Here is a 288,358-nt window from a genome sequence, read left to right as displayed (position 1 = left end):
GCACGCGGGAGACGATGATTTATCCCGGAGTTCACACTCTTGCGAGTGCTAATCTCCGGTGGAGAGGTGCGGTTGCTTAGTGCTCCCGAACGCCACAAGAGGCTCACCTTGAGGTGTGGTTGCTCGATGCACACCAACGCCACAAAGGCCTCACCCCAAGATGCGGTACTCACACCACACACCGAACGCCACGAAGGCGCCTCACCTAAATCTCCGGTGACCCTCGCCACAAAGGCCTAGGTCACGGTTCCACTAAGGGATTTCCTTCGAGGCGGAAACCGGGCCTTACACAAAGATTGGGGCACACATCCACAACTTAATTGGAGGCTCCCAACAAATCGCCACAAAGGCCTAGAATCCGTCTAGGGTTCCAAGAACCCAAGAGTAACAACTTCCTTGCTTTCACCTCCACGAATCACCGTGGAGAACTCAAACCGATGCACCAAATGCAATGGCAAGAACACCACAAAGATGCTCAAGTCCTTCTCTCTCAAATTCCAACAAAGCTACAAAAGCTATTGGGGGAATAAGAGAGGAAGAACAAAGGAATTCACAAAGAACACCAAGATCAAGATCTAGAGAGTTCCACTCACAAAGAGATGGATTTGATTGGTAGAAATGTAGATCTAGATCTCCTCTCTTTTCCCTCAACTGGGGGCAAGAATCATGGAGGGATTGAGAGATGGAGCAAGCTTCTCTAGTTCAACAATGGAGGGGAGAGAGAGTGAGAGAAGCACAGCCCAAGGAGGAAGAAGGGGGGTATTTATACCCCCCAAGAAAATCGAGCCGTTTGGGCAAAAACAGGGCCGGATATTCCGGCCCAAGTTGGGGCCGGATTATCCGGGGCCGGATAATCCGGCCTCGTGGACAAAACCTGGACAAAATCCGGCCAAAAATCCGGCCCCTATCCAGAGCTGCTTTTCTTCCGGTCCTTAGACGATTTCGGGGGGGCCGGATATTTCCGAAATATCCGGCCCGGATAATCCGGCCCGGATATTTTGGAAATATCCGGCCTAAGAAAACTGCAGAAACACCAAAACTAAAACGGGCATAACTTTTGCATCCGGACTCCGATTTCGATGATCTTGGGCTCGTTGAAATCACAACAACGAGCTCTACAACAATATGCATAGAAACATCATAGTCCAGCAAAGGAGGATAGAAACAAATGAAGAAAGGTTTGACCTATCTCAAAAAGACATACCGGTAAAACCTCCAATCTTGAAAATGCAACAAGTTGCCCATGGAAAAACCATTCTCAATGAACTAGAGCTTGTCATGAGAATAAGCACAAGCTCTAAAACATCACATGGATAAGATCCAAATAAAACCAAGAAAGATGATGAACCAAACTCGAAAACGCAACAAGTGATCTATGCGAAATCCGTTTTCGATGAACTAGAGCTTGTCATGAGAATAAGCACAAGCTCTAAAACATCACATGGATAAGGTCCAAATAACAACCAAGAAAGATGATGCAAGGATGCAAAGGTTTGAGCTCTCTCCGAACGATACGATCGAGTTACTCACTCGAGAGCCCTCTTGATAGTACGGCAACTAAACTATAAACCGGTCTCCAACTACACTATGAGACCGGTGAGAAACAAACCCTATCAAGAGCAAACCTTATACTTGCGCATTCCACTTGAGCTCGATGACGACGATCTTGACCTCAACAAGATGGAACGCCTTTCTTGCTTGTGCTTGCTTGACGAAGTCTTGTGGATTGCTCCCCCATAATCCACCATGGGAGAGCTTCTTCTTCGGCGCATCTTCACATAACCATGACCACCATGTGGATTTCTCCCCCATAATCCACCATGGGAGAGCTTCTTCTTCGGCGCATCTTCACATATCCATGATCACCATATGGATGGCAAGACTCAAGCAAAGGATCTCTTCGAGATGGCTCATCTTGAACTTGCACTTCATTTCTTCATTCTTCATCATGTTGATGTCTTGAAGTAGCTTGAGGGCTCACTTCATCTTCATCTTCAAGACATACTTGACACTTGATATCCTTCATCAATTTCTTCTTATTGCAACCTTGAAGCCAACATATGGTTCAAGAATTGCCTATGGACAACTCCTACAAATATAACTCAATGCAAACATTAGTCCATAGGGATTGTCATTAATTACCAAAACCACACATGGGGGCTCCATGCACTTTCAACAAGTGTCGTCATACACCTCACAATGTAGCTACTAACCTAAACTACAATCACATAGAACATGACCAACATGGTCACGATGAGCATCATCACGAAGGCCATGGTCTTCATCCGGTTCCTCCTCATGTCCCTCACCTCTCCCGCTAGATAACGGGCGTATCTTCCTTCCGCCTCCACCCTAGTGGGGTATCCCTTGTAGCTGTTGCCGCTGAAGCGGTGCACCTGTCTCCGACAGTCCTCCCAGTCGTCGTAGACTCCAGGAACCCTCCCCTTGTACACGACATATGTCGTGGACATCTCCATGCACATGCACAAGACAAGTAAAACGTTAGTACCAATGCAATGAACAAGTGCCAACTCAAATAAGAGACAAGTAGTATGAACTAAATAGCATGTGCCTCATACTTTGTTGGTCAACATAAATATTAACATACATGGATGAGGTCAGCGAGGCTGGGTAGGATGCACAATAGATTGATATTTGTGGCCATCACACCAAGCCTCACTGGCCCCACCCCGGAGTGTACAAGTGACCAAACATTTTAATCATCGGCCAATGCAATTAAGAAGTGCGAACTCAAATAAAAGACAAGTAGTACGAATTAAATACCGTGCCTCATACTTTGTCGGTCGAAACAAATATTAACATCCAGGGATGGAGTCAGTGAGGCTAGGTAGGATGCACAATAGATTGATACTTGTGGCCATCGCACCAAGGCTCACTGGCTCCACCCCCGAGTGTACGAGTGATCGAACATTCTAATCATCGGCGAACTCCAAATACGAGGCAAGTAGGGGTCGAGTAAATGCAAATAATTATTAAGGTATCTACGCCATAATCTTGAAATATATAGCAAAGTAAATGAAACTATAGACACATGTTCACATGCACATCCATACAACTAAATAAAAGCGACAAGTCGATTCTATGGGAATATATAGCAATTATTACAATACGGAAGTTCAGGGACATATCGTTCATGCTTTAGCAATAGTGTTCCCGTCATAGGATCGGGTTGTACGCCTAGGGGGGAATGGACGGCAGCCCTCAAGCGAGTTGAACGGCCTCTCATCACGCGACATCTCCAAGCGGAGTTCTATCTCGTCATTAGGTGGTAGACCGTAGCCATAGAAGAACTCGCCAGACCTATTGTTGACATCCTGCAGGATTATCGTGCAAATGAACTGCTGGATGCGACCCAAGTTCTTTCTCAGCTCTCTATCAGGGGCATCCGCCATGTTTGCAAACCTGTTTCTGAGAGTATCTGGCAGCAACATGTCATCCGCGTACTTTATGTACTCATGCATCTGAAGGATGGCGTACCACGCGTCCATCCCATTGTCTTTCGTCGACTGCCTGAGGCAGGGGAAGTTGGTTGTGTGGGTTAAGACCAAGCCTCCTCGGGATTTCCTCTCTACTTTGAGGGGGCCTCCCTTGTTGGCGAAGCCGGTGAGAGCATCATTGAGAAGGGACTTGATGTGGGTGTAGTCTTTCTTGTGGTCCCTACCCGAGTCGAGATAGACTGCATGCGAGTGTTGCGGGTGCACGACGATGAGGGTGCAGAACTTGTCTCTGCGGAAAACACATGGATTAACCTTTGGAAATGCAAATGGAGATATAGGATAGAATGGTGATGGGGGACTAGCGAGTGATTACTTACTCGGGGAAGTAAGGGATGCGCCCTTTTTAATGTTCTCCAGCATGTAATCCTCGACCTGCTAGGTGGCAATCGCCTGATCCCCAGCGTTGCAGATGATGCTCCCCCGCATATAGAAGGGGTCCATTATCGCGATGGTCGGCATCCCCTCCTTAAGAATCTGGGAAGACAAGCTAAGAGCAACTAGGCAAACCACACTAAAGTGGAGCATTTGCATGCGATAGATGCTGAAGATGTCATTGAACCGGATAAAGCACAATTCCGCGGGGTGTACTTCTCGATGAAGTTCATGCCAGTTGGCACCTTCGCCACGAAGAGAGGGTAACTAGGATCTTTTGATTTGAGAAGCTGCTTCTCCACATGCCTAACAGTCTCATGCAAGCTCCTCATATCCGTGGTGAGTTTGTTGACGACATGCTCCGGCAGCATCGGTTCACCCAAGTGATGCAGAGGTCGCCAATTGTTTGGCAACTTGTCAAGGAGTGGGACCTTGTCCTTGGATTTGGCCGCCGCCTTGTCTTTGGCGTCCTTCTTATTTGGCCTCTTCCTCTTCTTGGGTTGTACTACTGGACCATCCATCGTTGTATTGGCCGTAGCATGGAGTGTGTTTGGGTTCAGCATCTTTTTGACGGCGGCGGTGGCGACCTCCTCAGTGTTTTCCTCCTCAGCCGTTTCTTGAGAATCGAATAGCTTCTTGGAGAACACATATTTCGAGGCCGGCGCATCCTCATGGACAACTTGTGAAGACATAGGAATATCCCATTGGAAGTTCTCACGTTCGTATTCCTCGGCCTCTGGCGCCACTGGCTGTTGTGGTGGGGCTGAAATGATCGTATGTCGCACCTAGAGGGGGGTGAATAGGTGCTAACCAATTTTTAGTTCTTTTTCAATTTAGGTTTGACACAAAGGTAAATTCTCTAGATATGCAACTAAGTGAATTTACCTATATGACAAGTCTAACAACTAAGCACGATATAGCTACGCAATATATAGGAGATAGAATAGGATAGAGGTAACCGAGAGTGGAGCATACGATGACACGGAGATGATTCCCGTAGTTCCCTTCCTTTGCAAGAAGGTACGTCTACGTTTGGAGGAGTGTGGTTGCTACGAAAGCCAAACCAACGGCCACGAAGGCTTCACTCAGATCTCCTATGGGCAACGCCACGAAGGCCTAGCCCACTTCCACTAAGGGATTTCCTTGAGGCGGAAACCGGGCCTTTACAAGGTTCTTGGGGCACACATCCACAACCGAATTGGAGGCTCCCAAATCTGTAACAATACAACAATCAACAACAACACATCAACAACAATCAACTAGGGAACCAAAGAGGAACACTAGCAAGAGGGCCCTCAAACAAATGAGGGGGAAATGTAAATCACTTCGGTGAGGATGTAGATCGGTGTCTTCTCCTTCGAATCTCCAAAGATCAAGAGCTTTGGTTGGGGGAGGAAGGAGATCTGGCAAATCTTGTGTTCTTGAGGTGGCTCTAATGGTGGTGAAGCTGGCAGATTTTTGTACAATGATTGAGCAAGGAGCAAGGTAGAAGAAGGGGGGTACAAATACCCCCCCTCCAAATTCCAGTCGTTGGAGCTTTCGGGGGGGCGGATAATCCGGCCTAAGTTAGGGCCGGATAATCTGCCCCCCCCCCCCCCCCGGAATATCCGGCCTCAGGGAAAATCCGGCCAAATATCCGGCCAAATGTCCGGCCCATGTCCAGAGCTGCTTTGCCTCAGGTCCTTAGCCGATTTTGGGGGGGGGGGGGATATTTTGGAAATATCCGGCCCTGGTGCAAATCCGGGCAAATGTCCGGGCAATTATCCGGCCCATGTCCAGGGTGTACTGAGCCACAAATCCTCAAGTCCTTAGCCGAAAAATGGGGGCCGGATATTTTGGAAATATCCGGCTCGGATTATCCGGCCTGGTGATCCTGTTACAGCTTCTTTTTCACACGACTTACCACATCCATCACACATATACATGTATCTATATAATCCCTGTACCACTTAAACAAACATTAGTGTATCACATACATTGACATCAAACACACAAAACATATTATGAGAGATGTTCTTTCAATCTCCCCCTTTTTGGCGTTTGATGACAATATACGGATTTGCAAGAGAATCACTATAGAGATCAAGCATGTTGGCAAAACATAGAGGCACTCCCCCTACATATGTGCATACAAGTAATTTGCATTTGAATACAAATACACAACACATAGGTGCGAGGTGCCTCAACACAAGAGGTATCCAACATGAGCTCTAACAAGAGACATAGACATATATGAAGTTGAGATAAGGTGATAGAAATCATACCCATATGGAGATATATAATACGGAGATATAGCATCACACACAATATAATAACCTTGATCTCAACGTATAGAAATCCGAAAACCTTAACAATGTCTCACACCACATATAACACATAGTTTTAAACGAAACAAACCAAACCAAATAGTTCAAATAAGAGGAACACAAGCAATAAAGGAATGATAAACACATATGCTTGTGCCCAAACCATGAAAATCCCCGAGAGAAGTCCTAATAGAACACTTCTCCCCCTTTGGCATCGAGACGCCAAAAGGGGAAAAGCGCGATGCTACTCGCCCCATGGAGATCACTCGGAGCCCTCTTCGTCCTCGGACTGGTACACCTCTTCCTCTTCTTCATCTTCAGTGTCAGGGGCATCCGGAGAGCAGCGAGTGTAGTTGGCCCTTTGAATGTAGTCCTCAAGATCACTCCACGGAACCTGTGAAGAATGCCACCCACTGTAGCCTGGGTGAACTGGGGGCTGAGGAGGAGGTCCTTGCTCACCACTGAGCTTATGAAGAATGACCGCATGAGTATGCTGAATCTCAGAACGCTCTCGGCTGGCCGCATAGTTCTCCTTATGAATCTCGATATTCATGCATAGAATGTGACGCTGAAACCAACTCAGCTTCCTCACTTGCTTCTTCATGGCAGGAAGATCAGCATGGCGAGCAGGAGAAAAACCACTAGAGCGAGCATCTCCCATAAAGGAGTCAGGAGCAGGTGTAGCATGAGGAACCGGCTTAAGCTTGTAAGCCTTCTTGATAGTCTGCTGCACCAAAGGGAACCGACTCAAGTCTTCATCCATGGCCACAGAGTTGTTGATGAGGAGCTGGATATATGGTGCATATGGCATGGTGGTCCGGGAGACCATGGCATCATGAATCTCATTAAAGATGAAGTCCATGACATCAAGAGAGAAGTCATGTTCCTCATTACCATCACGAGCACACCTAAGGCTGAGGTGCATGAGATCCACAAGAGCTCCCCGGAGTGCATCATTGTTTCCACCACTTGGAGAAATGGTGGCCCGAAAGAAACGGAGCAACTGACCGTAGATGGGAAGCACCCCTTTGTAATACCAACTGCACCAGAAGAGTTATAGAGATCAAAGAGCACATTTTTATCCGTCTTCTGAGGACCATGGAGGCGACGGCCTCCTTCTTCAGGAAGTCCAAGAATAGAGGCAAACCGACGCAAGGTTGCCTCACAGCGAGTGGAGCCATACATCCATTCCATAGTGCGCTCAGCATCTTTCCTGATGGCCAGAGTAGCAAAGAATTGCTTAATCAACTCTGGACTATAGTCACACTGAATCTTCATCAGATCCTGCAAGTCCATCCTACCAGTCACCCAGATGGCATCCTCAAAATGATTATTGACTGCCAGAAGATCCACATTGATTGCTTGCATGGGTCGCACTTTCTTCATGGGCTCATAAATATCCTTGTAAATGTACTCCTGCTCCAAGCACCAGAAGCGCCCGCCCTCTATCTCCTCATCCCTTGGAAGGTCTTCATACCAGTTCTTCATACGGATTGCTGCATAAGAGACTATGTCCATTGTCTTGTAGTTATCCCTAGGAGCCTTGTTCTTCTGCCTAGAAGCTGTGGACTTGGGAGGAGCATTCGGTGCGAATTCATCACTTGAACGATCACGCCTTGGGCGTCTCCGAGCACCCTGAGAAACACTACCTGTGAACAGCAAAGGCGGATAGCAAAGAGAAGATAATGCTCATAAGTCATGTATGATACAGTAATGTACTCTAGAAACATACTATAAGTCGGTACAAGTCTAGACAAGATAGATTGAAACAACACTGCAGCGGCAATGAAGCTCCAGGCCGGATAATCCGGTGTCCCCGGGGGGCGGATAATCCGGCCTGACCGTTTAATCCGGTCTTCGCGGGGGCCGGATAATCTGACCCTGCGAATCTTGCAGAACTTGCAATCAAAAGCTTGTCTACAACCAGATCGGCCTTATAGCATGCAAGAGGAGTATACTACACACGATTTAGAACAACTAGACACCATCTCCACCAAGAAAATAGCACATACAAATCACAACACCTAGGGTTAGGGATTGTGAGTCATACCCGCATCCATTGGGGAAGCCACTTGGAGAAGATGGTAGCTAGGGAGGAGAGGCACCCGATCCACCCAAAAACTCCGAGAGGGAGCGGACGGGGCAGCTCTGGCGAGGAGGAGGAGCTCCGGCGGCTATGGAGGAGAGAGGGCGCGTGGGGGGAAACTGGTTGCTGTGAAAACTGTCCACCCCGCGGCCTCTCTAAGTCCCCTCGCAACCAGGCCGGATAATCCGGCCCAATGTAAGGGCGGATAATCCGGTTGGGCCGGATTATCCGAGGTGCCACTAGGCCGGATTATCTGGTTTTCTGGAAATTTCCAGAACACCGGAAATCCTACCTATCTTTAGTTGGTTATTTGCATAAACCCATATGTGATGCAATAATGTATCACGTCACATATAAGATGCATATTTACCAATAAGATGGGGCAACCTAGATCATCCGACCGAAAATCCTCAAACACCAAGTTTTTACCAAAACAAGACATATGAGCAAGATGGAAATGGCTTATAGATGAGTGAAGGCTTAGGTTTAGAAGGCACAAACCGTTAATGGTACATGATCACTCAAGTTTGCAAGATATGAGAAAATAAGGCCAAACTAGAGTGATTTCCCATAAGAACAAGGAGTTGTCAAATAAAACGGCGATAAGATCCAAATAACTCCAACTCTTCACAAAGAAGAGTGTGGTGGCCTAGGCCACCATATATGAGTGTTATGGCATGGCACCGCGAAGATATATCTTGGGTCCAAGCCACTACTCATCATTGAAGCTCACATATCAACATATGATATAAAGAGAATGATTTCTTAATGTTGGCATTATGGGGGGAGGGATAGCTCAATAATTTAAACCGCACTCCCCCTATTTCCATGCCCACATCTAAACCAAATAAAGTTTTGAGACAAAGGTGTGTTTGCAAGATGGTCAAGCTATACTCCTTGAATCAATGATATTTAGCTCATTCCTCAAATAAGAGAATCTTGCTTCATCAAGAGGCTTCGTGAATATATCGGCAAGTTGATCTTTGGTAGGAACATAGATAAGCTCAATATCACCACGGGCAACATGATCCCTAATGAAATGATTCCAGATCTCAATATGCTTCATTCTTGAATGTTGCACCGGATTATAGGCAATCTTGATGGCACTTTCATTGTCACATAATAGAGGCACTTTGTCACAAATGACACCGTATTCCTTTAAAGTTTGCCTCATCCATAACTATTGAGTGCATCCACTTGCGGCGGCAACATATTCGACTTCGGCAGTGGAGAGAGATATACAATTTTGCTTCTTAGAAGACCAACACACCAAGGACCTACCAAGGAATTGGCAAGCCCCGGAAGTTGATTTCCTATCATCCTTGTCTCCCGCCCAATCCGCATCGGTGTATCCATTGAGAATAAAACTTGAGCCTTTGGGGTACCAAATACCATATCTTGGGGTATCAACCAAATACCGAAAGATTCTTTTGAGAGCCATCATGTGGCTCTCCTTAGGAGAAGCTTGATACCTTGCACACACACCAACACTCAACACTATGTCCGGTCTAGATGCACAAAGGTAAAGCAAGGATCCAATCATGGAGCGATATACCTTTTGATCCACCTCTTTACCATTGGGATCAAGTGCAAGATGACATTTAGTAACCATAGGAGTGGCTACACCCTTCAACTCGGTCATCTTGAACCTCTTGAGCATGTCTTGGAGATATTTTTCTTGGTTGATGAAGGTTCCTTCCCTCAATTGCTTGATCTCAAAACCAAGGAAGAACTTCATCTCTCCCATCATAGACATCTCAAACCTATCGGTCATAAGCTTTGAGAATTCATCATTGAAAGCTTTGTTAGTAGATCCAAAGATAATATCATCAACATATAATTGGCAAACGAAAAGCTCCCCATTGACCCTCTTAGTAAAAAGAGTGGGATCGATTAGCCCAACATCAAACCCACGGTCTACCAATAATTCTTTAAGGTGCTCGTACCAAGCTCTAGGAGCTTGTTTGAGACCATAAACTGCTTTGTCAAGATTATAGACATGGTTAGGAAAGTTGAGATCCTCAAACCCCAGGGGTTGCTTAACATAAACCTCTTCATGCAAAGTACCATTAAGAAATGCACTTTTCACATCCATTTGTTGTAACTTAAAGTTATGATGCGATGCATAAGCAAGAAGGATACGGATGGACTCAAGACGAGCAACGGGAGCATAAGTCTCTCCAAAGTCAATTCCTTCAACTTGCGAGAAACCTTGAGCCACCAATCTTGCCTTGTTCCTCACAACATTTCCAAACTCATCTTGCTTGTTCTTGAAAATCCATTTAGTGCCTATAACATTGAGGCACCCCTTTGGCTTCTCTACTAAGGTCCATACTTTGTTGCGCTTGAAGTTGTTGAGTTCCTCATGCATAGCTTCCAACCAATCCGAATCTTCAAGGGCTTCAAATACTTTCTTGGGTTCCACTAAGGAGATATAAGCATGATGATTGCTAAAGTTAGCCAATTGCCTTCTTGTGGAAACACTTGCTCTTACATCACCAAGGACCTTGTCATGTGTGTGTTCACGAATTTCAAGGTTCCTTTCCCTTCTTGCTAGACGACAGGCCTCGATCTCCTCCTTGGTTCTTCTTGGCCTTGGAGGTATCACTTGATCAACTTGATCATTTGGGTCCCCGTCTTGACCTTCAACTTGAGCAACTTTAATATCTTGAGAGTGCTCAACATCATGTGCTTGATCTTGGACATTATGAGGTGAGTGACATAAATTGAATGGATCCTCATTGGAGCCATCATGAATGCTTGGTTGATGTTGTCCTTGATCTTGCACACAAGAGGGAGGGTCTTGTTCTTGTTCTTGGGTTGGTGCATCATTTGCTTCACTAGATGGGGTTTGTTGATGTTGAGAAGATGAGGGCTCCACCGTGGTAGAGCATAGTCCTTCCCGAGACGCCACACCGTGTCCCTCAATGGGGCGGAAAAATCCCACACCCATTCTTACTATGGCATCTTGAGGTATTTCGTCACCTGCACAAACATCAACTTGTCCTACTTGGGAGCCATCATTTTCTTCAAACCTCACACTACAAGATTCGATGATAATCCCGGAGGATACATCAAAGACTCTATAAGTGTGAGATTCGGCACCGTAACCAACAAATATACCCTCCAAAGCTTTAGGAGCAAATTTAGATAAACGAACTCCTTTGATTTTGTAGAAACACTTACACCCGAACACCTTGAAGTATGAGATATTAGGCTTGTTCCCGGTGAGTATTTCATATGGAGTCTTGTTCAAGCCCTTGCGGAGATAGAGCCGGTTAGAGGAGTGGCAAGCGGTGGAGATGGCTTCGACCCAAAAGTTATAGCGGGATTTATACTCCGCCATCATAGATCTTTCCATATCCATAAGAGTCCGGTTCTTCCTCTCTGCAACACCATTTTGTTGAGGGGTGTAAGCAGCGGAATATTGATGTCGAATCCCCTCATCACTAAGAAAAACATTGAGTGTATAGTTCTTGAACTCGGAGCCGTTGTCACTTCTTATTCCCATAATGAGGAGGTTGTGTTGGCGTTGCACCTCGGTAGCAAAGTCAATGAATATTTGTTGAGTCTCATCTTTCGTCTTGAGAAAGTAGACCCAAGTGTATCTTGAGTAGTCATCAACAATTACCAAGCAATGTTTCTTCACACCAAGACTTGCATGAGTGACGGGACCAAAGAGATCCACATGAAGGAGCTCCAAGATCCTCTTGGAAGAGATGATAGTCTTGCTTGGATGCGGAGAGTCATGCATTTTGCCTTCAACACAAGCCCTACAAACACGATCTTTGGCAAAAGACACATTTTCCATTAGTCCCACAATATGGTTCCCCTTGTGGAGACTTTGCAAACTTCTCATGTTGACATGGGCTAAGCGGCGATGCCACAACCAACCCACATCCGCCTTTCCGAATAGGCACATCGCACTTGTCGTGGTGGTCCCCAAAAAGTCCACCACATACAAGTTGTGTTCGTGATACCCAACGAAAGCGACTTTTAGAGTCTTGCTCCACAAGACACTACAAAGGAAAACATTTTTTTTGACAAATCACTTTCGTCATTTTAAGGCCAGTTTTCGTCAAGCATTACTTCGCGGTGACGAAATTTGATCGTCAAGGGGTTCGTCAAGGAAGCTCCGTCATAAAATATCGGGGGTGACGGTATGCATTTTTTCGTCAACGTCAAATGTTTGATGGTGACGACCTGCAAATTCGTCAACATCGAAGGTTTATTGTTGACAGAAAGGTTTGTCACGAAAAATTGCAAGTTTCGTCAATATCTAAATCTTGGGAAGTTTCTGATTGGTCCAAAAAAAGCATACGTGGCCTTACATGTGGGTCCCATTTGGCTTCTGACAACATGGTCCGACGGCGCTGACATGGTGGGACCCACAAAATATTATGACAAGCTGGACCCTCAATATTCTGACCGGTGGGATCCACAAAATTCAGACAAGTGGGACCAGGTAGTTGCCGACATATGGGTCCCAATAATGCTGACTGGTGGGACCCACAAATTCTGACAAGTGGGACCAGAAATTGGTGCCACGCGGTTTCATTTAATAGTGACGTTGTGACATTTTCCGTCACCTTTTGAATTTGACAAAATTTGAGAGTATTTGAATTATTTGCGAAATTTGGGAAACAAAAAATGGCGAAATATGAAAAAATAGACAATAAATATCATGCATAAATGGTGGCACAAGAAGTATATATGTCTCTCACAGACCAAAAGATTCATAAGAAAAATTACAATTGGAACACAAAGAAATTAAAAGACCTATGATTAATAATGTTGTAGGACGGTGGTGCAATAGATCAGTTGCCCTGGGATTCAGACATGGATGGTGGCTGGGATGTCCTCAAGAGCAAATTAAGCACGGCATCCGTTTCTCTCTGCCTCTTTTCAAAAGCCAGAGTCTTTTCTTCTTGGGCTTTCTTCAGAGCTTCAAGTTCTTCCTGCTGTTTCTTCCTGATCTCTTCAAATTTGTGATCTTGTTCTTGCAGTCTTGCCTGCATCTCACTGTGGTACCTTTCAGCTGCCTGTATGGAGTTCTGCTCTTGTTACGGTCTTTGTTGTAGCTCTCGGATGCGTGTAGGCTGAGACAGAAGACTTCCCCTGGAGCTTGTTGCGACACCCAATCTTGGTAGGAATGTCTTTGTTGCGAGGTGGTGGATGGGCTTTTCTCGCTCAGAACTAGCTGAACAATTTGCAAATCAGTCAACTCAGGTTCATCTTCATTGCGTGGCGCCGTTTTTTTTGCCACCATTTTATCCTGCATAAAGATTACAATCATTGCATGGACAACATACAAAACTGGATTATATTATATTGTGCTAATATGAAATATTTCTTACATTTGCACTTTTTGCTTCAGCACTCATAATGTTATCCTTGTTAGTGTGTGTGATTCTAAAAAATTCAATTGGAGAGGTTTCTTCTTCCTGCTGCTTAGCCTTCTGCTTGAAAAAATGTAGAATGCACATTACCATTGTACACTGTGTATGACAGAAGTATGAACTGTATGGGGAAATTCAGAACACTTACTATAAGTTCCCAGTGAGCAACATAGCTTCGAGATCCAGTGGTATGGAACTGTTTCACAGCTTATCTGTTCTTTCCATTTTTTGCACACACTACCTATGTTCAGTACATGCATTTTATTTATCCAGATCAGAGAAATGTAAGAATTCAGTAGCTGTTATTGAAAGGAATAACGTTTATGTACCTGGTACTTCTCATCAAACCATCTCTTCACCAGTTCTTTCCAGCTATTCTCTTCTACATGATCTGGCTTCTTCAGATATGCTTGCTCCAGTGTGAGATTTTTAATTTTCGGCCAATACTCCTTTTTAAGCCTATATCGGAACTGCCGAATACTAACTTGCAGCATATCAGTGCACACATCTTGAGCCACCTCTTCATTTTTGTCCATACTGAACTTTCCCTGCAAAATAGTGATGCATTAATCAGTAGATTCTTAGATAGTTGATCATGTAGCATACTAATTAGGTTAAACCAAGATTGTACAGGACTCACCGCTACTGTACTTATAGCATGAGGAATGACATGCTTGAGAGTTTCATATTTCTTGTACTGTGTCCAGTGTGTTGCAAGCGGCATTTTGGCACGGATGTGAATACCAACCTCACTGTTCAGCTTTGCTGACTGGATATAATCCTTGGGTCTCCTGACACCAGCAGAGAATTCAATTGGCATCTTATTGCCACCATGTCTTCTTGTGTACTCATGTAGTCCATGGCCCATGATAGGTCTGCGTCCACCTCTCTTTCTCTTACTACCGCCAGATGTTGTCATTGTCTCTGAAATAAGAGATATGAAATGATTCTCTTTTGTATGAAAATATGCGGTACATTGTTTAGTTTTTACAAACTTTCATACCTTGCGGCTGAAAGTTTACAATTTGATTGTCCTCAGGAGATGAGTTGCTGCCTCCAGATGTCATGATCTGGTTAGGTGAGGGTGCTCCTTCAGTGTTCTGACCAGCAGTGGCCGTCGGCTCATCAGATGACCCAGCTTCAGGTTCAGTTGTTGCCATTGATCTTGTTGCAATGTTGGATGGTGCAACTTCAGGTCTGGATCGCTTCTTCTGTGCAACTGTTGCAGAAGAAGCAACTATCTGCAAGCAAAGTAGAGGCTACATTAGTAGGAAACATTTAGCATGTACGTATTTACTATCATAGTTCAGACATTGTTCCACAGACCTGAGCTGAAGTTTTGCCGACAGTGCGCTGATCCTCTTCTGAATGAAGATCATCTTCAGCAGTAGCTATCTCTTCTGGATTCGGTTCGTACGAAGGGTCCTCTTCGACCTCCTTCTCTTTGCAGTCTGTGTCCTTTAGATTGTTACTAGTTCCTATTTGTATCCCACCATACACTAATGAACGTGCAAAACTAGAGAATTCCTGCTGATTTTTGTGGCCAGCTCCAAATCATCGCCAAAACTTTTTCCATGCGTTGTACATTTTCTTGCATTTGTTTCTCCTTGACAAGCTCATATGCCGGCTTGACGGGGTTTTCTGTCTGCGCTGAAATAATCGGAAGAGCAGAGCGTGAACAAAACATAAGAGGGGGCCAATTCCATAGAAAACACCAAATAATTGTCTTTGCAAAATATTGTACAGTAGCAAATGATTGAAAACATAAGAGTCTACGTAAGATGTGGACGAACAAAATATAAGAGGGGGCATATGCCAGGCTAAGGGACATCATGTGCTTTTAGATATCTACTCGTAACAAATAATTTTCAGTGGGATGCAGCCAAGTCCCTCTACTTTTGTTTGAAGTCGTAATTAGGATGCACCATTTCTACCTGATTAATCCCTTGTCTCAGTTACTAACGCACATGCGCACCAAAAGCATCATTGAGGTTACAATATTAGAATCAGAAAAGAATTTAAAAGGAAGTATGTTTTGTGATCACCAAGATATGGGTCAATTGTTTTGTAGTTTGGTTGATAGCCTTTGGACCTGATCAACCTCCTAGATGTAGAGTTAATTGACACATTGATTTGGGAAACACGTGCAAACTAACTAGATCCATGGAAAACAGCAAACAATTGTTCTAGATCAAACTCTGGTTCCCTCTGAAACTGAGGAATAAAAGTCTGAAGCAATGTCGTTGTTCACTGTAGCTCGTCAAGCTGTTTTCGGCAACGGCTGGAATTAGTTCAGTTAAGTGTTTCGGCAAACAATTGTCTACGCAAAAGATTGTACAGCAGCGGGATGGCAAAGATTGCATAGCATGGCATGATTGTCTCTGCAATAAAAACGATAAACCCTAGACGTATGATGTCGGGATTGGATCTATCAAATATGCAAGATCTAGATATAGGTCTAACGGGCGAGGTAGACATGTAAAACAGATCTCTCGATCTAACCATCCGAAAAACACAACAACAAGCCGATCACCGACAGATTTACCTCGGGGTTTCTTCGAGCTGGGCGTCTTCTTCGGCGTGTGTGCGCGATTTTCCTTCCCCACGACGTTTCGACGACTGTCGGCCATGGCGACCACCGGCCGGGGAGATAGATGCGAGATGGAAGAACGTCCGGCGAAGACACCGGATCGGGGTGAGCACGAGAGGATGAGGTCGGGGGGTGGGGAGTTAAGATGCTCGTAAATCATGCGGGAGAGGCACGACGTATATAAGGGAGCGCGAAATATTTGATAGGTGGGGTGCGCGGGAGGAGTGGAGGGAACAAAAAAATTGGGCGTTTTGGCAGCCGGCGTACTACAATTTGGAGGGAACAAGTTTTTGCCGTGAAAGAAAAAATATTACTCTGAAAATGGAACTGTACATGTATATTTTAATTAAAAAATGACAGAAAACGAGTAAAACTCATAATAAATGCTAAATTCAATGTAAAATCATCAGTAACTAGTGGGACTGAGTAAATGTTGTGACATTCATGTGGAAAATCCAAATTTAAATTTTTCATGAGGTTTGGTGTAGTTTGATGTGAATTTACACAAGTGAGGGCATTTTCAGCATAACGGTCGAATCGTCGACCCCGGAAGTTGTAAAACCTTTTGCATGTGAGGTATATGTGAGAACACATCCCACATATACATGTTATTGTTCACACATGTGAGATTTTGTCTGAAAACACTTGTGGAACCTCATGTTGGTTGGGTCGATCCATGTGTGGACCCACATCGATCATGTCGGTGAAGGGCTCTTTTTCAAGCAAGCTGCACTTCAAAGACTCAGATTGAGCTGCAAATTTTTGTGAGTGGTCATGAAGGGTAGGTATGTGTGCCTGAGGAGTTTCAGATTTTTCTGACAATTTTAGGTGTTTGTTGATTTTTTTATTAAAAAATGACAGAAAACGAGTAAAACTCATAATAAATGCTAAATTCAATGTAAAATCATCAGTAACTAGTGGGACTGAGTAAATGTTGTGACATTCATGTGGAAAATTCAAATTTAAATTTTCCATGAGGTTTGGTGTAGTTTGATGTGAATTTACACAAGTGATGCCTACTTTGGTATAATTGTGCACTTCGTCCACAAATGAGCATTTGTTTTTTATGTATGTTGAAAAAATGACTAACATGCCATAATTGTTCTGACCTAACCTATAGTCCGAACGAAGGCATGTAGTCAACATTTTGTTGTACATTTGAAGTTGTAAATCATATGGTTTTAAATAATTTTGAAGTGCAACTTTATGATTCAATGTATTTTTCAGTGTTCTGATGTTTTGCCATTGTGAACTTATTGACAGAGATTACATAATAGCAGTGGGCTCCATTTTTGCATGAGATACTTTGTGTTTGACTTTTGAACTTACAGGATAGCAACCACCATCTACCCCACAGCCTCATTAAATAGGTTGTAGGCAGTTACTACTACTTATTGTATTTATAATGCCCCTGGTTGGTTTTGCCTTCTGCCCTCCCTTGTTCATGCGGTGAAGCAAGTCTCCTTCATCTTCTTTCTCTCTCTTTTGTGCTGAAAAACTCTTTTCTCTCATAAAGAAAATTTGAATCACAATTTTTGGTGATTTTTACGTCTGGTATGTTTTGATTTTGAAGAACTCTACTGCTCTGAACATTTAGTTTACTAGCACTTTGAAGTACTAGGATGTACACAACATAAAATTGAAACCTCCCAAGACAATTGTTAACATATCATGGCAAAATATTTACAGTTTCAAAAGAACGGACTACTAGCCAAAAGCACCTCACGCAGGAGGGAGACCAAACCAAAAGATCAGGGGGTCATGCAGCAGAAGAGATGATCAATCCACCATCAGCAGGACTCTGTCGACCACGATCTTGCGGTAGAGCTCGTACGAGACCCAAGCATCAATGGCTGCATACTCGATGTTCATATTTGGAAGTGGGAAGTCCCCCCACAGTCTGTGCCGATGGTGGTGGAACTTCTTCTTCATATCACCGAACCATGAATCAATGAGTCTTGCTGCCATGGTAGCCATGCCAGCCCTGGCATGACCAGTGTACTTGAAGTACTCGTCCTGGAGATCGACGTAGTACTCACAAGGAATCTCCATGTGCCATGTCCTCCACAGAACTCTCTTGTCACCACGGATGTCAACACTCGCAAACGTAGCGCCTTCTCGAAAGAAATCGCAGATAGCCGGAGACTCCCACTAGTTAGCACTGCAGTAAACAAAGTAATGTACTAGTCACAGATCAGTTACAAATATGCAAGAACCTACAGAGGAGATGAAGATGAAACAAATTAATAAATCGGGAACAATGTGTAGCAGATTTAGATCGGGAATGTACTGCTTTTCGGGAACAATGTCTAGCAGATTTAGATCGGGAATGTACTGATTTTCGGGAACAATGTCTAACGAAAGTCAAAGAGAGACAGAACGGCGGCAAGTAAAAAACCCCAATCGAAAGATTAAAAAAGGGGATTAGTTCTTACACTGCGTAGTGGAACACCAGCACATGTCGACGCATGCAGAGTTGAACCACGGCGATCTTCTTCTCGTCCTCGGCTCGATGGTTGGTGCACTCGAAGTCGAGGCCGACGAACTTGTGCTCGTCCTCCTTGAGCCACTCCGTGTACATGTCGAGGACGCGGCGCACTTCCAAGGGGTCGTTGGTGTAGACCACCTCCAGGTCCTCGTCGTCGTGGATGTGGACTGCGCGCGTGCTAGTCCAGTAGTACATTTGCTGCTCATCCATGTCCATGGCGACGCGGCGGCGGGAGACGAAGATAATGAGGGAGCGGAGACGACGAGAAGTGTGGAAACCAGGATGCGGTACGAATATTGAGACGGTAGGGGAGGGGGAAGGGGATAAATATCATCCCCATTAATTACTCCATGCGAATATTGAGACGGTAGACGAAGAGAATACTGACGCGGGTCTAGTCCAACTGACGTGCAGTCCAACTGACGCGCATTCGATCGTGTTGTCACGTCAAAACCCAGCACCGCCCATTTGCACTCCTCTTGACCTACCGAAATTTACTCCACGATATAACTGGCCATCATATCACGACCTCCTTCAGCCGCAGCCAGATCTCGCCACTAATCTCGCCGCCACAGCTCGCCACTAATCTCGCCGGCGAGACTTGTAAGACTCTCGCTCCGCGTCGAGACCAAGGATGGCGCCTACTAGTGGAGTACGTAAATAACATGTACGTCTCGCGGTCGATCGTTGTTTCCGATTTGTAATCTTTCTTCATATTTTTTGCAGTGTCCAGTTTGCTTTGACAAGAAGGGGATGTGCGGCGGAGGGGGAGTCGCGTTAGGTTTTTTCGTGCAAACACTACAAGAGGGTTTTGAGGAGAAGACGGTACATGCACTTATAAGTTTAAAATTCATTCAGATGTTTTATTAATTCACCGCCACATCAAAGTTTAACACGTGATCCTAGTAGTTATTGCTAGTTTAGTACTATTATTCAGATGTGTGTAATAATTGTTGGTCACCATATGTATTAACCGCTTATTTATGGTTGAGTATTAGGATAGTTGTGATAACTTTTACGTTCATATGAGTTTTACGATAGTTGTAGCTGTTAGAGATAGAGGTATCGGTAGTTCAGTCCTATACCGATAGAAGTTCAGATATGTGCTGATAGAAGTTCAGATATGTGCTGATAGAAGTCCAAGATCTGAGACTCGGTGATTATCCGAGTAGACGCATAATTCTACCTGATCATTAGATTTTACAGTAGCTACATGCAATTCGTGATTCTTCAAGGTCCTAATATGACACGATGTGTAACATTCACATGTTTCTATCTTATTTAATTTTCAGAATGATTAACTTACTTTTGTATTAACTCTACTGAATTTAGGTCATCCCTTGCTACTATAGACCGTATTTCCTTAAGAAGTATGGTGTCCAGACCTCCCACAGGACAACTTTTGAAGCTGCACTCAAAACCAAAGATGGCCATGCATTTGTTGTTAATGTTACCAACAGAGCTGGCAGAACCTATATCAACGGAAGATTTTGGAACGAATTTGCTAGAGTGTACAATTTTAAGGTTGGCATGGAGTTAATTTTCAGAGTTAACTCATCTGGTCAGGATACTCTTGTAATAACTGGAACTGAACCACTAATCCATCCAGGTAATTTTCCACCTTTGGACAGAATGATTGATCATATTAATTATTCCATCTTATGTCAGTTATTTTAATTATGCAGCTTACTACCAGTTGTCCCGTACGAAGCGTGACATTGTTGACTCGCTCAGTAGTACTGATGGAACAATGATAAATTGGAGGATGATGCATACCGTCATTCTTCAGGTGGACAACTTGGACTACCTTGTTGAGTACCACAATGCTGGAGATTATGATCAAGGAGCACTAGTTGTCCCAATGCTGCATACTCTGAATTGGACAAACAGCGAAAATTACAACAAACACATGGTAAGCAGTAGATCATATCATTTCATTAACTTTGCGAGCTACATTACGTACAAGTGTTAACTAAACTATGTCTCTACTGTTGGAACAGAAAATCCCTAGCCGTTTGGTTCCTAAAGATATGGAACAATATGGTGCAATCAGTATTGTGTGCCATCCCAGTACTTTGGTGCGTGCGTCCTACGCAATTTCTTCTGACGATGGTCGTCTCTGCGTCAGTGGGTGGAAGGAGTTCATGGACAAGGAAAAGCACATTCAGATGGGTGACAAGATGCTATTCTTGCTTTACCTGGGAAATGCAGGGGTTTACTTCTTTGCTACCCATGTGTCAGTGATTCATGGTGCCCGTGTGTCCAACTATGCAGCCCCTTTAGGTTTAAATTAAGTTGTAAGACTCTTTATGCGATTGTCGATTTTGCTTCTGTTAAAACAATATTTAGTCATATCGTGCTGCTGGTTGTAATCGTGTCAAGTGTCGATTAATTAAAACCATTGTCAAAGTTATGTTACCGACATGTTGGCTTTTCTTATATCTGTCCATATTTTAGCTTATATTAATTTGCTCTTAAACCCTTCTGGATAATTGAATGACAAGTTCGAGATCGTAAACATCTAAATAAGAACATTTCAAATGTTTGGAACAAAACATATAGTTGTATGCATAACATGTTTCTATCAATCTACATCACTATCTTCGTCTGAAGTTTTTCCCTCGTCATCATGTATGTTCTCTTCCAATATGAGACTATCTTCCTCATTCTCTAGTTCATCTTCGCTCATATCCATGTCAACATTGGGACTATCTTCCTCATTCTCTAGTTCAAGAATTGTACGAGCATCATGAATATGTACAACTTCATCAGCACGATGATCATCCTCCTTTGCCTCCACCTCCACCTCTGCTTCATCCTCGTCTAGGTCGACAACATCATGAAATGTATGGTCTACTGAACCTTCATCCTCCTGGTATGCGTCTTCATTCCGTACAAATGCATCATCGTTACCATCTTCTAATTCTGGAACGTCGTACACGTGTCTATGGCTGAACTTCTGCACCACTTTCCACGGATCACCAAACTTTGTATCCTCTAAATAGAAGCATGTTTCAGCTTGACTGGCCAATATGAATTGTGAATTCTTGAACCATAGGACAGAAGTGTTAACGCTTTTAAAATAACCATCATCTTTTATCTTGGAACCCACATGCAAGGTCGAACCAGTCGCAACGAAACAAGTACACGGACCTGTCACCGTGCTTGTTAGTCTCGTACTGTAGTTCAAGAACTTCTTGCAGAACACCATAGAACTCGGTCTCATATGCATCACCAAAAGATCCCTTAGTCGCTACGCCCGAATTTTGAGTCTTCAGGTCTTTATCCCGAGTAAGCGTGCGAAACCTCGCACCCTTTACTTTGCAACCAGCGTATACTACTACACGCCGGTCTGGCCCAACAGCCAGAGACTTCAAATCTTCTGATGCATTGTCCAACTGTCTCACATGGTTTGCAAACCAACCTGCAAACTCTCTCTGAACCGTCTCCTCGATGTCACGCACACCCCTACCTCCCAATTCTTGTCGGAATTCATTGAAACATAGAAAAAACACATATGAAATACAGGACAATTATGTCTGCAACATTGAGAAGTAGTTATTAAAGTGAAGCTAACTACTTACTTGATAAAACGTTCTACATCGTCACAGTTGTTCAGCACATACCAAACCATTTTTTCAAATTCCTTGTCAAAATGTTTCAAAATGGATTTCCCAAGACCTTTAGCTCCAACTGAAAATACTTCCATCTCGTCACGATCAGGTTTTCTCCGTATGCCTTGGTTCCTATCATCTTTGTTAAATCTTGTTTCTGTGCCATCCTTGAAAAATCTAGAGCAAAAAATCAAACACTCATCAACAATGTATCCCTCTGCGATAGAACCTTCTGGCCTTGCTTTGTTACGGACCGTAGACTTTAGATAACCTAATCTTCTCTCAACTGGATACATCCAACCATAATGAACAGGACCCCTCAAAAGAGCCTCCTCAGGAAGATGAATAGCTAAGTGCACCAGAACATCAAAAAAGCTGGGGGAATAGCTTCTCAAGTTTGCATAGGATCACAACAATTTCAACCTTCAATCGATTCAGCACATCAACTTTCGGGGTTTTGGCACACAGCTCCTAAAAATGTTCCTAGCTCTGCAATAGCCACATACATTTCCTTAGATGCAATTCCCTTGAGCCCAGCCGGCAACACTCGCTGCAGAAGTATGTGGCAATCATGCGTCTTCATACCGGTAACCTTACAACCATCAATATTCACACATCTTCCCCAGTTTGCACAATAACCATCTGGGAACCTAGTGTTTGCCAAATACCTACACAAATGTCTCTTCTGTTCCTTCGAAAGCGTCCACGGTGCAGGGGGCTTCGCATAAGTTACTGCTGCATCATCATCATCCTTAACAATTTTTTTCAACCAATACTTCTCCCGGATTTTGAATTTCTTCAAATCAATTCTAGCACTAACAGTGTCCTTATTGCTGCCCTCAAGTTCAAGTAGTGTACCAACAATATTGTCACATATGTTCTTCTCAATATGCATCACATCTAAGTTGTGAGCTAACTTAAGTTCTGGTCAGTACGGTAGATGATGTAAGCTGACTTTCAGGTGCCATGTTGGTTCACCGGGCATGCTTGCACGCTTCCGCTTTCTACTAATTATTGGATTTTTCCCATGTACAAAATCCTTAACCCTTTCTACCTTCTCAGCTACCTCTTTGGGTGTGTACTTCCTTGGTGGATCTCCAGTCTCAGTTTTACCATTGAAAAGTCTGCTTCTCCTGTATGGGTGACTTTTATCAAGAAATCGCCGATGCCCAATGTATCCAATTTTGTTTTTCAAAGATTCATAGCAATGATTCTCATCGCAATGCACACACGCATGAAATCCTCTTGTGCTTCGGCCTGACATAGTGGCATATCCAGGATAATCATGAATAGACCAAAGAAACGCAGCATGCAATGGGAAATATTCCTCTGTGCATGCATCGAATGTCTGCACACCACTCCATAGCTGCATCATATCTTTTAACAGTGGCTGCATAAATACATGAAAATCTTTCCCTGGGGAATACTTTCCGGGGATTAGCAATGCCATCATGTAATTCGATTGATCCATGCACATCCATGGTGGGAAGTTGTAAGGAATGACAAAAACAGGCCACATCTTTGTAAGGATTACTCATACTTCCAAAGGGACTGAAGCCGTCTGTGGCAAAACCTAGTCTTATGTTACGAGGATCTTTAGCAAACCAATGAAACTTGGCATCAAAGTGCTTCCATGCCTCACCATCAGCAGGGTGCATCAGTACATTGGGCTCATCAACCCTCTTCTCTTTGTGCCATCTAGTATGTGTCGACATTTCCTTTTTAACAAATAGTCTCTGCAACCTTTTAATTATAGGAAAGTACCTTAACACCTTGTGAGGGATTTTCTTTTTGCGATGAGGGTCTCTATATCTTGATAATCCACAAACATGGCAGTGCGTATCGTCCTTGTGATCTCCCCAAAATAAAGAACAATCAAACTTGCATACATGAATTGTCTCATAACCAAGTCCAACATCAGAAAGAACACTCTTAGCATCAGCATATGATTTGGGAAAGTCCACACGTGGCAAAGCTTTACGTAAAAGGTGAAGTAAGAGATCAAATCCTCTATTTGTTATCCGGCTGTATGATTTGACATGAAGGAGCTTAATAATGAACGACAACCTAGTGAAAGTGGTGCATCCCTCATGAAGTTCTTTTTTGGCTGACTCAATTAGATTAGCATAAATATTTGGCAGGTTAGGACCTTTATTTCTAGACTTCTGCAGTTCATCGATCATACTAGACGAATCATCAACATAACAATCACCACTGTCTTCGTCTTCATCATTGTCACTATCATACGCACCATCATCGTTTCTATCCCGCCCTTCGTCATCACTAAAACCTTCCCCATGTCTAGTCCATCTTGTATACGTCATGGACATACCTGAACAATTGCAGTGATCCTCGACTGTTTTTATATCCTGACGTATCAGATTTAGGCAGTCCTTGCAAGGGCACAAGATTGGTTCATCTGTATTGTCCAAGTGTTCTCGCGCAAACTTGATGAAATCCCTAACACCTGCCATGTACTTTGTTGTGAACTTCTGGGTGCCATCAATTATCCAACTTCGATCCATTGCCTACAATTCAGTTAAGAATATGCCAACGTTCTTCAGAACAGATCTTGACAACTGATTAAAAAATCTAGACCTAGCGAACAATCAGGAGAACTCACCGATGATGCGTCTCGCCGCCTCCACAATGGAGCCTTCACGGATTTCTTCTCACCTCGACGAGAACCCTAGTCGATTCGACTGTTAGCAAGATCACCTAGATAGGCCGTGTCTGCTAGCGGCGCGACTTAAACGAGGCACCCGCGGCCGACTTAAATATTAACAAGGAAATTATTATGTCGTAACATCTACATCACACCATTGAAATAAATATGTAGAATAGACTAGTTACGGATCCAGATCAAAACTCCATGTCTACCTTAGCGGTAACACTCCGCGTCGGTCACGTCAAAGCCCTGGTTCGATTCTTCCAAAACACAATTTTTTACTTAATTAAATATGTTCCTGACAAGTGGGTCACGCATGATATATAAAACTAATAACATTTAATAAAGTAACTTAGTATTATTTACCTGCTATGTGGGTCCGTTGTACACGCAAATCACGGTTTACATACACCACGATCTTTTTGATTTCGTCACCTATTAACAGACACGATGGAAGCCCTTCCGGTTGGGTAATGGGTGACGATTTTTTGTTGACAAAAATCATACCGTCAAGCATTACCTTAAATGCATGACGGAAGATGAATTCGTCACCTATAAGGACACATCCATGACGGTATGCATTTTTGTCACCAGGGTTTTCGTCAACAAATATCCCATTTCTTGTAGTGAGAGGACCACAATATCATTATCAATAAAGACGGCGAAACCCATCTTGCCAAGGGCGGAAACGGAAAGTAAATTGTAACCAAGGGTTTTGACAAGCATGACATCCACAAGAGTAATGTTGTGCGCAACCACAATGTAACGGCCCAGGGTAATACCCCTAATAGATTTTGTATGTTCTTCCCCTTTTATGCATCACCATGCATCATGCATCATATCATCCACATGATTTTAACAAAATAAAATTATTTTAAATAAAAACTATTTGTTTTCTCTCTCATATGGTTTCTATATTAAATCCTCCTCTATGTCTTTTCATTTAACAAAACCCTAGCACAATACCTTTAAAATAAAATAAATAATTTCAGATGTTTCCCAAATTCAAAACAAATTTTGTCTTGATTTGATTTTGTTTCAAATAGTTTTTTTTAAAACAGTTTTAAAAGAAAAGGGACCCTCCCCTTCTAACCTGGGCCCTCTCCCTCTCCATCTAGCCCAACCTAGCACCCCCCGGCGGCACATTCCTTTCCCTCTTTATTCATGTCAGCCCACAACTCCCTGGCAGCCTAGCCACTTCCGGCCTGTACCCCTTCGAGGAGAAAATCTCGATCCTCCTGTCGTCTTCTTCCCCCTCACGCATGGTGCGTGCTCCACTTTTTCCCCTGTCGACGTCACGCTCGCCCCACGCCTCACCCGCTCCTCCTCTCCTCTTTTAATCCTCGGCGCTGCACCCAGAAACCCTAGCCTCCCTTCCTCCTCCCTTGCGCCGCCATCCTCTCCAACCTCCCTGTCTATTTCTTCACGAACAAGGAGAGCCCAAAGCGTGCGCCTCTCAGACCACCATGGAGCCGCCGCTACAGACAACCCCGCGCCCAACCGAGAGTACCAGAAGATGCGCCTCCTCCTCCTCATCATCCCCAACCAAGGAATCGAACCGAAACCTCTCCAATCGCCCGCAAAATCGCCGATTTCGTCCCCATGCTGACGGCGTCTTCTTCAAAATCCGGCGTCATTCGACCTCCCCTTGCCCGTCCGAGCTCACCAACGTGTTCCTGGTGAGAAGGAGAATCTCCCAGACCTCTTCTTGAATTTTTTCCTAGCCTGTACTCCGTGCTGCCGGCGTTCACCGTCGCTTTTGCTAGCAGATGATCATCGTCGGGTTTCCTCCGACGGTTCCCCAACGCCAAGACCTCCACCAACGAACTCCCCTTGGTCTTCCACTTCGAACGCGCAGACTCCCGCATCCAGGCGCACGTTCCGCTGCCAGATCGAGGATCGATCTGCAACATGGTTGCCACCGTCAAGTCCGGCCTGCACTACTTCATCTCGTCGCGTTTCTGCTACTGTTCACCAATCCTCTACCAGCCCACTGGTTCGTTCCTTTGATGTGTATCAGGAGATCCTGAGATCAATTCCCAGCTTTGGCAATTTTAAGCCCAATCTTTTCTTTTGTTTCTCAGATCTAGTGCTGGGCCTTGGCCCGTATCTCTCCCGGTGTATCCATCGCCCAGCGCGCAGCAGGCCGCTATCCTCCGCTGCCTCTACGCAGGTCCGGCCCAACTTGTCGCCTGCACATTTGATTCTCTTTTATTTTGCAGGAAATATTTGAATCTTGCTAAAATCATATTTTCTAAACCGTAACTCGAAATAAAATGAGTTATATATGAAAATTGATCAGAAAAATGTGATGAACATGATTATGCCATCCATGCTTGCTGTTTCCTTATGCATCATATAAATTCATGATAGTTTGCATTAACACCTAATATGTAACATATGGAATATGTGGGACATTATATATATGTTGTCCCGGTTCCATTTAACTTTGCTATAGCTCACCCCTGCCATGTCTTGCCATGCTAATCAACACTTAAATTTGTCGGTAGAAAATGCAACTTCAACCTAATTATTTGTCCGGGTTCCGATCCCGCTTAATATGGATAAGTTGCATTGCACCATCGCTGCCATGTCATGCATATCATCTGGATCATGCTGGATCTTCTTTATCCGTAGTAGTAAGACTTGCATACGTTGTGTGTTCCAGCATTTGCTTCTTCTCGGATAGGATCGCGAAGTGGTGCGGTGAGATACGACGAGTTCTCCGGATGTCCCTCGACAGCTTTAACAGGCAAGCATTTCCCTTATACTCCTGTCCCTGCAGGAGTCGCTCACCTATTTTATTTTGCCTTCTCCCTCATGCTATCCTTAAGTTGCGTTCTTGTCACGTGTCCCTTCCACTTGTTACCTCAAGCAGCCTATATTGCCTCCACCAACCACCTACAGCTATTGTTTGGTTATCGGGTCTGCCTTGCGAGTCGTAGTGCATGCTAGTGTTGTTTATATCTCGTTACCGTTACTGCTATCTTATCAGGTTATCTGTTGGGGAACATGACACATGGTTTATGGATATATCTGTTGAGGGTATCATGGTTACTTGTTGATAGTTGTTAGCGGAGACATCGGTGGGTCAGTTGCTCGTTTTATGACGGCTCACTTGTGTTTTCCATGAAATCTAGGATCCCGAGTTCTTGTTATCTGTTCCGAGACTGAGCGCTCTAACCACACGTGGGTATGCTTATGGGTCTCCCCTTGACCACTGCCGGAATCTACAGCTTTGTCCAGTGGCCACAACTAGTTTGTAATGTTTTACCATTTGTTGTTTGCGTGCATGCCAGCTTGTTACTTATTTACTTTGGGAAGCCCCTGGGTGCCTTGTATCCCTTGTTTCTGGTATGCACGTATAGGTGTGGCACGTGCGTTTATCGCATGCTGAAGCGGGTCATTCGCCCCAGTGTGTGTTTTGACCCTCTAAAGCCGTCCTCGCAATAGCTAAGTCCGCTTTGGAGATACGGCCGAACTTCGATACGGGTTCAACTTAGTTAGGTGGCTTCCTGGACATTGTTGTCGTGAAGGAGATTGCGAGCCGTGATAACCACCTGTCGTAAGTGGATTGAGCGGTGCGTGTGGGTACATTTGGGCAACCCCTGCAGGGTGTACATCTTATCGATAAGCTGTGTCCGCGGTTATGGACGACTTGGAGTTGTATGACTCGACCATAGACAACTTACACCTTGTGTTTCAATCATAATAACTTGTGTAGTTAGTTAGCACAACTCTAATAATAAATGGTTAAAACTTGACAACCATGTGAGTGCCTTTGTAAGTACTTCTTGGCGAAGGGGGAACGCATCGGCTGTGTTATGTTTGCAGAGTATAGAACTGTTAGTTTATGCGCTCTCGCCCCTTCTCTGGTAGACGAATGTTGTAGAGTGTCTCTATAGGTTTTTAGTGCTTGCGCGTTGCCGCTTAACCCCACCATATTGCCTATGACGTTCCTCTTGCGTCCTCTAAGTCCCCTGCGTGCCTCAAGTACAAAGGACGACTGGTTGACGAATGCTTATACGTCTTGAAGTCTTGTTAAGTACGAACCGTACTTATTGCTGCTTCTACGGGATATAACCGGGCAGGTATGAAGATATGTTCGATGAAGACGACGCTAGCAAGGTTACCCTTCCGGCTTGGCCTTGGCAGGGTTATGGACGCCATTGATTATCTTCAGGACTCTTAGTCCAATTTGTATCTTGTCCGTACTCGGACATATTTGATCTTCTGTATGATTTGGATCTTGAGTTGTATATTTGTATCTTGACTCGTTGGAGTCGTTGTTGTAATATATGTTTCTTGTGGGCTCTATTGTAATCTTGTTGTACTGTTACCGCTCGTGATTGATTCCACCCGCATCGCGTGCATGCTTCGGCGTGTACGAGGCGCTTGGTGGTGCGTCTCCTAGAATCGATATCGTGCGGATTTCGGCGGATTCGCTGGGATCCTCATGATACCGGTTTTGGGGCGTCACACACAACCTTTCCAAAACCCAATACCTCGGATATAGAATTATCGCCAAAGGAGACGGTGATATTATTTATATTGGGCCTCAACTCCTTGACGAGGTTCTTGCCGCCGGTCATATGACTTGTACATCCACTATCAAGTACCCATTTTGAACCTCCGGCGGCATAGTCCTATATGAGATCAATTCTTGGATTTAGGTACCCATTTCTCAATGGGTCCTCTTTTGTTAGCAACAAGGGTCTTTGGGACCCAAATAGACCAAGCAACATAACCATCATATGGACCAACATACTTTGCATAAACATCACCATAATAATCTGTAAATAAAACATAGTGAGGATTATCAATTCTCGCATCATCATTATTAATGACATTGGCCTTAGGGGCTTCATAATTAGTGATAGCCTTCTTTTGTGCGGGCTTGGCTTTTGGCTTGTTTGCCTTTTTAGCCTTGGTATTAAAACCAAGTCCCTCCTTCCCATTGTTTGACCTTTTCTTACTCAAAAGATCATCCAAGGAAAGTTTACTTTGGTGAGAGGAGGCCTTAGCAAGTTCATCCTTCAACCTAGCATTTTCCTCAATAATATTTGCATGATCACATGAAGGAGTAGAGGTACTAGGTATGTCATATGAAGCAAGCCTAATTTGAAGTTGCTCATAAGACTTGGAGAGGAGAGAGTATTCACTCTTCAAGGCTTTGTGAGCCTTGTCTAGTTCATCTAGATCCTTCACAAGTTTCTCATGATCAACACCAAATTTGGTCTTTTCCTTTATAAGCACTTTAGTCTTAGCTCTAGCAAGATCTCTAGCTTTAGTGAGCTTGTTAATTTTATCTTGAGGTTCTTCAAGATTTTCTAGCCTCTCTTCAAGAGACGCTATGGTTTCTTGACATTCCTCAAGAGCATTTTTAAGAGCATGTATTTCAATAGAGTCTTCTCTCTCTATTTGGCATTTTTTCTCAAGAGTATCATTTAGTTGAGCTATACGAACCATGAGATTTGAAACATGCTTTTTAGTGTTACCTTGTAAGTTAAGAATGAAATCATCAAACTCTAGCATTTCTTGTTTCACTTTTAGACTAGCAAGATCAACCCCTAGATCATTTGAAATGTTAGGCGTAGAGGGGTTAGGAGATGATACCTCGGAAGATTTAGCCATGAGGCAACTTTCTTCCTCCACATGAATGACCTCATTGGGAGATTCACTTGGTGATGAAGAGTTAGTGGAGAGGGAGGCAAGGGCAACCAATCCATTTGAGGTTGCATCTTCTTCATCATCAACATCATCATCTCCGGAGGTATACTCTTCTTGAGTTGATAGCACAATTGATGTGTCCAATGTGGACCTTGCCATGAAGCAATGTGCATTCTTGATTTGAGGATTCTCATTGGGTGAGTCAAAGAGAGAAGAGGAGGGAATGTTGGTAGTGACAATGGCGGCCACTTCCTTTGAGCTTTCTTCTTCATCATCACTAGAACTTTCAACTTCATCGGAAGAATATTCTTCTTTAGTCACTAGCACAATCCTTGAGGGCCTTTTGCCCTTCTTGCTCTTGTTGTAGAATTTCTTGTTGGGGGCCTTTGAATACTTTCCCTTTGAGTCTTTGCTCTTGTCCTTGGGGATGAGCCTTCCACCATGAGTCTCCCTATTCTCATAGGGGCATTCGGCAATGAAATGGCGCTTGTCATCACAATTGTAGCAAGATCTTGTTCTTGGGACCGAGCTTGTGAAACCCCTTGAGTTGTTTCTCTTGATGTTGTATTCCTTGGCCTTGGATGGGTTAACCCAAAAGGTGTTTGCATGGAATGCCATGTGGTCATGGTAGTGCTGTTCCAAGTCTTCCGGATAGGACATACTCCAAGATGCCCTATAAGATTCTTGAGGAATCACTTCTTCCACGGAGTTGACCGCCAAGGCAAGGTTGGACCCTTTTGACATCCCAAGAGCTCGATTGCGAGAATCATGAGAGTTTTTCTCAAGCACCATGAGAGCTTGCATCTCGTGCACGGCTTGTTGAGAAGTGAGAGAGGAAAAGCATTCTCTCCCAACAAGTGTCTTGACATCAATGGGTTCAAACGGTATCATGCAATCGATGTACTTATCCTTGATCCAAGAGTCATTGATGTGGGTGGCACCAACATTCCGGAAGGCATCGGCAACGGTGAGAAGTCTTCCATACATGGCTTCATGATCTTCATCTGGTAGCCTCAAGAAACCTTCGGCTTTATTCCGAAGAGCATTATACTTGTTCCTTCTCATGCTCTCACTTCCAATGCAACTAGCGGCCAAACCATCCCAATCTTCCTTGGCGGTGGTGAAATTCCGAACACGATCCAAATCCTTTGTCCCCACACTAGTTTGGATCATGTGTAAGGCAGTGTTGTTGAGTTGACTATCAATCGCTTCTCTTCTAGTCAACTTGTCGGGGTTGTAGGGCTTGAATCCTTCCACGATGATTCTCCAAAGTTCATTGGAGGCACTGGGAACATGAGAGCTAAACTCAAATTGCCAATTATCGAAATCATTAACGGAAAACTTAGGTGAGTCGCCCCGAATGTTTATATAAGGATGGGGAATCGGTATATCGAGAGATAGAAAAGGTGGAGCCACTCGATTGTAGCTCTCACCTCCATTAGTTCCCCTAGGAGATGCAATGGGAGATTTGATAGTGTTTAAGTTATCACCATCCACGGGTTTGGTAGAGGAGGGTAATACCGAAGCATCTCCCTCTTCTAACCCATCCGTGACATTTACCTCTTTGGTGGGAGCCATGGGAGGGGCCGGAGTCAAAATCTCGGAAATCATTTTTCTCATGCTTTCCATTTGAGCTTCCATGGAGGACCTCAACGAATTGAAATCATCCATGGAGACCATCTTAGCGGCCCCTTCCATAGGTTCTTCGTCCGGCATACTCTTAGGCGGTTAAGCCCGAAATAAGAGCCGAGGCTCTGATACCAATTGAAGGGATCGTATGCCGCACCTAGAGGGGGGGTCAATAGGTGCTAACCAATTTTTAGTTCTTTTTCAATTTAGGTTTGACACAAAGGTAAATTCTCTAGATATGCAACTAAGTGAATTTACCTATATGACAAGTCTAACAACTAAGCACGATATAGCTACGCAATATATAGGAGATAGAATAGGATAGAGGTAACCAAGAGTGGAGCACGCGATGCCACGGAGATGATTCCAGTAGTTCCCTTCCTTTGCAAGAAGGTACGTCTACGTTTGGAGGAGTGTGGTTGCTACGAAAGCCAAACCAACAACCACGAACGCTTCACTCAGATCTCCTATGGGCAACGCCACGAAGGCCTAGCCCACTTCCACTAAGGGATTTCCTCGAGGCGGAAACGGGGCCTTTACAAGGTTCTTGGGGCACACATCCACAACCAAATTGGAGGCTCCCAAATCTGTAACAATACAACAATCAACAACAATCAACAACAACACATCAACAACAATCAACTAGGGAACTGATACGTCTCCAACGTATCTATAATTTCTGATGTTCCATGCTTATTTTATGACAATACTTACATGTTTTGCTCGCACTTTATAATGTTTTTATGCGTTTTCCGGAACTAACCTATTAACAAGATGCAACAGTGCCAGTTCCTGTTTTCTGTTGTTTTTTGGTTCCAGAAAGGCTGTTCGAGCAATATTCTCGGAATTGGACGAAATCAACGCCAAACATCTTATTTTTCCCGGAAGACCCCAGAACTCCGAAGGAGAGTCGGAGGCGAGCCAGGGGGGCCCACACGTCAGGGGGGCGCGGCCAAGGGGTGTTGCGCGCCCCCCTACTGTGTGGGCCCCCCAGAAACCCTTTTGCGCCGCCTCTTCACCTATAAGACCCCTCGCGACCTAAATTTTCGATACCAATTGACGAAACTCAAAAAAGACTCTAGGGGCGCCGCCGCCATCGCGAAACTCCAATTCGGGGGACAGAAGTCTCTGTTCCGGCACCCTGCCGGGACGGGGAAGTGCCCCCGGAAGCCATCTCCATCGACGCCACCGCCTCCATCATGCTCCGTGAGTAGTTCCCCCATGGACTACAGGTTCTAGCAGTAGCTAGTTGGTACTCTCTGTCCAATGTACTTCAATAAAATGATCTCATGAGCTGTCTTACATGATTGAGATCCATCTGATGTAATCGGTGTTGTGTTTGTTGGGATCCGATGGATGATACATTATGATTAGTCTATCTATAAAGTTTGTGAAGTTATTGTTGCTGCAATCTTGTTATACTTAATGCTTGTCACTAGGGCCCGAGTGGCATGATCTTAGATTTAAGCTCTATAATTACTGCTTAGATTGTATCTACAAGTTGTATGCACATGTCTATGTCTGGAACCAAAGGCCCCAAAGTGACAGAAATTGGGACAACTGGAGGGGAAGGCGTAGGTATGAGGATCACATGTTTTCACCAAGTGTTAATGCTTTGCTCCGGTGCTCTATTAAAAGGAGTACCTTAATAGCCAGTAGATTCCCTTGAGGCCCACTGCCACCTGGTAGGACAAAAGATGTTGTGCAAGTTTCTCATTGCGAGCACGTACGACTATATATGGAAAACATGCCTACATGATTAATAATCTTGATGTTCTATCTTAATGCTATTTCAATCCTATCAATTGCCCAACTGTAATTTGTTCACCCAACACTTGTCACTTGTTATTGGAGAGTTACCACTAGTGTAGATCGCTGGGAACCCCGGTCCATCTCTCATCATCATATACTCGTTCTATATGTCATTGGAAGTAGTATCAACTATTTTCTGGTGCCATTACTCCTGTGCTACTGCTGCTGTGTTACTGTTAGTATTGCTCTTATATTACTGCTGCTTTCACATCACCCCTGTTACTAGTGCTTTTCCAGGTGCAGCTGAATTGACAACTCAGTTGTTAAGGCTTATAACTATTCTTTACCTCCCCTTGTGTCGAATCAATAAATTTGGGTTTTACTTCCCTCGAAGACTGTTGCGATCCCCTATACTTGTGGGTCATCAAGACTATTTTCTGGCGACATTGCCGGGGAGGCATAGCTCTACTCATAAGTTCACCTGGGGAGTACACTCTACCTCTCTCTCTGTTTTATTTTATTTTGTTTTGCTTAGTTTACTTTTTTCTAGTTTATTTGTGCTTAGTTTATTTCTGTCTAGTATTATTTTGCTTAGTTTACTTTTGTCTAGTTTGTTTTTGTCTTGTTTTATTTTTCTCATATACCCAAAAATCCATAAAAATTTGAAAAACCTAAAAATTAAAAACTGCTGTTATGGGAGAACCCACAACCTATTTGGAGCTTATAGAATATTATAATAATTATAGAGAATCAAGAACGGGTAAAGTAATGAGTGCTATGATAGAAAAATTGAATACAATTGCTAAAATCTTGCTTAAACGCCATGATATAAATTGTTGCTCTAAAGAGGATACTAAACATCTGAAATTCCAATGTGGCTTTAGTGAGGAAGCTTTAATTAAGGATTACAATTGGAATAACTATATTCATCTTGGGTTCGAAGAGGTAGAACAATTTGTTTTATTTATGGGAGCCTCTGAGATCGAATCCTTCATGGTTAAGAATTATGAAACTTGTGTTGTTTGTAAGGACCTTAAAGATTATGTCTCTTCTATCCTTAATTTTTGCATAGAAAGTTACAGCGATAATCCTTATATCGTTGATTATAAAGAGAGACTCATTAATGCACAAGAATGCACTCACAATTTGCAGGAACCTGTGGAAGAAGAAATTGATGAACCTGAAAGCTCATTGGATGAAAAAGAGGAGGAAATTGATGAACCTGAAAGCTCATTGGATGAAAAAGAAGAGGAGAGTGATGAACAAAGGGAGGAAGAATGGATTAGCTACCCATGCCAACCTTCTAATGAGAGTAACTCTTTATCTCTTACACTATTTGATTGTCCTCCATGCTTGCCAAAGGAGGTTGAATGTTATGTTCCTGTGGATTCTCTTGAAATATTACCTATGAGTAAAACTTGTGAGAATAATTATGCTACTGTTATCTATGATAATCCATGCTACTTTGATAAATCTTATGATAATGCTTTGTTTGTGCCTGATGTCGAAATGCATGATACTAAAGAATTTTGCGTAGCAAATGTTTATGATAAAGCTCTAGATGATGGTCCTAAGTTACTTGATAATATTAATTGTACTACTAATTAAAATGGGATTGGAGAGGATTTAACTTTATCTATGTGTCCCATATCTCTTGAGATTGATCAATAATCTTGTTATATTATTGATAAAAGTGGGTTCGAAAGTTTTAATCCCACTATTTTTGAGCTTGATAAGAATTATGTGTTTATGGATCATGAAAAGCATACTGTATGTGATGGTTATATTGTTGAGTTTATTCATGAAGCTACTGAAAATTATTATGAGAGAGGAAAATATGGTTGTAGAAATTTGCATGGTACTAAAACACCTCTCTATATGCTTAAAATTTTGAAGTTACTCTTGTTTTATCTTCTTATGCTTGTCACTTTGTTCTTCATGAATTTATTTGTGTACAAGATGTCAAGATTCCTATGCATAGGAAGTGGGTTAGACTTAAATGTGTTTTGAATTTGCTTTTTGATGCTCTCTTTTGCTTCAACTCTTATTTCTTGTGAGTGCATCATTAAAATTACTGAGCCCATCTTAATGGCTATAAAGAAAGAACTTCTTGGGAGATAACACATGTCTTTATTTTGCTACTGTTTTGTAGTGTTTTGGAAGTTGTTACTACTATAGCAACCTCTCCTTATCTTTATTTTATTGCATTGTTGTGCCAAGTGAAGTCTCTAATAGGAAGTTGATACTAGATTTGGATTTCTGCGCAGAAACAGATTTCTATCTGTCACGAATTTGGGCAGGGTTCTCTGTAGGTAACTCAGAAAAATCTGCAAATTTTTGTGCGTGTTCCTCAGATATGTACGCAACTTTCATTAGTTTTGAGTTTTCTGATTTGAGCAACGGAAGTACCTCTTAAAAATTCGTCTTTACTGGCTGTTCTGTTTTGGCAGATTCTGTCTCTGTTTTTTGCATTGTCTCTTGTGGACTTTAAGCGAGGTTTTCTAGACGTAGAGAGCTGTAGCTAAGGTTTTATTGAGTTCTTGCAATATGTCACTACAGGGTTAAGGTAGATTAAAGTTTTTTGAGTACTAACCCCTCTAATGAAGTTTATGAGAAGTTTGGTGTGAAGGAAGTTTTCAAGGGTCAAGAGAAGAGGATGATATATGATCAAGAAGAGTGAAAAGTCTAAGCTTGGGGATGCCCCCGTGGTTCATCCCTGCATATTTCAAGAAGACTCTAGCGTCTAAGCTTGGGGATGCCTTGGCATCCCCTTCTTCAACAACAATTTATCAGGTTTCTTCTATTGAAACTATATTTTTATTCAGTCACATCTTATGTGCTTTACTTGGAGCGTCTGTGTGGTTTTATTTTTGTTTTTGTTTGAATAAGATCGGATCCTAGCAATCCTTGTTTGGGAGAGAGACACGCTCCGCTTTTTGATATGAACACTTGTTCTTCGTTTTACTTTTAATGTTCAATGACAAAAGTTGGTAGCTACAACACTTATTATTGTTTGGTTGGAAACAGAAAATGCCTCATATTGTCTTGGATAATTTGATACTTGGCAATTGTTTTGAGCTCTCAAGTATATCATGATTAAGTTCTTGCATCATGTAGTTTAAACCTATTAGTGGAGAACTACCGTAGAGCGTGTTGAAATTGGTTTGCATGATTGGTCTCTCTTAAGGTCTAGATATTTTCTGGTAAAAGTGTTTGAGCAACAAGGAAGACAGTGTAGAGTATTATAATGCTTGCAATATGTTCTTATGTAAGTTTTGCTGTACTGGTTCATACTTGTGTTTGCTTCAAATAACCTTGCTAGCCAAAGCCTTGTACTGAGAGGGAATGCTTCTCGTGCCTCCAAATCCTTGAGCCAAAAACTATGCCGTTTGTGTCCACCATACCTACCTACTATGTGCTATTTTCTGCCATTCCAAGTAAATACTTTGTGTGCTACCTTTAAACAATTCAAAATGCTTCTCAATTTGTGTCAATGTTTTATAGCTCATGAGGAAGTATGTGGTGTTTTATCTTTCAATCTTGTTGGGCAGCTTTCACCAATGGATTAGTGGTTTCATCCGCTTATCCAATAATTTTGCAAAAAGAGCTAGCAACGGGGTTCCCAGCCCCAATTAATCAACTTTCATTAATAATTCTCTTCACATGTTTTGCTCTGATTCGTCAGTAAGCAACTTAATTTTGCAAATAGACACTCCTCCATGGTATGTGAAATGTTGGAAGGCACCCGAGGATTCGGTTAGCCATGGCTTGAGAAAGCAAAGGTTGGGAGGAGTGTCATCTCTAAATAAAACTAAAATAAAAAGGCACTCCTTCATGGTATGAGATTGTTGGCAGGCACCCGAGGATTCGGTTAGCCATGGTTTGTGAAAGCAAGGTTGGAAGGAGTGTCACCCAAAAATAAAAATGAACTAAAACTAAAGTACATGTGAGAGATAAACATGGGAGCCGCTCTTCGAAAGTCTGTTTTGCAATGGGGTTAGAGTGCCCATTACCATTCGTTGACAACAACAAACACCTCTCAAAACTTTACTTTTTATGCTCTCTATATGATTTCAAAACATAAAAAGCTCTAGCACATGATTTAATCCCTGCTTCCCTCTGCGAAGGGCCTTTCTTTTACTTTATGTTGAGTCAGTTTACCTACTTCCTTCCATCTTAGAAGCAAACACTTGTGTCTGAAGGAGATATGCCCTAGAGGCAATAATAAAGTAGTTATTATTTATATCTTTATGTTTATGATAAATGTTTATATATCATGCTATAATTGTATTAACCGAAACATTAGTACATGTGTGATATGTAGACAACAAAGAAGTCCCTAGTATGCCTCTTAAACTAGCTTGTTGATTAATGGATGATTAGTTTCATAATCATGAACATTGGATGTTATTAATAACAAGGTTATATCATTATATGAATGATGTAATGGACACACCCAATTAAGCATAGCATAAGATCTCGTCATTAAGTTTTTTGCTATAAGCTTTCGATACATAGTTACCTAGTCCTTATAACCATGAGATCATGTAAATCACTTATACTGGAAAGGTACTTTGATTACATCAAACGCCACTGCGTAAATGGGTGGTTATAAAGGTGGGATTAAGTATCCGGAAAGTATGAGTTGAGGCATATGGATCAACAGTGGGATTTGTCCATCCCGATGACGGATAGATATACTCTGGGCCCTCTCGGTGGAATGTCGTCTAATGTCTTGCAAGCATATGAATAAGTTCATAAGATACCACATACCACGGTACGAGTAAAGAGTACTTGTCAGGAGACGAGGTTGAACAAGGTATAGAGTGATACCGAAGATCAAACCTCGGACAAGTAAAATATCGCGTGACAAAGGGAATTGGTATCGTATGTGAATGGTTCATTCGATCACTAAAGTCATCGTTGAATATGTGGGAGCCATTATGGATCTCCAGATCCCGCTATTGGTTATTGGTCGGAGTGAGTACTCAACCATGTCCACATAGTTCACGAACCGTAGGGTGACACACTTAAAGTTGGATGTTGAAATGGTAGTACTTGAATATGGAATGGAGTTCGAATATTTGTTCGGAGTCCCGGATGAGATCCCGGACATCACGAGGAGTTCCGGAATGGTCCGAAGAATAAGATTCATATATAGGAAGTCATATTCCAAGTTTGGAAATGATCCGGTGCATTTATGGCAGGTTCTAGAAGGTTCTAGAAAAGTCCGGAAGAAATCACCATGGAAAGTAGAGTCCCGGAGGGACTCCACCTTGCATGACCAGCCAACCCTAAAGGGGAAGAGTCCAAGGTGGACTCCCCTAGGGTGGCCGGCCAACCCACCTCAAGGAAAGGTGGGAATCCCACCTTGGGTGGGACTCCCTCCTTGAGTAGGTTTCCCACATATGGGAGGTTTTAGTGTTGGGGTCTTATTCGAAGACTTGGACTAGAACTCTTGGGGCTTCCACCTATATAATGAGGGGCATAGAGAGGGGGCTGACCACTTCAAGCCTCAGCCTTGGCCGCACCCCTTAGAGGGCCGGCGCCCAACCCCCCTCTCTCCCCAAACCCTAGCGGTCTCTCTCCTCCATCACATCCCGCACGCTTAAGCGAAGCTCCGCCGGATTTCTCCACCACCACCGACACCACGCCGTCGTGCTGTCGGATTCAAGAGGAGCTACTACTTCCGCTGCCCGCTGGAACGGGGAGGTGGACGTCGTCTTCATCAACAACCGAACGTATGACCGAGTACGGAGGTGCTACCCGTTCGTGGCGCCGGAAGCGATCGTGATCAAGATCTTCTACGCGCTTTTGCAAGCGGCAAGTGAACGTCTACCGCAGCAACAAGAGCCTACTCTTGTAGGCTTTGGAATCTCTTCAAGGGTGAGACTCGATAAACCCCTCGTTGCTACCGTCTTCTAGATTGCATCTTGGCTTGGATTGCGTGTTCGCGGTAGGAAATTTTTTGTTTTCTATGCAACGTTATCCTACAGTGGTATCAGAGCCGTGTCTATGCATAGATGGTTGCACGAGTAGAACACAATGGTTTGTGGGCGTTGATGCTAATGTTATCTTTAGTTTGAGTACTTTGCATCTTTGTGGCATAGTGGGATGAAGCGGCTCGGGCTAACTTTACATGACCGCGTTCATGAGATTTGCTCCACGCTCGACATGCAACTTGTATTGCATAAGTGGCTTTGCGGGTGTCTGTCTCTCCTACTATAGTGAAGATTCAATTTACTCTTCTATTGACAACACTAGTATCACCGTTGTGGTTCATGTTCGTAGGTAGATTGGATCTCACTCGAAAACCCTAAACCACGTAAAATATGCAAACCAAATTAGAGAACGTCTAACTTGTTTTTGCAGGGTTTGGTGATGTGATATGGCCATGATGTGATGATGAATATGTATGAGATGATCATTATTGTATTGTGGCAACCGACAGGAGCCTTATGGTTGTCTTTAAATTTCATGTTGAGTAGTATTTCAAAGTAGTTGTAATAGTTGCTACATGAGGTGAACAACCATGAAGACGGCGCCATGGACCTTGACGCTACGCCGACGATGATGGAGATCATGCCCGTTGATGATGGAGATCATGTCCGTGCTTTGGAGATGAAGATCGAAGGCACAAAGACTAAAGGGCCATATCATATCACATATGAATTGCATGTGATGTTAATCCTTTATGCATCTTATTTTGCTTAGAACACGACGGTAGCATTATAAGATGATCCCTCACATTAATATCAAGATAATAAAGTGTTCTCCCCTCGTATGCATCGTTGCACAGTTCGTCGTTTCGAAGCATCTCGTGATGATCGGATGTGATAGACTCAACATTCACATACAACGGGTGTAAGCCATGTTGCACACGCGGAATACTAGGGTTTGCTTGACGAGCCTAGCATGTACAGACATGGCCTCGGGACAACGGAAACCGAAAGGTTAAACACGAGTCATATGGATGATATGATCAACATGTTGATGTTCACCATTGAAGCTACATCATCTCATGTGATGATCGGTTTTGGTGTAGTAAATTTGGATCGTGTACCACTTAACAACTATGAGGGATGTTGTATTAAGTGGGAGTTCATTAGTAATTAGATTAAAACATGAACTAATTATCTTAAACATAGTCTGAGTAGTATTTTGAATTAATTTTGTAGTATTGGCATCCGTTTTTCTACTATGCGCTAGTCTTGTTATTGAGATAGAAATACTGTTAAAATCTGACAAGAAACTTTACGGATTGGTACCGTATTGTTAAAGAATCAAGAATTGATTAAGTCCTATTGCAAACTTTTAGTAAACCTCACATTGTTGATTCAAAGAGCTATGGTTTCAATTAGTACCCAAAGTTATCTTGTCTCCGTGAAACTTGAAGTTCAAATCTGTTTGAAAAGTAAGGAGCTGAAAATTTAGTTTTCAGAAATAATCAAGGTATGAGATATATGTGATATCTAAGACCTTACTGCAAGATGATAGAATATAAATTTGGTGAGACTACATAAACTCATAAGTTTTATGGGAATGTATGAAGGTTGAAGACGCCAGGCGTCACAATCCTCCAACTATTGGGGCACTAATAATATTCGCATATCCATGAAGTTATCATCCTTAGTATGCACCGTTGCTAAGACTCGTGGTTACGAAGCATCACGTGATGATCGGGTGTGATAGATTCTACGTGTGCATACAACGGGTGCAAGCCAGATTTGTACATGCGAATACTAAGGTTAAACTTTATGAGCCTAGCATGTACAGACATGGTCTCAAAAAGTTGTCATGAATTGATGGATAAAATTGTGAGTGAAATTGTTCATCATAGTTACTAATAAGTGAAATCTAGAACACTTATCATATGATGATCAAGTTCAAAGTAAGAACCTCAAGGTTATTGGTATTTGACCAACAAACCTAGAAGTTATTGATGTTAAAGTGTTTTTCTGAATAATGAGGAAAGCTAAAAGAGAAACTGCAAAAGATATTCTGGCAGAAAGAAAAGAAAAGACTAGAAAGTCTAGCTCAGGTGTATATCAATGATATACATGTTATGGATGTATTCCTCGTTTGGTAACACGATGAAATTCTTGGGTATTTGTACCATATTGGTTGGTATGAAGTGTCATACAAAACAACGCAATACAAGAATACAATGGCCTAAGTGACTGACAAGGAATATGATAGGAATGCACGTCTGGAACAAAAAATAAAGTGTTATTATGTTCATCGTTGGCATTCTATCTAGCCCTTAGAATTTATAATAAAGAACTTAATAATTGTTATTTTGCTCTTGTCAAATAAAAACAATGAGTTGTTCAAATTATGACATTACTCCATGAACGATGGATAAGTTATTATAAATTTTAATGGTGAAACACACATACATAACACTGATGCTAAAAATGCCATAAGGCAAATGATTTGAATTCCACTTATTTGTGGAACCACCATTTAGGTCATGTTAGAAAGGAACGCATGAAGGAACTCTATGCAAATGGATTTTTGGAGTCATTTGAATTTTGAATCATTTGGCGCTTGCAAATCTTTTCTAAAGAGAATGATTAAAATACCGTTCATAGGCCAAAAGTTGAACGGGCAACTAACTTAGTGGAAAAATACATGATGATGTATGTGGTTCACTGGGCATAGTTGTGTGCGGGAGATTCTTCTACTTCATGAAAACTTTCAACAATGAATTGAGTATATATATGTGGATATATTCAATAAGGAAGAAGTATGAAACATTTGAATGGATTCAAATAAATTTCAGCATGAAGTGGAAATCATCATAATAGAAAAGTCAAATATCTATGATTGGATCATGGTGGAAATATTTGAATTACGAGTTTTAGCGAACATCTAAGAGAGTTATGAAATTGTTCTACAACTCACATTTCTTGGAGTATCATAATGATGATATAGTATCCAAGATATGTATCCAAACCTTGTTGGGTTAATGATGAGATAAAAATATTATGACGCCATTATATTTTTGTGGATTATGCTTTAGTGACTACCGCTTTTACACTAAATAGAGCATCATCATGATCCGTTGAAATGACACCATACGAGTTATGGCATAGGTAAGAAACCTGATAGTCTTTTCTTAAATTTTGGTATGCATAGCATAAGTAAATAAGTTTACAACCAAAATTGGATGAATGTCTTTGTTGGTTATCCCAGAGATTTGATTGGGAATTCTTCCCACGAGACAAAGACAAAAGTGTTTGTCAATGTTTCTTATTTCCGAGAAATTGTTTCTAGTGAAGTATTTGTGTGGGAGGACAATATAATTTGATAAGGTTTATGAACCTGAGCATAATGATCAGAGTAGCGCAGCATCGGAATTGGTTTCGGAAGCGGCCACAACGATCATGGCTCCCATGACTACAAAGTGTTTTAGCCATGGAGATCGAAGTACATTGTAATAACCCAGAACATAGGAACAACGAAGGGTAGATTTAGAAATGGGATGTGCATTTCATCGCAAAACGGGGGAAATTTTCGCGCCTTATTGCAACTAAACCTAAGAGGGATCGAGGTTCTCTCTCATTTTGCACTTAGGGTTAGGCATTGTGAGTTAGGGAAATTTCGACATGATCTCTTTTGTATCTTGCTTGATTTGGGGAATTGATTTCATTTGACAAGTGTCAATACATTAAACAATAAACATTGAACAATATAAATGGAATTCATAATTCAAACAACATATGAATTCAAACAAATTTGAATTTCAAAGTGAATCACAAATACAATGATTATTCCAGAATATAAATATTACATAAATCAAAAGCTCATAAACCAAAAACCTTGGGCTTTATTGATAATCAACACAGAATACATTGTCTTTACAAAATTATTGATACAACAATTGATGAATTATAAACAGAAATGAAAAAGGAAAATTACAATATTGTCCTAAACTAAAACCTAGACTAATGACTTGGAGAATATCTTCTGGTCATATTCACCTTCAAAAACCTGCAAAACAAAGCAAAGACACTAGCCAGAGGATTAGAAACTAGCAATGTGCAGTTTGGTCAGTTAACCAAGTGTCATTGACACTTGTGTCATTCAAAGGTTTGGACAAGATCAAGATAAGAGCACCAGCAGACCAAACCTGAGCACCTCAGGGGCTCAAGTTTCACCACAGCACCTGTTGGTGCAATGCACCAACAGCACAACACCATAGATGAGTCATTAGATATGCCAGGGTAAGGTGTCCAAGCCAGAGGAGAACCACAGCAGTAATAAATAGGCAGAAACCCTAGAAACCATGCTTTGTCGACCAGAGCAACACACAGCAAGCCATATCCAAGAACAACATCAAGTGTTCTTCACTGTTCTTGCTCAAGAACAGAACAAAAACACAAAACACTCAGCCACCAGAAATCATGGTGACCTAGAAGATCAACCAGGACTGGAGGTGAAGGGCTGTGCACAAACCACAAGACTGCAACAACAAAACATTTCATTCTAGGAGCTGGAACAAGGTATACCTAGTTCCTGGAAGAGATCCAATGGATCTAATCCATCATATGCATAAGCATGGGATGAGCAGATGCTCATATGGGTGAATCATCACTTGGTTTTCACCAAGGATTACTGCCAGTCAAAAGCTACTAAGATAGAAACCATCCAGATACAGATCCTGTGCACAGAAGCTAGAAATCTTGCACAGATGCACACACTAGCAAGATCACATGCACAGATAGCACCAGTAGATAGCATAGATTAGCAGCTAAGACTATACAGAAGATCCTAAGCAAGCAACCATCAGTAAAACCCTAGATTTCTTCACAGGCAAGCATATTGGCATTCATACTTAATATGATTCCCAAATATGCAAGCAAAGTGAGTAGCCAACAAGATCAAATCAATCATGTGAGCAACCAATCAGTAGCAAGGCTACTGAGGTCACATCACACTTAGCACCAAATAAGAGCAAGCCAAATAGATCACATCACTATCCAGAAATGGATTCAGATTTTAATTGCTTGTAAAAGAATCATGAACAGCAAACTCATATACAAGCAAGACATTTAAATCATCACTGCATAAGCAGTTCATCATAATTAAATAATCCAAGCATGAATTTATTACAGATCCATGCTAGACATGACAAGAAACATCTTTGTTAAGCAAGACAACTTAATTCATAGCCACTAGAGCAACTCTAGATAGCTAGAAATAAGCAACAGCACAAGTAAGCAACCACACAGTGATGCTTGAGCATCAGCATCACTAGACAATTGATTCATATAGCCACAGAATTAGCCAGTAAGCAATCACTGACAAGCTATTGATCAAATTGATCAATCACAGCCAGCCAAGCTACACAGAGGGATTAGCCAACAAGTAAGAAATGATCCAATGGATCATTGGCTTGCAGAATTAATACTGAATCATATCACAGGCACCTCTGGCACACACACAAGTGTCACAGATGCAACACAAGTACACCTAGACAAGCAAGTATGATAAACCAGTAAGCATAGCAAGCCCATAAGCATGAACAGCAGGGTATATCAAACCATAAGCAAGCACAGTAGAGCCTGGCAAGTGTAGAGCAAGCTAGGAGTAGCAGAGAAGCAAGCATAGCATGAACAGCAAGCAAATCGACGTGTGCCAGTACCAATAACTGGTAATCTGACCATAAGCTTACAGTAAACCGAAGCACAGCAAGATTGCGCAGCAGTAGCATGACTCTAGATGATCACAAGATCACCAGAGAGTAACATAGCATGAGGAGGAAGAAGCACAGTAACAAGGGGAGGCGCACAGAGGAGTAGGAGGAGGAACAGAGAACCTTACCCGCGCCTGGAGGCAGAAACTATGGCATGGCGAGGCAGTGCCCTCGCGGCCATAGCAGCTGCAAAGCCAGGGAAGTCGCCGGCATTACACCGACGAACACCACCACAGCAGCACAGCACGGAGACGACGGCACAGGCGCTGCGAGCAGCACCCGCGCCAGGTCGGTCTCGGAGGCGCACACGACGACGACGAAGGCGAGAGCTCGTCGGAGACCACCAGATCGCCCATGGCGATTCTCCACGAGATCCAGATCGAGGCGATTCGCCAGGAGAGGACGAGAGGAGAGAAACGGCTCGGACAGATCGATAGATCTGCTCGAGGCGGTTCTAGATCGGTAAGTGGCTACGGCGGAGGAGGCCGGTGATGGCCGGAGCAGGGCGGCGGCCATGGCGGCGACGCCATCGCCACGGAATCGCCAGAGAGGCTAGGGTTAGACGAGTGAGAAGAGGGCCGAGTGAGAGTGAGAGTGGTGGGCCGCTTCGGCGCCACCAAACCCAAAAGGGGGCCAGCCTATTTGGGCCGTCCCTGGGTTAGTTTAATTGGGCTGGGCCCAATAGGGGTCCAGGGGGTATTTTGGTCATTTTACATTTAATAAAAGACCAAAACTTTACCAAATTTTTATAAATCATAAACAACTCTAAAAATCCAATAAAAATTGGATTTATAAATGAAAAATAAATCTTAACCAGAATAAAATATGAAATGAAATTATGAAATAAATTCAAAATTATGAATTTTTAGAATTTAAATAATAACTTGGAATTTTCAATTATTATTTCCTTGTATTTAAAATTCAAGGAAAAATCTCAAATAAGTTCAAAAACTTATTTTCAAACATTTCAACATGAGATTCTATTATTCCAAGTCATTTCATTTGAACAAGGGAATTTTTCCCAGAAAACTAATATATTCCTTTTTATTCCAAAAACTATAGAGGTAACTCTATAATTTCAAATTATTTTGGAATGACTAAGGTAATTATCAAGTAAAATCATTTTACTTTGAAAATTGTTGTACTTTGTGTGAATTACCATGATTAACACTTTTAAATCAATTGTAAATTACCGTCAAAGACATAAATCTTAAATACAACCCTAACTTGTAATAACTCAATGGGGTAAAGGGATTCAACATAAAATAATACATCCATGATTGCATTATTTGGATTTTTATAACATTGTCCTTACCGGACAATGATGCTTCTTACAGAACTCGAGGTCCAGGTTCCATCAACTGCATTGAACTGCACTATCTCGCAGTCCACAGGCAAGTTCACCCTTGCTCATGTCAACTTGATTATTTTCTATTACTTTAATGCAAAACTATATACTTATCATTCCTGCATCGCAAATGAAATGTTATTTTCCAATTATGAATATGACTATGTGGCTGGCAATGGAACCATGGTATGTGTTGATATGGTGGAGGTTCCATTGCAATGGGTTATATCACCCTAGGATTAAATTACCAATGCCGTCCAGTGATTCTAGCGCCGTACAAACCGCGTTGACCATGAGATCTATAATGGCTCTGGAAAAGCCAGCTGTATCTTTTCCCTTCTGCACGCCAACGGATTGGTAGAGCCGGCGGGGTGTTGGAGGCACTGCCGTAGGTTGGGATAGCCTTTTAAATCCCCATCCATTAGTGATGATGGCTCTACGATCTATGAAGGATTGTCCAAAGTACACCATGAGTAAAGCCGTATTATCGGGGGAAAGTCTACTGGAGGTGTACGGGTGGACAAAAGGGTGGGTTTGCAGTCGCGGAGAAGGCGGTGTGGGCTTGGATCTTTATACCTGGCCTCACACCAAAGGAAGTGTGAACGGGGGCAAGTAACTGCGGATGGCAAAAAGGGTGAGATCTCTTGTGGGAAAAGTAACGCACCTCTGCAGAGTGTATCAAATTGTGGTCACTCCTTGTTCGGAAGGGAATCTGCGAACGCAGAAAGGAACTCCACGAAGTTCTAGTCAACTTTGTGAAGACTGACGGGCATAGTTTTCATAATAAAAGCAACCTTTTGAAGAAACGTTTTCAAAACATGCATTGACCTGCGATTTCCTGATCAATGGTCGTAGCTAGTGCATCAAACACCTTTTATTCTTTTAGAACTTGCTGAGTACCTCTGTACTCACTTTCTTTCGACACCCTTGCTAGACTGTGATCCTGAAGTGGAGGCTATCAACGATGGAGCACCAGAAGGAAGCTATGAGCTGGTCTACGAGGAACCTGATCTTACCGGTGGAGTGGAAGGCGTGGACTATGGGATAGTCTACGGACCAGATGACACGGAGGTGGAGGAGTAGTGACATACCCTAGTACCATAGAGCCGAGCAACGTAGAACTTACCTAAATAAGTTGTTGAGCTCTTTTCATCTTTAGTATGAGTTGTAATTGTACTTTAGTAGTATCTTAGGGTGTTCTCATAGGACCTGTGAGAATACCAACTTGTTAAGAAAATGTTTGTAATAAAGTATGGAGTGTTATGACCTGCAATGTTTCTGTTGTACCACTCTGAGGGATATGGCAATTTGTGAGGAAGCCCCTTCACAAAGATCATATCAACGACTTGTATACTACAACATGCAGTGGTATGCTGGGTCACCGCAGCTGGTATCAGAGCAAATGTTGCGACCTTAGGTTGGAAAAACCTAGTATAGGGAAGAAACCTGTAGGAGTCTAGTAGAAATAGTAAAGGATTCTCTAGAAGTATGGTGATTATTCACTTGAGAATAGCAAAACCATATATTTTAGTGCGATAATTCTTTATTATAGCTATTATGATGCATTATCACTACTAATATTCTGCTTTTGTATACAGCCATAATGGCGAACACTTTTCCTAAGAGGACTTTGAGGAAAGTTGAGGGTTGGCTCGGTGATTATGATGGACCAATAACAGCTCTCCTGTGTGGGATGCTGAAGGAACTTCATTGCGATCCACGGATACCTGTTATCAAGTATACTTACTATGATGGGGAAATCCTAGCCAAGTGCGTAGTATCGGTCCAACTACCTAACAACTGGCGATGAGTCGTATAATGCCATACGGAGAAGCCAAAACTATCACCACAGCCTACCATATGGGCCTATTCAAGGCAATCCTTGAGATAAGGCAGCATAAGTCAGTAGAACTCCTATGTTCAGAGTTTTCTCATATACCTCATGCCGAGGAAGATGAGGATCCCACTCTTAATCATTTGGTATTAGCCCACAGAAGTCCTGAAGCTGCAGCACAGCACATGGATAGTTGTAAGTCTTTATTGACCACGATGTACCTTTTACACATGAAGATGAGAGGTGAGATTGACCACATGCTAGCTGAGTTCACGGACCCTGATAAAGTCCAAACTCGGATGCATGATTTGAGGGCACAACCACAACATACTACACCCTTCTTTAACCCAGACAGTGATGTAGATTTGAGTGACCAGTGGTTCAAGAGAAATCTACCTACAAGAGATCCACTTACACCTAACTTTGTTCCGCACTACCCACACGTGTCAGCATCATATGATACTGGATATGGGGGAGACCACTCATGGAACATAAATTGCTCGGAGTCACCGATTGAAAACTCGACGGGTTGGCGTTTCGGGGAACCTTTCGGTGATGAGGAGGAGCCAATTCCATGTGATACAGGAGATGAGAGTGATGCGGTTAACCCGAATGTTAACCAACACTATGGGCAGGAAGAGAAAGGTACTGATTCCATTTCTTTAGATTTGGAGATGGGAATATCTAAACCATCACAGTACGAAGTAGGTGAGAGTTCTGGAACCAAGAAAAAGAAGAAGAAGAAGATGAGGGGTCAAGTGAATAGGAATCCTCCATGGATGACTGGAGAAGAGGCACTGTATTCCACTGGGGATATGTATGAGTCTTTATCTAGTTACTTTGGAATGACAGATCTCTGTCTCGGCACTTCGTCCGATTCAGATTACATACCTACGGGAAGAACTTTCATTCCGGACGGTCTTCGGAGGACAGACCGTTGTACCGGATGGACCCCAGGGATGTACGCGGAGGCGAATGAAGACGATGAGGAGTAGAGCTCCAAGGAAGAATAAAGTAATCTAGGTGGTATTGTAATAGAACGTATTTTAAATTTCCGTTGGCTTGGGCTTTGAGCCAAATAAGTGGTTTATATGTACCACATGTAATATAAGTTTGTGAGTGTGTTATGTATTATACAGTGTATATACATAATAAATGTTTGTTTTGGATTTGCTTCTTGATTTCATTGTGTGACTAGTTCTGGACATTGAGTTGAGCTCAGAAAACATTTGCATGGTGTAATTATGAGTAATCGCTCTTTGTTACAGGACTAGGGGGAAATGGCGTTAGTAGAAATCAAGAGGCTCGCAGAGAGCGGGAAGCCGAGAGAGAAAGAGGAAGCGAGATGCAGCTAGAGCAGAAAACGCACCACCACCACCACACCCAATGTTGCACCCAGACTTCCAACAATATATGAGGTCAATGGAGGAAGATAGGAGGCGTTACCAGGAAAGCCAGAGCAAGAATATGCAGGATTTCTTTACCCATGTCATTAATGATAGGGGTAATGAAGGCAAGGGAGTAACACTATCGGACTTCCAAAATGCAAGACCATTACCATTTACATCAGCTCCAGAACCAATGGACGCTGAAGATTGGCTCATGGATACGGAACGGAAGTTGAAGACTGTTGGATGCAACGATGAGGAGAAGATTAGATACACCACGTATCTGTTGTCAGGACCAGCAGCATCATGGTGGGAGAACCTTGTAGCAGTACACCCTCCAGATAAGGTATTCACCTGGGAGGAGTTCAAGAAGAAGTTTCGGGATGCTCATGTTCCGGACAGCGTGGTGGAGTTGAAGAAGAGGGAATTTGAAGAACTGAGACAGAATACTGCACCAATTATGCAGTATGTTCGTGATTTCAATAGGTTATCCAGGTATGCACCTGAGGATGTAGATACCGAGGAGAAGCGGAAGAAGCGGTTCATGAAAGGCATGAATCCATACATGAAGATGCAACTGAGGTTGGCACGGACTGCCGAATTTCAGGAACTGATTGACTCGGCAATCACTTTCGAGGATGACTACAGGCAAGTCCAGGAGGACAGGAGGAAGAGAGCTCGTATAGAGCCAAGGAAGTACCCAATCAGTAAACCATTACCTGATCGGAGTTTCAAACCTCGATACAGACCTACTACTGGTAATCAATACAACCGGGGAGGTCAGAGTCAGAACCCAATTAACCAGATCATCTGCAATAGTTGTGGCCAAAGGGGTCATTTGCAGAAGGACTGTCAGAAACCCAGAATCATCTCTATGGTTGTGGGAAGGAAGGACACATCAAGCCGGAGTGTCCGAACAAGGCATCTTGGAGCGGACAGAGCTCTGGAGGACGAGGTGAAAACAACAACAACAACAACAACCGCAACAACAATAACAACAACACCAACCGCAACTACAATAACTACAACAACAAGAAGGGAAAGCCTTATGGAAAGCTGAATTGCACATCTTTGGAACAAGCGGAAGAGTCGGATCAAACAGTCTTAGGTACGCTAAGCATTCTTACTCATCCTGGCAAAGTATTATTTGATACTGGAGCAACCACATCATTTCTTGCATTGGAGTTTGTGGAAAAATTCGGGCTTAGATGTTCTAAGTTAGAAACCCCTATAACTGTCCTATCCGCGGGGGGAACGATCTTAGTAACCCACGTGAAAGAAGCACAAGTCCTAACCATATGTGACTGTGTGTATTTCGCGGACCTATTCATCATACCCATGAAGGACATATCAGTCATCTTAGGGATGGATTGGTTGACAGAAAATGGAGCGGTGATTAACTGTGGAGACAAAACAGTGTCACTTCGTAACTCCATCGGAGGTAGAATAGTGTTCCAAGGCGATAGGTACAGTGAGTTGGAGATTGGATTGGAACTCAACAGCCTGAAGGAAGTGAGAATTGAAGATATTCCTGTAGTAAATGAGTTTAAGGATGTATTTCCTAAGGAACTACCGGGGATGCCACCCGATAGAGAGATAGAATTCACAATCGATCTAATTCCAGGCACAGCACCAATAGCACAACCACCATATAAGATGGGGCCAAAGGAGTTAGTGGAACTAAAAGCTCAGATAGATGAACTGGAACAGAAGGGATTTATTCAAGAAAGTGTGTCACCATGGGGTACACCAGTTATTTTTGTGGATAAAAGAGATGGAGGAAAGAGAATGTGTGGAGATTACAGAAATTTGAACAATGTAACTATCAAGAACAAGTATCCTTTACCTAGAATTCAAGATCTTTTTGATCAAGTTCAAGGAGCAGGAGTCTTCTCAAAGATAGATTTAAGGTCAGGATACCATCAAATCAAGATCAAGAAGGAAGATGTACCAAAAACAGCATTCGTATCAAGGTATGGACACCATGAATACTTGGTTGTACCATTTGGACTAACAAATGCACCAGCAATTTTCATGAATTTGATGAACAAGATATTCATGAAGTACTTGGACAAGTTTGTGATAGTGTTCATAGATGATATTCTAATCTATTCCAAAGATAAAGAAGAACATGCCAAACATTTGAAGATAGTTCTGCAAACTTTGAGGGAACATCAGCTATATGCGAAGTTCAGCAAGTGCAAGTTTTGGTTAGATAGTGTTGAATTTCTTGGACATGTGATAACCAAAGAAGGCATAGCGGTGAATCCAAATAAGGTTCAGTCCGTATTGGAATGGAAATCACCTAAAAATGCTAAGGAGATACGAGGATTTCTTGGTATGGCAGGCTACTATAGAAGATTCATAGAGGGATTTTCGAAGATTGCAGGACCAATGACCAAGTTACTCAAGAAAAATACTCCATTTGTGTGGACTGATGAGTGTGAAGCCAGCTTCCAAACACTCAAGGATAAGTTAACCACAACACCGGTGTTAGCAGTTCCTGAACCTGGAAAGGATTATACGGTGTATTGTGATGCTTCCAAGAATGGACTTGGATGTGTTCTTATGCAAGATCGGAAGGTAATAGCCTATGGATCAAGACAGTTGAAACCACATGAACACAACTACCCAGTACATGATCTCGAATTAGCGGCAGTTGTGTATGCTTTGAAGAGTTGGAGACAATTTCTATATGGATCCAAGTGTGAGTTATACACTGATCACAAAAGTTTGAAGTATTTCTTCACCCAGAAAGAATTAAACATGAGACAGAAGAGATGGTTAGAGTTGATTAAGGATTACGATCTTAAGATCAACTATACACCAGGCAAAGCTAATGTAGTAGCAGATGCTCTAAGTAGGAAGAGTACGGAGAATCAACCTACGGAATGGGAAATTCCGAAGGAACTTCAGAAGGAGTTAGAAGATGCTCAGATTCTGTTTATTCAGGGTGATGTCAAAGGAAGTATAGCAACCATGAGGATAATGGATGAGATGTACTCAGACTTGAAATATGAGATTATCCGAAAGCAAGCGGATGATTTGTTCATCCAAGAGGAGATAAAAAGGATTGGCGAAGGAAGACCATCGGAATTCCATCTAGGGGATTTTGATTCATTATATTTCCAGAAAAGGATCTGTGTACCAGATGATCCAGAAGTGAAGTCAATCATATTAAAAGAAGCACATGAAACCCCTTATTCCATACACCCGGGAAGTACGAAGATGTATATGGATTTGAAGGAGATGTTCTGGTGGAACAACATGAAGAGAGAAATAGCACAATATGTCTCGGAATGTCATACATGTCAACGAGTGAAGGCAGAGCATCAGAGTCCTGCGGGATTACTCAAACCACTAGAGATACCGGAATGGAAATGGGATGAAATAGGAATGGATTTTGTTCTTGGTTTACCAATGACTAATAAGAAGAAGGATATGATATGGGTAATAGTGGATAGACTCACCAAGAGTGCTCATTTCATAGCCGTAAACACAAAAGATAATGCAGAAAAGCTTGTGGATATATATGTGAAGGAAATTGTGAGTAAGCATGGAGTACCAAAGAAGATAGTCTCAGATAGAGGTTCGATTTTCACATCAGCATTCTGGAAACAACTACAAGAATCTTTGGGATCCAAGTTGGATTTCAGTACAGCATATCATCCACAAACCGGAGGACAAACCGAAAGAACCAATCAGATACTTGAGGACATGCTTAGAGCTTGTGCTCTGAACTTTGGAGGCTCATGGGAGGATCATTTACCTTTAGCAGAGTTCTCATATAACAATAGTTATCAGAGTAGCATTCAGATGGCACCGTACGAAGCAATCGCATGCGGAAGGAAGTGTAGATCACCAATTTGTTGGTTTGAAACCGGAGAAAACAAGGAGTTTACACCAGACTACATCAAGGAGAGACAAGACGTCATCGAGGTGATCCGGGATAGACTCAAGATAGCTCAGAGTCGTCAGAAGAGTTACGCCGACTTAAAGAGAAGAGATTGGGAACCAAAAGTGGGAGACATGGTTTATCTGAAGGTTAGCCCAATGAAAGGACTTAAGAGGTTCGGAGTAAAAGGAAAGTTAAGCCCTCGATATATCAGACCATTTAAGATAATCAGTCAGAATCGAGGAACAGCTTTTGAGTTGGAATTACCGGCACAACTAAGTCAAATTCATAATGTATTTCATGTATCACAACTCAGAAAGTGTTTGAAGGCACCGGATGATCCTATCACATATGAAGAAATAGAATTGCAATCTGACCTAACTTATGTGGAAAAGCCTGAAAAGATCTTAGAAGTTCAATGGAAAAAGTTAAGAAACAGGGCAATCAAATATTGTAAAGTGCAATGGCAACATCATCCTGAGCGAGAAGCCACTTGGGAGACGGAAGAAGAACTCAGGAAGTCTTACCCCGAGATGTTCAGGTACCAATCTTAACTTCGGGACGAAGTTTCTATTAAGGGGGAGAGGCTGTAATAACCCAGAACATAGGAACAACGAAGGGTAGATTTAGAAATGGGATGTGCATTTCATCGCAAAACGGGGGAAATTTTCGCGCCTTATTGCAACTAAACCTAAGAGGGATCGAGGTTCTCTCTCATTTTGCACTTAGGGTTAGGCATTGTGAGTTAGGGAAATTTTGACATGATCTCTTTTGTATCTTGCTTGATTTGGGGAATTGATTTCATTTGACAAGTGTCAATACATTAAACAATAAACATTGAACAATATAAATGGAATTCATAATTCAAACAACATATGAATTCAAACAAATTTGAATTTCAAAGTGAATCACAAATACAATGATTATTCCAGAATATAAATATTACATAAATCAAAAGCTCATAAACCAAAAACCTTGGGCTTTATTGATAATCAACACAGAATACATTGTCTTTACAAAATTATTGATACAAGAATTGATGAATTATAAACAGAAATGAAAAAGGAAAATTACAATATTGTCCTAAACTAAAACCTAGACTAATGACTTGGAGAATATCTTCTGGTCATATTCACCTTCAAAAACCTGCAAAACAAAGCAAAGACACTAGCCAGAGGATTAGAAACTAGCAATGTGCAGTTTGGTCAGTTAACCAAGTGTCATTGACACTTGTGTCTGTCCAAAGGTTTGGACAGTATCAAGATAAGAGCACCAGAGACCAAACCTGAGCACCTCGGGGCTCAAGTTTCACCACAAGACCTGTTGGTGCAATGCACCAACAGACAACACCATAGATGAGTCATTAGATATGCCAGGGTAAGGTGTCCAAACCGAGAGGAGAACCACAGCGATAATAAATAGGCGTAAACCCTAGAAACCATGCTTTGTCGACTGCAGCAACACACAGCAAGCCATATCCAAGAACAACATCAAGTGTTCTTCACTGTTCTTGCTCAAGAACAGAACAAAAACACAAAACACTCAGCCACCAGAAATCATGGTGACCTAGAAGATCAACCAGGACTGGAGGTGAAGGGCTGTGCACAAACCACAAGACTGCAACAACAAAACATTTCATTCTAGGAGCTGGAACAAGGTATAACTAGTTCCTGGAAGAGATCCAATGGATCTAATCCATCATATGCATAAGCATGGGATGAGCAGATGCTCATATGGGTGAATCATCACTTGGTTTTCACCAAGGATTACTGCCAGTCAAAAGCTACTAAGATAGAAACCATCCAGATACGTATCCCAGTGCACGTAAGCTAGAAATCTTGCACGAGATGCACACACTAGCAAGATCACATGCACAGATAGCACCAGTAGATAGCATAGATTAGCAGCTAAGACTATACAGAAGATCCTAAGCAAGCAACCATCAGTAAAACCCTAGATTTCTTCACAGGCAAGCATATTGGCATTCATACTTAATATGATTCCCAAATATGCAAGCAAAGTGAGTAGCCAACAAGATCAAATCAATCATGTGAGCAACCAATCAGTAGCAAGGCTACTGAGGTCACATCACACTTAGCACCAAATAAGAGCAAGCCAAATAGATCACATCACTATCCAGAAATGGATTCAGATTTTAATTGCTTGTAAAAGAATCATGAACAGCAAACTCATATACAAGCAAGACATTTAAATCATCAACGCATAAGCGAGTTCATCATAATTAAATAATCCAAGCATGAATTTATTACAGATCCATGCTAGACATGACAGCGACATCTTGTTAAGCAAGACAACTTAATTCATAGCCACTAGAGCAACTCTAGATAGCTAGAAATAAGCAACAGCACAAGTAAGCAACCTACGGTGATGCTTGAGCATCAGCATCACTAGACAATTGATTCATATAGCCACAGAATTAGCCAGTAAGCAATCACTGACAAGCTATTGATCAAATTGATCAATCACAGCCAGCCAAGCTACACAGAGGGATTAGCCAACAAGCAAGAAATGATCCAATGGATCATTGGCTTGCAGAATTAATACTGAATCATATCACAGGCACCTCTGGCACACACACAAGTGTCACAGATGCAACACAAGTACACCTAGACAAGCAAGTATGATAAACCAGTAAGCATAGCAAGCCCATAAGCATGAACAGCAGGGTATATCAAACCATAAGCAAGCACAGTAGAGCCTGGCAAGTGTAGAGCAAGCTAGGAGTAGCAGAGAAGCAAGCATAGCATGAACAGCAAGCAAATCGACGTGTGCCAGTACCAATAACTGGTAATCTGACCATAAGCTTACAGTAAACCGAAGCACAGCAAGATTGCGCAGCAGTAGCATGACTCTAGATGATCACAAGATCACCAGAGAGTAACATAGCATGAGGAGGAAGAAGCACAGTAACAAGGGGAGGCGCACAGAGGAGTAGGAGGAGGAACAGAGAACCTTACCCGCGCCTGGAGGCAGAAACTATGGCATGGCGAGGCAGTGCCCGCGCGGCCATAGCAGCTGCAAAGCCAGGGAAGTCGCCGGCGTTACGCCGACGAACACCACCACAGCAGCACAGCACGGAGACGACGGCACAGGCGCTGCGAGCAGCACCCGCGCCAGGTCGGTCTCGGAGGCGCACACGACGACGACGAAGGCGAGAGCTCGTCGGAGACCACCAGATCGCCCATGGCGATTCTCCACGAGATCCAGATCGAGGCGATTCGCCAGGAGAGGACGAGAGGAGAGAAACGGCTCGGACAGATCGATAGATCTGCTCGAGGCGGTTCTAGATCGGTAAGTGGCTACGGCGGAGGAGGCCGGTGATGGCCGGAGCAGGGCGGCGGCCATGGCGGCGACGCCATCGCCACGGAATCGCCAGAGAGGCTAGGGTTAGACGAGTGAGAAGAGGGCCGAGTGAGAGTGAGAGTGGTGGGCCGCTTGGCGCCACCAAACCCAAACGGGGGCCAGCGTTTTTGGGCCGTCCCTGGGTTATTTTAATTGGGCTGGGCCCATTAGGGGTCCTGGGGGTATTTTGGTCATTTTACATTTAATAAAAGACCAAAACTTTACCAAATTTTTATAAATCATAAACAACTCTAAAAATCCAATAAAAATTGGATTTATAAATGAAAAATAAATCTTAACCAGAATAAAATATGAAATGAAATTATGAAATAAATTCAAAATTATGAATTTTTAGAATTTAAATAATAACTTGGAATTTTCAATTATTATTTCCTTGTATTTAAAATTCAAGGAAAAATCTCAAATAAGTTCAAAAACTTATTTTCAAACATTTCAACATGAGATTCTATTATTCCAAGTCATTTCATTTGAACAAGGGAATTTTTCCCAGAAAACTAATATATTCCTTTTTATTCCAAAAACTATAGAGGTAACTCTATAATTTCAAATTATTTTGGAATGACTAAGGTAATTATCAAGTAAAATCATTTTACTTTGAAAATTGTTGTACTTTGTGTGAATTACCATGATTAACACTTTTAAATCAATTGTAAATTACCGTCAAAGACATAAATCTTAAATACAACCCTAACTTGTAATAACTCAATGGGGTAAAGGGATTCAACATAAAATAATACATCCATGATTGCATTATTTGGATTTTTATAACATTGTCCTTACCGAACAATGATGCTTCTTACAGAACCCGAGGTCCAGGTTCCATCAACTGCATTGAACTGCACTATCTCGCAGTCCACAGGCAAGTTCACCCTTGCTCATGTCAACTTGATTATTTTCTATTACTTTAATGCAAAACTATATACTTATCATTCCTGCATCGCAAATGAAATGTTATTTTCCAATTATGAATATGACTATGTGGCTGGCAATGGAACCATGGTATGTGTTGATATGGTGGAGGTTCCATTGCAATGGGTTATATCACCCTAGGATTAATTACCAATGCCGTCCAGTGATTCTAGCGCCGTACAAACCGCGTTGACCATGAGATCTATAATGGCTCGAAAAGCCAGCTGTATCTTTTCCTTACGCACGCCAACGGATTGGTAGAGCCGGCGGGGTGTTGGAGGCACTGCCGTAGGTTGGGATAGCCTTTTAAATCCCCATCCATTAGTGATGATGGCTCTACGATCTATGAAGGATTGTCCAAAGTACACCATGAGTAAAGCCGTATTATCGGGGGAAAGTCTACTGGAGGTGTACGGGTGGACAAAAGGGTGGGTTTGCAGTCGCGGAGAAGGCGGTGTGGGCTTGGATCTTTATACCTGGCCTCACACCAAAGGAAGTGTGAACGGGGGCAAGTCCCTGCGGATGGCAAAAAGGGTGAGATCTCTTGTGGGAAAAGTAACGCACCTCTGCAGAGTGTATCAAATTGTGGCTGTCACTCCTTGTTCGGGAAGGGAAGCTATGACGAACGCGGCAGGAAAGGAACTCCACGAAGTTCTAGTCAACCTGTGAAGACTGACGGGCATAGTTTTCATAATAAAAGCAACCTTTTGAAGAAACGTTTTCAAAACATGCATTGACCTGCGATTTCCTGATCAATGGTCGTAGCTAGTGCATCAAACACCTTTTATTCTTTTAGAACTTGCTGAGTACCTCTGTACTCACTTTCTTTCGACACCCTTGCTAGACTGTGATCCTGAAGTGGAGGCTATCAACGATGGAGCACCAGAAGGAAGCTACGAGCTGGTCTACGAGGAACCTGATCTTACCGGTGGAGTGGAAGGCGTGGACTATGGGATAGTCTACGGACCAGATGACACGGAGGTGGAGGAGTAGTGACATACCCTAGTACCATAGAGCCGAGCAACGTAGAACTTACCTAAATAAGTTGTTGAGCTCTTTTCATCTTTAGTATGAGTTGTAATTGTACTTTAGTAGTATCTTAGGGTCTTCTCATAGGACCTGTGAGAATACCAACTTGTTAAGAAAATGTTTGTAATAAAGTATGGAGTGTTATGACCTGCAATGTTTCTGTTGTACCACTCTGAGGGATATGGCAATTTGTGAGGAAGCCCCTTCACAAAGATCATATCAACGACTTGTATACTACAACATGCAGTGGTATGCTGGGTCACCGCATACATATTGAACCTTGTAGGTATGGTTTACTTTGTGATCAAATAAATGATTTGTGGACAAAGGATTGATTTTGAACAATGATAAACCAACTACAAACAAAGAAGTTATGATGGGCCCTGACTCCGTTAAAATGGCCATGCGCCATGAAATCCATAATAGATGAATACTTTTTGAAAGTAAATGGATCTATAGACTTGGATGAAATATCTTTGAAGAAGCTCGACTTGTCGAAATTTTTTTTACGACAAAGTTCAAAGAGTTGACTACGATAAGATTAGATCTTCCGTAGCAATGCTTATAGTCTATGTGGATTATTCTAGTAATCACTACATATTTCTTTTATGAGATATGCTAGTAGGATGGCAAAATACATTACTTATCAGAAGTATGTATTAAAGGTGTATACAAGATATAACCAAGAGTTTTTGCTGATCCATGGAATACTAGATAGGTATACAAACTTCAATTGGATGAAGTGAGTATCGCGGAATTGGAATCTTCACCAGATGAAATAGTCAAAGAGTTTTTGATTTCATCAAGAGACGATGAAGAGGCTTGCGTTTGCAAGAAATTAAGTGGGAGCGCTGAGACATATTTATAATACTTATGTAGATGACATATAGTTGGTTATAAATGATGTAATTATATACTTGATTAAAAGGTTTCATTGAGAAATTAACTTCAATGAAAGGATATAGACAGAAACAAATTTTGTGTCAAGATCTATGAAGATAGATTAAAACACATAATATGTTTAAGTCAAAAGTACATTGAATAGATATTGAAATAGTTCAATATAGAAATATTAAGAAAATATTCTTGTCATGTTAAGTTTTAACAAGACTTGAGTGTATCTGACACTCAATGAGTAAAAACACATGAGTGATTATAGATCACGAATAATATGTACACAATCAGATATCATGTGCTATAAAGTGTTATGAGCATTTACCAGAATGATTCATATGATGATCATTGGACAACAGTAAGAATATCCTTGAGTACTTTAGAAGAACTAAGGATATATATATATATTTTTGTATGAAGAAATGACAAACAAATCGATGTAAGGTGTTACACCAATATTGGTTTTGTCACATATAAAATATAATTTGAATCTCAAATTAGACTAAGTGTTGTTTAAAAGGTAGCACAATGAGCTAGAAGTTGTCTATGCTAGATTTAGAAGAGTTCTAAATATTGTGATGGATTCTACAAAAGAAGGCAGAGTATGTCATTGTTTTGACAATGACAAAGGATGTTAAGTCAAGAGGTTCTTTGAGAACTTGGTGTAGTTAAAATGAGTCAGAACTTTTAAGCTATATTGTGTATGACAATATTAGTGACATATTTCAGACCGCGGAATTAAGGTTCCACCAGAAGACCAAACATATTTAATGCCGACTCATTTGGAAATGAGTGATGCGTTGAGACGCAAATGAATTACAAAATACATACGTTTCTGAGCGTGTCAAGATCCGTTGACTAAAAACCTCTCCCGTGAGCAATACATGATAAAGCACCATAAGGCCAAGGTGTTATATCTTTACAAATGTAAACTAGATTATTGACTCTAGTGCAAGTGGGAGACTGAAGGAGATATGCCCTAGAGGCAATAATAAAGTAGTTATTATTTATATCTTTATGTTTATGATAAATATTTATATATCATGCTATAATTGTATTAACCGAAACATTAGTACATGTGTGATATGTAGACAACAAAGAAGTCCCTAGTATGCCTCTTAAACTAGCTTGTTGATTAAAGGATGATTAGTTTCATAATCATGAACACTGGATGTTATTAATAACAAGGTTATATCATTATATGAATGATGTAATGGACACACCCAATTAAGCATAGCATAAGATCTCGTCATTAAGTTTTTTGCTATAAGCTTTCGATACATAGTTACCTAGTCCTTATAACCATGAGATCATGTAAATCACTTATACTGGAAAGGTACTTTGATTACATCAAACGCCAATGCGTAAATGGGTGGTTATAAAGGTGGGATTAAGTATCCGGAAAGTATGAGTTGAGGCATATGGATCAACAGTGGGATTTGTCCATCCCGATGACGGATAGATATACTCTGGGCCCTCTCGGTGGAATGTCATCTAATGTCTTGCAAGCATATGAATAAGTTCATAAGAGACCACATACCACGGTACGAGTAAAGAGTACTTGTCAGGAGACGAGGTTGAACAAGGTATAGAGTGATACCGAAGATCAAACCTCGGACAAGTAAAATATCGCGTGACAAAGGGAATTGGTATCGTATGTGAATGGTTCATTCGATCACTAAAGTCATCGTTGAATATGTGGGAGCCATTATGGATCTCCATATCCCGCTATTGGTTATTGGTCGGAGTGAGTACTCAACCATGTCCACATAGTTCACGAACCGTAGGGTGACACACTTAAAGTTGGATGTTGAAATGGTAGTACTTGAATATGGAATGGAGTTCGAATATTTGTTCAGAGTCCCGGATGAGATCCCGGACATCACGAGGAGTTCCGGAATGGTCCGGAGAATAAGATTCATATATAGGAAGTCATATTCCAAGTTTGGAAATGATCCGGTGCATTTATGGCAGGTTCTAGAAGGTTCTAGAAAAGTCCGGAAGAAATCACCATGGAAAGTAGAGTCCTGGAGGGACTCCACCTTGCATGACCAACCAACCCTAAAGGGGAAGAGTCCAAGGTGGACTCCCCTAGGGTGGCCGGCCAACCCACCTCAAGGAAAGGTGGGAATCCCACCTTGGGTGGGACTCCCTCCTTGAGTAGGTTTCCCACATATGGGAGGTTTTAGTGTTGGGGTCTTATTCGAAGACTTGGACTAGAACTCTTGGGGCTTCCACCTATATAATGAGGGGCATAGAGAGGGGGCTGACCACTTCAAGCCTCAGCCTTGGCCGCACCCCTTAGAGGGCCGGCGCCCAACCCCCCTCTCTCCCCAAACCCTAGCGGTCTCTCTCCTCCATCACATCCCGCACGCTTAAGCGAAGCTCCGCCGGATTTCTCCACCACCACCGACACTACGCCGTCGTGCTATCGGATTCAAGAGGAGCTACTACTTCCACTGCCCGCTGGAACGGGGAGGTGGACGTCGTCTTCATCAACAACCGAACGTGTGACCGAGTACGGAGGTGCTGCCCGTTCGTGGCGCCGGAAGCGATCGTGATCAAGATCTTCTACGCGCTTTTGCAAGCGGCAAGTGAATGTCTACCGCAGCAACAAGAGCCTACTCTTGTAGGCTTTGGAATCTCTTCAAGGGTGAGACTCGATAAACCCCTCGTTGCTACCGTCTTCTAGATTGCATCTTGGCTTGGATTGCGTGTTCGCGGTAGGAAAATTTTTGTTTTCTATGCAACGTTATCCTACAGTGTCAACTGTGCGTTGATTCTTACATACTTTCATATTTGCATTCATCATATTACTTTATGTTGACAATATCCCTGAGATATACGTGTTACAAGTTGAAAGCAACCGCTGAAACTTAATCTTCCTTTGTGTTGCTTCAATGCCTTTACTTTGAATTTATTGCTTTATGAGTTAACTCTTATGCAAGACTTTTGATGCTTGTCTTGAAAGTATTATTCATGAAAAGTTTTGCTATATGTTATCTATTTGTTAGCAACTATAGATCATTGCCTTGAGTCGCTTCATTCATCTCATATGCTTTATAATAGTATGATCAAGGTTATGTAAGTAGCATTTCACTACAGAAATTATTCTTTTTATCGTTTACCTACTCGAGGACGAGTAGGAACTAAGCTTGGGGATGCTGATACGTCTCCAACGTATCTATAATTTCTGATGTTCCATGCTTATTTTATGACAATACTTACATGTTTTGCTCGCACTTTATAATGTTTTTATGCGTTTTCCGGAACTAACCTATTAACAAGATGCCACAGTGCCAGTTCCTGTTTTCTGTTGTTTTTTGGTTCCAGAAAGGCTGTTTGGGCAATATTCTCGGAATTGGACGAAATCAACGCCAAACATCTTATTTTTCCCGGAAGACCCCAGAACACCGAAGGAGCGTCGGAGGCGAGCCAGGGGGGGCCCACACGCCAGGGCGGCGCGGCCAAGGGGTGGGGCGCGCCCCCTACTGTGTGCGCCCCCCAGAAACCCTTTTGCGCCGGCTCTTCGCCTATAAGACCCCTCGCGACCTAAATCTTTGATACCAATTGACGAAACTCCAAAAAGACTCCAGGGGCGCCGCCGCCATCGCGAAACTCCAATTCGGGGGACAGAAGTCTCTGTTCCGGCACCCTGCCGGGACGGGGAAGTGCCCCCAGAAGCCATCTCCATCGACGCCACCGCCTCCATCATGCTCCGTGAGTAGTTCCCCCATGGACTACGGGTTCTAGCAGTAGCTAGTTGGTACTCTCTATCCCATGTACTTCAATACAATGATCTCATGAGCTGTCTTACATGATTGAGATCCATCTGATGTAATCGGTGTTGTGTTTGTTGGGATCCGATGGATGATACATTATGATTAGTCTATCTATAAAGTTTGTGAAGTTATTGTTGCTGCAATCTTTTTATACTTAATGCTTGTCACTAGGGCCCGAGTGGCATGATCTTAGATTTAAGCTCTATAATTACTGCTTAGATTGTATCTACAAGTTGTATGCACATGTCTATGTCCGGAACCAAAGGCCCCAAAGTGACAGAAATTGGGACAACTGGAGGGGAAGGCGTAGGTATGAGGATCACATGTTTTCACCAAGTGTTAATGCTTTGCTCCGGTGCTCTATTAAAAGGAGTACCTTAATAGCCAGTAGATTCCCTTGAGGCCCGGCTGCCACCGGCTGGTAGGACAAAAGATGTTGTGCAAGTTTCTCATTGCGAGCACGTACGACTATATATGGAAAACATGCCTACATGATTAATAATCTTGATGTTCTATCTTAATGCTATTTCAATCCTATCAATTGCCCAACTGTAATTTGTTCACCCAACACTTGTCACTTGTTATTGGAGAGTTAGCACTAGTGTAGATCGCTGGGAACCCCGGTCCATCTCTCATCATCATATACTCGTTCTATATGTCATTGGAAGTAGTATCAACTATTTTCTGGTGCCATTACTCCTGTGCTACTGCTGCTGTGCTGCTGAGTAGTTATGAATTACACAAAATATGAGTAATACATTGTAAATAAAGTTTTACATCATCCATCGAGAAGAGTGTCTCACTTTCTTCTTGCTTTTCTTGCTCGTCGTTGAATAATTTAGCCCCGTGTTGTGACTTCTTCTTTTGAAGGGTCGACTTGACCTTGGTAGCGTGGTCCTGCTTCTTCTTGTGGTATATGTTGTGTCTTCATCCTCGGATTCTTCCATCATTGGGTCTCCGACTTGTCCTTCGAAGTCTTCCTCGTTGGCGACTCCATCCATTCCGACGATGGTCCTCTTGCCTCTCCTCACGATAACACGGCTAGGCCTGGATGGGTCGGTTATGAAGAAGCATTGGTGCACGTGTTCTGCCAGTACCCATGGCTCATTCTGCGCGGTTGCGTTCATGGACTTCGATTTGTTGGCTTCGGGTAGAAACATGGTGGTGAAATACCGGTCTTCTTTTGTGACGCTCTTAGCCCATCTAATACGGAACATCGGCACTTTCTCCCCAGCATAGCTATGCTCCCAGATTTCCTCGATCCTTCCATAGTATCTAGTCTTTACGTCACCCGTCCAGGAATCCATCCTTACCCCTGAGTTCTGGTAAACACTGTTCTTGTCTTTTTCTTCCGTGTAGAATGTGTACCCGTTGATATCATACGCTTGGTAAGTCATGATGTTGGGAGCGGGGCCATGTGACAAGGCCAATACAAGTTTATCCTTGTCATAATCCATTGGTGGGGGATTAGCATCAATGTGGTCTTTGAACCAGCACGCGAAAGAGGAGTTGTGCTCTCTGAATATTTCTACTTCCATCATCATCGGCTTGCCACTGTTCTCTATCATGGTTTTGTGCTCTTTCAACCAAGGATCGATCAAGTCAATGTGTTGTAGTGCTACTAAGTTGACCCTGTCAAAGTCGGAAGTCCGACCAGACATGTGCACGTGCAGTTCCTTCCTTCCATTTTTGTGGCCAACTCCCTCGAACCTGCGGAGGTGCTTGTTTTGAGGCAAACCAACAGGGTCCTCGATGTCTAGATAATTCGTGCAGAAAGAGATGCACTCTTCGGTGAGCCATCCCTGGACGATGCTTCCATCCGGATGTGACCGGTTACGAACTTATCCTTTAATGACCCCATTCATTCTTTCAAACGGCATCATGTTGTGTAGGAATGATGGCCCTAGACTGATGATATCATCCATGATATGGACCAACAGATGGACCATCACGTCAAAGAATGCAGGCGGGAAGTACATCTCAAGCTAACATAGGATCACCACGATCTCTTCCTGGAGCCTTGCGAGTTTCTTCACGCTTATCGACTTTCGAGTTATGACGTCGAAGAAGTTACAGAGCCCAGTCAGCGTTGCACGGACATGGTCATCCATTATACCTCGGATTGCAACCGGAAGAATCTGCGTCATCATCACGTGACAGTCATGAGACTTCATGCCGCTGAAGTTTCATTTATTGGGGTCCATGTATCTGCTTATTAGCCCGGAGTAACCGAAGGGCATTCTGACTCCTAGAAGGAAATTGCAAAATTGATCGACCTCAGCCGGACTAAAAGTGAAGCAAGAGGGGGGGCAGTAATAGTCTGGCTGCTTAATCCTTTTGCGCTTCTGACCGTCGTCCGTATCCTCCTCCGAATGTCCATCTTCGATCGACGGGATCTGAAGCTCTTCCCTGATGCCCAAAACTTTCAGGTCGTGTCTTGCTTTCGGCCCATCTTTGGTCCGGTCCGGCATGTTGAGAAGAGTGCCAAGCAAGCTCTTGCACACGTTCTTTGTAATATGCATGACATCAAGGCAGTGAGGTGTATCGAGAATTTTCCAGTACGGCAAGTCCCAAAACACGGACCTCCTTTTCCATACACCAATGAGCGGCGTCGTTTCCTTTTTCTTCTTCTCTCCATGCTTTTGACGAATCTTTCCCGGCGCAGGGCACTCCTTTCAACATTTCAGTAATGTATCGATCTCTTCGCCGCTCTTCTTACGTGGAGGTCCTCGGGGTTCATTTGTATCATCGAAAAAATCTCCATGCTTTCTTCACGAGTCAATCTTGTGTAGCCACCTTTGTGTTGGAGATATGCCCAAGAGGCAATAATAAAATGGTTATTATAATATATCTTTGTGTTTATGATAATGTTTACATACCATGCTATAATTGTATTAACCGAAACATTGATACATGTGTGTTATGTGAACAACAAAGAGTCCCTAGTAAGCCTCTTGTATAACTAGCTTGTTGATTAATAGATGATCATGGTTTCGTGATCATGAACATTGGATGTTATTAATAACAAGGTTATGTCATTATATGAATGATGTAATGGACACACCCAATTAAGCGTAGCATAAGATCACGTCATTAAGTTATTTGCTATAAGCTTTCAATACATAGTTACCTAGTCCTTTCGACCATGAGATCATGTAAATCACTTATACCAGAAAGGTACTTTGATTACATCAAACGCCACTGCGTAAATGGGTGGTTATAAAGATGGGATTAAGTATCCGGAAAGTATGAGTTGAGGCATATGGATCAACAGTGGGATTTGTCCATCCCGATGACGGATAGATATACTCTGGGCCCTCTCGGTGGAATGTCGTCTAATAGCTTGCAAGCATATGAATGGTTCATAAGAGATCACATACCACGGTACGAGTAAAGAGTACTTGTCATGAGACGAGGTTGAACGAGGTATAGAGATACCGATGATCAAACCTCGGACAAGTAAAATATCGCGTGACAAAGGGAATCGGTGTCGTATGTAAATGGTTCAGTCGATCACTAAAGTTATCGTTGAATATGTGGGAGCCAATATGGATCTCCAGATCCCGCTGTTGGTTGTTGGTCGGAGAGAAGTCTCAACCATGTCTACATAGTTCGCGAACCGTAGGGTGACACACTTATGGTTTGATGTCGTTTAAGTAGATATGGATATTTTGAAGTTTTGTTCGGAGTCTCGGATGGGATCCAAGACATCACGAGGAGGTCCGGAATGGTCCGGAGAATAAGATTCATATATAGGAAGTCATTTTCTAGGTTTGAAAATGATCCGGTATTTTTTTCTGGAAGGTTCTAGAAGAGTCCGGAAGAAATCAGCATGGAGGGTGGAGGGACTCCACCCACCTTGGCCGGCCAGCCTAAGGGAGGAGGAGACCCAAGTGGACTCCTCCCCATGGTGGCCGGCCACCCCACCAAGGAAAGGGGGGAGTCCCACTCCCCCTAGGTTTGGTCATATGGAAGGTTTATGTTGCGGTCTTATTCGGAGACTTTTGACCTAATCCTTGGGGCTTCCACCTATATAAAGAGAGGAGGGGAGGGGCTGGCTAGCCACTCTTAGCTCCACCTTGACCGGCGCCCAAGCCCCCTCTCCCCAAACCCTAGCTACTTCTCCTCCACCACCTCTCCCGCACATGCTTAGCGAAGCTCCGCCGGAGATCTCCATCAACACCGCCACCACGCCGTCGTGCTGTCGGATTCCAAGGAGGATCTACTACTTCCGCTGCCCGCTGGAACGGGGAGAAGGACGTCGTCATCAACACCGACGTGTGACCGAGTACGGAGGTGCTGCCCGATTGTGGCACCGTCAAGATCTTCTACGCGCTTTTGAAAGCGGCAAGTGATCGTCTACCGCAGCAACGAGAGCCTCCTCTTGTAGGCTTTGGAAATCTTCAAGGGTTAGTCTCGTTCATCCCCTCGTTGCTCCCGTCTTCTAGATTGCATCTTGGCTTGGATTGCGTTCTCGCGGTAGGAATTTTTTTGTTTTCTATGCTACGAATCCCATCAGTGGTATCAGAGCCGTGTCTATGCATAGATGGTTGCACGAGTAGAACATAATTGTTTTGTGGGCGTTGATGCTTTGTTGTCTTTAGTTCGAGTACTTTGCATCTTTGTGGCATGGTGGGATGAAGCGGCTCGGGCTAACTTTACATGACCGCGTTCATGAGACTTGCTCCACGTTCGACATGGAACTTGTATTGCATAAGTGTCTTTGCGGGTGTCTGTCTCTCTCACCATAGTGAAGATTCAATTTACTCTTTCTATTGAGAACACTAGTATCACCGTTGTGGTTCATGTTCGTATGTAGATTGGATCTTACTCGAAAACCCTAAACCACGTAAAATATGCAAACCAAATTAGAGACGTCTAACTTGTTTTTGCAGGGTTTGGTGATGTGATATGGCCATGATGTGATGATGAATATGTATGAGATGATCATTATTGTATTGTGGCAACCGGCAGGAGCCTTATGGTTGTCTTTAAATTTCATGTTGAGTAGTATTTCAAAGTAGTTGTAATAGTTGCTACATGAGGTGAACAATCATGAAGACGACGCCATGGACCTTAACGCTACGCCGACGATGATGGAGATCATGCCCGTTGATGATGGAGATCATGTCTGTCCTTTGGAGATGAAGATCGAAGGCGCAAAGACTAAAGGGCCATATCATATCACATATGAATTGCATGTGATGTTAATCCTTTATGCATCTTATTTTGCTTAGAACGCGACGGTAGCATTATAAGATGATCCCTCACATTAATATCAAGATAACAAAGTGTTCTCCCCTCGTATGCACCGTTGATATAGTTCGTCGTTTCGAAGCATCTCGTGATGATCGGATGTGATAGACTCAACGTTCACATACAACGGGTGTAAGCCATGTTGCACACGCGGAATACTTGGGTTTTCTTGACGAGCCTAGCATGTACAGACATGGCCTCGGGACAACGGAAACCGAAAGGTTGAACACGAGTCATATGGATGATATGATCAACATGTTGATGTTCACCATTGAAACTACATCATCTCACGTGATGATCGGTTTTGGTGTAGTGGATGTGGATCGTGTACCACTTAACAACTATGAGGGATGTTGTATTAAGTGGGAGTTCATTACTAATTAGATTAAAACATGAACTAATTATCATGAACTTAGTCTGAGTAGTATTTTGAATTAATTTTGTAGTATTGGCATCCGTTTTCTACCATGCGCTAGTCTTGTAATTGAGATAGAAATACTGTTAAGTCTGACAAGAAACTTTACGGATTGGTACCGTATTGTTAAAGAATCAAGAATTGATTAATTCCTATTGCAAACTTTTAGTAAACCTCACATTGTTGATTCAAAGAGCTATGGTTTCAATTAGTACCTAAAGTTATCTTGTCTCCGTGAAACTTGAATTCAAATCTGTTTGAAAAGTAAGGAGCTGAAAATTTAGTTTTCAGAAATAATCAAGGTATGAGATATATGTGATATCTAAGACCTTATTGCAAGATGATACAATATAATTTGGTGAGACTACATAAACTCATAAGTTTTATGGGAATGTATGAAGGTTGAAGACGCCAGACGTCACAATCCTCCAACTATTGAGGCACTAACGATATTCGCATATCCATGAAGTTATCGTCTTTAGTATGCACCATTGCTAAGACTCGTCGTTTCGAAGCATCACGTGATGATCAGGTGTGATAGATTCTATGTGTGCATACAACGGGTGCAAGCCAGATTTGCACATGCGAATACCAAGGTTAAAACTTTACGAGCCTAGCATGTACAGACATGGTTTCGGAAAGTCGTCATGATATGATGGATAAAATTATGAGTGAAATTGTTCATCATATTACAAAGTTACTAATAGTGAAATCTGAAACACTTGTCATATGATGATCAACTTCAAAGTAAGAACCTCAAGGTTATTGGTATTTGACCAACAAACCTAGAAGTTAATGATGTTAAAGTGTTTTTCTGAATAATGAGGAAAGCTAAAAGAGAAACTGCGAAAGAAATTTTGGCAGAAAGAAAAGAAAAGACTAGAAAGTCTAGCTCAGCTGTATATAAATAATATACATGTTATGGTTGTATTCCTAGTTAGGTCACACAATGAAATTCTTGGGTATTAGTACCACATTAGTTGGTATGAAGTGTCATACAAAAACAATGCAATACAAGAATACAATGGCCTAAGTGACTGACAAGGAATATGATAGGAATGCACGTCTGGAACAAAAATAAAGTGTTATTATGTTCATCACTGGCATTCTATCTAGCCCTTAGAATTTATAATAAAGAACTTAATAAATTGTTATTTTGCTCTGGTCAAATGAAAACAATGAGTTGTTCAAATTATGACATTACTCCATGTACGATGGATAAGTTATTATAAATCTTAATGGTGAAACACACACACATAATACTGACGCTAAAATTCCATAAGGCAAATGATTTGAATTCCACTTATTTGTGGAACCGCCATTTAGGTCATGTTGGAAAGGAACGCATGAAGAAACTCCATGCAAATGGATTATTGGAGTCATTTGATTTTTGAATCATTTGGGGCTTGCAAACTCTTCTTAAAGAGAATGACTAAAATACCGTTCATAGGCCAAGAGTTGAATGGGCAACTAACTTAGTGGAAAAATACATGATGATGTATGTGGTTCACTGGGCATAGTTGTGTGCGGAAGATTCTTCTACTTCATGAAAACTTTCAACAATGAATTGAGTATATATATGTGGATATATTCGATAAGGAAGAAGTTTGAAACATTTGAATGGATTCAAATAAATTTCAGCATGAAGTGGAAATCATCGTAATAGAAAAATCAAATATCTATGATTGGATCATTGGGAAAATATTTGAATTACGAGTTTTAGCGAACATCTAAGAGAGTTATGAAATTATTCTATAAATCACATTTCTTGGAGTATCATAGTGATGATATAGTATCTGAGAGATGTATCCAAACCTTGTTGGGTGATGACCCACAAGTATAGGGGATCGCAACAGTCTTCGCGGGAAGTAAAACCCAATTTATTGATTCGACACAAGGGGAGACAAAGAACACTTGGAAGCCTTAACAGCGGAGTTGTCAATTCAGCTGCACCTGGAAACAGACTTGCTCGCAAGAGTTTATCAGTAGTAAGAGTTTTATAGCAGTAGCAGTAGTGAAATAACAGCAGCAGAGTAACAAAGACAGCAATAGTGATTTTAGTAAACAGCAGGATTAAAATACTGTAGGCACGGGGACGGATGACGGGCGTTGCATGGATGAGAGAAACTCATGTAACAATCATAGCAGGGCATTTGCAGATAATAATAAAACGGTGTCCAAGTACAAAGCAATCAATAGGCATGTGTTCCAATTATAGTCGTACGTGCTCGCAATGAGAAACTTGCACAACATCTTTTGTCCTACCAGCCGGTGGCAGCCGGGCCTCAAGGGAAACTACTGGATATTAAGGTACTCCTTTTAATAGAGTACCGGAGCAAAGCATTAACACTCCGTGAACACATGTGATCCTCACATCACTACCATCCCCTCCGGTTGTCCCGATTCTTGTCACTTCGGGGCCATTGGTTCCGGACAGCGACATGTGTATACAACTTATAGGTAAGACCATAAACAATGAATATCTTGATGAAACAATAACATGTTCAGATCTGAGATCATGGCACTCGGGCCCTAGTGACAAGCATTAAGCATAACAAGTTGCAACAATATCATCAAAGTACCAATTACGGACACTAGGCACTATGCCCTAACAATCTTATGCTATTACATGACCAATCTCATCCAATCCCTACCATCCCCTTCGGCCTACAGCGGGGGAATTACTCACACATGGATGGGGGAAACATGGCTGGCTGATGTAGAGGCGTTGGCGGTGATGGCGGCGATGATCTCCTCCAATTCCCCGTCCCGGTGGAGTGCCAGAACGGAGACTTCTGGCTCCCGCGACGGAGTTTCGCGATGTGGCAGCGTTCTGGAGGGTTTCTGGCGACTTCGACTTCTCCCCGTGCGTTTTTAGGTCGAGGCCGATAAATAGTCCGAAGGAGGGCGTCGGAGGCCGGCGAGGGGCCACACCATAGGCCGCGCGGGCCCCCGAGGCCGCGCCGCCTTATGGTGTGGGGCCCTCGGGCCTCCACCTTACTTGACCTTCTGGCTCCGTCAGTATTCTGGGAAAATAGGGCCTTCTGCATAAATTCCGAGGATTTTCCCGAAAGTTGGATTTCTGCACAAAAACGAGACACCAGAACAGTTCTGCTGAAAACAGCGTTAGTCCGTGTTAGTTGCATCCAAAATACACAAATTAGAGGCAAAACAATAGCAAAAGTGTTCGGGAAAGTAGATACGTTTTGGACGTATCAACTCCCCCAAGCTTAGCTTATTGCTTGTCCTCAAGCAATTCAGTTAACAACTGAGCAATAAAAGAACTTTCATGAACACATTTGCTCATATGATGTATATATTCTCATGCTATGGCTAATACTTAAGCAGTTCATAATGAGATACATGCAAATAAGATCATCTAACAGCTATGTCAATCATGAAGAGGTACCAACAATTAATAGTAGGCATCATGAATCATGTATATAAGCAGGATTGCAATGTTCATAAGAGAGTATGATAAAGTGGTATCTCGCTTGCCTGTATTTGATTGGCAAAACATAAATGCCCGGGCACCTCTGGAGTTCATAGAAAGACTAGAAGTAGTGATTGTCAAAGATAAAAGCATCAAAGTTATACCACAATCAATCATATTTTGAGACAAGCATATTATACTAAGAATGACAGTTGTGCTCTCAAGATAGTGCTCAAAGAAATAATGGAGACACAACATAGAAGTAAAAGATTGACCCTTCGCAGAGGGAAGCAGGGATTAACATGCGCTAGAGATTTTCATTTTTGAAATCAAGAGTAAAATCATTTTGAGAGGTGTTTGTCGTTGTCAACGAATGGTAATGGGTACACTAACTACCTCGCCAATCGGACTTTCAAGAGCGGCTCCCATGAATTATTTGCATGTTTATGTGGCACTCCTTCCAACCTTTCTTACACAAACCATGGCTAACCGAATCCTCGGGTGCCTGCCAACAATCTCATACCATGAAGGAGTGCCTTTTTTATTTTAGTTTTATTATGATGATGACACTCCCCCCAACCTTTGCTTACACAAGCCATGGCTAACCGAATCCTTCGGGTGCCATCCAACAATCACATACCGTGGAGGAGTGTCTATTTAAGTTAATTAATTCGGGACTGGGAATCCCATTGCCAGCTCTTTTTGCAAAATTATTGGATAAGCGGATGTGCCACTAGTCCATATGAGAGTCCGTCAAAAGTAAATGACAAGGTTGAAAGCTAAACACCACATACTTCCTCATGAGCTATGAAACATAAACACAAATTGAGAAGCATTTTGAAGGTTTTAAAGGTAGCGCATGAGAATTTACTTGGAATGGTTTGAAATGCCATGCATAGGTATTTATGGCGGACACTTTTGGAACAACTTGGTTTTCAGGTGTTTGGAAGCACGAGCAGCGTTCCCGCTCAGTACAAGTGAAGGCTAGCAAAAGACTAGGGAGCGACAAATCAAGAGAGCAGTAACTGTCATAATCATGCTTGCGGCAAAATAAATTAACGGAGGCATAAAAGTGATACAAGAACTCTGAAGCAATATAGATCATCGAGGCTTAATTGACTTTTTGTTCAGTCATATGCATGCGTGAGCATGTGCCAAGTCGATATAAATGAATTATTCAGAGGAGGATACCACAATGCCATACTTACTTATGAATAAAACAATGCAAGCAAACATCCATGACATGCTACTCATATTAATAAATTGGAGCTAAACATGAGAGATCATAAACTACTAGACTTTCTCAAATAACATATACCTCACATGAACCAACTAAGCATGCTCACATGGATGAGTATATGTACAAAAATGAAACCAAATAGAGTTCATACCAGCCTCTCACCACAATCCAATTGTCGTAGATCGTCATTATTGCCTTTCACTCGTGTACCTTGGACAATATGAAATGAAAACCACGCTCCAGCCACCGAAGACCATTGAACTCATAAAGAACTTTACAAAATCAAAGAAGAACAGCAAATATTTTTGGTGTTTTCGAATTTGAGAACAAGAACAAAAGGAAACAAACAAACAAAGCAAAATCTTTTTGGGTTTTCTTATAGCAAACTGGCAATAGCAAATAAAGCGAAACAAATGCAACAAACCAAGATAAACAAATGGTGAAGAGAAACAACAGAAATATTTTTGGTCTTTTTGTGTTTTAGGAAAGAAACAAAGCAAGAACAAGAAAATGAAAACTAAAAAAACACAGAAAAGCGAGATGGCAGAAATCTGCCAAAACCTGACAGCAGTACAGAAATCGATTTTTACAAAAATCTTACGTTGCTCAGCTCGAAAAGTGTTAAACTAATGAAAGTTAGATAACAACCTGGGGAACCTGCACAAAAATTGGCAGCTCAAAATAACGTTCTGGCTGTGCGCACGAATTTTTCTAGTAACAGCCCAGAATCTGTTTTTAGGCAGCACTTCCCCAAATATCATCTCCCTCTCATTAGAAAACCACTCAAAGAGACTAAACAAGTATGTACAAGTATCCAGCAACCATAATATGCAAAGAATGAGTGATGCCGGTATACCTCCCCCCAAGCTTAGGCTTTTGGCCTAAGTGGAGTTCAATCCCATCGACCCCATGAGGTGCTATCTCCGTAGCACGACGAAGATGGATCATCTTCCGGGTATGTGCTAGAAGAAGCACCCGGATACGTGACGGTGTAGTCGTAGGAGGGCTCGGTGTCCTCGGAGTCATGCTGCTGGTGGAAATCTTGTATCTTCATATGTTCATCCACCTCCTCTTTAGTGCGCGACCATGGTTGCCTGTCAATACAGAACAAACCTGGCTGGGGAAGAGGGATTTCTTTCTCATCCCCGTCAGCAAACAACATTCTATAGACCATATTATCTAAAGTGGAATCAGTGGTAACAAAATGATGGCTTTTCATAGCAGCGATACCAAGCCTCCTAGGGGTTAATGGCACATCATTAGGATCAATAGGAAGTCTTAAATGTGTTAAAACACGCAATGCAATAGTTCCTCCAAAAATAGGCCCCCTGTTAGTCAGGCGGCGAGCAATAAGAGAACCAAGATGATAAGATGTCCGTCCAGTAAGTGCAATATTCAAGAAAGCAAGATGGTAACTAGAAATATTGCTAGTGTTCTCCCTACCAAGAATGCTAGTAGCAATGTAATATGCAAAATATTTAATGGCGGGGAGTTGAATGTTCCTTATCTTGCCACGCTGAATGGTGCAACAATCATCATTCGTGATCCCTCGATATAGCTCCAACAAGTCCCGGGGGTTGTCATCAATCCTCCTTGCTGTACCTACAGGGGCAATATCCAACGCACGACAAAATTCTTTCAATTCCATAGTAACAGGATTACCATAGATCTTGAATGCAACTGTCGGCTCATATTGCGTGTTTTGGAACTTGAAGCTCTCGACGAAGATTTTGGTGAGCATGTAGTATTGCTCCCTTTCATCTCGCACGTAGGTGGCTAAGCCCGCCTTGTTGACAAGGGTGAAGAAATCATCCAGTATCCCTGCATTTGTCAGAAAATCATAACATGGAAAGGATGAAGCATTAGGAGCCCCATTGTCCTCTTCGGGCGCGAAGCTAGGCGCGATGATATCCTCATTTTACGATCGCCTAAGTTGGGTGGCGGTCCTAGAAGGTCTCCCGGTGCTGGTTGTTCCTTTCTTGAACAACTCTCCAAAGTTGAACTTCTTCATCTCTTTTCTGAAATTTTCAACAAACAATATAAAATTTGATTTGGTGACATATTATCAAGGGGAACTACTATAGGAACTTGCTAGAGTACTAAACATGCATTAGAACAAGCATGCAAGCTCACTAAACATGTTACCTACTGCAGCAAAATATTCAACATATACTCAACCAAACAAAATTCTACTTGGATAGGCGGAGGAGTCACATACCGGAGAGCAAATGTGCCAAATCTCAGACAGAAATCTGGGCTGAGCAAAGAGATCGAAAAATCCTGAGCTCTTGAGCAAAAACGCGAGTGAGAGAAACCTGATGCGAGTTTTTTCGGGAGAGAGAAGATGCTGGGAGAAAGAGATGAAGTAGTGGGGCAAGGAGGGGCCCACACCACAGGGTGGCGCGCCCCCCTCCTTGGCCGCGCCGGCCTGTGGTGTGGCACCCTGGGGTGCCCCACAGGTCATCCTCTGGTGCTCCCAGGTGCCTCGTCGAAAAATAGGACCAACGGTATAATTTTTGTGAATTTTCGAAAACTTTGAAAAATGCACATTTCTGGGTATTAAGTTTATTATTACTGGCCAGGAAAATTTTTGAAATCTCCAATTAACTAAGGAACTTTGCAAAATAAAAGTGCTACAGCAACTAGAGCAAGTGGAGGAAGAAAGAGATGTTGTTTACCTCCTCTATGCATATAAAAAGTATTTGTTAACAAGGTTGATCAAGTCTTGCTACCAAATGAATTTTACATAGCATAAGAAGAAATAAACCTCAAATCAATCATGTTACCTTGAATTGTATTGATATGGATCCAATCACGAGAGTTTGATATTCTTCTTTAGGCTCATATATAACACAACAAAATCAGTTAATATCAAGCAGTTATTAGTAACTTGAACAGGAACATCCTCACATATACCAACAGGAATAGCAGTAGATTTATCAGCCATTTGCAAAGATATATCAGTAGGTATCAACTTATCTAAGTTAAGTCTCTTATAAAGAGAAAAAAGCATAACACTAACACCCGCTCCCAAATCACATAGAGCAGTTTTAACATAATTATTCTTAATAGAACAAGGAATAGTAGGTATACCTGGGTCGCCCAACTTCTTTGGAACTTTGCCATTGAAAGAGTAATTAGCAAGCATAGTGGAAATTTCCTCATTGGGGATTTTCCTTTTGTTAGTAACAATATCTTTCATATACTTTGAATAAGGAGGCAATTTAATAGCATCAGTCAAAGGGATTTGCAAGAATAAAGGTTTCATCCAATCACAAAATTTATTATAGTGTTCTTCTTCCTTTGATTTTAGTTTCTTAGCAGGAAAAGGCATTTGCTTTTGAACCCAAGGTTCTCTTTCATTACCATGTTTCTCAGCAATAAAATCTTCTTTAGTATACTTTTTATTTTTAGCATGCTTTTCAGGTTCATCTTCTACCTCTTCTTTATCAGAAGCATCATTCTTATCATTATCTTTATCATGTTCATTACCACTTTTAGTTTCAGCATCAGAAATAGAAATGCTATTAGGATCATTAACAGGTTCAGAGGATTCTACAACATTCTTATGTTTCTTTTTCTTTTTCTTAGATGGAGCACTAGTTTTAGTTCGTTGAGAATCTTGTTCAACTCTTTTGGGATGTCCCTCAGGATATAAAGGATCCTGAGTAGAAACACCACCTCTAGTTGTTACTTCATAAGCATGTTTTTCTTTAGAATTATTTCCCAACAAGTCATTTTGCACTTTAGTGAGTTGATCAATTTGAGTTTGAACCATATGAAAATGTTTAACAAGCATCTTAACATCATTGGAGGTTCTCTCCACAATACCATGCAATTCACTAATAGCTCGAGAATTTTCCATTAAATGATTCTCTACTCTCATATTAAAATTTTCTTGCTTAACAATATAATTATCAAACTCATCTAAGCATTGTGCAGGAGGTTTTGAATACGGAATATCTTCCCTAGTAAAGCGTTGAAGGGAGTTTACCTCAATCATGGATGAAGGGGGAATTATCTCACATATATCTTCTATGGGAGGAAGATTCTTCACATCTTCAGATTTAATACCTTTCTCCTTGAGAGACTTCTTGGCTTCCCTCATATCTTCATCATTTAATTTAATCATACCCCTCTTCTTCAGTATCGGTGTCGGGGTTGGTTCAGGTGTAGACCAATCATCATGATTCCGACCTATTTTAGCCAATAATTCTTCAAATTGCCCTGAGTTCTTTTCTGAAAACACAACCAGCACAACTATCCAGGTATGCCCTAGACTCAATGGTTAGTCCACTATAAAATATATCAAGTAAATCATGCTTTTCCAAATCATGGTCAGTGCCGAGCTCTAATAAGAGAGCAAAATCTCGCCCAAGCCTCGTGCAATTTCTCTCCATCTCCCTGGTCAAAATTATAGATTCTCTGCAAAGCAATATGTTGAGCACTAGCAGGAAAGTATTTACGGAAGAAAACATCAAGCAATTCTTTTGGACTTTTAATAGAATTAGGTGGCAAACTATTATACCAAGTTTTAGCGTCATCCTTTAATGAGAATGGAAAGATTTTAGCAACAAAGTAAGTACGCTTCTTAACATCATCAGAAAACAAGCTACTCAGAGTTGATAGCTCAATCATGTGTTCAACAGCACTTTCTTTTTCAGTACCACAAAAGGGTGTTTTCTCAACAATAGCTATATGAGATAAATCAAGAGAAAAATCATAATCTTTATCTTTAATGTTTATAGGAGATGTGGCAAACTTAGGATCAGGAGACAGTTTATATCTAACAGCATGTTCTGCAAGCAACTTTTTAATTTTTCTTGCATCAGTAGTAGCATTGCATTTTTCAATAAAATCATCATTAAGCTCCACATAATCTTCATCAGGATCATCACTAGAATAATCAAGTTCAGGTGAATTAACAGGTGTAGTAGCATTAGGAGTTTCAGTATTTTCAATTTGTCTAGACCTAGCAATCGTAGCATCTAGAAAGGATCCCAATGAACCACTATCATCAAGCACAGCAGAAATATTATCAATATTATGAGAGTTTTCAGATTCAGCAGAAGTACCCGCATGTGAAGCATGTGGCGGTGAAACAAGTTTATCAATCACAGATGGTGAATCAAGAGCAGCAGAGGTACTCAGAGTTGTACCTTTTCTTGTAGTGGATGGTAATATGGCGACCTTAGTATCGCGAGGTTTACCCATGATGGAGAATTTGCAGCGAACAATATCAATCCAAGTGAACTTCCAAATAAAGCTATGCTCCCCGGCAACGGCGCCAGAAAATAGTCTTGATGACCCACAAGTATAGGGGATCGCAACAGTCTTCGCGGGAAGTAAAACCCAATTTATTGATTCGACACAAGGGGAGACAAAGAACACTTGGAAGCCTTAACAGCGGAGTTGTCAATTCAGCTGCACCTGGAAACAGACTTGCTCGCAAGAGTTTATCAGTAGTAACAGTTTTATAGCAGTAGCTTGATGAGTGAAATAACAAACAGCAGAGTAACAAAGACAGCAATAGTGATTTTAGTAAACAGCAGGATTAAAATACTGTAGGCACGGGGACGGATGACGGGCGTTGCATGGATGAGAGAAACTCATGTAACAATCATAGCAGGGCATTTGCAGATAATAATAAAACGGTGTCCAAGTACAAAGCAATCAATAGGCATGTGTTCCAATTATAGTCGTACGTGCTCGCAATGAGAAACTTGCACAACATCTTTTGTCCTACCAGCCGGTGGCAGCCGGGCCTCAAGGGAAACTACTGGATATTAAGGTACTCCTTTTAATAGAGTACCGGAGCAAAGCATTAACACTCCGTGAACACATGTGATCCTCACATCACTACCATCCCCTCCGGTTGTCCCGATTCTTGTCACTTCGGGGCCATTGGTTCCGGACAGCGACATGTGTATACAACTTATAGGTAAGACCATAAACAATGAATATCTTGATGAAACAATAACATGTTCAGATCTGAGATCATGGCACTCGGGCCCTAGTGACAAGCATTAAGCATAACAAGTTGCAACAATATCATCAAAGTACCAATTACGGACACTAGGCACTATGCCCTAACAATCTTACGCTATTACATGACCAATCTCATCCAATCCCTACCATCCCCTTCGGCCTACAGCGGGGGAATTACTCACACATGGATGGGGGAAACATGGCTGGCTGATGTAGAGGCGTTGGCGGTGATGGCGGCGATGATCTCCTCCAATTCCCCGTCCCGGCGGAGTGCCAGAACGGAGACTTCTGGCTCCAGCGACGGAGTTTCGCGATGTGGCGGCGTTCTGGAGGGTTTCTGGCGACTTCGACTTCTCCCCGTGCGTTTTTAGGTCGAGGCCGATAAATAGTCCGAAGGAGGGCGTCGGAGGCCGACCGAGGGGGCCACACCATAGGGCCACGCGGGCCCCCCCTAGGCCGCGCCGCCTTATGGTGTGGGGCCCTCGGGCCTCCACCTTACTTGACCTTCTGGCTCCGTCAGTATTCTGGGAAAATAGGGCCTTCTGCATAAATTCCGAGGATTTTCCCGAAAGTTGGATTTCTGCACAAAAACGAGACACCAGAACAGTTCTGCTGAAAACAGCGTTAGTCCGTGTTAGTTGCATCCAAAATACACAAATTAGAGGCAAAACAATAGCAAAAGTGTTCGGGAAAGTAGATACGTTTTGGACGTATCATTGGGTTAATGATGAGATAAAAATAAAATGATGCCATTATATTTTTGTGGATTATGCTTTAGTGACTACCGCTTTTACACTTAATAAGAGCATCATCATAATCCGTTGAAATGACACCATACGAGTTATGGCATGGGTATAAACCCTAATAGTCCTTTCTTTAAATTTTGGTCTAAGAGTTTACAACCAAAATCGGATGAATGTCTTTGTTGGTTATCTCAAAGAAATAATTGGGAATTCTTTTCACTATGAAGTAAAAGACAAAAGTGTTTGTTAATGTTACTTGCTTATTTCCAAGAAATTGTTTCTAGCAAAGTATTTGAGTGGGGGGACAATAAAATTTGATAAGGTTTATGAACCTGAGCATAATGATTAGAGTAGCGCAGCATCGGAATTGGTTTCGGAAGCGGCCACGACGATCATGGCTCCCATGACTACAAAGTGTTTTAGCCATGGAGATCAAAGTACATATTGAACCTTGTAGGTATGGTTTACTTTGTGATCAAATAAATGATTTGTGGACAAAGGATTGATTTTGAACAATGATAAACCAACTACAAACAAAGAAGTTATGATGGGCCCTGACTCCGTTAAAATGGCTATACGCCATGAAATCCAAGATAGATGAATACTTTTTGAAAGTAAATGGATCTATAAAATTGATGGACTTGGATGAAATATCCTTAAAGAAGCTTGACTTGTCGAAAAGTTGTTTACGACAAAGTTCAAAGAGTTGACTACGACAAGATTAGATCTTCCGTAGCAATGCTTATAGTCTATGTGGATTATTCTAGTAATCACTACATATTTCTTTTATGAGATATGTTAGTAGGATGGCAAAATACATTACTTATCAGAAGTATATATTAAAGGTGTATACAAGATACAACCAAGAGTTTTGCTGGTCCGTGGAATACTAGATAGGTATACAAACTTCAATTGGATGAAGTGAGTATCTCGGAGTTGGAATCTTCACCGGATGAAATAGTCAAAGAGTTTTTGATTTCATCAGAGACGATGAAGAGGCTTGCATTTGCAGGAAATTAAGTGGGAGCGCTGAGACATATTTATAATACTTATGTAGATGACATATAGTTGGTTATAAATGATGTAATTATATACTTGATTAAAAGGTTTCATTGAGAAATTAACTTCAATGAAAGAATATGGACTGAAACAAATTTTGTGTCGAGATCTATGAAGATAGATTGAAACACATAATAAGTTTAAGTCAAAGTACATAGAATGGATATTGAAATAGTTCAATATAGAAATATTAAGAAAATATTCTTGTCATGTGAAGGTTTAACAAGACTTGAGTGTATCTGACACTCAGTGAGTAAAAACACATGAGTGATTATAGATCACAAATAATATGTACAAAATCAGATGTCCTATGCTCTGAAAGGTTAGGAGCATATACCAGAATGATTCATGTGATAATCATTGGACAAACAATAAGAATATCCCTGTATGCTTTAGAAGAACCAAGGATACATATATAGTTTTATATGGGGTAATGTCAAACAAATCGTTGTAAGGTGTTGCACCGATATTTTTTTAGTCACATATAAAACTGAAATTCAAATCTCAATTAGGCTAAGTATTGTTTAAAAGGTAACACAATGCTAGATTTATAAGAGTTCTAAATATTTTGACGGATTCTACAAACATAGGCAAAGCACGACATTGTTTTGACCATGACTGAGGATGTTGAGTCGAGAAGTTCTTTGAGAACTTGGTGTAGTTCCGATTGTGTCAGAACTTTGAAGCTATATTGTATGTGACAATATTAGTGACATATTTCAGACCGTGGAATTAAGGTTCCACCAGAAGACCAAACATATTTAATGCCGACTCATTTGGAAAATGAGTGATGCGTTGAGACGCAAATGAATTGCAAAATACATACGTTTCTGAGTGTATCAGCTCCGTTGACTAAAACCTCTCTCGTGAGCAATACATGATAAAGCACCGGAAGGCCAAGGTGTTATATCTTTACAAATGTAAACTAGATTATTGACTCTAGTGCAAGTGGGAGACTGTTGGAGATATGCCCAAGAGGCAATAATAAAATGGTTATTATAATATATCTTTGAGTTTATGATAATGTTTACATACCATGCTATAATTGTATTAACCGAAACATTGATACATGTGTGTTATGTGAACAACAAGGAGTCCCTAGTAAGCCTCTTGTATAACTAGCTTGTTGATTAATAGATGATCATCGTTTCATGATCATGAACATTGGATGTTATTAATAACAAGGTTATGTCATTATATGAATGATGTAATGGACACACCCAATTAAGCGTAGCATAAGATCACGTCATTAAGTTATTTGCTATAAGCTTTCGATACATAGTTACCTAGTCCTTTCGACCATGAGATCATGTAAATCACTTATACCGGAAAGGTACTTTGATTACATCAAACGCCACTGCCTAAATGGGTGGTTATAAAGATGGGATTAAGTATCCGGAAAGTATGAGCTGAGGCATATGGATAAACAGTGGGATTTGTCCATCCCGATGACGGATAGATATACTCTGGGCCCTCTCGGTGGAATGTCGTCTAATAGCTTGCAAGCATATGAATGGTTCATAAGAGACCACATACCACGGTACGAGTAAAGAGTACTTGTCATGAGACGAGGTTGAACGAGGTATAGAGATATCGATGATCAAACCTCGGACAAGTAAAATATCGCGTGACAAAGGAAATCGGTATCGTATGTAAATGGTTCGGTCGATCACTAAAGTCATCGTTGAATACGTGGGAGCCATTATGGATCTCCAGATCCCGCTATTGGTTATTGGTCGGAGAGAAGTCTCAACCATGTCTACATAGTTCGCGAACCGTAGGGTGACACACTTAAGGTTTGATGTCGTTTAAGTAGATATGGAAATATGGAATAGAGTTCGAAGTTTTGTTCGGAGTCTCGGATGGGATCCAGGACATCACGAGGACTTCTGGAATGGTCCGGAGAATAAGATTCATATATAGGAAGTCATATTCCAAGTTTGGAAATGATCTGGTGCATTTATGGCAGGTTCTAGAAGGTTCTAGAAAAGTCCGGAAGAAAGGCACTATGGAAGGTGGAGTCCCGGAGGGACTCCACAAGCTTGGCCGGCCAAACCCTAAGGGAGGAGTCCTAGGTGGGCTCCACCTGAGGTGGCCGGCCACCCTCCCTCAAGGAAAGGTGGGAATCCCACCTAGAGTGGGACTCCCATCTTGAGTAGGTTTCCCACCAAAGGTAGGTTTTGGTGTTGGGGTCTTATTCGAAGACTTGGGATACAACTTTTGGGGCTTCCACCTATATAATGAGGGGCATAGGGGAGGGGCCGGCCACACCTTGCCACCCTTGGCCGCATCCCTAGTTGGCCGGCACCCAAGCCCCCTCTCCCCAAACCCTAGCTACCTCTCCTCCACATACAACTCCCACATACGCTTAGGCGAAGCCCTGCCGGAGTTCTCCACCACCACCGCCACCACGCCGTCGTGCTGCCGGGATTCCGAGGAGGATCTACTACTTCCGCTGCCCGCTGGAACGGGGAGGAGGACGTCGTCTTCATCAACACTGTACGTGTGACCGACTACGGAGGTTCTGCCCGATTGTGGCACCATCAAGATCTTCTACGCGCTTTTGAAAGCGACAAGTGATCGTCTACCGCAACAACGAGAGCCTCCTCTTGTAGGCTTTGGAGATCTTCAAGGGTTAGTCTCGTTCATCCCCTCGTTGCTCCCATCTTCTAGATTGCATCTTGGCTTGGATTGCGTTCTCGCGGTAGGAATTTTTTTGTTTTCTATGCTACGAATCCCTACACTTAACATGTGAAGTTTTAACAAGACTTGAGTGTATCTTACACTCAATGAGTAAAAACACATCAGTGATTATAGATCACGAATAATATGTACACATTCAGATGTCCTGTGCTCTTAAAAATGTTATGAGCATGTACCAGAATGATTCATGTGATGATCATTGAAAAACAGTAAAGAATATTCTTGAGTACTTAAGAAGAACCAAGGATATATATATATATATATAGTTTTATATGGAGAAATGACAAACAAATCGCTGTAAGGTGTTGCACCGATATTTGTTTTGTCACATATGAAAATAAAATTTCAATCTCAAATTAGACTAAGTGTTGTTTAAAAAAGTAGCACAATGAGCTAGAAGTTGTCTATGCTAGATATAGAAGAGTTCTAAATATTGTGACGGATTCTACAAAAGAGGGCAGAGTATGTCATTGTTTTGACAATGACAGAGGATGTTAAGTCAAGAGGTTCTTTGAGAACTTGGTGTAGTTTCGACAGAGTCAGAACTTTGAAGCTATATTGTGTGTGACAATATTAGTGACATATTTCAGACCGCGGAATTAAGGTTCCACCAGAAGACCAAACATATTTAATGCCGACTCATTTGGAAATGAGTGATGCGTTGAGACGCAAATGAATTACAAAATACATACGTTTCTGAGCGTGTCAGATCCGTTGACTAAAACCTCTCCCGTGAGCAAAACATGATAAAACACCAGAAGGCCAAGGTGTTATATCTTTACAAATGTAAACTAGATTATTGACTCTAGTGCAAGTGGGAGACTGTTGGAGATATGCCCAAGAGGAAATAATAAAATGATTATTATAATATATCTTTGTGTTTATGATAATGTTTACATACCATGCTATAATTGTATTAACCGAAACATTGATACATGTGTGTTATGTGAACAACAAAGAGTCCCTAGTAAGCCACTTGTATAACTAGCTTGTTGATTAATAGATGATCATGGTTTTGTGATCATGAACATTGGATGTTATTAATAACAAAGTTATGTCATCATATGAATGATGTAATAGAAACACCCAATTAAGCGTAGCATAAGATCACGTCATTAAGTTATTTGCTATAAGCTTTCGATACATAGTTACCTAGTCCTTTCGACCATGAGATCATGTAAATCACTTATACCAGAAAGGTACTTTGATTACATCAAATGCCACTGCGTAAATGGGTGGTTATAAAGATGGGATTAAGTATCCGGAAAGTATGAGTTGAGGCATATGGATCAACAGTGGGATTTGTCCATCCCGATGACGGATAGATATACTCTGGGCCCTCTCAGTGGAATGTCGTCTAATAGCTTGCAAGCATATGAATGGTTCATAAGAGATCACATACCACGGTACGAGTAAAGAGTACTTGTCATGAGACGAGGTTGAACGAGGTATAGAGATACCGATGATCAAACCTCAGACAAGTAAAATATTGTGTGACAAAGGGAATCGGTATCGTATGTAAATGGTTCAGTCGATCACTAAAGTCATCGTTGAATATGTGGGAGCCAATATGGATCTCCAGATCCCGCTGTTGGTTATTGGTCGGAGAGAAGTCTCAACAATGTCTACATAGTTCGCGAACCGTAGGGTGACACACTTAAGGTTTGTTGTCGTTTAAGTATATATGGATATATGGAATGGAGTTCGAAGTTTTGTTCGGAGTCTCGGATGGGATCCAAGACATCACGAGGAGGTCCGGAATGGTCCGAAGAATAAGATTCATATATAGGAAGTCATTTTCTAGGTTTGAAAATGATCCGGTATTTTTTCTGGAAGGTTCTAGAAGAGTCCGGAAGAAATCAGCATGGAAGGTGGAGTCCCAGAGGGACTCCACCCACCTTGGCCGGCCAGCCTAAGGGAGGAGGAGTCCCAAGTGGACTCCTCCCCATGGTGGCGGGCCACCCCACCAAGGAAAGGGGGGAGTCCCACTCCCCCTAGGTTTGGTCATATGGAAGGTTTATGTTGGGGTCTTATTCGGAGACTTTTGACCTAATCCTTGGGGCTTCCACCTATATAAAGAGAGGAGGGGAGGGGCTGGCCGGCCACTGTTGGCTCCACCTTGGCCGCACCCCTTTGAGGGCCGGCGCCCAAGCCCCCTCTCCCCAAACCCTAGCTACCTCTCCTCCACCACCTCTCCCGCATATGCTTAGTGAAGCTCCGCCGGAGATCTCCATCAACACCGCCACGACGCCGTCGTGCTGTCGGGATTCCAAGGAGGATCTACTACTTCCGCTGCCCGCTGGATCGGGGAGAAGGACGTCGTCATCAACACCGAACGTGTGACCGAGTACGGAGGTGCTGCCCGATTGTGGCACCGTCAAGATCTTCTACGCGCTTTTGAAAGCGGCAAGTGATCGTCTACCGCGGCAACGAGAGCCTCCTCTTGTAGGCTTTGGAAATCTTCAGGGGTTAGTCTCGTTCATCCCCTCGTTGCTCCCGTCTTCTAGATTGCATCTTGGCTTGGATTGCGTTCTCGCGGTAGAAATTTTTTGTTTTCTATGCTACGAATCCCATCACTTTGATGCCCCATGTAAACTGTTTTCGAAGAGCCGGGATCCTTACCAAGCTGCAAAAACATCGTCTCTTCCATGCACCTAACACATGCCTTGTGTCCATGGCACACCTGGCACGAAATGTAACCGTATCCGAGGTAGTCCTGCACCGTCGTGATCAACGCGGCTCTCAAAGGGAAATATTCTTCCGCGACAACGTCCCATGTATGTACCCCTTCCTCCGCCCACAACGTTTCAAGCTCCTCCTTTAATAGTTCGAGATACATGTTGATATCGTTTCCTGGCTGTGTCGGCCCTTGAATTAGCATACGCATCTGTATGTACTTCCTCTTCATGCACAGCCAGGGCGGGAGGTTGTAGATCCATACAAACACGGGCCATGTGCTATGTGTGCTGCTCTGGTTTCCGAACGGATTGAATCCGTCCGTGCTCGTACCCAACCTGATGTTTCTGGGATCTGCCCCAAAACTTCCGAATTCATTGTCTAATGCTTTCCACTGGCTTGCATCCGAAGGGTGCGTCAGCACTGGGTGCTCAATCCGCTCTTCATCATTCAACACTGCCTCCTTTCTTTCAGCGTGCCAGCGCATGAGCTTTGCTTCCTTGCGGTCCGCGTAGAACCGTTGAAGCCGGGGGGTGAGCGGGAAGTACCACACAACTTTCCGAGGAGCTTTCTTCTTCCCTTTCTTGTACCGTTCAGCGTCACACACAGGACATTTGGTCTTGTCCACGTGCTCCTTGCGATACATGATACAGTCGTTGATGCAGGCATGATACTTTTCATGGGGTAAGTCGAGAGGGCACGTGATTCTCTTGGCCTCGGCTAGACTACCAGGACACATGTTCCCGGCAGGAAGGAGATCTTTCACATATTCCAGAATGTCGTCGACGCTTGTGTCCGTCCATCCGTGTTTCGCCTTCATCTGCAGCACATCGAGAGCTACTCTTAAGCGGGACTCCCCCAACCCGCGACCTGAGTCATACAACGGAGTATTCGAGTCTATCTCGAGTTGCTCAAGCTTTGATTTTCCGCTTGGCGCCTTTCGTCTTTTCAAGAAGCAGATCTTGAAGATGAGGGTCCCGCACGACTGAATCTAGTGGCACCTCTTCATCGTAGTCAAGGTTATTGTTGTCATCAAGGTTATTGTCGTCGTTAAGGTTATCGTCATGTGCGACAAACTCTTCATCGTCATCAATATCATGATGCCTTCCTTCTTGCCGGCCATTACCACCTACTGCCGTCGCCCCATTTACCTCTGCGCCATCATCACTCATCCATTGAGTGTGTCCATGCATGAAACCATTAGTGAGCAGGTGCCCCTGCAATTTGCCTGAATAGGGGTCAAACCATTTCACTCGTTTGCATCTTCGACACGGACACAATACCTCCGTGCGGTTATTTTCATACATGTCGATGATCGCGTGTTTCAGATATCTCATCACGATGCTTTCACTCATCTCAATAACCATTATCGCCTGCGCGGTAAGATTATATAATTGATTAGAACCATGCATCCGTCGGTAGTTTTCACGGAAAATTTCGGCATGACCTTCCTACATGGTAGGACATAGGAGCGTCAGAAATGTGTCGAAACGGAAACTTAACGAATCAACATTTCGGCGCAACGTTGGCAACTCATTTTCAACACCAACACACACAAGCACAAACACAACATATATATACATAATACCCGTGCGTTTCTATGGATAGACCAAAAAAATTTGATATTATTTTATAAAAATAATTATTTTATTAGATGCAAATGATCAGTGGAAACACGTATCTCTTGTACTTCCAAATTTGAACGTGACAGATTGAAATGGCTTCATGCAGCTCTATTAGTTCATGTATCACTAAAATATTTGTAATTGCTACTGAATTTCCTATTGTCACTACCTTAATGCGTGTTGGGGTATTTCGGTCCTTCCAAGCACGCGTCGCTCTGTTGAACGAAAATCACCACCCGAATTTTCTGGTCAAGTGGCCGCCACGTACAATCGGACTTTGTTTTTCCGAGAATTAGATTTTCCGTTCGTTAAGACATCGGATCGGTCTTAATGAAACATGATATTCTTACAAGTCCTTCTATACATGAAATAAACTGAAAAATAGTATTCGGTCCAAAATAATTTACACAACCATTGCCTTTTTTGTTCTTTTCTTTTTGTACACAAAATATTTTTTTTATCGGAAGGCCATCATGTCGATGGTACATCTTTTGGCCGTATTTTCTTCTCCTTTTTCTTCTTTGGCTCCTTCCTTCTTTTTACGCAAAAATATTTCCTTTTTTCTGATTGATTTTTTTTTACCAAACTCATACGAAGCGACTTAGCTCAAACGTGACTCCAAACGTTGTTTTTCTGCCAGGGATCGGAAAGATACCTGCACGCAGCAAATATTTAATATGTATATCGCCTATAACGGATTAGCAGGCCAAGTAAGAGTTGTACTCGGGTCGTTTACTTTGGTATCCTCCTGGATCGGCCCAGCAGATCAAAGACGTCCGTGTGCATTGTTTTCGTTCGACGCAACGGACTGGTTTTTGTCACGCCGCGGTGCTGTAGGACGCACGACGTAGGTCGCATTGTGTACTAATAGTAAAGATAGATACAGATTAGGTAAGGGGCTAGAGAATAGATCCATATTTAGAGATATTGGGCCTAGAATTTCCAGGAGATGTTGGGTTTAGAGAAAAAACTTTGGCCTGTTTGTGACACCAGGCAGTCACCTATTGCAATTTAATAGTAAAGATATATACCAGCACTATTCTGCAACCGGTTGCAGAATAATATTCTGAGCACCGACTTGAACTTCTCTGGACACAAGGTTGAACTTCCTGGATAAGAGGGTTGACCTTTCTGTCCGAACTTACCTGAACTTCCCATTTTCTTCAGAGCTACTGATTATACTACGATTTTCTCAACCATTTGGCGGAAATGTGCAAATGATAAACCGTTGGATAGATAATGAAAAACCACAACTTTTTTATGTTCACAACTTTCGCAGATTATGCACGGTTTAAATTTAATTTTGAAAATACGAAAACGTTTCTATATGGTCAGAAAACGAACTTTTAGTTCAATTTTCGATTTCCTTATCCAAAATGTTCAAATGATATACCGTTGGATAGATAATGAAGTTGCGCAACTGTTTCATGTTTTACGTTTTTTCAAAATCCTCACAGTTTTTGAATAATTTTGAAAATACCGAAATTCGGACGTACTTAAAAACGAGCGGACAGTAATTTGGATGATTTGTTTCAACCGTTTGTCGGAATAATGCAAATGATATGGCGTTGGAAAGTTATGGACTAGGCGCAACTTTCTTATTCCAATTATTTTCTCAAATTCCTCACAGTTTAAGATATTAACTTGAATTACTGTTCGCCCGTTTTATGTGATGGGTACCGAATGATTTTCTCCGCGATTTCCATGGGGTATATTTAAACAATGCAAATGATATATGGTTGGAAAGGTGTCAAAATGACGCATATTTTTCATATCTACCATTTTTTCCAAATCAAAACGGTATCAAAGTAATTTTAGAAGTTTTAAAATCATGTTTCCGATATATTTTGTGGGATAACGATTTGTATTTGATGGATTAGATCCATTTCTTTGTTGTAAAATGTTGTAGGTAATGAAATTAGACATATACTATATTATATAATGCTTTTTGTGAGAATGATTGAAGTGGTTGGTGATCAAACGATGAGATTTGGACAATAGATTTCCGCCCCATAAAAACAGAGGAGTGAACTTCCCTCAACATGAACTTGTACTTCTTGGGAAATGTGGTTGTACTTCTTGGGGCGGTTTCACGAAACTGTTCAGAAAAACTGATAAAATTTTATCTGTGAACACTTTCTACCTCCCGTAGTTACCGCTTGTACTTCCTGCAGACACCGCTTGTACTTCTCGGGATCATTGATTGTACTTCCCGCGGATGAGGAGATTTTTTGTTTTTTTGTACATTTAGATTTTGCCGGTTTTTTTGTACTTGCTATATTAAGTGAGTGTACTTCTTTTGTTGAACGGTTGTACTTCTGAGATTTAAGCCTTTATACTTCCTCGCGGATGACGAGTTTTTTTTTTACATTTGGATTTTTTCGGTTTTCTTGTACTTCCCATAAAAAGTGGTTGTATTGCTCGTGTCGAATGGTTGTACTTCTCGATGTCAAGTATTTGAACTTCCTCGCGGATGATGGGATATTTTGTTTTTTGTGCATTTAGATCTTGTCGGTTTTTTGTACTTCCTATGTTAAGTAGTTGCACTACTCGTGTTGGATGGTAGTAATTCTCAGCGTTAATTATTTGAACTCTCCCCCGGATGATAGTATTTTTTTTGCTACATTTCATTTTCGCAATAGATTTCCGCCCCACAAGAACAGAGCGTTGAACTTCCCTCGACATGAGGTTGTACTTCCCAGGCAATACAGTTGTACTTCTTGGTACAATTTCACGAAACTGTTCGTAAAAACCGATAAAAATTTATTTCAACACTTTTTACTTCCCGTAGTTAGTGCTTGTACTTCCTATAGTCAACGCTGTACTTCTCGGAATCATTTCTTGTACTTCCCTAGGATGAATGGACTTTTTTGTTTTTGGTACATTTGGATTTTGCCGATTTTCTTGTACTTCCTATATTAAGTTGGTGTACTGCTTGTGTCGAATGGTTGTACTTCTCAGCTTTAAGTATGCGAACTTCCTCGCGGATGATGAGATTATTTTGTTTTATGTACATTTGGATTTTTATCGTTTTTCTTGTACTTCATACAATAAGTGGTTGTACTGCTCGTGTCGAATTGTTTTACTTCTCACTGTCCAGTATTTGAACTTCCTCGCGTATGACGGGATTATTATTTTTTCTACGTTAGGATTTTGTCGGTTTGCTTGTACTTCCTATAATAAGTGGTTGTAGTGCCCGTGTTGAATGGTTTTACTTCTCATCGTTAAGTATTTCAACTTCCTCACGGATGACGGTGTTATTTTGTTTTTTCTACATATGGCTTTTGTCGGTTTTGTTCTACTTCCTATAGTAAGTTGATCTTGTTGACAAGGGTAACGTGGAAGAGGGGTAGCGGGGCACGGGCTAGGGCCGGCAGGGCGCGGGTCGATGCCCCGCTGTTCAGGGGTGGCCACATAAGGGTAGAGGCCATCGGTTCGCGGGTCAGGGGTTGGTAGAGAGGCACGCAGGAACCCGACAATGGAGGGGCACTAGTGGATCTTGTCGGCAGCAAGGTTCGGCGGAGGCACACCGACAACAACTTGGAGTGCGGCACTGATGTCAGTTTCTTGTACTTTCTATATTATGTGGGTGTGCTGCTCGTGTCAACTGGTTGTACTTTTGATCTTCAAGTATTTGAACTTCCTCATTGGTGATTCGATTATTTTGTTTTTTCAATGTTTTTATTTTGTCAGTTTTCTTGTAATTCCTATAGTAAGTGCATGTACTGCTCCTGTCGAATGGTTGTTCTACTCAGCGTTAAGTATTTGAAGTTCCTCATGGATGACGAGATTATTTTATTTTATCAGTTTTTTCAATGATTTTATTTTGTCAGTTTTCTTGTAATACATTTGCACTGCTCATATCAAATAACACAGCGGTCGCAACTGAAATCTGTGAAAACAGTAAAGGAGGAACATCTTAGCAAGAACTGCTAATGCAATTGTACTGCCTAAGCCGATGTAATTGTAGTGCTAATACTAGGACGTTTGTACTTCTCGGCAGAGTCGCATCTCTTTTTCTTTCTCATATATATATAGACGCGCTATTTGACTCCCCGGGGGCAGAATATTATTCTGCACCCCGGTCGGCCTACGCACGAGCGGCTCCATCCACCCCGCGCGGAGCGCTCCACCACTTTCTGCGCGCACGAGCCCGTTTTACGTTTGATGTAATTTTACATTCCACCCAGCCTATTTTTGTGGCTCGCATCGCAGCACCGTACATCTCCCATAATATTTTTGGCACGGACCGTTTATTCTAATCAGGGTCGTGGATTTGGGAGCTAGCCCACTACCCAGCCGCACCTTCTTTTCCTCTTGGGTTTCCTAATGGAGTGCGTCAACGATGAGCGGTTGGGAAATCGGAATTGCACAACGGCGATATATAGGATGCGCGGACGGCGGCGAGCGATGGCTGCGCTGACCCTGTCCTAGATAGCGTCGTTGTCGCCCGCAGGTGAAATCCACAGCCTCGTGGTCGGTTGTCCGAAGCAGCGGCAATGGCGGTTTGGTGTGATTGGCTTCAACAGAACCGATTCCCATTGGAGCGGAAGGGGGCGAGCCGCTGTTGGATGGCGGTAACTAGTGACTTTGGCGGCCTCACCCTGGGATCAGGTGCGTACTATCGATCCCCTTACAAGATACATGAAGCTTTGCTTGTTTTCAATCGGCGTCCACGAATTTAGTTATGGCATCCGCAAGATGTGATACGTGTGCCTTTTCCTATGTCTGCCCAAGACTGAATTTTTTCAGGGAGGTAAGATTACATGCCAGGGAAAAATCAGAAAGAACTTATGTCTCCAGATTAGACCTACGGCTGCCTCAAATCCTGCTATCATTCTTTATGCGTCTTCCCATAAACAAAGCTACTTATCCTGTTTTGTGTGTCTATGAATCATTGATTCCTCAGGTTCAGCTTAATTTTTTTTCTGTTCTGGACCCAATCAAATGTTCACTATTAGACTAAGCAATACAAGATTCAGATGATAAGCATATGCATTATTAGATCTATGTAGGTTTCATGTCATCTCGGGGCAATGTTGCCATGGCGGCGTGGCGGCGTCAGCAGCCTGGTCTGTCCACGCGGTGGGTGGTAGCTGAGGGTAGCCTCAGCATTGGCAGAACGGGTGGTGGCTGCGGGATGCATCATGGTGAGCAACAGCCCCCTGAGCCGTGTTGTGGGTAGATTCACGGCCAGCGCAGAACGCCCATGGGCTTCAACGTAAGGTACGGTAGCTGGCCATTCCGTTCTTTGTATTTTTTTGTATTGAAATCACTTATCAGGATGCCAATTACATGAGTTCATAACATGCAAAGATGATAGAGCTACAGAGACTAAGACTAAGAACTGGGAAAAGTTATGGGCGATCCAGGCTCCCAACAAGATGAAAATTGTACTCTGGCGGATGATACACGATTACCTAGTGGGAGAACAATTACAACACAGACACATCTCGACTGAGGATAACTGTGTGTTCTGTGGTCGTGAATCAGCCCACGACATGGAGCACACGGAATGGAGTTGAGAAATAAATGTCCATTCGAGGACATTGCATCAGTATTAACAATTTACCATGCTGAACAAAGCTCCTCTATTGAAACCGAACACGGTAGCTGTGGTACTGTCCCATTTATACAAGAGACTATATGAAAATTAATCATATTCCCAGAAATCTGATTTTGTAATACTTCATACCCCTTTTATGCCAGGCTTGAATGCTTTCTGAAAGTTCTGCCTTAGTACTAGCCATTCCGAGTTATGTAGAATAGTATTACACTACATCCTTGTCAGTCACAAGCTTGTCTTGGACAGGCTCCACCTGAACCCGAACAAGCTGCAACACCTATTTAACTATAGTTGAAGAGTCATGTAGCTGTTTTCCTTGTAAATGGTTTCTGATTACCTGAAGCAATTGCTTCACTCTTAGTTCATGTTCACTGCATATTTTTCACTAGCATAACATGCCCTATATAGGATGCTCCTGTTTGATAAATAACACTAGATGACTCAGCTACATATATTTAAACAAAAATGGGAATATAATAATACCATTCTCATGATTTTATGATATTTTCATGTCGTAGGTGTATCTTATTTTATCTGGTTCAGTAACTCTTATTCTCTTGCTTTTGTGCATGTGGTCTGATGTTCGTGCTATGAAGACCACCACCAACATTAGCAGGCCAATGGTTTTGAGTCACTCAAAGAAATTGTCCAGGTCGAGGAAATCACAGAACAAGGTTGTTCCTTGCGCTAACCCAACGACCGAAGAGCAGCAGGAGAGATAAACATTGAGTTCCAAACTTCTTTATCCTTTCAAGTTCCACCAAACAAAGAAGTATGTCATATTCTTCTTGAAATCTTGTTAGCGCCTTTGCTCTACATGAAATTGGCCTATGTGACAGAAGTTTTGTGGAGTAGGTATTACTTATGTCTTGTATTTATTTTTTATTCCGACTGTTTGTTATTTTATACCCATTATAAACTCTGGCAGATTTCATCTTATATCCAAAACTTCCCTTGTCGTGAGCATGTGCTCAGGTGTTGAGCCTTTGGCTCTGTCTGTCATGTACAACATGTTGACCTTGATTGTTGGAAAGTCAGCTTTATTGTATCATTAACCCGGTAGTTTCATTTAATCCACTTAATGCCATATGATGTTATCCTTCTAGTCTTGTGAATTTTCATCAATAAGTTTGTGTATTGCAGGTAAAGATGAACCAGCTTAGCTCTCGGGCGTCATCTTACATGATTTGAATGAAACCAGGCCTTTTTACCTGATTCTTTGGAGAAGTTTGGACCCATGAAAATCCATATCTAAAAAACTAGATTTGAAGCTCCCCTTGTGCACCACTCTCCCTAAAACAAACTGCACTTCTGTATATAGCTGAATATCTTTATTGTGGTGTCATGTCCATGTAATGTACTTGCTTACGAATGTTTCCTTCAATTAGTGTCATCTACCAGATCATATCCGGAATTGTTGTACTGCAAGAATGCTTTTTAATACACATTTTTTATGTCCCATTGTATACCATATTTTATATGGTGTGATGTTGTTTTCTGTGACAACGTAATATCTTTGGAAGAAATAACCGATGTAATTGCAAGTCCCACTTCCCAGAATTCTTATGCATGACAATTTTATCTTTCTGCAGCTAGCAGATTATATAATTTTTTATTTGTAGAGCTGAAGGGTCCTAACTAGATCTAGGTAACTTAGTGGTTTAGTATATCCACATGGATGTGTATGGTCGACAGATATACTAATTAGGTGAGCCTGCGAATTCCAAATAGTGCACAATAATTTTTTTCATAAGAACTTTTCTTACATCGCTTGCATGGTTAGTAACCTGATTTGATTAATTGTTTGGAAAAGGCATACTCAAATTTGCGCAAGCATATGTTGTTGTATTGTTCACCCAATGATTCAGTACTAACTGAATTGGTTGTCTAAAACATGAGAATCCCGTAGCAAACACCATAATTTCCACTAAGTACAACAAAATTCCAGCTTTCGAAAAGAGGGCTTTTAAAGCCACTAATTAAAGTTTGAGATCCCGGTCGCTGATTACTCCCAGAGCTTATGTACCTGGGAAAGACCACACCTAACCAAAACAATTATGTCAGTGTCTTGCACGCTAGCTCATGCCGTAGCTTATGTTCTGACCGTCACTATAATTTTCTCTGCCGCATTGTGATAGTCCGCTAGTCCGCAGGGGTGCCTGAGGCCTTTGATGGGGACGGGAGCTCCAGTATCGGTCATTGTACTGCATCTTCCAATCCTCTGCTGCATAGCCTGGCAATTGGATAATGTCATCACAGGGTCAGATCGCTTACCCAACCAATAAGCAAAAGGCCGACTCAAACTCGAAATAACAATCTGCAAATAATTTGTGGCAATTGGCGAAGCAGGTTGCTCGACGATGAGCTTGGATGTGCCGCTATGGACAAAACTGAACCCGCCATTAAAATTGTTGAAACCAACAGAGAACACACCGAGGGGGCTGTCCATCACATATAGATGTACTCCTTTATTTCTAGTTATCTACGTATACCCACTTCCAAATAAAGGAGCAAAATTAACATGAAGGAAGCATATGTGCTCTTAGTATACCATTTTATGTTGCACCAAAGCCATCCACCTCCCGCTGTCCGTCCAACTAGACATAAATATCGAGCAAAGTTTAGAAGTAGTGTCTCTCTTGTAGATATTTTGGCCTACTGCCAAAATGGCGAAATGGAAATGACCAAATAGCATAATGGGTGTGTGATAAATGGAAAAGATGTAGATAATAATGCAGATGAATCATCAGTGTATTTAACAAAATATTGCGAGAGCTGATACTGATGCACACGAGAAGATGTATATTTTCTATAAAATTATCGATACCAGACCATCGGTCAATCAAGAAAATTCAGATTCTAGCGTATGCTAACAATTTCACTCACATAATGGTAAATCTAAAAAGTATATGCACTACTTGCCAAAAATGAGTGTAGAATAACAAATGAAGCATAACATCTACCCATCAAGTATTTAACGAAGAGAAAATTCAGACAAAGAAGCATTGCCCACCTAAAGAGTATTCTGAATATAGCCTGTATAGGATATAGATGCACCGCAGAGTCATCAGTGAAATTGGGTGCACATCAGCATGTGTGCTAGTGATCTTGCTGCAACAATAAGGAGAATCAATTAGCACAAGTTACTAGGGATGTTGCTTGATTAGAAACAACATAAAATAAGTTCGTTTTCTGAAGGAGTTTACACACAATACAACCAATTTCCACCCCATTCATAAGGTTGGCAGATTCACGTGAATTTAAACCTAGATTATTGAACACTGCAACAATTATTATTTCTCTACATACAAATATTTTTTTTGTCTTATTAACATTCTTTTTTCTAGCTTCTTAGCATTCTTTCCCTTGGAATTGAAAGAATCACGACAATGTTTCGAGAAAGGAAGTAGTCCGTCAGATTGAATCGGCACAACAAAAATATCCTACTATTGTGAACAACAAAAAAGTAGTTCCTTGAGGGGTCCTGTGTTCAATAATAACCTGGTAAACAATTATCTTCCTCAACCAAGGTCACATAATATTCAAGGAGAAGCACCCAAAAATAGAGAGCAATAAATATATTCATATACGCGTACTATGTAATTAATGTGGCAAATTTGCAACCAATCATGGGTCAAGCAGTATCGCCAGATATGTATAATCTACTCATAAGCATGCCACTTGCAAAGTTCCAAATCAACACTACCATCACATTACAGCAGGACAACAAACAGAACAATTAGTGCTGCCGTTAATCTACTCCTAGGTATGTATTTGTTATTTCCAACAAGCAGGACAGTAAGGCCCTAGAAACTGTATAGCTGCAACTGTCATTAAACAACCTCTACCTAAAGATCAATCTTGAAACAATCCTACAGAATCGATGATATTGCAATATTTTAAAAAAAGAACTGCTAATTTTGCAGCACAATTACAGAATCGCTGATATTGCCATAAGATTCAGGTATCAGACGGGCCACTGAATAGCAGATAAGATACAATTAAAACTGATGTCCATGAAACGTTTCTTACAGTGGATTTATCGATGATATGCAATACCAATTTAAAATCTGCTTGGGAATTGTTTCTTCGCAGGTTCCTTGAAGCTAAGAAAGAATCCACCAAGTTGGAGATCGCTCTGGTGGCCTGGTACGCCACCCGCCCGTTCCTGCAAGCATACATGAGCCACCTCACCAAAAAATTACCCCGGAAGATGACGGGAAAGGGAGGACTGCCTACCTTCACAGCAACGCGGAAGAGAGGTCTGGAAGAAAGGGCGTCGAGGGACGAGGATGGAGACGATGCGCGATGACGACGGGCTCATCATGGGAATACCGCGCTCGCGAGCGGGGGAATCATAGGCTGGACGGAGGAAAGCAAGTACTTGTGGTGGGCGGCGTAGTCGCTCGTGGACGCGTCGTCGTCCACCGGGAAGAGCTCCACGCGCAGCTCCCCTCGGCGCCTGATACGTCTCCAACGTATCGATAATTTCTTATGTTCCATGCTTGTTTTATGATGATACACACATGTTTCATACATACTTTATGTCATATTTATGAATTTTCCGGCACTAACCTATTAACAAGATGCCGAAGAGCCAGTTGCTGTTTTCTGCTGTTTTTGGTTTCAGAAATCCTAGTAAGGAAATATTCTCGGAATTGGACGAAATCAACGCCCGAGATCTTATTTTTCCACGAAGCTTCCAGAAGTCCGGAGGAGATACGAAGTGGGGCCCTCGTGGCGCCCCCTGACCTACCCTTCCGCCTATAAGAAGCCTTCGTCGATAATAGTTCCAGTACCGAGAGCCACGATACGGAAAACCTTCCAGAGACGCCGCCGCCGCCAATCCCATCTCGGGGGATTCAGGAGATCGCCTCCGGCACCCTGCCGGAGAGGGGAATCATCTCCCGGAGGACTCTTCACCGCCATGGTCGCCTCCGGAGTGATGTGTGAGTAGTTCACCCCTGGACTATGAGTCCATAGCAGTAGCTAGATGGTCGTCTTCTCCTAATTGTGCTATCATTGTTAGATCTTGTGAGCTGCCTAATATGATCAAGATCATCTATTTGTAATGCTACATGTTACGTTTGTTGGGATCCGATGAATAGTGAATGCTATGTTATGTTTATTATCAATCTATCATCTATGTGTTGTTTATGATCTTGCATGCTCTCCGTTGCTAGTAGAGGCTCTAGCCAAGTTTTTACTTGTAACTCCAAGAGGGAGTATTTATGCTCGATAGTGGGTTCATGTCTCCATTAAATCTGGGACAGTGACAGAAAGTTCTAAGGTTGTGGATGTGCTATTGCCACTAGGGATAAAATATCAATGCTATGTCTAAGGATGTATTTGTTGATTACATTACGCACCATACTTAATGCAATTGTCTGTTGTTTGCAACTTAATACTGGAGGGGGTTCGGATGATAACCTGAAGGTGGATTTTTTAGACGTAGATGCATGCTGGATAGCGGTCTATGTACTTTGTCGTAATGCCCAATTGAATCTCACACCACTCATCGTAACATGTATGTGCATGTTCATGCCCTGTTTATTTGTCAATTGCCCAACTGTAATTTGTTCACCCAACATGCTATTTATCTTATGGGAGAGACACCTCTAGTGAACTGTGGACCCCGGTCCATTCTTTTACATCGAATACAATCTACTGCAATACTCGTTCTACTGTTTTCTGCAAACATCATCATCCACACTATACATCTAATCCTTTGTTACAGCAAGCTGGTGAGATTGACAACCTCACTGTCACGTTGGGGCAAAGTAATTTGGTTGTGTTGTGCAGGTTCCACGTTGGCGCCGGAATCCCTGGTGTTGCGCCGCACTACACTCCGTCGCCATCAACCTTCAATGTGCTTCTTGGCTCCTACTGGTTCGATAAACCTTGGTTTCTTACTGAGGGAAACTTACTGCTGTACGCATCACACCTTCCTCTTGGGGTTCCCAACGGTCGCGTGCTGAACGGAGAGACACACGTCAGCTGCGCGCAGCAAGTAAATTTCTGGCGCCGTTGCCGGGGAGATCAAGACACGCTGCAAGGGGAGTCTCCACTTCCAATCTCTTTACTTTGTTTTTGTCTTGCTTTACTTTTATTTACTACTTTGTGTGCTGCACTAAAACAAAACAAAAAAAATAGTTGCTAGCTTTACTTTATTTGCTATCTTGTTTGCCATATTAAAAACACAAAAAAATTAGTTACTTGCATTTACTTTATCTAGTTTGCTTTATTTACTATTGCTAAAATGGGTACTCCTGAAAATACTAAGTTGTGTGACTTCACAAACACAAATAATAATGATTTCTTATGCACACCTATTGCTCCACCTGCTACTACAGCAGAATTCTTTGAAATTAAACCTGCTTTACTGAATCTTGTTATGAGAGAGCAATTTTCTGGTGTTAGTTCTGATGATGCAGCTGCACATCTTAATAATTTTGTTGAACTATGTGAGATGCAAAAGTATAAGGATGTAGATGGTGACATTATAAAATTAAAATTGTTTCCTTTCTCATTAAGAGGAAGAGCTAAAGATTGGTTGCTATCTCTGCCTAAGAATAGTATTGATTCATGGACTAAATGTAAGGATGCTTTTATTGGTAGATATTATCCTCCTGCTAAAATTATATCTTTGAGAAGTAGCATAATGAATTTTAAGCAATTGGATACTGATCATGTTGCCCAAGCTTGGGAAAGAATGAAATCTTTGGTTAAAAATTGCCCAACCCATGGACTGACTACTTGGATGATCATCCAAACCTTTTATGCAGGACTGAATTTTTCTTCACGGAACCTATTGGATTCAACTGCTGGAGGTACTTTTATGTCCATCACTCTAGGCGCCGCAACAAAGCTTCTTGATAATATGATGGTTAATTACTCTGAATGGCACACGGAAAGAGCTCCACAAGGTAAGAAGGTAAATTCTGTTGAAGAAACCTCCTCCTTGAGTGATAAGATTGATGCTATTATGTCTATGCTTGTGAATGGTAGGACTAATGTTGATCCTAATAATGTTCCGTTAGCTTCATTGGTTGCTCAAGAAGAACATGTTGATGCGAACTTCATTAAAAATAATAATTTCAACAACAATGCTTATCGGAACAATTCTAGTAACAACTATAGGCCATATCCTTATAATAATGGTAACGGTTATGGTAATTCTTATGGGAATTCTTACAACAATAATAGGAATACACCCCCTGGACTTGAAGCCATGCTTAAAGAATTTATTAGTACACAAACTGCTTTTAACAAATCTGTTGAAGAAAAGCTTGGGAAAATTGATATACTTGCTTCTAAAGTCGATAGTCTTGCTGCTGATGTTGATCTTTTGAAATCAAAAGTTATGCCTAATGAAAATAATGATATTAAGTCATTTGCTACAGCAAACGTCATCCAAGTTAGAATTAATGAGAATATAAGATTGATGGCTGATACGTCCAAAACGTATCTACTTTCCCGAACACTTTTGCTATTGTTTTGCCTCTAAATTTGTGTATTTTGGATACAACTAACACGGACTAACGCTGTTTTCAGCAGAACTGTTCTGGTGTCTCGTTTTTGTGCAGAAATCCAACTTTCGGGAAAATCCTCGGAATTTATGCAGAAGGCCCTATTTTCCCAGAATACTGACGGAGCCAGAAGGACAAGTAAGGTGGAGGCCCGAGGGCCCCACACCATAAGGCGGCGCGGCCTAGGGGGGGCTGCGCGGCCCTATGGTGTGGCCCCCTCGGCCGGCCTCCGACGCCCTCCTTCGGACTATATAATGCCTTCGACCTAAAAACGCAAGGGGAGAAGTTGAAGTCGCCAGAAAGCCTCCAGAACGCCGCCACAACGCGAAACTCCGTCGCGGGAGCCAGAAGACTCCGTTCTGGCACTCCGCCGGGACGGGGAATTGGAGGAGATCATCGCCATCATCACCGCCAACGCCTCTCCATCAACCAGCCATGCTTCCCCCATCCATGTGTGAGTAATTCCCCCGCTGTAGGCCGAAGGGGATGGTAGGGATTGGATGAGATTGGTCATGTAATAGCATAAGATTGTTAGGGCATAGTGCCTAGTGTCCGTAATTGGTACTTTGATGATATTGTTGCAACTTGTTATGCTTAATGCTTGTCACTAGGGCCCGAGTGCCATGATCTCAGATCTGAACATGTTATTGTTTCATCATGATATTCATTGTTTATTGATCTTACCTGCAAGTTGTATACACATGTCGCTGTCCGGAACCGATGGCCCCGAAGTGACAGAAATCGGGACAACCGGAGGGGATGGTAGTGATGTGAGGATCACATGTGTTCACGGAGTGTTAATGCTTTGCTCCGGTACTCTATTAAAAGGAGTACCTTAATATCCAGCAGTTTCCCTTGAGGCCCGGCTGCCACCGGCTGGTAGGACAAAAGATGTTGTGCAAGTTTCTCATTGCGAGCACGAACAACTATAATTGGAACACATGCCTATTGATTGCTTTGTACTTGGACACCGTATTATTATTATCTGCAAATGCCCTGCTATGATTGTTACATGAGTTTCTCTCATCCATGCAACGCCCGTCATCCGTCCCCGTGCCTACAGTATTTTAATCCTGCTGTTTACTAAAATCACTACTGCTATCTTTGTTACTCTACTGCTGCTATTTCACTACTGCTACTGTTATAAAACTGTTACTACTGATAAACTCTTGCGAGCAAGTCTGTTTCCAGGTGCAGCTCAATTGACAACTCTGCTGCTAAGGCTTCCAAGTGTTCTTTGTCTCCCCTTGTGTCGAATCAATAAATTGGGTTATACTACCCGCAAAGACTAATGCGATCCCCTATACTTGTGGGTCATCAATGGCCGAATTGCGTGCTAGGTGGGAAAAAGAAGAAAATGCTAAAGAAGATAATATAGCTAAAGTTTGGACTATTACCACCACTAGTAATGCTAATGCTCCACATGTTGCTGCACCTCCTACTATCAATGGTAAAACAATTGGTGTTGGAATGTTTCTACTTCTAATGCAAAGCCTACAAAACTGCCGGAACCTGCTAAAACTGCTAAAACTGCTTGTGATAAAACTGCTGAAATTTTTTCCAACATTGGGGACAATGATCCCATTGCTTTAGATTATAATGGTTTGGATTTTGATGATTGTCACATCTCTGAAGTTATAAAGTTCTTACAAAAACTTGCTAAAAGTCCTAATGCTAGTGCTATAAATTTGGCCTTTACAAAACATATTACAAATGCTCTCATAAAAGCTAGAGAAGAGAAATTAGAACGCGAAGCTTCTATTCCTAGGAAGTTAGAGGATGGTTGGGAGCCCATCATTAAGATGAAGGTCAATGACTTTGATTGTAATGCTTTATATGATCTTGGTGCAAGTATTTCCGTTATGCCTAGGAAAATCTATAATATGCTTGACTTGCCACCATTAAAAAATTGTTATTTGGATGTTAATCTTGCTGATAACTCTACAAAGAAACCTTTGGGGAGAGTTGATAATGTTCGTATTACGGTTAAAAATAACCTTGTCCCCGTTGATTTTGTTGTCTTGGATATTGAATGCAATGCATCTTGTCCCATTATATTGGGAAGACCTTTTCTTCAAACTGTTGGTGCTATTATTGACATGAAGGAAGGTAATATTAAATATCAATTTCCTCTCAAGAAAGGTATGGAACACTTCCCTAGAAAGAGAATGAAGTTACCTTTTGATTCTATCATTAGAACAAATTATGATGTTGATGCTTCATCTCTTGATAATACTTGATACACACTTTCTGCGCCTAGCTGAAAGGCGTTAAAGAAAAGCGCTTATGGGAGACAACCCATGATTTTACTACAACACTTTTGTTTTATATTTGAGTCTTGGAAGTTGTTACTACTGTAGCAACCTCTCCTTATCTTAATTTTGTTGCATTTTTGTGCCAAGTAAAGTCTTTGATAGTAATGTTCATACTAGATTTGGATTGCTGCGCAGAAACAGATTTCTTGCTGTCACGAATTTGAGCAGTAGGCTCTGTAGGTAACTCAGAAAATTTTGCCATTTTTTGTGAGTGATCCTCAGATATGTACGCAACTTTCATCCAATTTTATCATTTTCATTTGAGTAAGTCTGGTGCACCTAGAAAATTCGTCTTTACGTACTGTTATGTTTTGACAGATTCTGCATTTTATTTCACATTGCCTGTTTTGCTATGCTTGATGGATTTCTTTATTCCATTAACTTTCATTAGCTTTGTGCAATGTCCAGAAGTGTTAAGAATGATTATGTCACCTCTGAACATGTGAATTTTGATTATGCACTAACCCTCTAATGAGTTGTTTTGAGTTTGGTGTGGAGGAAGTTTTCAAGGATCAAGAGAGGAGGATGATACAATATGATCAAGGAGAGTGAAAAGCTCTAAGCTTGGGGATGCCCCGGTGGTTCATCCCTGCATATTTCAAGAAGACTCAAGCATCTAAGCTTGGGGATGCCCAAGGCATCCCCTTCTTCATCGACAACATTATCAGGTTCCTCTAGTGAAACTATATTTTTATTCCATCACATCTTATGCGATTTACTTGGAGCGTCTGTATGTTTTTATTTTTGTTTTGTTTGAATAAAGTTGGATCCTAGCATTCATTGTGTGGGAGAGAGACACGCTCCGCTGTTGCATATGGAAAAATATGTCCTTAGGCTTTACTCATAATGTTCATGGCGAAGGTTGAAACTGCTTCGTTAAATTGTTATATGGTTGGAAACGGGAAATGCTATATGTGGTAATTGGTATAATATCTTGAATAATGTGATACTTGGCAATTGTTGTGCTCATGTTTAAGCTCTTGCATCATATACTTTGCACCTATTAATGAAGAAATACATAGAGCTTGCTAAAATTTGGTTTGCATGATTGGTCTCTCTAAGGTCTAGATATTTTGTAGTAAGGGTCGAACAACAAGGAAGACGGTGTAGAGTCTTATAATGCTTACAATATGTCTTTTATGTGAGTTTTGCTGTACCGGTTCATACTTGTGTTTGTTTCAAATAACCTTGCTAGCCTAAGCCTTGTATTGAGAGGGAATACTTCTCATGCATCCAAAATCCTTGAGCCAAACACTATGCCACTTGTGTCCACCATACCTACCTACTACATGGTATTCTCCGCCATTCCAAAGTAAATTGCTTGAGTGCTACCTTTAAATTTCCATTCTTCGCCTTTGCAATATATAGCTCATGGGACAAATAGCCTAAAAACTATTGTGGTATTGAATATGTACTTATGCATCTTATCTCTTATAAGTTGCTCGTTGAGCGATAACCATGTTCCTGGGGACGCCATCAACTACCCTTTGTTGAATATCATGTGAGTTGCTATGCATGTTCGTCTTGTCTGAAGTAAGGGCGATTTACTATGAGTTGAATGGTTTGAGTATGCATATTGTAAGAGAAGAGCATTGGGCCGCTAACTAAAGCCATGATCCATGGTGGAAGTTTCAGTTTTGGACAACTATCCTCAATCTCTTATGAGAATATTATTTGTTGTTGAATGCTTATGCATTAAAGAGGAGTCCATTATCTGTTGTCTATGTTGTCCCGGTATGGATGTCTAAGTTGAGAATAATCAAAAGCGAGAAATCCAATGCGAGCTTTCTCCTTAGACCTTTGTACAAAGTGACATAGAGGTACCCCTTTGTGATACTTGGTTAAAACATATGTATTGCGATGATAATCCAGGTAATCCGAGCTAATTAGGACAAGGTGCGGGCACTATTGGTAATCTATGCATGAGGCTTGCAACTTGTAGGATATAATTTACATAATGCATATGCTTTATTACTACCGTTGACAAAATTGTTTCTTGTTTTCAATATAAAAGCTCTAGCACAAATATAGTAATCAATGCTTTCCTCTGCGAAGGGCCTTTCTTCTACTTTTATGTTGAGTCAGTTTACCCATTTCTCTCCATCTCAAGAAGCAAACACTTGTGTGAACTGTGCATTGATTCTTACATACTTGCATATTGCACTTATTATATTACTTTATGTTGACATTATCCATGAGATATACATGCTACAAGTTGAAAGAAACCGCTGAAACTTAATCTTCCTTTGTGTTGCTTCAATACCTTTACTTTGAATTTATTGCTTTATGAGTTAACTCTTATGCAAGACTTATTGATGCTTGTCTTGAAAGTACTATTCATGAAAAGTCTTTGCTATATGATTCAATTGTTTACTCATTATATTTACCATTGCTTCGAATCGCTGCATTCATTACATGTGCTTACAATAGTATGATCAAGATTATGATAGCATGTCACTTCAGAAATTATCTTTGTTATCGTTTACCTACTCGGGACGAGTAGGAACTAAGCTTGGGGATGCTGATACGTCTCCAACGTATCGATAATTTCTTATGTTCCATGCTTGTTTTATGATGATACACACATGTTTTATACATACTTTATGTCATATTTATGCATTTTCCGGCACTAACCTATTAACAAGATGCCGAAGGGCCAGTTGCTGTTTTCTGTTATTTTTGGTTTCAGAAATCCTAGTAAGGAAATATTCTCGGAATTGGACGAAATCAACGCCCAGGATCTTATTTTTCCACGAAGCTTCCAGAAGTCCGGAGGAGATACGAAGTGGGGCGACGAGGCGCCCACACAACAGGGCGGCGCGGCCAAGGCTTGGGCCGTGCGGCCGTGGCGTGTGGGGCCCTCGTGGCGCCCCCTGACCTACCCTTCCGCCTATAAGAAGCCTTCGTCGATAATAGTTCCAGTACCGAGAGCCATGATACGGAAAACCTTCCAGAGACGCCGCCGCCAATCCCATCTCGGGGGATTCAGGAGATCGCCTCCGGCACCCTGCCGGAGAGGGGAATCATCTCCCGGAGGACTCTTCACCGCCATGGTCGCCTCCGGAGTGATGTGTGAGTAGTTCACCCCTGGACTATGGGTCCATAGCAGTAGCTAGATGGTCGTCTTCTCCTAATTGTGCTATCATTGTTAGATCTTGTGAGCTGCCTAACATGATCAAGATCATCTATTTGTAATGCTACATGTTGCGTTTGTTGGGATCCGATGAATAGTGAATGCTATGTTATGTTGATTATCAATCTATCATCTATATGTTGTTTATGATCTTGCATGCTCTCCGTTGCTAGTACAGGCTCTGGCCAAGTTTTTACTTGTAACTCCAAGAGGGAGTATTTATGCTCGATAGTGGGTTCATGCCTCCATTAAATCTGGGACAGTGACAGAAAGTTCTAAGGTTGTGGATGTGCTGTTGCCACTAGGGATAAAACATCAATCACTACAAGAAAAGTTCTGATAGGCAACGTCCCAAAATCGTCCGCTAAGGGGTGTTTTTCGTCGCGTATGGGCCTAACCCGACGATATGGGTTCTGTTGTCGAAACTGCGTCAGGCAAAGTCCTACCACGTTTTTTCCGGTCCGTCGCGCTTGGGTGCCCTTCCGCCACGGAAAATCGGACCGTTGCTGAAGTGTTTCCGGGAGCCCGTTGACTGCTGACGTCATGCAACCGACACGTGCGTACGCCGTTAATCGCGATTAACGGCGTTAACCGCTGAAACACCGTGGTAGATGGTAGGCCCACACGAGGCCTGCCAAGTCTTAAGTGGGCCGGCCCATTAAGTTTGCGGGCCGGGCCAGCTGACTTAGTTTGACTGGTCAACTATATAGCTGGGCTGGTCCATTAGTTACGTGGGCCGGGCCTAACCTCTAAGGTTGACTGGTCAAAACATTGATGGGCCGGCCCACTAAGCATGTGGGCCAGGCCGAATGCACACGTTTGACCGGTCAACAGGGAAAAGGGCCGGCCCACAAAACATGTGGGACCCACATTCATGTTATCGGGCCGGCCCATTTACCAAGCGGGGTCCACCTTAAAGCAAGTGGGCCGGCCCAAGAAGTTTTTGGGCCGGCCCAATTAGCACGTGGGTCCCACTTTCCTGCTAATCGGGCCGGCCCATTTAGTGCGTGGGGTCCACATTAGATCAAGTGGGCCGGCCCACCAAGCCAGTGGGCCGGGCCAAAAGCACAGGTGGGTCCCACTTTCCTGTTAATGGGCCAGCCCATTTAGTATGTGGGGTCCACCATATAGCAAGTGGGCCGGCCCAACAAGATAGTGGGCCGGGCCAAAAACACAGGTGGGTCCCACTTTCCAGCTTAAAAGGCCGCCCATTTAGTATGTGGGGTCCACCATATAGCAAGTGGGTCGCCCAACACGCTAGTGGGCCGGGCCAAAAACACAGGTGGGTCCCACTTTCCAGTTAAAGGGCCGGCCCATTTAGTATGTGGGGTCCACCATATAGCAAGTGGGCCGGCCCAACACGCTGGTGGGCCGGGCCAAAAACGCAGGTGGGTCCCACTTTCCTCTTAAAGGGCCGTCCCATTTAGTATGTGGGGTCTGTCATGTAGCAAGTGGGCCGGCCCAACAAGACAGTGGGCCGTGCCAAAAGCACAGGTGGGTCCCACTTTCCTGTTAACGGGCCGGCCCAGTAAGTAAGTGAGCCGGCCCAAAATGAAAGTGGGCCCCACACTACTGTTAATGGGCCGGCCCAATCTGTTATAGGGCCCTGGTTGTTTGACTAGTCAACTTGCATTAAATTACATGAGCCTAAAATCTGATATCAATGATACACACAATTACATACACAAATAAAATAACTAGGAAAATTACAAGGCAATTAATGTGCCCAAATAAAAAAATTACATAGAATCATTGAGGACTTCTATTAGCATCATCAGTAACATGTTGACATTTGGCAATCGCCTTGATTGAATCTTGTGTACTCTTGGTCAACATATCGCTCTGAGACCTTAAAGCAAATAATACCTTGTCTTTTATAAAGTACAACCTTGAGATGTTCACTGTTTGATAAAAAGAATGGTCTAGGTTGACGGCTATGAGAGGATGCATCGGAACAAAGATCAGAACTTTTTGTGGGCCTCTCTTCTAATGAAGATTGCTTCATCGTAATCGCATTCGATAATAATGCAAAAAGAGTTAAACGATGAACTATGCAAACATGTATTAAGCATTGTCGATATGAGATAGTCACAAGTACTAAGCGCAGACTTACATTATATCGTTGCATAGGCTCACGCCGGAACCTTTTTTGCGCTCTAACTTCTACTAAGGACTTCTTCATTACAACTGCATTCTAGTAATATTGCAAACATAGTTACAACAGTGAACTATTCAAACATTTATTATGCAATGTAGATATAAGATAATAACAAGTTGCATAAATAAGACAATCTATGGAACTTGTACTAAGCAGACTTACATCATAATGTTGCACAGGGTCGCTTTGGCGACTATCTTCTAATGATGACTGCTTCACTAAAACTGCATTCTGGTAATATTGCAAAAATAGTTACAACAATTAACTATTCAAACATGTATTATGCAATGTAGAGATCAGATAACAGCATGTAGCAGAACATACTGGCTCGCTGCAGGTCCTTCTCTTGCGTGCACTAGTCGTGGTCGACATGCCTGTCATTTTAGGTTCAGCCATCAAGTGAAATGCTAATCCTCCTGCTCCATTGTCCTTAATCTGTGTTTAGATATCTCATTTAAGACCAAGTCAGCTGGTTTCAAATAACAAAAAACTTGAGCTGCCAAATGAATAAGCCAATATTTACCAGATATCAGATTAAAACCAACTAGATGTTGCTTTGCATGAGATACGAATTTCGGACATTCAGATTTAGAGTAGGGTAATGCCAAGGTTTTCCACATAAAGTAAACTGGCATTAAGAATGACCAAATGTCAGGTTCAAATCACCTTCGCAGTTGCTCCAAGACAAGCATATCAAATAGGCAGAAACATAGTAAAGCATGGATGGCATTGCTATGGCAGGGTTCCAAGTGTTTATCTCTTGCATAAGGAACAATGCATATAGGTTATAGATAATAACGGAAGTAAACTGCCAAAGTTACCAACCAAGAAATCAGATTCCAACCTTCCCTAGCATCCCCGCTGTTAATGTTGGATATTCTAATAAGTGGTTCGCATGATCAATCCCTAGGAAAAATAACATTGACAAGTTAGTCTACGATAATACAAAGACCAGACATGCACGCAGCAATAACTATACAAGCTGTGCGACAGGAGCATTCATGGAAAAAAATAGCTATAAGCTAAAGACGAGGTATAAGAGCAAGCAGATTGGAAATGCACATAGCATGATTATAAAACCAGTAAAAGAATAGCAGACACGAGAAAACAGCTAGCGGCTAGCGGTGAGCTAATGACGTGGTATAAGAACAACCAGATTGGAAATGCCCATAGCATGACTATAAAAGGAATAGCATGCAGTACAAAAACAGTTGGTAGCAAATGAATGGGTCCCCTATAAATATGTGGATGCACACAGGTGTCAGTAGAATGAACAGGATGGTAGCGACCGGATAATGCTTTGGTACTGTATAATATTTAAACGAACTTCATGCGAAGTAACACATCAAGAAATTTAATGGCATATGAGATCTGCAAATAACTACACAAAACATGGCTAAAGAAACACCGCGATCTAACGGGCCAGCGTACTAACCAAGCTGCGGCGGGGTGGACGGGGGCGGCAACTTGCATTCCAGCAGCGGCGAACGCGGGAGACGATGAGTCGACCCTGTTTCAGTAGAAGCGGGCGTTAGTGAAGCAGATCTGGTTGGCTGGCAAGGGATTCGGTGAAGTTGATACAGCCGCTGCGCCGAGGTAGTCGGTGGAATAGATCGGCTTCTGTGGAGGGGGGGGGGCGCGGTGAAGTAGACACGGTTCCGTTGGAGAGGATCCGGTGCGTCGACAGGAAAGGCGTTGATTGCTACGCTGTGGATGAGGTCGGCGGTGAAGTAGATCCATCGGTGGCGAGGTCGGCGATGAAGCAGATCCGTCGGTGGCGAGGTCGGCGGTGAAGCAGATCCATCGGTGGCGAGGTTGGCGGTGAAGCAGATCCGTCGGTGGCGAGGTCGGCGGTGAAGCAGATCCGTCGGTGGCGAGGTCGGCGGTGAAGCAGATCCGTCGGTGGCGAGGGCGGCGGGGGAGCGAATCAGGTGGGTGGACAGCCAACACGATCAAGGCTACGCTGTGGAGGAGTATGCCGGCGGCGAAGCAGATCTAGTACTGTTGAGAGTCAGAGCTTTGGCGTGTGAGAGTATTTTTGAGCTAATGGGGCGAATGGTTGGTGGGTGGGTGTGGGCCTGTGGGGAGGGTTCGGGATCTAGGCAAGATATTTCATTGTTACCGAATGAGCCCTCCATGGTCGGTGGGTTGTAGCTTCCGGACCAGGGTTAAAAGGGTAAAACTGGTCACGGGATTTTCGAATGGATGCGGCGGGATGATTTGGCGCGCGGTCGAAATTTTCAGTTTCAAGCTACGAGCAGAACGACAAAAATAATGTTCTTCCCCAGGGAGCTCTCATTTCTTCCTCTTCTCTTTCTCTCTCGAGTCTCTCCCACTCCCCTGGCTCCTCTCCCCTTCTCTCCGGCAGCCTCGCCGGCCGGAGACGAAGCCGACTTCTCTCTGTATATCGTACACCCTCCGAACTAAATTAATTGATTCAACTTTCCTTAGACGTGTATGTATCTCGAGTAAAAACATGTGTGGATACATCCATATTTAGATAAGCAAAGTTGAGTCAGTTAATTTGGATCCGAGGGAGTTCATGTTGTTGTAAGCTTAGATCCAGTGTTTCCCATGAGCAGAATGGCGCAATGGAGTCGGGGATCTCGTCATCGGCTTCAGATCTGGCCTACGGTGAATCTGGCGGATCTTGCCGGCCAAACCCCGATCTGGTGCCATCAAGGTGATGGCGCTAACGGTGAGGCTTGCTTTGGTCAGTGATTCAGATCTGGTCAATGGGGAAGTCAAGCTGCTAACGTTCACAAGCTCGGGGCATACGACGGCGTCATCCGTCTTGCCCGTGAACATCTTGGCCTTTCAGCGGCCCTTCTCAGAGCCAATGTGCCGTTGTTGGAGGCCCTTCTTCTCCTTCGTCCTGGCGACTACCGGCGACACCGTCCCAAGTGGTGCGTCCCCGGCGACGGAGTTGCTGGAAAGGATGCGGAGCAGAGATCTGATGTGCGGTCCAGAAGGACTCGATTGATTTTCTTCTATATGTTTTGGGGTCCTTTTTGTAAAGTTGCAGGTCCTATTAGTTATTGTCTAGTTCTCTTGGACCTCTATGTAATTTTTTGGACTAGTTTCCATTTGCACCGATAAACTTGAATTTTGACAAGTTCACGGGAAAAAAATTCCTTTGCACATATGGCCTATCATGTATGAACATTCTTGAGTTTTAAACTATATGTAATGGCCAGCACTTGCGCAAGGGGCTTGTCTAGTGCGCACTAGTTTCCATTAGCACCGATAAATTTGAATCTTGACAAGTTCTTGGAAGAAAAAATTGATTCACATATAGCCTATCATGTATGAACATTATTTGGATTCAAACTATACATAGATGGCCAACACGTGTAAGAGGGGGTCCTCTAATGTGCACTAGTTTCCATTAGCACTGATAAATTTGAATCTTTACAAGTTCTCGAAAAAAAATTGCTTCACACATATGCCCTATCATGTATGAACATTATTGGGATTCATATTATATATAGATGGCCAACACTTGTGCAAGGGGTCCTCTAATTCTTGGGGATTTCAATCTATCTATCTCTCTCGATCTATCGTTGGTGGCCAGAACAACACACATATGCCTGCACTTTATGCGCAAAGGCGCGGGTGCCTCTAATAATTCATGTGTGTGCGTATATTTGAACATATTCTTGGGATTTCAATCTCTATCTCTCGATCTATTTATCGTTGGTGGCCAAGAAACACACTTATATATATACGCATGCACTTTATGCGCAAAGGCGCGGGTGCCTCTAATAATGTGTGTGTGCACTCGATCGATGATCCCTAAACCTTAAATCCTAAAACCCTAATCCCTAATTATACCCTAAACATACACCCTAAACACCCTAAACACTAAACCCTAGACCCTAAACCCTAAACACTACTCCATATACCCTAAACCCTAAACACTAGACCCTAAACCCTAAACCCCAACCCTTGACCCTGAACCCTAAACCCTAAACCATAAACCCTAAATATATTTCAATCTCTCTCTAGATCTATATATCTTTGGTGGCCAAGAAACTTACTTATATATATACGCATGCACTTTATGCGCAAAGGCGTGGGTGCCTCTAATAATTAATGTGTGTGTGCACTCGATCGATGATCCCTAAACCTTAAACCCTTAAACCCTAACCCCTAATTATACCCTAACCGTACACCCTAAACACCCTAAACACTAAACCCTAAACCCTAGACCTTAAACCCTAAACCCTAAACACTAAACCCTAAACCCTAACCCTAGACCCTAATCCCTAAACACGTACTAAACCCTAAACCCTAGACCCTAAACCCTAATTAACCCTAACCCTAAAACCCTAGCTAGCTAACCCTAAAACCTAAACCCTAATTAAACCCTACATATATATATATAGGCCAACGACACTTAATTGCGCATCAAGCAGGCGACCAAATAATTAGCGGTGCTAAATTAATTAACTTGAATCTTGACAAGTTCTCTCGAATGAAAACACATTTGATTAAGTTGCCTCATAATATATATACAATTAGTGTGCATGCGCGCATGGCATACCATGGACATATCATTCGTGCATATATATATCTCAATATATATCTGAACATATTCTTGGGGATATATATATATATATTTCAATCTCTCTCTCTATCTATATATATCGTTGGTGGCCAAGAAACACACTTATTATATATATACGCATGCACTTTTTGCGCAAAGGCGCGGGTGCCTCTAATAATGTGTCTGTGCACTAGCTCGATCGATGATCCCTAAACCTTAAACCCTAAAATCCTAATCCATGATCCCTAATTATACCTTAAACGTACACCCTAAACACCCTAAACACTAAACCCTAGAACCTAAACCCTAAACCCTAAACTCCATATACCCTAAACCCTAAACACTAGACCCTAAACCCTAAACCCCAACCCTTGACCCTGAACCCTAAACCCTAAACCATAAACCCTAAATATATTTCAATCTCTCTCTAGATCTATATATCTTTGGTGGCCAAGAAACTTACTTATATATATATACGCATGCACGTGGGTGCCTCTAATAATTAATGTGTGTGTGCACTCGATCGATGATCCCTAAACCTTAAACCCTAAAACCCTAATCCCTAATTACACCCTAACCGTACACCCTAAACACCCTAAACACTAAACCCTAAATCCTAGACCTTAAACCCTAAACCCTAAACACTAAACCCTAAACCCTAACCCTAGACCCTAAACCCTAAACACGTACTAAACCCTAAACCCTAAACCCTAGACCCTAAACCCTAATTAACCCTAACCCTAACCCTAAAACCCTAGCTAGCTAACCCTAAAACCTAAACCCTAATTAAACACTACATATATATAGGCCACCGACACTTAATTGCGCATCAAGCAGGCGACCAAATAATTAGCGCTGATAAATTAATTAACTTGAATCTTGACAAGTTCTCTCGAATGAAAATACATTTGATTAAGTTGCCTCATAATATATATACAATTAGTGTGCATGCGCGCATGGCATACCATGGACATATCATTCATGCATATATATATCTCAATATATATCTGAACATATTCTTGGGGATATATATATATTTCAACCTCTCTCTCGATCTATATATATCGTTGGTGGCCAAGAAACACACTTATTATATATATGCGCATGCACTCTATGCGCAAAGGCGCGGGTGCCTCTAATAATGTGTCTGTGCACTAGCTCGATCGATGATCCCTAAACCTTAAACCCTAAAATCCTAATCCATGATCCCTAATTGTACCTTAAACGTACACCCTAAACACCCTAAACACTAAACCCTAAACCCTAAACCCTAGACCCTAAACCCTAAACCCCAAACCCCAAACCCCAAACCCTAAACCCTAAACCCTAAACCCTAATTAATTAACCTTAACCCTAACCCTACCCCTAAAACCCTAGCTAGCTAATCCTAAATCCTAAACCCTAATTAAACCCTACATATATATAGGCCAACGACAGTAAATTGCGCATCAAGTAGGCGACCAACTAATTAGCGCTGCTAAATTAATTAACTTGAATCTTGACAAGTTCTCTCGAATGAAAACACATTTGATTAAGTTGCCTCATAATATATATACAATTAGTGTGCATGAGCGCATGGCATACCTTGCACATATCATTCGTGCATATATTTCAATATATATCTGAACATATTCTTGGGGATAAATATATATATTTCAATCTTTCTCTCTCGATCTATATATATATATATATTGTCGGTGGCCAAAAAACACACTTATATATACGCATGCACTTTATGCGCAAAGGCGCGGGTGCCTCTAATAATGTGTGTGTGCACTCGATCGATGATCCCTAAACCTTAAACCCTAAAACCCTAATCCCTAATCCCTAATTATACCCTAAACGTACACCCTAAATTAACACCCTAAACACTAAACCCTAAACCCCTAGACCCTAAACCCTAAACACTACACCCTAAACCCTAAACCCTAAACCCTAACCCTAAACCCCAACCCCAAACCCTGCTAAACCCTAAACCCTAGGCCCTAAACCCTAATTAATTAACCTTAACCCTAACCCTAAAACCCTAGCTAGCTAACCCTAAACCCTAATTAAACCCTACATATATATATAGGCCAACGACACTTAATTAATTGCGCCTCAAGCAGGCGACCAACTAATTAGCTAGCGCACTGATAAATTAATTAACTTGAATCTTGACAAGTTCTCTCGAATGAAAACACATTTGATTAAGTTGCCTCATAATATATATACAATTAGTGTGCATGCGCGCATGGCATACGTACCTTGCACATATCATTTGTGCATATATTTCAATATATATCTGAACATATTTCTTTGGGATAAATATATATATTTCAATCTTTCTCTCTCGATCTATATATATATCGTTGGTGGCCAAAAAACACACTTATATATATGCATGCACTTTATGCGCAAAGGAGCGGGTGCCTCTAATAATGTGTGTGTGCACTCGATCGATGATCCCTAAACCTTAAACCCTAAAACCCTAATCCCTAATCCCTAATTATACCCTAAACGTACACCCTAAATTAACACCCTAAACACTAAACACTAAACCTTAAACCCTAAACCCTAAACCCTACACCCTAAACCCTAAACCCTAACCCTAGACCCTAAACCCTAAACACTAAACCCCAAACCCCAAACCCTAAACCCTAAACCCTAAACCCTAGACCCTAAACCCTAATTAATTAACCTTAACCCTAACCCTAACCCTAAAACCCTAGCTAGCTAATCCTAAACCCTAAACCCTAATTAAACCCTACATATATATATATAGGCCAACGACACTTAATTGCGCATCAAGCAAGCGACCAACTAATTAGCGCTGATAAATTAATTAACTTGAATCTTGATAAGTTCTCTCAAATGAAAACACATTTGATTAAGTTGCCTCATAATATATATATAATTAGTGTGCATGAGCGCATGGCATACCTTGCACATATCATTCGTGCATATATTTCAATATATATCTAAACATATTCTTGGGGATAAATATATATAGTTCAATCTCTTTCTCTCTCGATCTATATATATATCGTTGGTGGCCAAAAAACACACTTATATATACGCATGCACTTTATGCGCAAAGGCGCGGGTGCCTCTCTAATAATGTGTGTGTGCACTTATATATATATACCCTAACCCTAAATCTTAAACCCTAAAACCCTAATCCCTAATCCCTAATTATACCCTAAGCATAAACCCCCTAAACACCCTAAACACTAAACCCTAAACCCTAAAGCCCTAAACCCTAAACCCTAAACACTAAACCCTAAACCCTACATATATAGGCCAACGACACTTAATTGCGCATCAAGCAGGCGACCAACTAATTAGCGCTGATAAATTAATTAACTTGATTCGTGCATATATTTCAATATATTTTTGAACATATTCTTGGGGATATATATATATATTTAAATCTCTCTGTTATCTCGATCTATATATCGTTGGTGGCCAAGAAACACACTTACATATATACGCATGCACTTTATGCGCAAAGGCGCGAGTGCCTCTAATAATGTGTGTGTGCACTCGATCGTTGATCCCTAAACCTTAAACCCTAAAACCCTAATCCCTAATTATACCCTAAACGTACACCCTAAACACCCTAAACACTAGACCCTAAACCCTAGACCATAAACCCTAAATGTACACCCTAAACACCCTAAACACTAAACCCTAAACCCTAGACCCTAAACCCTAGACCGTAAACCCTAACCCTAAAACTCTAGCTAGCTAACCCTAAACCCTAAACCCTAATTAAACCCTACATGTATATATATATATATAGGCCAACGACACTAAATTGCTCATCAAGTAGGCAACCAATTAACTAATTAGCGCTGATAAATTAATTAACTTGATTTTTTACAAGTTCTCGATCTCCAATGAAAACACATTTGATTAAGTTGTCTCATAATATATATAATTAGTGTGCATGTGCGCATGGCATACCTTGCATATCATTCGTGCATATATTTCAATACATGTTTGAAGATATTCTTGGGGATATATATATTTCAATCTCTCTCTCTCGATCTATATATCGTTGGTGGCCAAGAAACACACTTATATATATACACATGTACTTTAATTTATTTGCCTCACAATATATATAATAAATATGCATGCATGGCCTAACCATGTATGCTTATATATGTGTTTAATTTGGAGATTTCAATCGCTCTCTCGCCGCTCTCTCGTTGGTGGCCAAGAACACACACATGCACTTTGTGCGCAAAGGCATGTGCCTCTAATAATGTGTGTGCAGTCGATCGGTCTAGTTTTGATTAATCATAGCACACAAATATAGAAGTTGTATTTGAATCCACACAACCCTAATCTAAAACACATAGCCCTAACATGGCCTAATTAACTGACCCCTTCTCTCTAGCTAATTAGTGGAAATTGCACAAAATCAAAAGGGGTCCCTCACTAATTATACATATATATCTAGATTGTGATAAACTTTTGCCCCATATTTGGTGGATGGGTGCATATTGGCATGTAAAACAATTAATGTTTGCAAATGGCGTTGTCAAAATTTATGTACAAATGATTTCTTTCCATCCAAAGTGCATAAAATGGGAGTTTTAATGAAGAAGGTACAAATAAAACAGCTCAACATGCCTCCACAGTCCACACCCCGATTTTCACAGGAAGTAGAGCATATTTAAAGGATAATTCCAGAGTTTTACTATTTTTCAAGCAACTTTGCTAATTTCCACCCACTCACATGACTTTATGTCGATTTAATGAAAATAGGGCGAATTTAAACTACATGGGCGGGATAGTTTGAATTGTGCGCGCGGCAAAGGGAACCGCCTATTCCTCAACCTTGTGCACAACAAATTACACACGCAACTCCATTAAACACCACCTACCGGGCCGCCCGGCCGCATGACCCCCCACCCACCGCTACACAACTTATCCCCGTCCGTGCGAAGAGCTTCCCCTCCCCGTCCCGTCCGTGCGAAGAAGAAGCTTCCCCTCCCCGTCGTTCTTCTCGAGACGCACCGGCGGTCAAGTTGATCCACGGTAGGGTTGTTATCTCTAGCTCAATCATGCATCGGGCAAGACGGCCTAACGATTTATATTTTCTTGATGCTGCTAAAAAAAATCGTCAGTATGGTCGAACTAATTGGCACTTTATAGTTTTCCGCTCGATTTGTCCTCGATCAATTTGTTCATTTGCGTGGGCATATAGAGTCAGTTTTGCACTCGATCCGTTAATTTGCTGAAATGCCATGGCAGAGATTTGTACACGATCTGTTTGCTAAAATGTCGATGGGCATTTTTTGTTTTGTACTCGACATGATTGCTGAAATGCATAATCATGTACTAGTATAGTTTTGTACTCGATGGATATACATTTCCTACTTCGCCTTAAATTAATCACCAACCATTGTATCTCATAATTAAACAGATGGACAGAACTTGGATACTGCATGGACACTTATGTTCCCCTTCATATATAAATGGTGTTCAACCCTTTATGGGGTTTATTAGAGCTCATGAAGGTCACGACCTGGACGTGTATTGCCCGCGCTGCACATGTATGAATGGTGAGAAGAGGCCTCACCATGTAGTGGAAGATCATTTACACATTTTTGGGATGGACCGCACATATGTTAGGTGGGTTTATCATGGTGAACCACATAATGATCCTTCAGCGGGAGAAGCAAATCTTGCTCACACACTAGTAGGAAAAGCCTCATCAGTGGCGCACGAAAATTTGATTCTGTGGCGCATGGGGGGTGCGCCACAGAAACGTCGCCACAAAAATAAGCTTTCTGTGGCGCATCTGGCCGTGCGCCACAGAATTAAGGTTTTTGTGGCGCACTTGGGCCGGTGCGCCACAGAAATAAGTAGTTCTGTGGCGCATGTGATATAGCTGCGCCACAGAAATAGGTGCGCCACAGAATTATTTTTTGGTGCGCCACAGAACTATCTACAGGTATACTCGATTTTGTGCTCCCTGGTGTATTATACAGGTTTTATACTGGTTTTATACACATTATACAGGTTATATACTAATATAATACAGACAGATATAATATGGACATATATAATCATCACATCATCATCACATTACTTAGAGCCCGATCGAGTTATACATATAGCTCCATACAACTCATAATCCATGCAAATTAAGAAAGTTCTCATCATCTCTAGATACAAACGAAGTGACACCGGCCGCCGCCTACACTAGGATGAAATAGAGTACCGCCGCGACGATGGTGAGCAAGAGCGAGAGCACAAGGAAGGTCTTCATCTTGCTCTTGTTCGCTTGGTGCGCCCTCCACTTGGCAACCACCTCGTGTCTAGTCGGGTACCCTTTGTAGCAGTTGCCGCTGAACTTGTGCACCTGTTTCTTGCACTCCTCCCACTCCTCGTACACTCCTGGAACCCGCCCCTCGAACACGACGTAGTACGTCATCTCTATTGACACAAGGCATATTAGTATATAACGCAATGGAAAGAGTTAGAGGGTTCACATGCATACATATTCACAAGAATTAAAGCAAGGAAATAATAATAAACCTAAAAGAAATATAGCATCGGTATCACATAAGTAATATGGTTCAACGATAACGACTACAATAGAAATTGAAGTCCAACAACGACGACCACCGTTTCGAGCAAATTAAGCAAGTTTAGTTTACAACACGGTACAAATTGTCTATCGATTCAAAGTAATGCTAGGCACACCGGCCTCGGTCAACGAGACGTCTTCTTGAGCAGCTCCGGGAACGGCTTGTACAAGTCCTTCGTCGTCCACGTCCTTCCATCACCCTGCCTATGTAGGCGTTCTTCGATATCCCTCTTAGGCAACGCTCTGGCTGCGTGTAAGAGCCCCGATCCGTTGGATACATCTTGTAAGATAATTTCCGAGAGCTTTACTTGGATGCGATGGAAGTCTTCTCTAAGATCATCATCACTGATTTCCCCCGACATTTTAATGGGGTCTCGCTTACTAGGTGGCAGAGACATCATCTCTGCATCCTCGACAAACCCTTTAAGGTGATGGAGGACATAGAAGGCCTCCTTAATGCTGCCAGCTGGCTGCTTGATACAAGGGAAGTTGATCACGTGCTTGAACCCGATCTTTTTAGTGTCCGGCCTGATATATTGCCCATTCTTGTCGAAGGTGCCTCCACTTTTGGAGTAGCCAAGGATAGCCTCATCGAGAACACCCCTTATTCTCGTGTAGTCTTTCTTCGTCGTCGTACTCGACGAGTCGAAATACTGGGCTAGTGACCACTTTGGATCTAGGATGATGAGTGTGCAGTATTTGTCCCTGCTCAACACATGCAATTGAAATGGAATGTTGGAAATGATCGGCAATGGAAGAAATATATAAGAAAGCATAAGTTACGACGGCCGTGAGCGGATGTGTACTTACTCGGGAAAGACAGGCAGAAGAATGGTGTTGCTCTCTTTGTGCATGAGCATGAAGTTCTGGAGGTACCGCACCGCCTTGGTCCGTGTCCTTGAGCCGTCCTGGAGCTGGCTATCGCACATGTAGTACGGATCCGCTACCGCGATGTGGCGGGGTCTCTCTCTGTTGATCTTCATCTGAAGATTGATCGCGTATAGGCGGACCAAGTTATAGTCGAGCCGTTTCGAGTGAAATAGATTGAAGACGTCCTCGAACGCTATGAAGAAGATATCCGCGGGGTCTTCATTGACGAAGTTCTGGTCGGACGGCACCTTGACCGAGAACACCGGGTAATTTGGATCCTTTTCTTTAAGAAGGACGCTCTCTTGATAATGAATAGAGTGCTGCAAAGGGAGCATTTGTCCACTTGCGAGGTGTTCCATGTCCGGAGGCAGTATAGGTTTACCAGCTTCATGACACCGGGGCAAGCCATCCGGGGTAGGTGGTACCATGTCGTCGGCCCGGATCCTCTTAGGAGCAGGCTGGCTCGAAGATGCGCCCTTCTTGGCTCCTCTCTTCCTTCCCTTCTTCACCTGACCTACTGGGGGTGCTTGTGGTGCTGATGGTGGTGCTTCGGGTGCTGGTGGTGCTTCTGAGGTTGCTGGGGTTGATTTGGGTGGCTCCCCGATGATCGTCTTACGCAGCGTGTTAGGGCTGAAAACGGTAGCAGGCTTGACTTGAGCTGGATTGCCAGCCTCCGGAGGAGTGTCTTGAGAAAGACCCGTGAAGACCAGGCGCTTCGTGACTGTAGGGGGACGAGTAAGTTGATCGCCGTGTGTGCGGAAGGCTTGTTCATCCATAGGAGGCATGTACATATCTTGGCTGCAGGCGCCAGTGTTGATGTAGGCATCGATGTCATCATCATCATCTACATCGTTGCCATCAAGTGGCGCCATGTCCTGGACCTTAGGTGGTGGCGGTTGCGATGCCGCTGCTTGGCGTACCGTGTGTCTAGTAGACGGTCATTGCGGTAGCGCTCCCAACAACTGTTTGTGGCGTCTGGTGGTGACGGCGATCGTCGGTTCCTTCCGGGTGGCGGCGGCGACCGCCGGTTCCTTCAGGGTAGTGGGGGCGGCGACCGCCGTTTCCTTAAGGGTGTCGTCGGCGCTGGCGATCTTGGGCCGGATGATAGGGGAGGTGGCGCCGGTGCTTTTCTTACCACTCGGAAGACCCCCCCCCAGACGAATCTGGTTCTTCGGCCATGTCATAAGCCATGAGGTGCAATCCCCAAGGGGCAAAACGTCGCCTTCGTCTGTGCCCGGAGGTTGAAAGGGGGGATGGCGTAGCGGTACTCCGGCACTACCATTACCAACTTGACCTTCGCCACGTCTTTCGCCAATGTAGTGCCGTGCATAACGCGGGAAGCCATGACATAGCCGCTAGCAACTTCCACCAACTTGCCGCCGGGCTCCACCGTTTGCAGAAGTATGCATTGTTCATCCTGAGTCAGGGGCGCCATGTTGGGCATCGTGAGATGGCAGTCACGAAAGGCATATATAGTTAAAGAAGATGACGCGAAGGAGTAACTAATGAGTTTACCTCCTTGATGGCGTCGATCTCGCCATCGTCGATACAAGGGCGGCGGTTGGGGGCGTCGATGCGACCAGTTGGAGCTGCGGCGGCGGTTGGAGCTGCGGCGGCGTCTGGTGGAGCCCCGACGCCGGCGTCGGGTCGAGCGGCACCGTCGGCGACACGTGGAAGCTTGAGTTGCTACCGCTAATGCTGGGCACATGTATCGGCCCCATTTGACCTCCCGCATTCCAAGCAGCTAACCCCTCCATCAACCCAGGGGGGATGATCTGCCGGATCTTCTCGTCCAATAACTTGTTCATCATCTCCGTGTTCTCCAGAGGCTTTTCGGCCACCAGCTTCTCTAGTGACTCCACCTTCTTCTTCAGCTCCTGAACCTCGGATTTATCCTTTGCCGATGACCTCCTCTCCAGCTTTCTCGTCTTGGCATCCGATCCGTAGTACTCGGATAGCTCCATACTTGTGCCAAAGCCGGACACACGGCCACCCGACGTCGGTGGCTTGTCTAGCTCCCTCTCCTTGTATTTGTTCATCGCCCTATTGAAAGGCGTGTCCCACGGTTCCGTCGACCCCTGGGACGACGGGCCAGCCTTCGTCAACTCTTCATCCTTCAGACAAAGGAACTTAAGGTTAGCCCATTTGGCTTCATTGCCTAATAAGATGAGCGAAATAATATAGAACTATCCTTACCAGGTACTTCTCGAAATCCTTCACGTCTTCGTGATCCGTAATAAATTCCCCCGTCTCCCAGTCTAAGTAGTAGCGGGACCGGACAAAGTTCCTAGCCTGTTCATCCTGGATTTTGTGCCAGGGGTTTTCTTTCCCCAGACGTACCATCTCGGCATCCTCCTTGTCCCAAGTGGGCTGTTTTCCTCGGTAACCGCCGCTTCCGCAATGGTGGGTCCCTAAGTTCAAATCCCGCATTTTCTTCCCCCAGGCGGTCCATTTTTTAACATCGTCACTCTCTAAGTAAGACTTGAATGCATTAAAGTCTTCTAAGGAGAGCGACGGTTCTTTGCTACTTATCCTCTCCCAGCTTTCACCGGCGTCGATCTTTTTCTTCAGCCGGTTCTTCCAGCTGCTCAAGGCGGTGCTCATCTTCGTGAGAGCTAAAGAGTTCACCTTGTTTTTGAACGGCTCCGGGAACGTGTATCGTTGGTGAAGCTTCTGGAGGAGGGATTGGACGATAGCCTCGTTCTCCTTGCTTCTGAGGTCATGAGTTAGGATCGGCACGGTTTCATGGACGATGCACCCTAGTTGCATGCCGTACCCTTTGGCAACCCACGAAGGCTCCATCGGTAGGCCACTTGCGGAGACTACCGTGACAACATCGGTGACGTCGGCGAGCACTTGCAGCCTCCGATCCCTCCTTGGCCTCCTCGCCGTCCTCTTCTTCTTACCCTCCTGAGGGTTGCCACCGCTATCACCTTCCGTGCGGTTGGCCGCGTTCTCTTCACCGGTCGTCTCTTCACCGGTCTGGGCGGTGTCGTCCCAGGTATCGTCATCGTCGCCGGTGTCGGCGGCGGCCCCCCGGCCCTCTCCCTCGGAGGCAGTGTCCCGGCCCTCTTCCTCATCGTCGGGCGACTCGGCGGCGGCCTTCCGGGGCTGCTCGTAGCCCTCCCAGAAGTCCTTGTTGGCCTCTCTCGCTTCTTTGTTCTGGCTCCTGGGCTTAGAAGTGTTGCCCGACATGTTTATTTTTGCACTTCATTAAAAAGAGGCAACAAGTTAGTACAAAAGTCAACCAAAAAATTCGGCATGACCTTTGCTATTTTTTCTACGTAGGAGTGCCCATTTCTCTGTAGGAGAACGTTGCATAGAAAACAAAAATTTTCCTACGGCGAACACGCAATCCAAGCCAAGATGCAATCTAGAAGACGGTAGCAACGAGGGGGTATCGAGTCTCACCCTTGAAGAGATTCCAAAGCCTACAAGATGAGGCTCTTGTTGCTGCGGTAGACGATCACTTGCCGCTTGCAAAAGCGCGTAGAAGATCTTGATCACGATCGGTTCCGGCGCCACGAACGGGCAGCACCTCCGTACTCGGTCACACGTTCGGTTGTTGATGAAGACGACGTCCACCTCCCCGTTCCAGCGGGCAGCGGAAGTAGTAGCTCCTCTTGAATCCGACAGCACGACGGCGTGGTGTCGGTGGCGGTGTAGAAGTCCGGCGGAGCTTCGCTAAGCAATGCGGGCAATATGGAGTGGAGGAGCTTGGCTAGGGTTTGGGAGGGGGTGGCCGGCCACTCTATGGGGGGCGGCCAGCTTATGGTCTTGGGGTGGCCGGCCCCCTCCCTTGGCCCCTCATTATATAGGTGGATCCCAAGTGTTGGTGTCCAAGTCTTCGAATAAGACCCGAAACCAAAACCTTCCATAGGAGGGGGAAACCTAGCCCAACTAGGACTTCCACCCAAAGGTGGGATTCCCACCTCCCATGTGGGGGGTGGCCGGCCCCCTATGGTGGAGTCCACTTGGGACTCCACCCCATCTAGGGCTGGCCGGCCATGGAGGTGGAGTCCCTTGTGGACTCCACCTTCCTTGGTGGTTTCTTCCGGACTTTTCTAGAACCTTCTAGAACCTTCCATAGAACCTTCCGCGACATTTTATTTCACATAAAATGACATCCTATATATGAATCTTATTCTCCGGACCATTCCGGAACTCCTCGTGATGTCCGGGATCTCATCCGGGACTCCGAACAAATATTCGAACTCCATTCCATAATTCAAGTGCTACCATTTCAACATCCAACTTTAAGTGTGTCACCCTACGGTTCGAGAACTATGCGGACATGGTTGAGTACTCACTCCGACCAATAACCAATAGCGGGATCTGGAGATCCATAATGGCTCCCACATATTCAACGATGACTTTAGTGATCGAATGAACCATACACATATATTACCAATTCCCTTTGTCTCGCGATATTTTACTTGTCCGAGGTTTGATCTTCGGTATCACTCTATACCTTGTTCAACCTCGTCTCTGACAAGTACTCTTTACTCGTACCGTGGTATGTGGTCTCTTATGAACTCATTCATATGCTTGCAAGACATTAGACGACATTCCACCGAGAGGGCCTAGAGTATATCTATCCGTCATCGGGATGGACAAATCCCACTGTTGATCCATATGCCTCAACTCATACTTTCCGGATACTTAATCCCACCTTTATAGCCACCCATTTACGCGGTGGTGTTTGGTGTAATCAAAGTACCTTTCCGGTATAAGTGATTTACATGATCTCATGGTCATAAGGACTAGGTAACTATGTATCGAAAGCTTATAGCAAATAACTTAATGACGAGATCTTATGCTACGCTTAATTGGGTGTGTCCATTATATCATTCACACAATGACATAACCTTGTTATTAATAACATCCAATGTTCATGATTATGAAATTAATCATCCATTAATCAACAAGCTAGTTTAAGAGGCATACTAGGGACTTCTTGTTTGTCTACATATCACACATGTACTAATGTTTCGGTTAATACAATTCTAGCATGATATATAAACATTTATCATAAACATAAAGATATAAATAATAACCACTTTATTATTGCCTCTAGGGCATATCTCCTTCGCCTCCCACTTGCACTAGAGTCAATAATCTAGATTACATTGTAATATACCTAACACCCATGGCATTCTGGTGTTGGTCATGCTTTGCCCTAGGGAGAGCTTTAGTCAACGGATCTGCTACATTCAGATCAGTGTGTACTTTGCAAATCTTTACTTCTCCATCTTCGATGTACTCGCGAATCGAGTGGTAACGCAGCTTGATATGCTTCAGCCTCTTGTGTGACCTTGGCTCTTGTGCATTGGCGATGGCACCCATGTTATCACAGTAAATGATTAATGGGTCCAATGCACTAGGAACCACACCGAGCTCTACAATGAACCTCTTCATCCATACCGCTTCGATGAAGCCTCCAAGCCGCTATGTACTACGATTCTGTTGAAGACTTCGCCACCGTGCACTGCTTCGAGCTTGCCCAGCTTATTGCAGCACCATTCAATATAAACACGTACCCAGATTGTGACTTAGAGTCATCAGGATCAGTGTTCCAACTTGCATCGGTGTAACCGTTTACAACGAGCTCTTGGTCACCTCCATAACAAAGAAACATATCCTTAGTTCTTTTCAAGTACTTCAGGATATTCTTGACCGCTGTCCAGTGTTCCATTCCTGGATCACTTTGATATCTGCTAGTCAAACTAACAGCATGTGCTATATCCGGTCTAGTACATAGCATGGCATACATGATAGATCCTACTGCCGAGGCATAGGGGATGTTACAAATCCTTTCTCTTTCTTCTGCCGTAGCCGGTCCTTGAGTTTTACTCAATACCTTGCCTCAGTAACATAGGTAAGAACCCTTTCTTACTTTCGTCCATTCTAAACTTCTTTAGAATCTTGTCCAGATATGTACTGTGATAGCCCTATTAGACGTCTTGATCTATCTCTATAAATCTTGATGCCTAATATATACGATGCTTCACCAAGGTCTTTCATTGAAAAACTATTATTCAAATAACCCTTAACACCGCTTAATAGTTCTATATCATTCCCGATCAATAATATGTCATCTACATATAATATCAGAATGCTACAGAGCTCCCACTCACTTTCTTGTAAATACAGGCCTCTCCATGACACTTTGTATAAACCCGAAGTCTTTGATCACCTTATCAAAGCGTCGGTTCCAACTTCTTGATGCTTGCTTCAGTCCATAGATTGAACGCTGAAGTTTGCATACTTTGTCGCATTTTTAGGATCGACAAAACCTTTGGGTTGTACCATATACAACTCTTCCTCAATATCTCCATTAAGGAACGCCGTTTTGACATCCATCTGCCAAATCTCATAATCGAAAAATGCAGCTATTGCTAACAAAATCCTCACAGATTTTAGCTTCGCTACAGGTGAGAAAGTCTCATCGTAGTCAACTCCTTGAATTTGTCGGAAACCCTTTGCGACAAGTCGAGCTTTATAGACAGTAATATTACCATCAACATCTGTTTTTCTCTTGAAGATCCATTTATTCTCGACAGCCTTTCGGCTATCAGGTAAGTCTACCAAAGTCCATACTTTGTTATCATACATGGATCCCATTTCGGATTTCATGGCTTCTTGCCATTTGTTGGAATCTGGGCTCATCATCGCTTCTTCATACGTCGCAGGTCCTCATCATTGTTATCTACAATCATGACATTTAGACAAGGATCATACCAATCAGGAGTGGCACGTTCCCTTGTCGATCTGCGAGGTTCGTAGTTTCCTCGTTCGAAGTTTCATGATCATTATCATTAGCTTCCTCTGTTGCCGGTGTAGGCGGTACAGTACAACTTCCGATCTTGCGCTACTGCGATCAACGAGTATAGATTCATCAATCTCATCGAGTTCTACTTTTCTTCCAGTCACTTCTTTAGTGAGAAATTCTTTCTCAAGAAAGGTTCCGTTCTTAGCAACAAAGATTTTGCCTTCGGATTTGTGATAGAAAGTGTACCCTATAGTTTCCTTAGGGTATCCTATGAAGACGCATTTCTCCGCTTTGGGTTCTAGCTTGTCCGGTTGTAACTTCTTTACATAGGCTTCGCAACCCCAAACTTTCGGGAACGACAGCTTAGGTTTCTTATTAAACCATAATTCATACGGTGTCGTTTCTACGGATTTTGATGGTGCTCTATTTAAAGTGAATGCGGCTGTCTCTAATGCATAACTCCAAAATGATAACGGCAAATCAAGAAGAGACATCATACTACGAACCATATCTAAGAGAGTTCGATTACGACGTTCGGACACACCGTTTCGTTGAGGTGTTCCCGGCGGTGTCAATTGTGAAAGTATTCCGCATTTCTTTAAATGCATGCCAAACTCATAACTCAGATATTCACCTCCACGATCAGATCGTAGAAATTTGATCTTCTTGTTACGTTGATTTTCTACTTCACTTTGAAATTCCTTAAACTTCTCGAAAGTTTCGGATTTATGTTTCATGAAATAGATATACCCATATCTACTTAGATCATCTGTGAAGGTTAGAACATAACGATAACCACCGCGCGATGCTACGCTCATTGGTCCACATACATCTGTATGTATGATTTCCAATAAGTCAGTAGCTCGCTCCATCATACCAGAAAATGGAGTCTTTGTCATTTTACCCATTAGACATGCTTCGCATCTATCAAGTGACTCAAAGTCAAGTGATTCAAGAAATCCCTCAGGATGGAGTTTCTTCATGCGTTTCACTCCAATATGACCAAGACGACAGTGCCACATATAAGTAGAATTATCATTAAGTTTAATTCGCTTGGCATCAATGTTATGTATATGCGTATCACTACTATCGAGATCTAATAGAAATAAGCCATTCTTTTGTGGTGCTCGACCATAAAAGATATTATTCATAAAAATAGAACAACCATTATTCTCGAGACTTGAATGAATAACCGTCTTGCATTAAACAAGATCCAGATATAATGTTCATGCTCAACGCAGGTACATAATAGCAATTATTTAGGCTTAAAACTAATCCCGAAGGTAGATGTAGAGGAAGTGTGCCGACTGCGATCACATTGACCTTGGATCCGTTTCCAACGCGCATCGTCACTTCATCTTTCAGCAGTTGTCGTTTATTCTTTAGTTCCTGTTTCGAGTTACAAATATGAGCAACCGAACCGATCAAATACCCGTGTACTAGAACGAGAACCGTTGAAATGAACATCTATAACATGTATATCAAATATACCTTCTTTCTTCTTCTTGACAAGGCCGCTCTTCAGATCAGCCAGATACTTGGAGCAATTACGCTTCCAGTGTCCCTTCTCCTTGGCAAAGAATAGCACTCAAGATCGTGCTTAGGGCCGTTCTTAGGTTTCATAGGAGGCGTGGCAGCTTTCTTGCCACCCTTCTTGAATTTTCCCTTAGACTTGCCCTGTTTCTTGAAACCGGTGGTCTTGTTGACCATCAACACTTGGTGCTCTTTCTTGATCTCAATCTCAGCAGCTTTTAGCATGCCAAAAGTTCAGGTAACTCCTTGTTCATGTTCTGCATATTGTAGTTCATCACAAAGTTCTTGTAACTTGGTGGCGGTGATTGAAGGACACGATTAATCCCGGTCTGTTAGGAATCACTATTCCCAAGTCATCGAGTTTCTTCGCATGCCCGGTCATGGCGAGCATGTGCTCACTAACGGAGCTGCCTTCTTCCATCATACACCAAGAAATGTTTCGATGCTTCATAGCATTCCATCGCCGCATGAGTCTCGAATATAGCTTTCAGCTCATTCATCAACTCATGAGGATCATGGTGCTCAAAACGTTTTTGAAGATCGGATTCCGCATCGCACAGATGGCACACCGAACTTGAGAGTACCGAGTTTTCCGAGTCGCGTAAACGGCTTTTACTTCATCGGATTCATCTTCTGCAGGAGGGTCACCTAGCGGTGCATCAAGCACAAATTGCAGATTTCCGCCAGAGAGGAAGATCCTCACATGACGGAACCAGTCGGTGAAGTTGCTACCGTTGCTCTTAAGTTTCTCTTTCTCTAGGAACTGATTAAAATTGATTGGGGACGCCATCTCTACAACATATATTTGCAATAGTTTAGACTAAGTTTATGACAAATTGAGTTCAAATTTTAATTCAACATAATTAAAAACCTAAGTGAACTCCCACTCAAAACAATATCCCTCGCATTGTCTTAGTGATCACACGAACCAAATCCACCGCACCTAAACCCGATCATCACGAGAAAAGGTGTGATTTCAATGGCGAACACTCAAAGTGTTCATCATATCAACCATATGATTCATGCTCTACCTTTCGGTATCACGTGTTCCGAGACCATGTCCAGACATGCTAGGCTCGTCAAGGCCACCTTAGTATCCGCATGTGCAAAACTGTCTTGCACCCGTTATATGTACTTATTGAATCTATCACACCCGATCATCACGAGGTGCTTCGAAACGACAAGACTTGGCAACGGTGCTACTAAGGATGAACACTTTATTATCTTGAGATTTTAGTGAGGGATCATCTTATAATGCTACCGTCGCGATCTAAGCAAAATAAGATGCATAAAAAGGATTAACATCACATGCAGTTCATATGTGATATGATATGGCCCTTTTGTTCTTGCGCCTTTGATCTTCATCTCCAAAGCACGGATATGATCTCCATCATCTTCGGGCATGATCTCCATCATCGTCGGCGTAGCGTCAAGGTCAATGGCGCCGTCTTCATGATTGTCCTCCATGTAGCAACTATTACAACTACTTTGAAATACAACTCAACATGAAATTTAAAGACAACCATAAGGCTCCTGCCGGTTGCCACAATACAATAATGATCATCTCATACATATTCATCAGCACATTATGGCCATATCACATCACCAAACCCTGCAAAAACAAGTTAGACGTCTCTAATTTGGTTTGCATATTTTACGTGGTTTAGGGTTTTCGAGAGAGATCTAATCTACCTACGAACATGAACCACAACGTTGATACTAATGTTTTCAATAGAAGAGTAAATTGAATCTTTACTATAGTAGGAGAGACAGACACCCGCAAAGCCTCTTATGCAATACAAGTTGCATGTCGAACGAGGAACAAGTCTCATGAACGCGGTCATGTAAAGTTAGTCCGAGCCGCTTCATCCCACTATGCCATAAAGATGCAAAGTACTCAAACTAAAGATAACAAGAGCATCAACGCCCACAAACCATTGTGTTCTACTCGTGCAACCATCTATGCATAGACACGGCTCTGATACCACTGTAGGAGAACGTTGCATAGAAAACAAAAATTTTCCTACGGCGAACACGCAATCCAAGCCAAGATGCAATCTAGAAGACGGTAGCAACGAGGGGGTATCGAGTCTCACCCTTGAAGAGATTCCAAAGCCTACAAGATGAGGCTCTTGTTGCTGCGGTAGACGATCACTTGCCGCTTGCAAAAGCGCGTAGAAGATCTTGATCACGATCGGTTCCGGCGCCACGAACAGGCAGCACCTCCGTACTCGGTCACACGTTCGGTTGTTGATGAAGACGACGTCCACCTCCCCGTTCCAGCGGGCAGCGGAAGTAGTAGCTCCTCTTGAATCCGACAGCACGACGGCGTGGTGTCGGTGGCGGTGTAGAAGTCCGGCGGAGCTTCGCTAAGCAATGCGGGCAATATGGAGTGGAGGAGCTTGGCTAGGGTTTGGGAGGGGTGGCCGGCCACTCTATGGGGGGCGGCCAGCTTATGGTCTTGGGGTGGCCGGCCCCCTCCCTTGGCCCCTCATTATATAGGTGGATCCCAAGTGTTGGTGTCCAAGTCTTCGAATAAGACCCGAAACCAAAACCTTCCATAGGAGGGGAAACCTAGCCCAACTAGGACTCCCACCCAAAGGTGGGATTCCCACCTCCCATGTGGGGGGTGGCCGGCCCCCTATGGTGGAGTCCACTTGGGACTCCACCCCATCTAGGGCTGGCCGGCCATGGAGGTGGAGTCCCTTGTGGACTCCACCTTCCTTGGTGGTTTCTTCCGGACTTTTCTAGAACCTTCTAGAACCTTCCATAGAACCTTCCGCGACATTTTATTTCACATAAAATGACATCCTATATATGAATCTTATTCTCCGGACCATTCCGGAACTCCTCGTGATGTCCTGGATCCCATCCGAGACTCCGAACAAATATTCGAACTCCATTCCATAATTCAAGTGCTACCATTTCAACATCCAACTTTAAGTGTGTCACCCTACGGTTCGAGAACTATGCGGACATGGTTGAGTACTCACTCCGACCAATAACCAATAGCGGGATCTGGAGATCCATAATGGCTCCCACATATTCAACGATGACTTTAGTGATCGAATGAACCATACACATATATTACCAATTCCCTTTGTCTCGCGATATTTTACTTGTCCGAGGTTTGATCTTCGGTATCACTCTATACCTTGTTCAACCTCGTCTCCTGACAAGTACTCTTTACTCGTACCGTGGTATGTGGTCTCTTATGAACTCATTCATATGCTTGCAAGACATTAGACGACATTCCACCGAGAGGGCCCAGAGTATATCTATCCGTCATCGGGATGGACAAATCCCACTGTTGATCCATATGCCTCAACTCATACTTTCCGGATACTTAATCCCACCTTTATAGCCACCCATTTACGCAGTGGTGTTTGGTGTAATCAAAGTACCTTTCCGGTATAAGTGATTTACATGATCTCATGGTCATAAGGACTAGGTAACTATGTATCGAAAGCTTATAGCAAATAACTTAATGACGAGATCTTATGCTACGCTTAATTGGGTGTGTCCATTATATCATTCACACAATGACATAACCTTGTTATTAATAACATCCAATGTTCATGATTATGAAATTAATCATCCATTAATCAACAAGCTAGTTTAAGAGGCATACTAGGGACTTCTTGTTTGTCTACATATCACACATGTACTAATGTTTCGGTTAATACAATTCTAGCATGATATATAAACATTTATCATAAACATAAAGATATAAATAATAACCACTTTATTATTGCCTCTAGGGCATATCTCCTTCATTCTCAACCGAAACGGAAGTTAATCAACGCTTCGGGAGAAATGGGCAACTCAATGAAATCCCTGCAAAACCTGGAGCCCACATTCATCACCATATTCACAGATTCTAACCATGTTCATCATCATACAAAATTGTATCCAAATACTACTACATCAAAACCTGGAGCTACAACTACATCAAAACCTGGAGCATCAAAAACCTGAAGCATCAAAACCTAGAGCATCTACAACAAAACCTGGAGCATCAAAAACCTGAAGCATCAAACCCTGGAGCTACAACTACATCAAAATCTGAAGCATCAAAACCTGAAGCATACAACTACATCAAAACCTGGAGCATCAAAACCTGGAGCATTACACTTATACTTACAGTAGCACTAACCACTTATACTTACAGTAGCACTAACCAAAGTGACTTACAGTAGCATTTCATGTACTAGTAGCATTATTATCTTGAAACCCCAAGCAGTAATTCAAAATCAACAAATCCTAGGCAGTAGCATTTCATTTTATTAACCCAAGCATTTTCATTTTCTAAACCTAAATTTTCTACTGCCAACAAATCCTAGCATCAATTCAAAATCAACTAGGCAGTAGCATTTCATTTTATTAAAAAACCTACTGCATTGTATTGAAAAACCTACTGCATTGTTCATTTTATTGAACCATTAGCTCTACTGCAAGCAATGAATTTAAAAAAACAGCAAGCAATGAATTAAAAAAATAGCAAGAACTTTATTAGCTCTAGTGCAAGCAATGAATTAAAAAAAACAGCAACCAATGAATTACAAAAATAGCAAGAACTTTATTAGCTCTAGTGCAAGCAATGAATTAAAAAAAAACAGCAACCAATGAATTAAAAAAATAGCAAGCAATAAATTAAATAGCATTTGACTGCATCATTTGCATTTACATTTAAACCAGTAGCATCATTTGCATGAACAAGAGAACCTAAATCAATTTCTAGCTTGTACATTTCATCATTTCATCATAGCATCATAGCATCATTTCATCATTTCCATTTAAACCAAAGAGCATCATTAGCTTTCACCAAGAATTGCTAACAAATCCTAGCAGTAGCATTGGAGTCATTATTCTATTTCATGAATGCTTGTTCAATGGAGATGTAGTGTCTGGCCTACATGATACACTACTAAGTATTATTGGCCTACATGATGTAGTGTCTGTCGACGCACATCCTTGCAAACTCTACACTTTAGCCAGAGAATTGGCAATGAAAGTCCAACAAAACCAATAACATATACATACTACACTACAGCATGCCACCAAAGTAGATATAGGTCATTTGTTTCTACATCTAGCTATGGAGCCCCTGAATTTCATCACATAGAAAGAATATAATGCCATAACCAAGAAATTAGCTACTGTTAGGATCATGGCAATTCTTTGATGGCTTGGATGGCTTGGATCATGGCAATGCAAACAACAAGAACATGAGAGGGGGACAAGGGAGTGGGGAGGGGGAGAGGGAGTGGGGAGGGGGAGAGGGACTCGATCTCACCGAACGGCGGTGGCAGGGCGCGGTGGTGATGGCGGGGTGCGGTGGTCCTCCTCCTCGATCTGCGGGGCGGCTCGGGCTTGAGCGTCCTGCTCGGCGGTGGCGTGGCGGTCCTCCTCCTCCTCCTCTGCGGCGGCGGCTCGGGCTCGCGCGTCCTCCTCCTCGATCTGCGGTGGCGGCTCGGGCTTGGGCGTCCTGCTCGGCGGTGGCGTGGCCGTCCTCCTCCTCCTCCTCCTCGGCGGCAGCAGCGCTAGGTGGCGGCGCTTGGCGGTGGTGGTGGTTGCAGTGGCGCTAGGGTTGTCGGGGAAGAAACTGCTGTTGTGAGTGGGGAAGAAAGGGTCGATCGAGTTATTTCACCAAGTGTCTAAATTACTGTGGCGCACCCTCCATGTGCGCCACGTAATTAAGCATTCTGTGGCGCATCGGCTCGACATGCGCCACGGGAATCCCTTAATTCTGTGGCGCACCTAAAGAGGCGTGCGCCACAGAATTTAGACACTTAGCAAAACAAAATGGTTTACTGCTGTGTACTGACAGTTACTTAGCACTAGCCCAGTGGTTAAGGTCAATGTTAGCCCATTAGTAGCCAGGTTCGAACCCTGGCTGCCACACAATTTTTCTTCCTTTTTTCATATTTTAGTTACATTTCAATAAATAACACAACATTATTTAGTAATTAGTAGAGTATTATAAATTAATTGTCTCATACAAACATGTACGTTCTTGTTTCTCTCACACATACATGGATGTACTTGTCTAACACACACTCACACACATGTGATAGACCAAAAAAAGATCTTCTTCGTCCCGGCTTCGAGCTCTAGCTAGCGTCTCTTCGCAATCTTCTTGCCCTTTCGGTTGTTGGCGGTTGAATACTTTATGCCGGCCACCTTGAGATTTCTTCGCGTGAACGGACAACCTTTAGAGGGTAGGGAGGTCTTCCTTCTTACTTTACTAGTAGTAGGCATGTCGAAGTGCCTGTCGAATTCCTCCTCAATCTTCGGGTCACCGTTCTTGTCCAAGTCTTCCTCGTTGGCGTCTCCTTGCATTCCTATGATGCTCCTCTTGCCCCTCCTCACGACAACACGGCTAGGCCTCGATGGATCGGTGATGAAGAAGCATTGGTCAACTTGGCTACCGAGTACCCATGGCTCATTTTTCGCGGATGCGTTCTTCGATTTTGCATCGGGTATAACCATGGTTGTGAAATATCGGCCTTCTTTTTCGACCTTCTTGGCCCATCTGACACGAAACATTGGCACCGTCTCTCCACAGTAATTGAGCTCCCATATCTCCTCGATCCTTCCAAAAAATCTTTCCTTGACATTAGTCTCGTCATCGGCGTATGACAGCATAGTTACTCCTGAGTTTTGATTTTCACTATTTCTGTCCTTTTCCTCGGTGTAGAATCTGTAACCGTTGATGTTGTACCCCTGATAGGTCCTTACGTTATGCCCGGGTCCCTGTGATAAGGTGTATATGAGTTTTTCATCTTCGGTAGAAGGCCTTTTTCTCTGTGCTTCAAGCAGTTGAGTTTGCTTGAACCAACGCGTGAAGCTGGAGTTGTGCTTTTTGGTTACGTCTCCCATCTTCCTCGGCCGGCCCATATCGATGTAATTCTGCTCGACCATGCTTTTGTGCTCTTTCACGAAAGGTTCGATCAGTTTTAAGTGTTGTAGCGCGACCCGGTGAGCCCTGTCAAAGTCGTCGCGTCTATTGTCAATGCCGACATGGACTGAGCGGTAGCCCTCGCGGTGACCGACTCCAGCGAGCCTCCCGAGGTGTGTCCTGGGGGGTAGACCAACATGATCCTCGTCGTCCTCGGTGCTTAGATAATTCTGGCAGAAGGAGATGCACTCGTAGGTTAGAAACCCCTTGGCCATGCTTGCGTCTGGACGGGCCCTATTGCGAACGTATCCTTTCATGACACCGTTCTGCCTTTCGAAAGGCATCATGTTGTGGAGGAACATTGGGCCGAGCTGCTTGATGTCTTCAACGACATGGAGAAGGAGATGGACGCATATATCACAGAATGCAAAGGGAAGTAAATCTCGAGCTCACATAGTATCACCACGATCTCATCCTGTAGCATCTTGAGCTGCCTCACGCCGATCGACTTCCTGGTGATAACGTCAAAAAATTGCATAGGCCAAACAGCGTATCACGGACGTGCTCGTCCATTATGCCTCGGATCGCAACGGGAAGTATCTGCGTCATTAGCACGTGGCAATCGTGAGACTTCATCCCGGTGAACCTCTTCTTCGCTACGTCCAGATATCTGCTTATATTCCCTGAGTAACCGTGAGGAACTTTCACTCCTAGGAGGCACCTGAAAAACTGCTCGAGCTCCTCCGGACTCGTTGTGAAGCAGGCAGCGGGAAGCTGCACCGCGTTCTTCTTAGCCCTTTTACGGAGACGTTGAGTCCCTTCCGTCTGATCATCATCATCATCATCATCGTCGATGTCGGGGCTTGAAGATCTTTCCGATGCCAAATTGTTTAAGATCGTATCTTGCTTTCGGTCCATCCTTGGACTTTTCTGAGTTGCAAAGAGTGCCAAGCAGACTCTCGGTAACGTTCTTCGTAATGTGCATGACATCGAGGCTGTGGGGCGTGTGGAGGACCTTCCAGTACTCCAAGTCGTGGAAAACAGACCTCGCTTTCCATACACCGAGCAGCGGCTCTGGCTTCGGTCGCTTCTTTCCCGGCGCTGGGCACTCCTTCCAATTTTTCAGAAGATCATCGATTTCTGCGCCGCTCCTCGGGCGTGGGGGTCCATCGGGCTCATCTTTACCATTGAACAGATCACCGCGTTTTCTCCACGGGTGATCCAAGCGAAGCCACCTTCGAGCACCTGGGTAGACGGTTTTCGAGGACCCGGGATCCCTTGGTAGTTGTAGATGCGGGGTATCGTCCATGCACTTCACACAGCCGTTGAATCCGTGGCCCACCTGGGCAGATACATATGCGTAACCAGGATAGTCCGTGACCGTCGTGATCAACGTGGCTCTCATATCGAAATAAGTTCTAGTGTAGGCGTCCCACGTACGGGGTGGCGTCTTCCACAACGTGTCTAACTCCTCTTTCAGCAGCCCGAGATACAAATGCATGTCGACACCTGGTTGTTTTTGCCCCTGAATGAGAATACTCAGGTGTATGTACCTTTGCTTGGTGCATAGCCACGGGGGTAGGTTGTAAGGCCATACAAACACAGGCCAGGTGCTATGCGTGCTACTCTGGTTGCCGAACGGATTGAGTCCATCGGTGCTCATACCCAGCCTGATGTTCCTTGCGTCGCCCCCGAACCTAGGGAAGGCGATGTCCAATGCTTGCCACTGTCCAGCGTCTGAAGGGTGTGTCAGCATATAGCCCATCTCCGGATCTTCTTCGGGCTTCTGCCTTTCCGCGTGCCATTGCATGAGCTTTGCTTCCTTAGGGTCCACGAAATACCGCTGCAGACGGGGAGTGATAGGAAAGTACCATACCACCTTTCGAGGTACCTTCTTGTTCCCAACCTTGTACCATCCGTGGCCACACACCGGACATGTGGTTCTGTCCTTGTACTCGCACCTATAAATCACACAATCATTAATGCAGGCGTGGTATTTTTCGTGCGGTAGGTCAAGGGGACACACGACTTTCTTGGCCTCCTCGGTACTACTTGGCAATGTGTTCCCCTCCGGGAGACGATCGTGCCAGAATTTTAAGTTCTTGCTGAAGCTGGAATCGGTCCACTTGTTCTGCGTCTTCATCTGCAGGTAATCAAGCGTTACATGCAAGCGCGTATCCTGCGGACGACACCCAGGAAAGATCGGAGTCATCCCGTCTTTCTCCATTTGCGACAGCTTGGCTCTCTCTCTAGCTGCAACTCTATCGTTGCTCGTCTCCTGGAGGAGAAGATCTTGAACATGAGAGTCCCGCAAGGCCGAAATTAGCGGGGTCGCGCCGAATCTTCTTCTTCATCATGATGATGTTCTCCACGCATCTTCTTCTTCATGATGATCTTCTCTGCCGACTTCTTCTTCATGATGATAGTCCCCGTCGGCATGATGATAGTCTTCTTCATGATGATAGTCATCTCGCTCGACATGGTCTTCATGCGCACCATTTGATGGGGCCGGCCGCGCCTGGTTGTCTTGCATGAAACCGCGCCTCAGCAGGTGCTCCTCCAGTTGTCCGGAATCAGGGTTGATCCAGCGCTCGAGTTTGCATGATCGACACGGACATCTTATCTGGCGCCTATTGTTCCGAATCATGTCCTCCTTCGCGTCTATCTTGTATCTAGAGATTCGAGCGGAACTCATCGAGAGGACCATGCTTGCCTGCAAATGGTATACATAGAACAGGAAATTAGAACCGCACCAAATGCACACACATGCATGGGCCGTACCTCTCCTCAAGGTATTACATGGAGCGGAAAAATTCGGCATGAACTCTCCTCAAAGTAGGACATATGGGTAGTGCAAAACTTGCCGAAACGGAAATGAATCAACATTTCGGCAAACATCCATGCACCACACCGGCACACACAAGCGCTTCACCTGCAACAAGCATCCATACACACGACGGCCACACAAGATCTACAAGCATATGCATGTCTCCTCCAAGCATATGTATGTCTCCTCCAACTACTCACCTTCTAGATTCGATACCGAGACGAGACCGCGATCGATGAGTTCGAGAGGAGGAGAGAGTATGGAGAGCCTTCTCCTCAACTCCAGTTAAGTATCAACCAAAGTAAGTGCAATAAATACCCAAGCAAGTGAAAAGTAGAGTCAAAATGGTATGAGAGAGAAGGGGGGGACGAGCTAGATGGAGGAAGAAGAATGGCTTGTGTAGTGTGGTAGGTGGGAGGTTGGCTCACTTTTGTATATCTGGTTCGCTAATTCTGTGGCGCACCTCAACAAATGCGCCACAGAATACCTTATTTCTGTGGCGCACGAGCCAAGCTGCGCCACAGAATAGCTTATTTTTGTGGCGCACTGCGGCCGTGCGCCACAGAATATCTTATTTTTGTGGCGCACTGTGGTACGTGCGCCATAGAAATAGTAAAACCAATGATTGGGGGTGTCAGCTGGTGGGGCCCACCAAGTTTTTGTGGCGCACGGTTCTTTGGTGCGCCACAAAATTAAGCTATTTTTGTGGCGCACCTTGCCCGGTGCGCCACAAAAAAAGTTTCTGTGGCGCATTTTTCGTGGTGCGCCACAGAACTAAGCTCCGCCTATAAGGGTTTTCCTACTAGTGACACTGTATGTGTGCTGGCATATGTAGTTAATTATTTATATTTATGCTACCGCTTTTTCGATCAATAGTTTGCATTGCTGTGCAAGTTCTGTACTCAAATTTAACTTGTTGCAAATGGATGGACGGGAACGAGAGAAAAAGCGCTTGCTTCAGGAACCTGGTTTCAGCTCTGGGACATGTGCTGTGCCAGATGAGAAGGTAAATATGTAAAACGGCATTTGTTCAGGTTGCATCCCTTAGATGTTTGTCTAATCTGTTGATGTACTAATTGCAGAAGCATAGAGTTGAAGAGGTCTCTCAGTTTGATGGGAGATTTGAAGATGAATCTCAGTTTGATGCACCTGTGGATGGTACTGATGACGGGCCTTTCATAGACGAAGGTCCTGCACCTGAGATTATCCAGCCTACAGAAGGAGGCCGTGGACCGAGTACACAGCTTTGCGTTGAAGTGGATGCACGCCCAAAGATCATCAGTGGCGTCCGGGTAGTCTCAAGACCACCCAGCCCTGATGCACCTGTGGATGGTACTGATGACGAGCCTTTCATAGACGAAGGTCCTGCACCTGAGATTATCCAGCCTACAGAAGGAGGCCGTGGACCGAGTACACATCTTTGCGTTGAAGCGGATGCACGCCCGGAGATCATCAGGGGCGTCCCGGTAGTCTCAGGACCACCTAGCCCTAATGCAAAATGTTGAGCTACTTTATGATTCGTACTCTTATGTTCTGGTGTTGTAGTATGTACTATCTTTGTTATGATTTGTACGCCTTTGGCGCTAGAACTATAATTAAGCATTCAGTGGATGATCGCGTTGCAAAATTTGACACCCACACAATCAGTTCATCGTATGAGTAGTAGCACAATTACTTCTACAGCATCCTGCCAGCGCATTAATTGGTAGCATGAAACACTTTCAGGCACTCCCCTCTGATTCATATTAATTGACTCAATTTTGTCTAGATATGGATGTATCTAGATGCATTTGTTAACTAGACTAACAAACTTGAGTCAGTTAATATGAATCGGTGTAAACCGCCCAAGTCCTCCAGCAGCTAGTTTATTGACTCTGGACTCCAAGCCTCTCGCGGCAAGCCATCGTCGAAGCTTTGACCAGATCTTGACCCGCTTTTTTTTTTGCGAATAGCAAAGCTTTGACCAGTTCCTCTCGGGATACAGCACGCCGGCGAGCTTGCACGGTTGCCATGAGCACTTTCCGGCGGAACTTCCTCTGCAGCGCCCTCAAGCCGCCGCTGCGAGACAGCACGCAGTGCCTCGAGGTGGACGGAACGGACGAACTCGGGATCTCAGGGCGGGGGGTCTGCCTCGTCCGGGAACGATCTCCAGCGGGTTAACGAGGACATGCATGGCGGCCAGGGGATTTGGTTTTTTTTTGTTGTTGTTTGAGCTTGGGATTTGGGGTTTTTTCGGATAGGGGAGGAGGAACCAAGGAAGAGGAAGGAACAGCCCGCGTGCTTGGCGCGTGGCAGTGTGCTTGAATTTCGATTTTTTGTGAAATGTTTCATTTCCCCGCTACAGTTCGGGGGTTTTCTTGGCGCGCCAATGCGTCCCGCCGTGCAGGTTCAAGTGAATTTTGGGTGCCACACTATGGGCCCCAGTTTCAGTGAGACATGTAATGACTAGTCACAGCAGTAAGTTCACTGTGTAATAAAATATGTTACCCCTCCCCTTTATGTAGCCCCCTTTGTCTCTCCCGATCGAGTGCCGACAGCCGACGGGTGCAAGCCGCTAGCTCGATCCCCTCCTTTCGCCTCCACCGTCCAGGCATCCAGCTTGGAGGGGCAAGCTGCATCTAGACCAAGCGGATTAGGTAGTACTAGTAATGCTCTTTCCTTTCTCGAGATCGGTTCTTTTTTCCTCACCTCGATATCTTGCGCATCTACTATTTCCTATTCTGGGCGAAGGGGTGTCTTTCTGGTCACCCTCGCGCTGTGAGTGATTGATGGGGGTGGGGGGCGGGGGCTACCTTTGCTTGGATTGGGGTGTTCTTCCTTTATTTGGCGACATTTGCAACCTTTGTAGTTTCTGCAGATCCTCAATGTATCTTTTGTCAGCTTGCACTACAAGAAAAGTTGCCATGGCCGACGAAGTTGAAGTCGCGCCGTGGTTGCTGGTGTACCATGGCCGACGATTTTGGGTCCCTCCGTGGTGCATGTCAAAACTTTTTTTTTCTCGTTTTTTAGGCCACCTAGCCCGACGAAAGCGGCCAAAACGTCGCGTATGGTGGCCCGGGACGTGGTGCATCTCGAAATCTCGGGTTCGCCGGCCGAGTCAATGCAAATCCGCACCGCTGAGGGATGTAGGGCCCAGATGGCAGCCTCTCTGGCATTGTTTTTTTTCTCGATCGCGCCATCTCGTTCAATGTTCTCCGATCGAGCCGTTTACGATGCAGGATCATGGGTCCCGCATGTCATCCTCTATGAACCAAAATTCTTTCTATTCTTGGATTTTTTTTGACCCCACGATTTACGGCTACTTCCTTTTTCTTTTGATCCCTTGCCGCCTTGGAAACGTTGAGACCGCTGCTGCTAAATGGGACCCGCATGTCATCCTCTATGTGCAATCAACTTTCTTTTCTTGGAGTTTTTTTTGGCACCTCATATTTGGTCACTTGCCTTTTTTTCGATCCTGCCGCCTCTCAAACGGTGATACCGCTGCTGCTAAATGGGACCCGCATGTCATCCTCTATGTACTATAAAACTTTCTTTTCTTGGATTTTTTTTGGCACCTCATATTTGGTCACTTGCCTTTTTCTTTCGATCCCCTGCCGCCTCTCAAACGGTGATACCGCTGCTGCTAACTGGGACCCGCATGTCATCCTCTATGTACTATAAAACTTTCTTTTCTTGAATTATTTTTGGCACCTCATATTTGGTCACTTACCTTTTTCTTTCGATCCCCTGCCGCCTCTCAAACGGTGATACCGCTGCTGCTAACTGGGACCCGCATGTCATCCTCTATGTACTATAAAACTTTCTTTTCTTGAATTATTTTTGGCACCTCATATTTGGTCACTTACCTTTTTCTTTCGATCCCCTGCCGCCTCTCAAACGGTGATACCACTGCTGCTAAATGGGACCCGCATGTCATCCTCTATGTACTATAAAACTTTCTTTTCTTGAATTATTTTTGGCTCCTCATATTTTTTCACTTGCCTTTTCTTTCGATCTCTGCCGCCTCTCAAACGGTGATACCGCTGCTGCTAAATGGGACCCGCATGTCATCCTCTATGTACTATAAAACTTTATTTTCTTGAATTATTTTTGGCTCCTCATATTTTTTCACTTGCCTTTTTCTTTCGATCTCATGCCACGTTTGAAACATTGAGGAACCTGCAGGCTCATGGGACCCGCATGTCATCCTCTATGTACTATAAAAGTTCATTTTCTTGTTTTTTTGTCAGCCTCTGATTTTTGGGAAGTTCACTTTTTCTTTTGATCCCCTGCCGCCTCTCAAACGGTGATACCGCTGCTGCTAAATGGGACCCGCATGTCATCCTCTATGTACTATAAAACTTTCTTTTCTTGGATTATTTTTGGCACCTCATATTCGTTCACTTGCCTTTTTATTTCGATCCCCTGCCGCCTCTCAAACAGTGAGACCGCTGCAGCTAAATGGGACCCGCATGTCATCCTCTATGAGCAATCAACTTTCTTTTCTTGGAGTTTTTTTTGGCACCTCATATTTGGGCACTTGCCTTTTTCTTTCGATGTCATGCCACGTTTGAAACGTTGAGGAACCTGCAGGCTCATGGGACCCGCATGTCATCCTCTATGTACTATAAAAGTTCATTTTCTTGGTTTTTTCACCCTCTCGATTTTTGGCAATTTCTTTTTTCTTTTGAACCCCTGCCGCCTCTCAAACGGTGATACCGCTGCTGCTAAATGGGACCCACATGTCATCCTCTATGTACAATAAAGTTTCTTTTCTTGGATTATCTTTTGCTCCTGATATTTTGTCACTTGCCTTTTTCTTTCGATCTCATCCGCCTTTGAAACGTTGAGTAAGCTGCTGGCTCATGGGTCCCGCATGTCATCCTCTACGAACAATAAAAGTTTCCTTTCTTGGAGTTATTTTTGACCCCTAATTTCTGGCTAGTTGCCTTGTTCTTTGGATCTCCTGCCCCATTCAAACGATGAGGACGCTGTTGGCAGGTCGGTCCCAAAAGTCATCATCTATGAACAATAAAATTTTCATTTGATTGATTTTTTGAACCCCTAATTAATTTCTGGATATTTCCTTTTTTTCTTTGATCCCCTGCCGCCTTTGAATCGTTGAGTATGCTGCTGGCTCATGGGTCCCGCATGTCATCCTCTCAGAACGGTAAATGTTTCTTTTCTTGGATATTGTTTACCAAATGATTTTTGGCTTATTTTTTCTTTCGATATCCTGCCGCCTTTAAAACGTTGAGGACGCTGCTGGCTCACGGGTCCCACATGTCAGCCTCTATGAACAATAAACGCTGAGGATGTTGCTGCCTCATGGGTCCCGCATGTCATCCTCTCAGAACGAAAATGTTTCTTTTCTTGGATTTTTTACCAACAGATTTTTGGTTTATTTTTTCTTTCCATCCCCTGCCGCCTTTAAAGCACGCTTTGGCTCATGGGTCCCCGATGTCAGCCTCCCCGTACAAGAAACATGTGATATCTTGATTATTTTGCAGACAATAAATAGTGTATTGCGCTCTGAGCTATTTCAACGGATAAATTAAATATTTATTTTTACATAAACAAATTTATATGCTGAATCTCCTTGTTTTTGTTTTTGCGAAGCATAGGACTTTCTGCTTTTTTTAGAAACATCCGAACTATCCTGTTTTGGAGTGGGCTGAAATTGTACGAGTCAAAAGGCCCAGCAGGATAGTTCGAATGCCCAGATGTCCACATGCAGCCCAATTGAAATCGTTCTTTTTTTGGAATTTTTTCACCCCCTGATTTCTGGCTACTTCATTTTTCTTTTGGTCCTGTGCCGCCTTGGAAACGTTGAGACCGCTGCCGCAAAATGGGACCCGCATGTCATCCTCTATGTACGGTAAAATTTCTTTTCTTAGATTATTTTTGGCTCTGATATTTGGTCACTTGCCTTTTTCTTTCGATCCCGTGCAGCCTCTCAAACGGTGATACCGCTCTTGCTAAATGGGACCCGCATGTCATACTCTATGTACAATCAAGTTTCTTTTCTTGAATTATTTTTGGCTCGATATTTGGTCACTTGCCTTTTTCTTTCGATCTCATGCCACGTTTGAAACGTTGAAAAACCTGTTGGCTCATGGGACCCGCATGTCATCCTCTATGTACAATAAAACTTTCTTTTCTTCGATTTTTTGGCACCTCATATTTGGTCACTTGCCTTTTTCTTTCGATCCTCGCCGCCTCTCAAACGGTGATACCGCTGCTTGCTAAATGGGACCCGCATGTCATACTCTATGTACAATCAAGTTTCTTTTTTGAATTATTTTTGGATCCTGATATTTGGTCACTTGCCTTTTTCTTTCGATCTCATGCCACGTTTGAAATGTTGAAAAACCTGCTGGCTCATGGGACCCGCATGTCATCCTCTATGTACTATAAAAGTTCATTTTCTTGGTTTTTTTTTCACCCTCTGATTTTAGGCTATTTCCTTTTTCTTTTGATCCCCAGCCGCCTTTGAAACGTTTAGGACTCTCCTGGCTCATGGATAAAACTTTCCTTTCTTGGAGTTTTTTACCCCTAATTTCTGGCTACTTTCTTTTTCTTTTGATCTCAAGCCGCATTTGAAACGTTGAGACCGTCGTTGCTAAATGGGACCCGCATGTCATCCTCTATGTACAATAAAGTTTTCTTTTCTTGGATTATCTTTGTCTCCTGATATTTTGTCACTTGCCTTTTTCTTTCGATCTCATGCCGCCTTTGAAACGTTGAGTAAGCTGCTGGCTCATGGGTCCCGCATGTCATCCTCTACGAACAATAAAAGTTTCCTTTCTTGGAGTTATTTTTGAACCCTAATTTCTGGCTACTTCCTTTTTCTTTTGATCCCGTGCCGCCTTGGAAACGTTGAGACCGTCTTGCTAAATGGGTCCCGCATGTCATCCTCTATGAACAATAAACACTTCCTTTCTTGGAGTTATTTTGTACCCCTAATTTCTGGCTATTTGCCTTTTTCTTTTGATCCCCAGCCGCCTTTGAAACGTTGAAGACTTTGCTGGCTCATGGGTCCCACATGTCAGCCTCTATGAACAATAAACACTTCCTTTCTTGGAGTTATTTTGTACCCCTAATTTCTGGCTATTTGCCTTTTTCTTTCGATCCTAGTCGCCTTCTAAACGTAGAGGACGCTGCTGGCTCGTGGTTCCCAGATGTCAGCCTCCATGGACAATAAACCTCTCCTTTGTTGGATTTATTTTTCACCCTCTGATTTTGGCTATTTCCTTTTTCTTTTGATCCACTGCCGCCTTGGAAACATTGAGTAAGCTGCTGACACATGGGGCCCGCATGTCATCCTATATGTACAATCAACTTGCAAGATCTTCGAGCGAAAGAGCTTGTATTAGTGGGACCCATATGTCAACCTCTATGTACAATAAAAGTTTCCTTTCTTGGATTATTTTTAGCTCCTGATATTCGGTCACTTTCCTTTTTCTTTCGATCTCAAGCCGCCTCTGAAACGTTGAGTAAGGTGCTGGCTCATGGGACCCACATGTCATCCTCTATGTACAATAAAGTTCCTTTTCTTGGATTTTTTTTACCCCTGATTTTTGGTCACTTGCCTTGACGCCGCCGGGCTCATGGGTCCCACATGTCAGCATCTATGAACAATAAACCTTTCCTTTGTTGGATTTATTGTTTACCCCTAATTTATGGCTATTTGCCTTTTTCTTTTGATCCCCACCGGCCTTTGAAAACGTTGAGGAACCTGCTGGCTCATGGGACCCGCATGTCATCCTCTATGTACTATAAAATTTCTTTTCTTGGTTTTTTTTTCACCTCTGATTTTTGGCTATTTCCTTTTTATTTTGATCCCCTGCCGCCTTGGAAACGTTGAGTAAGCTGCTGACTCATGGGACCCGCATGTCATCCTCTATGTACAATCAACTTTCTTTTTTTGGAGTTTTTTTACCCCCTAATTTCTGGCTACTTTCTTTTTCTTTTGATCTCAAACCGCATTTGAAACGCTAAAACCGCTGCTGCAAAATGGGACCCGCATGTCATCCTCTATGTACAATAAGTTTCATTTCTTGGATTATTTTTGGCTCCTGATATTTGGTCACTTGCCTTTTTCTTCCGATCTCATGCCGCCTTTGAAACGTTGAGTAAGCTGCTGGCTCATGGGTCCCGCATGTCATCCTCTACGAACAATAAAAGTTACATTTCTTGGAGTTATTTTTGACCCCTAATTTCTGGCTACTTCCTTTTTTCTTTTGATCCACTGCCGCCTTTGAAACGGTGAGGATTCTGCAGACTAATACAAGCTTTTTCTCTCCAAGATTTTGCAAGTTGATAGATTAAATCATGGAATTATTTGGATATGTTTTAAATTTCAAATCCACTTTATGAATTATTAAAAATACCGTTATCCATGTGGGTATGGAGCGAACAAGGATTTTCATATTGGGCATGAGCAGTTTCAAAAATTGGAACCCAATAATTCAAAATAAATAAAAACAACTTTTATGTAGAATCTTCGCGTTTTTTTTCTTTTGCCATTCATAGGATCTGTGTTTCATTAGAAAAGGGCCGAAATTGCATGAGCAGAAAGGCCCATTTGTAGTTATTGGGCTTCGACAGCCGGAGCAAGTAGGCCGAGAGCAATTACCATGTAGATGGCCGTTGGCAACCCAAAGTGAAATATTGGGCCCAACAGGGGAAGGCTGAACAATACTATTTACTAATTGGAAGGTGGTACATGGCGTAATCCTGCCAAAAAAAAGATGGACACGGGTTGCTGAAATTTGCTCATCTGCGCCTAATATCGCCGCCGCGGCTCCGCTTCCGCCGCCGCCGCCATGCCTCGTCTCGCGTCGAGCTCGCGGTACTGCCGCGTCTCGGGCACGGGGTACCGCGGCGTCCGCGCGCGCCCCAAAGGTACGTATTACGCGGAGATACGTGACGGCGGCGAGCGCATCGGCCTCGGCACCTACGAGACCGCGCACGAGGCCGCGCGCGTGTACGACGCCGTGGCGGCGGCTCGGGCGCCCGCGATCGTCGATGAATTTCCATGACGTGTGGACGCGCCAGCAGCCGAGGATCTCGCGCCGCCGCCGTACATCGTTAGACAGGAGGAACAGCACCGCCGCCGCGAGACGGAGCGCCGTTTGCGCATCGCCGAGCGGGACGAGCGCGCGGCGCGCGAGTGGGCGGCCCGCTTCCCCGAGGACGTTGCCGCCGAGAACGAGCACTTCCGCAGACGGAGGGCGGAGAAGGCGACGAGGCGGGCAGCGAAGAAGGAGGACCGCGCACGACGGAGGGCGGAGAAGGCGACGAGGCGGGCAGCGAAGAAGGAGGACCGCGCACGACGGAGGGCGGAGAAGGCGACGAAGCGGGCCTTCATCGAAGCGCAGCTCGCCGGGCCGACCACCATTGGCGAGGACGACCCCCGTTGGATTGACCTCTTCTCGTCGGATCCGGTGTCGGGCACGACACCGGACTCGTCAGATGTCGAGTTTTAGTTTAGTTTTATCGCACTACTTTGTAAAAATATGAACTACGGAGTATCTATCAAGCTAATTTTATCCTATTTTATGTCTATTTCTAGTCTTTGTTTGATCTTCTGTTTTACTGCACTCTATTTTTCATTATATTCTGTTTTTGGCACTGCATTTATAGCGCCTCTGAAAATACGCTGTTTCAGCCCTGCATTTGGCCGCCACAGTTTGCAGCTTCCGGTGAAGCTATTGCCGGCTCCATGCGCAGCATCAGCCATTCAGCCCACAGCGCCAAAATATAGAGCCACTGCTGGAGTTGCTGTAATATGTTTGTCAGCAGGAGCTTACCTAATTAGTTAAAAAAAGATGTTCAGCGTGGGATTCGAAAAAAAGATCTTCATGTTTTTTTCCTAGCTATCCTAGTTCGGACTTTTTATTGTGTTGGCTAGTGCATGAAGCTTGACACCTGTATTATGTGATCCTGATATGAGGATAAGAACACCTTCAGCTTGCATTGCTAATGGTGTCTACTGCAGCAGTGGCGTACATTCAATGGAGACTGATGCAAGAGAGTTGGTACTGGTGAGCCTGCACTTGACATCATCGTGCCACCTGAAGTAGGTGGTGTATTGGGATTAGACTGATAAGCATAACACCTTGCAAAGAACAAGATGATGCTAGTGTTGGTTAACGTGATTTTACGCCAAAAGTCATGTATGCTCAACAGGTGCCGTACCTAGTTTGGATATTGTGTTGTTACCCTTTTGTGGTTTGGTGTTTGTCCAACAGAGAAAGCTACTCTTTTCCCGTGTAAGTGTTATTATGTGAACAAAAGTTGTGTGTACATATATATCGGTCAGAGAACCAAGATTGCATATTCTTGCCTGGTTATAACACATAAGTCATAATAACAATTAAAGAGAAAAGGAACATTTGCCTTTGCAATGTGATTGTGCCAAGTAGATTAGACAACCAACCACAAACATTACAGGTCAACAGCCAAACACATGCGAAAGTCCTAAGGTAAGCTCCATAATACATGTTGAAACCAAAATCCTAGAAACCATAAGAAAGGTAGCTCCACATCACAGTTCCACGACAGCAGCATACTGATCATAAAACATATATCAAGTCAGGACAGCTGCACCACTGGGTAAGCATCAATGGGGTCTGGCTCAAGAGCGAAGACTGTGTGAATGCTGCAAAATGTGGCTCTTGCCTCACCCCACCCATACATCTTATCATGGAACCTTACCAAATCAGCATGAATCATCTTGACATAAATATAGCTCCTCTCTCCATGCTGATGGGATTGAACAATGCGCCGCTTGCGGTGCTTCAGCTTGTCAAACAAGATGCAGAGATGACGAAGCATGCTGGCTGGTCTTTTGTAGTGACAATGGCTTGGAGTAGCTGGTCCTGTGAACCACCCAACTGGATCTTTAGAGCTTGAAGGACAGTCCGTGCTATATAAGCTACCGTTGCTGACTTCAGCTCAGGTTCGTGTGAATGACAGTGACATCTTGTCCTAGAGATGCAGATCCTTCTTGATCAGATTCAGCGGAATCATCACCACTACTTACAAAAGGCCAGTTCTACAGAAGGCACATCGTGTACATGCTCCAGTTCATAGGAGTCGGGTGGGACAGCACCGTTTGCTGAAATCTCTACAATACCAGCTCCAGGTAGACCACTAGTCTCTACAGAGGGTAAACCACCAATATCCACTTCAGAGGATTCTCGTGGCACGACACCTTTCGCTAGAGGCTCTACCCTACCAGCTCCAGGTCCACCACCAAGTCGATCAGGCATAGTCATGACGGGTTCTACCAATACAAAACCTCCTTCGGTGCAGGATCATCAGTAGCAACTCCAAAGATCAGCACCGCTAAATCGGTCTTGACAATAGGTAAACCGTTTTGCTCCAGCTCGTAGAATTCCCGTGGCGCGACACCGTTCACTAGAGGCTCTACACTAGCAGCTCCAGCTGCACCACCAGCTTCTGACAGCAGGGGGTAAACCCAATCCACAACCTTCTTCATGTGGCACGATGATGCCAGTATAGGCTCATCAGCACCAGGTCCACCGCATCAGTCTCCATAGACAGTAAACAAGGTGGCGTCAGAGGTTTAAAAGACTGGCATGCCATTTCACCTTTGTCATCAGACAATATAGAGTTTTCTTCAACTCTATGTTTCTGCAATAATAAGCACATGAACAGAAATTAGACCAGAGCATCTAGCCATCTAACAGGGGCAGCGGCAAAACAAGCATCGGTCCATATGTTTACTTGTCATCTGGGATATCAGAACACACAGATTTAGAAGTCATTTCACATAGCATCCGCTTTTTCGTTCCTTCCCCTACGTCCATCTGGAATAAGTAATACTATTGATCACATAAAACTAATTAATCAAATATATGCATATGTTGAGAAGTTTGCACGGCAAATTGTGGATTCTGCTTTTATCACCTACGAATCGTCGTTCTATATATTTACCTTGTTATCTGGGATATCAGAAGTCACAGAATGAGAAGTCATCTCACTAAGTATCGGTTTTTTCGCTCTTTCCCCTCCATCCATCTGCAATAAGAAGTACTATTGATCACATAAAGCCAATTCATTGAATATATGCATATGTTGAGAAGTCTGCACAACAAATTGTGGATTCTACTTCCAATCACCAAGTAATCTCGTGAGAAATGCATGATCAAGATATGTTTCTCCCTCTTGATCGACATCAGCATCTCCATTAAGACTAATCATCGTGCGATGGTGCTAGCGCATACACTTCCAATCACCAGACAAGCAAAAAATTGTTGTTTCTAGTAATGCTTAATCAGTAGTGGCCATGGAACGACCACAGATCGACCAAGCAAAAAAATAAATCATCAGCCTACTGACCACCAGGCAAAACAAACTAGGCCCATGCATGGCCTCACAAATCATCATCAAACGTCGATCAAACTAGCAAGTTTGAACATGGATTACTAATTTATTTTCTGATAAAGTGAGTATATTAATATCGAAAGATATTGATTACACTGAGCCTCTGCAACAACGCAATACCTTACTGGTAGTACGGATGCACATGGATTCCTAATACTCCCTCTGTTCAGTTTTAATTAGTCGACGCGAGGGAGAGAAGAAAATGAACTGTCGATGCTTTCAACTAGAGTCAATTAAATACGAACGGAAGAAGTACGTAGTAGTATTGACAAATATCCGGATCTAGTCTAAAAACAAATTGGCATGTAAATCCTAGTAGTCTACTAAACTAGGATCAATACCCTAGATTAGGGTTGCAAGCGGCGTCCGCGAATCGTCCCGCAAAGCAGAAAATTAGAGCAAATAGTGGTTGAGATTAGAGCAGATTTAAAGCACTCGCACTGAAACTAGCTAGCCCGCTACCCACCCCGCTTGACACCCTGCCCTAGATGTGAATCTACACCAAATATTCAAACAAGGATCAGCAACCGCCAATAAATTTTTATCCGCACATCATCATCTCTAGCATACACAAGGGTATGGTGATTTCACATACAGCCATTGTTGCCGCGGGACGAGGATGAGTGATGCGCCGCGGAGAAGGTGCCTCACGCCTCTGTCGCCGCCGCCGACGAAGAGGAAGTCGAAGCCGCGCGATTGTGGTCCGTCGCCGATATGGAGGTGGAGCTACTAGGGAAGAGATGGAGGTGGAGGTGGAGAGGGAGTGATGGTTTGTACTAGTGGCGGCCGGTGAGGTAGTTATAAATACAGCCTCTCTCTCTTTTTTGGCAAGGAATGCAGCTTCTCTTGGAAGGCAACGAGGCAACGCACTCCAGATTTCGTATATTACTATAATAATATGGGCGGAGAAATTTGGACGCATCTGTGTTGTCTTGTCAAATGAATCACCAGGATTTGCTTTTAGTACTCCAGATTTGGGCGACCCAAGGAAGTAGAGATAGTAATGTACGCCATCTAGCTGCACGCTATCAAATCAAATAAATGGTCATGCCATTTACTTTTAAGATGGTGCAGCAGTTATTCTGACCAAAGAAACATGCATGTCTGCTGATTATTTCTGATGGGTATACATTTACCGTCCGCTAGCAAAGATTGTTTGGCACATTGTTCTTATGGCTTTCAACATCACACCCCTTAATAATATTATTAATCAATGTTTGGGCAATCAATTGAGTGTGTTAATAAAAAATTAAAACCCACAAATCCAACTGTACTATTTTTAGGGCCATATGAAGGACAAGGAATGATTTTAAATGCCATATGGAGTACCTCCAACCATGTGAAATATGGTTCTGTCATGCAGGTGATACCCATGGCTTCGCATTGGATCTGTATATTGTCCTACATACAGTCAACTATGAAGTACCACGATTTGGTTTTTGGGTGCAACCGGCTAGAGAATGATGCACGGGTTTGTACAGCCAGTACAATTCACATTAAGATTTTCTGATAGGATGTTGATGTGTATATGTAAGAATCATACACTAGAATGTCTTCTATGTTTAGATGGTTGATCGACGTTTATATTTTCTGTGAACCATGAGGTTAAGACCTTTGTACTGTAATAACGATTGCTAAATAACAAGATATATGTATGCCTCTAGGGACACCGAAACAGCCAAACAACCATGCATGTGCATAGACCGTATTTGATCAAATTAAAAGAAGCACCTCGGTTCATGCAAATAGCATCAGCTAATCACCTAAGTCCATTAGCTATAAATAGTTAAATAGGAGTCAAGACCAACCGAGCTAGCTAGTAGTATGATCCTACTATTACATAAAGATCCCTAACTCGATTGTCTTTGTTCCACCGGTCGTTGGTGTAGCTTGGGATGAACCAAAACCCCGTATGCCGGTTGGCCCCTGGACCGCTGCTTGAGAAAGAGATGCTTTGGTGGTCTTCGCCATTTAGACCGAAGCGGAAAATTTCTTGATGTGATGTGTCAAACCGAGAGCCAATGGTCCGAGGCGTGGTGTAGATGCGCTTTCTTCTTGTCAAATATCCTGGGGGAAATGTTGCACCACCCACTGGCATGAAAATCGGATAGTTCAACCCAAGGAACATAGAATAGTCTCCAAGAGTAGTAACGCTTTCCCACGGGTTGGCTGGACGTAACCGACTAGTGTCATTCGAGAATACCATGCCGGTATACCCGAATAGCTGTGAACAATGCGACCGCAATGGACAGAAGGGATACTATCATAATAAGTTGGAGCACCGTCGCCGTCAAAATCCATTGCGCCACGTGCATAGACCAGGAGAAGTCTAGAACGATCTTGAGATCTTGCCAGCCACCACGTACGACTATTAAAGTCAAAATCATCATCGATATCAAATCCAGCCGTCCACGGAATGAATGGAGCAGGGAGCACTATAGGACCTTGAAAAAGGAAAGAACACGTCACATGAAAATATATTTCATGATTTATCTACTAGTGATATTGATTTGATATTGGGATGCCAATACTAGTACTTTAAAAAATAATGGTCGAACATAAGATGGTTTGAAATATATTTCGAACATCTTGGTAAAATTTCATATGGATTAAAAACATGTTCCCCAAAATATTGGTCCAAATTTTAGATGGTTTGAATATAGTACTCCTTATTCTCTAGAACCGGGGGAATATAAACAAATGAAAGTCTTTATCAATATTGCATGGCAGCTTTATTGATTCTATTTCTACTCTACCTTAAATTTTCTAGGGAGTAATAATAAAGAAACTTAATTACTAGGGGGCCTTTTTCCTAAGGAACAACATGCACATTAGACCATACTAAAATTCCTATAGATGTTAAATTCTAAATATGTCCATACCACAAGAGGGTTATGGTGCGCGCCTATGGAATTCCTTTAAGCCAAAAGATGCCAAGACAGTTCAACAAATAAGAGGTGATATAAGTTACGTATATAAAAAAGATAGGGAGGAAATGTTACCAAATTGATTAGGATCCCATGCATAAACATTTCCAAGCTCAGTAACGGTGAACACAAGTCCGTTATGTATAATTGCATCGCAGTATATGGCGCCGCATCAAACTGGTTTTCAAGAAATATCCATGTACGAGGATATTCGCCATGGAGGTAGGCAATTGCAAAGTCGAAGATTGCGACAAGGGAGAAATCTTTATACCCCCTAGCAGCTGTAGGAACTTGGCAAATAGCTATTTCTGCAGTTGAATAGCAGAACGCTGATACTCGAATATAAGTGGATTGCGTGTGGTTTCCAACTTCTTCCTCAAAGATGGAAGCTTAATCTTGCGATGAGTGTAGACATTGAGGAGGTTCCACTTGCCTTCGGGGCCAACCATGGCGATCCAATCTCCATTGGCGCCTGCCCGCTCCTCATCCTTACCGTGTGGCATTAGGCCATCATAGGAGAACCTGTCCAGCGGCAGTAGTTTGCACTTGTTGTGCACCGGCAAATCCTCCTTGAACACCCATGGTTTATCCGTCGGGTCACAACAGAGAACACACGGAAGGCCAAACGGCTGAGAAGCAGGCAGAGTGGCACTGTATTTGGCTGACTGAAGAATACTTTTGGAAGAACCGACTAGGGACGCGGCGGTGATGGCGTCGCACTGGCTGATGAGCACTTCAAGGGGGCCTTCCGTAAACACCTTGTGAAACAGCCCAGATCCACAGACCCTGCTCGATTTCGCCATCGCAATGAGGCAGGTGGTACAATGGGGTTGGTATTTTCTTGGGAGATCTATTGATTCGAACTTTGGGAGAGAGATGGCGATCAATGGCGGCAGGTGGGGGTTTGAGTTGGAGAACAGAGGCTCTCAAACTGGGCACTGCTGGATAGGATGCGAAAGCGCCATGGCGGAGATGCAGGCGCGTGCTATGGAAGCTGGGCGGAGTGGGGATAGACGACGGAGGTGAACCGAGACGCTACTCCCGCCTCTGCAGCTTTCGAGGAGAGTGTGAATGTGTTCAAAAAAAGAGGAGAGTGTGACTGTGACCCGACACCCGAGTAGGAGCAGACGGACTATAGGAGTAGCCCCATCATTAAAGAACATTAATCGTGCTTCCTACAATAAATAAGTGAAACATCCCAGGCTTGTGTTGTCTAATCAAATCGATGGCCATGTCAGTATTATGGTGAACAAATAAAACAAATACACACCAACCTTGTTCTTTTTGCAACGTACACCAACCTAGCAAGGCATCAACCTTCTCGCCATCAACTACGACTCCGTGGCTACTCCATGCTAGTATCGGCCACTAATTCAAATTTCAACTGAAGGCGTGCTATTTTATGGTCCTGAAAATTGCCAAAAAAAAATACAACCCAAAAATGCAATAGATCCATGTTAAGGGGGTACACCCTACGCAATATACATTAAGAAACTTCGAAACTTCAGCGACCTTGTAAGAATGCGCATGACAGTGCAGTTTTGCCAAATTAGGAAGAGACGAAATATGAATTCAACCAAAGAAATCTAGACGAATCCTTAGACAATAGCATAGTTAACACGTTCAGAAAAAAATGATGACTCCAAAAGAACAACATTAGAAAGAAATACTCCATTTTAGTTTGAATTTGGTAAATACATACATATACTAGTAGTACTGCCAAAATACTATAATACTCCGAGCTGCATTCTAGCACTCCAACTAGCTAGCTAATAGTTCTGGAGTAGTAGTACTACTATACAAGTCCAAAATACATCCGAACGAACCCTACTTCGAACTAAACTACTCCCTCCGATCTTCGAGTAACTACATTGGTAAGATGACTAAATGAAGATTATTGTATAACCTTCTTGTTGATGCAAACGCAGATAGGCAACACACGCTGCCCTCCATTCTGCTTCACAGAACGGGCGGCACCGCCAGGAAAGAAGTGAGCTGCTGCAACATGATCGAGCTAGGCGTCGGGGAGCTCGTCGGCTCGATTACCGCCATCAAGGTGTCCGTCGAGAGGTCACTAGTCCCAGCCGTCGCCGGCGCCGGCGGACCAATCACCAGCAGCTGCGCCTTGTACATCGGAAACAAGCACGCGACCGACCTGATGCACACACAGGACACAATGGTGGTCGGGCCGAGCGCGCCAACGGTGATGGCGAACACGCTACCGTCTTCTTCCCCACTGCCGATGAACAGGTGTCCCCGCGGTTGTACCGGAACACGAACTATGCACCAGGCGGGTATGCCATACTGGAACGTAAACACTGGGATGGAGTGGGATGCTTGGAGGTGTACCAGAGCTCAGCGGCGGGCCGGTGAAGCTGCAGCCGGTATTGATGGCCTCTGTGCAGCCGCACGGACCATGCGGGCACGCGATATAGTGCTTGTAGGACTCCGTGGAGGCGACCAAGCTCTGGCAGCCGACGCACTTGACCATTGCCCCAGATCGATTCGACGGCGGCAATCTTGCCCCAGATCGATTCGACGGCAGCAACCTCGCCGGCTGCTCGCACTTCTTGCACGGGTTCGGCGCAAGCTCGCCGACGCAGCGCCGACAGCCCATATGACCACCCTTGCACTGCACGGAACAACGTACGTGGCATCAGTTGTCATTGATATTTCTCACAGGTGAACCTAAGAATGAAATCGGAAGGGAGCGACCTTGGATATGGGGGGTTTGAAGGGCAGCAGGCAGAGGGGGCACAACAAGAGGGCCTCCTCCATCTTCAGAGAAGAGTGATCGGGAAAACGAGAACGGGATGGGTTCTTTTTTTATACATGCCTTGGAGTGGAGTATGGATACTACTACTTATAGGAAGAACTTCCTTGCTAAGAAACGGCGTCGGCCGTACGCAACCATAGATGCACCAAATGCTCAGCTTTGTCAAAATAAAAGGACAGAGCTGCAGTGACTTGAAGTCTCCAAATCTCATTGTGACTTGGTGCCACCATCTACCAACCATTTGAGATCCAACGTTCCAAACTATCTCTTATTTCGAACCTAAAAACAAAAATTATGAAAAAAATCCAAAGAAATGTAGATGCCTTGTTCTAAAATCTGTGAATATTTCATCCCACTCGGACGATTAGTTTGTGATTAAAGAGCTTTTTACGTATACGAGCACTAGTTTAAACTAAATACTCCTTCGATTCAGATTAATTGACTTCAATATGGATGTATCTAGAACTAAAATGTGTCTAGTACATTCATATTAGAGTCAATTAATATGAACCGGAGGGAGTATATATTTGCTCACAAACCTTTGATTCAAATCGAATGAAACTTCACCAAAATATAAATCGAAATATGCACGATTAAGCGAAGTTCTTGAAATATTTCTGAGCAATTATAATAATTATGTAGTGTAAATTCTAAGACCATCACATACATTGGATCTAAGATGGATGGTGGATGGTGGCACCAAGTCACGGTGAGACTTGGACGTATCAAGTCAGTGACGCTCTATCCCAAAATAAAAGCTTCGTGAAGGGGGCGATTTGGTTGAAAAAGAAGACAAGCTGCCAAGCGGTTGTCAAACAATACCCATATAGTCAAATGTACTCCCTCTGATTCAAATGAATTGACTCAACTTTGTCTAGATATATGGATGTATCAAGTCACCGAAGCTAAAATAAAAGCTTCATGAAGGGGGAAGTTTGGTTCGAAAAAAATACGATTACAAGCAAACCAGTCAAATAGTACCATAACGTCAAATGTACTCCTCCGATTCAAACGAAATGACTCAACTTTGTATTTTGCATGTTAAAGGTTTTTCGTAAAACTTGGCCAATCTTAACATAGTTTGCCTTTCTAAAAAAGATATAAGCCCTAAGGCTCCTTTGATTCATAGGATGGGAAAACCATAGAAATATGAAAAACATAGGATTGAGATTTAATGGCTAGTTGAATCATATAGGAAGATGAGTTGTGTTTGATTGTGCCAAAGGAAATTTTCCATGAGGTATGACCTAATGTTTTATTCTTATAGGATTTGCACTGCAAGATTCCTATAGGATATGTTCTATGAATCAAACAACTAGTGTGGGGAAAATTCACATGTGATCTAAATCCTACATAATTCCTATACAAATCCTATATATGAATTTTAGTTGTTAGGTCACTTAAAATGACTTCACTTGAAGGGTTACATTTTTGTTTTTTCTGAATTAGTAGTGATGCCTAACCATATATATACCTAAACCAAGAGAATCAGCATAAACTTATGTATATTAATAGTAAGCGCATATATGAATGTTTTTTATCTACAAACCCAGGGTCATATATATGTACATAGAAACATGCATATATGCTAGTTTTTGTACCTTGGTGTGTTCCTCTTTTGGGCTATCTCTTTTTTGTTCACCGGTTCACAACCAACGCCCTAGATTAATTTGGCACTTAGAAAATAACATTTTGTTTTTGGCGCACTAACACAAATAGTAGTAGCACGGTCAACACTGTAGAGAAGTACAAAATAAATGTGTGTGGGTAATAATAAAATCCTTAATATGCCTTGAAAACCCACACGTACGCTCTTTCTAGGACAGAGGCAGTATGAGGTAATGCACCCACACGCTGTCATCTGCCCGTTCGTGCTATGTCTCCCAAATCTTGAAATATCGTCAGTTATCCATTTCACGTCCACACTTCTCCCTCTCTCCACGGACTAGGAAAAAACCCTCTCTTCACTTCCCCTTCCCATTCCACCGATGGAGAGCCCAACCGACGCCGTCAACGCAGCGAAAGCGAAAGCCGCGCGGCTGGCCTTAGCCGCAGAGGAGGCGTCTAGAGCCGCGATCGCAGCACGCATGGCCGCAACGGCGGTGATCATCGCCGCAGCGGATGCCAAAGACGAAGCGGAGGCCATTGCCGAAGGTCGGGCCATCGGTCGCTCATCGGCATCTGATGCTGTTGGTAGATGGGTCCACTCTCTTGGGAAGCATCCCCTAGATGACGAGGACGAGGTTGAACTCATCTTTGAACCGCCGCCGCCGACCTTCGACGAGAATATCGTCGACGAGGGGGAGGAAGTATGTTCCGATTCACCTCTCTCCCTTATTCAACATAGCCCTGTATCGATTTGCGCTATGGTCTCTCCCTCTTTTTTTTGCGCTATAGCGTTTTGAATTAGCGTCAGAATCTTTTTAGATTCAAATTCAGTATTAGTTGCAACTGCTACATATTTGCTTCACATCCGATTCACCTCTCTCCCTTATTCAACATAGCCCTGTATCGATTTGCTCTATGGTCTCTCCCTCTTTTTTTTGCGCTATAGGGTTTTGAATTAGCGTCAGAATCTTTTTAGATTCATATTCATTATTAGTTGCAACTGCTACATATTTGCTTCACCTGTTTATTTGGCATGTATCAAAGTTGTTATCGATGAGGTTGACAAATGATGTCGAGTCGCGTCATAGGAAGGCCAGGGCCACTCTCAACAAGCTTAAGGCGGGAAGTTCGACAAGTATTGGAGTGAACCCTGGATCGGTGCCAGAACAGCTGCCCCTTCGCACAAAGAGCATAAAGGTTGACTTTCGAAGCGTCCCGCAAGATGCCGAAGCCGGTGGGTCCGGCTGTCTCAAAGTTGGGGAAACTGTTAACCGATCCGGCTTCATAGCCAACCACATGGCCTATGGGCTATTCCTAAGGAAGAAATTGAACCAAGCTACCGAGACCGGTCGTGTGCCTCCTCCCAACCCCAAGCCACCAAAGATTAAAGGTATGGGCAGCAAGAAGCAGAAGAAGCGGGACCGGGAGGAGGCGACAGGAAGAAGATGGTAAATATACTCCGTAACTGTTGTGCATGTTTGTCTCTCCTACGCTTCAAAAGCGGCATCTTTTGTTGAACTCTGTTTATGTTTGTCGCTCGCCAGCGTTTGTGGTGAACCTATTAGCGTAATTAGGGGTTGTTGAACTATGTCTCGTGTTGAACCTTGCTTAATTAGGTTGTGTTGAACTCTGTTTGTGTTGGCGTGGGAAGGGGGCATGATGCTACCCCTGAATTTGCGGGACCCCCAAAACTTGCAAATACGAGTGATGCATCCAAAAGGAACAAACTTTTACATGGTAGACCCCAAATCTGAAAGCAAGAAATGCGATCGGGTCCCAATGCCCACCGCCCGGATTGATCGGGTATTTTGCATGCCTACCGCATGTGACTTGTGCTCACTGAAGTTTGGGACCTCACGCATGGGCACCACACGTAAGTGACAGACCTGTTGGTGTAAAAACTCGAGTGATTATTATACTGCATTAGTACAAACTTTCCTATGGATTCAAGGGTTGGAAAGCCAAGTTAACTCATTTTCATGACTAAGAAGGAGCCAGGCTTACTTTTTCATTTTCATGTTTTAACTTGTTTAAATCCTGGTCAAACAAAGGATTTGACCAGGATTCAAATGGGCATAAAAATTTAAAAAAAAATAAAAAAAAAACCAAAGCACATAAGCTTCTTATGTCATATAGTAAGCATTACAGTTGATCAACGAGTCAAACCAGAAAAATCATGTATATACCCCCTAACCCTAAACTCTGTCTTATGAAGTCAAGCATGAAGAAAAGTGGTATTGGGTTTCAAACATTGGAAATTGAAAAAACTCCCAAAAGCTTCATTTTGGAGTGACTAAGAAGAATCCAGGCTTACATTTTCATTTTCATGTTTTAAACTGGTTTAAATCTTGGTCAAACCTAGGATTTGACCAAGATTCAAGTGGACATAACAAATTCAAAAAAATCAAAACCAAACACATAGTCTTTTGATGTCATATAGTAAGCATTCAAGTTGATAAACAAAGTCTAGACATATTTAAACAAGAAAAATCATGTATATACTTGGCCCCTAACCCTAAACTATGTCTTATGAAGTCAAGCATTAAGAGAAGTGGTTTTGGGTTTCAAACATGGAAATTTAAAAAACCTCCCAAAAGCTTCATTTTGGAGTGACTAAGAAGAATCCAGGCTTACTTTTCATTTTCATGTTTTAAACTGGTTTAAATCTTGGTCAAACCTAGGATTTGACCAAGATTCAAATGGGCATAACAAATTCAAAAAAAACCAAACACATAGTCTTTTGATGTCACATAATAAGCATTCAAGTTGATAAACAAGGTCTAGACATATTCAAACCAGAAAAATCATGTATCTACCCCCTACCCCTAAACTTTGTCTTATGAAGTAAAGCACGGAGAGATATCATTTTGGGTTTCGAACATGGAAAATTAAAAAAACCTCCCAAAAGCTTCATTTTGGAGTGAATAATAAGAAGGATCCAAACTTACTTTTCATTTTCATGTTTTAAACTTGTTTAAATATTGGTCAAACCTGCTAGGATTTGACCAAGATTCAAATGGGCATAACAATTCAAAAAATTAAACCGAAAACCACTTCTCTTCGTGCTTGACTTCATTAGACAGAGTTTAGGGTTTGGGGTATATACATGATTTTTAATGCTTAAATATGTCTAGACTCCGTTGATCAACATGAATGCTTACTATAACTTAAGAAGCTTATGTGCTTTGGTTTTTCATTTTTTGAATTCTTTATTGAATTTTTATGCTCATTTGAATCTTGGTCAAATCCTAGGTTTGACCAAGAATTAAACAAGTCAGTAACATGAAAATGAAAAAGTAAGCATGGATCCTTCTTATTCACTCAAAAAATGAAGCTTTTGGGAGGGTTTTTGAATTTTCCATGTTTGAAACCCAAAACCATTCCTCTTGTATGCTTGACTTCATATATATGACAGAGTTTAGCCATAGGGGGTATATACATGATTTTTCTAGTTTGAATATGTCTATACCTTGTTTATCAACTTGAATGCTTACTATAAACCAAAAATTCATGTATCTACCCCTAACCCTAAACTATGCATGAAGAGAAGTGGTTTTGGGTTTCAAACCTGGATACTTCAAAAACCTCCCAAAAGCTTCATTTTGGAGTGAATAAGAAGGATCAAGGCTTAATTTTTCATTTTCATGTTTTAATCTTGTTTAAATCTTGGTCAAACCTAGGATTTGACCAAGATTCAAATGGGCATAATTTAAAAAAATGAAAAATCTAGGATCATAGTCTTCTTATGTCATATAGTAAGCATTCAATTAAGTTGATAAACAAGCTCTAGACATATTCAAACCAGAAAAATCATGATGTATCTACCCCCTATATATCCCTAAACCCTGACTTATGAAGTCAAGCATGAAGAGAAGCGGTTTTTGGTTTCAATCATGGAAATTTCAAAAACCCTCCCAAGAGCTTCATTTTGGAGTGACTAATTAAGAAGCATACATGATTACCTTTTCATATTCATGTTTTAAACTTGTTCAAATCTAGGTCAACAAACCTAGGATTTGACGAAGAATCAAATGGGTATAAAAAATTAAAAACAAGCTCTAGACAAGCTCAAGTTGGAAAACAAGTTCTAGACATATTCAAACCAGAAAAATCATGTATCTACCCCTATATATCCCTAAACCCTGACTTATGAAGTCAAGCATGAAGAGAAGTGGTTTTTGGTTTCAATCATGGAAATTTCAAAAACCCTCCCAAGAGCTTCATTTTGGAGTGGCTAAGAAGGATAGATGCTTAATTTTTCATATTTATGTTTTAAACTAGTTTAAATCATGGTCAAACCTAGGATTTGACCAAGATTCAAATGGACATAAAAATTCAAAATAAATGAAAATAAATGAAAAACCAAGGCACGTAGTCTTCTTATGTCATATAGTAAGCATTCAATTAAGTTGATAAACAAGGTCTAGACATATTCAAACCAGAAACATCATGTATCTAGCTACCCCTAGCCCTAAACTCTGTCTTATGAAGTCAAGCATGCATGAAGAGAAGTCATGGTTTTTGGTTTCAAACATGGAAATTTCAAAAACCCTCCCAAGAGCTTCATTTTGGAGTGACTAAGATGGACATATGCTTAATTTTTCATATTAATGTTTTCAACTTGTTTAAATCATGGTCAAACTTAGGATTTGACCAAGATTCAAATGGGCATAAATTAAAAAAAACAATAAAATGAAAAACCAATGCACATAGTCGATCTTCTTATGTCATATATATAGTAAGCATTCAATTAAGTTGATAACAAGGTCTAGACATATTCAAACCAGAAAAATCATGTATCTACCCCCTAACCCTAAACTTTGTCTTATGAAGTCAAGCATGAAGAGAAGTGGTTTTTGGTTTCAAGCATGGAAATTTCAAAAACCTCCCCAAACTTCATTTTAGAGTGACTAAGAAGGATACAAGCTTCCCTTTTCATTTTCATGTTTTAAACTTGTTTAAATTATCTTGGTCCGCCCATGCTATAGTCTGGATCCGCCCATGCTATAGTTTGAGGCCATTTGGATGATGTCGAAAAAATTCTTTGATTAGAAATGGGGTTGTTCGAACCCCGTAGTTGGATTTTTTTGAACCTTGATCTGTAGTACTGGGCAAAACCCTAGTTTAACCTATTTAATTATAGATTCGTAGGTCGATTTTTCTACGTTCCTTTTTATTAGTATTACTCTACTATGCAGCACATATGTGTTTGCCGTCGAGTGAAACTCGGAGGAAGAGGGATCACTCGGAAGGAGAGAAGAAGGAGGGAGAGCATTATGGTGTCTCCCCTTTTTCGGGTGATGATGTTGACTGTTGTGCAGGGTTTGTCAGTGAGCAGGAGGTGCGAGCGAGCGAGCGAGCGAGCGAGCGAGTCGAGCGAGGCCGAGAATGAGAGAGATTTGTTTTTTTTGTGAGAGGGCCAACGGAAGGATCCAGAAGGACCCACAGACTTCCAATACGCATCCTGATGCGTCTTCTCTTGACAAAGAAAATGGCTGGGAGTTTGCGTACCTATTGCACGTGACTTGTGCTCACTGAAGTGTGGGACCTCACGCATGGGCACCACACGTAAGTGACAGACCTGTTGGTGTAAAAACTCAGTTGATTATTATAGTGCATTAGAACAAAGTTTCCTATGGATTCAAGGGTAGGAAATCCAAGTTAACTCATTTACATGACATTATTTTTTCCATGAAGCAAAGTTAACACATCTATCAATTGGTACATTTTGGAGTGACTAAGAAGGATCCATGCTTACCTTTTCGTTTTCACGTGTTAAACTTGTTTAAATCTTGGTCAAACCTAGGATTTGACAGAGATTCAAATGGGCGGAAAATTCAAAAAAAACAGAAAAATGAAAAACCAAAGCACATACGTAGTTTTCTTATGTCATATAGTAAGCATTCAAGTTAATAAACAAGGTCTAGACATATTCAAAACATACAAATCATGTATGTACCCCTAACCCTAAACTAAGTCTTATGAAGTCAAGCATGAAGAGAAGTGGTTTTGGGTTTCAAACATGGAAATTTCAAAAACCTCCCAAAAACTTCATTTAGAGTGACTAAGAAGGATAAATGCTTCCCTTTTCATTTTCATGTTTTAAACTTGTTTAAATCTTGGTAAAACCTAGGATCTGACCAAGATTCAAATGGGCATCAAAAATAAAAAAATCAGAAAAATGAAAAACCAAAGCACATAGTCTTCTTATGTCATATAGTAAGCATTAAAGTTGATAAACAAGGTCTAGACGTATTCAAACCAGACAAATCATGTATCTACCCCTAACCCTAAACTCTGTCTTATGAAGTCAAGCATGAAGAGAAGTTGTTTTGGGTTTCAAACATGGAAATTTCAAAAACCCTCTCAAAGAGCTTCATTTTGGAGTGACTAAGAAGGATCCATAGGAAACTATGTACTAATACAGTATAATGATCACCCGAGTTATTAGAGCAACAAGTCTGCCACTTACGTGTGGTTCCCATGCGTGAGGTCCCACACTTCAGTGAGCACAAGTCACTAGTCTTCTTATGTCATATAGTAAGCATTCAATTAAGTTGATAAACAAGGTCTAGACATATCAAACCAGAAAAATCATGTATCTACCCCCTATATATCCCTAAACCCTGACTTATGAAGTCAACCATGAAGAGAAGAAATGGTTTTTGGTTTCCAACATGGAAATTTCAAAAATCCTCCCTAGAGCTTCATTTTGGAGTGACTAGTTAAGACGCATACATGCTTACTTTTTCATATTCATGTTTTAAACTTGTTCAAATCTTGGTCAACAAACCTAGCTACGATTTGACGAAGATTCAAATGGGTATAAAAATTAAAACCAAGGTCTGCTCATGTCATATAGTAAGCATTCAATTAAATTGATAAACAAGGTCTAGACATATTCAAACTAGTAGGAAAATCATGTATCTACCCCCTAACCCTAAACTATGTCTTATGAAGTCAAGCATGCATGAAGAAAAGTGGTTTTTGGTTTTCAAGCATGGAAATTTCAAAAACCCTCCCAAGAGCTACATATTGGAGTGACTAAGAAGGATAGATGCTTAATTTTTCATATTCATGTTTTAAACTTGATTAAATCATGGTCAAACCTAGAATTTAACCAAGATTCAAATGGGCATAAAAATTCAAAAAAAATGAAAAACCAATGCACATAGTCATCTTATGTCATCTAGTAAGCATTCAATTAAGTTGATAAACAAGGTCTAGACATATTCAAACCAGAAAATTCATGTATCAAGCTACCCCTAACCCCAAACTCTGTCTTATGAAGTCAAGCATGAAGAGAAGTACGTGGTTTTTTGGTCTCAAACATGGAAATTTCAAAACCCCTCTCAAGAGCTTCATTTTGGAGTGACTACGAAGGATACATGCTTAATTTTTCATATTCATGTTTTAAACTTGTTTAAATCATGGTCAAACCTAGGATTTGGCCAAGATTCAAATGGGCAAAATTTTAAAAAAATGAAAAATCAAGGCACATAGTCTTCTTATGTCATATAGTAAGCATCATTCAATTAAGTTGATAAACAAGGTCTAGACATATTCAAACGAGAGAAATCATGTATCTACCCCCTAACACTAAACTCTGTCTCATGAAGTCAAGCGCATGCATGAAGATATGTGGTTTTTGGTTTCAAACATGGAAATTTCAAAAACCCTCCCAAGAGCTTCATTTCGAAGAGATTAATTAAGAAGCATACATGCATGCTTACTTTTTCATATTCATGTTTTAAACTTATATTCAAATCTTGGTGAAACCTAGGATTTGACCAAGATTCAAATGGGTATAAAAATTAAAAAAAACAAAAAAGGTCTTCTTATGTTATATAGTAGGCATTCAATTAAGTTGATAAACAAGGTCTAGACATATTCAAACAAGAAAAATCAAGCATGTATCTACCCCTAACCCTAAACTCTGTTTCATGAAGTCAAGCATGAAGATATGTGGTTTTTGGTTTCGAACATGGAAATTCAAAAACCCTCCCAAGAGCTTCATTTTGAAGTGACTAAGAAGCATACATGCTTACTTTTTCATATTCATGTTTTTAACTTATTCAAATCTTGGTGGAACCAAGGATTTGACCAAGATTCAAATGGGTATAAAAGTTCAAAAAAAAACAAGGTCTTATTATATGTTATATAGTAAGCATTCAATTAATTTGATAAACAAGGTCTACACATATTCAAACCAGGAAAATCATGTATCTACCCCCTAACCCTAAACTCTGTCTTATGAAGAAGTCAAGCATGCATGAAGAGAAGTGGTTTTTGGTTTCAAGCATGGAAATTTCAAAAACCCTCCCAAGAGCTACATATTGGAGTGACTAAGAAGGATAGATGCTTAATTTTTCATATTCATGTTTTAAACTTGTTTAAATCATGGTCAAACCTAGGATTTAACCAAGATTCAAATGGGCAAAATTTTAAAAAATGAAAAATCAAGGCACATAGTCTTCTTATTTTTGGTTTCAAACATGGAAATTTCAAAAACCCTCCCAAAGAGCTTCATTTTGGAGTGACTAAGAAGGATCCATAGGAAACTATGTACTAATACAGTATAATGATCACCCGAGTTATTAGAGCAACAAGTCTGTCACTTACGTGTGGTTCCCATGCGTGAGGTCCCACACTTCAGTGAGCACAAGTCACGTACGCTAGGTAGGCAAACTCCCGGCCATCTTCTTTGTCAAGAGAGAGGCATCAACAATCTCTCTCTCCAATTATCCACCTCCGTTGGCTGCCGGTTTTGGCAGGTCGTTTCTAGCTCAGCTCGTAGGCCATGGTGTGCAGGCTCTGTAGCCATGGCGATTTGGTCGCGCCAAGTGGTTCGTCCCCGGCTCCGACGAGGATCAATCGGACGGTGCCTATTAAGGACCCGATCGCATTTCTTGCTTTCAGCATGGGGTCTACCATGTAAATCTTAGGGATTTAGACGTAATTTCCTGTTTATTTTGTGTCCTGCTGTAAACTCCGCTCTGATGCGTATTGGAAATCTGGGTCCTTCAGGATCGTTCGGTTGTCCCTCTAAAAAAAAACATCTCTCTCATTCTCGGCCTTTCTCGCTCGCTCGCACCCCCCTGCGCACTGACAACCCTGCATACAAGTCAACATCACCGAGAAAAAGGATAGACACCATAAATAAGTGGGGCCCAGACTGCTCTCCCCTTCGTCTCCTCCCGTGTGATCCCTCTTCCTCCGACTCCCGACCTTGCGGAAAAGAAAAATGAAATGAAAGAGTTTCACTGGACGGGCAAACACATGTGCTGCCTAGTAATAATAATAATAACGTAAAAAAATCGACCTACGAATCTATTATTAAATAAGCTAAACTAGGGTTTTGCCCAGTACTACGGATCAATTTCTGAAAATCCAACTACGGGGTTCGATTTTGGCCTGCTAATATAAAATTATATAATCCGAACTAGTATTCCTCTAAAAAATCATTTTGGTATGCATCGTTTGGTACTTTTCATAGTTAGAGTGCTTACTCCCTCCGTTAGCAAATAGTCTTCGTATGTCATATAGTAAGCATTCAAGTTGAAAAACAAGCTCTAGACATATTCAAACCAGAAAAATCATGTATCTACCCCCTATATATCCCTAAACCCTGACTTATGAAGTCAAGCATGAAGAGAAGAAGTGGTTTTTGGTTTCAAACATGGAAATTTCAAAAATCCTCCCAAGAGCTTCATTTTGGAGTGACTAGTTAAGACGCATACATGCTTACTTTTTCATATTCATGTTTTAAACTTGTTCAAATCTTGGTCAACAAACCTAGCTACGATTTGACGAAGATTCAAATGGGTATAAAAAATTAAAACCAAGGTCTGCTCATGTCATATAGTAAGCATTCAATTAAATTGATAAACAAGGTCTAGACATATTCAAACTAGTAGGAAAATAATGTATCTACCCCCTAACCCTAAACTATGTCTTATGAAGTCAAGCATGCATGAAGAAAAGTGGTTTTTGGTTTTCAAGCATGGAAATTTCAAAAACCCTCCCAAGAGCTACATATTGGAGTGACTAAGAAGGATAGATGCTTAATTTTTCATATTCATGTTTTGAACTTGATTAAATCATTGTCAAACCTACAATTTGACCAAGATTCAAATGGGCATAAAAATTCAAAAAAAAATGAAAAACCAATGCACATAGTCATCTTATGTCATCTAGTAAGCATTCAATTAAGTTGATAAACAAGGTCTAGACATATTCAAACCAGAAAATTCATGTATCAAGCTACCCCTAACCCCAAACTCTGTCTTATGAAGTCAAGCATGAAGAGAAGTACGTGGTTTTTTGGTTTCAAACATGGAAATTTCAAAACCCCTCTCAAGAGCTTCATTTTGGAGTGACTACGAAGGATACATGCTTAATTTTTCATATTCATGTTTTAAACTTGTTTAAATCATGGTCAAACCTAGGATTTGGCCAAGATTCAAATGGGCAAAATTTTAAAAAAATGAAAAATCAAGGCACATAGTCTTCTTATGTCATATAGTAAGCATCATTCAATTAAGTTGATAAACAAGGTCTAGACATATTCAAACGAGAGAAATCATGTATCTACCCCTAACACTAAACTCTGTCTCATGAAGTCAAGCGCATGCATGAAGATATGTGGTTTTTGGTTTCAAACATGGAAATTTCAAAAACCCTCCCAAGAGCTTCATTTCGAAGAGATTAATTAAGAAGCATACATGCATGCTTACTTTTTCATATTCATGTTTTAAACTTATATTCAAATCTTGGTGAAACCTAGGATTTGACCAAGATTCAAATGGGTATAAAAATTAAAAAAAAAAGGTCTTCTTATGTTATATAGTAGGCATTCAATTAAGTTGATAAACAAGGTCTAGACATATTCAAACAAGAAAAATCAAGCATGTATCTACCCCTAACCCTAAACTCTGTTTCATGAAGTCAAGCATGAAGATATGTGGTTTTTGGTTTCGAACATGGAAATTCAAAAACCCTCCCAAGAGCTTCATTTTGAAGTGACTAAGAAGCATACATGCTTACTTTTTCATATTCATGTTTTTAACTTATTCAAATCTTGGTGGAACCAAGGATTTGACCAAGATTCAAATGGGTATAAAAGTTCAAAAAAAAACAAGGTCTTCTTATATGTTATATAGTAAGCATTCAATTAATTTGATAAACAAGGTCTACACATATTCAAACCAGGAAAATCATGTATCTACCCCTAACCCTAAACTCTGTCTTATGAAGAAGTCAAGCATGCATGAAGAGAAGTGGTTTTTGGTTTCAAGCATGGAAATTTCAAAAACCCTCCCAAGAGCTACATATTGGAGTGACTAAGAAGGATAGATGCTTAATTTTTCATATTCATGTTTTAAACTTGTTTAAATCATGGTCAAACCTAGGATTTAACCAAGATTCAAATGGGCAAAATTTTAAAAAATGAAAAATCAAGGCACATAGTCTTCTTATTTTTGGTTTCAAACATGGAAATTTCAAAAACCCTCCCAAAGAGCTTCATTTTGGAGTGACTAAGAAGGATCCATAGGAAACTATGTACTAATACAGTATAATGATCACCCGAGTTATTAGAGCAACAAGTCTGTCACTTACGTGTGGTTCCCATGCGTGAGGTCCCACACTTCAGTGAGCACAAGTCACGTACGCTAGGTAGGCAAACTCCCGGCCATCTTCTTTGTCAAGAGAGAGGCATCAACACTCTCTCTCTCTCTCTCTCCAATTATCCACCTCCGTTGGCTGCCGGTTTTGGCAGGTCGTTTCTAGCTCAGCTCGTAGGCCATGGTGTGCAGGCTCTGTAGCCATGGCGATTTGGTCGCGCCAAGTGGTTCGTCCCCGGCTCCGACGAGGATCAATCCGGACGGTGCCTATTAAGGACCCGATCGCATTTCTTGCTTTCAGCATGGGGTCTACCATGTAAATCTTAGGGATTTAGACGTAATTTCCTGTTTATTTTGTGTCCTGCTGTAAACTCCGCTCTGATGCGTATTGGAAATCTGGGTCCTTCAGGATCGTTCGGTTGTCCCTCTAAAAAAAACATCTCTCTCATTCTCGGCCTTTCTCGCTCGCTCGCACCCCCCTGCGCACTGACAACCCTGCACAACAGTCAACATCACCAGAAAAAGGATAGACACCATAAATAAGTGGGGCCCCGTGACTGCTCTCCCTTCGTCTCCTCCCGTGTGATCCCTCTTCCTCCGACTCCCGACCTTGCGGAAAAGAAAAATGAAATGAAAGAGTTTCACTGGACGGGCAAACACATGTGCTGCCTAGTAATAATAATAATAACGTAAAAAAATCGACCTACGAATCTATTATTAAATAAGCTAAACTAGGGTTTTGCCCAGTACTACGGATCAATTTCTGAAAATCCAACTACGGGGTTCGATTTTGGCCTGCTAATATAAAATTATATAATCCGAACTAGTATTCCTCTAAAAAATCATTTTGGTATGCATCGTTTGGTACTTTTCATAGCTAGAGTGCTTACTCCCTCCGTTAGCAAATAGTCTTCGTATGTCATATAGTAAGCATTCAAGTTGAAAAACAAGCTCTAGACATATTCAAACCAGAAAAATCATGTATCTACCCCCTATATATCCCTAAACCCACGACTTATGAATTCAAGCATGAAGAGAAGTGGTTTTTGGTTTCAATCATGGAAATTTCAAAAACCCTCCCAAGAGCTTCATTTTGGAGTGACTAATTAAGAAGCATACATGCTTACCTTTTCATATTAATGTTTTAAACTTGTTCAAATCTTGGTCAACAAACGAAGAATCAAATGTGTATAAAAAAATTAAAACCAAGGTCTGCTCATGTCATATAGTGAGCATTCAATTAAATTGATAAACAAGGTCTAGACATATTCAAACTAGCAGGAAAATCATGTATCTACCCCCTAACCCAAACTCTATCTTATGAAGTCAAGCATGCATGAAGAGAAGTGGTTTTTGGTTTTCAAGCATGGAAATTTCAAAAACTCTTATGTCATCAAGTAAGCATTCATCAATTAAGTTGATAAATAATGTCTAGACATATTCAACCCAGAAAGTTTATGTATCAAGCTACCCCTAACCCCAAACTTTGTCTTATGAAGTCTAGCATGAAGAGAAGTACGTGGTTTTTTGGTTTCAAACATGGAAATTTCAAAAACCCTCTCAAGATCGAGCTTCATTTTGGAGTGACTACGAAGGATACATGCTTAATTTTTCATATTCATGTTTTAAACTTGTTTAAATCATGGTCAAACCTAGGATTTGACCAAGATTCAAATGGGCATTAAAATTCAAAAAAAACAATAAAATGAAAAACCAATGCACATAGTCATCTTATGTCATCTAGTAAGCATTCAATTAAGTTGATAAACAAGGTCTAGACATATTCAAACCAGAAAATTCATGTATCAAGCTACCCCTATCCCCAAACTCTGTCTTATCAAGTCAAGCATGAAGAGAAGTACGTGGTTTTTTTGGTTTCAAACATGGAAATTTCAAAAACCCTCTCAAGAGCTTCATTTCGCAGCGATTAATTAAGAAGCATACATGCATGCTTACTTTTTCATATTCATGTTTTAAACTTATTGAAATCTTGGTGAAACCTAGGTTTTGACCAAGATTCAAATGGGTATAAAAATAAAAAAAATAAAAGGTCTTCTTATGTTATATAGTAGGCATTCAATTAAGTTGATAAACAAGGTCTAGACATATTCAAACCAGAAAAATCATGCATGTATCTACCCCTAACCCTAAACTCTGTTTCATGAAGTCAAGCATGAAGATATGTGGTTTTTGGTTTCGAACATGGAAATTCGAAAACCCTCCCAAGAGCTTCATTTTGAAGTGACTAAGAAGCATACATGCTTACTTTTTCATATTCATGTTTTTAACTTATTCAAATCTTGGTGGAACCAAGGATTTGACCAAGATTCAAATGGGTATAAAAATTCAAAAAAAACAAGGTCTTCTTATGTTATATAGTAAGCATTCAATTATTTTGATAAACAAGGTCTACACATATTCAAACCAGGAAATTATGTATCTACCCCCTAACCCTAAACTCTGTCTTATGAAGTCAAGCATGCATGAAGAGAAGTGGTTTTTGGTTTCAAGCATGGAAATTTCAAAAACCCTCCCAAGAGCTTCATTTTGGAGTGACTAATTAAGAAGCATACGTACGTGCTTACTTTTTCATATTCATGTTTTAAACTTGTTCAAATCTTGGTCAAACCTATGATTTGACCAAGATTCAAATGGGTATAAAAAATGAAAACCAAGGTCTTCTTATGTCATATAGTAAGCATTCAATTAAGTTGATAAATAAGGTCTAGACATATTCAAACCAGAAAAATCATGTATCAAGCTACCCCTAACCCCTAATTAACTCTGTCTTATGAAGTCAAGCATGAAGATAAGTATGTGGTTTTTTGGTTTCAAACATGGAAATTTCAAAAACCCTCTCAAGATCGAGCTTCATTTTGGAGTGACTACGAAGGATACATGCTTACTTTTTCATATTCATGTTTTAAACTTGTTTAAATCATGGTCAAACCTAGGATTTGACAAAGATTCAAATGGGCATAATTTAAAAAAAACAAAAAATGAAAAACCAAGGCACGTAGTCTTCTTATGTTATATTGTAAGCATTCAATTAAGTTGATAAACAAGGTCTAGACATATTCAAACCAGAGAAATCATGTATCTACCCCCTAACCTAAACTCTGTCTCATGAAGTCAAGCATGATGATATGTGGTTTTTGGTTTCAAACATGGAAATTTCAAAACCACTCCCAAGAGCTTCATTTTGAAGTGATTAATTATGAAGCATACATGCATGCTTACTTTTTCATATTCATGTTTTAAACTTATTCAAATCTTGGTGAAACCTAGGATTTGACCAAGATTCAAATCCGTATAAAAATTAAAAAACAAAATAAAAAAAACAAGGTCTTCTTATGTTATATAGTAAGCATTCAATTAAGTTGATAAATAAGGTCTAGACATATTCAAACCAGAAAAATCATGTATCTACCCCTAACCCTAAACTTTGTCTTATGAAGTCAAGCATGAAGAGAAGTGGTTTTTGGTTTCAAGCATGGAAATTTCAAAAACCTCCCCAAACTTCATTTTAGAGTGACTAAGAAGGATACAAGCTTCCCTTTTCATTTTCATGTTTTAAACTTGTTTAAATTATCTTGGTCCTCCCATGCTATAGTCTGGATCCGCCCATGCTATAGTTTGAGGCCATTTGGATGACGTCGAAAAAATTCTTTGATTAGAAATGGGGTTGTTCGAACCCCGTAGTTGAATTTTTTTGAACCTTGATCTGTAGTACTGGGCAAAACCCTAGTTTAACCTATTTAATTATAGATTCGTAGGTCGATTTTTCTACGTTCCTTTTTATTAGTATTACTCTACTATGCAGCACATATGTGTTTGCCCGTCGAGTGAAACTCGGAGGAAGAGGGATCACTCGGAAGGAGAGAAGAAGGAGGGAGAGCATTATGGTGTCTCCCCTTTTTCGGGTGATGATGTTGACTGTTGTGCAGGTTTGTCGATGAGCTGGAGGTGCGAGCGAGCGAGCGAGCGAGTCGAGCGAGGCCGAGAATGAGAGAGATTTGTTTTTTTTTGTGAGAGGGACAACCGAAGGATCCTGAAGGACCCAGAGACTTCCAATACGCATCTTGATGCGTCTTCTCTTGACAAAGAAAATGGCTGGGAGTTTGCGTACCTATTGCACGTGACTTGTGCTTACTGAAGTGTGGGACCTCACGCATGGGCACCACACGTAAGTGACAGACCTATTGGTGTAAAAACTCGGTTGATTATTATAGTGCATTAGAACAAAGTTTCCTATGGATTCAAGGGTAGGAAATCCAAGTTAACTCATTTACATGACATTATTTTTTCCATGAAGCAAAGTTAACACATCTATCAATTGGTACATTTTGGAGTGACTAAGAAGGATCCATGCTTACCTTTTCGTTTTCACGTGTTAAACTTGTTTAAATCTTGGTCAAACCTAGGATTTGACAGAGATTCAAATGGGCGGAAAATTCAAAAAAAAACAGAAAAATGAAAAACCAAAGCACATACGTAGTTTTCTTATGTCATATAGTAAGCATTCAAGTTGATAAACAAGGTCTAGACATATTCAAAACATACAAATCATGTATGTACCCCTAACCCTAAACTATGTCTTATGAAGTCAAGCATGAAGAGAAGTGGTTTTGGGTTTCAAACATGGAAATTTCAAAAACCTCCCAAAAACTTCATTTAGAGTGACTAAGAAGGATAAATGCTTCCCTTTTCATTTTCATGTTTAAACTTGTTTAAATCTTGGTAAAACCTAGGATCTGACCAAGATTCAAATGGGCATCAAAAATAAATAAAAAATCAGAAAAATGAAAAACCAAAGCACATAGTCTTCTTATGTCATATAGTAAGCATTAAAGTTGATAAACAAGGTCTAGACGTATTCAAACCAGACAAATCATGTATCTACCCCTAACCCTAAACTCTGTCTTATGAAGTCAAGCATGAAGAGAAGTTGTTTTGGGTTTCAAACATGGAAATTTCAAAAACCCTCTCAAAGAGCTTCATTTTGGAGTGACTAAGAAGGATCCATAGGAAACTATGTACTAATACAGTATAATGATCACCCGAGTTATTAGAGCAACAAGTCTGTCACTTACATGTGGTTCCCATGCGTGAGGTCCCACACTTCAGTGAGCACAAGTCACGTAGTCTTCTTATGTCATATAGTAAGCATTCAATTAAGTTGATAAACAAGGTCTAGACATATCAAACCAGAAAAATCATGTATCTACCCCTATATATCCCTAAACCCTGACTTATGAAGTCAAGCATGAAGAGAAGAAGTGGTTTTTGGTTTCAAACATGGAAATTTCAAAAACCCTCCCAAGAGCTTCATTTTGGAGTGACTAGTTAAGACGCATACATGCTTACTTTTTCATATTCATGTTTTAAACTTGTTCAAATCTTGGTCAACAAACCTAGCTACGATTTGACGAAGATTCAAATGGGTATAAAAAAATTAAAACCAAGGTCTGCTCATGTCATATAGTAAGCATTCAATTAAATTGATAAACAAGGTCTAGACATATTCAAACTAGTAGGAAAATCATGTATCTACCCCTAACCCTAAACTATGTCTTATGAAGTCAAGCATGCATGAAGAAAAGTGGTTTTTGGTTTTCAAGCATGGAAATTTCAAAAACCCTCCCAAGAGCTTCATTTTGAAGTTACTAAGAAGCATACATGCTTACTTTTTCATATTCATGTTTTTAACTTATTCAAATCTTGGTGGAACCAAGGATTTGACCAAGATTCAAATGGGTATAAAAGTTCAAAAAAAAACAAGGTCTTCTTATATGTTATATAGTAAGCATTCAATTAATTTGATAAACAAGGTCTACACATATTCAAACCAGGAAAATCATGTATCTACCCCCTAACCCTAAACTCTGTCTTATGAAGAAGTCAAGCATGCATGAAGAGAAGTGGTTTTTGGTTTCAAGCATGGAAATTTCAAAAACCCTCCCAAGAGCTACATATTGGAGTGACTAAGAAGGATAGATGCTTAATTTTTCATATTCATGTTTTAAACTTGTTTAAATCATTGTCAAACCTAGGATTTAACCAAGATTCAAATGGGCAAAATTTTAAAAAATGAAAAATCAAGGCACATAGTCTTCTTATTTTTGGTTTCAAACATGGAAATTTCAAAAACCCTCCCAAAGAGCTTCATTTTGGAGTGACTAAGAAGGATCCATAGGAAACTATGTACTAATACAATATAATGATCACCCGAGTTATTAGAGCAACAAGTCTGTCACTTACGTGTGGTTCCCATGCGTGAGGTCCCACACTTCAGTGAGCACAAGTCACGTACGCTAGGTAGGCAAACTCCCGGCCATCTTCTTTGTCAAGAGAGAGGCATCAACAATTTCTCTCTCTCTCTCTCTCTCTCTCTCTCTCTCTCTCCAATTATCCACCTCCGTTGGCTACCGGTTTTGGCAGGTCGTTTCTAGCTCAGCTCGTAGGCCATGGTGTGCAGGCTCTGTAGCCATGGCGATTTGGTCGCGCCAAGTGGTTCGTCCACTGCTGTGACGAGGATCAATCCGGACGGTGCCTATTAAGGACCCGATCGCATTTCTTGCTTTCAGCATGGGGTCTACCATGTAAATCTTAGGGATTTAGACGTAATTTCCTGTTTATTTTGTGTCCTGCTGTAAACTCCGCTCTGATGCGTATTGGAAATCTGGGTCCTTCAGGATTGTTCGGTTGTCCCTCTAAAAAAACATCTCTCTCATTCTCGGCCTTTCTCGCTCGCTCGCACCCCCCTGCGCACTGACAACCCTGCACAACAGTCAACATCACCAGAAAAAGGATAGACACCATAAATAAGTGGGGCCCCGTGACTGCTCTCCCTTCATCTCCTCCCGTGTGATCCCTCTTCCTCCGACTCCCGACCTTGCGGAAAAGAAAAATGAAATGAAAGAGTTTCACTGGACGGGCAAACACATGTGCTGCCTAGTAATAATAATAATAACGTAAAAAAATCGACCTACGAATCTATTATTAAATAAGCTAAACTAGGGTTTTGCCCAGTACTACGGATCAATTTCTGAAAATCCAACTACGGGGTTCGATTTTGGCCTGCTAATATAAAATTATATAATCCGAACTAGTATTCCTCTAAAAAATCATTTTGGTATGCATCGTTTGGTACTTTTCATAGCTAGAGTGCTTACTCCCTCCGTTAGCAAATAGTCTTCGTATGTCATATAGTAAGCATTCAAGTTGAAAAACAAGCTCTAGACATATTCAAACCAGAAAAATCATGTATCTACCCCCTATATATCCCTAAACCCTGACTTATGAATTCAAGCATGAAGAGAAGTGGTTTTTGGTTTCAATCATGGAAATTTCAAAAACCCTCCCAAGAGCTTCATTTTGGAGTGACTAATTAAGAAGCATACATGCTTACCTTTTCATATTAATGTTTTAAACTTGTTCAAATCTTGGTCAACAAACCTAGGATTTGACGAAGAATCAAATGTGTATAAAAAAATTAAAACCAAGGTCTGCTCATGTCATATAGTGAGCATTCAATTAAATTGATAAACAAGGTCTAGACATATTCAAACTAGCAGGAAAATCATGTATCTACCCCCTAACCCAAACTCTATCTTATGAAGTCAAGCATGCATGAAGAGAAGTGGTTTTTGGTTTTCAAGCATGGAAATTTCAAAAACTCTTATGTCATCTAGTAAGCATTCATCAATTAAGTTGATAAATAATGTCTAGACATATTCAAACCAGAAAGTTTATGTATCAAGCTACCCCTAACCCCAAACTTTGTCTTATGAAGTCTAGCATGAAGAGAAGTACGTGGTTTTTTGGTTTCAAACATGGAAATTTCAAAAACCCTCTCAAGATCGAGCTTCATTTTGGAGTGACTACGAAGGATACATGCTTAATTTTTCATATTCATGTTTTAAACTTGTTTAAATCATGGTCAAACCTAGGATTTGACCAAGATTCAAATGGGCATAAAAATTCAAAAAAACAATAAAATGAAAAACCAATGCACATAGTCATCTTATGTCATCTAGTAAGCATTCAATTAAGTTGATAAACAAGGTCTAGACATATTCAAACCAGAAAATTCATGTATCAAGCTACCCCTATCCCCAAACTCTGTCTTATGAAGTCAAGCATGAAGAGAAGTACGTGGTTTTTTTGGTTTCAAACATGGAAATTTCAATAACCCTCTCAAGAGCTTCATTTCGAAGCGATTAATTAAGAAGCATACATGCATGCTTACTTTTTCATATTCATTTTTTAAACTTATTGAAATCTTGGTGAAACCTAGGATTTGACCAAGACTCAAATGGGTATAAAAATTAAAAAAAAACAAAAAAGGTCTTCTTATGTTATATAGTAGGCATTCAATTAAGTTGATAAACAAGGTCTAGACATATTCAAACCAGAAAAATCATGCATGTATCTACCCCTAACCCTAAACTCTGTTTCATGAAGTCAAGCATGAAGATATGTGGTTTTTGGTTTCGAACATGGAAATTCAAAAACCCTCCCAAGAGCTTCATTTTGAAGTGACTAAGAAGCATACATGCTTACTTTTTCATATTCATGTTTTTAACTTATTCAAATCTTGGTGGAACCAAGGATTTGACCAAGATTCAAATGGGTATAAAAATTCAAAAAAAAACAAGGTCTTCTTATGTTATATAGTAAGCATTCAATTATTTTGATAAACAAGGTCTACACATATTCAAACCAGGAAATTATGTATCTACCCCCTAACCCTAAACTCTGTCTTATGAAGTCAAGCATGCATGAAGAGAAGTGGTTTTTGGTTTCAAGCATGGAAATTTCAAAAACCCTCCCAAGAGCTTCATTTTGGAGTGACTAATTAAGAAGCATACGTACGTGCTTACTTTTTCATATTCATGTTTTAAACTTGTTCAAATCTTGGTCAAACCTATGATTTGACCAAGATTCAAATGGGTATAAAAAATGAAAACCAAGGTCTTCTTATGTCATATAGTAAGCATTCAATTAAGTTGATAAATAAGGTCTAGACATATTCAAACCAGAAAAATCATGTATCAAGCTACCCCTAACCCCTAATTAACTCTGTCTTATGAAGTCAAGCATGAAGATAAGTATGTGGTTTTTTGGTTTCAAACATGGAAATTTCAAAAACCCTCTCAAGATCGAGCTTCATTTTGGAGTGACTACGAAGGATACATGCTTAATTTTTCATATTCATGTTTTAAACTTGTTTAAATCATGGTCAAACCTAGGATTTGACAAAGATTCAAATGGGCATAATTTTAAAAAAAAAAAAATGAAAAACCAAGGCACATAGTCTTCTTATGTTATATTGTAAGCATTCAATTAAGTTGATAAACAAGGTCTAGACATATTCAAACCAGAGAAATCATGTATCTACCCCTAACCCTAAACTCTGTCTCATGAAGTCAAGCATGATGATATGTGGTTTTTTGGTTTCAAACATGGAAATTTCAAAAACCCTCCCAAGAGCTTCATTTTGAAGTGATTAATTATGAAGCATACATGCATGCTTACTTTTTCATATTCATGTTTTAAACTTATTCAAATCTTGGTGAAACCTAGGATTTGACCAAGATTCAAATCCGTATAAAAATTAAAAAACAAAATAAAAAAACAAGGTCTTCTTATGTTATATAGTAAGCATTCAATTAAGTTGATAAATAAGGTCTAGACATATTCAAACCAGAAAAATCATGTATCTACCCCTAACCCTAAACTTTGTCTTATGAAGTCAAGCATGAAGAGAAGTGGTTTTTGGTTTCAAGCATGGAAATTTCAAAAACCTCCCCAAACTTCATTTTAGAGTGACTAAGAAGGATACAAGCTTCCCTTTTCATTTTCATGTTTTAAACTTGTTTAAATTATCTTGGTCCGCCCATGCTATAGTCTGGATCCGCCCATGCTATAGTTTGAGGCCATTTGGATGACGTCGAAAAAATTCTTTGATTAGAAATGGGGTTGTTCGAACCCCGTAGTTGGATTTTTTTGAACCTTGATCTGTAGTACTGGGCAAAACCCTAGTTTAACCTATTTAATTATAGATTCGTAAGTCGATTTTTCTACATTCCTTTTTATTAGTATTACTCTACTATGCAGCACATATGTGTTTGCCCGTCGAGTGAAACTCGGAGGAAGAGGGATCACTCGGAAGGAGAGAAGAAGGAGGGAGAGCATTATGGTGTCTCCCCTTTTTCGGGTGATGATGTTGACTGTTGTGCAGGGTTTGTCAGTGAGCAGGAGGTGCGAGCGAGCGAGCGAGTCGAGCGAGGCCGAGAATGAGAGAGATTTGTTTTTTTTTGTCAGAGGGACAACCGAAGGATCCTGAAGGACCCAGAGACTTCCAATACGCATCCTGATGCGTCTTCTCTTGACAAAGAAAATGGCTGGGAGTTTGCGTACCTATTGCACGTGACTTGTGCTCACTGAAGTGTGGGACCTCACGCATGGGCACCACACGTAAGTGACAGACCTGTTGGTGTAAAAACTCGGTTGATTATTATAGTGCATTAGAACAAAGTTTCCTATGGATTCAAGGGTAGGAAATCCAAGTTAACTCATTTACATGACATTATTTTTTCCATGAAGCAAAGTTAACACATCTATCAATTGGTACATTTTGGAGTGACTAAGAAGGATCCATGCTTACCTTTTCGTTTTCACGTGTTAAACTTGTTTAAATCTTGGTCAAACCTAGGATTTGACAGAGATTCAAATGGGCGGAAAATTCAAAAAAAACAGAAAAATGAAAAACCAAAGCACGTACGTAGTTTTCTTATGTCATATAGTAAGCATTCAAGTTGATAAACAAGGTCTAGACATATTCAAAACATACAAATCACTATGTCTTATGAAGTCAAGCATGAAGAGAAGTGGTTTTGGGTTTCAAACATGGAAATTTCAAAAACCTCCCAAAAACTTCATTTAGAGTGACTAAGAAGGATAAATGCTTCCCTTTTCATTTTCATGTTTAAACTTGTTTAAATCTTGGTAAAACCTAGGATCTGACCAAGATTCAAATGGGCATCAAAAATAAAATAAAATCAGAAAAATGAAAAACCAAAGCACATAGTCTTCTTATGTCATATAGTAAGCATTAAAGTTGATAAACAAGGTCTAGACGTATTCAAACCAGACAAATCATGTATCTACCCCTAACCCTAAACTCTGTCTTATGAAGTCAAGCATGAAGAGAAGTTGTTTTGGGTTTCAAACATGGAAATTTCAAAAACCCTCTCAAAGAGCTTCATTTTGGAGTGACTAAGAAGGATCCATAGGAAACTATGTACTAATACAGTATAATGATCACCCGAGTTATTAGAGCAACAAGTCTGTCACTTACGTGTGGTTCCCATGCGTGAGGTCCCACACTTCAGTGAGCACAAGTCACGTAGTCTTCTTATATCATATAGTAAGCATTCAATTAAGTTGATAAACAAGGTCTAGACATATCAAACCAGAAAAATCATGTATCTACCCCTATATATCCCTAAACCCTGACTTATGAAGTCAAGAATGAAGAGAAGAAGTGGTTTTTGGTTTCAAACATGGAAATTTCAAAAACCCTCCCAAGAGCTTCATTTTGGAGTGACTAGTTAAGACGCATACATGCTTACTTTTTCATATTCATGTTTTAAACTTGTTCAAATCTTGGTCAACAAACCTAGCTACGATTTGACGAAGATTCAAATGGGTATAAAAAAATTAAAACCAAGGTCTGCTCATGTCATATAGTAAGCATTCAATTAAATTGATAAACAAGGTCTAGACATATTCAAACTAGTAGGAAAATCATGTATCTACCCCTAACCCTAAACTATGTCTTATGAAGTCAAGCATGCATGAAGAAAAGTGGTTTTTGGTTTTCAAGCATGGAAATTTCAAAAACCCTGCCAAGAGCTTCATTTTGAAGTGACTAAGAAGCATACATGCTTACTTTTTCATATTCATGTTTTTAACTTATTCAAATCTTGGTGGAACCAAGGATTTGACCAAGATTCAAATGGGTATAAAAGTTCAAAAAAAACAAGGTCTTCTTATATGTTATATAGTAAGCATTCAATTAATTTGATAAACAAGGTCTACACATATTCAAACCAGGAAAATCATGTATCTACCCCCTAACCCTAAACTCTGTCTTATGAAGAAGTCAAGCATGCATGAAGAGAAGTGGTTTTTGGTTTCAAGCATGGAAATTTCAAAAACCCTCCCAAGAGCTACATATTGGAGTGACTAAGAAGGATAGATGCTTAATTTTTCATATTCATGTTTTAAACTTGTTTAAATCATGGTCAAACCTAGGATTTAACCAAGATTCAAATGGGCAAAATTTTAAAAAATGAAAAATCAAGGCACATAGTCTTCTTATTTTTGGTTTCAAACATGGAAATTTCAAAAACCCTCCCAAAGTGCTTCATTTTGGTGTGACTAAGAAGGATCCATAGGAAACTATGTACTAATACAGTATAATGATCACCCGAGTTATTAGAGCAACAAGTCTGTCACTTACGTGTGGTTCCCATGCGTGAGGTCCCACACTTCAGTGTGCACAAGTCACGTACGCTAGGTAGGCAAACTTTCGGCCATCTTCTTTGTCAAGAGAGAGGCATCAACAATCTCTCTCTCCAATTATCCACCTCCGTTGGCTGCCGGTTTTGGCAGGTCGTTTCTAGCTCAGCTCGTAGGCCATGGTGTGCAGGCTCTGTAGCCATGGCAATTTGGTCGCGCCAAGTGGTTCGTCCCCGGCTCCGACGAGGATCAATCCGGACGGTGCCTATTAAGGACCCGATCACATTTCTTGCTTTCAGCATGGGGTCTACCATGTAAATCTTAGGGATTTAGACGTAATTTCCTGTTTATTTTGTGTCCTGTTGTAAACTCCGCTCTGATGCGTATTGGAAATCTGGGTCCTTCAGGATCGTTCGGTTGTCCCTCTAAAAAAAACATCTCTCTCATTCTCGGCCTTTCTCGCTCGCTCGCACCCCCCTGCGCACTGACAACCCTGCACAACAGTCAACATCACCAGAAAAAGGATAGACACCATAAATAAGTGGGGCCCCGTGACTGCTCTCCCTTCGTCTCCTCCCGTGTGATCCCTCTTCCTCCGACTCCCGACCTTGCGGAAAAGAAAAATGAAATGAAAGAGTTTCACTGGACGGGCAAACACATGTGCTGCCTAGTAATAATAATAATAACGTAAAAAAATCGACCTACGAATCTATTATTAAATAAGCTAAACTAGGGTTTTGCCCGATGACTACGGATCAATTTCTGAAAATCCAACTACGGGGTTCGATTTTGGCCTGCTAATATAAAATTATATAATCCAAACTAGTATTCCTCTAAAAAATCATTTTGGTATGCATCGTTTGGTACTTTTCATAGCTAGAGTGCTTACTCCCTCCGTTAGCAAATAGTCTTCGTATGTCATATAGTAAGCATTCAAGTTGAAAAACAAGCTCTAGACATATTCAAACCAGAAAAATCATGTATCTACCCCCTATATATCCCTAAACCCTGACTTATGAATTCAAGCATGAAGAGAAGTGGTTTTTGGTTTCAATCATGGAAATTTCAAAAACCCTCCCAAGAGCTTCATTTTGGAGTGACTAATTAAGAAGCATACATGCTTACCTTTTCATATTAATGTTTTAAACTTGTTCAAATCTTGGTCAAAAAACCTAGGATTTGACGAAGAATCAAATGTGTATAAAAAAATTAAAACCAAGGTCTGCTCATGTCATATAGTGAGCATTCAATTAAATTGATAAACAAGGTCTAGACATATTCAAACTAGCAGGAAAATCATGTATCTACCCCCTAACCCAAACTCTATCTTATGAAGTCAAGCATGCATGAAGAGAAGTGGTTTTTGGTTTTCAAGCATGGAAATTTCAAAAACTCTTATGTCATCTAGTAAGCATTCATCAATTAAGTTGATAAATAATGTCTAGACATATTCAAACCAGAAAGTTTATGTATCAAGCTACCCCTAACCCCAAACTTTGTCTTATGAAGTCTAGCATGAAGAGAAGTACGTGGTTTTTTGGTTTCAAACATGGAAATTTCAAAAACCCTCTCAAGATCGAGCTTCATTTTGGAGTGACTACGAAGGATACATGCTTAAGTTTTCATATTCATGTTTTAAACTTGTTTAAATCATGGTCAAACCTAGGATTTGACCAAGACTCAAATGGGCATAAAAATTCAAAAAAAAACAATAAAATGAAAAACCAATGCACATAGTCATCTTATGTCATCTAGTAAGCATTCAATTAAGTTGATAAACAAGGTCTAGACATATTCAAACCAGAAAATTCATGTATCAAGCTACCCCTATCCCCAAACTCTGTCTTATGAAGTCAAGCATGAAGAGAAGTACGTGGTTTTTTTGGTTTCAAACATGGAAATTTCAATTAAGTTGATAAACAAGGTCTAGACATATTCAAACCAGAAAAATCATGCATGTATCTACCCCTAACCCTAAACTATGTTTCATGAAGTCAAGCATGAAGATATGTGGTTTTTGGTTTCGAACATGGAAATTCAAAAACCCTCCCAAGAGCTTCATTTTGAAGTGACTAAGAAGCATACATGCTTACTTTTTCATATTCATGTTTGTAACTTATTCAAATCTTGGTGGAACCAAGGATTTGACCAAGATTCAAATGGGTATAAAAATTCAAAAAAAAACAAGGTCTTCTTATGTTATATAGTAAGCATTCAATTAATTTGATAAACAAGGTCTACACATATTCAAACCAGGAAATTATGTATCTACCCCCTAACCCTAAACTCTGTCTTATGAAGTCAAGCATGCATGAAGAGAAGTGGTTTTTGGTTTCAAGCATGGAAATTTCAAAAACCCTCCCAAGAGCTTCATTTTGGAGTGACTAAGAAGCATACGTACGTGCTTACTTTTTCATATTCATGTTTTAAACTTGTTCAAATCTTGGTCAAACCTATGATTTGACCAAGATTCAAATGGGTATAAAAAATGAAAACCAAGGTCTTCTTATGTCATATAGTAAGCATTCAATTAAGTTGATAAATAAGGTCTAGACATATTCAAACCAGAAAAATCATGTATCAAGCTACCCCTAACCCCTAATTAACTCTTTCTTATGAAGTCAAGCATGAAGATAAGTATGTGGTTTTTTGGTTTCAAACATGGAAATTTCAAAAACCCTCTCAAGATCGAGCTTCATTTTGGAGTGACTACGAAGGATACATGCTTACTTTTTCATATTCATGTTTTAAACTTGTTTAAATCATGGTCAAACCTAGGATTTGACAAAGATTCAACTGGGCATAATATAAAAAAAACAAAAAATGAAAAACCAAGGCACATAGTCTTCTTATGTTATATTGTAAGCATTCAATTAAGTTGATAAACAAGGTCTAGACATATTCAAACCAGAGAAATCATGTATCTACCCCCTAACCTAAACTCTGTCTCATGAAGTCAAGCATGATGATATGTGGTTTTTTGGTTTCAAACATGGAAATTTCAAAAACCCTCCCAAAGAGCTTCATTTTGGAGTGACTAAGAAGGATCCATAGGAAACTATGTACTAATACAGTATAATGATCACCCGAGTTATTAGAGCAACAAGTCTGTCACTTACATGTGGTTCCCATGCGTGAGGTCCCACACTTCAGTGTGCACAAGTCACGTACGCTAGGTAGGCAAACTTTCGGCCATCTTCTTTGTCAAGAGAGAGGCATCAACAATCTCTCTCTCCAATTATCCACCTCCGTTGGCTGCCGGTTTTGGCAGGTCGTTTCTAGCCCAGCTCGTAGGCCATGGTGTGCAGGCTCTGTAGCCATGGCGATTTGGTCACGCCAAGTGGTTCGTCCCCGGCTCCGACGAGGATCAATCCGGACGGTGCCTATTAAGGACCCGATCGCATTTCTTGCTTTCAGCATGGGGTCTACCATGTAAATCTTAGGGATTTAGACGTAATTTCCTGTTTATTTTGTGTCCCGTCAGAACTCTGCTCTGATGCGTATTGGAAATCTGGGTCCTTCAGGATCGTTCGGTTGTCCCTCTAAAAAAACATCTCTCTCATTCTCGGCCTTTCTCGCTCGCTCGCACCCCCCTGCGCACTGACAACCCTGCACAACAGTCAACATCACCAGAAAAAGGATAGACACCATAAATAAGTGGGGCCCCGTGACTGCTCTCCCTTCGTCTCCTCCCGTGTGATCCCTCTTCCTCCGACTCCCGACCTTGCGGAAAAGAAAAATGAAATGAAAGAGTTTCACTGGACGGGCAAACACATGTGCTGCCTAGTAATAATAATAATAACGTAAAAAAATCGACCTACGAATCTATTATTAAATAAGCTAAACTAGGGTTTTGCCCAGTACTACGGATCAATTTCCGAAAATCCAACTACGGGGTTCGATTTTGGCCTGCTAATATAAAATTATATAATCCGAACTAGTATTCCTCTAAAAAATCATTTTGGTATGCATCGTTTGGTACTTTTCATAGCTAGAGTGCTTACTCCCTCCGTTAGCAAATAGTCTTCGTATGTCATATAGTAAGCATTCAAGTTGAAAAACAAGCTCTAGACATATTCAAACCAGAAAAATCATGTATCTACCCCCTATATATCCCTAAACCCTGACTTATGAATTCAAGCATGAAGAGAAGTGGTTTTTGGTTTCAATCATGGAAATTTCAAAAACCCTCCCAAGAGCTTTATTTTGGAGTGACTAATTAAGAAGCATACATGCTTACCTTTTCATATTAATGTTTTAAACTTGTTCAAATCTTGGTCAACAAACCTAGGATTTGACGAAGAATCAAATGTGTATAAAAAAATTAAAACCAAGGTCTGCTCATGTCATATAGTGAGCATTCAATTAAATTGATAAACAAGGTCTAGACATATTCAAACTAGCAGGAAAATCATGTATCTACCCCCTAACCCAAACTCTATCTTATGAAGTCAAGCATGCATGAAGAGAAGTGGTTTTTGGTTTTCAAGCATGGAAATTTCAAAAACTCTTATGTCATCTAGTAAGCATTCATCAATTAAGTTGATAAATAATGTCTAGACATATTCAAACCAGAAAGTTCATGTATCAAGCTACCCCTAACCCCAAACTTTGTCTTATGAAGTCTAGCATGAAGAGAAGTACGTGGTTTTTTGGTTTCAAACATGGAAATTTCAAAAACCCTCTCAAGATCGAGCTTCATTTTGGAGTGACTACGAAGGATACATGCTTAATTTTTCATATTCATGTTTTAAACTTGTTTAAATCATGGTCAAACCTAGGATTTGACCAAGACTCAAATGGGCATAAAAATTCAAAAAAAAACAATAAAATGAAAAACCAATGCACATAGTCATCTTATGTCATCTAGTAAGCATTCAATTAAGTTGATAAACAAGGTCTAGACATATTCAAACCAGAAAATTCATGTATCAAGCTACCCCTATCCCCAAACTCTGTCTTATGAAGTCAAGCATGAAGAGAAGTACGTGGTTTTTTTGGTTTCAAACATGGAAATTTCAATTAAGTTGATAAACAAGGTCTAGACATATTCAAACCAGAAAAATCATGCATGTATCTACCCCTAACCCTAAACTATGTTTCATGAAGTCAAGCATGAAGATATGTGGTTTTTGGTTTCGAACATGGAAATTCAAAAACCCTCCCAAGAGCTTCATTTTGAAGTGACTAAGAAGCATACATGCTTACTTTTTCATATTCATGTTTTTAACTTATTCAAATCTTGGTGGAACCAAGGATTTGACCAAGATTCAAATGGGTATAAAAATTCAAAAAAAAACAAGGTCTTCTTATGTTGTATAGTAAGCATTCAATTATTTTGATAAACAAGGTCTACACATATTCAAACCAGGAAAATCATGTATCTACCCCCTAACCCTAAACTCTGTCTTATGAAGTCAAGCATGCATGAAGAGAAGTGGTTTTTGGTTTCAATCATGGAAATTTAAAAAACGCTCTCAAGAGCTTCCATTTTGGAGTGACTACGAAGGATACATGCTTAATTTTTCATATTCATGTTTTAAACTTGTTTAAATCATGGTCAAACCTAGGATTTGGCCAAGATTCAACTGGGCAAAATTTAAAAAAATCAAGGCACATAGTCTTCTTATGTCATATAGTAAGCATCATTCAATTAAGTTGATAAACAAGGTCTAGACATATTCAAACGAGAGAAATCATGTATCTACCCCCTAACCCTAAACTCTGTCTCATGAAGTCAAGCGCATGCATGAAGATATGTGGTTTTTGGTTTCAAACATGGAAATTTCAAAAACCCTCCCAAGAGCTTCATTTCGAAGTGATTAATTAAGAAGCATACATGCATGGTTACTTTTTCATAGTCATGTTTTAAACTTATTCAAATCTTGGTGAAACCTAGGATTTGACCAAGATTCAAATGGGTATAAAAATTCAAAAAAAACAAAAAAGGTCTTCTTATGTTATATAGTAGGCATTCAATTAAGTTGATAAACAAGGTCTAGACATATTCAAACAAGAAAAATCATGCATGTATCTACCCCTAACCCTAAACTCTGTTTCATGAAGTCAAGCATGAAGATATGTGGTTTTTGGTTTCGAACATGGAAATTCAAAAACCCTCCCAAGAGCTTCATTTTGTAGTGACTAAGAAGCATACATGCTTACTTTTTCATATTCATGTTTTTAACTTATTCAAATCTTGGTGGAACCAAGGATTTGACCAACATTCAAATGGGTATAAAAATTCAAAAAAAAACAAGGTCTTCTTATGTTATATAGTAAGCATTCAATTAATTTGATAAACAAGGTCTACACATATTCAAACCAGGAAATTATGTATCTACCCCCTAACCCTAAACTCTGTCTTATGAAGTCAAGCATGCATGAAGAGAAGTGGTTTTTGGTTTCAAGCATGGAAATTTCAAAAACCCTCCCAAGAGCTTCATTTTGGAGTGACTAAGAAGCATACGTGACGTGCATTACTTTTTCATATTCATGTTTTAAACTTGTTCAAATCTTGGTCAAACCTATGATTTGACCAAGATTCAAATGGGTATAAAAAATGAAAACCAAGGTCTTCTTATGTCATATAGTAAGCATTCAATTAAGTTGATAAATAAGGTCTAGACATATTCAAACCAGAAAAATCATGTATCAAGCTACCCCTAACCCCTAATTAACTCTGTCTTATGAAGTCAAGCATGAAGATAAGTATGTGGTTTTTTGGTTTCAAACATGGAAATTTCAAAAACCCTCTCAAGATCGAGCTTCATTTTGGAGTGACTACGAAGGATACATGCTTACTTTTTCATATTCATGTTTTAAACTTGTTTAAATCATGGTCAAACCTAGGATTTGACAAAGATTCAAATGGGCATAATATAAAAAAAACAAAAAATGAAAAACCAAGGCACATAGTCTTCTTATGTTATATTGTAAGCATTCAATTAAGTTGATAAACAAGGTCTAGACATATTCAAACCAGAGAAATCATGTATCTACCCCCTAACCTAAACTCTGTCTCATGAAGTCAAGCATGATGATATGTGGTTTTTCGGTTTCAAACATGGAAATTTCAAAAACCCTCCCAAGAGCTTCATTTTGAAGTGATTAATTATGAAGCATACATGCATGCTTACTTTTTCATATTCATGTTTTAAACTTATTCAAATCTTGGTGAAACCTAGGATTTGACCAAGATTCAAATCCGTATAAAAATTTAAAAACAAAATAAAAAAAACAAGGTCTTCTTATGTTATATAGTAAGCATTCAATTAAGTTGATAAATAAGGTCTAGACATATTCAAACCAGAAAAATCATGTATCTACCCCTAACCCTAAACTTTGTCTTATGAAGTCAAGCATGAAGAGAAGTACGCAGTTTTTTGGTTTCAAACATGGAAATTTCAAAAACCCTCTCAAGAGCTTCCATTTTGGAGTGACTACGAAGGATACATGCTTAATTTTTCATATTCATGTTTTAAACTTGTTTAAATCATGGTCAAACCTAGGATTTGGCCAAGATTCAAATGGGCAAAATTTAAAAAATCAAGGCACATAGTCTTCTTATGTCATATAGTAAGCATTCAATTAAGTTGATAAACAAGGTCTAGACATATTCAAACGAGAGAAATCATGTATCTACCCCTAACCCTAAACTCTGTCTTATGAAGTCAAGCATGCATGAAGAGAAGTGGTTTTTGGTTTCAAGCATGGAAATTTCAAAAACCCTCCCAAGAGCTTCATTTTGGAGTGATTAAGAAGCATACGTACGTGCTTACTTTTTCATATTCATGTTTTTAACTTGTTCAAATCTTGGTCAAACCTATGATTTGACCAAGATTCAAATGGGTATAAAAAATGAAAACCAAGGTCTTCTTATGTCATATAGTAAGCATTCAATTAAGTTGATAAATAAGGTCTAGACATATTCAAACCAGAAAAATCATGTATCAAGCTACCCCTAACCCCTAATTAACTCTGTCTTATGAAGTCAAGCATGAAGATAAGTATGTGGTTTTTTGGTTTCAAACATGGAAATTTCAAAAACCCTCTCAAGATCGAGCTTCATTTTGGAGTGACTACGAAGGATACATGCTTACTTTTTCATATTCATGTTTTAAACTTGTTTAAATCATGGTCAAACCTAGGATTTGACCAAGATTCAAATGGGCATAATTTAAAAAAAACAAAAAATGAAAAACCAAGGCACATAGTCTTCTTATGTTATATTGTAAGCATTCAATTAAGTTGATAAACAAGGTCTAGACATATTCAAACCAGAGAAATCATGTATCTACCCCCTAACCTAAACTCTGTCTCATGAAGTCAAGCATGATGATATGTGGTTTTTGGTTTCAAACATGGAAATTTCAAAAACCCTCCCAAGAGCTTCATTTTGAAGTGATTAATTATGAAGCATACATGCATGCTTACTTTTTCATATTCATGTTTTAAACTTATTCAAATCTTGGTGAAACCTAGGATTTGACCAAGATTCAAATCCGTATAAAAATTAAAAAACAAAATAAAAAAACAAGGTCTTCTTATGTTATATAGTAAGCATTCAATTAAGTTGATAAATAAGGTCTAGACATATTCAAACCAGAAAAATCATGTATCTACCCCTAACCCTAAGCATGTATCTCGTTGTTTGCGCTATGATACAATATCTACCTATGTTACACTAATCTCCTCTCTCCTACTTAATTAGCTGCCACATCAGCAGTTTTGTGGGACCAATGTGTATGATACTAGCTATGATACTAGCACTATCATGTGGGTACCTAAATCTCGAGTCAAAGTTTGACACGAGACCGATGTGGACTTTATTAATGGTGGAAGGGAGTAACAATCATAAGCACATTATTATTATTGATTGAACAACATTTTATTTGATGTGCCATAAGAAGTTTAGAAACTCCTAGCCCCTGGAGGTGGCGTTTTGGCACACACGTGCATATGCACCGATTATTGGAAATAATAAAAAAACAATTATATAAATGTTAAAAAAATCTGATATAAATTTTTTGGTATACATTGTGACATCCTATGTTCGTTCATAAGTTTTCGTGGAAAAACAACATTTTGTTTGGTGTGTACAAAAAAGGCAAAAAATGTACGTAGTCGTGTTACAGCATCAAAATTTGTCTTTTTTTACAGGAGCCACATATTTTTAAAAAAAACTTATGTACCAACATAAAATATCTAGATATACATGTAAAATTTCAATTTAGAATTTTTGGACACTTTGAAATGTGGATTCACATAATGGATTCCTCTACCTCGACCCCCTTGGATTACTGAACAGACTTACAGTACTACTAGTAGGGCCTACTATTTATTATTATTATTACCTACTGCAGGCAAAATTTAATCTCATCGAGCGGTAAAATTCCCCGCCAACGCCCAAATATCTCGCGCCGCAAAGTTTCAGATCTGCGAATATTTTTTTCCCTCAAAAGAAGGACTGCGAAATTCCCTTTTTCTCCTCTATCGCCTAGCTTCGCCCTAGTTTCGCCCGCAAGCCCTCAGAGAAACCGCTCCTCTTACCTACCTCCCACCTTCACGGCCGCCGCACCGGAAAATCACCGCCGCACTTCGCCGTTCAAGCTGCCACGGCTTCAAACCTCGAGGCTGCCCTATCCGCTTGATCTGCACCTACTCCGGCGTCCACCGCACCGTATCTCGTTCGCCGACTCTATCGACCACCGCACCTGACCAGCTTCGCCGACACCGACGTCCCCGTGCACTGCACATCATCTGCTTCACCGACCTTCTACTTCGGCCGGCGCGCTGAACACTTCATCGACCGCCCAGCATGTCCTTCTCCGACCCCCCAAGATCTGCTTCCCGGCACCCACCGCAACAGCAGTCCCTCGCCGACCTCCACGTCACCCGTAAGAACGCGGAACACGTCTAAACGCCGCCCAGAAATAGGTAACCGAGACATCCCTGCGCGTTTTGTTACGTTAGGAGTATTGCAGCTGGACCGTATTTCTGAATTCGTGCTAGTATATTTTTAATTTACATGTGATTTCGTTTGTAACCACATCTTCCTTTATATTTAAACACTACGAATATGTATTTTTTTTTTCCGTGACCTAACCCACCCATTTGCTGAAACTCTACATGGTATCGAGCCTAGGTTTCCTTCCGGCTAGTGCTAGCCGCCCCAAACAGTACCATACAAGTTCTTCCTTTGACCACAAAAACCACCGTTGAGATGTACAAATCCAGGCGGCGGGAGGCCGCATCAGGTGCTCTGCGTGGGTTGCGGCTATCACACACAGCGATGCGAGTTGTGTGAGATGGGCGGCTGCTCGCGCGGGGACAAAGAAGAGGGTCAAGATCGTTTTGGTTTAGAAAGGAGAGAAGAGGAAGTGAATCCGTGGCAGAGAGATCTGGATCCGTGCGAGGGAGATGTTGGAGGCGTGCGGAGTGGGCCGAGCCTTTGAGCGCAGGGCGGAGCCGGAGGTTGGTGCCGGACGTTGACCAGCGCGAGCCGGTCGATGTGGCCGGTGCGGTCTGCCAGTTGGCCGGGCGCGCAGACGAGGCGCCATCCGAGTGGAAGTGAGGAGAAAATGGAGATGTGAGGCTGTGAGGATATGTTGTGATGGAGTTGATGAGGCTGTGATTGAGTCGTGATGGAGTTGATGAGGCTGCGGTTTAGTGGTGATGGTGATGGTTGTGGATATGTCCAGGGGAAAGGCATGCGTGCCTGAGGTGAGGCTTGGTTGAGGCCTGACCGGGATAGGCATGGGTGCTTGAGGAGTGGATGGTTGAGGCAGGAGTTGGCTGGGGGTTTGTGGGAGAGACGGAAGAGGTCGGTGGCCGGGCGAGTGGAGAAGAGAGGCTGAGGACATTGAGGCGAGTGTGGATGGTTCTGCGGAACTTGTGTGGTGAGGCAGCCGGGGTTGTTGAGGATGTGTATGGTTAGGAGTTGTGTGTATCCCAGATGGTTGAAGCTGGATGTCTTCGCTGCTGATGAAGAGATGAATCGAGATGACAAGATGATGGAAAGTGCAATCTTTGTCATGTATCCTAGGAGTTATGCTGAAAGTTCATTACTTGTAGTTGTCATATGTGTCATGTTGTTGCAAGATGGCCATGGTTGTTTACCCATGATCATCTTGAGGGGGTGTGTTGGACCATGAGTGAGTTTAGTAGTAGCGCTGTAGTAATATTGTATCCAGTGTGAGGCCCATAGAGGCCCATGTCCAGTGGTATTGTAACCCTAACTCGGATGATATAAATACAGAGTGTCGTGGTCTGAGTGACCTAACCCACCCATTCGCTGAAACTCTACAAAATATGAGCCACCAATCATGAGCCGTTGAATGCTCTACATGTCCACGATTGACAACAACAACAACACCACCAACAACAAAGCTTTATTCCCAAACAAGTTGGGGTAGGCTATACAAGTCCACCATTGACACGATTACAATTTCTCACTATTTGGCCGTGAGGCTACTTGCTCTAGTTACATCATGTTTGATATCTTTCTGCGATCCTGTATTACATGTTTATGCACGTCATAATGTTTCTACTACTGTTTGGTGTCAATTTAATTATAGCAAATCCTTGACTCAGAATCGTTTGTTGTTATTACACGTGCAGCAGGCACATCTTACACTCAGAAACGTAGAGTAAAACTCGCCTATAATCATGTAAGTACCTGCTGTTTTTTGTATATTGCTTAATGCAAACTTCTATATCTTGGATCCTGTTTCTGTTTACAATTGGCCTCTCCTTCATGCAGAGGAGAAACAGTGTGGCACCAGGTTCTTCTGCCCAAGTACCTGATGAGGTCCGTGTGACTCAAAAAAAAGCTCACGTAAGTTCCCTGTTTTTTTTTGGAATGTTAATTTACCTCCTGTGCGTAGTTCAATTGCATCATTTTCTGTATGTTGCACTACCTAAGTTGCCTAATGGAATCTAATAAAATATAAACAATGACCAAATGGAACATTGCACACGCCTTTGACCCATCCGGCATCCGGCATGCACAGGTATAAGTTACATGATTTGGCTATGTTAAACAAGTCCTAAAATTCTATTATGTTAATTTTTTGCCTGTTGCTTCATTGAGTTTGCCTGTTGTTCCATGGCTAGTGCATGAAGTTTGATAGAAATGATCCTAGCTGAAATGATGCACTTCGTGTTTTTTTATTGCTTTATTCCTAACCTAGCTTCCTATTCTACTTGAAACATGATTGCTTTATTCCTAACCTAGCTTCCTATTCTACTTGAAACATGATTGCTTTATTCCTAACCTAGCTTCCTATTCTACTTGAAACATTGTGAAAAAATAGTTATATTACTTGTTTAAATGTCTAGCTTTGTTTTTCTGAGTCCCATTGACATGATGTGGTATATCCATATTCAAATGATCTGGCTGTTTATATAATACGCTCCATGTTCAATTGCTTCATTCATTTTCTAGTAATCTACTAGTAAGTAGCACGTTTTGACTGTATTTGGCTACTTGCTAGATTTCTTCCTGTGTGATGACTGCTTCGTTATTGGGCACATGATGTCTAGTTGCTTGGTTCATTGTATACATCATCGCCATGATCTAGTTTGGTTTGTTCTAAGAGGCATGTGGCTTAACTGGTTTCTTTGTTATATCTGCCCATGGTTCTTTGTATTGCATTTTAACTTGTTTTGTCTTAGTTTCAGCCTGCAAACAAAGCTGTAATGTCAGTAGGGACAACCCATTTATCAAGTGTTGCGGTCATTTCACAGAGCAACAGTGACAGTGGCACGTGCTCTCATTGGTCCACTGAGTCCAGTACACCAACCGTTCCAGAAGAAATAGATGTACGAGGCTCTATTTTGGATTGCTTGCTATGTTATATCAGCTCAATGATGCTCTTGAAATTGGAGGTCTTTTATTGCATCATATGATGTTGTAACTTGTTTTATCTAAATTTCAGGCTTCAAATAAAGCTACAAAGCCAGAAGCAAGGGCCAATGCCTCAAGTATTGATGTTTCACAAAGCAGCAGTGAGAGTGCATATTGCTCGCATAGGCCCATGGTATCTATTGCTCAACTTAATCCGGCACAAAGAGATTTGGGGGATGCACTCCAAGAGGCAGTTGATATATTTGGGTGGGAAAACAAAGATGCTGATGAAATAATTGCCAACACACGCCAAGAGATACATGAATTGAAAAATAGGCAAACTTTGACAGAAAATGTTCTAAAGAATCTCTTACGCACTTGTCATGGTAAGCCAGTTGTGATGTGTCTGGGAATTGAAGGTGTCTAAATAAACTTTGATTCTGTTGTTCAGTCAAGTGGACCTGATGCCAATGCTGTAATTAATTACTGCTCAAAATTTCGTTCAAAATTTCCCGGTCTGTAATAATTGCAAATTTTGTTGTTGTACTAAAATTAGATATGTTCCATGTGGCTGCTGTATTTTGTGTGAAATAATATAATGATGTGTACTTCAATTAAACCATAAATCGGCTGCATGCTGAAAATTTGAATCTGAGCGCACGTGTGAACTGTTTTCTGCTCGTAATGCAATAAAGGCTGTTTCTTCGAAGACTATGAACATGGTAGCCCATTAATAATACCTTAATAATTATGCCTGCTAGCAAGATAGACGGTCCTTATTATAGTCAGGCATGCCAACTTGTATGATTAAAAGTAGTTCGTACACATTAAATCTACCATCTGCATTTTTCTTTGTAATAACTTTTCTTTTTACACAACTCAAAACTTGTCATGCTAATATGAAATTCGAGATGGCAAAACATGGGAAAGATAAAGATATCTCTTTCTGCGAAATCTGCTGGGTTTTGAAGCCCAAGTCCAAGTCTTTCTCTGCTCAAGTTTTGGAGGAACAACTCCAAGTAGAACGAGTTGCAACAGCTATGCTAAGAACAAAAGTTAACATGTTGAGATCGAGATTAGAAGCATGTGATGCCCTATTGCACGAGGCCAATCAAGTTCGTTATAATCTTCCAAAGACTTAGAAAATGCCATAGATAATTGGAGATGAACACTACATAGTGAGTACATTGGTCTTGTGAAATGTTTCCTTAGAATAAGGCACCGTTCCTACTATTGTTGGTGGATGCATTTATCTGCGGTTGGGATCAACTTGGTAGTTGTTCCTGTGGATGTTATATAAATTAATTGCATAGCCTTTTTCAATCAGTTCGAACTTAAATGGTATCATAGCCTTGGTCTCAAGTTTGAATTGTCGAACGCGTGGTTTAATTTAATCTCAGTCGGGCGGCGAAATCTCCCACCAATCCTGAAATATTTCAAACGCATTTTTGATTGGGATTAAGAAGATAGGGACATAGATCCAGTGCCCCCACGTTCACAGGGCACATCAAACTTGAGATTAAATTATGCGTTCTAGTTCTATACAAAACCCAGTAGGAGGTTGAGCGGCAGCGACTAGGGTTTAGTGTGGGAGGAGATGATATGCGTACGCTCCTGTTTATATAGGTCGGAGGCACGCAACGGCCGCTGCACGCGTGGCATCGCCATTCGCAGAGGTAGGTGACGACGCGTGCCACCTGAGGCATCGCCATTTTACGCGACCGCAGACTGCCGAAGCGGCGCCGCTGAGAAGACGCATCGACGCTGGGTCACTGCCAAGCGGGCCCGACGAAACGTTCGCCAGACGCGAGCGGACACTTTACGCGTCCACGCAGCGTCCGCGCGACGGATCCGAGACACATATTTGGGCATGTTTGCGTCGCTGCGAACGGCCCGCCACTAGGCGTCGTCCCACTGGAGTTTGTACCAGATACATTTTTGGCCCGGACAGATGCGCTCGGAACCGAAATCATCTTCTGTTCCCTTCTCTATTTCTTCAGGTTCGAGAGAACACAGCAGCTCTTCAGCTCAGCAGAAATTAATCGGGTCACGCTGTTGCTTTCCTTGCCGTTGGATTGAAACGAATGGTGGATGGGAAGCCTCAGGTCACGTTGTGCCCTGTGAACGTGGGGGCACTGGATCTCTGTCCAGAAGATAGATCATGATCATGGTAGTGACCTATATTCAACGTGATGATGATTTGATTTTGCACTCGGCCTTGAACAGAGGTACTAGTACGGTGTCACAATTTTTTATCATTATACTTGGACGGTGGCCAAATTCAAAATCTCATAGCGGCAAAACTTGCCGCCCACAAAATACAAAAATTTCACACGCTTCCAAATTCCTATTCTACCCCTGTGGAGATGGCAGCAAAGTCGGTTGGTGGGGGGGTCTGCTCGTCATTTTTTGGATCACCACCTCCCTAGCCCAGGAAACCCTCCCAAAAAAAATACATTTCCTTCAGACCACCCACCTGAACTTCCCAAGTCCCTCTCTCCCACCTCCACGACCACCGCACCGAAACATCCCCGCCGGACTTCCCTGGCCTACCCGAGCCCTCGCGATCCTCGTCATCCGGCTGCCTGCCGGAGCCGCTTCATCGACGCCGTCATCAACCGGACCGGATCATCCCCGCCGAACCTCGAAACCATATGCTCATCCAGCAGTCTACCGCAGTCGCTTCAGCTGCGGTATCGTCCACCCCACCGGAGCCGCTTCGCCGGATCCGTCGTCCACCGCATCGTATCTTGCTCACCGACACCGCTGTGCATGAACCGGATCTGCTTCACCGGCGCCGTGCATGATCTAAACTCTTAATCTTGGGGGAACCTGTTTGTGCTAACGACGCGCCGTTACGTTTTTGCAGATGAGATGAGTAACCATGAAGTGTAATGGCCGTCTCTCCAACCCCAAGTAGCACATGTAGCGTACTTCATCACCGGATCTATCAACCCCAGGAAGATCTGCTGTGACTCCCACAGAGTGCTTCTCCTAATGTAAGTCCCTTGTTTTAGCGCCATGTTCTGGGTTCAGATGGTTGTTTGTCTGAAGCTCTTTTAGTTCATTCCTAGCTATGACCGTAACACCTTGCTATTTTCTACTTCATTGCTAACTTTAAGCGATTGAACATTTTGGTTTGCATTCCCTGCTCTGTAGATGTAGCCATCATAACTTCTATCTTGCTCAGTCGTTGTTACAAAAATTATAGGTATTATAGTAACATCCTGCTATTATTTAGTTCACGTCCAATTTTAAGTAATTGCACATGTTGGTTCGCATTCCCTGCTCTATAGCTTTTGGCATCGTAACTTCTATATTTGGTTTACATTCCCTGCTCTGTAGATCGAGCCATCATAACTTTATCTTACTCAGTCGTTGTTACAAAAATTATGGCCTGCTACTATGTTGTTTGTGCCAATTTTTTACTCCATGAACATGTTGGCTTGCATTCCCTGTACTATAGGTGATGCCATTGTTTTGTATCTAGTTCATTGTAAGCTAACAAAGTAAGGACTTAGTTTGGCATGCTATCACTCTGCTATCTAGCCTGTAGTACAAATAAACTTGTCATACTACTAGATAATAATTTTGCGTGCCATCTTGTTCTTCAAAAGCTGCATTATTGACTTGTTTCTCTGACTTGGCATGACGCTCAAATATGGAAAGCTGAACATATTGGTTTGCATTCCCTCTTATACAAGTTCACAGGTGATCCCACTATATTCTATATCTGGTCCATCCTAAGCTCCAGCATTAACTATCCTCTATGTGTTGCTCATTACAAGTTTATATCCCGAAACATCTTGATTTGCATCCCCTTCACTATAAGTTCAGGAGTATTATTTAGTTCACGGCCAAAATGAAGTAATTGCACTTGGCACATGTTGGTTCACATTCCCTCCTCTTTAGCTTTTGCCATCGTAATTTCTATTTTTGGTTTACATTCCCTGCTCTGTAGATGTAGCCATCATAACTTCATCTTGCTCAGTCGTTGTTACAAAATTTATAGCCTGCTACTATGTTGTTCATGCCAATTTTGTACTCCCTGAACATGTTCGTTTGCATGGGACTCGACGGTAGTAAGTCTCTATTTGTTTCATTCTAACATGCTCTGTTATATTGGTTGTTGGTATGCGGCATGCACTCTTTGTTTGCTTATTGTGCGCATTACAATGATCTTGTTATAACGACGAAATGATGAGTTCCAAATTCTTTGGCAAACAATATTGTAGTGTCTTTGCCTTTCCATTGTTGCTGTCTTAACTTGTAATGTCTTTGTTTCGGATATAGGTGCTGCATGGACAACTTAAAAGATTGCCGGATCCCTTCATTGTATTGCTAGGTTTAACTACCATTCAATTTCTCTGGGTTCTGTAATATTTTTTCAATGCCTTGCAGCTGATGTAATATTTAGTTAGTTTTTATAGTTCTTTCGCGCATTTTTTCTTTGGTGCTTGTGGTAAGTGAGGCTATCCGACAGAAATCAATGCTGCGTAAATATTCTCAATATCTAAATCACGAATTCCCATCCCTTAAACGGCCCAATTAAGCGAAATCACATATGTGCTGGCCCGCAAAATCCTAAAGCGCCTATTACGCCGGCATATAAACAGCAACTAAACGGGCTGGCCCACTTACTTATTGGGCCAGCCCACTTGATTTACTGTGGACCCCACACTTTTATTGGGCCGGCCCACTTGCTTTAAGGTGGACCCCACCCACGCCCCGGCCGGCCCACTAACTAGTTGGGCCAGCCCAATTGCTTTTGTGGTGGCCCCCACATACTAAATGGGCCGGCCCTTTAAGACGAAAGTGGGACCCACCTGTGTTTTTGGCCCGGCCCACTATCTTGTTGGGCCGGCCCACTTGCTATATGGTGGACCCCACATACTAAATGGGCCGGCCCTTTAACTGAAAAGTGGGACCCACCTATGTTTTTGGCCCGGCCCACTAGCGTGTTGGGCCGGCCCACTAGCGTGTTGGGCCGGCCCACTAGCGTGTTGGGCCGGCCCACTTGCTATATGGTGGACCCCACATACTAAATGGGCCGGCCCTTTAACAGGAAAGTGGGACCCACCAGTGTTTTGGCCCGGCCCACTATCTTGTTGGGCCGGCCCACTTGCTATATGGTGGACCCCACATACTAAATGGGCCAGCCCTTTAACTGGAAAGTGGGACCCACCTGTGTTTTTGGCCCGGCCCACTATCTTGTTGGGCCGGCCCACTTGCTATATGGTGGACCCCACATACTAAATGGGCTGGCCCTTTAACAGGAAAGTGGGACCCACCGGTGCTTTTGGCCCGGCCCACTGGCTTGTTGGGCTAGCCCATTTGATCAAATGTGGACCCCACGTACTAAATGGGCCGGCCCGATAGCAGGAAAGTGGGACCCACATGCTTATTGGGCCGGCCCAATAACTTCTTGGGCCGGCCCAGTTGCTTTAATGTGGACCCCACTTTGTAAATGGGCCGGCCCGATAGCAGGAAAGTGGGTCCCACATGTCTTGTGGGCCGGCCCTTTTGCCTGTTGACCGGTCAAACGAGTGCATTCGGCCCGGCCCATATACTTAGTGGGCCGGTCCTTTAAAGTTTTGACCAGTCAACCTTAGAGGTTAGGCCCGGCCCACGTAACTAATTGACCAGCCCAGCTATATAGTTGACCGGTCAAACTAAGTCAGCTGGCCCGGCCCGCAAACTTAATGGGCCGGCCCGCTTAAGACGTGGCAGGCCTCGTGTGGGCCTACCATCTACCACGGGGTTTCAGCCGGTTAACGCCGTTAACTGCCAGTTAACGGCGTCTGCCACGTGTCAATTTGCATGACGTCAGCAGTCAACGGGCTCCCGGAAACACTTGGGCAACGGTCCGATTTTCCGTGGCGGAAGGGCGCCCAAGCGCGACGGACCGAAAAAATCGTCGTAGGACTTTGCCTGACGCAGTTTCCACAACAGAACCCATATCGTCGGGTTAGGCCCATAGGCGACGAAAAATACCCCTTAGCGGACGATTTTGAGACGTTGTCTATCAGAACTTTTCTTGTAGTGTTGTACAGGAAAGGAAATACCTCGGTGGTGGTGGGGGGGCAATGGAGCGTAAGGCCACCAGGCATGTGGGCAGTTGGCTGAGCCTGAGCTGCGTCCCCAGCCCCGCAAAGCAGGTACTCCGTTTGCTTATCCACTCTGTCTGTCTGCATCCTCAATCTGTTCCTGTTCTGGAAGATGCTTAAAGTAGCACATGTCTTCAGCTGTTTATGCATAAAGCCTCTGTGACACCATGCTCTATATTCTCTGTATCAGGTTGGTACCTCCAGGTTCCGTGCTGAGGCTACGGGGAACGAGAATAGCGCCCCACCTGCTGTAGGAGCATGGCCCGATCTGCACCACAAGAAGCGAAATGCCACTGCCGAGCTGGGCAGGGACCGCCGAGGGGTAATTTTTTAACCAACTTACCATGATGTAGTCTGAATCTGATACTCCCTCAGATCCAAATTAATTGACTCAACTATCTGTAGATACGGATGTATCTAGATGTGTTTTAAGCTCTAGATACTACTACCTCCATCCCAAAGCTTAGGGATTATATTATTTTTAGAAAGTCAAACTATACCATGTTTGACTAAGCTTTTACCAAAAATCATTAACATGCAAAATACAAAATTAATATCATTAAATAGGTTGTGAAATATATTTTCCTACGGTATCTACACAATATTATATTTGTTGATAGAATGTTCTAAAATTTTGGTCAAACTTTACTTGTTTTGATTTCTCAAAAATAAATAAGCCTTAAGCTTTGGGATGGAGGTATCTAGACAAAGCTGAGTCAACTGGAGTAGTTTTTTTTGTCTGTCCATAGCTAGTGTTCATGGTGCAAAAGGCTAAGAGCATCCACTATATGCATCAGTCTATCTCATACAGTAATTCAATATCAACTTGAGGTCTGCCTTTTGTTTTGCTATTCATATGCAGAATGAAACTTTAGGGCCTTTACTCAAAAGGAAGATCAAAACTGCGGCTGATCAGGCTGCCAGTATGTTGATGCCGCCCCCATCTTCTAAATGCCTCTACAAGCACAAGGCCACGCGCCCGCTGGGTGGTGATCTTTTAATGAATATGGTATATTTTCTTAATCCACAAAACATGCCTTGATATTTGTCTGTTTATTGTCGGTTTTTTCTAATGCTTACCAAAAGTTTACAACAACAACAACAACCAAGCCTTTCAGTCCCAAACAAGTTGGGGTAGGCTATAGTTGAAGCCCATAAGATCTCGAAGCCAAAAGTTTAGAAACACCAAATTCGTTTGCTTACAATCATCATACAGTAATGTTCATCTACTCTCCAGTTCCCCTAACCCAACAAAAAATGATGTTAATTACGTTTTTTAGATTAAAAGAGCACCATTAGGCGCTGTTAATTACGATTTTGAGATTAAATGTCATTTGCAATTGCTAATTACAATTTTGAGGCAAATGATTAGTTTAACCTTGATCTGTTTCGCTCTCCATTTTTCCCAACCGAAAAAATGTAACCATTCCATTCCTCTGAAATGGAACCATTCCATTCCATTCCACGCTGTTTCAGAACCGAACACACCCTTGCATTGTTGTGAACTGTTGTCCATACACAGCCATACCCTTCCACTTACATCCAGACTATATGCATCGATCTGTCTCGAGTCATTCAATATCAACTGCTGAGATCTGTTCCCATTCTTATGCGAGCTGAAAGCTGCTGCGCCTTTACTCAAGTGGATGCAAAATGAGGCTGATGAGGCTCTTTGTGAGGACGATGGTGCCGGCACCATCATCCGAAAACCTCTACAAGCACAAGGCCATGGGCCAGCTGGGTGGTGACCTTTTAATGAATCTGGTATATTTTCTTAATCCACATACATGATTTTATTATTATCTGTTTAATTACTGTTGGCTTTGCCTAATGCTTACCAAAAGTTCAGAAACACTGCGTTTGCTTACAATCATCATACACTAATTTTTCACTTTTCACTGTCTCATCCAAAGATATAAACTGTTGAGGTCCGTTGGCTTCTTTTGTAATCATTTGCATTGTTGTCAACTGTTGTCTATGCACAACCCTATTCTTCCACTTACATCCCGCACTTTTTGAATCAGTCCATCTCATAGATTTATTAAATATCAATGATGAGTTCTGTTGCTATTCATATGCAGGATGAAGCTTCTGTGCCTCTACTCAAATGGATAAAAAATGATCTTGATGAGGCTGCTGTGAAGATGATGGTGCCGCCACCATCTTCTGAAAACCTCCTCAAGCACAAGGCCACGGGCCAGCTAGGTGGTATCCTTTTTAAGCAGGTATATTTTCTTAATCCTCTTACATGATTTGATTTGTCTGTTTATTGCCGGCTTTGTCTAATTATGCTTACCAATAGTTCAGAAAGACACACAACCCTATTCTTCCACTTACATCCAGCACTATATGCATCAGTGTCTCATAGATTCATTTTATATATCATCGCTGATGTCTGTTGCTCATCAATTTTCATATGCGGTAAACTGCTAAGCCTTCATTGGTCAAAAGGATTGCAACTGCTGCTGATGAGGCATCTGCAGAGGCTGCCACCAAGTTACTGTCAGCCCCACCTTCTGGATGCTTATATAAGCTCAAGTCCAAGGACCAGCTGGGCCGTAACCATCCAAGGGTTCGGGTATATTTTCTTAAGCCACATATACATGCCATGATTTATTTCTGATATTATCACCGCTCATCTCTCGCTTCTTGGAATTCGGAAACGCCAAATTAGCATGCTTATATTCATCATACACTAAATTTTGACTGTTCAGTTTGTAACATAGTGTTATGCACTCGCTTGTCAACATTTGCATTGCTTTGAACTATGCACTTTACACAACCTAATTCTTCCACTTACATTCAGCGCTACGCACCAGTAGTACCTCCCATGTTTCCTTCACCATCCCGATGCCGAGCTTGCGGGAATATGGCGGGGCCATGTACATACCCCGCATATAACACCTCCTATGGCTCTATCTACCTTTCTAATAACTCCTTCACAGAGTTACAGGTATGTATTCTCAGTGGTTTAGCATGAATTGGCATATAGTAAAGTCTTGTTTTTAGTCTTCCTGCTTCTTACATTAGTATCAATTTTCACCTGCAGACTGTACCTTGTGAACTTCGTCCAATGATTAACCAGATGTGTCCGCATGAAGGGTGTTTCACTATGCATGGCAATGGCAAATTGATGAACACCTACACGGTCTATGAGGTGTATGTCTACAAGACGCAGGCCATCACATATTTGTATGGACATGATTGGAGAAAGTTTGCTTTTGACTACGGTCTGAAGAAGGGCGACGAGCTGAGCATCAGAAACTCAAACGGGCAGATATACGTAATCGCTACATAGTTGGAGACACTTCCAAATATATAATATGTAACTTTTTTGTACTCATATCCTTTGATTACTGCATTCTGAGCAGTTGTTCTAAACCATTCCCTCTGTTCTAGCTTGCTGGGTTTAACATGATCAAAGCTGCAGATCCCCTGATGGAACAGGAGCGGATGTCTCAAAGGGCACCCACACCAGCACCGGCACCGGCTTCCCACTCTCCTGCATCAGCACCGGTTCCTGTACCAGCACCGTTTATTGCATCTACCCAGCAGGCCCCTACATCAGCATTGGTTCCTGTAGAGACCCCATATACTACACCTGCCCAAGCCTCTGCATCAAGACCGGTTCCTCTAGCTGCACCGTTTACTACACCTGCCCAACAGTCTCCTGCATCAGCACCGGTTCCTCTAGAGGCACCATTTATTGCACCTTCCCAGCAGTCTCCTGCATCAGCACCAGCTTGTGTACCAGCCCAGGCTCCTGCACCTGCCCCAGCCAGATCACCGAGGTCTCAGCTCATTGATGTGGCCACCCGTGTGGTGACCAGGACGCATCTGAAGGCTATGTTCGTGAGTATATGACAGCATAACTGCTCTTATCTTGATGTCTTCTCTGCTCAAAGTCTCACATGGTTGAGTCTTCAGTGCATTGGTGCCATTGACAAATTTTTGTTGGTATCTCTTGCTTTGAATCAGAAATTGCCTAAAAGTATTGCCAAGGATCTCAATGCTGGCCGAAGGGGCAAGATTTCCCTCGTCATGGAGAGTGAAGGTCTCACCGTGGAGGGACGGTACTCCGTCAGTCCCACAGATGGCTGCTTGGCTGTTACTTCCAGGTGGAAAAAGTTCATTGACGGTGCCAAACTTCGCATTGGATCAAATTTGAAGGTCAAGATCTTTCGATGCCACTGTGACATGCTGGTCATCAAGTTTGCGGTTGTCTAGTTCTATTGTCCCATGAGCCCTTAGCAAATGCATTTGTAGTTATACTTATATAAGGTTATCTTATCTGAACTGCTAATTAATTGTATGGGTGGTAAAACTCTGGCAAGCTTTTGCTCTTAGCAAGTATGTATGTATGATCAGCTATTATGATAACTAATGTTTGTGTTCATCTTAATTTGCATTTCCGTTTTAGAAAAAAACTTAATTTCTATTTTGGCTAACCTGTTAGAGAACTATTAGACTGAATCCACAACATGATTCAAATAGATTCATTACACCAAGCCACATGTCTTGACCTTGCTATACACTAGTTCCATTAATCAGTGCAAGAAGGCTTACCTGAGCTGCCTGAACCACGGCAGATTCGAATCCACCTTAGCTATCTAGCTAGAAATACAACCTTTGCAGAAAGAGGATTTGCAGTACGGGGAGGCCGACATTGGGGACCCATGAGCCAGCCGGCGTCGTCAACATTTTAAAGGCGGCGGAGATCGAAACAAAAAAGCCAAAAATCAGTTGGTAAACAAAATCCAAGAAATGAAACTTTTACCTTTCTGAGAGGATGACATGCGGGACCCATGAGGCAGCAGCATCCTCAACTATTCCAAGGCGGCAGGGGATCAAAATAAAAATAGGAAATAGCCAGAAATTAATTAGGGTAAAAAATAAATCTATCAAAGGAAACCTTTATTGTTCATAGAGGATGACATGTGGGACCGACCTGCCAGCTGCGTCGTCATGGTTTCAAAGGGAGCAGGGGATCAAAAGAAAAAGGCAAATAACCAGAAATTAGGGGTAAAAAATAAATCCAACAAAGGAAACTTTTATTGTTCATAGAGGATGACATGCGGGACCCATGAGCCAGCAGCTTCCTCAACGTTTCAAAGTCGGCATGAGATTGAAAGAAAAAGGCAAGTGACCAAATATCAGGAGCCAAAAATAATCCAAGAAAAGAAATTTTATTGTACATAGAGGATGACATGTGGGTCCCATTTCGCAGCAGCGGTCTCAACATTTCCAAGGCGGCACAGCACCAAAAGAAAAATGAAGTAGCCAGAAATCAGGGGTGAAAAAAATCCAAGAAAAGAAAGATTTCAATTGGGCTGCATCTGGACATCTGGGCCTTCGAACTATCCTGCTGGGCCTTTTGACTCGTACAATTTCAGCCCACTCCAAAACAGGAAAGTTCGGATTTTTCTAAAAAAATAGGAAAGTCCTATGCTTCGCAAAAACACAAAACAAGGAGATTCAACATATAAGTTTGTTTATGTAAAAATAAAGATTTAATTTATCTGTTTGCAATAGCTCAGAGCGAAATACAATGTTTATTGTCTGCAAAATAATCAAGATATCACATGTTTCTTGTACGGGGAGGCTGACATCGGGGACCCATGAGCCAGCAGCGTCGTCAACGTTTTAAAGGCGGCAGGGGATGGAAAGAAAAAATAAACCAAAAATCTGTTGGTAAAAAATACAAGAAAAGAAACATTTTCGTTCTGAGAGGATGACATGCGGGACCCATGAGGCAGCAGCATCCTCAGCGTTTATTGTTCATAGAGGTTGACATGTGGGACCCGTGAGCCAGCAGCGCGCTGAACATTTTAAAGGCTGCAGGAGATCGAAAGAAAAAATAAGCCAAAAATCGTTTGGTCAACAAAATCCAAGAAAAGAAACATTTACCGTTCTGAGAGGATGACATGCGGGACCCATGAGGCGGCATCCTCAACGATTCCAAGGCGGCGGGGGATCAAAGAAAAAAAGGAAATATCCCGAAATTAATTAGGGGTTCAAAATAAATCCATCAAAGGAAACTTTTATTGTTCACGAGAGGATGACATGTGGGACCGACCTGCCACAACGTCGTCATCGTTTCAAAGGGGCGGAGATCAAAAGAATTAGGCAAATAGCCGAAATTAGGGGTCAAAAATAAATGCAAGAAATGAAAATTTTATTTTTCTTAGAGGATGACATGCGGGACCCATGAGCCAGCAGCTTACTCAACGTTTCAAAGGCGGCATGAGATCGAAAGAAAAAGGCAAGTGACAAAATATCAGGAGCCAAAGATAATCCAAGAAAAAAAACTTTATTGTACATAGAGGATGACATGCGGGTCCCAATTAGCAGCAGCGGTCTCAACGTTTCAAATGCGGCTTGAGATCAAAAGAAAAAGAAAGTTGATTGTACATAGAGGATGACATGCAGGTCCCATGAGTCAGTAGCTTACTCAACGTTTCCAAGGCGGCAGGGGATCAAAAGAAAAAGGAAATAGCCAAAAATCAGAGGGTGAAAAAAAACCCAAGAAAATAAACTTTTATAGCACATAGAGGATGACATGCGGGTCCCATGAGCCAAGAAAGTTCCTCAACGTTTCAAACGTGGCATGAGATCGAAAGAAAAAGGCAAGTGACCAAATATCAGAGCCAAAAATAATTCAAGAAAAGAAACTTGAGTGTACATAGAGGATGACATGCGGGTCCCATTTAGCAGCAGCGGTATCACCGTTTGAGAGGCTGCACGGGATCGAAAGAAAAAGGCAAGTGACCAAATATCAGGAGCCAAAAATAATCCAAGAAAAGAAATTTTATTGTACATAGAGGATGACATGCGGATCCCATGAGCCTGCAGGGTCCTCAACGTAGCATGAGATCGAAAGAAAAATGCAAGTGACCAAATATCAGGAGCCAAAAATAATTCAAGAAAAGAAACTTGATTGTACATAGAGGATGACATGCGGGTCCCATTTAGCAGCAGCGGTATCACCGTTTGAGAGGCTGCACGGGATCGAAAGAAAAAGGCAAGTGACCAAATATGAGGTTCCAAAAAAAATCCTAGAAAAGAAAGTTTTATAGTACATAGAGGATGACATGCGGGTCCCATTTAGCAGCAGCAGTCTCACCGTTTGAGAGGCGGCAGGGGATCGAAAGAAAAAGGTAAGTGACCAAATATGAGGTGCCAAAAAAAATCCAAGAAAAGAAAGTTTTATAGTACATAGAGGATGACATGCGGGTCCCATTTAGCAGCAGCGGTATCACCGTTTGAGAGGCGGCAGGGGATCGAAAGAAAAAGGCAAGTGACCAAATATGAGGTGCCAAAAAAAATCCAAGAAAAGAAAGTTTTATAGTACATAGAGGATGACATGCGGGTCCCATTTAGCAGCAGCGGTATCACCGTTTGAGAGGCGGCAGGGGATCGAAAGAAAAAGGCAAGTGACCAAATTTGAGGTGCCAAAAAAAACTCCAAGAAAAGAAAGTTGATTGCACATAGAGGATGACATGCGGGTCCCATTTAGCAGCAGCGGTCTCAACGTTTAAAAGGCGGCAAGGGATCAAAAGAAAAAGGAAGTAGCCAGAAATCAGGGGGTCAAAAAATCCAAGAATAGAAATAATTTTGGTTCATAGAGGATGACATGCGGGACCCATGATCCTGCATCGTAAACGGCTCGATCGGAGAACGTTGAACGAGATGGCGCGATCGAGAAAAAAAACAATGCCAGAGAGGCTGCCATCTGGGCCCTACATCCCTCGGTGGTGCGGATTTGCATTGACTCTGCCGGCGAACCCGAGAATTCGAGATGCACCACGTCCCGGGCCACCATACGCAACGTTTTGGCCGGTTTCGTCGGGCTAGGTGGCCTCAAAAACGAGAAAAAAAACGTTTTGACATGCACAACGGACAGACCCAAAATCGTCGGCCATGGTACACCAGCAACCACGGCGCGACTTCAACTTCGTCGGCCATGGCAACTTTTCTTGTAGTGAATGCTATGTCTAAGGATGTATTTGTTGATTACATTACGCACCATACTTAATGCAATTGTCTGTTGTTTGCAACTTAATACTGGAGGGGGTTCGGATGATAACCTGAAGGTAGACTTTTTAGGCATAGATGCATGCTGGATAGCGGTCTATGTACTTTGTCGTAATGCCCAATTGAATCTCACACTACTCATCATAACATGTATGTGCATGTTCATGCCCTCTTTATTTGTCAATTGCCCAACTGTAATTTGTTCACCCAACATGCTATTTATCTTATGGGAGAGACACCTCTAGTGAACTATGGACCCCGGTCCATTCTTTTACATCGAATACAATCTACTGCAATACTCGTTCTACTGTTTTCTGCAAACATCATCATCCACACTATACATCTAATCCTTTGTTACAGCAAGCCAGTGAGATTGACAACCTCACTGTCACGTTGGGGCAAAGGAATTTGGTTGTGTTGTGCAGGTTCCACGTTGGCGCCAAAATCCCTGGTGTTGCGCCGCACTACACTCCGCCGCCATCAACCTTCAACGTGCTTCTTGGCTCCTACTGGTTCGATAAACCTTGGTTTCTTAATGAGGGAAACTTACTGTTGTACGCATCACACCTTCCTCTTGGGGTTCCCAACGGTCGCGTGCTGAACGGAGAGACACACGTCAGCTGCGCGCAGCAGCGCCGCCTGGGATTCGCGACCGTCAGCGAGGGAGTGGAAGGAGTTGAACTGGGGAGCTGGGGTCGACGAGCAGGACGCGAATACGGCGCGGAATCTCCGGGCGGAAGCTTGAGGTCGCCGGATTTGTGGAGCTAGGAGCAGCGCCTTGAGGCAGTTTCTGGAAACTGGATCGAGAGGGGAGCGCACGTCACAATCCCCACGATAAAGAAACTGACAACCTAATAAACCAGAAAAAATTACAATAGGTGGAGTCTGAGTCTGCCCATGGTGTGAGCCGCACCGGAGCATCAGCTCGGTCAACCGACCCGGGAGCAGAATAAATTATTCTACACCCAGGTGTTTAATAGAGTTTCTTTCTCTCTCTCTCTATATATATATAGGATAAATACTTCCTACCCCTGGGTGTAGCTACACCCATATCTAATATACTACCATGCGGAAGTATATACGATACTTTGTCGGTTTGAGTATGTTCATACACTATATCTAAGATATTCCAAACCAAGTTTGGTGAAAAACATATAAATGAGCACGTAGTTTGCACTATATATACGAAATACATGCATACATATACGTAAAAAATAAGTCTATGTAAAAAAATGTACATACCACTAGTAGGAAAACCCTTATAGGCGAAGCTTAGTTCTGTGGCGGGCCGTTAAAAATGCGCCACAGAAACTTATTTTGTGGCGCACCAGGCAAGGTGCACCACAGAAATAGCTTAATTTTGTGGCGCACCATGGAACACTGCGCCACAAAAACTTCGTGGGGCCCACACCCTGTCACGCCCTATCATTGTTTTCACTTTTTCTACGGCGCACTGCACTTGGTGCGCCACAGAAATAACGTATTCTGTGGCGCACTGGCCTAGGTGCGCCACAGAAATGACGTGTTCTGTGACGCACTGGCCTCGGTGCGCCACAGAAATAACGTGTCCTATATCATGGCCGTACCCCTCCCTCGCCCGTATACCACTCTCTCCCCCTCTCCCCTCTCCCCTCTCCCCGCGCCGCCGCCTTCCATGGCGAGCGCTGCCGTCGCCGTCGCCGCCGCCTTCCTCCGCGAGGGCCGCATGCCGCCACGCTCCACCCATCCCCGCCACCAGCAGCACAAGCCGCTGCGGCGTGGAGGAGGAGGGGCCGGCGCGGCGTCAAGGTGGAGGAGCCGCCGCCGCGTCAAGGTGGAGGAGCCGCCGCGACCTCCACCCCTGCCGTCGTCGTCGGTGAGCTCCTCCACAACTGCCGTCGTCGTCGGTGAGCTCCCTCCCCTCCCCTCCCTCTTCCTCTCCCGCGCGAGCACAAAGTGCTCGATGAAATGCTGCTTTGTGATTTTCTACTGCTGTTGTGCTCGATGAAATGCCGTTGTGCTCCCCTTTTCTTATTCTGTATAACTTGGCTAATTACATGGATTGAATTATGATCCCATTGATGCCATTTATCTGGTATGTGCACATGGATTGAATTATGATCCCATTGCTTGCAGTTGTTGCCTGTTTAGCACTGCATGAAAGCCTTGATTAAGTGTTTCTGAAGCTTTGGCTTTAGTGAAGTGTCATGTGCAGGTCATGCTTTGCTATTGCTTGATTAATTGGTGCTATGCTTGTTCTTGATGGAGCTATAGTTGATTAATTGGTGCTATGCTTATTCTTGATCTTGCTATATTGCTTGATTAATTGGTGCTATGCTTGTTCTTGATGCTGCTATATTGCTTGATTAATTGGTGCTATGCTTGGTACTAAATTGGTGCTATGCTTGGTACTAAATGGACATGCTATATGAACACCAGCTACTAGCAGTGACATGCTATATTGGCTCTATATATATCTGCTCCAAAGGTTCCATTTGGAGCCTGGATTGCTAGTGGTTATTGTCAACTTATATCACTTGCTATGCACTGTGTGGCTTCTTGGATCATATGTACCTGGTGTTTTTGGAGGTTTACTGCCACTTGTTATTGATGAACCATGTGATGGTAATGATTCAATTTAATTCAATGATGTTAATTTGATTTCCATCCTTTGTTGGAAATAAATCCATGTCTGAACCTGTACAAGGTAATGAAGATTTGCTCACTTGGTATTGCTTGCTAGTTGGACATTTGGTTGGTTTTGATGCTCTTTGGTTCATTTAAATGCATGAAATGCTACTATGGTATGCTACTGTGGTATCCTTGTGAAGAAAATGATGGATTCTTGTGAGCTTATGGTATGCTACTATGCTACTATGGTATCCTTGTGAAGATTTACTTGATGGATTCTTGTGAGCTTATGGTATGCTACTATAGAGATATTCACATTAGGGAATCATGTAAATGAATGCCACTGTGGTATCCTTTTCTTGTTGGCTTTGATGAAAATAGAGATATCCACAGTAGGGGATCATGTAAATGAATGCCACCTGTGGTATCCTTTGAAGAAAAAGGACTGTTTCGATGGTTTTAAAAGGCTAGGTGGTGCTAGGTGATTCAGTTGGCTACCAAGACTTGTCTCATCTGGTTAGGCGGGATATGCTATGGGTTGTTGCTTGTTTAGGCATATCTATCACTTACTTGGATTTCTTGGTTCTTGATTGGCCTCTCTTTTGCCAGCATCACTTGGTCTATATACCAAGTGATGAATAATCCCTTTGGAGCATCTGCTCCATGCATGCTATGTGTGTTTGAGCATCTTGACTTATGTCACCATGGTTGCTGGTTTGTTGGTGTTTTTGTACTTGTCGATGATTAGATGGTTGGTCGATCACTCGTACACTCGGGGGTGGAGCAAGTGAGGCTTGGTGTGATGGCACAAATATCAATATCTTGTGCATCCTACCTGGCCTCACTTACTCCATCCCTGGATGTTAATATTTGTTTCGACCAACAAAGTATGAGGCATTCCATTTAGTTCATACTAGCTACTTCTTAATTGCATTGGCCTTTCTTCCATTTTAGTGCCGATGATTAAATTGTTTGGTCACTTGTACACTCTGGGGTGGGGCCAGTGAGCCTGGTGCGATGGCACAAATATCAATCTCTTGTGCATCCTACCTGGCCTCACTGACCCCATCCCGGAATGTTAATATTTCTTTCGACCAACAAAGTATGAGGCATATGATATCTAGTTGAGATACCACTTGGCTCTTTCTTCCATTTTAGTGCCGATGATTAGAATGTTTGGTCACCTATACGCCGCAATATACTTTGTAGACGAGCTCCCCTTTCCCTAGCCGCCGTTCCATGAACGAGTCCTTGACGAGACAACAACGCCGACATGCCTCTCCGGTGCAGCACCACTTTTCTTCTCTCGCCGTCCAGTACGTGAACGAGTCCTTAATGCCAAGACGGTGCTAGCCTCCCTAGCATCATGCCAACCCCTGTTGTCGCGCTTCAGGCCGTGTCGATCACGCGCCCTGCACTCTTCGCCTTTTTGCCCGGTGAACGAATAGACTAATCGTTGGAATAAGGAAGCCGATGACGGCCGATCGCAATTTAATCTTGCGACCGGCTGTCATCGGTTTCCTTATTCCAACGATCAAGCCTATTGGTTCACCGGCAAGAAGGCGAACAAAGGCAGGCGCGGGACACACGGCTTGAAGCGCGACAACACGGCCCGGCATAATGCTGGGCAGGCCGGCACGGTCTTTGCATCAAGGACTCGTTCAGCTGACAGCGAGGACTGGCGTGGTTCTGCGCCGGAGATGCAGATCGGCGTTGTTGTGTCGTCAAGCACCCGTTGACGGAACGCCGACCGGGGAAAGGGGGCCCTTCTGCAAAGTATACGGCGGTGTATACTGCAACTATGGTTTCTGACCATAGTATTTGTGTTGACCAACAATGTATGAGGCACATATTCTATTTTGTTATTCCATTTGCTTTGAGATTTTCAAAATGCCGATGATTAAAATGTTTGGTCACCGTACACTCGGGGGTGGCGTAAGTGAGCCTGGTAAGATAGCACAAATATCAATCTCTTGTGCATCCTACCTGGCCTCGCTTACACCATCCCTAAATGTTAATATTTGTGTTGACCAACAATGTATGAGGCACTTATTCCATTTTGTCATTCCATTTGCTTTGAGATTTTCAAAATGCCGATGATTAAAATGTTTGGTCACCGTACACTTGGGGGTGGCGTAAGTGAGCCTGGTAAGATAGCACAAATATCAATCTCTTGTGCATCGGACTTGGTCTCACTTACGCCATCCCTAAATGTTAATATTTGTGTTGACCAACAATGTATGAGGCACTTATTCCATTTTGTCATTCCATTTGCTTTGAGATTTTCAAAATGCCAATGATTAAAATGTTTGGTCACCGTACACTCGGGGGCGGCGTAAGTGAGCCTGGTAAGATAGCACAAATATCAATCTCTTGTGCATCGGACTTGGTCTCACTTACACCGTCCCTGAATGTTAATATTTGTGTTGACCAACAATGTATGAGGCATTTATTCCATTTCTCTTGTGCATCGGACTTGTTGGTCTCACTTTCTTCCATTTTCATCATAGTAGGAACTGGATGAAGGACCCCGATGCAAGCGAGCCTGGTGGGTAGAGATGACGGAGCAAAGGAGGAACCGGATGAAGACTACTTTGTATCTTGAAATTGTGAATTTTGTATGAATTAAGAGTTGTATGCAAAACATTTGACACTTGCCACTATATATGTATCTCGATCGGGTTCTAAGTAATGTGATGATGATGTCTATGTTATATCTGTGCAATGTACATGATATTTATATTATATCTGAATGTTGCTGTATATAACCTGTGTATGTGTATTGCTGTCTATAAACTGCATGTGTATAGCAGGCAGAACAAAATCGTGTATAATACAAGCAAATTCTGTGGCGCACTAAAAACCAATTCTGTGGCGCACGCTTTTCGTGGGCGCACCTAAGAACAAGTGCGCCACAGAAACCTTAATTCTGTGGCGCATGGGCAGGTGCGCCACAGAAACCTTATTTTTGTGGCGACGTTTCTGTGGCGCAGCTCCCATGCGCCACAGAATCCATTTTTGGTGCGCCACTGATGAGGCTTTTCCTACTAGTGTACTGCCTACAAAGTAGTATATGTACTACCAAAATATTCTTATATACTTCATACTACATGTACATACTCTCCGGTATGATAGATATTCTCTAGATTATGAGAAACACGTGTGGGTGTAACTACACCCGGGTGTAGTATGAATATGTCATATATATATATATATATATATATATATATATATATATATATATATATATATATATATTCATGCTACACCCGGGTGTAGTTACTCCCACGTGTGTTTCACACAATCTAGGTAGTATCTATCATACCGAAGAGTATATACATGTAGTATGAAGTATATAAAAATATTTTGGTAGTATATATACTACTTTGTAGGTAGTATGTATACTTTTTACGTACACTATTTGTTTACGTATAAATATGCATGTATTTTGTATATATAGTGCAAACTATAGGTGTATTTAATTTTTTTTCACCAAATTTGGTATGGAGTATGTTAGATACAATATACGAATATATTCAAATCGATAAAGTATCATATATACTTTTGTATGATCGTATACGAGAGATGGGTGTAGTTACACCCAGGAGTAGGAAGTATTTATCATATATATATATATATATATATATATATATATATATATATATATATATATACCAGCACTATTCTGCAACCGGTTGCAGAATAATATTCTGAGCACCGACTTGAACTTCTCTGGACACAAGGTTGAACTTCCTGGATAAGAGGGTTGACCTTCCTGTCGAACTTACCTGAACTTCCCGTTTTCTTCAGCGGTACTGATTATACTACGATTTTCTCAACCATTTGGTGGAAATGTGCAAATGATATACCGTTGGATAGATAATGAAAAACCGCAACTTTTTTATGTTCACAACTTTCACGGATTATGTACGGTTTAAATTTAATTTTGAAAATACGAAAACTCTTCTATATGGCCAGAAAACGAACTTTTAGTTCGATTTTCGTGTCGCGTATCCAAAATGTTCAAATGATAAACCGTTGGATAGATAATGAAATTGCGCAACTTTTTCATGTTTTACATTTTTTCAAAATCCTTACAGTTTTTGAACAATTTTGAAAATACCGAAATTCGGACGTACTTAAAAACGAGCGGACAGTAATTTGGATGATTTGTTTCAACCGTATGTCGGAATGATGCAAATGATATGGCGTTGGAAAGCTATGGACTAGGCGCAACTTTCATATTCCAATTGTTTTCTCTAAATCCTTACAGTTTAAGAGAATAACTCGAATTACTGTCCGCCTATTTTATGTGACGGGCACCGAATGATTTCCCCACGATTTCCACGCAGTATATTTAAACAATGGAAACGATATATGGTTGGAAAGGTGTCAAAATGGCGCATCTTTTTCGTATCTACCATTTTTTCCAAATCCGAATGGTTTAAAACTAATTTTAAAAGTTTTGAAATCATGTTTCCGGTATAGTTTGTGTGATAACGATTTGAATTTGGTGGATTTGATCGATTTATTTGTTGTAAAATGTTGTAGGTAATGAAATTATACATATACTCTATCATTTAAAGCTTTTGGTGAAAATTATTGAAGTGGTTGGTGATCAAATCGATGAGATTTGATCAATAGATTTTCGCCCCGTAAAAACAGAGCATTGAACTTCCCTCGACATGAACTTGTACTTATCGGGCAATGTGGTTGTACTTCTCGGCGCTGTTTCACGAAAGTGTTCCGTAAAATGACTATAAGTTTCTCATACGGTGTCCGTTTGAGGTCCACAAGCACACAAAATGCTCAGCACACGCACGCGCATATGAACTTCCCGCGACATGTACTTGTACTTCTTGGCCTTTGTGGTTGTACTTCCTGGAAATGTTTTGATGCTAGTGTTTTTTACAAAAACTACCATGTGTGCTTCAAAATGATAATTTTAGATTATCCATATATTCTATTCAAGAGATTTTGCACTTCCCGGATCTTAATATTTGAACTTCACAACGTTGTTATGTGAACTTATGTGGGGGTATTTTCTTCATGTAATTACCGCTTGTACTTCCTGTTGTCTCTGCCTGTACTTCTCAGAATCACTGCTCGTACTTCCTCGCAGATGACGGGATTATTTTGTTTTTTTATACATTTGGACTTTGTCGGGTTTCTTGTACTTCCTATATTAAGTGGATGTATTGCTCGTGTCGAATGGTTGTACTTCTCATTGTCAAGTATATGAACTTCCTTACGGGTTATGGGGATTATTATTGTTTTTTACTATGTGAACTTATGTGGGGCTATTTTGTTTAAACATTTTTAATTCATGTAATTACCGCTTGTACTTCCCGTTGTCTCCGCATGTACTTCTCAGAATCCCTGATCATACTTCCCTGCAGATGACGAGATTATTTTGTTTTTTCTACATTTGGACTTGTTTCTTGTACTTCCTATATTAAGTGGGTGTATAGCTCGTGTCGAATGGTTGTACTTCTCATTGTCAAGTATATGAACTTCCTTACGGGTTATGGGATTATTATTGTTTTTATCTATGTGAACTTATGTGGGGGTATTTTCTTTGAACACTTTTAATTCATGTAATTACCGCTTGTACTTCCTGTTGTCTCCGCATGTACTTCTCGGAATCACTGCTTGTACTTCCTCGCAGATGACGGGATTATTTTGTTTTTTGTACATTTGAATTTTGTCGGGTTTCTTGTACTTCCTATATTAAGTTGGTGTATTTCTCGTGTCGAATGGTTGTACTTCTCATTGTCAACTATTTGAACTTCCCTATGGGTTATGGAATTATTATTGTTTTTTGTACATTTGGATTTTGTCGGTCTTCTTGCACTTCCTATATTTAGTGGGTGTACTGCTCATGTTGAATGGTTGTACTTCTCAGCAGCAACTATTTGAATTTCTTCATAGATGACGGGATTATTTTCTACATTTTATTTTACAATTGATTTCTGCCCCGCAAGAATAGAGCATTGAACTTCCCTCGACATAGGCTTGCACTTCTCAGGAAATGTTGTTGTACTTCTCGGTGTAGTTTAGCGAAACTGTTTAGAAAAACAGATAACAATTTATTTGAACACTTTGTACTTCCCATAGTTACCGCTTGTACTTCTTGTAGTCACCGCTCGTACTTTTCGGGATCATTGCTTGTACTCTTCGCGGATGAGTGGGCTTTTTATTTATTTTTGTGTACATTTGGATTTTGTCGGTTTTCTTGTACTCCTTATATTAAGTGGATGTACTGCTTTTCTCGAATGGTTGTACTTATCAGCTTTAAGTATTTGAACCTCGTGAATGACAAAATTATTTGGTTTTTTCTTACATTTGGATTTTTATTGGTTTTCTTGTACTTCCTATATTAAGTGGGTGTACTGTTCGTGTTGAACGGTTGTACTACTCGGCGTCAAGTATTTGAACTTCCTCGCGGATGACGAGAGTATTTTGTTTTTTGTACATTTGGATTTTTTTCGGTTTTCTTGTATTTCCTATATTAGGTGGGTGTACTGCTCGTGTCGAATGGTTCTACTTCTCAGCTTCAAGTATTTGAACTTCCTCGTGGATGACGGTATTATTATGTTTTTTGTACATTTGATTTTTGTCGGTTTTCTTGTACTTCCTATATTAAATGGGTGTACTACTCATGTCGAATATTTGTAGTTCGTCAAGTATTTGAACTTCCTAAAACCGAGGCTTGACTTGTGTGTCTACACTTTTAGAAAAAATTCTAAGACCTAAACGTGTGATGTGTGTACTTCTCTAATGGGTAGTTGGGTACTAAAATGGTCGTCCCGGCGTTGCGCGTAACGGCTACGCCGAAAACACGCAGAGGACGTCGGAGAACTTAGGCCCGCGGCGGCGCCGGAGTTGCATGCCTGCAAGGACACTGAGGTGCGTCACGGCGGCGCACTTTGGCAGTACTAAAATGGTTTGTATTGCCCATACTATAGCGATATTACTCCTTGGATCTAAATGATTGTCCTGCCAAGACTATAATGGTTGTACCGCCGATCGAGAGTATAATGATTGTACTGCCGATACTAAAATGAGTATATTTCAATGCTTTTGTGTACTACCGCGAAAAATAATTGTACTTCTTTTGCGATTAATAGTTGTACTCCTTGCGACCTCCCTGATAAATGGGTCTCTTACAAAACTGTTTACGCACTTCGCGTGAATAGCATCAGGTACTTCCGCCGACAGAAATTTTGAAACTCATTTTTAGTCAACATTTTTACTCAACTTCCCGGTGAATAGTATAATGTCCACCAAACAAACTATTGGAACCGATCAAATGCACTGCTCTTATAGTGTATATGATTTGCAAAATACTATTTTCTTAACAACAATTAGTCAAGTACTCACAGACCAAAGTGGTATAATCCAGATGAGCTTTTCTGCAGTACGCAAATAAAAATTAAAAAAGGCATTAAAAAAATGGGCAGCACAAGTAATCTTCACGAACAGGCACAAATAATCTTTTCTATTTGCAGTGATTCTTCCACTTCCGGCCCCAACATCTTGTAGGAGTACTTCACATCCTCGCGTCGAGCAGCAACTAAGCCACCGGTCGAGGGCGGCAGGATGGAGCAGACGCGGTGAGCAAGGAGGCCGGGCGGAACTAACAAACTTCTATGGGACGTAGAAATAAACACGAACATCTATAGCCTCTGCCTATATGAGTGGCCTAGATTTTATAAAAAATAAATTACTCCTGGAAAGAGTGATTTACTTCCTGACAAAAAATATTTGTACTTCCAGCGGACTAAGCCTATCTTCAGATGCAATTCTTCAACTCATAGCAACAGCCTATGCCCCTTCTCTGATGCTCTTATTTCAGCAGGTATCCAAGGCTATGTACTGCACTTTATATACTATGCTTGAGTAGAAATAAGTTGGCGCCCCGGCACCTCACATGTTTAAAAAAAAAAGATCGAGCAGATGAAATTGTTACTTTTATTCTAACTCCAGATGTAAAACTTGAGGTCACTGGTCAAATTCAGCTTTATCTAGTCTACCTTCTAATCTTCCGAAGGTTTCAATTCAGCGAAGTGCACCAAACTGAAGCTAGCAACTAGCTCCGCACCATGGCAAGAGATTCACAGCATGGAGAAGAGCATCAGGTTCAGCATACGCGCACGCACATACAAGTTAAACAATACATGGTCGCATAATTAAAAGAACATTTGTGTTAACTACCAAGTGGATGCGTTTATTACCAATCTGTAGTACTGTACTGCTGTGGAGAGAAACAGAGAGAAGATGCGAAGCGGAAGAAGCTGGACGAGAGCAAGGAGCTGCCTCTTTGGCCTGCTGGTGGAGCCACATAAGGAGGCCAGCGCCATCGATGGCTAGCAGGCTGACGTGGTACCGCTGCTCTTCAGAGGCACGCCCGAACATTTACCAGCGCAAAGTTCAGGCCCAGCTCTGAAAAAAGTTCAAACATGCGTGGCGAAACAGTTCAAGCGGAGGCATCAGACATAACGAAAATGCATCGAGCAAGAAATCCCCGCAGGGAGCCGTCGGGGCTAGCAGAGTCCGTGCAGGAATCTCCCAGCGGCGGCGCCTGGCGCCTAGGTGAGCAGCCTCGTCGGAATCCAGGGGAGAGGCGTGCAGCAGGAGACTGCGCGAGTCGTCGGGGACGGGAGGTTGGGGAGAGACGGCGGCCGGAGGCGGTACGGGTCGCCGGTGATGGGATGTACCCTACTGGACGGGTCGACGGGGACCGCCGGCGGCGGCGCGGAGGTTCGCACGGCGGCGGCGCGAGGTCCCGTCTGGCTGCGGCGGCGTGGGGGCCCTCTGGCTGCGGCAGCGCGGCGGGCCGTTTGGCGGCAGCGGTGGTGCGGGGCCAGCGCCTGGAGGAGCATGGGAGCAGATCGGGTGGTGGGAGGGTTGGGACGTGGGTGGTTGGGGAAGATGGGCTCCGTAGCCTTTTTTCTCCTCGGACCGCACCTATATAAGTGAAAGATGTTCAGAATAATATTTTGAGCACTGGTTTCATAATAGTGTAACCCTACCCTCTATATATATATATATATATATATATATATATATATATAAAGGTCTGCTATTCTCGAACCGGTTCGAGAATAACTATTCTCGAACCCTTTCTGAACTTCCGCGTGTTTCAGAAGTGAACTTCTCGACGGAATACCAGAATTGCATATTCGTGCAGACAGTATTTTCATGTTGATTTTCAAACCGCTTATCGGAATGATGCATATAATATATCGTTGGATTCGTATAGTAATTTCGCATCTTTATCTTGTTCATTGTTTTTCGAAATTCTCTATTGTTTAAAAATAATTTTGAATATACAAAACAATATTTTCGCGGATTTCAGCAATTCCGTGCAGTTTTTGAGGTCTAATTTCCAAAAGGTTCATCGGATTGATGCATATGATATGCCATTGGAAAGCTGTTGACTAGGCGCAACTTTTTCATATAGATCGTTTTCTCCAATTCTTTATAGTTTAAGAGCAGATTTGAAAAACAAACATGATTCTACTTTCCGGAACACTAGAATTACATATTTATGCGGACAGTAATTTTAATGTAATCTTTGAATCGCTTATCGGAATGATTCATGTAATATACCGTTGGATTCGTACAGTAATTTATCATCTTTTTCGTGTTCATTGTTTTTCCAAATTCTCTATTGTTTAAAAATAATTTTGAATATACAAAACAGTATTTTCGCGGATTTCACTAATTCCGTGCAGTTTTTCAGGTCTAATTTCTAAACGGTTCATCGGATTGATGCATATGATATGCCATTGGAAAGCTGTTGACTAGGCGCAACTTTTTCATATAGATCATTTTCCCCAATTATTTACAGTTAAAGAGCAGATTTGGAAAAACATAATTCTACTTTCCGGAACATTAGAATTAAATGTTTATGCGGACAGTATTTTTAATTTAATCTTGGAATCGCTTATCGGAATGATGCATATAATATACTATTGGATTCGTATTGTAATTTCGCATCTTTTTCGTGTTCATTGTTTTTCCAAATTCTTTATTGTTTAAAAATAATTTTGAATATACAAAATAACATTTTCGCGGATTTCACTAATTTCGTGCAGTTTTTTAGGTCTAATTTCCAAACGGTTTATTGGATTGATCCATATGATATGCCATTGGAAAGCTATTGACTAGGCGCAACTTTTATATATATATATTTTTTTCACCAATTATTCACAGTTTAAGAGCAGATTTGAAAAAACATGATTCTACTTTCCTTATTTCTTATTTTTATTTACTGTTTTTGGGGATTTATTTCCGAACCACTTGTCGGAATGTTCCAACTGAAATTTTGTTGAAAAGATATTGATTAGGTGCAACTTTTTCGTTTTGAATTTTTTACAGCGAACTTCCTCGAGGTACAATGTGAACTTCAGGCCGTTACGAAGTGAACTGTCATTTTGACCAAAGTGAATTTCAACAAAATGTAGTTGTACGACGTATTTTAAAGTGAACTTCCATGAGATGGAAAGTGTACTTCCACGCGGTACAAAGTGAAATTCATTTTTTTTCAAAAGTGAATTCCCACAAGAAGTAATTTTATCGGCGTGCAAAAAGGTGAACTTCTACGTGGTGCCAAGTGAACTTCCTCGTAGTATACAAAGTGAACTACTGTTTTAACCTAAGTGAATTTTGACAAAAAAAAGTATTTCAGCTTGTTTGACAAAACGTAATGTGAACTTCCGGAAAAAGTAAAGTGAACTTCCGAAAAAAAGTTAAGTGAACTTCCGAAAAATGAAGTGAACTTCCCGAAAATGAAGTGAACTTCCCAAAAAAGTAAAGTGAACTTCCGAAAAATGAAGTGAACTTCCCAAAAAAGAAGTGAACTTCCGGGAAAAGTAAAGTGAACTTCCAAAAAATCTAAAGTGAATCTATTTGAGAAATGAAGTGAACTTCCCGAAAAATGAAGTGAACTTCCGAAAAAAGTAAAGTGAACTTCCGAAAAATGAAGTGAACTTCCCAAAAAAATGAAGTGAACTTCCGACTAAAGTAAAGTGAACTTCCGAAAAATGAAGTGAACTTCCCAAAAAAATGAAGTGAACTTCCCAAAAAAGTAAATTGAACTTCCGAAAAATGAAGTGAACTTCCCAAAAAAATGAAGTGAACTTCCAAAAATAGTAAAGTTAACTTCCAAAAATGAAGTGAACTTCCCAAAAAATGAAGTGAACTTCCAAAAAGTAAAGTGAACTTCCAAAAAGTAAAGTGAACTTAGAAAAATGAGTGAACTTCCCAAAAAATGAAGTGAACTTCCCAAAAAATGAAGTGAACTTCCCAAAAAAGAAAAGTGAACTTAGAAAAATGAAGTGAACTTCCCAAAAAGTGAAGTGAACTTCCGAAAAATGAAGCGAACTTCCAAAAAATGAAGCGAACTTTCAAAAATGAGTTCGGCGGTATGTGGCGTGGGTTTGATAGTAGGCGGGATGGAGTCGGCGGGAGGTAAGGTAGGGTGGGGTCATCGAGAGGTGGTGTGGGTGGTATCTTCGGAAGTTGGAGGTGTGGGGTTGGTGGGTGGTGGTGGTGGGGTAGAGTCGACGAGAGGTAGGGTGGGGTCGATGGGCAGTGGGGTTGGCGGGCCGTAGCTAGGTGAGGTGGGGTTGGCGGGAGGTGGGTGGGTTGGGCCGGCGGAAGGTTGGATGGGATTGGGTGGTTGTGTCGGGTTTAGAAGGTCTTTAGAGATGGGTTGTAGAATAACTAGTCTATAACATCCTGGGGGGGGGGGGTTCTAGAATAGCTATTCTTGAACCACTCTTAAGGGGGTTCGAGAATAGTCTTTCTCTATATATATATATATATATATATATATATATATATATATATATATATATATATATATATATATATATATATATATATATATATATATATATATATAGAGCTGGACTATTCTCGAACCCCCTTAAGAGGGGTTCTAGAATAGCTATTCTCGAACCCCCTATTCCCGCTACAGTTTCTTATCCCGAAACCGACACATGTGAACGCCCGAGAAAAGAACCCCAACTGGTCCATCCGAACAACCCGATTCCCCATCGTTCCGCTCCCCACCACCTGCCGCACACCCGGCGACCGCCGCCTCCACCATATGCCGCGCGCCCGGCCGCCGCCTCCCACACCACTCGCCCCGCGCCCGGCGACCGCCGCCTCCACCACCTGCCCCGCGCTTTGGCGACCGCCGCCTCCACCACCTGCCGCACGCCGGCCGCCGCCGCCCACACCACCCGCCCCGCGCTCGGCGACCGCCGCCTCCACCACCTGCCGCGCACCCGGCCACCACCCCCCCCCCCACCTGCCGCGTACCCAGCCGCTCCCAATCAAACTCCCACCCAACCCCCCCCTCCCTGCCCACGTTACAATGGCCGCCCCCACCAATCTAGGCAACCGGCGGTGCCACGTATCCCCGCATCGTGTGGATCTCGTCGCATCCGGCCCCTCCCCTTCGGCAAGTGCATCCGGCGGTGACCCACCTTCCACGCATCGCGTGGATCCTGCCGGCGCGCCACCGCCCCTCCACCGCGCGGATCTCGCCACCGGCGCCCCGCCCCATGGTCGAGCGCCACCGCGTAGGCCCTCGTGCTAGCTGAACTGTGCCTCTCCTCTCTCTGAGCTTCACCGGCCGGCGCCGCCCAACCACGCCCCTGCAACCGCGCGTCCAGCCCGACGTAGCCCCGTGAGTCCACCACTGTGACGCCTTTGCTCCCGCTCTCTCTCGGCCGTCCTTTTCTCCAGGAGGGAAGGCTGACGCCACGGTTGATGGATGAGCTAAATGAGCTACATGGTGATTTGTCGTTTTTGCTTATTGGTCTGTATAATTTTTCCATGCAATGCAATGTTGAATGCGAAAGATTAACCACATGGTTTTGTATTGTAAGGAAGATTGCTTTAGTGCGACATGAAGTTTGGAATCCCGGTTGTGTGGCCGTGGACACCTAGGAGCGCCGCCGTGGACTCTGGAACCAATGTTCGGGTGACCACGTCTTTGGCGAGTCTATCATGCCCAGTCGATCTGCTCCTCGCAATATAGACAGTGGTTGCTATGCTAGTTGTCGCTATGCAAATGCTATTGCTGCTGCGTTTTTATTATGGTCATACTTTGCTTGTGGTTTTTTACAGCACTGAACGTTTCACTTTTTAATTGTGAACAGTTTGGTTAGGCCAAATAGGGCACGTTCCTATTGGAAAAAGAGCAGAAAAATGACCTTGGTACACTTGTTAGTTTTAGGAAGTTCGGTACGTCCGGTTTAGACAGTGCACTTGTTATTTGTTTCCATCTTAACATTCAATTTTTAATCGAAGTTCTGGTTTATTATCAGCAAAGTTCATTCCAAGTTAATTTCATCGTAAAAAATGAAGTACACTATGCAAACCAAGACGTTTCGGTGTTTTCAAATTAAACTAGTGAAAAATAGACTGATCAAGATCTTGGCCAATGGAACATTGAGAGAAGTTCACTACATGTACAAAGAGAAGTTAGTTTCTGAGTTAATTTATGTTATGTTATACCATCCATACCATGCCTTTTTGTACTTTCTGATAAAAGCGTGGAAAAGGTTAAGAAAAATAGAAGTGCACTTCTTAAACTACGAGAGGTTCACCGATGTAAGAAGTTCATTCTACCTCCTGGAAGTTTTTACTTCTATGTGGTTTTGTCGAACAAGAAGTTAACATATTTAGGAACAGGAAGTTAGCATGCTTATTAGAGGAAATGCACTTAATACATACATATTAAAAATTAAAAGAACCGGGACATCAACAAATTTGGTCATCTTTTGTATATTTGTAGCGCTTATATTGTAGTTCGGTTTATTTTTGGACACAGTTCAGATCTTCGCGCTTGAATTTTGGTTCGTATGCTATTGTCACAATATAAGTTTGCTTTGTTTGTTCGGTACTTAAAAGAACCAGCACCGCCCAGCGCACCTCCCCTGTTGGTTGAGCTCTGTCGATGAGTAGCACTGATCTTAATTCGAGAGGCTAGCTACTGCGGTACGCAACTTACCAAAGGCACTCTTATGCAATGCGTAGCTGGGCAAAGTCCCGTGCAAATTTTTGTGTTTGTTTTGTCGGTTCGCTTATATTTGTATGGAAAAATACCATCGGTGCTACAGATGTACAAGCTAGAAGCACGTATGTAAATGTGAAGCGGCGCAGATTATGGAGAATCTTATTTGATAAAAATGGATATATGCTAGTACATCTGTTTTCTATTTGGTTAATCACATCAACATCGGAAAAGGGTTAATAAGCAGCAATAAACCGATGATGATTTGCGGTTAATAAGCAGCAATGATACGATACGAGTTCATGATTCCCTTAACGTAAAGTCCACTTCTTCCATATGGCTGGTTCGGTATAAAATGGAAATTGCTATTAAAACTAAAACAAAATTGCAGCTATCATTTAAAAAAAATAGGCACAAAAAATTCAGAGAAAAATGTAGTGTTGATTCTAAGTTCAATTTTATTTATTGGAGAAGCTCACTTTTAGAGAAAAATGCGAGAGAAATGATCTATATTTATTGGGCGAGAGTTCGCTTCGTCCGAAAGCGAAGTCCAGCTTTGTCATCGGAACAATTCAATTCATAATCAGCTAGCTATTATGAGAAAATTAAACGAGTAAAAAATAATGCTGCTTGAACATCATCATTGAAAAGTAAATTGTCGAGCTCTGGATTATTCTTATACTTGAAGATACCAGAATTTGCATTCACTTGTACCAGGTACCTAGCAGTAGTTTCATTTCACGCCATGATAGAGTAGCTTAAGAGTTTGACATTATCGTGCTTTGGCTGCATTATTAATTTAATCATGGTTATGCATTTTCAGCAAAGCTGACTGTTTTCATTTGGATTACAGATAAAGATCTTGACCATGACCATCCAATGGAGTCTAATCGCCTTCATCGGGATGCACCTGGTGTGTGCTAATATTTTTGTCCTTTGCTATGCACAAAAGCTTGTGGCGGGAGAGTTTGTAGTATACGGGCGGGCGATCGAGTCCTTAGCAAAAGGCGGTGCGTGATGCGAAGCGAGGTTAGTCAAGTCTCCTATGAAAAAAATTAAAGGATCACGGTGAGTTCTTTGTAAAGTGAAGTTTACTTCTCTATGTTTTTGTCGGAACAAGCAGCCAACATAATCAAAGAATAGGAAGTTTGCGCCTCCTGGACCCGCCGCCGCGCGCCTCCTAGATCCCCGCCGCAGTGCGCCTCCTAGACCCGCCAGACGCGCGCCTCACAAGCTAGAGTTAATTACAATTCATGGTAGCCTACGATGCGTCGAACTCATGTTTGTCATTTCCTTTTTATTTCTTAGTTTGTCTCCCAACAAGCATTTGCATGCCATTACTTCATACAGCCCTTTCATCCATGTATGTATAAACTAGTCTGTTAGTAAAACCAAGTGCATAAACGGATGTATATAATGGTATGAAACGATGATGGACACTGAATGTGAGAAACAGAGCAGTGTACACCCACTTTTTTTTGACCTGGAATAGAAGTTCTATTTACTGTAAAAAATTGTGGAAAAATAGGAAGTTCACTAGTTAAGCTACAGCGGTTCTTTATTTGAGAAGTTTGTGAAGCTCATTTCTATTAATTTGCGAAGTTTACATCTCTTGCTATTTTCATTTTTCTCGCCTAGGAGTTCAACTATTCATTTATATGTTGATGTATGCACGACAACATGTTACTTCTACAATAAAAAATTCAGGATTCGCCTTTTCTGTCCTAAAGTTCATTCTCTGTTGGCGGGAAGTTAGTTTGCGTTTGCGCAATACTCGAGCAGCTACAGGATGCGGCGATATTCTCTCGGGGAGCATTGCCGGGACGAATGCGGTATTGCTGAAGTTCATTTCTTCTAATCCTTGTAGTTCACTTCCCTAATTCATGAAGTTTACATCTCTTGCTACTTGTTATTTAGTTCATCCATTTGGTTTAGATATGCACTTGTTTATTTAGTTCCTTGTGAAAGTCAATTTTTTGTCGAAGTTCAGTTTTATTGGTGGGAGAGTTCACTTTATTTTTTAGAAGTTCAATTGTTATAGTGCAGATATATTCATTTCTTCCAGCAAAAAAGGTTCTAATTCACCCACGAGGGAAAAAGTTCGCATTTTGTTGTCACAAAGTTCACTATTTTCAAATCTGGAAGTTCGCATCTGTTGCTAATTTTTATTGTACTTCTATATGGTGTGTGGTACTAACTAAATTACCCTCAGTTCATGTCACTTGCGGTACTTCTACATGGTGTGTGCTCCCACACAGCGCCACCTCGCCCTTCAATGCAGGTAATGGTCTCGGAACCTTTGGAGCCTTGTGCCTCTACTTTGATTCCATGTCAAACCTTCTCTGTTGTTGTATTCGGTGCCATCTGAAGTTCAGATCTTAGGAAGTTCGGTTTGTACAAAAATGCGTAGTCTACTTTGTCCATAAAAAAGAAATTCATTTTCTTGTGAATTATGTGGGAGTGTAATTAGTCATGGAATTGGAAAAATTCTTGCCAGGAAGTTCAGAATGTACACATGTTGCAGAGCATGCATTTATTCTTCCTACTGCATTTTTTTCAAAAATTGAGTATTAGATTCAATGGCATTTTAACTGTGTGGTTGTGTAATGTTTATTTATTCTATATTATGGAGGATTCAACTCTAAAGTTATTGCAGGCAGTGCACTTATCCAAAATCTGGTAGTTAATTGTATGAGAAAATAGAGGGAGGAAATATCCCTGAGAAGCCCATTTGATTGGAGAATCATTTCAAACTAGAAACAACTTTACGGTCATTCAAACTAGAAATATCCCTGTCCGCTTGTTTTTATATTTGGATACCTTTTCCGATGAATTTATACTTCTTGCATGTCCCATCCGATCGTGTGATTAATTTCTTCAGGTGTCTACTTTTCTTATATTTGGATCCACTTTTACGTAAAATTTATGCTGCTTGCATGCTATTTTACAGAGAACTAAATAGAAAGTATATGCTTGGAAGTGCACATAGGAGAAAATAGGCAGTTCTTTTTATATAAAATAATATAAGTGTGCTACTTTTCTTGTATTTAGGTTGTCTTCAGCGGGAACAGCCTGCATATAAATTCACTTCTTATCACATTGATATTTTCCTAATCCCTGCATGTGCACTCTTGTTCCATAGCAGTCCACGGTGTCAATGATGATCGGCAGTCCACATTGCATCAAACCAAGAAGTCAATCTGAAAAGAGGTAATTTTTTTCTAAATTATTAGAGAATGCACTTTGTTTGTCCCCAGAAGCTCGCATCTTCTATCTAGGAAAGTTCAGTGTGTATACACCTAGTTGTGAAGTTCACTTTATATTTTTTAGTTGACCTGAGCTTGTACGTGTATGGTTATGAACTTGCGTATTTTTTAGTTCTTTGTTTTTTATGGAAAAAATGAATCAAGCATGGGCAAAACACGGTACAAGTATGTGCTGATGCGTGTCTGGCTATAAAAAGTAGAAGTTCCTTTGGTTTACAAAGAAAGTTTATGTTTCATTTTGTACATGCTCACTACTGTCGGTTCATCTAGAAAAAAATAGCTTTTCCATGTGTACACATAAAATCAATTCATGTGTGCTTTATTTGTTGTTTGCTATGGAGAAGTTCACTAATTTGTTTTTGGAAAGTTCACTCTTATGCGGTTAGCTATATCTATGGGTAAGTGTCGATGGTACAGACGTAGAAAACTAGAAGTTCGGATTTAATTGTGGAGCAGTGCAGTTCACATGGGCGTTGGCGAACATCCGTCGGCGCACCTACCTCCGCATCGGCGTTGGTGAACATCAGTGCACACCAAGTTCCTCGTCAGGCTGAGATGTTTTTGCAACTGACTGGCTATGAAGTTCACATCTCTTTTTAGGGTAAGTTCACTGCGTGAGGGGAAAGATGTTGGGAAAGACGTTCAGTTAAACACTACAGTAGCTAATATGTTGTGGTACGATTCATCATTGGTCATGATATGCTTTGTTGGATGCTGCTGATGTATTAGCTGTCGTGCAGTTTCCATTGATGCATTAGCTGCTGTAAGCTACTATCGATGTTCATGTTTGGATTTTACCCCTTCTCGTTTGATGTTAATGCTTAGTTATTTACCAAGATGCGGATATAGAATTTCACTATTGTTTTTTTGGGAAGTTCGTTAGTATATGATCTGAACTGAGCTGTTGCTTTCTTCGTTAGTCATGGCCATGCAGGGAGTTAGCTTCATCTCTAGAAGAAGTTCATTGTGGGCTGAAAAGAGCACTGGCATGGACTCCTGCAAGCACAGCTCTAGACTTCCGCGAGTGATAGTGTGGTCTTCACGAGCATTGTCGTTGCCGCTGCTGCTTCAAGCGAGATGGTGTCTGGTTAATCTCTTTGAACCTCTCTGAACTTCTTTGATTTTCTCTGTTTTATGCAGCCAATTTAATTGGATAGCTTTTTCTTCACTGCAATTCTTGAGAAAGGAGAGATAGGAGAACCACAGTACTTTGTTCTTATGCCCTAGGTGACATCAAGCCTTATAATTATGCAGATTGGAATAGATAAAATAGCATATCCAAATTCTCTTATAATACAAATATTTGGTTTACAAGCATGTATTCTTGTAAGGTGGTAATCAACCTGATGTAGTTCTTTTCCTATTGCAGTTTCATGTGTGATGGTGATAGTTCGGAGTAAGAAAAGTGATCGTTTTCCTGTGAGCTCGCCGCTGCTGCAAGCTCGACCAAGTGCGATTTGCCCATGCCATCAGCACTTAGTAGTTCACCCTTTACAGTGGAGCTGTACCTTGTGGAAGCACGCATTGGCTGTGAAGTTCAGGGGGGCAGATTTGTGAAGTCCAGAGACCAATAGCTATGTAGTTTAGAGAGCTCAATTTGTTATTTTGGTTGAGACATTGGATTAGCGTTGTGAACATGATTTGTGCTAATGTTATTTTGTTTCTCTTGTCCTGCTTGTGGTTTGGCGACTTTGAGGTTGAATGGAAGTGGACAATTGTATAAAATGTATAAACTGATGCAGTTCATTTTATGTAAAATGCGAGTTCACTTTTTTAGTCCAAAAAGACAGTCTTTGTTGGGAAGTTCGTTTAGTATGTACGAGAAGTTCTCCTTTTGTTGGCATCGAGCTTTGACTCATTGACAAATAAAAGTTCAGATCTGTATCCGAGAGAGAAGTGCGGATGCGACGGAAGTTCGCTATATTATTTGAAGTTCACTTTAAACTAGACTAAAAGTTTCGAAAGTTCGCCCTGTATATTATTGAAGTTCGTCGAGAAGTTCAGATTCAGGGGAGAAGAAGTTCACATCCACAGAAGTCCGCTATAATTTTATTACATGCCCTGAAACTTTTATACCGCGATCGGAAGTTCACTAACAAATATAAGGAAGTTCACTTCTATATTCAACCACCTCATGCACTCTGTTTTTCTGGGCGGAAATCATACGCATAGAAATCGTCCGTACAACCACCGATTACGCAAATCGACTAACTCAACGTACAATTAGCACTAATATAACTCTACTAATACTCCAACATATCGCAATGCCACACCTAATCAATCTAGATGAGCCAATTTCGAAATGTTCTTGTGTCGGCGTTATCTTCACTTTTATGTATTTCTGAAATTAAACTAAAACCATTTAGAATTTGGAAAAACATTCAACATGAAAAATATTCGCCTAATCAATATCTTTTCAACGCAATATCATTTAGAACATTCCGATAAGTGGTTCGGAAATAAGCCCCAAAACAGTTTGAAAAACCGAGAAGTTTGAAAAACGTAATCACGTATTTTCAAATCTGCTCTTAAACTATAAAGAATTTTGAAAAGTGTTCTTCATGAAAAAGGTGCGCCTAGTCAGCACCTTTCCAACGGCATATCATACGCATCATTCCGATAAACGGTTTGAAAACTGGAACCCCAAAACTATACAAAAATAGAGAAATCCGCGAAAACGTTGTTTTGTATATTTCAAATTAGTTTTAATCAATATAGAATTTGGGAAAACAATGAACACGAAAAAGTTGCGAAATTTCCGTGCGAATCCAACGGTATATTATACGCATCAATCCGATAAGCTGTTTGAAAATCATCATGAAAATACTGTCCGCACGAACATGCAATTACGGTATTCCGTCGGGAAGTTCACTAGGAAAACACCGGAAGTTCAGAAAGGGTTCGAGAATAGTTATTCTCGAACCGGTTCGAGAATAACAGACCTATATATATATATATATATATATATATATATATATATATATATATATATATATATATATATATATATATATATATATATATATATATATATATATATATATATATATATATATATATATATATAGCATGGGAGCAGATCGGGTGGTGGGAGGTTTGGGACGTGGGTGGTTGGGAAGATGGGCTCCGTAGCCTTTTTTCTCCTCGGACCGCACCTATATAAGTGAAAGATGTTCAGAATAATATTTTGAGCACTGGTTTCATAATAGTGTAACCCTACCCTATATATATATATATAGAGCCCAACTATTCTCGAACCCCCCATAACAGTGCTACTAGAATAGCTATTCTAGAACCCCCCCTCAAACAACCGAACCAACTATGAAGCGAACTTCACCCCGCGCGCCTCCCACCTCCCGCCCGCGCGCCACCCGCGACCTCACGCCCCGCCCGCGCCGCCCACCTCCGCACGCGCCGCCCACCTCCCGCGCCGCACCGCGCCGCCCACCTCCCGCCCGCCCCGCGCCGCCCATCTCCCGCGCCGCCGCGCCGCCCCACCTCCCACACCCGCGCCGCCCACCTCCCGCGCCGCACCGCGCCGCCCACCTCCGCCCGCCCCGCGCCGCCCACCTCCGCGCCGCCCCGCGCGCCCACCTCCGCGCCGCCCCGCGCTGCCCACCTCCGCACCGCGCCGCCCACCTCTCGCGCCGCACCGCGCACGCCCACCTCCGCTCCGCGCCGCCCACCTCCGCCCCGCGCGCCTCCCATCTCCGCCCCGCGCGCCGCCCGTGATCGGCCTACACTTCGCCGCTGCCGTTACCGTCCTACGCGCGCCAACGCCGACCTCCCGGCAAAGACTCCGTAGTTCACATACGCAAAACTTGGATGTTCACATACACAAAAATTGTAATTTTGGAAAAATCTCCAGATTTCAAAAAATCGGGAAGTTCACATACGCAAGACTTGGTTCACACTCGCAAAATTCAGAAGTTCACTTTCGCCGAATTCAGAAGTTCAGAAGGCTGCTGCATAACTAAACATGAAAAAACGGAAGTTCACTTCGAACGCAATAGAAGTTCACATTATTTTGGGAAGTTCACTTCGAACAAAAGACAAACACAACTCGGAAGTTCAATTTGAACATGTGGAAGTTCGCTATATTTTCAGAAGTTCACTTGCCACCACGGGAAGTTCATTTACCTCCATACGGAAATTCACTCCCCGTATAGAAGTTCATATTTGAAATGGAAGTTCACTCTTACAATGTTGAGGTCCGTACGGAAGTTCGAGATGCGAGAGAAGGGAAGTTCGAGATAGTGCAGATGCGACGGTAGTTCGCTATATTTTACGAAGTTCACTTCAAACTAGACCAAAGTTTTGGAAGTTCGCCCTTTACAATATTGAAGTCCGTCGGGAAGTTCAGATTCAGGGGAGAAGAAGTTCACATCCACAGAAGTTCGCTATAATTTTATTACATGCCAGAAACTTTTATACCGCGATCGGAAGTTCACTAACAGATATAAAGGAAGTTCAATTCTATATTCGAGCACCTCATACACTCTGTTTTTTGGACGGAAATCATACACATAGAAATCGTCCGTACAACCACCGATTGCGCAAATCGACCAACTCAACTTACAATTAGCACTAATATAACTCTACTAATACTCCAACATATCGCAAATGCCACACCTAATCAATCTAGATGAGCCAATTTCGAAATGTTCTTGTGTCGGCGTTATCTTCACTTTTATGTATTTCTGAAATTAAACTAAAACCATTTAGAATTTGGAAAAACATTCAACATGAAAAAGATTCGCCTAATCAATATCTTTTCAACGCAATATCATTTGGAAAATTCCGATAAGTGGTTCGGAAATTAGCCCCAAAAAACAGTTCGAAAAACCGAGAAGTTCAAAAAACGTAATCACGTATTTTCAAATCTGCTCTTAAACTGTAAAGAATTTAGAAAAGTGTTCTTCATGAAAAAGGTGCGCCTAGTCAGCACCTTTCCAACGGCATATCATACGCATCATTCCGATAAACGGTTTGAAAAGCTGGAACCCCAAAACTGTACAAAAATAGAGAAATCCGCGAAAACATTGTTTTGTATATTTCAAATTAGTTTTAATCAATGTAGAATTTGGGAAAACAATGAACACGAAAAAGTTGCGAAATTTCCGTGCGAATCCAACGGTATATTATACGCATCAATCCGATAAGCGGTTTGAAAATCATCATGAAAATACTGTCCGCACGAACATGCAATTCTGGTATTCCGTCGAGAAGTTCACTAGGAAAACATGCTCTTAAACTGTAAAGAATAACTATTTTCGAACCCTTTCTGAACTTCCGCGTGTTTTCCTAGTGAACTTCTCGATGGAATACCAGAATTGCATGTTCGTGCGGACAGTATTTTCATGATGATTTTCAAACTGCTTATCGGATTGATGCGTATAATATACCGTTGGATTCGCACGGAAATTTCGCAACTTTTTCGTGTTCATTGTTTTCCCAAATTCTACATTGATTAAAACTAATTTGAAATATACAAAACAACGTTTTCGCGGATTTCTCTATTTTTGTACAGTTTTGGGGTTCCAGTTTTCAAACCGTTTATCGGAATGATGCGTATGATATGCCGTTGGAAAGGTGCTGACTAGGCGCACCTTTTTCATGAAGAACACTTTTCTAAATTCTTTACAGTTTAAGAGCAGATTTGAAAATACGTGATTACGTTTTTTGAACTTCTCGGTTTTTCGAACTGTTTTTTGGGGCTAATTTCCGAACCACTTATCGGAATTTTCCAAATGATATTGCGTTGAAAAGATATTGATTAGGCGAATCTTTTTCATGTTGAATGTTTTTCCAAATTCTAAATGGTTTTAGTTTAATTTCAGAAATACATAAAAGTGAAGATAACGCCGACACAAGAACATTTCGAAATTGGCTCATCTAGATTGATTAGGTGTGGCATTTGCGATATGTTGGAGTATTAGTAGAGTTATATTAGTGCTAATTGTAAGTTGAGTTGGTCGATTTGCGCAATCGGTGGTTGTACGGACGATTTCTATGTGTATGATTTCCGTCCAAAAAACAGAGTGTATGAGGTGCTCGAATATAGAATTGAACTTCCTTTATATCTGTTAGTGAACTTCCGATCGCGGTATAAAAGTTTCTGGCATGTAATAAAATTATAGCGAACTTCTGTGGATGTGAACTTCTTCTCCCCTGAATCTGAACTTCCCGACGGACTTCAATATTGTAAAGGGCGAACTTCCAAAACTTTGGTCTAGTTTGAAGTGAACTTCAGAAAATATAGCGAACTACCGTCGCATCTGCACTATCTGAACTTCCCCTTCTCTGCATCTGAACTTCCAGACGGACCTCAACATTGTAAGAGTGAACTTCCATTTCAAATATGAACTTCTATACGGGGAGTGAATTTCCGTATGGAGGTAAATGAACTTCCCGGTGGTGGCAAGTGAACTTCTGAAAATATAGCGAACTTCCACATGTTCAAATTGAACTTCCGAGTTGTGTTTGTCTTTTGTTCGAAGTGAACTTCCCAAAATAATGTGAACTTCTATTGCGTTCGAAGTGAACTTCCGTTTTTTCATGTTTAGTTATGCAGCAGCCTTCTGAACTTCTGAATTCGGCGAAAGTGAACTTCTGAATTTTGCGAGTGTGAACCAAGTCTTGCAGATGTGAACTTCCTGATTTTTTGAAATCTGGAGATTTTTCCAAAATTACAATTTTTGTGTATGTGAACATCCAAGTTTTGCAGATGTGAACTACGGAGTCTTTGCCGGGAGGTCGGCGTTGGCAGCGCGTAGGACGGGTAACGGGCAGCGGCGAAGTGTAGGCCAGATCACGGGCGGCGCGCGGGGCGGGAGATGGGAGGCGCGCGGCGGGGAGGCGGCGGCGCGGAGCGGGAGGTGGCGGCGCGGTGCGGCGCGAGAGGTGGGCGGCGCGGTGCGGAGGTGGGCAGCGCGCAGCGGCGCGGGAGGTGGCGCGCGGAAGCGGGGCGGGAGGTGGGCGGCGCGGTGCGGCGCGGGAGGTGGCGGCGCGGTGTGGGAGGTGAAGCGGCGCGGGCGGCGCTGAGAGATGGGCGGCGCGGGCGGGGCGGGAGGGTGAAGGCGCGGTGCGGCGCGGGAGGTGGGCGGCGATGCGGGCGTGCGGGAGGTGGCGGCGCGGGCGAAGCGTGAAGATCGCGGGTGGCGCGCAGCAGCGGGAGGTGGGAGCGCGCGGCAGAAGGTTCGCTTCATAGTTGGTTCGGTTGGTTCAGGGGGGGTTCTAGAATAGCTATTCTAGAACCACTCTTAAGGGGGGTTCGAGAATAGTTGGGCTCTATATATATATATATATATATATATATATATATATATATATATATATATATGACATATTTATGCTACACCCGGGTATAGTTACTTCCACATGTGTTTCACACAATCTAGGTAGTATTTATCATACCGAAGAGTATATACATGTAGTATGAAGTATATAAAAATATTTTGGTAGTATATATACTAGTTTGTAGGTAGTATGTACACTTTTTTACGTACACTATTTCTTTACATATAAATATGCATGTATTTTGTATATGTAGTGCAAACTATGGGTGTATTTAATTTTTTTCACCAAAGTTGGTATGAAGTATCTTAGATACAATATACGAACATACTCAAATCGATAAAGTATCATATATACTTTTGTATGATCGTATACGAGAGATGTGTAACTTAGGTATGTATACCTTGAGGTCTGTGTACTACAAAGCGAAAATATGCGTATCTACGTATGGTGTCAGCGGCAGACGACGTAAAAAAATTGTTGTGTGCGTTCCGGATGCTGGCCGCGCCGTATAACCGTAGCTGGCCCACGATCCACGCGACGCACCACCATCACCCCGTACCAAGCGACGTAGAAAACCAAGGGATGCGATGTAAGAGAATTAGGTCCACCGAACATATGAGGTAATAAAGTTACGGCCGAGCCGTCAAACAAATGTGGACGTGACGTAAAAGAATTAGGCCAAATAGGAAAAAGCGAGCGGCGAGTCATTGCTAGCTGCATCGACCAACAATCTTAGTACGGAGTACAATTTTAATACGGAGTACTAATAAACCACAACAAATCAAATTGGTGTATGTAAGTAAACAAAAGTTTATTTTTAGCCCTAAATCTATTTTCAGCAATCATATTTAACATTTTTTGAAATTCAGAAGGGATTCATAAAATAAAATAAAAATAGTAGAGTGAAAGTAACAACCAGACTTAACTAATTGTACTGAAAATGCATAACCATATTTGGAAGAACATATTATCCATTCTTGTTCTATTCGTCTTGGAAGGATCTGCAACGCAAGAATTTCACAACAAACAACGCAATTTCCAACTCAGGTTCCATGAAATTCCGGCGTTCCAAAACAGGGCATTTAGAGCCACAAATTACATTTTATTTCCAAAAAGACGCCAGTGATAGCTCCACCAACTTAGCTACCCAGGTAAAGAACACACCTGACTAACACAATCATGTCGTGTCTTGGACGCTAGCTCCTTTCCGCCGACCGTATAATGACTAGAATCACATTGTTTTCTCCAATAACTATATCTTCTGACCATCGCTAGCATTTTCTCCAGTGCTTTGTCACAGCCAGTTAGTCCCCCAGGAAGCAATACTGGAGATAACTGTTCGAGGAGCTAACAATATCTTGAAAAAATGTGCTGTTGTCGTAGTCACCATAAGAGCCTTGGCCCCTCTGGCACTGGAGGGTTGAGGCCGTCGGTGGAGACAGGAGCTCCCGGTATCGACCACTTTAGTGCATCTCTGGCACCCATCCGAAAAACTCGTCCGCATTCAGGTCCTTCGATGAGGACATGTAGACATGTAGTACAACGAGCTGCCTTGTCAGCCTGGGGCAAATATAAACATCGCAGGGTTAGACCCTGCTAACACAACCAATAAGCAAAAGATCAACTGAAACTTGAAATATCAGCCAGGAACTAATTAGTGGCAACTGAGAAAGCATGTTGCTCGACTATGACCTTGGACATGCCGCTATAGCCAAAATCGAACCCACCAATAAAATTGTTCAAGCCGACAAAGAGATCACCGATGGCCAGTCCATCACATATACCCACTCGCTTTATTGGTATTTGGATGTCCTTGAAGTAAGAGGAAGGTTTGTTTCAAATTGTCAAGAAACAAATATTTTTTTAGGCACACTCCTTATTTCTACATATACCCACTTCCGCAGACAAACAATACAAATCACATTAGGGGCAACATATGTGCTCTCATGAGACCGAATTTCTCTTGCTCCGAAGCCATCCAGCGCCCACCCAATATCAAGCAAAGTTTTAGAAGTAGTGTCTCGCCTATAGCTATTGGCCTACTACAAAAATGGCAAAACGTAAATGACTAAATAGCACGTTATGCAACTAATGGAAAAGCATGGGGATGAATCAAAATCATAATTCAATGGCAGTCATACAGTGATGAACAGTCAAGAGGAAGAAACTAATCATATTTCAATGTAAATTATGTCAAAGACAAACGTGAATCTTAAGCAAAAATAATGATACAGATCTTCCTAATAGAATCAAATGCTGTGCAGTAAACATAAATGATATTTGTTTGAATTTGCCATAAAGATAAGCTGAATTTGTAAGACACGGCAGGGACCGGAAACCCAAAAAAATAGTATTTTTTTTTAAATAGGACGGTATGCAACTAATGGAAAAGCATGCGGATGAATCAAAATCATAATTCATTGGCAGTCATACAGTGATGAACAGTCAAGAAGAAGAAACTAATCATATTTCAATGCATAGCTCTGAAAACAGGAAATTATGTCGAATGTAAACATGAATCTTAAGAAAAAATAATGATACGGATCTTCCTAATAGAATCAAATGCTGGGCAGTAAACATAAATTATGTTTGTTTGAATTTGCCAGAAAGATAAGCTGAATTTGTAAGACACACTAGGGATTACAAAACCACACAAATAGTATTTTTTCAAATAGCATGTTATGCAATGTATGGAAAAGCATGCAGATGAATCAAAATCATAATTCAATAGCAGTCATACAGTGATGAACAGTCAAGAAGAAGAAACTAATTATCATATTTCAATGCATAGCTCTGAAAGACACGAAATTATGTCAAAGATAAACATGAACCTTAAGCAAAGATAATGATACAGATCTTCCTAATAGAATCAAATGCTGGTAGTAAACATAAATTATGTTTGTTTGAATTTGCCAGAAAGAAAAGCTGAATTTGTAAGACACAGTAGGGATCAAAACCCCACAAATAGTATTTTTCAGTAAAAAATGATTGATTCATTCCAATGGCGACATGTAGAAGGTGGACCAAACTTTTTTATATATTTAAATGAAAAGACCGAATCGTAAACTTAAAACCAAGCCGTATAAAACTTGAAGCTTTAGCGACAGATTAGGTAAATGCAGGTAAGTGAACCTGAAAAATATGTACCTCCCAAAGAAGCTGAATATATTCCTGAGGGAAAAGGCAGAATGGAGCTAAATTGCAATAGAAATAACGTAGTAATTCTAAGCTATTTACAAATATGGTAAGCCCATAGCAGACAATTAGATTCAAGTTTTTAATTGTATCATCACATCATTAACTATTCATATAGACGTGCATCTGCAAAAAAAATTATGACATTATCCTGGCAGAAACCTACACTAATGCATAACAACACATCACCAGCATGACCTATTCCCCTGATTAATAACATGAGAATTAGCAAAGTCTATCTAACATAGCTGCATCTGCACAAAACTGAATCTTCAGAGCAAGAGGTCAAACTGAAAAGGGGGACTATAGAGATAGATGTAGGACTATTGCCGCGTCACTGGGCAGAACACAACGAAAGGACTACAAAAAGTGAATGTTTGGTTTGTCCCCATATTGCAAGATCAAGTCTTTTTATCCCATACTTGAGCAGAAAGATAAGAGCCCACCGCAAAGACCGAACTGCCAATCTAATACTAAACATGCCACTTGCAAGATTACCACTTTATTTGCTCTTGAAGAAAAAAATCATGGCTAGCTAACTGTATGTCTGTATCCAACAAACAAGTCAAGGAAACGTGGTGCTGCAGATCGGGACGCACCTCCTATTGAAGAAAGGATCCACAAGTTGGAGAGTGTCCGCGCAGCCTGGTACGCCACCCGCTCATTCCCTGCAAAAGGATACGTGAGCCACCTCGAAAATTAATTTGCCCAGAGCTGATGAGGATGGGGAGGAGTACTTGCCTCTGTAACAGGGGCGGCCGTGCGGAAGAGTACCTGTTGGATGGGGGAGAGGAAGCGCGGCGGCTGCAGGCTCACCATGGAAAACGCCGTGCAGTAGCTCGTGGACGCGTCGTCGTCTACCGGGAAGCGCCCCGCGCGCAGCTCCCGTCGGGGCTTTCCACGAGCGCCGCCTGGAATTCGGGACCGCCGGCGAGGGTAGGGCGGACCTGGGGTCGTCGAAAAGGAGGGGGAATGCGCTGGGGCACGGATTCTTCGGGCGGCAGCGGCGGGGATCTGGTGGTCGCCGGATTTTTGGAGCTGGAGGAGCGCACGCCGGCAGTTTCTGGAAACTGGGTCCAATGGGCAACCCATGTCCGAATCCCCACGATAAGAAAAACCGGCGAGGTAATAAACCCCAAAAATATACATCTGACGGAGCCGCAACCGGAAGCAGGCTCAGTCTGGCTCGGTCGACCGACCCGGGTGTAGAATTACTTATTCTGCACCCATGGAGTCTAATAGAGTTTCTATATATATATATATATATATATATATATATATATATATATATATATATATATATACCAGCACTATTCTGCAACCGGTTGCAGAATAATATTCTGAGCACCGACTTGTACTTTCCTGGACACAAGGTTGCACTTTCCGGATAACAGGGTTCAACTTTCTATCGAACTTAACTGAACTTCCCGTTTTCTTTAGAGGTATTGATTATACCACGAGTTTTTCAACCATTTGTCGGAACTATGCAAATGATATACCGTTGGATAGATAATGAAAAACCGCAACTTTTTCATGTTCACACTTTTCACAGATTTTGCACGGTTTAAATTTAATTTCGAAAATACGAAAACGCTTCTATATGGCCAAAAAACGAACTTTTAGTTCGATTTTCGAACCGCTTATCGAAACTGTGCAAATGATATACCGTTGGAAAGATAATGAAATTGCGCAACTTTTTCATGTTTTACGTTTTTTCAAAATCCTCACAGTTTTTGAACAATTTTGAAAATACCGAAATTCGGACGTACTCAAAAAACTAGCGGACAGTAATTTGGACGATTTGTTTCAACCGGATGTCGGAATGATGCAAATGATATGGCGTTGGAAAGCTACGGACTAGGCGCAACTTTCATCTTGCAATTGTTTTCTCTAATTCCTTATAGTTTAAGAGAATAACTCGAATTACTGTCCGCCCGTTTTATGAGACGGGCACCGAATGATTTTCCCCGCGATTTCTATGCGGTATATTTAAGCAATGCAAATGATATACGGTTGGAAATGTGTAAAAATGGCGCATCTTTTTCATATATATCATTTTTGCCAAATCTAAATGGTTTAAAATTAATTTTAGAAGTTTTGAAATCATGTTTCCGGTATACTTTGCGAGATAACGACTTGAATTTGATGCATTAGATCTCTTTATTTGTTGTGAAATGTTGTAGGTAATGAAATTAGACTCCTAATCTATCAGATAAACCTTTGGGTGGCAATGGTTGAGGTGGTTGGTGATCAAAACAATGAGATTTGCACAATAGATTTTCACCTCGCAAAAACAGAGCATTGAACTTCTCTTGACATGTGCTTGTACTTCTCGGGCAACGCGGTTCTACTTCTTGGTGCGGTTTCACGAAACCGTTCAGAAAAATTAATAAATTTTTATCTAAACACTTTCTACTTCCCGTAGTTACCGCTTGTACTTCCTGCAATCACCACTCGTACTTCTCGGAATCACTGATTGTACTTCCCGCATATGAGGGGATTTTTTTGTTTTTTGTGTATTTGTATTTTGTCGGCTTTTTGTACTTCCTATATTAAGTTTGTGTACTTCTTGTGTCGAATGGTTGTACTTCTCAACTTGAAGTCTTTGAACTTCTTCGCGAATAACGAGATTATTTTGTTTTTTTGTATATTTGGATTGTTATCGGTTTTCTTGTACTTCCTATAATAAGTGGTTGTACTGCCCGTGTCCAATGGTTGTACTTCTCGCCGTCAAGTATTTGAACTTCCTCGCGGATGACGATATTATTTTATTTTCTTGTACATTCTGGTTTTTTCGGTTTTCTTGTACTTCCTACAATAAGTGGTTGTACTGCTCGTGTCGAATGGTTGTACTTCTCATTTGTCAAGTATTTGAACTTCCTCGCGTATGACGGGATTGTTTTACTTTTTTACATTTGAAATTTGTCGCTTTTCTTGTACTTCTTACAATAAGTGGTTGTACTGCTCATGTTGTATGGTTGTACTTCTCATCATCAAATATTTCAAATTCCTCATGAATGACGGGATTATTTTGTTTTTTGTACTTTCTATATTAAGTGGGTGTATTGTGCCGAATGGTTGTACTTCTTACCGTCAAGCATTTGAACTTCTCCTCAAATGACGGGATTATTTTATTTTTTCTACATTTGTTTTTTGTTTGAGTGGGTTGTACTACTCATGTGGAATGGGTGTACTTCTCCTCGCCATATTTTCGAGGGTGCACATTCACTCCACATTAAAAGAAACATATGAAAAAATAAGGACGAAGTTTGTACGTTGCTATGTGAGCTTCTTCCGGATATTTTATTATTTATTTTGCACTTCACGAAGAACTTTGCTCTTTCAAAGTTGATCATTTGTCCTTCTTCTAGTCACCACTTGTACTTCTCGGAATCATAACTTGCACTTCCCATGGGATAAATGTTTTTTGTTCGTACCGATTTTTAGATCGCTAGTTTTTATTATTTTTGATATGTGTGCTCCCTAAAATTGTACATTCTACTTCTTGTCATATTTCTATGTACTGCCCGCAATACGCATATTGTACTTCCATGTAGATGATTTTTTTAGTTTCTATCAGCTTCGAAAATAAATATTTGTGTACTTATTTAATAGATAATTTATTTAGACCTATCAGACGACCCTAAATAGGGGAACTGTTGTTTTGTTGGAAATATTTATTCAGTGCTTGTATGAGAAACATGTAAAGAAACTTCATTGGTATATTTTTGGAGTTCCCAGATTGATGCAATGTACTTTTGAGCTATTACCATGGTTTGTACTTCTCAACGTTTATTTGTGTACTTGCCTAAGTTCTCTTCTACCCCCATCTAATCATTTTAAATTTATTCTTTTGCCTAGACTTACCTTAACGTAAGTTTCTACTTAATAACATTTGCTTGATGTACTTCCCAGTGTTTTTTTTGTGTGTATTTTGGTATGGATAACATTACACCATATTTTCACTTTCTTCGACAATGTCCCATTGTACTACATAGAGGAGCGCTCTCGACAGAGTGTACTTTCACTTCATGATATTAAGAACACGGTATACTTACACTTCATGATATTAAGAAATGCACAGCCTGGCATGAACATTTTAGTACTTCCAGGCACTACTTCTTGTACTTACCAGACATTTTAGTTACCGAGAAGATTTATATGGAAGGAGAACCATTCCAATATTTTGAGCAAATAATTATCGCAGTGGCGGGAAGCTTCCCGTGATTTTATATTTTGATTCATGTCTGCCCGGTGGTGAATAAGCGAAATTCCGGTATGTAAACATTTGCAATTCCACAATCTATTTATCCATTAGCAGAATAGTTGTACTTCATGTATAAACAGGTTGTACTACTTTCTTATATACATTTACACTGCCCTCTACCACTGGTGGAAAAAGGGGCTTTGGTCGCGGTTGGCAACTGCCATTAGTCGCGGTGGCGCAACCGCGACCAAAGTAGCGCGACTAAAGGCCCCCCCCCCCTTTAGTCGCGGTTCCTTATGAACCGCGACTAAAGGCCCGTCCACGTGGGCCGCAGGCGAGCGCCAGGGCGGAGGACCTTTAGTCGCGGTTCTTCTGGCCAACCGCGACTAAAGGCCTCCGCAGGGTTTAGGGTTTAGCCCCCCCTCCCCCTAAATCTGGTTTCTTTTTAATTTGTATTATTTCATTTCTTTTGGGTTTTAATTTTGAAGGAGTTTCACATATTCTACGGTACTACATACATGCATATGAATGTACAATTTCAAACAAATTTGAAATTAGAACCAAAAAGAATTCAAGAGGAATATACAATATATATTCAATATCGGATGACCATATACAATATATATTCAATATCGGATGACCATATACAATTTTGAACAAGTTAGTTACAAATTCTGGTGCATATAAAGTTCTACGTCATCGTAATAGTGTTCTCCTCTAGGATCGATGACTTCCCTCGCCAACCATCCAGCTAGTTCCTCTTGAAGTGGTCGAAGCGAGCTTACGGACTAAGCGTCTTCCGGAGGTTATTCCTCATGATGTTGTTCTCACACTTCGGTCCCGCTCATTGCGGTATCTCCGGATCCTCTCACAAACATAGTATCCACATAGATTGGTCCCCGGTGGCTGAATATCCCCGATCGTCCGCACCGCCATTTTAAAATGTAGCTCTTTTTTGAATTCACCGACCTTGGTATCTACGAACCGTCTCCAAACCCTACGAGGCAAAGAAAATTAAATAAACAAGAGAGTTATTAATTAGTTACTTGATATTAGGAAATGATGAACGAAATAGGCCGATCGATATAGAGCGCAAATGAATGAAAATAATTACTTTTGCATCATTTTTCTCATGTCGCCCCAAAGCGCCGGATCCATATTCGAGAGTCGTGGACGAGAACCGAGGAGGTCTGAACTTTAATTACCATAAGAATCCAGTGGAACCTGCGGACACGATACATGCACGATCATGCATAACTCATCGATTAGCCACATACCATGCATGGAGTAAACAAAAGAGAATGTGCTCAAGACAGAAACACTCACCCAAAATGGTAAGGAAATAGAATATCACTTTTCTGTTCTTTGTTTTCTAATAAACCGCCACAGGTCATCCTCCACGTCGGCGGGGTGGTGTTCTAACACATGTGAATTAACGATGTGTGGGTCAATGAACCCAACATCATGGATGTTCCTTATTCGCATTTCCCGCTTCTTCATTCTGCATAATAGCGTACACAACAAGATAGTTAGGACAATATATATATATATATATATATATAGTGCAGGCAATGAACGAGATGGGGTAGAAATTAATAAATCACTTACGAACGTAGCAGCGATGATAGATTTGTCGAGGTCGCGCGAGATTGAACAATTTGGAACAATTCATCCAGATGAATTTGTACCCAGTAATGTTTGAAGTGATGCTCATATCTAACTTCCGCATAGATATAGTCTTTGGCGTTTTTATGTTTTATGTAACCCTTGTACCAATTTAGCAGACCTTTCATTTGTCGAGGTAGATCCTCTTCCTGCGCAGGCTCGATGAGAGGGCCATTCTTCACATATGTAAATACTACGTCCTTCATTGGCGCCTCATCAAGGCCTAGCAGTGCACGAAGAGTGATACCTAAGTCGGCCGCTTGTTCTACGGCACTCGTTACGGTCAATCCATGTCTTTGCCGCAGCTGCTATGATATCGGGGGCATCCGGATCGGTGGCTTGCACTATGAGCGGGGCGATCGATTGTTTACTTTGTTCCCCGAGCTGGGCAACTTCTTTCCCCCTTTCTAATTTTGTCTCGGCCTCGTCCTCCAAGGCTTTCTTCTCCGCCAACTCTTGGTTCCTCTTGAACGCGAGTGCTTGCCTACGAAGTTCACGTAAATAGTCGTCAGGCAGATTCTTCGCGGCTTGGGACGGTGTGTTCAAAAATGACTTAGCCCACTGCTTTTGCTTGTCAGAATATACTGGCTTGGGCTCGCCCTCTCTTTTCTTCTTGCACTCCTCCTTCCATTTCTCATGCTGAGCAGCCACGGCCGCTGCATTTTCCTCGACACTAAGTTCCCAAGGCCTCGGGATGAGAGGCTTCAGTGATGGCTCTGGTATCTTTGTGGTTCTAGGTACATAAGGGTCCGGGTTAATAACCCAGGACTGCTTCTGCTTCTTCGCCGGAGGTGGATTGGGGGGCGGTGTCTGCTGATCACCCGCCGGACGAGGACTGGGGGGCGGCGTCTGCTTACCCACCGGAGGTGAATTGGGGGGCGGCGTCGGCTGACGTGAAGGAGGTGTAGGTGAAGCACCACCACCACCGCCGCCACCGTCACCGCCACCGCCACCGCCACCACCACCACCACCGTAGGGGGGTGGACTTGTTGGCGCCTCGCCTGGAAACTTGATAAATTTCTTCTGCCATAGAATGAACTGGCGCTTGACATCTCCAAGTCTTTTCACCCCTTCAGGTGTAGCAATGTCAATGTCCAGGTCCTCAAACCCTTGGACTATCTCCTCCTTGTCACACGAGCATAGCCATCTTGAATGGGGTTGTTGTGGTGGAGTGCTCCAGTGGCAAAGCACGCCGATGGCTACCTTCATGGACATGTTCCCGATAGGATAATACAGAAGACATGCTTTCATCTCCTTTATATCGTCCACGGGGTAGCGAGGAGGCTCCGGTGCAGTAATTTCGACCACCAGAGGCTCCGGTGCAGTAACTTCTATCGTCGGTGCACCAGCCGGTGAGGCCTCCGTGGAAGCCACGCTGCTTCTTCTCCGCTGCTGGCTTCCGAGATCCATTGGATGATCTTCATGCTGCGCCCGAGCTGCATCTCTTTCGGCGACTAGTACACTCACGGTTTTCTTCATCACATCCATTTCCGTTACTAACTTCGCCACAACATCTGCATCCCGATCCATCTTTCTCTTACGGCTTCTGTAACCGTACGGGTCATCGTTCTGGGGGAACCCTACTTTCCACGGAATGGGCCCCATGCCTCGTACACGTCCTCCGTGTTCAGGATTCCCGAGGGCTTTTGTCAGTGCGTCGTTCTCTCTGTTGAACTTGATCCTCCCCTCTTGAGCTTCCCTCATTGCCTCAATAAGCTTTTGGGTGGGTGTAATTATTTTGCCCTGATAAACACACTCCCCTGTCTCCGGGTTCAGCGATCCCCCATGCCCGTACCACCAGCTTTTGGCCCTTGGGTCCCATCCCTCCGTACCTGGACGGATTCCTCGCGCCCTCAGCTCGTTCTCCATCTTCTCCCACTTAGGCTGCCAAAAGCGATACCCTCCTGGCCCCATGATATGATTGTACTCCTTCTTGGCCGCATTCTCCTTATTTTTTTCGATATTTCAAGGAACTGCTCCGATTTCTTTTGCTTCACAAATTCTGGCCAATCATGTTGCAGTTTCTCATATTGTCCTGTGAAATCCGGAGTCTTGCCCGGCTTGACAAAGTCATGGGCTAGATTTTGCTTGTATTTCCGGAATGCGTTGGCCATCCTAGAAAGAGCGAACTGTTTGACTAGCTTGCACCTCTCCTTGTTTTCCTGAATCTTGTTACCCGCCTCATCGTATCTGCGGTATTCCGGAGGTAGAACGAAATGTTCCATAAGCTTCTTGAAGCAATCTTTTTTTGTTCTCTTATCGACAAAAGTGAAACCAAGACGTGCCTTCACTCCTGGACGGTGATCGAGACGTTGTCTCTAACAACGGCTCCGCATTGGCTGACAAACTTGGTGGCGTTCTTGCTGGGCTCCAGCGGCCTGCCGGTTTGTTCATCGATAACATCGATGGTGCATGTTTCGTTTGGTTTCATCGTCTTGGTTGCGCCACGCTTTGACGACGTACTCGATTTTTTCGACGATCCGGCCGAGGGCTAAAATAAGAAAGAGAGTCGCGCGCGTTAGTACACACACATTTATTCAAATCAGTTAGTTTGTATCACCAGACGCTCAATATGTATATATATAACTCGGCGCCGGAGGTGGTTGCTACTTCCAATTGAAGATCGTCGTTTATCGACGTTTCTTCGGCATCATCTGCTTGCTGACGGCGCCCTTCATCTTCACCCTCAAGGTTCAGATAAGAAGAGATATCATCTTCTTCTTCTCCGGTCGGCACATATGGAATATCGCCTTTTATGATGCCGAACATATGGTCTTCAGCGTCCGGATCATAGTTGTCCAGAATCGGGTCAGCTCTATCGTCCGCCATATGTCAGTCCTGAAAACATGTAGTCAAAACAAATTAATTGTGTATATGCATTATCACATCTCTTCTACATATAAACAGAGAGGGCGACGAGCGGGAGGCGAGAGGGGGACGATGACCGCGTGACCGAGAGAACGGTGGCGGTGGCGAAAGGGCGGTGGCGAAAGGGCGGTGGCGGTGACGAGGACACATAACCCTCGCGGTGGCGGTGGCGCGTTGACGGCGTTGGCGTTGGCGCGTTGAATAGAGGCGGTAGCGTTGACGGCGTTACATTTTTATGAATAGGTAGCGTTTGTGACGTTAGTGGCGTTAGCGGCAATGCAGCGCGGCGACACCACGCGACAACGGCAGAAGGAGTTATAGTTAATTATATAGTTAAAATTAAAAATAACAAACATAATTACAAAATTACAAAATTTTAAGTTTTTTAAGTTCTTTTTGTTAAGTATATAGTTAAAATTTAGTTCTTTTTAAGTTCTTAAAATTTAGTTCTTTTTAAGTTTATAGTTCTTTTTGTTAAGTATATAGTCCCGAAAACTTTAGTTCTTTTTAAGTTGACGAAGTTTTTTTGTTAAGTTGAAGTTATAGTTAATTACAAAATTTTAAGTTTTTTTTGTTAAGTATATAGTTAAAATTAAAAATAACAAACATAACAAAAAAAAAAGAAAAAAATCCGGCGGCGGCCGGCCCTCTCTCTTCCTCTCCCTTAACAAAAAAAAGAAAAAAAAACGCGCGCGCGGGCGGTCGAACGGGGCGGCGCCGCCTCTCTCTGTATACACGCGCGCGGGCGGCGCCGCCGCCGCCCCCGGCCATCATATGGCCGGCGAACGGGGGGCCGCGGCAGGGGAGCGCGCAGGGCAGGGGCGCGCCGAGCAGGGGGCCGGGCGCAAGAGGCGCCGAGGCAGGGCGCAGGCGTGCGGCGGCCGGCGGCGGCCCCGGCTAGGAATGTCTCGTCGCGCGCAGGGCGGAGAAGGAGGAGGGGCGCAGGGCGGAGAAGGGCGGCGCGGAGACGAACGGCGGCGCGGAGACGAACGGCGGCGGTACGGCGGCGCGGAGACGAACGGCGGCGGTACGGCGTGCGGATCCTCAAGGCGACGATCTCCCTCCTCCAGGCGCGCGATGAAGACGATGGCGAAGTGTTCGACGCGGCGGTTCGGCGCCAGAATTTATAGCCCCCCCCCCCCGTTAGTCGCGGTTGGGGAGGCGACTAAAGCCCCCCACGTGCACCGGCTGGCCACCGAGCGCCCTGGGCCCAGGCCTTTGGTCGCGGTCCGCCTCCCGAACCGCGACTAAAGGTACCATTAGTCGCGGTTCCTGCAGCATCGCGACTTATGGGGCTCACCCGAAGCCTGTTTTTCCACCAGTGTACCCTGAAACCACCCGTACCTAGAGAAACAAACAAAGGTATTAAAGAAGCTGGAAAAACACAACGTGGGTCTAATTAAATTAAAGACTGCCATGGCCAGGAGCCATCAGCTCAACGAGTGTATTTTCCAAATCTTACGTGCTTCTGAGCAAATGATGTACCTTGATTTTAGCAGCGGGTGGACACAAAACAGACACCAACTTATTCTCAGGCGGTGCTTAGAAACGATCTCATGTTATACTTCAGAAAAACAAGAACGCGCCCATTATATCAGAGCCATGGCGGAAAAGTGATCTATCATATGAGGTGAAACTATGAAAGTGGGAGTGAAATGTTATTAAGAAATAGAATGTCCGCTTTCAGGCATGGGTACAAAATACAAATTCTACTCACCATCGTTAGCTCAGTTCTCTTAGTTCTTCCAATGAAATTCTCACATCACTCACTTAGAAGCAAAATGAAGCAGCAATTTGATTATTTGGTGCATCAACAACAATATCAAACAACGACATGAAAAAGTCTGCATCGCCCAGTAGATTGTGGTCCTACCTTTTTTTTCTTTGGCTGCAGGATCTTTTATCAAATAATTCCACTAGATTGTAGAGAGGTAAAAAAATAACATGAAATCTGAAGATCGGTAGAGATGCGCATGACGAACTTAGAGGGTCAAGCGGGTAGTGAGGCAAAAAAAAAAGGCAGACTCACTATAAAAAAACAGTAGCAAATTAGGATTAAACCTCATAGTCATGAGAACAAACATGTACGGGGCACAAAACATATTAGATTGTTTGCAAGCTTCAATCATATGGTTTGCTATGGTGAATTTGTGCACCATGCCACCAGATAGCAGGTGGAAAAAAGAGAGCAAGAGCTGGCAAGCTAGCTCTTGGAAACAATCAGAGATCGAGCAGCACTCCTTCAGGACGTGCACTGCCCGCTGCCAAAATACTATGAACTGTTGACTAATAAGCAAATGTACTACCTTCAGAGAGGGATCAGGGACAGAGAAACACGCGGTCGTCTGCAACCTCTCCGCATCAGATTCCTGCTATCGCTCTCGACGCTCCTGGCTGCTGTCCACACAAAGAAGCGAGCCGTCAGTTATAAAATAGCGATAATTTTATTAGTACTGCCGGAAGAAAACAAAGTGCGTACGTCTACCTCCTAGAATCCTTTTTTTCATCTCTCTTGTTAGATGTACTGCCTATGGTACAATAGTTGTACTGCCCAAATCAATGTGCCAGCTCAACTATGTAAAACACGAGGGAACGAAAATTTCAGCAAGAACTGAAGAACTGAAGACGTTCCTTGAGCTGCAGGGACGAGCGAGAGAGATAGCAGCTAGCATCAGCGGCACACGCATGCAGAGAAATAAAGAGCTCTTTATCACGCGTCGGCGGAGGTTGAATCGGAGGCGGGAGGTTTGGTGGCTCGTGGCCCGTGGAGGCGACGAGGAACCGGGGGTTGCGGAGGTGCCCTGACTGGTGGCGCGGGACAGCGGCAGGGGCGCCCTGGCCTATGGAGGGGCGCCGATTCAGGGCCGCGCCGGCCGTGGAGGGGCGCCTGTTGAGGGCCGCGGCGGCCGACGAGGCGCGCCGGTGAAGGGCCACGCCTGCCAAGGCAGCGGCCTGCGGGCGTCCACGATACGGGGGCAGGCGGCACGGCGGCAGAGCGCGGCGAGGGGGCTCGCCAGCGGCCGAGCGCGCGGGGAGGGGATCTCCGGCGGCTGGGCGCGCGGGGAGGTTCTATCCGGCAGCCGGGCGTGTCGGGAGGAGCTCGCTGGAGGCGGCGCACGCGATTGGGATCGATAGAAAGTAGGTTGTGTGCTCTTTTTTTCTTTTTTCGGGAGCGGGTTTGGTCGGTTTTCCAACGCGGATCTGCTCCTTATAGGGCCGGTGGTGCTCAGAATAATATTACGAGCACCGGTTTTGAATAGTGCGACCCTATATATATATATATATATATATATATATATATATATATATATATATATATATATACCAGTACTATTCTACAACCGGTTGCAGAATAATATTCTGAGCACCGACTTGGACTTCTCTGGACACAAGGTTGAACTTCCTGGATAAGAGGGTCGACCTTTCTGTCGGAACTTGCCTGAACTTCCCATCTTCTTCAGAGCTACTGATTGTACTATGACTTTCTCAACCGTTGGTCGAAACTGTGCAAGTGATATACCGTTGGATAGATAATGAAAAACCGCAACTTTTTCATGTTCACAACTTTCACAGATTATGCACGGTTTAAATTTAATTTTAATAATACGAAAATGCTTTTATATGGCCAGAAAACGAACTTTTAGTTTGATTTTCGAATCTCTCATCGAAAATGTACAAATGATATACCGTTGGATAGATAATGAAATTGCGCAACTTTTTCATGTTTTACATTTTTTCAAAATCCTCACAGTTTTTGAACAATTTTGAAAATACCGAAATTCGGACGTACTTAAAAGAAAGCGGACAGTAGTTTGGATGATTTGTTTCGACCGTTTGTTGGAATGATGCAAATGATATGGCGTTGGAAAGCTATGAACTAGGCGCAACTTTCTTATTCGAATTGTTTTCTCTAATTCCTTGCAGTTTAAGAGAAAAACTCGAATTACTGTCCGCCCGTTTTATGTGACGGGCACGGAATAACTATCGACACGATTTTCATCCGGTATATTTAAACAATGCAAATGATATACGGTTGGAAAGGTGTCAAAATGGCGCATCTTTTTCGTACCTACCATTTTATCCAAATCCGAACGGTTTAAAAGTAATTTTAGAAGTTTTGAAATCATGTTTCCGGTATATTTTGTGGGATAATGATTTGAAATTGATGGATTAGATCTATTTATTTGTTGTAAAATGTTATAGGTAATGAAATTAGACATATACTCTACCATATAAAGCTTTTGGTGACAAATATTGAAGTGCTTGGTGATCAAATCGTTGAGATTTGGACAATAGATTTCCGCCCCGTAAAAACAGAGAACTGAACTTCCCTCGACATGAACTTGTACTTATCAGGAAATGCGGTTGTACTTCTTGGTGCGGTTTCATGAAATTGTTCAGTAAAATAGATCTATAATTTTGACCACACAAAATGTGCAGCACAGCTACGCGCATCTGAAATTCTCGCGACATGTCCTTGTACTTGTTGGCCTTCGTGGTTGTACTTCCGGAAATGTTTCGATACTAGTGTGTTTTACGATAATTAAACATGTGTTTTGGAATGACAGTTTTAGATTTTCCCTAGCCTCTATTTAAGAGATTTCGCACTTCTTGGATCTTAATATTTGAACTTCCCAACATTGATATGTGAACTTATGTGTGAGTATTTTCTTTGTATAATTTGCAGTTCCTGTAATTACTGCTTGCACTTCCTGTAGTCTCCGCTTGTACTTCTCAGAATAACTCCTTGTACTTCCTCACGGATGACGGGATTACTTTATTTTTCCTACATTTGGATTTTGTCAGTTTCTTGTACTTCCTATATTAAGTGGGTGTACTGCTGTTATCGAATGGTTGTACTTCTCTCCGCCAACTATTTGAATTTCCTCTTGGGTGATGGGATTATTTCGATTTTTACATTTGTATTTTTTCGATTTTCTTATACTTTCTATAATAGGTGATTGTACTGCTCATGTCGAACAATTGTACTTCTCGACATCAACTATCCTTGGGGGTGACGAGATTATTTCGTTTTTACTACATTTGGATTTTGTCGGTTTCCTTGTACTTCCTATAGTAAGTGCTTGTGATGCTCGTTTCGAATAGTTGTACTTCTCATACGTTGTCCGTTTGAGGTCCACGACCACACAAAATTCTCAACACAACCACGCGCATCTGAACTTCCCGTGACATGTTCTTGTACTTCTTGGCCTTTCGTTGTTGTACTTCCTGGAAATTTTTTGATACTAGTGTGTTTTACAAAAACTAGCATGTGTGCTTCGAAATGATAATTGTAGATTGTCCCTATATTCTATTTTAATAGATTATGCACTTCCCGGATCTTAATATTTGAACTTCACAATGTGGCTATGTGAACTTATGTGGGAGTATTTTCTTCATGTAATTACCGCTTGTACTTCCTGTTATCTCCGCCCGTACTTCTCGGAATCACTGCCCATACTTCCTTGCAAATGATGGGATTATTTTGTTTTTTCTACATTTGGACTTTGTCAGGTTTCTTGTACTTCCTATATTAAGTGGGTATATTGCTCGATTCGAATGGTTGTACTTCTCATTGTCAAGTATATGGACTTCCTTACGGGTGATAGTATTATTATTGGTTTTTGCTATGTGAACTTATGTGGGAATATTTTCTTTTGGACACTTTGTAGTTCTTGTAATTACATCTTGTACTTCATGTAGTCTCTGCTTGTACTTTTCTGAATCACTGATTGTACTTCCTCACGAATGACATTATTATTTTGTTTTTTCTATATTTGGATTTTAATGATTTTCTTGTACATCCTATATTAAGTGGGTGTACTGCGCGTGTGGAATTTTTGTACTTCTCGCCATCAAGTATTTGAACTTCCTCACAAGTGACTCAATTGTTTTATTTTTCCTAAATTTAAATTTTTTTGTTTTCTTGTACTTCCTATAATAAGTTCATATACTGCTCATGTCTTGTGTCAAAAAAAAATATACTGCTCATGTCGAATAGTTGTACTTATCCACATCAAGTATTTGAACTTCCTCACGGGTCACTAGATTTTTTTTCTACATCTGGATTTTTTCAGTTTTCTACTACTTCCTACAATAAGTGCAACAATGAGGGCGGAGCAAGGGGTGGGTAGGGTCGATGGCGGAAGAAGCCGGGGTCGGTGGGTAGGGTCGATAGCGCGCGCGTAGGGGGCGACGCATGGCTAGGGGCGGCGTCGCGTGGGTCGAGCGCCGGTAAAGCGCTATCGGATTGGGGAGGCGCACTAACTGCAACAATGAGGGCGGAGCAAGGGGTGGACCGCCCGTGATGGGGAGGTGTGAGCGCCTCGGTGTCGATGTGGTTTTGGGAGGTGTACGAGTGCCCCGGCGGTGGCGTGAGGAGGGCCCAGAGATGTGCGGGCGCTGGCAGGCCAAAGTGTAAGGAGGCGTAACGGTCTAGGAGGACGGCGTGGCAGAGGAAGCCGGGGCCACGTCGGTGGCCTATGGCTAGGGACGGGCGCGCGCAGGTGGGCGACGGCGCACCAGTAGGTGGCTATTCTATCAATCGTCACCGCTATACACGGTCGCTATATTTCTTAAATGTCCTCGGAAAGGAAATGGTCCTCGACCTGATCAATCTGGATTTTGGCAACTATGCGAGACTGGTCACAGGCATCCAAAAAATCATCAGCTTAAGAACTAATACTTTCTGAGAAAAATGATCTGCCACTACTGAACGAGGGCATTTCCAAAATTGCTGCTAGTGTACAGCTTCGAAAATAATTTCTAAACTGAATAATGCGCACAAGAAGAACCTGCTTTTCCTTAATCAATATTGGTTGCATTTGCTTTAACAATTGGTGGCAAATAGTTATTCATGTGCAGAATAAATATCTAAAGGTATAAACGATGCCTCCCATAGGGGGTCTCACAGCGATTAACGATTCTAGGCCATTGGATCTTGTCAGCAGTTGTGAGGTGGGGAATCTCGTCCGTTCATTCCAGGGCTAAAGCGTGTCCGGTGGTTGGTCGCGTGCGCGCCACCAGATTCCCCTCGCTAGACAAAGCCATGGAACATCGGTATTATACCCGCCTGCGACTGCGTGTGGGTCCTACATTTTGGTCGGGTCCGCTCATCAGTCGATGTGTTGGTTTTTGGGTTAGCCGTGCGTCGCTTCGCCCGTCAAAAATATCTTCTCCCCAACGGGGTAGTTTGGGCTTTTCGTCAGTCTCCAATCTCCACCCAACCTCCACCCCCAACGCCCCCCAATCAGAATGTCCCGTAGCTCCCTCAAGGTCCGCCGCCTCCACCGGAAGCAGTTCGTCATGTCGCCATCGCCGCGAGGAAAGCGCAAGCCGTCGCTTGTATCGCAACCTCGCGCAGTCACCATGGCCAGGAGAGGAAGCGCAGGCCACCACTCACCCCGCCACCTCGCATCATCATCATCGCCGGGAGGAGCCGCAGGTTGCTGCTATTTGGCGATTGCTCTCCATCTCTCCCTCGTGCGCCTTGGTACTCCCTCCATATGCCACCCTTCTCCTCTTGCCTCTTCTCCTCCCAGTTTTGTCCGTCCATGCCCCCCCCCCCCCCCCCCCCTCTCACTCTCAGACTTGGGAGGGGAAAGGTGAAGGTTCTTAGGAGATGGGGTGGCCGCTGGGATCCCCTCACCTCCATGTGGTGCTAAAAATCCCCAAATCCTAGGTAGGGGGCGTTTGTGAAGAAGAAGGTCAAGGCCACTTTTCTAAGTCATATGTTGTTCAGTTAAGTTCTCAAGTGATTGAACCATGCGATTTAGTATTGTTCTAAACACAGTGTGTGCAGGTTTGAGGAAGAAGAGAACACAGATTTAGAAGATTTCCCATAACCTAACTTCAGATTTTCGGGTGATCAATTCTAGGAAAACCTACCGCGCCCTGAAAATAGGATGTAAAAGTTTTTCCATTTATGCTTTATTTTGGAAGTATTGTCAATTGTACGAGTCCATGTGGGAGTGACTTTTGCGTCTCTGCTGTTCCAAATTCATTCGCTAGAAGCCTGGAACCATCATACCTATCAATGCATCTTATTCGTCATGGTTATTGCAGAAAATTTGAAGAATGGTCATATGCTGAGACACCGGATCCTGGATGTGCGTGAGGACGCACTGCGATGGGAGGTGAGGGAGTGGGAGCGGAGGGCTGACGAGCAGAGCCAGCTGCTGGCAGAGCTCTTGCAGCTCATTGGGATGCCCGAGGTCCGTACGCTTTTCTTTGCACATTCTTTTCTCTATGTTGTGTTAAATCGTATTGTCCTGCAGATCTGACTATCACTAAGTTTGTTCCAAAGTATGGTTTAAACAGATCCATTTAAGCTGAAGAATGCCAAATCATCTCAGGTTTGCTTGACCATTCTTACACTGTCAATGCTTGGTTTGATGTTTTTCTTTATTCAGTGCTATCTATTATCGGGATACTAACTGCAATGGTCGATGCATATGCAAAAGGAAAGCTACAAATTTTGGACCAATTATCAAAGCAATGGTTGCAAGAAGAATTTTTTAGAACTGGTCACCCTTGAGAAGGTTGCAAGATGCAGATGCAAAAGGAAAGGTGCAAATCTTGCATTGGTCCCAAGCACAAATAGAGTTTTCTTCCCTTCAAAATTCTCTCTTTAATAATCTACCTTTTCTGATATATGCTATATTCCTACTCTCTCTTGAAATAACAGAAAATGCTTAATAACAATATACATACAAATCTAATAGAAATAAGTAGTGTCTCTGCAAATGTAACACCCTAGGATACGGTAAAAGATTATACGTACATGTTCTGCTGCTCAATTTATGTAGTGAAGTCACGTTGAAGAATTGTTATATGCAAGTGGGAGGTGTCAGGTTTTACCAGAGGTCACAATTATGATTTACTACTTTTTTCTTTCCAGCAATGAAGGTGACTTTTCCCTATTAGTTCTTAGAAAGCATGAGCGCATCCAGTAGAGACGAGATTGACATCCTGCTCTGGGCGAGTACCACTGCGGCACACCACGCTCCTGCAAACAGGTTTGGCAGCAGTAGCAGCCGGCACCGGCGAGGACATGAAGCCATTGGATTATAAAACTGCATGCATTCTAGGAGGCTGGCTTGATTATCCATTGTTTTCTTTCGCACACAACTGCATACATGTTGCTCATCCTTGGTTATATCCCATCTTGCTAGCTAATGTATTAAATGAAGTATTTGTTTTGCTATTGTATCTGCAGTACTCCATATATTATGTTCTTTTGATCTCAAATATAGAATCTATATACTTGAGATAATTAGCGTGGGTACCAGTGCAGGTACGCAACATGTAAGAAAGGAGTGGAGATGAGAGAAAAAGAGAAGAGAACGGGAATTGAAATTTTTTGCCAATTCAACCACATATTTGCTTTCACAAGGTTAGCTTCTCTATAGCTCATACCATAATTTTTTTCAAATGCATGCTCGAGATATGGTGCACTATGAATTAGGTTTATTATGTTTTCCATCGCTGCTAGGGATACACAACTAAGTCTGTATTGCTCCTGGAAGTGAAGATTTGGAACAAATATTTGCCTAATTACTCTGTACTAGAGGTTAGTAGTGTACCTTTCGGATAGTAACCCGCTCGATCCTCCTTTGCAGAACTGGTTGATGCTCTCAGGGACAATTTTTGTTTCAGCATATATACTTCAGTCCGTATGTGCGTTATTTACTCCTTGGTGTCTTGACATGGCGTGGGATGGTAGCGAACAGTTTCAAGGTGCAGATCTTCTTCTTCTGTTATTGATGCCACCTGGTGAGATTTGTCCAACTCCACTTTGTGGCATAGGTTTGGTCTATATATACGATGTATTCATGGCTTGATTTGTAAGGTGGATATAGGATTCCTGTTATTTTACAACTAATAGTGGCAAAACTATTTAGGAAGGTGTATAGGATCCTTGCTGCTTTATTCAGGTGGAGGAAGACATTGAAGCAAAACAGAAAAAAAAAATGTATAGTTCTACCTGATATTATGGTGCACTCCCATGCAGCAGAATATATATCTTTAACTGATGTTATGACCCAGTTTGTTTCATGCCGTGGTCTGTTACCTTTCTTACTCCAGATCCGTTTGATTCTGGTATGCCTCGTAATTTACAATTGTTTTCCTTTTCTCCTCCAGCATGAGGCTCAGCTTGTTGATAATGGGACTACATTGTCAGGGTTCTGCAAGTCTAGCAGATATGGGTCAACTGATGATGATTATGCGAATTTAGATGGCACCACACCTGAACACTGAACAACCATATTATCGGCCACCTGTTCTCCATCACCGGTACTCCGATAACAAGGTTCCAGTAATCGCTATATTGCGTATAAAGCGTGAGCGAGAGCTAGAAACGAGGCCTCAGAATAATCGTTGGGCATTTAAAAGGGTAGCCTACATTTTTTTTTGTAAGTATTCTTTAACATAAGGCTCATCATTGATTTGGTGGCATCTTATTTTCTTTGGTGGTGGAGGTATTGTTTTGGTTGTACTCCCATTTTTTTTTTATTATCACATTGTAGGTTTTAGCAGCTCTTGTATATTATCATTACCAGAATACCACATTCTTTATTTTTAGTTAAATTTGATTTACTTTTCTGAAATGGTACATCGCAAGCACTGTGCACTCGTGATTACTAAATCACCACAACGGTGTCGTCCATGGATCAAATTATTTCGTGGATTGGATTTCACTTGCCTGTCTACGGTTCCCTTGCGTGTGCTCGGGATAGGTGTTTTGTATAACTGTTTCGCCGTATTATTAAGTATTCCCCTTTAGTTTTTTTCTCTATCTAGAAGTCTGATGAGTACAGATGCCTTTGCCAGACTGCCGACAAGTGAAAGAAACATCGCTTTCCTATGTTCAGCAGATAATTTGGCACAGTTCCATCATGAATAAAGTGATACACCAGTGAGTTTTCTGTCACCAGGGACCCAGGGAAATGTGCAAAGCCCTCCCTCCCTACCCCGGCACCCTACCCATAACAGATGGTACTGATCCTAATGGTGGTGCCACCAGATTGCTTCCGTTGCGAGGTGTAGGCCTGCAGTATTTGAACAAGTTAACTTTGTAAGTGCTAAGCAATTGGCTGGTTTAGCATTGGAAGAAATAGGTTTGACCTGCAACACGTAGCTAAATTTACTTAACTTTCCAGGCTTTCTATGTAAACCACTTAGACAATAGAATTCAGCATTTTGTAAATGAAAATTTGAACCAAGATTTAGATCATTGCACGCTATTAGACATCACTTATGTGGTGAATCATCTATTTTTTGATGTTCTGAAGAGTAGTTTAAGTGCAAGTCATATAGCCTGTAACAGGGAGCTTCAGGAGGTGCTATTCTTAACTTTCATGCTCTCTTTTTTCGTTCATTTCATGCATGTGGACTTGCTAGAATATAGAACTGACGCCCCCTTCCTATTTCAGCCTGATGGGTTCCCCACGATGCTCTTCTACCCAGCTCGGAAGAAAATCTTTGGGCGTGTTTATTCTTAAATACAGTATTTCACATCCTATTTAGGGGTGCGTCTGGTAATATGTTTTTTCTTTCAGTTGGTAGCAATAACATCGCCCGCACATGGCTTCTCAGCAGTGCTACCATCTAAATTTGCATCTACCGAATTGTCTCTGGACTCCTGAAACTAGCATAAAACATGCATGCTCAAGTTTAGTGCATATTTCAAAGCTGCCAATCAGTATGGTGTTTTTCAAGGATACATATATTCCATCTCTAGATCTCCGCAAGCTTGCATATGTGCCGTATATCGATGTTTAAGGTTAGCTGAAAATGATAAATCTGCTTTTAGTATTGCATTCTGTCTAATGATTCAGTTTGTTTGGCTGAAATTTGCAGATAACTTTTGAGGGGGATCGGCTGGTGGTGGAGATATCAAGTTCATCAAGAGCCATGCTGGCATCCTTCGGAGGTTAAAGTGCAATGTTGCAAGAAATATCAGCTGACATGATCAAGGCCCTCTGTTACTATGTGATGGCTCCAAAAAACTCCTGCTATCATACCTTCGTGTTTTATTTCTAATATTGTTTACTCATGCTGCTCATGTGATACTAATATTATTGCCACTGGTCTCTCATTGTTGTATATCTTTTAAGAAAAGCTTTTGGTAGCCAAGATGCTGATATACGTGAGATACATATTGCATCCATTTCCACATTAGTAGTCAGACTTCAGTAAAATGTCCATTATCTACTTTCTTCCAATTTAAGCTATAATATTTAAGAATAACTTTACAAATTTTTTTTAGATTACAAACCATTGATGCTGGGGAACAAAGCGTGCATAATAAATGAATTCACGCGGTGGAAGGAAAACACAAGGTAAGTGGCTACAAGTGAAATATGAAGTGGTGCTCCCATTCTCATTTTTCACATAAATGGATATTATTCAAAATATTCTTATAGATGTACAATAGCCGAAAGAAGTTATATTTGTCAAGAGTTATTACATTTTTTCCATTCGTAGATATGTTGTCAGGATATGCCATGAAGACACTCCTGAGGTGGCCACCGCATCCTAGCAGCAACAGCCTAGGATGGAGATCCATTTAGGTGGCCCTCGCCACTATCGGCCTGCGAGGAAGATCTGTGAAGATCTGTGTAGACCACCTGTCCAAGCCACGGCAACCTATCATGGAGCCACCCGTAGGTGGGCACGACATCTCTACAAACGCGACTGGCATATGTTGGTGAATACAAAATTTAGAAGCAAAGCAACTGAATGATTAGTACTGTTGATGACTGTAAATTTCTGAAAGGAAATGATTAGTTTTAGCATTTGTTTTGGTCAATGCCACTGCTACCGCTGATGTTATCTTTGTAATCAGAGGTGTTCCGTCCGTGATCTTACTACAGTTTGGGCTAGGCTTCTGATATACGACTGACAATTTTTACACAGGGTACATGCTACTTCGGCCCCAAATTAAGCAGCTGGCAGCACACATAAATGATGAACCAGCAAAGTGAATACTTATGCACTTGACAGGGTTGCTTGTATGTTATTTCTCTTTTGTGTTTGCTGGAACTAATTAGTATACAAAAATTCAGAGAATGCTTCAGGTTATAAGCATTGGTAGCGATTAGGATTTTTCCAGGCCAACTTCAGTAGTTATGCTTAGAACTTAATACGTGCCCCAACATCCTCTTAATATGCGTCATTTAGGTTCTCGAAAAAAGTGAATTCACAAAAGACATTATAAGTGATTCTCATTCATTGTATCACCTGAACAACCCTTATTAGAATTAGAACAATCAAAATAATAGTGATGTTATTATTAATTGGACAGAGTATCTTGCCGGGCGCGTATAAGCGTTCGCTGCTCCATTTGCAGTTTCGTGTACTTGAACCTAATTTAGTTTAGTTATAGTAGCAACTTATTGTAAAACCTAAGAGATGATGGTTGTGGTAAATTGATCTAAATTTAGATGCATCTTAACACTCTTTAGTATATATATACCATTCACATTTAGAAAAAACTTTTAAAATATTTATTTATGGATAGAGGGAGCATTATATTGGTAGTTACTTTTTATCGCTGCTATTAGAATAATACCGACACGCACTCCACGGGTTCGTGCGCCAAGGCGCACATCAAAATCTAGTATTTCTAATGGTTTCTCGGCCACGGTGAACTTTCTCTCTAAAACACGTTATCAAGTTTATTTCTCCCTATCGTATGTCCAATTCAGCTATTCTGGTTCTCTGCTTTTTTTCTTAGCATTGCGCGATCAAATCAACAGAACCAGAAGCTTAATTTGAAGAAAAAAAAGTGGAGCAGAACTGACAACGAAACTGACGAAGAGAGTTCACTATCCAACAGCAGCAACAACAGAGGTGTTAGGGGCTCGCGACCATGCGCGCGACGGAGGACCTCCCGCCGCCGCCGCCTTGATCTCCCGCCTCCGTCGAGCTCCGTCGCCGCCGCAGCCGGATCCGGATCCTTCTCGGCGTCCTCTCCCCGCCCATCCCGACATTCGTCGCGTCCGTCGCCGGGTCGCAGCGGACGCCCTGGCCGCCATGTCGCCGGCTCCGCCTGCACAAGTTCGTCGCCGGGATCTCCCTCCACCGGCTGCCCCTCCTCGACCCCGGACATCCCTGCCTGCTGCTGCCCCTCGCCGGTCGTCGCGGCTGCCCCCGGCTGGACGGTTTCGGGTGGAGAACTCCGGCGCGCTGGTCTCACCTGCGGACGTCCCCGCGCCTGCGGCGCCTTGTCGGCCACTCGGCTCTTCTGCCGGCGCCGTCTCCGGCCTGCTGCCGCCGTCGTCGGCATCCCTGCCTCCTGGAGGTTTGCCTTCCGCAGCGCTGGCTAGCGCTGTTCCGGGTGTTGGAGAAGCTGTGAAGTTGCTGGAGGCCGCGACGGCGACGGCCGCGCCAGCAGCTGTCCAACATCTCGACTCGGCTGCTCCTGCTACGCCTACCCTCTCCACCGTGCCGGCGCCTGCTACGTCTTCGCCAGATCTCTCTGCCCCGCCACGGCCTGCGTTGTGGGTCTCCTTTGCTGACGACGCTGAGGACAGCGATGTGGATAGCGATGAAGTGCTGGCCCCACAGACGCCGCCGGATGTCACCAAGACCTGCTGCGGGGCTGATGTACCGTGTCCTGCTGATGGGGACGGCGTGGAGGGAATTGGGACGCTGCCCCTCGCTGCCATGCAGTGGCCTCCATCTTGGGCGTCGGGTGCGGACAACATCGACGAGGACGGCGAAGAGGAGCTAGTCCCCCGGACGCCACCGGCCTCCAAGACCATCGACCTTGCTGATATGATGGAGGTGGATTGTGCTGCGGGCGAGCATGATGGATGGCACGAGGTGTTGCCGCGGCGCGGCCCGCGCCGTCCGACTCTGTCAGCCCCGGCTATTGCTCGCCGTCCTGTCCCTGCTTGGCTCAAGGGTAGATGTTGCAGGTGCCTAGCTCCTGGTCATCGTGCTGTGGTTTGCTGCAACCCCTTCAGGTGCTCTCGATGCCTTGAGAATGGTCATCGGGCAAGTGATTGCCGCAACGCTTGGCGTCCTCTTAGCTTCTTGGAAGACCATGTTGTGTCGTCGCCTCGCCAGGCGGATGCTCCTTGCGGGGCCCAGGTTGAGGTCTCGCTTCCGTCCGTTGTGCATCGTCATCGATCATGGGCATCAGTTGCTGCTGCTCCTGTTAGCTCTTTGGCCTCAGTGGATATGCGATCTGCCTTGGAGGTGCAAGCCGGGTTGATTCAAGAGGCCGTCCGTCCTCTTCACGAGGCTGTTGACTCCTTGCATGACTGGATGCTTGCGATTGGGGGCTTTCTGGAACGGGCGGAAGCTGTGTTGGATAGGCTCTCCCGATTGCCTGCCGATCCTTTGGTTCTACCTGTTGTTGGCAAAGTGGGTGCGACCGGAGCGAGCCTTCATGGTTGTTTCTCTCCTCGTGCTAGGGCGAGCTCGGTGATCACGGCTCCGGTCATGAAGATCATGCCTGAGATCCTAGAGTTGTGTGGTGGTGTGCTTACGCCTCCCTCCGTCGAGGAAGTGAGGTCCGACTCACACGTTTCCTCGGATGTGGCTTCTCCGACGTGTCTTGGCTTTGAGAAATGTGATGTTGTTGATGCAGTCTCTCTCTCGCTTGACTCCGACAGACAGATGGTTCCTATTGATGATGGGGTACCTAAGTCTGGACTGTCGGCTTTCGTGCCTGGAGCTATCGTCGCCAGGGAAGTTTGCGATTTTCTCGCCACCTTGGCTACTGCCTACCCTGGATCTGCGGTTGGATCCACGGTTGGCTGACGGGTGCCCACAATGTCGTAGCATGTCCTTGGCGGCTCAATGTTGGAGTGTCTTGCGTGAGTGTTTGTTAGTGCTGCGGTGTTGAACTGTTGGAGTATCTTGTTTGTGGGCGTGTGTGGGTGTGTTCTTTGTGTGGGCTTGGCCCTGTCGTTGTAGGTTTTCGCCCGGTTTTCTCCTAAAAACTGGGCACTCTCTTCTTAATTAATAGATGAGGCAAAGCTTTTGCCTCTATTTCAAAAAAAAAAAAAAAAACAGAGGTGTTCTTTTTCCACATTAGCAGCAGCCGCGGAGAAGTGACTGAATCGCAATCTTCCTACAGGAGCAGCAATGACCAAACTGAGAAAGTAATCATCGTCCATCATTGTTCAGCTCAACCGTCCACGGGCGAACAGACTGAGGAACAATATACTCCTTCCAATTAACAAACACGCAAACATCTGTACTGCCCTGTTACTGTCTAAAACCGAAACTTGTTTTTTTTTCGATAAGGGGGAAAAGCCCCAGCCTCTGCATCAATCGATGCATGCGGCCCTTTATTAATCTTATTAACTTATTCAACGAATCCGAAATACAAACTTATTACAAATCATGGATCGCTAAGAGTCTCAACATGAACCAGCCATCTGAAAAAAGAAAGAAAAACAAGCCGCCACAAGATCTTCATGTGAGCCGCCTGTCAATACGCCAGCCGCACCGGCTGTAGAAATCCCGAGCTACCGTCGCCAACCGGTTGCACCCAATATCCATGTCCTGGCGCACATCCTCCGGCTGGAGATAGGACCACATATGGATCCAATGGGTAACCAAGGGAATAACCTGCAGAAAAGATGGGAAGCTTTTTTTTGTTAAAGACAAAATCATTCCGGACGTTCCAGATTGCCCAAAACAAAGCGCTCACTCCAACTCTAATAAGACCTTTTTCCTTTTTAGACACCCCAGATAACCAGTTTCCAAACAAAGTTGAGACATTCTTAGGGGATGGGATCTTAAAAGTCAAATACATAATGCGCCAAAGCACTTTTGCAAAAGAGCAATCGAAAAAAAGATGTTTTATTGTCTCATCTTGATCACAGAAACAACATTTAGCGCATCCATGCCAATTACGCTTTTTCAAATTATCTTTTGTCAAAATAACCTTCTTTTGAAGGAACCACAAAAAAATCCTGATTTTAAGTGGAACCTTAATCTTCCAAATATATTTTTTAAAATTGCCTACTGGAGCATCGAGCAAATCAAGATACATGGACTTAACCGAGAACAGACCCGCCGCTGTGAGATTCCATTTAAAAACGTCATTACTATCCGAGAGATGAACTTCCATAAGACGAGTGATAAGATGTACCCATCTATCCCACCTATAGCCAACAAGTGCTCGCCTAAAACCTATGTTTAAAGGGATCACACCCATCACCTGAGCTACTGAAACATTCGACCTATTTACTATACGATACAACGAGGGGTATTGGTCACAAAGGGGTCTATCCCCAATCCAGACATCTTCCCAGAACCTAGTGTTATGCCCATTTCCCACCTCCATCGTCCCTCTCATGAAGAAATCATCCTTTACCTTCATCAACCCTTTCCAGAAAGGGGAATCTGTTGGTCTCACAGAAACTTGAGATAGTGTTTGATCCTTAAGGTATTTATTTTGCGGAAGTTCTTGCCAAACACCCCTTTCATTAATAAGTTTAAATAACCACACTTGCTAATCAAACTCTTATTTTTTAACTCAAGCACCTCTACACCTAGCCCTCCCTGACTCTTGGGTCTGCATATCATATCCCATTTTGTCAATCTGTACTTCCTCTTGTGTCCATCACCTTGCCAAAAGAACCGGGACCGGAAAAAATCTAATCTTTTTCTAACCCCAATCGGAACCTCAAAAAAGGATAGCATAAACATTGGCAAACTCGTGAGGACAGAGTTAATAAGAGTTAAACGATCCCCATAGGAAAGCATCTTACCCGCCCAACAACTATATTTTTTCTCAAACCGATCCTCCACCGGTTTCCATTCGCCATTTGTTAGCTTTCTAAAATGGATGGGAATTCCCAAATATCGAAATGGCAGAGAGCCAATATCACATCCAAACAAAGTTTTATATTAAATACGGAGGTCCTTTGCCCGTCCAAAACAAAATAGCTCGCTCTTGTGAAAATTAATTTTCAGGCCGGACAATTGTTCAAAAATGCATAGAACCAATTTCATATTCAGTGCTTTGTCTAAATCGTGTTCCATGAAAAGTATAGTGTCATCCGCATACTGCAAAATTGAGAGGCCACCCTCGACTAACTTGATCATCCTCTTTTGCTCTCTGAATCATAATGGCTAGCATATCGGCGACTATATTAAACAAGATAGGAGATAGCGGATCACCCTGACGAAGTCCCTTCTTAGTCTGAAAATAGTGACCTATGTCATCATTCACCCTAATACCTACACTGCCTTTCTCAACATATCTTTGCACCCATTGGCACCATGTTGGGTCGAAACCCTTCATTCGCATTGTCTGCTGCAAAAACTCCCAATTAACCTTGTCGTATGCCTTTTCAAAATCAATTTTAAATAAAACCCCATCCATTTTCTTCCTATTAAGTTCATGAATGGTCTCATGAAGTATTAGCACACCCTCTAAGATATGTCTTCCTGGCATAAAAGCAGTTTGTGTTGGTTGTACTACGCTCTCTGCAATACCCGTCACCCTATTAGTGCCAACTTTTGTAAAAACCTTAAAGCTAACATTAAGGAGGCAAATAGGACGATATTGCTGGATTTGGACTGCATTTTCTTTTTTAGGAAGTAGAATAATCATTCCAAAGTTTAAATGGAATAGAGGTAGGTCACCATTTTGAAAGGAGACAAACATCTCCATGAGGTCCACTTTAATTAGTTCCCAGAAGTATTGATAGAATTCAGCTGGAAATCCATCAGGTCCCGGGGCTTTATTCTTTTCCATTTGAAAAATAGCCTCATGGACTTCATTTTCAGAGAATGGGGCAGTCAAGATACTATTCTCTTCTGCCGAAATTTGCGGTATATCCTGATTTCTCGTTTCCTCCATACTACAAGTGCTCACCATAGGGGGTCCGAATAACATCTTATAATATTCAGAAATATAGTTCTTAATGTTTTCCTGCCCAATAATCATCCCTTCGTCTTGCTCAAGTTGGAAAATATTTTTCATCCTATGTTTCCCATTAGCTATATGGTGAAAATATCTAGTATTGTCCCCCCCTTCCTGTATATGTTTAACTTTGGCTCGTTGTGCCCACTTTGACTCCTCATCACGACGTAACTTGGCAATAGCATCCTGAGCATTGCGCAAAGACCGACACTCCTCGTCGTCTAGAGGATAAGATTCAGCTTTACAATCAAGATTGTCAATGATGCTAAGTAAGTGTTCTTTCTCGGCTTTATAAGAACCACAAAGGTTTTTTGCCCAGCCCCGCAAAAACTGTCTAAGATGTCTAATCTTTTTCTGCCATTTCTCCATCGGATTGGAACCAGATGATATGGATGTCCACTCACGAACAACCATCTCCGCGAACCCGTCATGTTTCAGCCAAGCCAACTCAAACGAAAAATGGAACTTATTCCCTTTAAAAGCTTGGTCCCCCGAGTCCAAAAGCAAAGCAGTATGATCTGATCCTGATCTAGTGAGGGCTCTCACCGAGACCAAAGGAAATTTCTGCTCCCAAGAAACAGAAGCAAGAACTCTATCTAACTTCTCATAAGTTGGAGTATCACGACGATTAGCCCAAGTAAACTGTCGACCCGAAAGAACTATCTCTCGCAAGTCTAGACTTTCAATGATGGCATTGAACAAAAAGGGCCACCTCGCATTAAAGTTGTCATTGTTTTTCTCTTCTTTTCGACGAATAATATTAAAGTCCCCCCCTACCAGAATCGGCAAAGCCTCATTCTCACAAATACGGACAAGCTCGGCTAGGAATTCAGGTTTATGCTCATCTTGAGCCGCCCCATATACCGCTACAAGAGCCCAACGAAATTGATCAACTTTAGACTTAACATAAAATTTGACGCACCTATCAGCCGCCACAACTTGCTGTACCTCTAAAGAGCTTGCATTAACCCCAACAAGAATACCTCCAGAGCGCCCAATCGGGGGAAGACAATACCACTGAAAGTCTTGTCCCCCAGAAATATTATTCAGAAAAGGGGTCGAGAAATTATCTCTCCCAGTCTCTATAATCACAAAAAAGTCTAGTGTGTGTTCAAAAATGGCTTCCCGCACAAACCTATGTTTTGCTGGATCTTTGAATCCATCACTATACCAAAAAATACCTTTCATTGATACTGAAAATTTAAACAGATGGTTTCGATTTCTTACTCAATCGTACACTTCGACGCACTATCTTAGGCACCACTTTTTCTCTTCTCGTATAAACTCTTAAAGGTTTCCCTTCCCGTACAGGTTCTTTCTCCTCTGTGAGCAACTGTGTATTATCGGCCAAATCCATTGCAAAAGCAGAAGCTTGTTCTAAAGCCTCAGATTGTAAGGATTCATCATCTTTACTAACCTCTGCTAAATTCTTTTTTATCATTATGAGGGTTCTATTGTTATCAACTTCTTTGATTTTTTTAATAGTACTAGATATTTGAGAAGGAGAAGACCCCAATGAAACCCCCAACTTATTTACTCTTTGCTTAAAAATCTCATCTGGGATGGAACTTAAAGAATATTTGGAGGGAGATGAAGTACCTAAAAATGCTGGGCCGTCCTTGGCCTTTGCCAAATTTTGAGCCCTCTCCATATGTGTAGCGTCAGCATCACTTTGATGCATAATTCGTTTGCTTGACCTAGATCCCATCACCGGTGGAGCAACACCACCAAAAGCCACCACCTTGTCAACCGAACACCGTCCCCCGAGGAAAACTCCAGTGCCAATTCCAGTATTAGCTTGAGCAACAGAAACATATGAAGAAACATGAGTATCCGAAAGAGCAGATGGAGTAACAATATCACATGCGATTTTAGAACAGAAAGAAGATGTATAAACGCATGTAGTATTAGGAGTCACTTGCTCCTTACAAGACTCTGAATTACTACCTTTGTAACCAGATGAAAAAACCTTGGGAGTACTACTAGCAATCTCAGGAGATGTCGTATCATATGTCACATGGGGATTATCTTCGGGGCCATGTGAAAAAGCAGAAACTGCCGCAGCAGAAAAATCCTCTGGTTTCCCATTCGACCTATGTACCGCATCCGAACGAAATCCCATGCTTGCTGTCTCCCTGGCTTCCATGGCAATAGGCTGCAACATCTCTGTTGTTTCCTCGGCAGAGAGGCCCAGTGTAGTTTCCGCGGAACAAACAGATACAGTAGGCGTCATTATCAATTTTACCGCTGCATTAGTGACATGTGTTTCCCTCTTCATGGCGATTACAGAATTAACATTCAAAGGGGGCAGCGGCGACGGCAGCCCATCCTCGTCCTCCTCATCATAGTCAGACCATAATTTACGCGGAACCAAACTAGACACCTTGCTTGCTGACCAGGATTTGACATCACCAATATCAGCCCAGTCACAATCAATCTGACCAACTTTGAACACCGGCAGAGAGCATCCCTTAGCTGAAGTATCTTTGTTGGGTTGTTATGAACCGGTGGATCTTGATTTGGTAAAGATGTGGAATTAGCCCCACCACTAGAAGGCTGATCTTTACCCTTTGGTGTCTCCTTTCCCTTTACCTCATCGTTGGTAGCATCATCACTAGAAGGTGCATCACTCATAAGAACATCCTCCTTAATCTTTGTAAGGTCTGATTCAAGCTTAAAAATGAGCCCATACCCCTGCCCATCATACATGTGATCCACCGTAGTAGTTGGAATATGTTCAACTCGAGTGACCTCCACAAGCATTCTCACTGTGGTGTGAGCCCTAGTAAACAGCATATCCACCTCCTTAGTCTTCCCAATAAGAGATCCAACACCGAAAAGAGAGAGGTAGTCACACCTCTCTTTGTAACAGACACCATGCGCTCTAACCCAAACAGGAGTGACATAAAACCTGTCTAACTCAGCCGCAGACCATTCTTCAAAATTTAGGAACATAGAAGTCCCTGGGACTGGCACTTTGATAATCTTAGTCATCCTTGCTAAGTCAGCCTTTGAAGGGAAAATTGTTTTAAAAGCACCATCTTCGGTAGGAGTGAGATCCCATTGATGATTCCCCGGTATGATCCACTGTAATTCATTAATAATCTCCATGACGAGATAAACTCCCTCTGTGACGGAGATACGGCCAACCGGGCCACTGTCATGTTTAAATGTAACCTCAGAAGAAGCAGGAACCTCATGAAACATAAGCTCATTCCGTGACACACCATAGGTAATGGCAACAGGTTTAGGCATAGATAACAAAGGACAGTCCTTAGCCGCGTGTGAAATCTTTTCACAGTATAGGCAAAGAACCGCATGATACAAGCATCGACAAAATGTCCAAACTCACCACACTTTAGACACGAACCTTATCAATCTTTTTCGAGCACGAGCGAGATAAAGCCGCTCTTGAATTATCAAGTGAGCCATTGTCCACATGTTGTGAACTCACCACGGTGGCCGATCCACCCAGAAAATTTAAGCTGAAACCTCTCTAACTAAACTCTCCGTTCACGACTAGTACCATTTCCCTGAGAACCATCATTAGAATTAGGCCGACGCGATAACGGTTGTTGTTATTGTAAAAACGGCCGGACCGAAAATTATTATTGAAACTTCTGTTCCACTGTTGCCTATTGTTATTGTAAGGGCGGGATCTGAAGTTACCCCGATTCTGAGAACCATAGTTATTACCATACCCATTGTTACCTTCAAAATATCCTTCCTGGAATCTACCAAAGTCTTGATCATCGAAGCCATCATACCTCCTATCACCAAAACCAGAAGTTGCACCCGAGCTAGATCCATGATCGAGCGAGGTGGCACACCACCGGACCACTCCCGGCCGGTGCGGCACCACCCTGGCGGGAACAGCCACATTGGAGACGGCCGCCCCCGGCCAAGAACACCGGTGCACCACGGCCGCCACCACAACCCCGCCGGTCTCGCGGCCGGGGGTAGTCCTGGGTAGCACGGGCTGGCGCATAGTAGGGGCCTGAGGATTGGATGCCCGAGGAGGAACCGGTGCGTTCCCCACCATTGGAGACAGAACCCTAGCCTCCACAGGTCGATGGGTAGAGGGAGATGGGCGAGATTGACGAATGGTTGGCGCTGGCAACCCTCGAGTGATCGAGACCCTCCTAAAACCCTTGGGTGATATGCTGGGCCTTTGCCCATTGGACCAGAGGGGCCCAACGCAATGCACCGTCCCTGTATTCCTCTGAAAAATCGGTGGCCTACTGAATTCAAACACCCCTGATCCTGAATTAACGGCCATCGGAGAACTCCGGCGAACACGCTGAGAAGGTCGACGGCGCTCTAGGCCGTGGAAAGGATGAGGAGGTCGTCGGAACCGCCGACATCTCTCCCTCCTAAAAACCTTAACCCATTCTGTAGCATCAAACTCTTGCAGAGAGAACACTGTCGGCTCTAGGACAGGTATTTTCAAAGATTTCTCAGACGGAGAAGATCCACGCAACTGCGGACTAAAATCCGGCGAGGAAGCCCCCGATCTGCAGGGCAAAACCGACAACAACAGCGCTGCACGACGCTGCTGCGCCCGATGATACATCCTCTTCACATACCTGGCCGACGGAACCGAAGAGATCTCAGGCGATGACTCTCGATAAGCCGCCGGCGACTGGGGAAGAGGCTCCTCTAGACCCTCCGCCTCGTCTTCCTCGGACAGACACCAGAACCTCCCGCCAACGAACGGAGAAGCAGCCCCATCCATAGTCGCGCCCAGGCCGTCGCCCAGGGCGTCGCCCAGAACGTCGCCCCTCATACTGCCCATAGAATAGAGAATCGAGAGAGGAGAAGAAATAGACGTCGGCCATGGTTGGCTGTCCTGCAGTTGGGCGGACGAGAGCCCCGTGGTGGGTGCTCAGTTGGGGAGGCGTGGTGAAACTGGCCGGCGTAGATGGCAGGGAGTCATGCCAGCGGTCGCGGGACGCGCCAGCCAAAGAGACCCATGCCGGCCGCCGCGCGTCGCGACCACGCCGGAGGCTGCAGGCGGCGTTGTCTGCTCGTTGATTGGGGCATGAGGTCTGCTTGGTGGCAGCCGGCGCGCTTCCTGGCGGCGAGGCATGGTCTTTCCGGTGGGGGCGGGTTTCTCGGCGGCGGCACGCGAGCTACATGCTGGCGACGGAGGAACAAGGCTGCATAGGGACTGCGCCCGCCGGAAGAAGAGCGGGGTCACCGGCGGCGAAGGCGCAGGGAAGGGCGGGCTGGAGGTAGGTGGCTGTGGCTCGTGGGGATGGGAAGCGCCTGGTTGGATACTGGATAGAGATATGCGTACGGGGATGATTTTTTTCCGCTCAATCGCCTCCTTATATGCGGTGGTGGTGCTCAGAATAATCGGTTATATATATACCACACACACGAACTTTGCTTCAAATGTCCAATATACGTCGATTTCATTCATCAATTTGTTCATTAATCACCTATTTGTTTGATATATTCGTCAACGAGATCGAGACGCCGCGCCGCGACCACGGAGTATGGAAGCCGACTTTCTAGATCTAGATCTAGATTGAGCGGTCAATGCGAGATAGTAGATCTAGATCTACATAGGGAGATGTGGGAGATGCATGTAGGAAGAGAAGATTTGCTAAAAAAAATATGATTTTGTTTGGTCAAATTGGCCAAATTGGGGGTACAAATGGACAAAATTGAGCTGGGTTGGGAGAAGGCTCGGGTTGTGTGGAGTGGAGTGTAGTGGGTGTGTGAGTGCTGGTTGGTGGCTGAAATAACTCCCAAGTTACTTCCGGCGCACCAGGACCTGGGTGGACCCAGGAAACACTGCCGGCGCACCAGCCCAGGAGTGCGCCGGCAATAATTGCCGGCGCACTCCTGGGCTGGTGCGCCGGCAGTGTTTCCTGAGCCTGGCCCGGATCGGCCGAGCCCATGCCAGGATTTATCCCCGGCGCGTCTTCTCCTGAGGTGCGCCGGCAGTATGCCTGCATCGCCGGAGGTGCGCCGACACCAATTTCCACCGGCGCACGTCCAAGGTGGTGCGCTGGCACCACTTGCATCCACCTATAAGCTTTTTCCTAGTAGTGATAGTGCCCTTTTGTTAATTTTTCATGGCATTAAATTACGTATATGCCACTGGGCATGTTATCTATATGCGTTTACACATTCCAACTACCGAATGGAATTGTGTATATTAGAGAATTTACCAGTGGGGCTTTAGTTGATGACACTAAAGTTGTTCTAGTTCGACTAGACTACTTTCTCTGTCCGGAAATATCCTGCATTTTAGGTTTAGTCAAGGTTAAAATTTCTAAACTTTGACTAAGCGTATAGTAGAAAATATCATCATCTACAATATATAAACAATATTTTGATTTATTTATAGAATACTTTCGTGTTATATATTTGGTATTATAGATGTTGACATTTTTATCTGTATGATTGGTCGAACTTTATGTGTTAGTTTGACCAAACCCAAAATGAAGGGTAATTATTGATCATGTTACCACCCTTACTTGAGTAGTTTCATTTATTTACTCATTATGTAGCCTGATGTGATTTTTTACTTTAGTTGATGACACTAAAGTTGTTCTAGTTCGACTAGACTACTTTCTCTGTCCGGAAATATCCTGCATTTTAGGTTTAGTAAAGGTTAAATTTTCTAAACTTTGACTAAGCGTATAGTAGAAAATATCATCATCAAAAATATATAAACAATATTTTGATTTATTTATAGAATACTTTCGTGTTATATATTTGGTATTATAGATGTTGACATTTTTATCTGTATGATTGGTCGAACTTTATGTGTTAGTTTGACCAAACCCAGAATGAAGGGTAATTATTGATCATGTTACCACCTTTACTTGAGTAGTTTCATTTATTTACTCATTATGTAGCCTGATGTGATTTTTACGCCTACCATGTTAAACCTCAGACATCGGAAACTTGATTTTATTAGAGCATTATATATCATGAACATGAGGCAACACACACTCTGTATCCCTCTCCCTCCCGCCCATTTTCCCATTAGCAGCTGTGATGTGAAAGGAAAGGGTGTACCTAGTGTTGAATTCTCCCACACATTGTGGGGTCTAGCAAAGGAACTCCTATGCAACATTTCCCTTCCTCCGAAATATGCAAAAAAAAGGCTGATTTGAGCGTACCTAACGACTTTTTGTTACGTAGGCGTCTGTATGAAGTTTGATTGCATCGTAAGTAATACAGTTGTAAGAGCAAGATCCATATCCCGTGTTTTGTGTGTTTGATAACAACACTCGAACAATTCTAACCGTGCACAAAGTTTGTCATTGATAGGTTTGCAAGATGCACGGTACCCTCGCTGAGCACATTGTGATCAGAAGACCGAAGCGTAGTTCTTAGGGTTTCTGGTTTTGTGTGTGTGTCGCAAGGTAACATGGTAGAGAGGGAAAGAGAAAAAGCTGTTTTATCCATAGCGGTACTACCGGTACCAGGAGCGGTAGTACCGCTACCCCTACTAGTACCGCCCGTGATACCGCTCTGAGGCTTACACATGGAAATGTCCCACAGAACACGATGCGGTACCTTCACGGTACCTTGAGCGGTAGTACCGCTTGAGAGCGGGAGTACCGCTTGAGAGCGGTAGTACCGCTCACGGTACCGCGCTAAGTACCGTAACGCGTTACGGTAGTGCCGCTCTGGTACCGCTCGGGTACCGCTTGGGATCCAGTAAGGTCTGGACCCTATTGCGGTACCTCAAGCGGTACCGCGAGCGGTAGTACCGCAATGTGTCCACGTGGACAAGTTCAGTGGGGATTCGAACTCAGAGCGGTAGTACCGCTTCCAGAAGCGGTAGTACCACTTAGGCAAAAACAGTGAGCAACGGTTGGATTTGGAGGGACCTATATAAAGGCCCCTTCTTCTCCAGCCAGCTTTAGCTCTTCTCTCTCTCTCCTCCATTGTTGCTGAGCTCAAAATTGAGGGGATCTCCTCATCCACCCAACCAATCTTGCTCATACTTTGTGAGGTGGTGGAGGAGACCCCGATCTATCATTCTACCGAGAGAAAGTTCACCAATTCGTGGTAGTCCTTAGTGGATCTTGTTGTTAGGGTTCCTTGGTGGAAGAGCTTCCTGGTGGAGCACTGGAAGAGCTTCTTGGTGGAGCATTGGAAGAGCTTCTTGGTGGAGTACTGGAAGAGCTTCTTGGTGGAGTATTGGAAGGGTTCCTTTGGTGGAGCATTGAAGATGGGTTCCTATGGTGGAGCATTGGAGATGTGCAGCTATGGAGTCTAGCTTGGTGATGTACTAGCTCCATAGGGTGTTGGGAGCATCCTTGCGTGTGGAGCTCGCCCCAACCTTGTGAAGGAATCACCGCCTCAACCGGTGCCTTAGTGGAAGAGGGAGAGCACCTCCGTGGAGCTCTCTCGAGGAAGAGGGTGAGGCCTTCCTTCGTGGTGTGGCCGTCTAGTCTCTTGTGTGAGACTAGCACCTCCTCAACGCAGACGTACTTCCTGTTGTGGAAGGAACTGCGGTAAACAAACCTCGTCTCGCCTCCGCGCCCTCCGGTTGTCTCGCTCCTTACTCTTACTACCTTGTTGATTCCTTTACTTGTTGCACATGCTCTAGCATCATTGTAGGAACACTGCTATTGCAAAAGTTATCACCTTTACCTTCCGTTGCGCTAAAATTGAAAAAGGTTAAAACTTGCCGTACCGCCATTCACCCCCCCCCCCTCTTGTTCGCTACGATCCATTCAAGTGGTATCAGAGCAAGGTTTCTTGCTCGGGATTTACCTCCTAAGAAATGGACGAACAAGAGGTGGTTGTGAATGGAGTCCTTCCCCGTGAGCAATCATCTCCATCATCAAGTGCCGATAATACTCCGGCTACTTTGGATGATCTCAAGAAATTGGAATCATCCATTGTGTCTCAATTGAAGGCTATGATAATGGAGTTGATTACTCCAAAAACAAACCCCATGATAGATTCTAAGAATGGTGTCAATGTTTTCCCACCACAAGTTAACTCTTTTCCATGTGTTGAGGTTGTTGAGCAATCAACAAGTTCACATCGGGAAAAGGATCTTGAGAATGTTGACACCTCATCAAAAGGGAAGGATGAATCTCCGGTTGCGGGAAAATTAATAGATATTCATGCGGTGTTCTCACCAAGTGATTGTGCCTTAAATTTCCCAATACCCATGCCATGCATTTTGCCTCATGGTTCTCCACCTCTACTACTTGATTATAATCGGTTTGGTGATTGGAAATTCTTAATGCGTTCCCATATGCGTAGTGCTTCCACCGAGTTGTGGCGTATCATTGAGGAAGGCTATTCACCACGAGACCGTATGAACTTGACAAGAAGAGAAGTGGTGGACAACCAACTTAACGCCATCGCCATCAACATGATCCACTTGGCCATCACTCCCAAGGATCGCGCTCATATCCGCTCGCTCAAGACCGCCAAGGAAGCTTGGGACAAACTTGACATGCTCTTCCTCGAACATGTGAACATCCAAAGCTCTTGCTTAAATGAAGTGAACAACATGGCCATGACGAAGCCAATGGCCATATCTAAGAAGAATGCGGTAGACCATGTTGCTCACCCACACTCTACCCGCAAGCTTGAGTTTGCATTGTATCGTGAACACATGGCCCCTATCACCAAGAGTTTTTGGGAGGGAATCAAGAGACGAAGCTCAAGGTCATCTTGCTACAATTGTGGTGACAAAAGGCATCTTGTTGCGGAATGTATCTTTGAGAGAAGAGATGAACATGATGGAAAGCTCGTTCGCAAGAGCGGGTGTAGACCTCTTCCCAAAGTGCTCCCCAAGCTATTCCCCAACAAGGAGGTCTCCAAGATCTCCACCATCGAGAAGCCTAGAACTAATATGCTTGAAGATGAAGATCATATGGTAGAAAATGAAGGGCTCGAGAAGAAGAAGGAATTGGAGCTTATCTCTCTCACCCAAGCTTATGAGGAAGAAGTGTGCATGTGTATGACTCTTGAGACTAGTGCTCTTATTCTTGAAGACTACAACAACTCTCTCATCTCCCAACTCAAGGATCGAGATTATGCTCTTGGTTGGTTGGACAAGCTCAAGACAAAGAAGGATTATCTTGAAGAAGATCATGAATGGTCAATTGAGGATGTTGCAACCTTTGCCAAGAAGAAAGAAGATGAAGGTCCTAATTCATGTTGTGACAAGCTCCTTGACAAAGTATGCTTCTTGAGAAAACACAATGCAAAGTTCTTGGATGTCATCTCAACTAAAGAGGAGGCCTTAGATGAATACTATCGCTTGAGTAAAGAGAAGGTGCAATGTTGTGATCATGAAGAAGAGATTGCCACTCTAAAGAAACACAAGGCCAAGCTAGTCGAAGTAAATGAGAGGCAAAATGAGTCCTTGTTGGAGTGGATCCGTTTGAGCAAAGAAAAGGTCACTTGTTGTAACCATGAGTATGAAATTTCTTATCTTAAGAGGAGCAAGGACAAACTTATGGTGATCAAGCTTATGCAAGATGAAGCCATAGAAGAATACAAATGCTCAAGCAAAGAGTACATTTGCTGTAATCATGAGGACGACATTGCCACTTTGGAGAGACACAAGCATTCACTCTTGAGAAGGAATTCTCTTCTTGAGGAAGCTCCAGTGGACCGAGAAGATAAAGCTAATGACTTGAGGTCCGAGATTGAGAGTCTCCAAATTCAAGTCCAATTCTTGGAAGGAGTCATTGAAGCCCACGAGGACTTATGCAATGAAGGAGAAGTGGCAATTATGCCAAAGAAGATTGAGAAAGAAGGAAGGATCAATGAAGCAAAGAATATGAAGGTAGAGCCCATTGAAGAGTGGGCTCCTATTTCCAACTCTTGATCCATGAAGGGCCTTGCTTTCGGAGGTTCTTATTGGGTGGTTATCTTGAAGCCACAAGTCTTATGTCCGGAAGCAAGGAATTTGTTGTCGTCATCAAGTCCTTATATCTATATTTCTCATGACATCGACACAATCAAGCTTAAAGGTATTGGAGCCTTAACAAGGTGGTGATCAAAGTCCTATCTTGTCAAGACTCTTACATATGTGCTCTTTGTTCATTGCTCTATACTCTTGGGTCTTTGTACCTACTATTATGAACATGTAGTGGTCCTCTTTTGGAGCTAGTTTCTTCAAGAGGCCACGGTCTAGGACTAATGGAATTTGCTTCTTTGTGTAGAGATTGTGTTTTGTAGGAATTATGTTGAAAGGAAATGAATCATGATGAAGCTTCTCCAACAATTTTGATACAAGTTCTATGACATAATCCTTGCAAGAAGAAGCAACAATGGAACGGAGTTTGTTCTCAAGATCTTGGATTTCTTCATTGGCAAAGAAGGAATCCACCTTTTGCTCCTAGCCATACTCTTACCCTAACCTCATAGGGTTGCCGGAAGTGAGAGACAAACCTAAGAAGATGCTCAAGCATAATGATGGAGTATGAGTCTATTGAGAGGCTTGTGGTATTGAGTGATGAGACTTTTCGATGGATATGATAGTTCTTTGGAGAAGGCGAAGTGCTTCTTGTGAGAAAGGAGATGTAATTCCCCCGATTACCATAGGAAGGATGAGTGTTGGCACTCGCCAATCTCAAACGCTACCTTCTATGAGTACCGGGGAAGGACGAAGTTCCATCTATATGGAGCCATCTACACCACAAGGCCAAGTCTCTTCCATTGGACAACCAAGTGCTAAGTCACCTCTTCCACAACCCCAAGTTCGGCATCAACATCCATGACGTCAAGGCGAGGACCCAAATCTTGATGATGATCAAGGAACCTCACATGAACCTATCCTTTTGATCTTCTCTCACCGGGGTGCTAATGCGTCAAGACTCCTTCATAATCCAAGCAAAGCACAAGATATTCTCAAGAGCAAGATGTGATGGGATCCAACGTTATAGCAATCCCAAGGATCTATTCTTCCCAAATGTGCCCAACAAGACAATGGACTCACTCTCTATCGTTTATCATCAAGGTTTGCCTCCCTACCTTTGTGCTTCTCATTTGGACATTGTGTCATAAGTGGATACCTATACCACTCTTGTGCCATATGTCTAGATGTAAAGCACGCATGAACATAGGGGGAGTGCGGTTTAAATTATTGAGCTATCCCTCCCCCCATGATGCACAAAGTAACTCCAAAGCATATGCCATTCGTCAATCAAGTGACTATGAGCTTCATGCTGAGTAGTAGTCGTGAGTCCTAGGTCTCTACGCGACCACACACTACCAAACTCTTACACGGTGGCTTCGGCCACCAAACCTCCTCTTCGAGGAATTGTTGTTCTTTTTGATTTCTTTTTCTTTTCTCTTCTTGTTTTTGTTTGTCGTTTCTTCTTTCCTCTTTGTTTCTTCTCGGGAGATTCACCCAAGCTTGGTTTTCTAGCTTTGATTCTTGCAAGCTTGGTTGGGTAGTACCTTAACAGTTCCGTAATCTAATCCTAAGCCATCATCTACTTCTTGAGCCAACTCCATCTAAAAGCACAAGTCTACACCAAAATCTGAGTTCCTTTTGAATTTGTGGACGGTACTACCGCTTCTTGGGGCGGTACTACCGCTCTGGGGCAGTTCTCTGACGAAACTGACAATTATTCCCAGAACGGTACTACCGCTCTAAGTACCGGGCCAGTACCGGTAAGCGGTACTACCGCTTTTAGGAGCGGTACTACCGCTTGCTCCTTTTGACAAGAGGTACCGGTTGGGGTCGGGTCTTCCCCAACTCCCCACTTCTCCTCTTCCACCTCAAGTCAAAAGGCATCCCCAAGCTCAAGAGCTCGAGGAGATCGGCCCCGATCTCCTTTTCCAGCCGCCATCGGCCAAATCTCCTCCGTGGAGAAGCTTCCCCAACCTCTTCTCCGCCATGTCCTCCGGTATGAACCCTAAATTCTCTCTCTAGGGTGAGTTGATCTCCCTAGATGCATATGCTAGGGTTTGTTGGAGTTTTGTGGTGGAGAAGCACTCTTGGAAGCTATTCATGTGTAAGGATACTAGCTAGCAACAATGTGTGACTCTAGGGTCGATCTTGCCATGGCCTCATGTTCGATCTGGTTGTGCAGAGCTTAAGCGGTAGTAACGCTCATTCTCGAGCGGTACTACCGGTCAAAGCGGCACTACCGGACAGAATTTGCGGTGCTACCGCTCTGTCTAGAGTCACCAATGTTGCTTGTTAGTGTCCAATTTGATCTTTAATTTCTCGGCTTGTGCACTTATCCCCTATTCCCTCCCAAACCTTTGCTATGATGAAAAATTTCACTCATAATTTTATCCATCATATCATGACGACTTTCCGAGACCATGTCTGTACATGCTAGGCTCGTAAAGTTTTAACCTTAGTATTCGCATGTGCAAATCTGGCTTGCACCCGTTGTATGCACACGTAGAATCTATAACACCCGATCATCACGTGATGCTTCGAAACGACGAGTCTTAGCAACGGTGCATACTAAGAATGATCACTTCATGGATATGCGAATATTGTGCCCCAATAGTTGGAGGATTATGACGCCTGGCGTCTTCGACCTTCATACATTCCCATAAAACTTACGAGTTTATGTAGTCTCACCAAATTATATTCTATCATCTTGCAATAAGGTCTTTGATATCACATACCTTGATTATTTCTGAAAAATAAATTTTCAGCTCCTTACTTTTCAAACAGATTTGAACTTCAAGTTTCACGGAGACAAGATGACTTTATTTACTAATTGAAACCATAGCTCTTTGAATCAAAAATGTGAGGTTTACTAAAAGTTTTCAATAGGACTTAATCATTTCTTGATTCTTTAACAATACGGTACCAGTCCGTAAAGTTTCTTGTCAGATTTTAACAGTATTTCTATCTCAATTACAAGACTAGCGCATGGTAGAAAACGAATGCCAATACTACAAAATTAATTCAAAATACTACTAAGACTATGTTCATGATAATAAGTTCATGTTTTAATCTAATTACTAATGAACTCCCACTTAATACAACATCCCTCATAGTTGTTAAGTGGTACACGATCCACATCCACTACACCAAAACCGATCATCACGTGAGATGATGTAGCTTCAATGGTGAACATCAACATGTTGATCATATCATCCATATGACTCGTGTTCAACCTTTCGGTTTCCGTTGTCCCGAGGCCATGTCTGTACATGCTAGGCTCGTCAAGCAAACCCAAGTATTCCGCGTGTGCAACATGGCTTACACCCGTTGTTTGTGAACGTTGAGTCTATCACATCCGATCATCACGAGATGCTTCGAAACGACTAACTATATCAACGGTGCATACGAGGGGAGAACACTTTATTATCTTGATATTAATGTGAGGGATCATCTTATAATGGTACCGTCGCGTTCGAAGCAAAATAAGATGCATAAAGGATTAACATCACATGCAATTCATATGTGATATGATATGGCCCTTTAGTCTTTGCGCCTTCGATCTTCATCTCCAAAGCACGGACATGATCTCCATCATCAACGGGCATGATCTCCATCATCGTCGGCATAGCGTCAAGGTCCATGGCGCCGTCTTCATGGTTGTTCACCTCATGTAGCAACTATTACAACTACTTTGAAATACTACTCAACATGAAATTTAAAGACAACCATAAGGCTACTGCCGGTTGCCACAATACAATAATGATCATCTCATACATATTCATCATCACATCATGGCCATATCACATCACCAAACCCTGCAAAAACAAGTTAGACGTCTCTAATTTGGTTTGCATATTTTACGTGGTTTAGGGTTTTCGAGTAAGATCCAATCTACCTACGAACATGAACCACAACGGTGATACTAGTGTTGTCAATAGAAAGAGTAAATTGAATCTTCACTATGGTGGGAGAGACAGACACCCGCAAAGCCACTTATGCAATACAAGTTGCATGTCGAACGTGGAGCAAGTCTCATGAACGCGGTCATGTAAAGTTAGCCCGAGCCGCTTCATCCCACCATGCCACAAAGATGCAAGGTTCTCAAACTAAAGACAACATAAGCATCAATGCCCACAAAACAATTGTGTTCTACTCGTGCAACCATCTATGCATAGACACGGCTCTGATACCACTGATGGGATTCGTAGCATAGAAAACAAAAATTTTCCTACCGCGAGAACGCAATCCAAGCCAAGATGCAATCTAGAAGATGGGAGCAACGAGGGGATGAACGAGACTAACCCTTGAAGATTTCCAAAGCCTACGAGAGGATGCTCTCGTTGCTGCGGTAGACGATCACTTGCCGCTTTCAAAAGCGCGTAGAAGATCTTGACGGTGCCACAATCGGGCAGCACCTCCGTACTCGGTCACACGTTCGGTGTTGATGACGACCTCCTTCTCCCCGTTCCAGCGGGCAGCAGAAGTAGTAGATCCTCCTCGGAATCCCGGCAGCACGACGGCGTGGTGGCGGTGTCGATGGAGAACTCCGCCAGGGCTTCGCCTAAGCGTATGCAGGAGTTGTATGTGGAGGAGGGGCGCTAGGGTTTGGGGAGAGGGGTGCCTTGGGCGCCGGCCACAAAGGGGGGCAGCCAAGGTTGGAGGCTTGAGTGGCCGGCCACCCTCCCCTTGTCCCTCATTATATAGGTGGAAGCCCCAAGAGTTGTATCCCAAGTCTTCGAATAAGACCCCAACACCAAAACCTACCTTTGGTGGGAAACCTACTCAAGATGGGAGTCCCACTCTAGGTGGGATTCCCACCTTTCCTTGAGGGAGGGTGGCCGGCCACCTCAGGTGGAGCCCACCTGGGACTCCTCCCTTAGGGTTTGGCCGGCCAAGCTTGTGGAGTCCCTCCGGGACTCCACCTTCCATAGTGCCTTTCTTCCGGACTTTTCTAGAACCTTCTAGAACCTGCCATAAATGCACCGGATCATTTTCAAACTTGGAATATGACTTCCTATATATGAATCTTATTCTCCGGACCATTCCAGAACTCCTCATGATGTCCTGGATCCCATCCGAGACTCCGAACAAAACTTCGAACTCCATTCCATATTCCATATCTACTTAAACGACATCAAACTTTAAGTGTGTCACCCTACGGTTCGCGAACTATGTAGACATGGTTGAGACTTCTCTTCGACCAATAACCAATAGCGGGATCTGGAGATCCATAATGGCTCCCACATATTCAACGATGACTTAGTGATCGAATGAACCATTCACATACGATACTGATTTCCTTTGTCACACGATATTTTACTTGTCCGAGGTTTAATCATCGGTATCTCTATACATCGTTCAACCTCGTCTCATGACAAGTACTCTTTACTCGTACCGTGGTATGTGGTCTCTTATGAACCATTCATATGCTTGCAAGCTATTAGACGACATTCCACCGAGAGGGCCCAGAGTATATCTATCCGTCATCAGGATGGACAAATCCCACTGTTGATCCATATGCCTCAACTCATACTTTCCGGATACTTAATCCCACCTTTATAACCACCCATTTACGCAGTGGCGTTTGATGTAATCAAAGTACCTTTCCGGTATAAGTAATTTACATGATCTCATGGTCGAAAGGACTAGGTAACTATGTATCGAAAGCTTATAGCAAATAACTTAATGACGTGATCTTATGCTACGCTTAATTGGGTGTGTCCATTACATCATTCATATAATGACATAACCTTGTTATTAATAACATCCAATGTTCATGATCACGAAACCATGATCATCTATTAATCAACAAGCTAGTTATAGAAGAGGCTTACTAGGGACTCCTTGTTGTTCACATAACACACATGTATCAATGTTTTGGTTAATACAATTATAGCATGGTATGTAAACATTATCATGAACACAAAGATATATTATAATAACCATTTTATTATTGCCTCTTGGGCATATCTCCAACAATAACCACTTTTATTATTGCCTCTTGGGCATATCTCCAACAGTCTCCCACTTGCACTAGAGTCAATAATCTAGATTACATTGTAAGGTACCTAACACCCATGGCATTCTGGTGTTGGTCATGCTTTGCCCTAGGGAGAGCTTTAGTCAACGGATCTGCTACATTCAGATCAGTGTGTACTTTGCAAATCTTTACTTCTCCATCTTCGATGTACTCGCGAATCGAGTGATAGCGCAGCTTGATATGCTTCAGCCTCTTGTGTGACCTTGGTTCTTGTGCATTGGCGATGGCACCCATGTTGTCACAGTAGAAGACTAGTGGGTCCAATGCACTAGGAACCACACCGAGCTCTACAATGAACCTCTTCATCCATACCGCTTCTGATGAAGTCTCTGAAGCCGCTATGTACTCTGATTCCGTTGAAGACTTCGCCACCGTGCACTGCTTCGAGCTTGCCCAGCTTACTGCAGCACCATTCAATATAAACATGTACCCAGACTGAGACTTAGAGTCATCAGGATCAGTGTTCCAACTTGCATCGGTGTAACCGTTTACAACGAGCTCTTGGTCACCTCCATAACAAAGAAACATATCCTTAGTTCTTTTCAAGTACTTTAGAATATTCTTGACCGCTGTCCAGTGTTCCATCCCTGGATCACTTTGATATCTGCTAGTTAAACTAACAGCATGTGCTATATCTGGTCTAGTACATAGCATGGCATACATGATAGAGCCTACTGCCGAGGTATAGGGGATCTTACTCATCCTTTCTCTTTCTTCTGTCGTAGCCGGTCCTTGAGTCTTACTCAAGACCTTGCCTGGTAACAAAGGTAAGAACCCTTTCTTACTTTCGTCCATTCTAAACTTCTTTAGAATCTTGTCCAGGTATGTACTCTATGATAGCCCTATTAGACGTCTTGATCTATCTCTATAAATCTTGATGCCTAATATATACGGTGCTTCACCAAGGTCTTTCATTGAAAAACTATTATTCAAATAATCTTTTACACTGCTTAATAGTTCTATATCATTCCCAATCAATAATATGTCATCTTGTTGCGGTCAAAACCCACCGGCGGGCAGCGACGGGCAACACAGTAGAGCCGGGAACAACTTAGGGCTGCGGCTGGCCCTGGTCCCTCCGAGCGACGGCCCGCAAAGCCTCTGGTACACACGTCCGATGCTGATGCAAGGGCGTGCCACCTGACCTATACCTGGTCAGGAAGGTGATGGAGATGCCTCGCTTAGTTTCCTGCATGGCATACACGTAAACATTAAATACGAGCCTCGATCGGCTCTCAGGTTATCCTGTGAATCGGCTCAAAGAGCCGATCCACCCATGATTCGTACGAGGTGCACGAATATATGGTGGTCCTGCTTGATCAAGATAAAGCTAAAACGATCTACGACGATTTAGGGTTTTCACTGCATAATCGGATCATCCTACTCACGATTGGGCCTCGCGGCCACGTACGGTGATCGTAAGCCGATCCTAGACAAGGCCTAAAAACCAACACGAGGTTGATCCCCGGAACATCCTGTCTAGGACTAGCAAACGACACCCTACGTGCCGCTGGATCCTCCAACCCTTTGTAAGGCCTAACTATTGCAGATATTAAACTAATCCTTGAAGAACAAGGAGCAACCGTAACGGATCGGATCTACTAAATAATGAACAAGCGGGGTGCCGCCCCCACACCTAAGATAGGTGTGAGGGCGGCTAGATATGCAAGGGTTGCACTACGATAGCATATGATACGAAGAACAATGCTAACCCTAACATATCTAAGATAACTACGTTGCTCGCCATCAAAAAGGCTTCAGTACGAGCAACGCGTGAACAACATAAAGCTTGTGCTGCCTAGATCGCAAGATGCGATCTAGGCAGCATGATGCTTACCGGTAGAAACCCTCGAGACGAAGGAGTTGGCGATGCGCCGAGATTGATTTGTGGTTGAACGTTGGTTGTTGTTTATTCCATAAACCCTAGATACATATTTATAGTCCAGGGGACTTTCTAACGTGGGAATAATCCCCACCGTGCACGAGACAAACTCTAACTTTTAATCTAAGATGCGATCTACTATATTACAGATACACGGGCCAACTAGCCCAAACTTTGCATAACAGGCCGATTCACGTATTTCTTCCATGTATATTCTTCAAATCCATCTTGATCGCGGCCCACCTCTGACTCGGTCAAATCCTGGTGATAACACATGCCCCCCTGGTTTTGATAATGATAATTTCAAAACCACTCTGTTTTTTCTACGAAGGGTCATGTCGTGGCAGAGCAGAACCGTTGCAGCATCCTTCATCATGATGCCCTGCCTTCTCAGCTTCTTTGCAAAATTCGATAGCTTTAGCATCACCTCCTCGGAAACTGCAATGGCATTAAATCTCCACCAGGCTTCCCATTATTTATCCGTGCCGATCGATTAACTTCCGCATCCCCTTCGCATTAGCACTCCAAAAG

The 288,358-nt window shown here is 42.5% G+C and overlaps 1 protein-coding gene and 6 long non-coding RNA genes across 27 annotated transcripts; 4 read left to right on the top strand and 3 right to left on the bottom strand.

The window, feature by feature from the left end:
• The first annotated feature begins 26,393 nt into the window (after nucleotides 1–26,393).
• Nucleotides 26,394–29,356, top strand: LOC127302190 (uncharacterized). 2 transcript variants are annotated; one of them, XR_007852725.2, is made up of 4 exons: nucleotides 26,394–26,720; nucleotides 26,811–27,037; nucleotides 27,126–27,214; nucleotides 27,710–29,356. It is a non-coding gene; the product is annotated as an uncharacterized lncRNA (long non-coding RNA). The 2 variants fall into 2 exon arrangements; XR_007852724.2 differs by having other exon boundaries at nucleotides 26,394–27,037.
• Nucleotides 29,357–94,630: 65,274 nt separating this feature from the next.
• Nucleotides 94,631–96,419, top strand: LOC127302189 (uncharacterized). The gene is made up of 2 exons (XR_007852723.2): nucleotides 94,631–95,732; nucleotides 96,104–96,419. It is a non-coding gene; the product is annotated as an uncharacterized lncRNA (long non-coding RNA).
• A 365-nt stretch (nucleotides 96,420–96,784) lies between these two features.
• Nucleotides 96,785–211,730, bottom strand: LOC127302188 (uncharacterized). The gene is made up of 5 exons (XR_011745620.1): nucleotides 211,626–211,730; nucleotides 99,200–99,422; nucleotides 98,993–99,128; nucleotides 97,512–98,071; nucleotides 96,785–97,193 (listed from the first exon to the last, which is right to left on the bottom strand). It is a non-coding gene; the product is annotated as an uncharacterized lncRNA (long non-coding RNA).
• Nucleotides 211,731–229,693: 17,963 nt separating this feature from the next.
• LOC127304168 (uncharacterized) lies at nucleotides 229,694–232,639 on the top strand. 2 transcript variants are annotated; one of them, XR_011746098.1, is made up of 4 exons: nucleotides 229,694–229,918; nucleotides 230,783–230,847; nucleotides 231,824–231,990; nucleotides 232,273–232,639. It is a non-coding gene; the product is annotated as an uncharacterized lncRNA (long non-coding RNA). The 2 variants fall into 2 exon arrangements; XR_011746097.1 differs by having other exon boundaries at nucleotides 230,783–231,504.
• Nucleotides 232,640–239,155: 6,516 nt separating this feature from the next.
• LOC127302187 (uncharacterized) lies at nucleotides 239,156–242,517 on the bottom strand. Its single transcript, XR_007852721.2, has 3 exons — nucleotides 242,139–242,517; nucleotides 241,997–242,065; nucleotides 239,156–239,762 (listed from the first exon to the last, which is right to left on the bottom strand). It is a non-coding gene; the product is annotated as an uncharacterized lncRNA (long non-coding RNA).
• Nucleotides 242,518–257,386: 14,869 nt separating this feature from the next.
• LOC127302186 (uncharacterized) lies at nucleotides 257,387–263,055 on the top strand. Of its 19 annotated transcripts, none has more exons than XR_007852720.2 (6): nucleotides 257,387–257,629; nucleotides 258,202–258,491; nucleotides 258,600–258,705; nucleotides 259,433–259,531; nucleotides 259,758–262,481; nucleotides 262,627–263,055. XR_007852720.2 is itself a non-coding variant. In XM_071820350.1 (6 exons), exons 1-3 carry the CDS (start codon nucleotides 257,392–257,394, stop codon nucleotides 258,417–258,419), a joined length of 393 nt encoding a protein of 130 aa, XP_071676451.1. In that variant the 5' UTR covers nucleotides 257,387–257,391; the 3' UTR covers nucleotides 258,420–258,491; nucleotides 258,600–259,531; nucleotides 259,758–262,481; nucleotides 262,627–263,055. The 19 variants fall into 19 exon arrangements, 2 of the variants coding, with proteins under 2 accessions (XP_071676451.1, XP_071676450.1); XR_007852710.2 differs by having other exon boundaries at nucleotides 259,037–259,531; XR_011745618.1 differs by having other exon boundaries at nucleotides 258,202–259,531; nucleotides 259,758–259,911; nucleotides 260,040–260,110; nucleotides 260,281–262,481.
• Nucleotides 263,056–266,161: 3,106 nt separating this feature from the next.
• LOC127302185 (uncharacterized) lies at nucleotides 266,162–271,469 on the bottom strand. Its single transcript, XR_007852702.2, has 2 exons — nucleotides 270,638–271,469; nucleotides 266,162–266,730 (listed from the first exon to the last, which is right to left on the bottom strand). It is a non-coding gene; the product is annotated as an uncharacterized lncRNA (long non-coding RNA).
• Between the last annotated feature and the right edge of the window lie 16,889 nt (nucleotides 271,470–288,358).

Source organism: Lolium perenne, chromosome 5, assembly GCF_019359855.2.
Source record: "Lolium perenne isolate Kyuss_39 chromosome 5, Kyuss_2.0, whole genome shotgun sequence".
In the NCBI taxonomy this organism is placed as follows: domain Eukaryota; kingdom Viridiplantae; phylum Streptophyta; class Magnoliopsida; order Poales; family Poaceae; genus Lolium; species Lolium perenne.
The sequence above is the reverse complement of the archived record's forward strand: the minus strand, read 5'-3'. Positions and strand labels throughout refer to the sequence as shown.

What these genes read in the sequence shown, in the direction of transcription:
- LOC127302186 (XM_071820350.1), top strand. Translation starts at nt 257,392, where the DNA reads ATGTCCCGTAGCTCCCTCAAGGTCCGCCGCCTCCACCGGAAGCAGTTC. An exon ending in TCTCTCCCTCGTGCGCCTTG is followed by an intron (nt 257,630 to 258,201) that starts GTACTCCCTCCA and finishes TGGTTATTGCAG; the next exon opens with AAAATTTGAAGAATGGTCAT.